Source organism: Bufo gargarizans, chromosome 2, assembly GCF_014858855.1.
Source record: "Bufo gargarizans isolate SCDJY-AF-19 chromosome 2, ASM1485885v1, whole genome shotgun sequence".
NCBI classification, from domain to species: Eukaryota; Metazoa; Chordata; class Amphibia; order Anura; family Bufonidae; genus Bufo; species Bufo gargarizans.
The window spans coordinates 198,790,282-199,075,842 of NC_058081.1; the positions used below are offsets into that span (position 1 = coordinate 198,790,282).

Genomic DNA, 285,561 nt, shown 5'->3' on the forward strand with positions numbered 1-285,561 from the left:
AAAGTTGTTAAAAAAAGACATTAATGACTGGCTCTATAAAAATATCATAATCCACCCCATCGGGCGAGCGCTGTAAAAAAAAAAGTTAAAAAGTTAAAACTGTGCCAAAAAAGCAATTTTTTTGTCACCTTACATCACAAACAGTGCAATAACAAGTGATAAAAAGTAATATGTACCCCAAAATAGTACCAATCAAACCGTCACCTTATCCCGCAAAAAAAAAGAGCCCCTACAAAAGATAGACTAAAAAAAAATGAAAAAATATGGCTTTCAGAAAATAGAGACACTAAAACAATTGTTTTTGTTTCAAAAATTCTTTTTTGTGTAAAACTTTAATAAATTAAAAAAATTATGCATATTAGGTATTGCCACGTCATATCAGTTGAATAACTTCAGGGGTGTAGTTTCTAAAATGGGGTCATTTATGGTGGTTTCTACTATGTAAGCCTCACAAAGTGACTTCATACTGAACTGGTCCTTAAAAAGTGGGTTTTGGAAATTGCTTCTAAAATTCTTAGCCTTCTAGCATCCAATAAAATGACAATTTCAAAATGATGCCAACATAAAGTAGACATATAGGGAATGTGAAGTAATATAATGGTGAAATATATTGACTCAAATTTATGAAGTGTCATGAGAAAACACTCCCAGAATGGATTGGATTGAACGTTTTCCAAAGTTATTACCACATAAAGTGACACATGTCAGATTTGCAAAAAATGGCCTGCACAGGAAGATGAAAACTGGCCCAGGGTGGAAGGGGTTAAAGCTGAGTAGATTATAGTACCCAGCTCCATATACTGAAGATTTGAAATGCTAAAGTAGGTGTGTCCTGATAAAATATACTGCGCTAATGGATTATTGTTAATGGTTAGCGCAGTATACATGATGTTGAACAAGTGTTATCAGCAACAATTTTGACAATAAGATCAAGGATCAAGTTGGGCGGAGGGGGTTTACAATAGACAAGAAGGAGAAGATTACTTGCAGAAGGGGCTGTTATCTAATAGGTAGCTTGTGTACAAGAGCCAGAAATAATTACTGTTGCAGGAGTTGTTAATAACAAATAGAATATCTCGATATTGTAATAAATAATTAAAAGCAGGCAATACATGATGTACAGATAATGGCACAATCAGCCTATGGTAGAGGAGCTGAATGCTGAGGCGTTTAGTTGGAATGACAGCTCCACGGCGCCCATTACAGGGAAGTGGGAATCACTCAGGGCTCTTTCCAGTCGCTGACACAGCTTTGGACTTTGCTGCCATTTGATAATGTATTATACTTTCCTAGCTTTAAGGGTAAGGAAATAAGTGATTGAAACGTCTTCACACACACATACACACACAGCCAGGAGCTCCAGAAGAACAAATCAATAGAAAAACAGGTAAGTAAATAGTTTTGCTAATTTCAATAATTTGCTTGTTTAAGCAGAGTAGCAATGCTTGCCAAAATAATACATATGTGTGAAGAGGCACTATGCTGGTCTGCAAGCGACCTCAAGATTAGAAATGACCAAATCGATTTGTACAAATCGATTTGCTCATCACTACTCAAAATCTAATATTAATAGTTAATTTCATTTGTATATTTTCTGGATATTTACAGCTAGGCTTGACCAATAATAAACAAGATGTGTGCATTTATTACAGAATACTGAAATGTTGGACCTCAGGTCTTAGATCTCTATTCAGAAACTTTCAAAAGACCCACATGGTAGTATAAGTGCCTTAAGGTACTGCCTTACAAAGTGCCAAAATATAGTACTACGTCATTGCAGTAATAATTGTATGTAATGGTATGAATTTATTATTTTTATTTACCGGAATAGATGCCAATTGTTTGATTGAATAGACAAACAGAAAAATAGTTGTTAGAATTATGTACTTGTACTGTATCCAGTGCTTCTGGGTTCCATAGTACAGGCCTGGTCTGCTATTGTCTACAGTTATGCGCTGTGGCATGAGGAAGGGTTGTGTCATGATTGAAAGTTATACTCTATCCATAACACAGGGCCAGGGGATACGTTTAACTGATCAGTGGAGGTCCATCCACTGGGATCACCCCTAAGAATTGGTGTCCTGTTCCTCATCCTGATGAAGCGTGAGTTGAGCATGCACCCTGCCGCCCCCTTCATTTTTTGCTGAGTGTGATGCTCAGTTGTGTTCACCAGTCCCAGAGAGAATGAATAGAGGGACATGGTGCATGACAAATCTTCCATCAGGACAGGGTAATGGGGCCAGTGTTCTTCTCACCCCACCAATCAATTATCTTCTATCTTGTGAAAAGAGGATCACCTTTAATCCTGGTGTAACCAATCTTGATACGTAATGGTTTGTCTTGATGTTTGAGCATGTTCCTTATGAGACATTTCCAATAGGTCCTGCAGTGTATAAGAACTTGTCTTTGTCTCTTTTTGAAGTCTATCCCCCCACTGAGACCAGATTTATGTACAGATTTCTAGTTCACTTATCTTTTGTATATATTCTTTCATTCCTCCTTCATGGGGACCATCCTCTATTTACTGTAATTTTGGGTGGTTACAGTGTATACACTCACCTAAAGAATTATTACCAACACCATACTAATACGGTGTTGGACCCCCTTTTGCCTTCAGAACTGCCTTAATTCTACGTGGCATTGATTCAACAAGGTGCTGATAGCATTCTTTAGAAATGTTGGCCAATATTGATAGGATAGCATCTTACAGTTGATGGAGATTTGAGGGATGCACATCCAGGGCACGAAGCTCCCGTTCCACCACATCCCAAAGATGCTCTATTGGGTTGAGATCTGGTGACTGTGGGGGCCATTTTAGTACAGTGAACTCATTGTCATGTTCAAGAAACCAATTTGAAATGATTCGAGCTTTGTGACATGGTGCATTATCCTGGAAGTAGCCATCAGAGGATGGGTACATGGTGGTCATGAAGGGATGGACATGGTCAGAAACAATGCTCAGGTAGCCCGTGGCATTTAAACGATGGCCAATTGTGCCCAGAAAACATCCCCCACACCATTACACCACCACCACCAGCTTGCACAGTGGTAACAAGGCACGATGGATACATGTTCTCATTCTGTTTACGCCAAATTCGGACTCTATCATTTGAATGTCTCAACAGAAATCGAGACTCATCAGACCAGGCAACATTTTCCCAGTCTTCAACAGTCCAATTTTAGTGAGCTTGTGCACATTGTAGCCTCTTTTTCCTATTTGTAGTGGAGATGAGTGGTACCCAGTGGGGTCTTCTGCTGTTGTAGCTCATCCGCCTCAAGGTTGTGCGTGTTGTGGCTTCACAAATGCTTTGCTGCATACCTCGGTTGTAACGAGTGGTCATTTCAGTCAACGTTGCTCTTCTATCAGCTTGAATCAGTCGGCCCATTCTCCTCTGACCTCTAGCATCAATAAGGCATTTTCGCCCACAGGACTGCCGCACACTGGATGCTTTTCCCTTTTCACACCATTCTTTGTAAACCCTAGAAATGGTTGTGCGTGAAAATCCCAGTAACTGAGCAGATTGTGAAATACTCAGACCGGCCCGTCTGGCACTAACAACCATGCCACGCTTTCCCATTCTGACATTAAGTTTGGAGTTCAGGAGATTGTCTTGACCAGGACCACAACCCTACATGCATTGAAGCAACTGCTATGTGATTGGTTGACTAGATAATAACATTAATGAGAAATAGAACAGGTGTTCCTAATAATTCTTTAGGTGAGTGTATATTGTACGGTATTGGTGTGTATACATAACAATCAGCTAAAATAATACCATAGGATTATAATATGGATTTTGTAAGTGTTTGATTAAAATGAAGTGTCTGCTGTAAAACAGCTATGTTCTCTGCTTTAATAACAGCCTAAAAACAAGTACAGTAATAGATTCCACATTAAGGCCTTGTTCACATTTTAATTTTTCACAAATGTGTGTTGTGGACAGCACATGTACCCAATGATTTTAATATTTTTATTCACAAATCAATATATTTTTCACTGAACGTGGGTGATGCACAACTGGTCCATGATACGGACTAAACACACCCATCGCAGTCTATGGGTCTGTGAAAATCCTGGACATAACAGGGTTAGCATCTGTGTTTGGTTCATGTTTGGTCCGTTTTTCACTGACCACTGATACAAACCGGATTCCCAAAAAGTTGGGACACTATACAAATTGTGAATAAATACTGAATGCAATGATGTGGAGGTGCCAACTTCTAATATTTTATTCCGAATAGAACATAAATCACGGAACAAAAGTTTAAACTGAGAAAATGTACAATTTTAAGGGAAAAATATGTTGAATCAGAATTCATAGTGTCAACAAATCCCGAAAAAGTTGGGACAAGGCCATTTTCACCACTGTGTGGCATCTCCCCTTCTTCTTACAACACTCAACAGACGTCTGGGGACTGAGGAGACCAGTTTCTCAAGTTTAGAAATAGGAATGCTCTCCCATTCTTGTCTAATACAGGCCTCTAACTGTTCAATCATCTTGGGCCTTCTTTGTTGCACCTTCCTCTTTATGATGCGCCAAATGTTCTATATAGGTGAAAGATCTGGACTGCAGACTGGCCATTTCAGTACCCGGATCCTTCTCCTACGCAACCATGATGTTGTGATTGATGCAGAATGTGGTCTGGCATTATCTTCCTTGAAAGAGATGACGTCTGGATGGGAGCATATGTTGTTCTAGAACCTGAATATATTTTTCTTCATTGATGGTGCCTTTCCAGACATGCAAGCTACCCATGCCACATGCACTCATGCAACCCCATACCATCAGAGATGCAGGCTTCTGTACTGAGCGTTGAAACAACTTGGGTTGTCCTTGTCCTCTTTGGTCCGGATGACATGGCGTCCCACAGTCTTCCATTTTGCCACACTCCATTTTAAATGATCCCTGGCCCAGTGAAAACGCCTGAGCTTGTGGATCTTGCTTAGAAATGGCTTCTTCTTTGCACTGTAGAGTTTCAGCTGGCAACGGCGGATGGCACGGTGGATTGTGTTCACTGACAATGGTTTCTGGAAGTATTCCTGAGTCCATTCTGTGATTTCCTTTACAGTAGCATTCCTGTTTGTGGTGCAGTTCGGAGATCACGGGCATCCACTATGGTTTTACGGCCTTTACCCTTACGCACAGAGATTGTTCCAGATTCTCTGAATCTTCGGATGATGTTATGCACAGTTGATGATGATAGATGCAAAGTCTTTGCAATGTTTCGCTGGGTAACACTTTTCTGATATTGCTCCACTATCTTTCTGCGCAACATTGTGGGAATTGGTGATCCTCTACCCATCTTGGCTTCTGAGAGACACTGCCACTCTGAGAAGCTCTTTTTATACCCAATCATGTTGCCAATTGACCTAATTAGTGTTAATTGGTCTTCCAGCTCTTCGTTATGCTCAAATTTACTTTTTCCAGCCTCTTGTTGCTACTTGTCCCAACTTTTTTGGGATTTGTTGATTTTGAATCAACGTATTTTTCCTTTAAAATGATACATTTACTCGGATTAAACGTTTGATCTGTCATCTACGTTCTATTACAAATAAAATATTGACATTTGCCATCTCCACATCATTGCATTCAGTTTTTGTTCACGATTTGTATAGTGTCCTAACTTTTTGGGAATCCGGTTTGTAGAAAATGCTTTTGAAATTATTTTTCAGCTGAACACTGTTAGTGGAATACAGATGACACACAGAGTCCAAAAAAACAGACATACGGACCAAACACGGATGCTTCATGGATGACACACAGACAGATTTATTTCATGGACGTCAAACGGCCTTGTTCACAATTCAGTGATTTGGTCAGTGATCGTGAGCCAAAACCAGGTGCGGCTCTGAACACAGAACAGGGGAAGATCTTTCCATTACACCTTATCTCTGTGTAGGCGCCACTCTTAGTTTTGGCTCAAAATCACTGATGGAAATGTGAACTAGGCCTACGAGTATATAACAACAAAGACCAAAGCAAGTCAAAAGGACCACAATACTATGCACATCCAAGCAGATATAGAAATGTATGAAAGACAATTTTATTGGACAACACTAAGACATACACGTAATAAAAATTGTATACAATAGAACAATGTATTTGTTAGACAATAAAACCAAACACAAAGGAAGCATACAAGCAATTTACGCAATGTGGGACGAGGACGTTCCAACCCTGGCACTTCTGTGGGCCATAATGATAATGTGGCATCAAATGGTGGAGCTAATTTCTCCTTGAGTAATACCAGTGATTATTTTTTTATCCGAATTAAGTGATGGCGGTGGGTTAGGCGAGGTCTACGTAAATCCTAAAATAAGACTTTATGGCCACCCGAGGGGCAACAATCAACAACCCTCGACCCGGAAAAAACGGTTACAACAGCAGTAAATCAGCATGGAAGTAGTGCAACAGTTGAGCAGTCCTTGAAGATTATCAACCTTTCTACACATGTACTCACACAGACAATTGTGCTTCAAAGCACTCTATGTCCAGCGTTCTTTATTACATCAGCTTCCTGATGACAAAAGGGGAGTGTTCATGATCTTAGAGGAAAATGAAGAAGATACAGGCTATGATTTTGGAGGTTAAGAAACTACAACCTAACTGTATTAAACAAAAAAATTTGAGTAATGTGAAACTTAAGGCTGTCAAAAATCTGCAACAGAACCCTGCCTTTCTTGTCAAAAAGGCAGATAAAGGAGATCCTATGAAAGTCTTTATGACCAAAATGGACAGACTCCTCACATCTGCACTACAGATGAACATCATTACTAAAAAAGAAAAATACTTTTTAGAAGTCAAGCAACCAGTGATACCTACTTTTTTCATGCTCCCAAAGTTCTCAAGTCCCATCTTAAGAACTCTATGCATTTAATTGAACATTTTCAGGGGATTCATATTCCTCCCAAGACCCTAATACTTACCTGTGATGTTGAATCACTTTACTCAAATATAGCGCATGTAGACGGAATTGCTGCAGTTCAATACTTTCTTGAAAGATCTACATATGGAGAATCCGGCACATCATACTTTTTTGGATATCCGACATTTCGGTTGACTTCCTGGACTTACAGATCCATTTGGATGAGCAGAGGATTCACACATCTCTCTTTTGGAAACATACAGTGACGAATAGCCTATTGCATTTTAACAGCTTTCATCCATTCCATCTGTGTAGGGGAATACCCAAAGGACAGTTTCTGAGACTGCGTCGTAATTGTACAACTACATAAGATTTTCCTACTGCACGTTTTCGATAACGTGGCTATCCCAAGAAGGTGATATCTAGAGCATTTGAAACGGCCAATGAGGCTAATCAGCTGGAACTTTTTAAACCCAAACCTCGGGGCGTGGCCGCGCAGCCGAAGGAGATGGCAGCCTCTTATATAGCCCTGCAAGATCCCTTTACATATCGCTATTTCAGCTGAAAAAGAACTCACCAGTGCTTCCAACCTACCCTCATGTTGACGAGAGGGAAGAAAAGTTTAAAGCCACAAGGAAAGCTGGATTTCTTCTTTGGACACGAACGGGGCAAAGATGACGCCGGTGGCAACGGCTCACCCGCCGATCCTGCTTCCAGCCCGACCTCCTCCTCTGATTTACTCTCTCCGAACGGCTCAGTCGGCGGCAGATCGCAACAGTGGAGTCCAGATCACCCAGACAGCTCCCCGTGGCAAATGACATCAGGGGGGTTGCAGTGGAACAGGGAAGAGGAAGGGCCGCTAGTCTGGGCTCATTAACAGCGGGAACTCCCCCACCACCAGCCCGGCAAAACAGAGGCCTGGGAGGCAGGAGCCTTCCGAAGAGGAGAATGGTGGCGAACCGTGCCTTAGTCAGAATGACTCCACTACGCTATCAGAGGTACTTCAAAAGTTCCCCACTAATAATAAACCAGCGTCAAGTAGTCTTTTAAAAGATATGCTGCTAGCATTTAATCACTGTATGTCAACTCATCTATCCCAGCTAATTGTACCAATCCAATCATCTGTCGCTGAGTTGGGGAACAGGGTACAACATGTGGAAGTCAAGATAGGGTAGTTTGCGGCATCCCACAATAATCTTATAGACTCTCGTGACCTCCTGACTGAGGAGATAGCGCAACATAGAGCAAAAGTGGCTGATCTGGAGTATCGGTCCCGCAGAAAAACCTGAAACTGCGAGGGGTGCCAGAGAGTATTCCACCTGCGGACCTTCAAGATTACATACAAGGGCTAATTAAACTGCTCTTTCCAACATGTACTGAGCAAGACTTAATTATAGATAGAGCCCACAGGATAGCTAAGCCAAAACACCTGTCTGAGGAAGTCCCAAGGAACGTATTGGCTAGAATCCACTTCTAACATATTAAGGAGGGTGTCCTGACCAATGCTAGAAAGCTGGAAACCTTACCGGCACCTTATCAGACAATCAAATTGTTTGCCGACCTCTCAGTGGCTACTTTACAACTACGCCGCAATCTGTCCCCGATAACCTCTGCCCTGAGAGCACACTCTATTGCCTACGGCTGGGGTTTCCCAGTTAAGCTTCTAGTCCATAAGAATGGCTCCTTCATGGTGATTCGATCAGTGGATGAAGGAAAGGCAGTGCTGGCCTCATGGAACATTGTTTTGAAGGGTTCGCAATTCTGCAAAACTCTGCCTCGCATTACAGATGACAACGAGTGGCACCTGGTGGAGAGTAGACGCAAGAAGAAGAATCGTTGAAGGGTTCAATAACTCTAGCTACCTGCACACTGCTAGAGCGGATGAGCATCCCCTCGCTCGGTGTGCATGCCTGAACTTCCCCCGCAAGTACAAAAGGGGCATTTTCGCATGCCTCTTGTTCATTTCCACATCTACCCCTTTCTTTGGGTAGAATGTTTCTGTTTTTTTATGTTTTTCATGTTTTTTTTTCTCAGGTTCACCTATTGTATCTAATGTTTGATAGAGCCTTGCCTATACAAAAATGTATGTCCATGTACTGCCTTGCAAAGAAGGGTATACCCCCTTCCACCTCAGACGAGAGCTGAAAGTGCTGAAAATAGGTTCTCTAAATGTATGTGGCCTTCATAGCCGGATGATGTGGAAGGAAGCCCTCTCACTTAAATGTGATATCTTTTGTGCCCAAAAGACACATATTGCTAAAGAGGCCTGAAGTATAAAACACCACTGTTTCCCGGTTATACTTCAGGCCCATGGGAGGGGAAAAAGCGGGGGGTTCTAATGGCAATCAGGATTTCCGTAGCTCACACCGCTGTTTCCTCTATCATCGATCCGTGAGGGCGGTATATTATACATGTCTGTTCTTTGAATAATGTGTTATATACGTCGGTAGGGATTTATGCCCCAAATGTGAGACCACAACACTTTCTAAATAGACTATTCAACAAGGTGCAGTCAATGCAAAAAGGTAGGATCATCATATGCGGGGACTTCAATATGGTCCCAGACCCTTCCCAAGACTCTTTCACCTCAGCCAGAAATAGCCCCACTTTTTAACACAATCTTTATTAAAACACTCTTTATATGACGTTTGGCGTATTCACCACGCTTCCGAAAGAGACTACTCCTATTATTCGCCTGCCAACCACTCCTATTCACGCATTGACCTGATCCTAGTGGATAGAGAGACCCTTTCGGCTGCGGTAAACTCCAGTATAGTCCAGATTACCTGGTCGGATCATGCGCCCGTAACACTAGATGTCACTGAGCAATTTAACACTCCACCAAACCCCCTTTGGAGAGCAAATGAGTATGTATTGGCCAACACACTATACTAGGCTGAGGTGACCCAAGCCCCGGAAGAATACTTCCAGTTTAATGCCAGATCAGTGTCAAACCCGCAGTAGTCTGGGTGGCTCATAAGGCCTTCATCCGGGGAATCCTCATCAAAATAGGGCACAGGGATAAAAAACTCAGGGAGAAATTCGAAGCTGACTTACTCTCACAAATTTCGTTGGCCGGGCTGGGATACCTGCAGTGTTTGTTACTCTGGATGCTGAGAAGGCATTTACCGCGTTAATTGGTCTTTTGTCTTCTCGGTGCTCCACAAGATGGGATTCCCGGAACACGCAGTAACGGCGATAAAATTGCTGTACACCGGACCATCTGCCCGAGTCCTGGCCAATGGGGTTCTGTCTGACCTGTTCGTTTTGTCCAACAGCACGAGGCAGAGGTGTCCTCTATCGCCCCTCATAACCTGGAACCTTTAGCTCAAGCAATTCGACCAGTTATCTGAAATAGAAGGGGTACAGATTGGAAACAGACAACACCGTCTGTCACTGTACGCGGATGATATCATCCTTACCTTAACCAGTTCCGCTTCATCCTTAGAATCATTGATAAGAATTATTCACTCATATGGGACTCTCTCCTACTACAAGGTTAATGAGAGTAAATCTCAGGCCCTTCCCATGTGGCTTTCGAGCAGATCCTTGGCAAACTTAAAGAAACAATTCCCCTTAGATTGGCAGTAGTCTGAAGTACAATACTTGGGATTCAAAGTAACCGCTACTCCCCAGAGTTTATATAAAGCTAATTTCCCTCCTCTCCTTCGGTCACTGCAAGCAGAGCTAGACAATATGGCTAACACTGAGTTGACATGGATGGGACGCATTGCTGATTTTCAACAGCATACGCTCCCGAAGCTGTTGTACTTATTTAGGACCATACCCATACTGATCCCTTTTTCCTTTTTTAATGCAACCAATAAGATGTTAAACAAATTTGTCTGGAACAAAGGCAGGCCACGGATAGCTAAAAGCATTATGTGTAAAAATATGGCGGTCTGAGTCTACCCAATATTTTTGACTACTATTTAGCCTCAAGAATAAACCAACTGAGGGACTGGTAGGTGGGTGATATAGGCAAACAATGGGTACACATTGAGCAGTCACAAGCCCCAGTGCGGAACCTGAAGGCACTTCTCATGGCCTCTTTGCACGACGGTTTTTCTAGTCTTATCCCCCCCCCCACTTCATATCCACCTCTGTGGCCCTATGGAAGACCTATCATGAAAGAGGTAAAGGTAGAACGGTTTCTATGGCCCCCCTTACACCGATCGAATCCCTACAATGCATTGTCCCGGACTTGTCTGTGAAGTCCTGGAGGGACAGAGGAATCAGTAAAGTGGGTGACTTGCTGACTCACTCCTCCTTACAGTCCTTTGAAGAAATACAAAGGATATATAATATTCCACACCAAGAATTCTACAAATACATAAGAATTATAGATTTCTTGACAGATAACCCCTCATTCAAAACTAAGGGGAACCTGCAACTTCTAACACAATGGTACCTGACAGGTGCTGTTCATTCAATTCAACCAATCTACTCATATTTGGACGATAAAGAGTGCTTTACCAAAACGGACCCTTTCTCAGCGTGGGAAACAGACCTGAAACAGAATTTCTCCCTAGCTCAATGGTCCACGGCAATCAGATTTGCAGTATCCAATCTTAAATGCACATCACACTTAGAATCTTACATGAAAACAATGCTCAGGTGGTATTTCACCCCAATGAGACTTAGTGCAATATTTCCAGGTTCGTCTTGTATTTGTTGGAGGGTATGTGGTGGTAAAGAGTCTCTTGTTCATATATCATGGGAATGTTCTCAGATATCTGCATTGTGGTCCCAGGTGTTTAATGCTGTTTCCGATGCAGCTGGATGTCAGATAGCCCCAGACCCTGCTCTGGCTCTATTGCTGATTAATCTCACTAAAATACCATACTGATTCAGGAAAATCGCGATGCATCTTTTCCTCGCCACCAAGCTTGCAATCACGACAAAGTGGAAAAGCACAACTACCCCTGATTATCAGGAGATAGTGAGAGCTTTAGAATAACCAGATCATACGAAAAAAATGTAGCCCACAATTTTTTTTACAATCAGCAATTATCAAAGAGATTGGGCATCCTGGGGCTGTTTGTATCCAACATCAACCACCGCGTCGAGCTCTGAGGGCAGGGGTACTCGGGAGGTGGTGAGGGACATGACAGAGCCTATGGACTCTATAATGACAGTTTAGGATTTGTTGATGGCACTACTCTATTTGTTTTTGGTTTTGTTTCTTCCTGTTAATTTCCTTTTTTTATTATGCTGGAAAAGGGAGAATATTGCTCAGTTGTAATCCCCTAAATTTGGGACTCAAATGCTACCATATGCTTATTGTATATGTTCATGTGAAAGAGCATATACTCTAAAAGAAAATAATAATAATTTATAATTGGCACTAATTCTTTTATCAACCTGAAGGATTCCACAAGGATTTCTCTGACACCTTATGTGAACTGCCGTACTCGAAATGTGGTTTACGCTCTTATTTGTAAGTGTGGAAAAATCTATGTAGGCCAGACCGGCTAGGAGTTACACAAACGTATTCAACAACATTTATCGAATATTGCCTTGGCACGTCGTGATAGGGCCCGAGCAGAAAAACCCTTGACCTCAGTGGCCGCACATTTTTTGGACCATCATCAATGCAATATTAATGGCATGAAAATTGTTGGGCTTGCATTAGTGCAAGGTACTCTGAGGGGCTGTTCCATCACCCCACAGTTACTCCGCCTTGAATCTAGGCGGATCTTTGTCTTGGATTCACTAGCACCTTATGGGTTAAATAAGGAACTCACTTTTGTGGGTTTCTGCACTTGAATCACTTGTTTTTTATGGATGAGGATTTTACCTCATTGTATCTTTTTTCTTCACAATCTACATTATCACTTTTCTTTCTTATTTCTCCTTTTTTCTTTTCACAGATTCATCATTTCCTTGCATTTTTTTTAGTGATTAAATTGGGAACTCACTTCTGTGGGTTTCCACTTTAAAAACCTAAAAAAAAAACTTAACACAACATTTTTGACTAATTGAGTGTCACTCCCTTTTTTCACAGGTTAGTTTCACAGGTATTCTGGATATTTTTATGCACAAATTTTCACGTTTTTGCTTTGTGGTGAAATTTCCACCAAAGAATTTCATATTATTATTATATTTTTTAAACTCATTTATTCATTTAATTTTGTACAAATTTTTAATTATGTTATGTATGAATTATGTTATTTAATGTATTTAATTACGTTATTGATGGTTGTATATTTGGTTAATCTCTATGTAATCATTTCAATATCTTATGTTAAATGATGCTTTGCCGACAAATAATTGAAGTTTATATATTATTTTTCTTTATTCTAATATATTAGCCCACTTTCAGCTTCATGGCCTCATTTCCTTATTCCTCGTTGCCCAGTTGCTTGTACATGCACATATATCTTGTATATTCTACCTGCACTCTGCTTTGGAACGCATGTGCGTTCCATTTTGGACACTTTTGGAGTGCTTATGTGTTCCACCGTAGCCATATTTGATCCGGTCACATGACCGTTAAACTTCCGGTCTCTGATCCTTTAGCGCAGACGCAGTGTTGCCCTGGGGACGCCATGAATTCATATAGATGTCAGGTAATACAGGTGTACACATTAATTATATTCATTCAAATCATTGAGTTTGGGGTCATGGATATATATAGGACACACTAAACAATGATCATTTACCTCTGAGGAAGCTGGATTGCGCCGGCGATACGCGTGGGGCATCTCTTTCCTTGCCACAACACCAGTCGTGCAGACAGGTTATGGCACACATTTTGACCTGACTTAGTCTTTTTGATTTTCTTTTGATGCCATATTATATTTAATGCACTTTAATGGTATCTCTATATGTGTATTTGATTTGGCTGGGTTACATTTATAGTCCTTATTTATGGACATTTGTGGGTTCAGCATTTGTGTTTGGTTTTATTGTCTACCAAATAGAACCATTGTTCTATTGTATACAATTTTTATTATGTGTATGTCTTAGTGTCCAATAAAATTGTCTTTCATACATTTCTATATTTGTGCATAGTATTGTGGTCCTTTTGACTTGCTTTGGTCTTTGTTGTTATATGATTCTCTTTTGACCACATTTGCACTCCTCATTTACCTTAGTGTGCCCCCGAAAATATAATTATTGTTAGGCCTACGGGTATAGCCACATGGTCAGGTTTCTGCATGCAGTTTTAGAAGCCAAAATCAAGAGTGGGTAAAGAGAGAAAGTGTAAAGGACAGATACAGCTTCTACTCTTTTTTTAATTTACTCCTGGTTTCGGCTTCCAAAACTGCATGAAGAAAACTGATTGTGTGGCCGTACCCTAATCCTTTTAAAACCATAAATTCCACTTGTTATCTTATTTAGTGTTGGTCGAGCACCAAAGTGCTCGGGTGTTCGAGTAGAACACCTCGGGATGCACAATGGAAGTCAATGGGAGAACCAGAGCATTAAACCAGGCACCCTCTGCTCTGAAGAGGGGAGGGTGTCTGGTTCATAGTAAAAGGTCATACATTTATGGAAACACCACTGAAATGGTTCGGGAACAGCATGAGGAGGATGTCTCGATGCATCTTGGACTCCCAGGTCGCTGCTGGGAATGATGTTGTCCAAGTAGTACGCCACTTTTATAGACTGACAATAATACGCAACAAACCGAAGATGAAATCGATTTTAGAGGAAAAATTGTTAGGAAACATTCTTTCCTGTATATTTACTTGTATATAAAGTGCAAGTGCTGCCAAAAATTACAAGGAAGAGGCACTCCGATGCAACCTGTATATCACATAAAGGAGGGCCTCATTCACAATTGTTCAGGTAGTGGGACTCCTACACTCATAAAGCCTATGCACTAAGTAAAAGGGCTGCCAGGAACCAGCACTCCAATACACCCTTTATTACACATAAAGGAGGTCATCATACACATCCTTGAAAAATTATGATTGATGGCCTGCTGGTGACCCTCAAAAAAATAGGAGCAAGGGCCTGCTGGTGACCCTCTAAAACATTAGGGGCGAGGGTCTGCTGATGATCTGACCATCTAAAACATTAAGGGTGAGGGCCTGCTGACAAGCTGACCATCTAAAACATTAGGGGTGAGTGCCTGCTGCCGAGCTGACCATCTAAAAAATTTTGTGCGCAAGGGCCTGCTGCCGAGCTCACCATCTAAAACATTTTGTGGGCAAGGGCCTGCTGCTGAGCTGACCATCTAAAACATTATTCATGAGGGCCTGCTGCCAAGCTGACTATCTAAAATATTTTGTGGGCGAGGGCCTGCTGCCGAGCTGACCATCTAAAAATTTAGGGGTGAGGGTCTGCTGCTGAGCTGACCCTTTAAAACATTATGGTTGAGGGCCTGCTGGTGACCCTCAAAAACATTATAAGTGAGGGCATGCTGGTGACCCTCTAAAACATTATGGGTGAGGGCCCGCTGCTGAGCTGACCCTCTAAAACATTAGGAGCAAGGGCAGCATAATAAGCATGAGAACGAGAAAAGGGAGATTGTACCATATACCCTTTTTAGTGGGGAAAGGGGTGCATGGGAATACAGTGTATTTAATACACCAGCCACATTTAGATTGCCTTTATGTTCAGCCGCTTTTCTCTGGTGGAGTAGAGAAGTCAGGGGCAATCCAGGCCTTGTTATTTTTTATAAGAGTTAACCCATCAGCATTTTCATTTGACAGGCGGATGTGCTTATCAGTTATTATGCCCCCAGCAGCACTAAATACACGCTCTGACAAAATGCTGGCGGCGGGGCAGGACGCTGACACGGTCTGCTACGCACTCCTTCACCATGTTCCAAAAATTTTCCCTCCTTGTGACACTAGGCCGCACATCAGGTTGAGAGGGTGCTGGCGGGTGTCATAAAACTGTCTCAGGCCTTGGAGAGTGATGCCCTGCCTCTGTTGTAACTGTTGTGTGTTCCCCTCGCCTTCCCTCTTTGATTGGCCAAGGAACTATGTACTCTGCAGCCAGCGTTATCAGCTGGAAATTTTCTGAGCAATTTTTCCACAATGATCTTCTGGTATTGCACCATTTTGCTCGTCCTCTCCACCACAGAAATGAGAGATAAGAAGTTGTCCTTATAGCGGGGCTTGAGAAGGGTGAACAACCAGTAATCGGTGTTGTCCAAAATGCGTACAATGCGAGGGTCACGGGAAAGGCAGCCTAACATAAAATCAACCATGTGTGCAAGAGTCCCAACAGACAAGACTTCGCTGTCCTCATCAGGAGGATGACTCTAAATCTCCTCATCATCTTCTTCCTCTTCTACTTATCCACGCTAAACAGATGGAATAAAACTTTCATGGGTACTACCCACTGTAGCGGAGGCAACTGTCTCCTGCTCCTCATCATCCAATTTGCGCTGAGAAGACCAACTGACGGTGGTCTGGCTATCACCCTGTGTACTGTCCCATTTCCACCTCTTCCACATGCAAATCGTCCGCCTTAATTGTGAGCAGCGAGTGTTTGAGTAGACACAGAAGTGGGATGGTTACGCTGATAATAGCGTTATCGCCGCTCACCATCTGTGTTGACTCCTCAAAGCTGCGTAAAACCTCACAGAAGTCAGACATCAATGCCCACTCGTCGCTTATGACGAGTAGAAGCTGACTGGAAAGGCGATGACCATGTTGCAGCTGGTATTCCACTACTGCCCTCTGCTGCTCACAAAGCCTTGCCAACATGTGAAACACAGAGTTCCAGCGCATGCTTACGTCGCACAACAGTCGGTGAGCTGACAATTGCAAGCACTGCTGCAGCGTTGCCAGACCGGCGGAAGCTGTCGATGACTTGCGAATATGGGCACACACGCGGCGCACCTTTACCAGTAGCTCAGGCAAATTGGGGTAGGTTTTGAGAAACCGCTGAACCACTAGGTTGAACACGTGGGATAGGCATGGTATGTGTGGTTGCCGCACTATGCCTGGTTGTAGGTTGAGTGGCGAGAACCACAGCTCAGTCTGGTCCCTTATCCTCTGCCACAGCTCTGCGGTAGTGTGCTGTTTGTCACCTAAGCAGATAAGTTTAAGCACGGCCTGTTGCCGCTTCCCCACTGCAGTGCTACACTGCTTCTAGCTACTGACTGATCTCTGACTGGTGCTGCAAAATGATAATTCAGAGGTGGAAGTGGAGGAGGAGGCGGAGAAGGGGGGGGGTTGCATCCACTAACGTAGGTGGCGGCGGAAACCCTGATCGAAGTAGGGCCTGCAATCCTTGGCGTCGGTAGCACCTGTGCCATCTCAGGCTGCGACACGCTCCCGGCCTCCACAACATTCACCCAGTGTGCTGTCAGGAAAATGTAGAATCCCCGGCCACAAGCACTTGTTCATATGTCAGTCGTTAAGTGGACCTTACCAATAACTGCGTTGGTCAGGGCATGGTTGATGTTACAGGACACATGCTGGTGTAAGAGTGGGACTGCACACTGTGAAAAATATTGGCGGCTGGGGACAGAGTACCACGGGACAGCTGCCGCCATCAGGCTGCGGAAAGCCTCAGTTTCCACAAGCCTAAATGGCAACATTTCCAGGGCCAGCAATTTGGAAAGGTGCACATTTAGTGCTAAGGTCTGTGGGTGGGTGGCTGGGTATTTGCGTTTTCGGTCAAAGGACTGGGGTATAGACATCTGTAAGCTGCACTGGGACACAGAAGTGGATGTGCTAGCTGATGGTGCTTGCGAAAGTCCAGATGCATGGCGGGAGGCATCCTGGCCTGCGTCTTGGACAGGGGATTGGCCAGCACGTAACACAGGGGAAGAGGAGGCAGTGGTGTGACCTGCGGACACTGGTTGTGGACCCAAGCGTTCGGCCCACCTATTGGGGTGCTTTGATGCCATTTGGCGGATCATGCTGGTGGTGGTGAGGTTGCTAGTGTTCACGCCCCTGCTCATTTTCATTTTGGTATGGCACAGATTGCAAATGACAATTTTATCGTCCGCACATTCCTCAAAAAAGCGCCAGACTGCGGAACATCTACCCCTTGAACAGTTGCGGGCCTGTTTGGTGTGGCCCGCCTTTTCCCTTTCGCCACCCTACTGCCTTCTCCAGCCTGTTGCGGTGCGGCTGATCCCTCCTTCTCTGTACTGCTGTCTTCGCTCGGCTTGTCACCTTCCCAGGTTGGGTCAGTGACTTCATCGTCCAGCACCTCCTCTTCCACTTCCTCACTCTGGTCATCCTCCTGACTTGTTGATCTAACAACAACCTCAGTTATTGACAACTGTGTCTCATCCTCATTATGAGACCCTAATTGCGGTTGACTTATTGGCAACTGTGTCTCATCATCATCATCCACCTCGTGAAACACTAATTGCCGTTCCCCACCGTCATCTTCTTCTGACTGTGGATGCTCCAGAGTTTGGGAATCAGGGTACAAGATCTCCTCATGTCCCTCTTCAAGCGGGCTTGGTGAGAGGCCCAAATTAAGGAATGGCGATGAAAACAGCGCCTCGGAATATCCGAGTGTGGGATCACTTGTTTGCCAAGACTCTCCATGGTGGATGGAAGGAATATCAGGGTGAGGATTCTGTTGACCAGACTCTTGGCTACTGAGACTGGACTTTGTGGAAGACAGGGTGGTGCTTAAAGGGGTTGTCCGGGTTCAGAGCTGAACCCGGACATACCCTTATTTTCACCCCGGCAGCCCTCCTGAGCCTGGCATCGGAGCATCTCATGCTCCGATGCGCTCCAGTGCCCTGCGCTAGATCGTGCAGGGCACAGGCTCTTGTGTTTTCAATAACACACTGCCGGGCGGTAACTTCCGCCCAGCAGTGTGTTCGGTGACGTCACCGGCTCTGAGGGGCGGGCTTTAGCTCTGCCCTAGCCGTTTTACTGGCTAAGGCAGAGCCAAATCCCGCCCATCAGTGCCGGTGACGTCACCGGGCTGCCTGTCAGCCCCATAGAGAGCCCGGTATGTCACCGGAACTCAGAAAAATGCCTTTGCCCTGCACGATTTAGCGCAGGGCAAAGGAGAGCATCGGAGCATGAACTGCTCCGATGCTCATGTCAGGGGGGCTGCCGGGGTGAAAATGGAGGGATGTCCAGGTTCAGCTCTGAACCTGGACAACCCCTTTAACCGACTGGAAGCATTATCTGCTGCAATCCAACCGACCACCTGGTCGCACTGGTCTGACTTCGAGAGTGGTGTCCTGCGTCGCCCTTTAAACTGGGACATGAAGCTAGGTATCGTGGATGAGTGTGTTTCTTATGCTCTGGCAGCAGGCACAGTTTCACCGCGCCCAGGGCCACGGCCTCTGCAATGCACCATTAGCAGCACGGCCACTTCCTGTCCCTTACTGCTCGCCTTACGCATAATAAATGGTATATATGCTTGCAAGTATGTCACACGTACAGTAGAGCAGGTTTTGTAAGTGTATGCCAAATAAAGTACACAGAATGTCACAGATATGTTTAGGATGCGCACACGTTAAACGGGAGGTATATAGCAAGTAATGTCGCTGTCACCTCCGCCTAATAAAAAATTACACTGAATGAATGTTGCTGCCACCAGCAGCAAAGAAATTTGACTGAATGTCACTGATATTTCAGATATGCAAACGTTATACAGGAGATGTAGCGCAGGTAATGTAACTGTCTGCAGCGGACACCGTCTACGGAAAAAGTACACTGGATGTCACAGATATTTTTAGGCTGCGCACGCGTTAGACAGGAGATGTAGCTCAGATAATGTCGCTGTCTGAAGCGGCAAAACAATTGCAAGCTATTTAGCGCAGGTTGCGTTAAAAATATATATTGCTGCCAAGTACAACTATAGTCCTTTAAAGGACTTTTGGGTCTCTATCAAGTTTTAGCAATTTAGTGTAGGTTGCACTAAAAATATATATTGCTGCCACACACAATAGTCCTTAAAAGGACTTGTGGGTCTATAACAAGTATAAAACTAAAATATTGCTATTTAAATCCCTACTCTCTCTCTCCCTTCTGCTCTCCAGCTCTCCCTGACTAATACTGAGCCGAACACGTGTCGACGCGTTCCTGCCAGCCAATCTCTGTAATGCCAGCAGCCAACATAGCTACGGCATTACAGTGAAGGGCAGTACTTACCTGCACGTTTATTGGCTGCATAGCAGCCTACAAACATGCGGGGAGGAGACTTGAGCATTGTGCTTGAGCACACGTGGTATTCAGCCGAACACCGCGATTTGCCGAGCATCGCGATGCTCGAGCCGAACTAATGTTCGGCCGAGCATGCTCGCCTAACATTAAACTTAATCCTTATACACTGTAATTTCTAATTGAAACTATGACACACTTGTACAGAGCTTATCTTTATGTGCATAATGATAATGATGCATTTTCTCTTTCTAGAAGCAATGGAAATGTCGCAAACAAATGTGGATGGAATTTCAAATGGAGCATTTTATTCAGACGTAAGTGGCAATGACCTCGGAAACATTGGTCACCTATCCACAGTAATAAGGGGGGCATTTATCAACTGCGTTGTTTTTTTCTGCGTAAAATTGATAAAATAGGGTGCGGATTTTATCATTTCGATACATGTGTCATCTCTTTAAGTGATTGTACTCTAGAGGGTGACTGGCTGCGACATTTTGTGCGATATTTACCAATGTCACACATCATAAATGCTTTCTGAAACAGACCATTTTCTCACTCTGCTTCTAAAAATGATCTGGGAAGCCAAAAGTAGCAAAATTTTGCAGAAACTGTCACATATGCCAAAACATGAAACAATTTAATGCCACAAAACTGGCATAACAGCCTTCATAAATGTCCCCCTAAGTATCTGATTGCTGGCAGGTGGCATTAATGGTACCTCCACTGATCACAACCCCAGTGAGGTTTTATGTACATGACTTTTTCCATTTTACGGTCCATAGACTACGTATCTGTAAAGAATAAATCAAGGCAACTGGACGTACTGTAGATTTCTTGAAAACGTTTCACTCGTTCTTCCAACGAGCTTTCTCAATTCTGAGTGGTTGTCCAGTTGCCTTGATTTATTCTTTACAGATATATACCATGACCTGGATAAATGAGAACCTTCACATCCATAGACTACGGATCCGCAAAATACATATACTGTGCATGTCTGCATTTTCTTACCCCCTTCACTAGAACTGGCAATTTTTGTCTGCAAAACTGACAAGAATAGGGCATGTTCTATATTTTGCGGAACAGACACACAGATGCACATGGATCTGTATTTTTTGCAGACACATAGAAATTAATGGGGCCGTGAGGGAACTGCAAACAATGGGATGTACAGTTATATTATGGGAGTACAACCTTAAAGAGAATGTGTCATCAGAAAAGGACCTTTTGTTTAAATCACATTTTTATGTATAAAATATTTTTACAGAATTTGTCTATGTTATTTTAAATTTTTCATATCAATATCGACATTTAACAAAAATCGTAAAATCCTGCAGTTTTCCCACTAGCCAATAAGCCTAATAATAGGTGCCACTTCTTGGTCTGTACAGATCACTTTCGTGGAAAAAACAAACCATGCAAAACACCAGGAAAAAAGTAAAAAAAATAAATAAATGCTGTGTGTTAAACCACGTTTAAGCCTCAATTGCACACACATTTATGAGTTTATTTGTTGTGTACTAAAAAGTGACGTAAATTTTTCTGTTGTATTTTGTGTAAGTCTGACTCCCGGTACCCTCACTGTTTAGCTAAGTGAATGAGCCACAGCACCCCCTCATTTTTCAGCAGACACTTTTGGTAGTGGCTGTATCTGGTATTGCAGCACAGTCAAATTCATTAGCCAAGTTCCTGCCACCATAATTTTTTTAACTTCTGTAGAAACGTCCTATCCTTGTCCGCAATACGCACACGACTAGGACATGTTCTTTTTTGCAGGGCCGCGGTATGGACGTGCAGATGCGGACAGCCAGCAGTGTCTGTCCACATCTTTTGCAGCTCCATTGAAATGGGTCCACATCCGATCTGCATAAAATGCGGATTGGATGCAGAAAGTATGGCCGTGTGCATGAGACATTACAGTCATGGCCAAAAGTTTTGAGACTGACACAAATTTAGTTTTTCACAAAGTTTGCTGCGTCAGTTTTTTTATGGTGGCAATTTGCTTTAACTCTAGATTGTTTTGAAGAATAATCAGATGAATTGCAATTAATCACAAAGTCATTACTTGCCATGAAAATTAACTTAATCACAATCAGAGTTATCTCCAATCAAGGGTGTTGTATCAGGGTGCCAGGTGTATGCTACAGCTGATACCCACTGCTGATGGCGCCATGCTAATGTATGGCATGGTACAGAAATGTCTTCGCAGCCATGCCATATATTTATGCATGGTGCAGGAAGAAGTTATAAATAATGCACTTTAAAAATGCCATAAACATTTTTTAATCAAGGGCAAAAAACACACATACACACACCCAGAGCATGCTGCGATTTAGAAAAAAAGCCTTTGACCCAAAAAATGTAATGCAAATGTAGAAAAATGCCACAAAAAACGCATGTTTGTTGTGTCCTGTTTTGTAGTTGACTGAGCTCTTTGCTGCTGCTCCTGCTAACTAGTTTGGTTTAGCAAATGTATACAAATATGTAAAACGTGTTGTACCTATTCATTATATTACCTTTGTTTTTGAAGGTGAACGATTATGATGATGTTGAAAGTAACAAAAGGAAAAAAGATGAACTTGATGATGATGTTGGAAAAAGCAATAATTTTTTAAGGTAAGCAAAAGACTTTTCACTTTGTATCTGGGTTATTATTGTAGGTGTTAGAACAGTGAGGGTACGGCTACACGTTCAGGTTTCCTGATGCAGTTGTGGAAGCCAAAAACTAGGAGTGAATTAGACAAAGAAGAGAAGTAATATCAGTCCTTAAAGAGGTTGTCCGGGTTCTGAACTCCTTCACTCTTGCGTATTTTATAATCTTTTTTTTTTTCTGCATTTTTACAGCTTTTCTCTTGTTGAATATTTTTCTGCCCTTTTTTTCAGCTTCTATTGAAATACCAAAATGAAAAAGAGATCCCAGCAGTCGTGTCTTGATGCAAATCAGATATCTTTTATTCCATAAACGAAAATAGTCCTATGACCTGATCATAGAACTATTTTCGTTTATGGAATAAAATATATCTGATTTGCATCAAGACACGACTGCTGGGATCTCTTTTTCATATTGCTGTGGATTGACGTCCTCTCCCGTGCAGCGTGCACCTGAGTGAGTGCTGGTTTTTCCATATCCAATCTATTGAAATACCTGCTGCTTTAACCCACAAACTCAATGCAAAAAGCAATCAAAATTCTTATGGTTTTATTGACTTCACCATAAATATGCAAGCATGTGAAGTATGTTTATGGTGGAGTCAGGAGGAATAGCTGTGTTCAGCTATGTTAACATAACGTTAGCCTGTAAGCCAGGAAAGCTTGTGATGTACATGCTAAATATATTTAGGGTTACATTAGCCAAAATAATGTCATTCCAGTCTCTGTCTGTATACATACTACTAAACAACTGTACTGAATAGTGTTGTTAACTGCATTATTCCATTCCGTAGTATATGGTAAAAAGCATAGGTGTTAAACAAACTTTTTGTTTTGTTTTGTTTTACAATGGAACCCCTACATTAAACATTCGTTTAAGGCTACATGCACACAAACGTATTTTGTTTCCGTGTCCGTTTTTTTTGCAGATAGGATGCGGACCCATTCATTTCAATGGACCCACAAAAGACACGGACAGCACACCGTGTGCTGTCCGCATCAGTATGTTCGTTCCGTTGCCCCGCACAAAAAATAGTGTATGTCCTATTTTTTTCTAGTTTGCGGACAGGGATAGGCATTATTACAATGGATCTGCAAAAAAAACGGATCCGCAATAAAACGGATGCCATACGGAACGTCATCTTTTTTTGGCGGACCGCAAAACACATACGGTCGTGTGCATGTAGCCTAATGTATATCATACATTAAAATAACAAATTTTAGTGGGCGTCATGTAATGCTTTATTTCACCCATAATGGCGCTACAGCATTATCTAAGATGTGCCACCGGGTTCTCTAGCAGCTTGTTGTCAGAACCCTGTAAACAAGAAAATTGTCCAAAGCAGATATCGGCTTAACCCCTTAGGTAGCAGTTGTTTGTAACAGGTGGCTTTAAGTTATTAACATTCTTTAATAATATAATCATTTTTATAAAAAATAAAAAATGATATCAGAAAATGTAAAGATTCTTTTTTTAATTAGATCATTTATATTTAAGGTTTTCAAGGATACAACAAAATCAACATATAAGAGTATACTGCACACATACAGTTCCAATTAACTAGAACAGTACAAACTACCTCCAATTCACCCCCACCCACCATCACATGCAGTGCGAACAAGTAGATTTCTGCAGTAGGTATTCTCATAGCAGTACAATTTCGTCTACTTCCCAAGTTCCTGCTGTTAATCCTACATTACTGCCTCCATCAAGTAAATGCACTCTCTCCACTGCCACCACCCTGAGCCTAGCTGGGTACATCATAGAATAGAGAATAGAAAGGGCATCTAACCTTCTTTTAACATCTGTAAATTGTGCCCTTTTCTTTTGAACATCTGAGGAGTAATCTGGGAAGAAGGAGATCTTTTGACCATCTATGTCGATGCCTTGGCGCTCCCTCGCCATTCTCAAAACAAGGTCTCTTGCCTAGGAGGGCTGCCTTGTGGTGCTTTGTGTATGCTCTTTCCACTGTATATAATGGTGTTAGGTTATTGCCACCAAAAATGCTCAGTAGCCAGTTCTCAGAAAAAGATTTTTTAATAATAATTTAATAATAATTAGCCTTTTATTTCCCACATATGCTAAATGTTTGTAAGAAATATAGTTGAATAAACAATTAAAGAATAAATGATTGGAGGTGTCAATAGGACCTGGCCTTGTTGCTGCAGTGCTGCCTTGCCTCTATCATGAAAAACATTGACCCAGTAGGCCATGAAAGACATGTACTGTCCCTGCCCATAATAGGTGATCCAAGTGTCCATTGTGGCATACATCTTGCCGCACAGCAAAAATTTCAAGGAGTGGCTAGGTATCTTCCGGCAAGGCTGAGCACATGCCATCAGCTCCTTAAAGACAGCAGAATCCACTAAGTAGTATGGCAGCAACTGCACTGCCACCAACTTGGACAGGTGGGAATGAAGCTTGTGCAGATTGCTGGGCATATAGAGTTGTTCTCTGGCTGCACATTCCATTATTGATGGCTGACAACGGAGCAGAGTAGGAGTAGTATTCTAAGCAGGAGAAGCATAAATTGATGATGATGACATTGACAAGGACACTGAACTATATATGAATGCGGCCTGGCTACCACAAAGGAGACTGAGCTAGAGCCATGGTGCCTTGAAAGCCCACAGCTTATTTTAATCCTGCAAATCTTGCACACAAAAATGCATTTTTCTTCTAGCACTGTGTAGAAAAACTGCCAAACTGAAGATACTTGCACAGAGCTAGTGGCTTAGGTGTGGCACATTTTGATGCTGCACCCACAGTATCAATGTCATTACCAACTCCTAGACTCACCATAATAGAAGCAGTTTTTTGGAGGGCTCTCGCCGTATGTTGCCTCTGCTCTTTATTGCTGCTACTGCTACCACTCTTCCTGGCTCCAAGGCCTGGTGTCAGACTCGGAGATGGCCTCTATTTCATCCTGCTATGACTAAGAGGAGGAGTGAGCAATTCAGTCCACAATCTCATCCTAATAATAGTGTTGCATCTTTCAGAAGCCATGGAGAAGTGTGGCTTACTACTATTGGCCAAATGGCTGGTGCTGCTACTGCTGCTACATAGTAAAATAGATAGGTCAGCACTACTCACTGTTATTGCAGTACTTGCCGGTTTGTGGTGGTGCCTGTAACTACTGCTGCTACCCACATTCTGACTCTGGGAACACGAGGCATAAGTATTCAGTTTTACACTGTTTCATTTTCCAGAAATTTTATAATGGGGCCTATACATGAAAAGTCATGGGTTTTCTATGAATTAGGCTATGCATTTAATATCACTGGAATAAAAATGGTGGTGTTGCCATAAAATGCTTTTGCAATAATGCAACAAATTTACACGGATATAATGCACTCCAAAACCTGTGTAATTGCTCAGCATTTGCAGCAAAATGCTGTTTGGGCTCTAATCTCGCAATAATGAGCCATCAAAACAAATAAAAGCCCTCTCTCTGCTCATTTAAAAAAAATACAAAATGGCTTGTCTCATTTAAGCAAATCAGTGCAGGAGGCAAGATTTACTGTATGAACAGAGAGAAGGTGCAACATAGAGTAAATACACTGCCTGTCCAAAAAAAAAAAGTCGCCACCTGGATTTGACAAAAAAAATAGTTATGAGCCTCCTATCGGATAATTACTTCTTGAACGATTATCTTTCAGCTGGCAATTAGTTATTTAACCCCAAATGGTGCAATGAGTTGCTTCTCATTTCTTAAACAACCATGTCGAAAGACACATCTCGTGGTCGTGGAAAAGATGTTAGTCTGTTTGAGAAGGGTTAAATCATTGGCATGCATCAAGCAGAGAAAACATCTAAGGAGATTGCAGAAACTACTAAAATTGGGTTAAGAACTGTCCAACGCATTTTTAAAAACTGGAAGGATAGTGGGGACCCATCGTATTTGAGGAAGAAATGTGGCGGGGAAAAAATCCTGAATGTTCGTGATCGCCAATCACTTAAACGTTTGGTGAAATCAAATCGAAGAAAAACAACAGTTGGACTCAGGTCTATGTTTAATAGTGAAAGTAAGAGCATTTCCATATGCACAATTCGAAGGGAACTCAAGGGATTGGGACTGAATAGCTGTGTAGCCGTAAGAAAACCACTAATCAGTGAGGCAAACCAGAAAAAAAGGCTTCACTTTGCTAGGGAGCATAAAGATTGGACTCTGGAGCAATGGAAGAAGGTCATGTGGTCTGATGAGTCCAGATTTACCCTGTTCCAGAATGATGGGCGCATCAGGGTAAGAAGAGAGGCAGATGAAGTGATGCACCCATCTTGCCTAGTGCCTACTGTACAAGCCTGTGGGGGCAGTGCTATGATCTGGGGTTGCTGCAGTTGGTCAGGTCTAGGTTCAGCAACAGTATGTGCTCCAAGAATGAGGTCAGCCGACTACCTGAACATACTGAATGACCAGGTTATTCCATCAATGGATTTTTACTTCCCCGATGGCACGGGCATATTCCAAGATGACAATGCCAGGATTCGTTCGGCTCAAATTGTGAAAGAGTGGTTCAGGGAGCATGAGACATCATTTCCACACATGGATTGGCCACCACAGAGTCCAGACCTTAACCCCATTGAGAATCTTTGGGATGTGCTGGGGAAGGCTTTGCGCAGCAGTTAGACTCTACCCTCATCAGTGCAAGATCTTTGTGAAAAATTAATGCAACACTGGATGGAAATAAATCTTGTGACATTGAAGAAGCTTATCGGAACAATGCCACAGTGACTGCGTGCCGTAATCAAAGCTAAAGGCTTTTTTTTGGTGGCGACTTTTTTTTTTGGGACAGGCAGTGTACGTTCAAGTGATAAAATGAATATGATGAGATCCAAGTGGAGGCTCACCTTATATGGTTGTGTTAAAATAGGCACAACATTATTAAAGGCATATGACATGATTCAATCCTATTTGTGAGGTATGCAGCCACAGGTGGAGTGCCTCAAGGTGGAGATACCTTATCTTCGAAGAGGATAGGAACAGCTTAAATAATTCTCACCATTCAGGAGAACCCTCACAGGAGATAGCAGTGAGCGAATCTTCTTAGTTTATTTAGCAATTAAACAATGAGTTTCGGGGAACAGGGGACCCCTTCAGATTAAGCTTGCATAAAGGTAATGGGAAATGGTTACATTATAAATAGGTACAAAGAAGTTGCCAAAAGCACACCTAGGGACAGTTCTCAAGACTGAGGGAACACCCACTTCATGCTTGATAGACAGTGAGGCAACAATGCTAAAGAGTATATTGGTACAAAAACAATCATTCAAAAACAATACATAATAGATAACTACCAGTAAATAAATATGACTCATATTATTAGACATATATGTATGTAATATATGGAAATAAACAGGATCGGTGCATACAATTAGAAACAGCGCATTCCTATAGTAACCGGGACACTAAGTCCGGGCGGGGAGCTATGATCAGTTCCTCTGGGTGGACTGGGATGCTGCATCCTGGCAACATGGTCACATGTTTTAATCCAGTCATTTGGTCAGTTGCCTCAGGTAAAAGCCGGAAAGTTCAACTACGGGGGCGGGTCTTAGAGGCCGGTCTGGAGAGGGCATGTGATAAAGTCACATGTCTCTTTGCCAGGAGACCAACAATACTATAGTTGGGAGGGGCAGTCACCTGATCTCGATCCCCGATCATGTGACTGTCTTGTTTAAAGCTAGGTTGCTGGTGTTAAGCAACGCACAATATATAAGACAATTAATATATTTTTTCAAAAAACGATGAGATAGGATGATTCTATATGTAGCAATATATGTAGAAAAACTGATTGGGAGCACATGATAGAAAAAGAATGAGGGTTATAAAAATAAAAAAATAAAATTAGAATAAGACATATGATTGATAAATTTTAATGAATAAATGTACACAAATATATATAAAAACATGCCCATGTATATGTGTACGCATGTGGAATCATATAAAATATGTGTATAAATATGTATGTATGAATGTGTTTACACATAATCATACAAATATAAACATATTAAAATAACATAAGGACGTACAAAGTACATACCATTTTTTTTTCTTTTTAAAGGATACTAAAGGTTAAGAATTAAAGCGATTATATTAACAAAGCATATCAAATCCTTTCAGATACTGATTACTATACCCCAGTTGCAGTTGACCCATCTCATCAGTATATGGAGGAATTTTCTAATCCTATTCTGTCGGCCACTGAGATGATAGATAAGAAAGAAAAATAATACATTGGTTAAAAATCCGGTTCTAGCCATGTTTTACCACCTTCCAAAAGTACACGAGGATCTATTAAACCCCTCCTCCCTTACCTGTAATCTTTCACATTATATCAATTTACTCTTACAAAAATATGTTCTGGATTTAGATTCCTATCTATAGGACTCCACCTCTTTGATCAGAATGCTAAAGAATTATGAGTGGAAAGATGACTATCAGTGGCTGATGCTAAATGTATCTGCATAATACTCCAACATTCAACATAAGTTGGGTATAGACTGTATAGCCCAGTACTTGACAGAGGATACTCGCATGCCCCCTCAACAAAGGGCCTATGTGCTCAACAGCATCAGGCTCATTCTTAGACATAATATCCAAGATAACATTTTCCAACAGACTTGGGGCACCGCTTTGGGCACAAGGTTTGCCCCAAGTTTCACTAATCTTTTCATGAGAAGGTTTGAATATACATTAATTTATAAATCTAAGTATTGGGGTGGTTATATTGTCTTTTACCATAGTTACATAGACGACTTACTTTTTATATGGAATGGGAACCATTGAAGAGTTTCTTTGTTACATAAATATCGATGACTTGGGGCCTCACATTCATGTGTACAGTCAATAACTCTTCAATTGAATACCTGGATCTTGAGCTGTTAACAGTAGATAATGCTATCCATACTTGTACCTTTAAAAAAAAAAAAGTGGGTAGCAATAGTTATCTTGACTTTTCCAGCACACATAATAAAAAATGTAAGACAAACATTCTGCTTGGACAGTTTAAAAGAGTTGGGTGAAATTTCAATCTCGATGAGCATTTTATAAAAAAAAAAGTAATATGCTTTCTAACAGGTTTCGTACAGGTATCCTCCTAATATTATAGAAGCACCAAAAAACCGAACACAATCAGATTGCTTTTTCCAAAAAGACCAGTAGGGAATTGAAAAGACATACAATACCAATTTTTTATCAACGCCTATAGTAGTAACCATAGTGCAGGGAGGAATACTTTATTGAAGCACTGGCACATATTGAAGAAAGATCTGATTTTAGTGAAATTGCTACCTATTGAGCACCAACTTACATACCGACGGGCAACAACCCTCAACAACCTTTTAGCTCCAAGTTCTCTAAAACCACTAAGCTTAGCATTGTTTAAACCTCTGTTTCAATTGCTCAATGAAACCAGAAATCATGTAGATAAGTTAATAAGTTAATACAAGGAACTTACTAATGTATTGTGATTGTCCATATTGCTTCCTTTGCTGGCTTGATTCATTTTTCCCTCTCATTATACACTGCTTGTTTCCATGGATATGACCATCCTGCTATCCAGTAGTGGTGGCCGTGCTTGCAGACTATAGAAAAAAGCAATTTTCCCTATAGTATGCATGTACGGTGACCACTAATGGATTGCCAGGTGGTCGTAACCATGGAATGAGTAAGACTATGGGGGCATAACAGAATAGGTTTTAATACATTCCAGTTTTATAGACTAAATATATAGAATGTGAACATAGTCTGTTAAAGAGTAACTAAACCTTTATATAAACTTTTAATATGTTGTCCCTAATGCCCTCTAATATACTTTATTTATTCTTTTTTTTTATTTTTACTACACTTCTCCCTGTTTAAAGCACACCATTCCCTGGTGCGCCTAAATCTCTGTTCACTGTACACCGATGACAGCTCAGCGGTGTTAGGAGTACATTTTATCAACAGGCCGCAGCAACGCTCTGGGTACGGGCAGGAGTGCTGGGCATATTGCTGCTCCTGCCCGTACTCCCCGAATGATTACTAACTGTTGACATAGCACATGAGTACTATGCCAAGATTAGCTGAGGCAGAGCAGGCTCCTGCTTCTGCCTGCTCCGATAAGCTAAGAGAACTGCATGTCAGCTCTTAGCTTAGCGGAGCAGGCAGAAGCAGGAGCCCGCTCCGCTCTGCTAATCCTGACATAGTACATGTACATGTGCTATGCCAAGAGTAAGTAATCATTCAGGGAGTACGGGCAGGAGCAGCAATATGCGCACCTGCCCGTACTCACAGCGCTGCTGCTGCCTATTGATAGAATGCACTCTGTACACCGCTGAGCTGTCAGCGGTGTACAGAAAACTGTTTTAAGCACACAGGGAATGGTGCGCTTTCGGTAGAAAAAAGTGTTGTAAAAATAGAAAATTAATAAATAAAGTACAGTATATTAGAGATAGTTTTATTAGGGCATTAGGGACAACATATTAAAAGTTTATGTAAAAGTTTAGTTACTCTTTAAGGATTACTGTAATGAGCTTTTAAACTATTTCTAATTGTATGCTGCTGTTAAGCGTGACTGTCGTTGAGGTCTGCATTCCATCTGGGTAAAGTTTAACAGAATTAGCAAATACCAACATATTTTAATGTATTTAACATAATAGTTTCTATTCCTTATATGCCTAGCAAAATGGCCGAACCATATGACAAAGCGGCAGAGTTCAGCAAGAAGCATTCACGTGTTCTGAAATTCATTATCATTGGAATTCTTTGTGCAGGTAATTTCATTACCATGTATAACATACCAGGTGTATCCTATAATCATAACACTAGTGTTTTATATATTTGAGGTGTTTGACCAAGAAAAGGCAAAATCTAATAAAGGACTCATGCACACGACCGTTCTTGTTTTGCGATCCATTTTTCACGGATCCGTTCTTCCGTATCTGAGGTTTTTCTCTGATTTAAGTTCTCTTCCGTTCCGTTATTCCACAAAACATATCCGTATGGTTTCCGTATTTGATCTGTTTTTTTTGCGGATCGGAAACAGTAATTTATTAATCACCAAATACATGAACAATATGGGCTGGGCATAGCATTTCTACAGTATGGATCCGCAAAATACGAATGAAATACGGATGACATATGGATGTGTTCCGTGTGCGTTCCGTATTTTTTGAGGACCCATTGACTTGAATGGGGCCTTGGACCGTGATTTGTGGACAATAATAGGACATGCACTACTTTTTTGCGGAACGGAAATACGGAAATAGAATGCACACGGAGTACCTTCCGTTGTTTTTGCGGATCCATTAAAGTGAATGGTTCCTCATAGGGTCTTAAAAAAAAAAACTGAACGGAAGCAGAAAGAAATTACGTTCGTGTAAATGAGCCCTAAGGCGGTAAAATTGCATAAAATGATAGAAGTCCTAAAACTCCCCAATTCAATCGCCTGCCATTCCAGTTCTGCTGTTCTGATATTCCCCTTGGGGCTTTGTTTAGATGGCTGCAGCAATGACATTCCCGTCTACAGTGGTGTACATTTCGAGGCTGATTAGCTGCAGCCATCACGTGTATAGATGACCATTGCAGTAAACAAAACCCAGTTAGGAGCACCAGTGCGATTGCACTGGAACAGCAGGTGATTTAGTGAGTGTTGGGTCTTGTATTATTTACTAGACATTAAGTCTGTTACAAAAACGCAACTGCAACTGGTGGCTTAAACTTCTGGCAGTGGCTGCTGTCTGTGACTGAGAGTGCTGGAACTGTGCGGCTCTGTGATGCATGGACAGTAATGGCGGCGCTCCGACGTGGAGAGCACACCATAACCTGCGAGCGGTGGCGGTGATTGTGCGGCGTGCAGGTGTGGGCGGTGCAGATGGCCTGTGGAGCGCCGTGTGATGATTGGTCGGCTCACCACGCATGCGCAGTTGAATTATCAGCACAGACACACAGCCCTAAGCACGCACACAGGTCTTTTGGTCTTTTATTATAAGAGATAGCTTGTACCATTGATTCCCTTAAACACAATCTATAATAATAAAAGCCCTGTGTGCGTGCTTCATGTCCATGTGGCAATAATTACAAACCGGATTCCAAAAAAGTTGGGACACTATACAAATAGTGAATAAAAACTGAATGCAATGATGTGGAGGTGCCAACTTCTAATATTTTATTCAGAATAGAACATAAATCACGGAACAAAAGTTTCAACTTAGAAAATGTACCATTTTAAGGGAAAAATATGTTGAATCAGAATTTCATGGTGTCAACAAATCCCCAAAAAGTTGGGACAAGGCCATTTTCACCACTGTGTGGCATCTCCCCTTCTTCTTACAACACTCAACAGACGTCTGGGGACTGAGGAGACCAGTTTCTCAAGTTTAGAAATAGGAATGCTCTTCCATTCTTGTCTAATACAGGCCTCTAACTGTTCAATCGTCTTGGGCCTTCTTTGTTGCACCTTACTCTTTATGATGCGCCAAATGTTCTCTATAGGGGAAAGATCTGGACTGCAGACTGGCCATTTCAGTACCCGGATCCTTCTCCTACGCAGCCATGATGTTGTGATTGATGCAGAATGTGGTCTGGCATTATCTTGTTGAAAAATGCAGGGTCTTCCCTGAAAGAGATGACGTCTGGATGGGAGCATATGTTGTTCTAGAACCTGAATATATTTTTCTGCATTGATGGTGCCTTTCCAGACATGCAAGCTGCCCATGCCACACGCACTCATGCAACCCCATACCATCAGAGATGCAGGCTTCTGAACTGAGCGTTGATAACAACTTGGGTTGTCCTTGTCCTCTTTGGTCCGGATGACATGGCGTCCCAGATTTCCAAAAAGAACTTTGAATCGTGACTCGTCTGACCACAGAACAGTCTTCCATTTTGCCACACTCCATTTTAAATGATCTCTGGCCCAGTGAAAACGCCTGAGCTTGTGGATCTTGCTTAGAAATGGCTTCTTCTTTGCACTGTAGAGTTTCAGCTGGCAACGGCGGATGGCACGGTGGATTGTGTTCACTGACAATGGTTTCTGGAAGTATTCCTGAGCCCATTCTGTGATTTCCTTTACCGTAGCATTCCTGTTTGTGGTGCAGTGTCGTTTAAGGGCCCGGAGATCATGGGCATCCAGTATGGTTTTACGGCCTTGACCCTTACGCACAGAGATTGTTCCAGATTCTCTGAATCTTCGGATGATGTTATGCACAGTTGATGATGATAGATTCTTCGCTGGGTAACACCTTTCTGATATTACTCCACTATCTTTCTGCGCAACATTGTGGGAATTGGTGATCCTCTACCCATCTTGGCTTCTGAGAGACACTGCCACTCTGAGAAGCTCTTTTTATACCCAATCATGTTGCCAATTGACCTAATTAGTGTTAATTGGTCTTCCAGCTCTTTGTTATGCTCAAATTTACTTTTTCCAGCCTCTTATTGCTACTTGTCCCAACTTTTTGGGGATTTGTTGACACCGTGAAAATTTGAATCAACGTATTTTTCCTTTAAAATGATACATTTACTTGGATTAAACGTTTGATCTGTCATCTACATTCTATTACAAATAAAATATTGACATTTGCCATCTCCACATCATTGCATTCAGTTTTTATTCACAATTTGTTTAGTGTCCCAACTTTTTTGGAATCCAGTTTGTAAATTGCGCATGCGTGGCGCACCGACCAATCAGCACACGGCGCTCCACGCGCTGCCCGCACAGCCCACAAGTCCTTACATACACATTTCATCCCGCCTCTCCTGGCCTCTGATTGACTTATTGGCATTCCCTACACACCTCTCCAGTGATTGGTCCAGGTCTATGTCATAGGTGTTTGAGGCAGTGTCTGGTCTCTAGAGAGGCGGTAATTGGCTGCGTCAGCTGTCTATCAAATCTCAGATGGTGGTGCCTGGGTCGGTGCCAGGGAGGTGCTGCTGCTGGGCTGGTAATTGGGGGGATTTTCTGTGCACCCTGTTGTTGGAACAATGTGGGAGGAGCGAGGTGTCAGCTGGAAGGGATGATGGAGCTGGAAGACCCCGCTATCCTTCCCTTGTCGCCGGCTAGCAGAGCTTCTGCAGCGGGGCACCTGCATCTCCGCTCTACAGTCTGCAGCTCTGACCAAGTTAGGGAGCGGAGAGGAAGACAGGATCCCATCGTGTGTGACAGTCAGCGCCATGCAGCAGCACCAGTGCTGAGAGCCGGACCACCGAGCCGCCCCCCAGCTGCCACTCTTCTCACAGAGCCCGTGGGGAATGGAAGCTGGGCTGCGAGTGCCATAGCAGAGGGGCTGGACGGGGCTTGTGAGTGGTGTGGGCAGTGCGGCTGTGTGTCCTGATTGGTCGCCCCGCATGCACAGGTTAAAACTGGGTACACACACACGGACACAGCGCACTCACACAGCGCTTTTATTATATAGGATGCCAGGGATGTCAAACTCATGGCATTCCAGTTGTTGCAAAACTACAACTCTCAGTATGTCCTGATAGTTGTAGGCTACTTGGGCATGATGAAAGTTGTAGTTTTGCAACAGCTGGAGGGCCACGAGTTTGACATCCTTGTTTTATACAATTAACCCTTCCCACTTTGGCTAAGGCCTCTGGCACACGACCGTGTGGCCTCTGTGGCCGTATTGCGGCCCGCATATGGCAGGTCCGCAATACACGGGGCACTGGCCGTTTGCATTCCGTATTATGGATGTGGACCCATTCACTTGAATGGGTCCGCAAATCCGGAGATGCGGAACGGAAGCACGGAACGGAACCCTACGGAGGCAATACGGAGTGGACAGAGTGAATGGGGTCGTGGTCCGCATGCGGCAGCCCCACGGTGGGTGCCCATGCATTGCGGACTGCAATTTGCAGTCCGCAGCACGGGCAGCACACATTCGTGTGCTAGAGGCCTAAGTGTTGATCTAATGTGAGAAAACCACTATAAAAGGGTTTTTCAGGGCTTCAGTATTAATGAACAATCTTTAGTATCTTTGCTGCCTGAAGAGTAGTATTGTAGGCACATGTGGTATCGTGAGATATTCATGGACAGTAGGATGTTTTCTTTTGTAATGGAAAAAAATAAAATGTAAAATGTTTGCAGACTTTGCTTACGCCCTGAGTCTCAGTGATGTAAAAGATATATATGTCAAATTTGAAGAAGATTGGATAATATTTAGAGGTTGCACACTTTGATCAGTTTTGTAAAAGTAGGCAAAAAAAATGTTAATTACTTTTATTGGGAAAACTAGAAATCACAAACTTAAAATATTAAAACTAGACACTAAGATTAATAGGTAGTATGATAGGCAAAACGTGTTATATTAATCAACTTTGAACGATGCAATCCCTTCTTTTGTTAGCTTGGTGACGGCTTTTCTCTGATGCTCGACTACCCTCAACAAGAATTGTTTTTGTTGTTTGTCCCTGACCGATTCGTTTAACTTTTTATCAGAGCAATTCCTCTTTCTGCGGTATCATTTACCACCTTAAGAACGTTCACATGGCTTCTAAGAGAATCACTGCAGTATTCTGTCAGGTCGTGGATCCCAAACAATTCAAAAAACATCTTTGTTTTATTAGTAACGAAATGGCTCAGGTCTTTTCCTTCAAAAACTACAGATTTTTACCCTTCTAATCGTTTCATTTCCTTTTTATTTGCAGGTTTGGTTTCAAAATTTTTAGTCATATTTTCCTTAACAGCCTGAGTAATACGTTCGTCCAAAAAAGCCAATCCTATATTTGTTTCTGACAGATACCAAAGGTGTCTCTTAGCAACTGTGAGAGCACTTTTTTTGACGTCTGCATCTGGGTAAATGCTCAGAAGCTGTAGCATATCCAAATCATTCTTTGGAGGCCATCGACTTACAATTGCCTCGTGCAAAAAGCGAACATACAGTATATGAGGCTAACAAAATGTGCAACCCATTTCATTCCTTTCAATTCTCGTTGAGGAATATTCAACTGTTTAGTGAAGAAGACAATTTTAAGTGCATATATTGCCTTTGCCATTCACCTTGCTTGATGCAGAGCCTCTGGGATCCTGAAACTGAAGTTGTTTTTAGACCAACCTCCTAGGTACAGGAGCGAGAGTAGTAATAAAAGTGATCAATATGTGCAACCTCTAAATATCATCCAATCTTCTTGAAATTTGGCATATATATCTTCTACATCACTGAGACTCAAGGCGTAAGCAAAGTCATATGAGAATCACATCTTTGGAAAAATGAAACACCCTAATGGACATTTACTAAGCTCTTTATGTCACTATTGTGGCGTTAAAAAAGTTGCACATTATGGCCAGCTGAGCTGGGAAAAAAAGGGATCAGGGCTTAGTAGGAGGAGCGTTGCTTCACGCGGCCTACCAGATTTACCATAACTTACACCAGAAACTAGAATAAGTTATAGGTGAAGTCTGCGCCAGCCCCTGGCTGGTGGAGACTTCAGTTTCTGGCGCACGGCAAGGCAGAGATGCCTATAATTTATTAAGAGGCTTCTGCCTCTTAATAAATTAGGCGCATCTCACACCAGCGCAGAGTGGTCAATCTGCCCCATTGTGTTGGAATTCGTTATGCAGTGCATTTCATGTTACTAATATCTGGCCTAAGTGTGGACACATCTGTATTCATGGCAAAACTTGATCAACTGTGTGCACTACACTTGTTCATTTCAAATGTCCAGTTTGTGACACATTTTCATTATAGCAGTTCATCATACATTACCTTCCTCATCACAAATGTGTAGGATGAATTTTGATAGTAATTCATTTGCTCTTTCTGTTTTCCAGGGTATGCAGCCTACTTTATTGCGGCTTGTGTCCTGAACTTTAATCGTGCCATTGCTTTACTGGTAATAACATGTGTGGTACTTTTCTTCTTGGCTTATGACCTATTCATGGCACGATTTGGCAAACGTATTAAACGTTTCTTTACACCACTTGGCAAATTCTTGAAGAATTACAAAAAATGGATAAAGTGGTGAGTTTCTCTTCCTCTAGAATGTCACTAGGGATTCAACATACTTTAGACCAGGGAAGCCCAACCTGCGGCCCTCCAGCTATTGCAAAACTATAACTCCCAGCATGCCCGGACAGCCTACAGCTACGAGCTTACAGCAGGGTATCATAGGAGTTGTAGTTTTACAGCAGCTGGAGGGTCGCAGGTTGAGCATCCCTGCTTTAGACTTTAAAAAGAGCATTAAATTATGATCTTTGTTACGCCATTGAAGTCTTCCAATGTTGGCTATGAACTATTGGGGTCATTTATCAAACTGGTGCAAAGTAGAACTGGCTTAGTTGCCCATAGCAGCCAATCAGATTCCTCCTTTCATTTTCCAAAGGAGCTGTCCAAAATGAAAGGTGGAATCTGATTGGTTGCTATGGGCAACTAAGCCAGTTCTACTTTACACCAGTTTAATAAATAACTCCATAAATGTATGCCAAAGTATGCCCTTTTGGATGTAATTTTTTTGTGGAATACATCACAAATCCTATTTTCAGTTTAAGGAATTGTGAAGGCCTTTTGTTGGATAGAAGTGGTGTGATGTTGGAAAACAAATATGACATCAATATTTGTCAGAAACTTAGCAAAATAAAAAGTTCTAAATAAATAATAAATTTCAGTAGTTGTGTATCTGTGACAAATGAAATCACATGATTTGTGATGTTTTTAAACAAAATTATATTTTTTTTTCTGATCTTGATTTTGTGTTCATGCCGTGATCTAGCACAATAATCACGTCATGTAGCATTATGGGGCTCTGACCTTGGGTAACTTAGATCAAACTCCCAATGTTAATAAGACCCCCAATCAGACCTGAGATTAGACCCCCAATGTTAATAGGCTACTTTCACACTACCGTTTTCAATTCCGCTATTAAGATCCGTCATAGGATCTCAATAACGGAAGAAAACGCTTCACTTTTGTCCCCATTCATTGTCAATGGGGACAAAACTGAACTGAACTAAACGGAATGCGCCAAAATGCATTCCGTTCCGTTTGGTTGCATCCCCATCGCAGACTTGATAATGCTGCAATAATGCTCCGTCCTGAAACACAATGTAAGTCAATAGTGCCGGATCCGTTTTCTCAGACTCTCAATGGTGTTCATGACGGATCCGTCAGAGCTATATATGACACAATACAACCAGATCCGTTCATGATGGATGCATGTGGTTGTATTATTGTAACGGAAGCGTTTTTGCAGATCCATGACGGATCCGCAAAAAACGCTTGTGTGAAAGTGGCTCCTATTGAGCCTTCCATGTTAATAAGCCCCCATAGTAATCAGGTCTGAGATCAGACCTCCATGTTAGTGACCCCCATATTAATAAGACCTCAGATCAGACCTCCATGTTAATGACCCCCATATTAATCAGACCTCAGATCAGACCTCCATGTTACTGACCCCCATATTAATCAGACCTCAGATCAGAGAGATCACAACACTGACATCCTCACGCTGTGCGCAGTCACAGCACAGCGAGCAGCCAAGGAATCGTTGAGTACAGAGCGAGGGGAGCGCTGCATTCACTGCTTCCCGATCTTCCTGTACTAATGAGCGCTACCATAATGAACTATAGTATTCGCCTCATAAGACGCACTGACATTTTCCCCCCACTTTGGGGGCAAAAGAAGTGCATCTTTTACAGCGAAAAATACATTGTAATGATAGAAAGTAGGCATATATATATCATGTCTAAATAACCAAATCTTATAATGAATCAGTAACATAAAAGTGACACATCTGACAATTTGATGTGAAGGAAGAAGAAACGTTAGTGTGTTTGATATATACATTTATGTGCATTTTATGCTTTTAGGATATTTGCTGCATTGGTTCTTATTGGATTGATCCTCTGGTTGGTATTGGACACAGCGAAGAGACCCGCACAGCTTATTTCATTTGGAGGTGTCTGCATGTTTGTCATTTTCCTCTTTATTATGTCCAAACATCACCGTGCAGTGAGTATCTTGTGAACCTATTAGTAACCAACAACTGTTCTGTGAAGTAGTAAATAGCCTTCATTGCCACACAATTATAAAGCCTATATTATAATAACTCCCAAGTTATAATTCTTATATTCTTATAGTTTGTGGCATGTAGCTCCAGATCTAATAGCACCTGTAATATTGTCAGCTGGAGCAGCCATACGGTTCTGGCCTTGGCATTGACTCCTTTTATAATCAGTGCAGGAGGTCTACTACCTAGGCTAATAGGTATTGATGAAGTCTAATCATTTCATCTTGGAAAAGTTATAGCACAAATCTTCAAATATGGAAGGAAATAGCTGATGTCGCAGGTAAGGAAAACAATGATGTGTGAAAGAAGTTCTGGATTACCTTCCTTACCCTCCTACAAATTTCCGAAGGCTCATGATTCTGTATTGGAATCAGCTTATTTCTAGTGCAGCTTATTTCTAGTGATCGGGATCAGGAATCTTTATTTCACGTTTTAATGCTCTCTAGGGTGCACAGAAATTACACTATATTAAATTCTGCAAAAGGGGGAGCCTGAAGGTGGCCATGCATTAGAGATTTCAATTAGCTGAAATCACAGATTATTGTCCATCCATTGTCCATTTTCCACGCACCATGCAATCATATTAGGCAATAAGGAACCCCAAAAGTCTGTCTGATGCTCAATCTGATGTGTTGAATTAAAGAAGTTGACCATTTTCTCCCTACTGTTGACCGATGTGTTTGTATGATGACTATATGGCACTTACTAATCTAGCTTATGTTGGTATTCTGTGTCATTTGCTATATGGCATAAGCCATGCCCCCCATGTTAGGCAAATCTTCGGTGCTGTCCACACAGGAGGTCTGTCCATTAGATGGCCGCGGATAGAGGGTCATGCAACCAGACAAAAATAACTCCAGACACATCACTCAGCCTACTCCATTGCAACACACTGCACCTGCACTAAATTCCCAATGGTGCAAATGCAGATAGCAGGTACAGTGTATTTCAATGAAGGAAACATCACATGGAGGTGGTTTGCCTGGCCACATGACTCTCCATCAGCAGCCATTTTATGGACAAGACCTCTGTGTGGACAGAACAAAAGCGGCATACCTTATAAAATATAGAAAATGGAGTAAAATATCATCAAATGCTCTATTAGTAAGTGTCATATAATCATTTTATAAACACATTGGTCAATAGTAACCAGAAAGTGGCCATCCACTTTAATTCAGTCATTTGTCATAAACACTCCTTGGGACTGTACATGAATCTTTGCTTCACACAACTGATGATATGTGCAACAACAAATAACATAATGAAATTTGGATCCTGAATGCAGCAGCCAGTCTCGCTTTCTGTCCAACTGCTACACTAATGCGTCCACCATGTGCCAGTCACTGCACTATTTGCTAGTTCACTTTAGAATACAATGTAAACTTTTTACTGTCATGAGTTTATCTTAGTGCTTTAGTCTGTCACGGATCAGCGGATGTGAACCCACTGTGCACTGACTAGCAATACTCTGGAGGGGAGTAACTAAGCAACTACCCGGATTTCACTAGAGCCTCAGATGGTGAGGATAGGCTTGACCGTTGGTAATTGCCAGGGGCTAGTCAGTGGCAGTTGGTCCAGGCAGATCAGGAGGTACCTGCGAAGGTACCGACAGTACAGACGTGGTCAGACGGGCAGGGTCGTTACCAGGAGCAACAAGAGGAAGAGGCAGAGACGTAGTCATAACAAGCAATGGGTCAGGGCAGGTGGAACAGGAACAAGGTCAGACAATCCGGTTCAGCAACGGTAGAGGCGATGCAAGCAGGCAGTGATCAGACGATAAACGAAGTCTAGGAACGAAGTATGAAGTCACGAACACGAGTGGTAAGCAAGCTCTTTAGCACAAGATTAGGACCTTGACTCTGAGGCGACTGGGTTAAGGGCTGAGCCACTCAAATCCCTTCAGGAGAGCCAGGGTAGGTTAACGAGATCACATGACATGACTCAGCCCCGCCCAGGGTGTGATGCGTACTGCCACATCAGCAGCTGAGTATAAGCAGTGTCCAGATTAAATGGAAGTTGTGGAGCGGAATCCACATAGTTAATACCAACCGCACAGGCAGAGTCCAGAGCTGCAACAGAGCCTGGAAGTAGATATCACAGATGAGCACAGCGCCCGGGCCCACGGTGATGAGTGGGGGAACAGCGCTGCACAGAGGTCGCTGTTACATAGTGGCCCATATTTCTTTCTTCATCTCTATCTACCACTCTACTTATGCTCTACATTCTGCCAACAACCTACATTCTGCCAAACCTAAATGTCACTACTCTGTGCTCCTCCTCCTTGACCTTTTCTCTGCCTTTGATACTGTTCAGCACTCTCTCCTCCTACAAATCCTCTCTTCCTTCAGCATCAAAGACCTAGCCCTCTCCTGGATCTCCTCGTACCTCACCAACAGAACCTTCAGTGTTTCCCATTCATCCTCCTCATCACACCCCCTCTCTGTTGGTGTCCCTCAAGGCTCTGTCCTGGGTCCCCTATTTTTCTCCATTTATACATTTGACCTCAGACAGCTGATAGAGTCCAATGGCTTCCCATACCACCTCTATGCTGACGACACTCAAATCTACTCTCTGGCCCATATGTCACTTCCCTGCTATCCAGAATCCCTGCGTGTCTGTCGGCAATATCTTTATTCTTCTCCTCCTGCTTCCTAAAACTCAACGTGGAGAAAACCAAATTCACCATCTTTCCCCCATTTCACTAAGCCTCCTACCTGACCTGTCCATTACAGTTAATAGCACAATGCTTTCTCCAGTCTCACAGGCCCATTATCTGTTGGGGAAACATTGGATTCTGCCCCGACCTTTAAGCCACACATCCAAACCTCACCTCCACCTGCTTCTCAACTTAAGAACATCTCTCGTATTCGCGCCTTCCTCATCCCTGAGTAAACTAAAATACTAGTGCATGCTCTTGTCATCTTCTGCCTGGACTACTGCAACATCCTCCTATGTGGCTTCCCATCCACCACACTCGCTCGCCTCCAATCTATTCTCAACTCCGCTGCTCAGTTAATTCACCTCCCCCCTGGTTTCTCCTCGGTCTTCCCCCTCTGACAATCCCTTCACTGGCTCCCCATTGCCCAGCGAATTCAGTTTAAAATACTCACAACTACATAAGGCCGTCCACAACCATTCCCTTCCTTATATATCTGACCTGCTTTCTCAATGCATCCCTGCACGTAATCTCAGATCCTCACAGGACCTCCTCTTCTGTTCTCTCATCTTTTCTTTAACAATTGACTATAAGATTTCTCAGGTGCCTGCCCCCTTCTCTGGAACTCACTACCCTAACACATCAGACTCTCCCCCAACATCCTCCATAATTCAAACCTACATCTCCTGAACAATTTAATTCATTTCCAATATCCACAGTTTTAACTTTGCCCTTAAATTCCCCTTTTTTAGGCAGGCCTAGTAAATTACAAATCACTGAATAAAGTGGCCTAAATTGGAGGAAATGCTCAGAACCCCAAATAGTGTAGCGTATTTATAACTGGGGGAGCAAAACCTCCACATGTGATCTGCTGCAAACGGCAATCCCCAGCAAATAATGCATACAATAGAGGATTCCGACAGCAGACCACATGTGCCACAAAAAAAATCCTACACAATATGGAATAATGTGTGAATTAGACTATGATAATAAATAAATCACTGCACCTTTGCAGTAATTTATTTATGCCTAGTAAATTCCCTAATCTGACTTCTTCCTTTTACCCCCCTCCTCTACATGACTCCTCCCTTCATTCAACAGTATCCTGACACTTCTTGCACACTTCTTGCCCTTTAAAAACTACCACTAATAGTACTACTACCATTGCTAGTATTACCACTGCAGAAGACTGCATTAGTTGACCATGGCTAAGCTGAGGTTAAACATGAATTATAAATTGTAAAGATTTTACCACCTGTCAAAGATTCAACTCAGATATTGTATTTCCTTTTCTTTGGTAAGCAATCCTTTCATATCTGATTCTGTTGCTTGTTTTTCCTGCAAAAAATGAGGTGTCGTTCAGCTGTCAAAGAACACTCATTTCTGTTTAGCTTAAAGAGAACTTTTCATTAGTTATGGCCACTATAAACTCCTATACTGTAAATGCAATATAGGGGCTAGTGTTCTTGGCAGTCAACTACTCCCACTTAGGCTTAAAGGGGTTATTCCATGACTTACATAAAAAAATAAAAATCAGACTTCATCTAGTACTTGACAATCTCTTTCTAACAAAGCTAGAACCAGCCCTGTACCTCACATGGATCCAGAGATCTCCACATTCATTGCTCTGCTAGATTTATATCAAGCTCACTGCTCAAGGGGAGTGTCTTTTCTGCGGCAGCTCAGGGGGCATGTCCATGCTCTCCCTATCACAGCTCAGGAGGCAGCTGGTGGATGAAACTGAGCATGTGCGGCCATCTCAGTGAGCAGGTCAAAGAAATAAGAAAGAACAAACAAACAAACAGCAGGTGGCGCCATACAGATACAATTTTTTTTGAATAACTTAGTGGCTGTACTACATTTTAATTACCTCCAATTATAACAGTTTTCAGATCCGGGTTCTGGTACAGAATATTTTTGATGGGACAACCTATTTAATTGACATCTCAGAAGAAACTCCTATTTGACATTTCAAAAGTAATTAGCATATGGCGCAGGAGTTGTTAAAACATTTTTTCTAAGGTATGCCTTACTACAGCAGCCATACATGGACTTGTTCTGAAATCTATCCCTAGCTCCTATGTAGAGTTACTGGTATAGCAGTGTAAGGTTGTCAAAACTGATGACAAGTTCCCTTTAAGTCCCCAGAGTTGTATCATGCCCCTTTATAATGTCATCACTGCTTAGGAGAGCGAAATATAGTAGTATGTCTAGTAGTAGACAGCTGAGGGAAGCAAGGTTATACAGAGGTTATAGAACCTGAGCTCAGCTAGCAGAAAGATCTGGGAGCAGATACGTAGTTTTATGACTGAAGGCAGGTCAATGGCCTTTAGCCTAAGTCTACTTTCACACTGGTGTTTTGGCTTTCCGTTTGTGAGATCCGTTCAGGGCCCTCACAAGCGGTCCAAAACGGATCAGTTTGCATTCTAATGCATTCTGATAGGAAAAGGATCTGCTAAGAATGCATCAGTTCAGTCTCCATTCCGCTTTGGAGACAGACACCAAAACGCTGCTTGGAGCGTTTTGGTGCCCGTCTGATGAAACTGAGCCAAACGGATCTGTCCTGGCACACAATAAAAGTCAATGGGGACAGATCAGTTTTCACTGACACAATCTGGCAACAATAGAAAACCAATCCGTCCTCCTTTGACTTTCAATGGTGTTCAAGACGGATCCGTCTTGGCTATGTTAAAGATAATACAAACGGATGCAGACGGTTGCATTATCTGAACGTAAACGTCCATGACGGATCCGCACAAAACGCGAGTGTGAAAGTAGCCTTAGAGAAACACTGCACATAATAACTACAGGGAAAAAAAATATAAACGTTAGCGTGGCTCACCCCAAATGGCCGTGGATAGGTGCTTAAACCCAGAAGTTGAATCACCCTACTCAAAGATAATGCAAACAATTGACCTGGATGGGCAAGCACTCAAAACATCACAGATCGCACGGAAAAACTGTGATTTAACAGGTGCATTAACACTTCATTACATCATTAAAATGCATAATAGAAATACAACAATAAAAATACATAAAATCTCTGAGAATGGTCATTTTGGAGCAATGTTTATATTCACTTTGTGCACAGAAAAGTTCCTACAGGGAAGGAAATAGTTGTTCCAAAGGGTGCCCTTTATACTGCATCAAATTAATCTGACAATATTGCCGCTAGGTTTTCCAGGATTGATGTGCCAGCAAATATATAGCTGCTAGCAGACGCTCTTATATAGCGTTTGTATCTTGCATGCAGTCTATATCAATGTCGAGATGAGAGGATTTGTAGCCGCACTAAAGATATAACATGCGGATAATGAAAACTTACTCACTGAGCAGTTAACCACTGAGGAAGAGGTCAGTAAGACCTCGAAACGCGTCTGGTATTGTCAGATTAATTTGATGCAGTATAAAGGGCACCCTTTGGAACAACTATTTCCTTCCCTGTAGGAACTTTTCTGTGCACAATCAAAGTGAATATAAACATTGCTCCAAAGTGACCATTCTCAGAGATTTTATGTATTTTTATTGTTGTAATTTTATTATGCATTTTAATGATGTAATGAAGTGTTAATGCACATAGTAACTACAGCTCAAGTATTTAGGAGCACGGTCACATTTTCCCTTATGGCTGGAGATATGCTTTTATTCATTAAATGTCAGTCTATGGGGCTCTTTGGGACAAGCAATTTGACAATTGTCCATGTTCCTGTACATCGGCTGTCCATTTTTCTTACTTACTCATTTACACGAGTCTTGCACAAATTGGAACTGGATAGTGCACGCTGTAATTTTCTCAGGGCAGCCTGCTGATAGGTCAGTGTCCAGTCCTGGCACTATGCCAAGATGTGAACCTCGCCCATCTGAATGAGCTCTAAAGCGTAAGAAATGAAAGGGGTTGTCTCACTTCAGTAAGTGGCATTTACTATGTAGAGAAAGTTAATACAAGGAACTTACTAATGTATTGTGATTGTCCATATTGCTTCCTTTGCTGGCTGGATTCATTTTTCCATCAAATTATTCACTGCTCATTTCCATGGTTACAGACCACCCTGCAATCCATCAGTGGTGGTCGTGCTTGCACACTATAGGAAAAAGCGTCAGTCTCTCTGGTGGCCGGGACCATGGGAGCGCACATAGGCCTGTGCTTTTTCCTATAGTGTGCAAGCATGACCACCACTGATGGATTGCAGGGTGGTCTGTAACCATGGAAACGAGCAGTGTATAATGTGATAGAAAAATTTATCCAGCCAGCAAAGGAAGCAATATGGATAATAACAATATATTAGTAAGTGCCTTGTATTAACTTTCTCTACATGATAAATTCCACTTACTGAAATGAGACAACCCCTTTAAGAACATGGGCATGTTAACCTTTATGTGCACTATAACAAAAACATTGTATTTAATATTCACCATAGGTGGCCTGGCGGGCAGTATTTTGGGGTCTTGGACTGGAGTTCGTCTTGGGAATCTTCATTATTCGCACTGAGCCAGGTTACCAGGCTTTTAAGTTTCTTGGTGAACAAATTCAGGTATTATGTCACAATATCATTTCCACTTTTTCTAATTAAATTAGAACTGAAATCAATGCTAAAGGGGTTGTCTGGGTTCAGAGCTGAACCCGGACATACCTCCATTTTCACCCTGGCAGCCCCCCTGACTTGAGCATCGGAGCAGTTCATGCTCCGATGCTCTCCTTTGCCCTGCGCTAAATCGCGCAGGCAAAGGCATTTTTTGGAGATCCGGTGACGTACCGGGGCTCTCCATGGGGCTGCCAGGAAGCCCCGTGACGTCACTGGCACTGATGGGCGGGATTTAGCGCTGCCCTAGCCAGTAAAACATCTAGGGCAGCACTAAAAGCCCGCCCATCAGAGCCAGTGATGTCACCGAACACACTGCCAGGCGGAAAACAAAATAGACCTTGCCCTGCGCGATTTAGCGCCGGGCAAGGGAGCGCATCGGAGCATGAGATTCTCCGATGCTAGCCTCAGGGGGGCTGCCTGGGTGAAAAAAGGGGTATGTCCGGGTTCAGCTCTGAACCCGGAAAACCCCTTTAATTCTAGATATACGGAGTGGGCTATTTATATGGATACACCTTAATAAAATGGGAATGGTTGGTGATATTATCTTCCTGTTTATGGCACATTAGTATATGTGAGCGGGGAAACTTTTCAAGATGGGTGGTGACCATGGCGGCCATTTTGAAGTCGGCCATTTTGAATCCAACTTTTGTTTTTTCAATAGGAAGAGGGTCATGTGACACACTTATTGGGAATTTCACAAGAAAAACAATGGTGTGCTTGCTTTTAACGTAACTTTATTCTTTCATGAGTTATTTACAAGTTTCTGACCACTTATAAAATGTGTTCAATGTGCCGCCCATTGTGTTGGATTGTCAATGCAACCCTCTTCTCCCACTCTTTACACACTGATAGCAACACCGCAGGAGAAATGCTAGCACAGGCTTCCAGTATCCGTAGTTTCAGGTGCTGCACATCTCGTATCTTCACAGCATATGCTAATGTGCCACAAACTGTCACGACTGAGGATGGGGAAAACCCTCAGCCGTGCGATGCCAGATGATGTTAACCCCTGCTCGGCCAGGACGACAGAATTAGGGAGCAGGTCACCTCCTAATCGCATCCCTAATCTGACCCTTACTCCTAGCTGCATGGGCTGACCTTTAAGGTAGGAGGACCCATGCTAAGGAACCTCGGATCCCTAACTCACCCTCCGACTATTCCCTGGACTAGGAGTCAGGGTAAGACGGCCTGTTCCTTCTGGACACGGAGGAACAGGGGTCTCACAGGCCAAGCTGCAGGGAAAAGGGGAAACAAACAGATCTATGGATATGGCAGGTGAACTGAACCAGTTCCACCTACCTGCCGCAGCCTTGCTGACTGGGTCCCTGTGCTGGCAAGCTGAATATCACAACGCATCCACACACAGGGACCCAGATCCATAGCTGCACAGAAAAACAAGGAAAACATCAAATAGACATCACACATAAACTTGACATAAACTTAATGTGACATAAATCTTATGACCACAAGGGTGGCCCCCCCTGGCAGGTGGAGAACACAGGAGGCTGCTCCAGCTAAGCATGGCTGAAGCAACCCTCAGACATGTGCTAAACACTGAGGCTTTATAGGCCCAAGTAGCCACACCCAACAAACACACCCAGAGCACACACATACTGGGAAGGGAGTTAACCCTTCCAGGACCAGGGAAGGGAAACACAAACTTAAAGGGAAAGTGTCCAACCCAAGAACACACTGTGGCTGTTGCCGCAGGCAACGACATGGGTGGCAACCATGTCCTAGGAGTCAGCCCGAAGGCCGGGACACTGCCACCACATGTACACATCCAACCAAACGTTGCCACGGGCAACCACAGTGAAGGGAAGATGTCAGTGCACACCACACATAACACAGAGTGCACACCAGACATACAAAAGTGCATACATACACGCACACAACTCCAAGGCAACCGCACACATACCTGTTGTCCGCGGCAACCGCACCTGAGGCAAACAGCAAAATGCCTCCAGCTGCGGTTGACACAACCCAAACCGCGGGCAACTGTATGCGGCTCCCAAGGAGTCACGGCCATAAACATGGTCGTGACACAAACAGGAAGTTAATATCACCAACCATTCCCATTTTATTAAGGTGTATCCATATAAATGGCCCACCCTGCATATATATCCATTTTGTTGGCGTTTCATAAAGAGTTTATTCATTATACAAGATTTTAATTCATATCGGAGAAACAGAAAGTATTTAATATAAAAAATAAGCAACCTAATTAACCCATCTTTGTACTTTACAGATTTTTCTCAATTATACAACCGCTGGCTCGGGGTTCGTTTTTGGGGAAACCTTAATTAAAGAAGTTTTCGCTTTTCAGGTTTGTAGTGACAATGAACAGTAAGCTATTTTGTTGTGTAACGGGGCATTATCAAGATCCAACCACGCCACTGTATCTACTTTATTACTATGCCCATTACTGTTCATCATATGACTATCAGGGAGTTGCACATTATACTAGAAGTAATGTCACCTACCATAAGAAATCCACTTATAACCATTTAAACCGTCTATTATAGATTATATATAGATTCTCACCCTGACAGCTCAGGGTGTGTGTTCTTTCTCAGGAGTGTGTCCTTTCTGCTGAAGCTCTCTCACTGTAACTGCCACAGCTTCTAACAGTAGATATGGCTGGTTGCAGTTGAAGGCTAGAAATGAACAGCTGAAAGATAGAGCATGTGCGACCACCGCAGTAGTTGGATGTGCGTATTACTATACAGTAAACACTGTTAAAATGAAGGGCACTATTATGTGTTGAGCCCGCTGGTTCTGCTTTCTCCCTGCCCTTGCCATATCCCCTTTTCAGAAAGTGGGGAGGGTTGTATACTTATAATAATAACCCCCCCCCCTCTTCGTTTTACGTGCGGAATTATATTGTAGTAGTATTTAAAGGTGGAACAATTCCTTAGTTATGATATTGGTAAACACTGCTGGAATCGAAAGAAGGAAGAATGAGCATTGTGAAGGACTGACAGTAGATGTCCACAGCAGAAATGCTTGAAGTGTGGATGAGGTGAAGTACAAGTCCAACAAGAAGTAAATGTAGATGAAGTGAAGTACAAGTCCAACAAGAAGTAAGTGTAGATGAGGTGAAGTACAAGTCCAACAAGAAGTAAGTGTAGATGAGGTGAAGTACAAGTCCAACAAGGAGTAGGTGTAGATGAAGTGAAGTACAAGTCCAGCAAGAAGTAAGTGTAGATGAGGTGAAGTACAAGTCCAACAAGAAGTAAGTGTAGATGAGGTGAAGTACAAGTCCAACAAGAAGTAAGTGTAGATGAGGTGAAGTACAAGTCCAACAAGGAGTAAGTGTAGATGAGGTGAAGTACAAGTCCAACAAGGAGTAGGTGTAGATGAAGTGAAGTACAAGTCCAGCAAGAAGTAAGTGTAGATGAGGTGAAGTACAAGTCCAACAAGAAGTAAGTGTAGATGAGGTGAAGTACAAGTCCAACAAGGAGTAGGTGTAGATGAAGTGAAGTACAAGTCCAACAAAGAGTAATATAAACCAAATAGTTCCGTTCCGCAGCCCTACAAAAATATAGGGCATGTCCTATTCTTGCCTGTAATCGCTGACAAGAATAGGCATTTTCTATATTGCGCCGGCCATGTGCGTTCCGCAAAACACAGTCGTATGAATGTAGCCTAATCAGAAGGTTTCCCTATAGAGCAGGACATGGAGCACATATACTTTACCATAATTAATCTTTTCACAGGGAAACAGAAAAGTAGAAAACAAATAAAAGACAAGGTGATTTACTTGATAATAAATTGAGTTGGTTTGTGCTAACAGAGTGGATATACTGTTCCAGTACAACCCACGTGCCTGTGTTGGCATTGTTCTGTCTCTTAGAAAATGAAAGTCAATCAGCACACCCCACCTACTGCGCAGGATCCAGATAACGCAATCCGTATAAAACATGCATGCAGAATGTTGATTCAGCACTGTGGTTGAATAAAACTTGGCTTTTATTGAATCATTTAAAAGCACCAAACATGTAATCCATAGCACAATCCTCTGACGCGTTTCTGGCCTGTACGGACCCTTAATCATAGGACCCATGTATTCCCAGGTCTTCAGCCTATCACTGTTCTGATCACCCAGAATACACAAATTAGATGAAAATATTCTGTTTGGCAATATTCAAAGCAATAGTGATTAATACATTGTGGAAATGACCAGCCGTAATCCTGAGCTAATTGGTGCTGGCAGTCATGGCCACATCACTATGATGATTGCCATGGAAGCAGTGCTGTCTGGGCCCTAGTGCCCTGTTGTGCCCTGGTAGCTAATACACTAGGATCTGACTGTATTAAACCTGTGATGCCAATTCTTCATTTTTAGATTTTAAACTCTCTGTCTGTAACTTTAACTTACATACAATATCATATCATTAAGGTACATACAAATGTACTTAGATAAAGAATATACAGTATATAAAGGGAGTTGTCAGAATGGGGGCAATATATGATAGGACAATGTGCAGTTGCTTTAGATATGAAATGCCTTCATAAGCAATCTGCAGCTTATAAGTTTAGGATGACCTTTGGAAGTCACAGCTTGTGTTCAGTTATCATCAGATCAACTCTACTTTTATCAGCAGCAGTTCTAAGAATAAGTACATTTCAGGATATTGCGCTTTCTACCCAAGGAGAGATCGTACCCCCCAAAGCATGTGCTATAACACGCAAAACAATTGATATGTGACGCCTGTGTATTTTTTCTCAACAGGCTCTTCCTATAGTCGTGTTTTTTAGCTGCGTGATGTCAGTCCTTTACTATCTTGGGCTAATGCAATATATCATTCTTAAGGTAAGTTGCTTGAGTCTATATTCTAACCAATGAACTTGTTACACCAGGCCTTATTTTTTACGGATAAGGAGATTTGGGTCATTTTATTGCTTGATAAAACTAATTTATTAAAATACATAGGGCCACATTTATTAAGACCAGCGTGTTAGACCCCCATATTGTTTAGCTATTACTAAGGCACCACTATATTTCTGTATTACATATAAATATTTTTTGGCATTAAGAGTTTTAGAAAATGTATTTTTATTGAGCACTACATTTGAATCTACAGTATTTATGATACGTTGCAATAATGTTATTTTTATATATTTGTCGCATTAGGCTAAATTAATATTCTGTTCACACTAATGTTGTTCGCAATAGAAACTAAAAAGCATAGTCAGATACATCTGTATCCAATGGACTCCACTGACTTTGAAAGGGGTCCATTGTTTTGATGTGAAAAAAATTGCTGTTTGCAGTGCTATTCTTCCCACTCAATCTGAGGAATTGCCAAATCTGATCAAAATCTGTGATGCCAATATACATTAGTAAACTAGAGACTAAAGTATAAGACCTTTTACATCTTTTCTAGATTTCCTGGCTTATGCAAGTAACAATGGGAACCACAGCTACAGAAACACTCAGTGTTGCTGGTAATATATTTGTGGGACAGGTAAGAACATGAATAATCATCAGAGCCATCGTGGCCCCAGTACAAAAGTCTCATGAGTGGGCCTATCTCAGTCATTTGTGGCTGATTTTGCAATACCTGCTGAATACAGTGGCAGAGCCATGGAAGCAGCCGAGTGGGCTAAGCTACACAGTTTCCATAACTGTGATCACCCCTGACCTCTGTAGACAATGGCTAAAAACCAGTAAGGGAACTGACCACTGACTGAAAAGGAGACCAGCCACATGCTACACTCCAGCCACATACTGTAGTTCATTCATATTTAGATTTGCTACAGCTATATTGACCAGACAGTCACCTTGGTCAGCAATCATAGAAATAACACTCATTATTATGGTAAATAGGTAACCAGTGTTCCCCAGGCTTCAGAAGGAGCTCTTTACAGGTTGAGGGAGCAGAGTAGAGTAATGTAGTGGTTTGGATCCAAACAGTGACTCTACATATAGAGGTAGAAAGAGAATGGAGAAAATATCCAAAAAATGAATTAATAAGAAAAAGTGCATGCTGTTCCAGAAAAAGGTCAAGATTTGGGGGGTACTGTCTCTCCTTGAGAAGACTTATAGGCCATACATGCTCCTCTGGAATTCTGGGAAGCTCTTAACAAGCTCTGCCTCTAATGCCACCAGATGTAGCTGACCAAGGATCTCTCTCCTCGAGGAGAGATAGTACCCCCCCAAATCCTGACTTAGGCCTCTCATCCAGAGAAGCCAGTACTCTCTTCTCTGCACTGATGAGGGACAATCACCCCGAAACAGCTGTCTGCAGATGAGATGATGGTTTATTTATTATCCGAGTCATGTCTCAAGGCCTATTTAAAGGGTCTAATATTGACTTATAGGATAGCTGCCTTACATCTGGTGGCATTAGAGGCAGAGCTTGTTAAGAGCTCATTTGCATCCCTTTCTTTCCAGGAAAAGTCAAGAAATGGTGTTTAAGTGAACTACAGTATACACATGAAAGAAAGCAGTCTGCAGAGCACAAACATTCACAGGCACAATTATCTTACAAGGTGTAGTGTTTCACTGACCTCTTGTTTAATACTCGTGGGCTGTTTACTCATATATCACTTTCTTTAATTGTCCACTGCACTCTAACATGGCATTTGGAGTTGTAAATCTGTTGGCTAGGTCAGAAGTCCAGTGTCTTGATGAAAACATTGTATGTTCTCCTCCCCTGCAGATCCTGTAGTAAGGACAGCTGAGCCAACACTGGTTCAGTATGGTCCCTCAGAGTTACCAGTCACAAGATTCCCTACCGTGCAGGTTCGGACTCCAACCCATGTATAAGTGACATTGCTGTCCTGTGATGACAACACATCGGGCATGGAGGAGACCCAAAAAAGATGAACATTGTGCTGCTGGTGCATGTGCACCATTTGTCTTATGGATAAAGCAGCCCTGATAGTACACAGTACTGATAATGCATGTGTTTTACCATTTAAAGGGGTTATCCCATGACTAATGTAAAAAATGAAAATCAGACATCATACAGTACATGACAACCTCTTTCTAACAAAGCTAGAACCAGACCTGTACCTCACATGGATCCACGGATCTTCCCATTCATTGTCCTGCTAGATGTATATCAAGCTGGCAGCTCAAGGGGAGTGTCTGTTCTGCTGCAGCTTATCACGGCTCAGGAGGCGTGTCCATGCTCTCCTTATCACGGCTCAGGAGGCAGTTGAAGGATGAAACTGAGCATGTGCTGCCTTCTCAGTAAGCAGGACAAAGAAATAAGAAAGAAAAAAACAGATACAGATACATTTTATTGAATAACTCCCTGGCTATGTTACATTTTTAATTACATACAATTACAAAAGTATCCAGGTGCTGGTTTGAAAACTGCAGAAATATTTTTTGTGGGACAACCCCTTTAATTAATCACCTCTACCAACACTGGAGCTACACCTAGATATTTTATGTCAATTGATATTAACTGTTGAATGGTATCTGCAGTGCACAAGTTTACATACCAGTCAGTTTACTGGTTTGGACTACAGGTGTAGCCAGATAGTTCAGATCAATTAAAAGTGCTACAACAAGTCTAGGTGCAGCCCGACCTAATAGTCTATGAAATAATGTTGTGAATTCATTTGTAAGACAGTAATTCAGTGTTCATTTTTATTATTCTGCATTCATAGACAGAAGCTCCATTGCTTATCCGTCCCTACTTACCAGATATGACAAAATCTGAAATCCATGCTGTAATGACTGGGGGTTTTGGAACCATTGCTGGCAGTGTGATGGGTGCATACATCTCCTTTGGGGTAAGATCATTCCCTGTTCTTTTATTATTGCACTTTACTTACAATCTGAAGGGATTTAGGCATGGACAAGAGATAAAAAATGAGTTAATGGTATTATGAATCAGTTGCAGTATGTCCTGCTGGATCTATTAAGCAGTATCAGGAAAGATTATATGCATGCAGGGTCCAACATCCAGGAGACAAGCTGAGAACTTTGCTCAGGTAGCTGACTGAAAGAGTACTCATGCTGCCTTTCCCGTCAAGTTGAGGAGAGACTATTTCACTTTTCATAAATGTGTATAGAAAATTACATTTGTGTATGCTAAATACATGCAAATGACTGTTCCAGATTGATGCATCTTCACTTATCGCAGCCTCTGTCATGGCTGCTCCATGCGCTCTTGCCCTCTCCAAGCTGGTTTACCCTGAAATAGAAGAATCAAAATTCAAAAATGAGGAAGGTGTCAAGATAGAAAAAGGGTAAATGCTGTTTTTTGTATGAAGATGCTTTTGCTATATATCAGTATGTGTTACATGATAGAGTCTATGTACAAAGCTTTTCTGAGTCATTGAACCCAGTACATTGGCACAGAGAGTTCCTACGGCTCTGTATTGTGTTATTGGCATGTGGTCCCTCTGCAACGCACTGTATTCTGCAAAAGGTTGTATTACAGGTCCATGTTGTACTAACTCACAACAGGGCACCTACAGAGGTACATAGGACATTACTCACTAATGTATTGCCTTTAACATCATATGGAGTCTAACATTAAAATAAATGGATGCTCCTATGGATAAATTGTCTATAGGACAGACATCTTCCTTGTACAACAATTTATGGCGCACAGTACAGAACCACATGAAGTTGTGTCGCACCTCAGAATTCCATGTCTTTATGTACTATTTTACCACCTTGTCGACTCAGTATTTCCTTTTTTGTCCACCAGAGCTTGAGTTTTGGGATTATTTCAAGTTTCCCACAGCTACAGGACTCCCAGGAATTTTCACTAAAACAAAACACTAAGGTCCTCGTAAACTAAATGCCTCCTCCGGCAGTCCATGCACCATACTGAAATCTACTCCAACTCACAGCATAGGTTTCAGTCATCATTTATACCAAATTCTGGTGTAAATAATGATAACTGTCTCGGTGCCGATGGCGCCAACCACACCCAGCCCTTGCAATGTCCCCTTTACAGAAACTGGAATAGGCAGCATAATAACGTGGCAGTTACAACTAAATCCAGTTGGAATGGAATTTGAAAAGTTGCAAAAACAGGTGACTTTTTAACACCAAATCAATAGTGTAGAGGGACGTTCTTATGAATATAAATATATATATGAAATATATTAAACAACAATTTATATACTAAGTGCAGAGCAGATAAACCCAGTATACCAATTTATATCTGAATAGGTCCCCATTCACCACCTGTTCTCCTCTGTGAAATCTTGGAGGGACCCTCCACCTTTCGCAGGGAATTCAGAGATGTCATATTATTATTATTTATTTTAAAGCACCATTAATTCCATAGCGCTGTGCATCCAGACCGGTTACACAAATATAAAAATACAAGAAACAAGAAACTATTAACAGACTGTTACAGAGGGTTAGAGGACCCTGCACACAAGAGCTTACCATCTATAAATATTATAGATATATTAATATGTAACATTTTAGGTTTTTATCTTGGCTTGAAAAAAAGGGTGTGAGTGGCCAACATTTAGTTTTAAATGGGTTGGGAGAGAGCTGCAGCAGAAAGAACACACCCCCTGAAATACATCTAGCAGAACAATTGGAGTGATCTCTGGATCCATGTGAGGTACAGGGCTGGTTCTAGCCTTGTTAGAAAGTGATTGACATGTCCTATATGATGTGTGATTTCCATTTTTAAATTAATCATGGGATAACTCATTTATTGGAATCTGGTGCCTTGGATACTTCAGCTCTAAACATAATATAGCAGGTAGCTACATAAAGATCATTTACATGTGAACAATTTTCGTATTTGACTACAAATGATTTTTGTATGTTTCTTTCCATCTTAAGGGAAGAAAGAACTATACTGGAAGCTGCCAGCAATGGTGCCTCTACCTCTGTGGGTCTGGTCGCAAACATTGCAGCAAATTTAATTGCATTCACCGCCTTACTTCAGTTCATTAATGCTGCTTTCTCCTGGTTGGGTGGAATGGTGAACTATCCAAAACTCACACTACAGGTGAGGAAATAACAGCACATTACATTTTACAGTTTGAGCAATGCAAAAAAAATGATATGCACCAAAACTTGTCTGCAAAGGACAAAGTCCTGATGAAGTGGAGGTAGTGGGACTACTCTTGTGAGATGGTTTAGAAGATGGTATATTAAATTGTACAGCAAATGTTAAAGCTAGTTAAACAAGGTAACGGAGAGAACATTTTAGGCCAGGGATGCTCAACCTGCGGCCCTCCAGCTGTTGTAAAACTACAACTCCCACCATGCCCTTCTGTAGGCTGATAGCTGTAGGCTGTCCAGGAATGATGGGAGTTGTAGTTTTGCAACAGCTGGAGGGCCGCAGATTAGGCATGCCTGTTCTAGGGTATTGACTGAAGAACCCAGCACTATAGCACTACAGTGTGTGTGTGTGTGTGTGTGAACAAGGAGACCAGAGAGGGAGAAATTCCAAAGTCTACTAGTTGATTAACAATGAGGTTAGTTTTCATAGATAGAGTTAATATATAACACAGTCTCATAACTCTGACGAACTAATGTTAATTGTGTTTACTGAAATAAGATGACAACTTCTGGGGAAGGGTTAGGCAGTGTGAGCTTTCTGATGGAGGTCACTGACTAAATATGTTATTCATCAATCCATTAGTTGCACATGTGCGGTATTAAACTTTAGTGTAGCAGCATGGGATATTCAAATGCTTCAAAATGTTACAAATAGGTCATATAGTCTTGGTAAAACACCTTGATCTTTGTGCTCATGCACACTGGAGTATTCAGTGCCTGTGCCCGCCAGGATCAGCGGGGCGCTTGCCTGGGCTCCTTCAGATGCCCTAGTTATAGTGGAAAAGTGCAAAAATAATAATACGCAATAGGTTTTGATCACCTATTGTGCCAAAAAGAATATGGCAATGCAAAGATTTTTTTTAAAAGTTTTTATTGTTTTAAGTATTAAAACATAAGAAAAACTATATAAGCTTCGGTATCATGGTAATCATACTGACCCGCAGAATAAAATTAGCATGTTATTTTTACTGCACAATGAGCACCATAAAAACTAAACCCATAGAACAATGGCAGAATTGCAATTTTATTCCATCCCCATTGGAATTTTTTTCCAGTTTCCTATTACATTGTATAGAATATTAAATGGTGCCACTAGAAAATATAACTTGTCCTGTAAAGGTCCTGTAAAGAAAACAACATTTTATGTGGCTATGTGAACTAAAAAAAAAATTATGGCTCTTAGAAGGCTAGGAGTAAAAACCAAAAACGACAAAATGGAAATTGGCTGTCAGGAAGGGGCTAAAACATACATATGAATCAATGGTAATTGGTTTATATCATACGTACAGTACAAGTGAATACAATGTGGTGAAGTTAGACTTGATTGCACATATGGGTTTATAGAAGATCTGTCAGCTCTCCTGTCTTCCCGTCATTCAGGTGGCCATATGTTTTTTGCTGTCCACAAATATGCCGACCTGTTTTTATGTTGGCAGTTCATCATGTGCGCAGAAAAATTGATAGGACAATGTATAGAACATGTTTTATTTGTGTTGCAGGGCCGTGGAATGGATCAGATGCGGAAAGCAACATACGGCCGTCATTTCATTCTGTCACCATATCACAGTCAATAGTTTAACATTTATCACGATCATGTAGAAAGTATGGTGGTATTATATACCCACTGTATTTTAATGGAATATGGCACTTTATGACACCATTGTGAAGGAGAAGAAAAAATGGATGGAGACAGCACATCCTCAAGTTAAGATTTTTTCCAGATGCTAACATAACATGAATCTTCACTTGAGGACATGCTGTCTCCATCCATTTTTCTTCTCTTTTAAGGATCATCTGATCAATGTGGGGTGGCTTTCCACTCCACTGGAGATGTGCACCCATCATCCACCAAACTAGGCATGCTGCCCTCCCTTTTTTTTTTTAAAGCATTGTGAAGGAACATTATGGCACTATTATTTGGGACATTATTACGGCAGTTTGGATGATTGTGCGAATCACTCCTGTTTATCAACATGTCAGCACTTGTCCCAAACTGAGAGGGACAGCATCCTTGAACTGAGAGACCTGGTTTATCACTCCAGCCGATCACTATGTGCCTAGGCCTAGATGTCCGCACTGTTCAACTTTGCGTGTGCTGGTGGTTGGGAGAAAAAGATAAAATGGAATGACAATAAGACGTGCTTAGAGTCGAACCTCTGCACGGACATGTCTAAAGAAGAATCACTTGTACTGCATGTGAAATTGGACATCACATTCCAGGCATAGACACACAAACAGTGTCTACACAAATCATCAGAAGGCATTTGCATGGCATTGGGTTACAAGATAGATGTCCAGTTACAGGTGTTTTATTGACCTCACATCACTGCTCTCAAACGCTATCATGGTACACAGCAAGATGGCAATAGAGGCGGGAATGCATGTCTATCCTCTTCAGCGAGTTCTGCTTTTGTCTCAGACACAATCATAGCCGGAGATTTGTGAACAACATCATGAGGAGACCTTCACAAGGGAACGTCACACCAGTCCTATTCCTGGGATTATGGTATGGGGTGGCATAATGTACAGTAGCTGAACCCCTCTAGTCTTCATTTCAGATACAATAAGAGCTCTGTGATACGTTGGTTTGGTTATACGGCCATTTCTCCAGGAGCCGTTTTACAACAGGACAACGTCAGGCCGCTTGTTGCTCATGCTGTGAGCAGCTTGCATGGCATAAACATATCTTGAAGCGGATCTTAATAATTTGCGTGCTCAAGTGCATTCAGCGTGACAGAACATTCTACAGACAACCATATTAGCCTCATTGATAGCATGTCAAGGTGTGCAAGTGCATGTACTTCTGTGATTGGCACTCATACCCAAAACTGAATACATCAAGATGCTTTGACTATTTTGTTTCCATTTTTTATCATTTGCATAGGGCCAACAATTCTATAAATCCTTTAATTTGCATAATTCCATGACTTTTCCTTCTTGGTATTTCACTGTTCAAGAGTGTGTATGAGATATATATTCACACACACACACACACACACACACATACTGTATGGTATATGTATATATGTCTCAAAGAAGACATTAGATCGTAGTTGTATGTTCTAACAATTCAATGCATCATCTTTCATCTTCAGCTAATACTGTCCTACATCTTCATGCCTGTGGCCTTTATGATGGGAGTAGAATGGGATGAAGCGGGTCCAGTCGGTGAGATGTTGGGGACAAAGATAATTCTGAATGAGTTTGTGGCATATCGAATACTGGCTGACTATAAAGATAATCGTCTGCAAGGTCTTGAAGAATGGGTAGATGGATCCAGACAGTGGATTTCGGCAAGTACCCTATAATATAAAATACTGTGATATACATTGTCTTTGACTGTTTTGTTATATTGTACTTTAATAGAATAAAAAAATAAATTACAAATATTTGCCAATTGTGGGACCAACTAGTTTTCCTTACTTCATTACATCTGCCTTCTCAAACAGCTGATCGGGTGTCGGACCCCACTGATCAGATACTGATGACCTATTCTGAGGATAGGTCATCAGTTATAAAGTCTTGGGAAAAAACCTTTTAAGATGTGTCCTCATAATAAAGTAAAAAAGGTTCTCACCTTGCATGGTTGTGCATAGACCCCAAACCTAGATATCCACCTGTTGAAGAGACTATTTATGTAACTTGTGCAAAAAAGATGCGATTTATGTTTGAAGGCACAGTTTGAGTGTAAAGATGGTTTTACAAAAATGTAAGATAAGCGTGTTTCAGTGTCAAGATGGCCACACATACCCAGATCCAATATCCAGTTTGACGTGTTGCTGATACTTTCATGTTTTTTTTTTTTTAATGCATGTGACTTAAAGCAGTTGTGTTTTACAGGAGCGAGCAGAGGTCATCACTACATTTGCTCTTTGCGGATTTGCTAATATTAGCTCCATTGGGATCATGCTAGGAGGGCTGTGTAAGTGTTTTTTTTTTATCATAAAAATGAGCATGTTGAAGATAAAATACAATATCATTTATTTTGCATTTCATTTTTAATTTATTTCACAAACTAATTTTTTATTTTTTTGAATGTCTCAGCCTCCATGGCGCAGGAGCGTAAAGGTGACCTTGCCAAAGTAGTGGTTCGGGCTTTGATGACTGGAGCGTGTGTATCATTTGTTAATGCAGCCATTGCAGGTGGGTGTTTTATTGTAGAATTTTAATTATTTGCTGCTTTTCCTAGTCATGCAAATGTCAGGATTTTTTGCATTACCAATATGTATTGTTAATAGTTATATTTGCTTTTCTTTTGTCTGAATTTTAATGTGTTGAGTAACTATTCCTAGCATTCTATTCATACTAGACTAGAGCTGAGCCATTTATTATCATTTGCTAATTAAATATCAGTTCCTGTAATTTAGCAGTATTACTTTATGTTGCAGGAATTTTGTATACACCAAGAAGCCTAGTAGACTGCATACCATTTCTTGAAAGCACAGCGGCTTATGGGAATAAAACCTATAATCTTTATGTCTGTTGTCAGGACATTTATGGGAGGTAAGTGTGGCTAGTAGAGATAATTAAAAAAAAATTGATTTGTTGGTTTGCCAAATTTTTGGGGAAATATTTTTTTGATCCGAATCTATTTGCAGTGAATTTAGTTAAAAACCGTCAATTTCCTGGCTGCAGAGATCCTTTATAGTGGTGTAGAACACTGTGCCTTGCAGTAACATGCATATGGAGTCTGCTTTGGTAGTGAAACAATACTGTGAATCCGTATGACATGTAGATGACAGGTGTCGCTCTTAGAATCAATGCACACTTAACTTATTTGGGCAGTTAAGGGGCCAATAACTCACGTATGAACTCAGCCTTACAGGTAGATGTTAGCTTCAAGAAGAAGCGCACTTTACACCGTCGTCAGCTGATTCCACATAGATGTCTACAGAACCTGTTCTATTAAACGCGTATACAAGTAGAGCACCCCGACAGAGTAGAGAGGGTGTCAGCAATAAGTTTGTGTCGACGTCACTGATTATTTTGCCCTTCTTCTGATCCGTCAGAACAAGAACTCCCAAAAAACGGATCCTGTCTGTTGAGCATCCACCTTTAGAATATATAACTGCACCGCTGAACGGCAAATATATTTTTCTTTTGCCACTATTACACGCCACAAAAGGCTTTAGAACATATAACTGCACTGCTGAACGGCAAATATATTTTTAATTTTTCCACTAATACACGAGAATAAAGGGCTTTAGTACATATAACTGCACAGCTGATCGGGCAAATATATTTTACTTTTGCCACTAATGCACGACAAAACGGGCTGTAATCTGCTTTAGCACTTCACCACACAACGGCTAATGAGCCTCTTTTTCCCACTAATACAAGCCAAAAAATGCTTTAGAAGATATAACTGCACAGCACAAGGGCAAATAAGACGTAGAAATATTTCCATGTAATAAACCCTTTTAACCTCCTCAGGACCGCCGTACGCAGGATTGCGTCCTGCCGGCGGTCCTGCTCTTCTGGGTGGACGCATATACGCGTCCTCCCGCGAGAGCCGAGATTTCCTGTGAACGCGCGCACACAGGCGCGCGCGCTCACAGGAACGGAAGGTAAGCGAGTGGATCTCCAGCCTGCCAGCGGCAATCGCTCGCTGGCAGGCTGGAGATCTGAATTTTTTAACCCCTAACAGGTATATTAGATGCTGTTTTCATAACAGCGTCTAATATACCTCCTACCTGGTCCTCTGGTGGGCCCTTTTGTTAGGATCGACCACCAGAGGACTCAGGTAGCTCAGTACAGTCGCACCAAACACCACACTACACTACACCCCCCCCCCCGTCACTTATTAACCCCTTATAAACCCCTGATCACCCATGATCACCCCATATAAACTCCCTGATCACCCCCCTGTCATTGATCACCGCCCTGTCATTGATCATCCCCCTGTCAGGCTCCGTTCAGACGTCCGTATGATTTTTACGGATCCACGGATACATGGATCGGATCCGCAAAAAGCATACGGACGTCTGAATGGAGCCTTACAGGGGGGTGATTAATGACAGGCGGGTGATCACCCATATACACTCCCTGATCACCCCCCTGTCATTGATCACCCCCCTGTAAGGCTCCATTCAGACGTCCGCATGGTTTTTACGGATCCATGGATACATGGATCGGATCCGCAAAACACATGCGGACGTCTGAATGGAGCCTTACAGGGGGTGATCAATGACAGGCGGGTGATCACCCATATACACTCCCTGATCACCCCCCTGTCATTGATAACCCCCCTGTAAGGCTCCATTCAGACGTCCGCATGTGTTTTGTGGATCCGATCCATGTATCCATGGATCCGTAAAAATCATGCGGACGTCTGAATGGAGCCTTACAGGGGGGTGATCAATGACAGGCGGGTGATCACCCATATACACTCCCTGATCACCCCCTGTCATTGATCACCCCCCTGTCATTGATCACCCCCCTGTAAGGCTCCATTCAGACGTCCGCATGTGTTTTGTGGATCCGATCCATGTATCCATGGATCCGTAAAAAATCATGCAGATGTCTGAATGGAGCCTTACAGGGGGGGTGATCAGTGACAGGGGGGTGATCACCCTGATCACCCCCTGTCATTGATAACCCCCCTGTAAGGCTCCATTCAGACGTCCGCATGTGTTTTGTGGATCCGATCCATGTATCCATGGATCCGTAAAAAATCATGCGGATGTCTGAATGGAGCCTTACAGGGGGGGTGATCAGTGACAGGGGGGTGATCACCCTGATCACCCCCTGTCATTGATAACCCCCCTGTAAGGCTCCATTCAGACGTCCGCATGTGTTTTGTGGATCCGATCCATGTATCCATGGATCCGTAAAAATCATGCGGATGTCTGAATGGAGCCTTACAGGGGGGGTGATCAGTGACAGGGGGGTGATCACCCTGATCACCCCCTGTCATTGATAACCCCCCAGTACGGCTCCATTCAGACGTCCGCATGTGTTTTGCGGATCCGATCCATGGATCCGTAAAAATTATACGGACGTCTGAATGGAGCCTTACAGGGGGGTGATCAATGACAGGGGGGTGATCAGGGAGTCTTTATGGGTGATCGCCCCCCTGTCATTGATCACCCCCCTGTCATTGATCACCCCCCTGTCATTGATCACCCCCCCCAGGTAAGGCTCCATTCAGACATTTTTTTTGGCACAAGTTAGCGGAAATTTTTTGTTTGTTTTTGTTTTTGTTTTTTCTTACAAAGTCTCATATTCTACTAACTTGTGTCAAAAAATAAAATCTCACATGGACGCACCATACCCCTCACGGAATCCAAATGCGTAAACATTTTTAGACATTTATATTCCAGACTTCTTCTCACGCTTTAGGGCCCCTAAAAAGCCAGGGCAGTATAAATACCCCACATGTGACCCCATTTCGGAAAGAAGACACCCCAAGGTATTCCGTGAGGGGCATATTGAGTCCATGAAAGATTGAAATATTTGTCCTAAGTTAGCGGAAAGTGAGACTTTGTGAGAAAAAAACAAAAAAAAATCAATATCCGCTAACTTATGCAAAAAAAAAAAACAAATTCTAGGAACTCGCCATGCCCCTCATTGAATACCTTGGGGTGTCTTCTTTCCAAAGTGGGGTCACATGTGGGGTATTTATACTGCCCTGGCTTTTTAGGGGCCCGAAAGTGTGAGAAGAAGTCTGGGATCCAAATGTCTAAAAATGCCCTCCTAAAAGGAATTTGGGCCCCTTTGCGCATCTAGGCTGCAAAAAAGTGTGACACATCTGGTATCCCCGTACTCAGGAGAAGTTGGGGAATGTGTTTTGGGGTGTCATTTTACATATACCCATGCTGGATGAGAGAAATATCTTGGCAAAAGACAACTTTTCCCATTTTTTTATACAAAGTTGGCATTTGACCAAGATATTTTTCTCACCCAGCATGGGTATATGTAAAATGACACCCCAAAACACATTCCCCAACTTCTCCTGAGTACGGGGATACCAGATGTGTCACACTTTTTTGCTGCCAAGGTGGGCAAAGGGGCACATATTCCAAAGTGCACCTTTTGGATTTCACCGGTCATTTTTTACACATTTTGATTGCAAAGTTCTTCTCACACATTTGGGCCCCTAAATTGCCAGGGCAGTATAACTACCCCACAAGTGACCCCATTTTGGAAAGAAGACACCCCAAGGTATTCTGTGAGGGGCATGGTGAGTTCCTCGAATTTTTTTTTTTTTTGTCGCAAGTTAGTGGAATATGAGACTTTGTAAGAAAAAATAAAAAATAAAAAATCATCATCATTTTCCGCTAACTTGTGACAAAAAATAAAAAGTTCTATGAACTCACTATGCCCATCAGCGAATACCTTAGGGTGTCTACTTTCCGAAATGGGGTCATTTGTGGGGGTTTTCTACTGTTTGGGCATTGTAGAACCTCAGGAATCATGACAGGTGCTCAGAAAGTCCGAGCTGTTTCAAAAAGCGGAAATTCAAATTTTTGTACCATAGTTTGTAAATGCTATAACTTTTACCCAAACCATTTTTTTTTTTTTGCCCAAACATTTTTTTTTTTATCAAAGACATGTAGAACAATAAATTTGGCGAAAAATTTATATATGGATGTCGTTTTTTTTGCAAAATTTTACAGCTGAAAGTGAAAAATGTCATTTTTTTGCAAAAAAATTGTTACATTTTGATTAATAACAAAAAAAGTAAAAATGTCAGCAGCAATAAAATACCACCAAATGAAAGCTCCATTAGTGAGAAGAAAAGGAGGTAAAATTCATTTGGGTGGTAAGTTGCATGACCGAGCGATAAACGGTGAAAGGAGTGTAGTGCCGAAGTGTAAAAAGTGCTCTGGTCATGAAGGGGGTTTCAGCTAGCGGGGCTGAAGTGGTTAATGCCTGTATCAATCAGCACTTGCACCCCAATAACAAGAACGGTTTGCTGGAATTCCAGAGCTGTGTAATGACAATTTGGATCCCTAGTCAGTGCAGCAAGGTATAATAGGATTACCCAGGCTGTAACCTCTCCTACTGAACCCTGTTCAACATAAAAGCCGTGGAATGATTCCTCGCTATCCTTTCCCTACACCTTGAGTAATCTTTCCCGGCACTTGTAAATCATTTTTTTGTACAATTAAGTCTTTCCTAGCACTGTCCCTAGCGCCTGTCACGTCTCTCCCTGCACTAAGTACACTGGAATGGCAGAATCCAAGATGGCTGAGGCTATTTATAGGGCTGTGACGCTACAGGGGCTGGCTGGCTGCTGATTGGCTGCATGCATGGCATTATGGCTGATCCTGCCTTCCCAGAGTTCCTTTCTCCATGTCCTCACATGTGCAGCAGCCATTTTAGGAAAAAATGCAATTCGTTACCACGAAGTGTGAGGAAATTCAGCTTCAGTGCAAATCAAATTTTTCCTGAAATTCGGATCGAATTCCACTTTGTCAGCTTCGATCTGCTCATCTCTAGTGACTAGCATATATCTTAATCACAAAACAAGGAATTGTCATAATCACATTGTTTAGACTACATTCAGACAACTGTAAGTGTTTTGCGGTCCACAAATTGCAGATCCATAAAACACAGATACTGGCTGTGTGCGCTCTGCATTTTGCACAGTGCCAGCCTTATATAGCAATGCCTATTCTTGCCCGCAACAATAGAACATGTTCCATATTTTTTGTGGGGCTGCAGAACAGAACTACGGATGTGGACAGCACACAGTGTGCTGTCCGCATCTTTTGTGGCCCCATTGGAATAAGTGCAAAATTGGGGAACGGATGTGGACACAGAAATACGGTCGTGTGAATATACCCTTAGTCAAATGCAGTGAACAAAAAATTCACGGTAAAGTAAGTGAGTCTCAGAAAGAAATCCAACTTGCAAGAAGAGTCCAAGGCATTACCAAATGAAGTATAAGCTGCTTTCATTCCACCTTTTTTTGAACTTGAGGAAGGCCTGTTTTATTTCCTGGGTGGATTTTGATGGAGCCCACTCCTCAAGATAGCGCACTATAAATTAACGTGGTGCACACGTTCCCCATTTGGGAAGCAGAAAGAAGTCGCAAATCAAAGTGCACCCTTTGTTTTTGTTGATTTCACCTAATGCTCGTGTTCATCCTTGCTGCTTTTATAGGTTATTGACATCTTTGTATATTTTTTTTATTGAATTGCATGTATTATTGTCTCAAATCATTTTGGTAATTGATTTCTATTCAAAATGTTTAAGTGTTGTGGCTTTTTCAGCTTGCATGTATTATAGTACATAGCAAACTACCTGATTCCATTCAGTGACAGTTCTGGCAGACAAGCTCTGTGATGGCTCGGTTTCAGCCCCTCCTTTGTTCTCTTGAAGGATCATCTAAGCTGAATTATGATCAAATCAAAATCAATTTATTAGGCAAAATATCTACATGTGTGTAGAGTCTCACAGAGTTTGTGTACAGTCATGTGAAAAAATTAGGACACCCTTTGAAAGCATGTGGTTTTTTGTAACATTTTTAATAAAAGGTTATTTCATCTCCGTTTCAACAATACAGAGAGATTAAAGTAATCCAACTAAACAAAGAAAACTGAAGAAAAGTCTTTTCAAGATCTTCTGTAAATGTCATTCTACAAAAATGCCTATTCTAACTGAGGAAAAAGATAGGACACCCTTGCCCCTAATAGCGAGTGTTACCTCCTTTGGCTGAAATAACTGCAGTGAGACGGTTCTTGTAGCCATCTACCAGTCTTCGACATCGGTCTGAGGAAATTTTACCCCACTCCTCAATGCAGAACTTTTTCAGCTGTGAGATGTTTGAGGGGTTTCTTGCACGTACAGCCCTTTTCAAGTCACCCCACAGCATCTCAATGGGATTCAAATCTGGACTTTGACTTGGCCATTCCAGGACTCTCCATTTCTTCTTTTTCAGCCAATCTTTGGTTGATTTACTAGTATGTTTTGGGTCATTGTCATGTTGCATGGTCCAGTTCCGCTTCAGCTTTAATTTTCTAACTGATGGTCTCACATGTTCTTCAAGCACCTTCTGATACACAGTAGAATTCATCGTGGATTCTATGATGGTGAGCTGACCAGGTCCTGCTGCAGCAAAGCAGCCCCAAACCATGACACTTCCACCTCCATGCTTCACAGTTGGTATGAGGTTCTTTTCTTGGAATGCTGTGTTTGGTTTACGCCAAACATGTCCTCTGCTGTTGTGTCCAAATAATTCAATTTTGGACTCATCTGTCCAAAGAACATTATTCCAGAAGTCCTGGTCTTTGTCAACTTTATCTCTGGCAAATGTCAGTCTGGCCTCGATGTTTCTCTTGGAAAGCAAAGGTTTCCTCCTTGCACACCTCCCATGCAAGTTAAACTTGTACAGTCTCTTTCTGATTGTAGAGGCATGTACTTCTACATCAACAGTAGCCAGAGCCTGCTGTAGTTCTCGAGATGACACTTTAGGGTTTTTGGAGACCTCTTTTAGCATCTTGCGGTCTGCTCTTGGGGTGAACTTGCTGGGGCGACCAGTCCTGGGCATGTTGGCAGTTGTTTTGAAAGCCCTCCACTTGTAGACTATCTTCCGGACAGTGGAATGGCTGATTTCAAAATCTTTTGAGATCTTTTTAAATCCCTTCCCAGACTCATAGGCTGCTACAATCTTTTTTCTGAAGTCCTCTGACAGCTCTTTTGCTCTCACCATGGTGCTCACTCTCACTTCAACAGTCAGGAGCACACCAAACTAAATGTCTGAGGTTTAAATAGGGCAAGCCTCATTCAACATGCAGAGTAACGATCTACTAATTATGTGCACCTGGTGTGATATACCTGTGTGAGATCTGAGCCAATTTAAGAGGGAATACATGTGAGGGTGTCCTATCTTTTTCCTCAGTTAGAATAGGCATTTTTGTAGAATGACATTTACAGAAGATCTTGAAAAGACTTTTCTTCAGTTTTCTTTGTTTAGTTGGATTACTTTAATCTCTCTGTATTGTTGAAACGGAGATGAAATAACCTTTTATTAAAAATGTTACAAAAAACCACATGCTTTCAAAGGGTGTCCTAATTTTTTCACATGACTGTAGTTGAGCATGCAGTCTGTAAGGCTCCATACTAAACGAACCTTACGCTACCCTCAAGCTGTAGAACAGGGGCATTCAACTGGTGGACTGCGGTCTGAACCTGTGCATCTCCCACTTTCAACTGTATATACATTCCCAAGATACATTTGAATACAATAATGAAGCAGGCATCAGCTCTCTACTAGACCATTCCCCTACCATCCGTGGTTCAGCACAAGCAGGCGCAATATAGTCATGTCATAGCGCCTGAGACACTGAGCCACAGACAGCTCTTCAGAGGATGGAGCAGACCTGATATGCTCTGTGAGAGGCACATTAGGTGGGTTAGTATTTAAATTTGAGGGGCATCACTAAATGGGGGGCATTTCAAGTGGCAGCACTCTGTGTGGAAAGCCACTTAAAGGGACATCACTCTGCGGGGGCATTTCAAGTGGCAGCACTCTGTGTGGAAAGCCACTTAAAGGGACATCACTCTGCGAGGAGCTTTTAGGGGGCACCATTGTGTGGGGGCCACTTAAGGGGACATCATACTGTATAAGAAGGCACTCAGAGAGTATCACTCCGTGTAGTGGGACGCTTAAGGGGGCATAACTCTGTGAAGGGGCACTTAAGGGGGCAGCATTGTGTGTAGAACACTACACTGTGTGAGAGGCATTTAAGGCAACATCATACTGTGTGGAAGCACTTAAAGGATATCACTTTTTGTGGGGGCACTTAATGGGGTCTTATTATGTGTGGGGACACCTAAGGCATCATCCTACTGTGAGGGGGCACTTAAGCGCATCATACTATCTAGGGAGACTCTAAAAGGATGCCATATTGTTTAGGGAGACACTAAAAGGGTATCATACTGTGTCAGGGACACTAAAAGGGCATCGTATTGTATCGGAGCACTAAAGGATCACCCTGCTGTGAGAGGGGATATCATACTGAGTGTGGTGGAGGAGGCACTAAGGGGCATCATACTCTGTGAGGGCACTAAAGGGTCATCATACTGTCTGAGGAGCACTGATTGTCTAGGGGGCACTAAGAGGCATCATTATTGTCAGGTGGCACTAATGGGCACATTCTTACTGTGTTAAGCACCTAAGGAAGCATCCTTACTGCAGAGGCACTAATGGGGCACCATTACTGTGTGAGGGCCACAAAGCAGATTGGGTGGGATTAGTGGAGTGGCTTATTGTTGCAATGAGCTGGACCGGGGTATGCATTCTGATGCCAAATTATGCAATGGCTGGGTCAGGTGTAGGCAATAGTCTATAGTTTTGTTTGTGACGCCAATTGCAGCGTGCGCAGGGTACTGTCACAGGGCCCTCCAAGGTGTTATAACTCACGCGCAGGTTAGGAATGCCAGCGTGGTGTAATGTCTCTGTATGGTAGTAATAATGGTGTCAACAGTGTCTCCTACCTGGGTACGGCTAGACTCCTGGATCCTGGCTCACTTGCAATCAATTGAGTGTAGTGTTAGTAGGAGTAATAGATGAGATCCAGCCTTTTGGTGAAGTTCAAACTTGTCTTTACTGATTGTAACTTTCATCCAAGCAAGATACAGCTTTAGTCTTAGGTCCCAGCAGGTATTGGCAATGGTTGGCAGGAATTTATCTTCTGCTCTCTCATGTACCTGGAGCTTGCATGAAAAGACATCTGCTTGTTAGCTCTATACTCTGGCAGGAATTTGGCTTCTGCACTCTCTATCTTCTGGTGTCTGGGGACTGACTAGCTGAGGAGGAATATGGCTTATCGTGGGTCTCTGGAACTTGACTCACAGTTATCTTCTCAGGGTATGCTTTCTTCCTGTAACTGGAGTTGTCTGCTTGCTTCATCCAGCCGAGGCTGCAGGGCTCAGGCTGGGGATGGGGATCAATGTCTCAGCCGAGACAAGATCCTGGCTTTCTTCCCTATGCAGGGGGAACTCCTGAAGACTAACACACAGCCTTCCCCAACAGGGGTGGCTGGCACACAGCCTCTAACTTCCTTCTCTCCCCATGCTGCAGGATATGGGCACAGCCCACTCTTCTCACAGAGGGGGGAGCTAAGCTGGAATGAACTATTCCAGCCTAGATGTACTAAACTGAACCTGTCCTTGCTAACACATTGCTGCCACCTGCTGGTGAACATGGTAATTACAGCAATATACATTTAACATGGTTTATAATGCACAGTTGTGAGGATATAATGCAAAATTACATGAGATAACAATGTAAAGGCTCTTAGGAGATTGTAGCGGGGCAAAAGAGTTTAGTAACACAATTTTGGGGTGTTACATTGTAAAAAAAAAAACACAGCTTACTACATGCCACTGTTGTCTCTCCTTACATATTTTTGCCCTCTGATCTTCACCCTACAACAGACCCAGGTATGTGGACCTTTACAAAAAGTAGTTGAGTACCCCTGCCATAAAGTATTATTGGAATCTCGGAAGCTCTCAAAGGATTCTGCTGCAATATCTGCTTTATTTCTAGTTGCCTTTTGAACAACGTATGTTTTCCCCCCTATACAGCACTCAAAATATGAATGGGACACTGTCATTTATAAATGGATGGGAAAACGTGACACACTCTACCATGGCTGTCATGAACTGCTGCTTCTTTTACAACAATACAGATTGCCTTGGTTTGTGATCAGCGTCATCCGTCTACTAGCTAATGTATTAATGGACAGACCAGCACTGAAAAACATCTGCACCAGGCATTGATTAAACACTTTTGGAAAATCTGATCTCAGAAGGACTTCAGCCATGTTGACATATAGAACAACAGACATATCAATTATTTATACAGTAGTTTCATTGGATTATTGTAAAACATTGGTAAATCACCATTCCCCCGCATAACAAAGACCGAGGTAAAGTGGAAGCTTACTTTCTGTTTGCATTATGAAGAACACATTACGTTTGAAGACCTCAGAAAAACTACCTGATTGTATTTTTTTTTGCTAAGGTATAACTGTCTAATATAGTGAACATACTTGTGTATTATATGTATGTAATGTCTGATAATATATAGTTATAATTGTTAACACTTGTATTTTTTTTGCTAAGGTATAGCTGTCTAATATAGTGAAGATACTTGTGTATCATATGTATGTAATGTCTGATAATATATAGTTATAATTGTTAACACTTGTATTTTTTTTGCTAAGGTATAACTGTCTAATATAGTGAAGATACTTGTGTATCATATGTATGTAATGTCTGATAATATATAGTTATAATTGTTAACACTAAATGAAAAGCTAAAGGGGTTATCCAAGACTATAAAAATGTCCCCCATATGCTGGACCCGTCACAATGAATATATTTATCTGGCTCCCCGCTGTCTGCACCACTGCTGAGGATGAAAACATCCGGTATCGGGGGGGGAGCAGCCAATGGTAGGCAAGGACGGGGACGAGCCTCCTTAGTGTCACCCGAGATGCTAGGGAAGCTCGTCCCACGTCTGCCATTGGCTGCTCCCCCCCCCCCCCCCGACACCAGATGTTTTCATCTGCGCACGTGGAGAAGCGGCAGTGCGGGGACCAGGAGCAGCGCAGGGATCGGGGAGCCTGGTAAGTATATTCATTGTGAGGGGCCCAAGCATATGGGGGACATTTTTGTAATCTTGGATAACCCCTTTAAATGGGTGAAGCCACATTCCGGTTTTATTACAATATAATTGTAGCAAAGTCATGATAAAACCTTAAAGGGGTTATCCAACCTCGAAAATGCCCCCCCCCCCCCCCCCACAGATTGTACTTACCTTGCTCCCTGGAACCTGCGTTGCTTCTAATGTCCGCATGGCCGCCGCTGCATTTCCCCATTGTGCTTATGAAAACATAAGGGGGGCATTAGAAGCGAAGCGGGTGCCGGAGAGCGAGGTAAGTACAATCTGTCTGAGGGGCCCAGGGCATTTGGGGGGGAATTTTAGGGGTTGGATAACCCCTTTAACAAAACAGCAACATGAGGCAAAACGTAGTCACCAGTTCTTAGAGGCTCCTTTAGGCTGCATGCACACTGATGTAAGGCTAGATTCACGTATGTGGTGCATTTTCCATTTTTCTGTTTCGGTATAGGAACAGAAAAACTAAATAAAATGGAAGCGCCTGGTCTGACATATGATGGACAACAACTAAACACAGTGGCCCTCATTTACTATAATGGGGTCTTCTGGGTTTCCAACAGTCTGCCGGACAAAGTACTGCTGCATGCAGCTGTATTTTTGTGCTGCTTTTTTTGCCAGAATCTGCAATGGATTGGAACAGCTACAGATATGAACCTGAGTTAGGGAGATCCTTCCAGCACATAGGAAAAAGGAAACATGCTCAATGTCAAAATAGTGTACAATGAAGCACAAAAGAATTGATCATCTTGAGGCCAGTGTAAATGCAGCTTTACACTGCCAGATTTGTATTACCTGCTTCTTATTCCTTGAAGATGTTTCCAGGCTTTAATATACAGGTGAAACTCGAAAAATTAGAATATTGTGCAAAGTTCATTTATTTCAGTAATGCAACTTAAAAGGTGAAACTAACATATGAGACTCATTACATGCAAAGCGAGATATTTCAAGCCTTTATTTGTTATAATTTGGATGATTATGGCTTACAGCCTATGAAACCCCAAAGTCACAATCTCAGGTACCCTTTGCTCAGGGGGTATGGAATAATTAGCTGACTAGAGTGTGACACTTTGAGCCTAGAATAGTGAACCTTTTCACAAAATTCTAATTTTAAGCTGCATTAAATTTTATGTTTTTGTGCAATTTGTCATTGCTGAAAAAATAATAAATAAAAAGCTGCATTAATGCAATTCCTTTTAATTAGCATTACTGAAATAAATGGACTTTTGGTCGATATTCAAATTTTTCGAGTTTCACCTGTATTTCTGTCAGGTGCTTACACTGATGTAAAGGGACCACAGGTCTGTCAGTGCTGCAGTGATTAAGAAGGTGAGTAGTTATTTGTTATTTTACATCTTAAGCATTTGACAGATTTCTTTTTATCTAACGTTTGACAATCCTTATGAATTTCAGCAGATTAAAGACTTAAAAAAGTTAAGTCTTAAGACTTGTCCATGCTAAAAAATAGGGAAGAAAACAATAAGATCTGTCTGTTTGAAAGAGCCCTGTAAAAAATATATTTGTATCAAGCCATTGTTTTTGTTCCTCTGAAAGAGCACAAATAAAAAAGGAGTTTATTTCAGTTGGATATTTTATTAAGAGATCCAGGCCAGGTTAAAATAAAAAGTATGCTGTGCCAGAACTTTTTATTTTATGTTTACCCTTTTTGGACATTTTTAAAAATGTTTCTCCTCTTGAAAAAAAACAACAACCCTTTAGAGGTTTATTCCTATCTTGACATTCATGGCATATCTCCAGGACCTATCTCAAAAACAGAGTTCCTTAAATAAACGCTGTGTATGGAGAGATGGCTGTACATGTGCAGCTCACTCCATACACTGTTATGGGTGCTCCAGAGACAGACGTCCATGCTTCAGAGGCTATTTATGAAACTCCCATAGAAGTGAATGCAGAGAGCCAGGCATGTGTGGCCACCTCTCCATTCACAGCAACCAGGAGCTCCATCCTCGGGATAGGGGCAGGATGCGGAAGTGGCTCCGCACCAGCTGGACATTTATGCCATAAGGGTCAAGATGGGAATAACACTTTAAACCAATTAGTAACGTTCAAATTTTCTTCTAGCAGAAGCCAGTTTTGCAGAAAAATCTGACATTGCAGGTTCATTGCAGCATATAAAAGATTGTGTATATACAGGTCCTTCTCAAAAAATTAGCATATTGTGATAAAGTTCATTATTTTCTGTAATGTACTGATAAACATTAGACTTTCATATATTTTAGATTCATTACACACCAACTGAAGTAGTTCAAGCCTTTTATTGTTTTAATATTGATGATTTTGTCATACAGCTCATGAAAACCCAAATTTCCTATCTAAAAAAAATTGCATATTTCATCCGACCAATAAAAGAAAAGTGTTTTTAATACAAAAAAAGTCAACCTTCAAATAATTATGTTCAGTTATGCACTCAATACTTGGTCGGGAATCCTTTTGCAGAAATGACTGCTTCAATGCGGCGTGGCATGGAGGCAATCAGCCTGTGGCACTGCTGAGGTGTTATGGAGGCCCAGGATGCTTCCATAGCGGCCTTAAGCTCATCCAGAGTGTTGGGTCTTGCGTCTCTCAACTTTCTCATCCCAATATCCCACAGATTCTCTATGGGGTTCAGGCCAGGAGAGTTGGCAGGCCAATTGAGCACAGTAATACCATGGTCAGTAAACCATTTACCAGTGGTTTTGGCACTGTGAGCAGGTGCCAGGTCGTGCTGAAAAATGAAATCTTCATCTCCATAAAGCTTTTCAGCAGATGGAAGCATGAAGTGCTCCAAAATCTCCTGATAGCTAGCTGCATTGACCCTGCCCTTGAGAAAACACAGTGGACCAACACCAGCAGCTGACATGGCACCCCAGACCATCACTGACTGTGGGTACTTCTCACTGGACTTCAGGCATTTTGGCATTTCCCTCTCCCCAGTCTTCCTCCAGACTCTGGCACCTTGATTTCCGAATGACATGCAACAGTCCAGTGCTGCTTCTCTGTAGCCCAGGTCAGGCGCTTCTGCCGCTGTTTCTGGTTCAAAAGTGGCTTGACCTGGGGAATGCGGCACCTGTAGCCCATTTCCTGCACATGCCTATACACGGTGGCTCTGGATGTTTCTACTCCAGACTCAGTCCACTGCTTCCGCAGGTCCCCCAAGGTCTGGAATCGGTCCTTCTCCACAATCTTCCTCAGGGTCCGGTCACCTCTTCTCGTTGTGCAGCGTTTTCTGCCACGCTTTTTCCTTCCCACAGACTTCCCACTGAGGTGCCTTAATACAGCACTCTGGGAACAGCCTATTCGTTCAGAAATTTCTTTCTGTGTCTTACCCTCTTGCTAGAGGGTGTCAATGATGGCCTTCTGGACAGCAGTCAGGTCGGCAGTCTTACCCATGATTGCGGTTTTGAGTAATGAACCAGGCTGGGAGTTTTTAAAAGCCTCAGGAATCTTTTGCAGGTGTTTAGAGTTAATTAGTTGATTCAGATGATTAGGTTAATAGCTCGTTTAGAGAACCTTTTCATGATATGCTAATTTTTTTTGATAGGAATTTGGGGTTTTCATGAGCTGTATGCCAAAATCATCAATATTAAAACAATAAAAGGCTTGAACTACTTCAGTTGTGTGTAATGAATCTAAAATATATGAAAGTCTAATGTTTATCAGTACATTACAGAAAATAATGAACTTTATCACAATTTGCAAATTTTTTTAGAAGGACCTGTATATTGACCTAAATAAATATTTCTTTTAATACACTCAATTTCTGTTGTTACTTCTGAATTATTTGGGTAATGAAATGGACTCACACAAAGAAAAATTATCAATAAAATGAACTATTTCTTAATTTGTTTGATGCGACCTGAGGATAATACCATAAAGTATTAAAGACAATGTCCATTTGTGACATCAGAATTCATTTGTACATGCGTACTTGTAGGTGCTGCTTATCTGCATTTTTTCCCTCGGTGTCTGCTGGTTTTACTGCTTTTTAGTTCTCTATTACCCTAAGTTCACACCTGAGCGTTTTACAGCGCGTTCAAATGCGCTGTAAAGCGCTCAACACGTGAAAACCAATGCTTCCCTATGGCCCTGGTTCACACTTGAGCGTTTTACAGCGCGTTTGAACGCGCTGTAAAACGCCCGACGCATAAACAAGTTCTTGAGCTTTTTTGGGGGCGTTTGTCGCGCGTTTTGGCCAAAGACTCATTGGACAACACTGCAGTCAATCACACAAACGCGCGTCAAACGCGCGTTTACTATTGCAAAAAACGCGCATAAAAACGCGCGTAAAACGCTCGTCTCAGAAACGCTCAGGTGTGAACCCAGGGTTAGGGCAGAGCTGTGATCTGTGCCTACATCTTATCTACAGTGCCTTATCTATCTTATCCAGTGTCGAACTGGGGTACTTAGGGCCCACCAGTGTAACTGATTCTGGGGGCCCAGGCCCACCTTAGGGCTCTTGCACACAAACTTCTTTTTTTTCCATGTCTGTACCGATCACTTCACTTAAATGGGGCCACAAAAATAAATATGACTCTGTGTGCATTCTGTGTCTATATGTCCGCATGGCCGTTCCGCAAAATGATAGAACATGTCCTATTATTGTCGGCATTGCAGACAAGGATAGGACTGTTCTATTAGAGGCCAACTGTTCTCTTCCACATAGTGTGGAATGCACGCACCTGGGATCCATGTTTTGCAGATCCACAATTTGCAGACTGCAAAACATCCAGCAGTTGTGTTCATAAGCACTTACAGTGATAACAGACATATTAAAGATGAAGTATGATGGCAGACTGTCACGCTACAGGTGGCAGGAGATCGGTGAGACTGGCAACACGTGGTTTGATCTGACAGGTTTTCCCTGTGGATCAATAAGCGTCTGTGTTCTTTCTGGTATGGCCACACCCCTTGCCTCAGGTGTTGCTAATGTGGTCATTTAACCTTCCTTATTTATAGTTGCTTCTCCCACTATGCTGTGCAGTTTATAGCTTCAGTTTCAGTTGTGGACTGCTGGTGTGTGGATCTCTGCGGAGTTCCTGGTGCTTCCATAGCTCCTTTGAAGTTAAGTCTTTCCTTTCCCTTATTGTGTTTTGTTTGGGTTCTGTGTGTTGCTTTTCCCTATTGTTTGTATTAGGCCTGAAGGAGACTCCTGTTCATCCTTCCATTTGAAGGAACATGTAGTCTTGTCCCTGCCATTAGTACCAGGGTCCTATAGGGCTATATAGGACTCTAGGTATTCCTGTGTATGAACACACCTACCTTTGAGGTCTGTAGCCAGTCAGGATCTTGGCTAGGGTTTTATTAGGAGGTGTCCATTTTTCTTCCCTAATTCTCAGGCCTGATTTCATGTTTCCCCCTTCCTTTTTATGCTCAGTGTGGTGTATCCCTCCCACACCGAAGCGTGACACAGACATTCACAGCAAAATGCACAAGCATACATGTGGCAGAATTTACACATATATGGATATCCTGTACTTAAGTCTGTCAGAAACAAGACACATGCAGCACACACCAATCACTCATTGGACAGATGTGGCACACAAGAAACTTATACATGGGTCACATGCCACTGATGCATATGTCACATACTGCACATACACCACTGATACATAGAATATATATATATGTAACGGATCTCCTAGCACCCCGACCGGGTACCTCCATCGAATGGATGCTCCTAGTGCTTCCCGAGGACTCCAAGCACTCCACTTGACACCGTAAGCACTGCAGACCCCACTAACTGCTGAGGCTTGGTTGAGGTCTCACCGTCTCCTACCCACCCTGGACCTACGACAAGGCTCCAGGCTCCAGTGGGTCAACCTCTCCTAAATTCAGAGAGCAGGAACAGCTCTTACAAGAGCTAATAGTTATAGCCCGGGGAGTATAGCAAATCTTCAGCGTATAGCAATCCCCAGTGTCGATCAGTTACCCAAACACCAGCCTCAACATGATGAAGGGTAAAACAGGAACTCTTTATTGAACTTGTACCTCCTGACGAAGCCTACGTGGCGAAACACGTGTCGAGGTTGAGGCGCTTGGGGATTTGTTCCACCAGTGAATAGCAGCAACATGGGTATGTAACGTGATTAATCTGTGCTGGGTTGGATGGGCGGTATTTGTTATTGTCAAACAGTCATCCTTTATGCTAGTACACAACCGTGGTCCTGCCACCCAACAGTGTTCACATGTGGGATGCTGAGGCAGATTGGAGGTCAGGTTCCACATTTTGGGGATCAGTATTTGTACCCCCAACTACTCCAGTGTCTTTCGTCCCTGCACTACTGTTGCATATGTTACTGTTCATGGTGTAACTTACCTCAAGTGTGATTCTCCACATTGTTGAGCCGCATGAGAGGCTCTGTTTTCATGTCCTGTCCCTTTTGACTCTACTTGTGTCTATTTTGTGTTACTCAATTAAATGAAAATGAGATTTTTTATCATAATAAACATCCTCGTTCTTTTTTGGTATACTCTTTATTGAACACACAAGCATTGACTTATACACATTTTCCAACAAGGTTACCACCCACAGGGTTTTGTGAAAACAACCAATACACACGTACAATACAGTAAAACACTCCCACACAAAATCCTCCCCATTGCCTGTCATACAATTACCCCACAATGGGTTAATGTAATCATCACAGGCAGGAGAATACACAATGTCTTCTGTCCTGGAGACAACCGAGAAGTAATTCAATTATCTCTCGGGACAAAGGGAAATCGCCAATACACACGTGGAGACAATAGGACAGACATCACTACTCAAATATACAATGTCCCACCCTTTACAGTACACATAGACATTTAACATCCCAAAATGGCACGAATTAGACCAGGGGTTCAAGTTAGTAAAATTCCTTTGTGAACAAAGGAAGCCTGGCTGATGAGAGGGCCCATAATCCTGGGGCAAGAGGCTGGTAGCCAGGCCTCTCCACCACCCAGTGGCGAGGTTGGTTTCGTCACAATATAGCACACACCAATCACACATAGGAAACACGCAATGCACACACCATTTATGCCTAACCCTATTAAGTGTAGCATACTTAAAGGGGTTAAAGGGGTTGTCTCACGTCAGCGATTGGCATTTATCATGTAGAGAAAGTTAATACAAGGCACTTACTAATGTATTGTGATTGTCCATATTTCCTGAAGTGAGACAAGCCCTTTAACCCCTTTAAGCATAAATGTATTTACCAAATCTTAACCTCCTCAAATTGCACATAATCTACAGTATATTTAAAAGGGTTGTCTTACCATAATGACCTATTGCTTATCTACAGGATAGGTGATAAATATCAGATTGCTGCGGTCTGACTGCTGGAACATCCACTGATCATGAAAAAAGGGGTCCTGAGGCATTCAATTACATTACTGCCAATCTATGTACACAAGGGTCTTAAGACCACATTCTCTTGATCATGGAGGTCCCAGCAGTCAGACCCCCATCAATCAGACACTTATCACCTGTTGTGTCATAGCTGTTGGACCTTTTCACATCCCCTATCTTTAAAGGTTTTATTTGTGTGTAAAAACAATTAAATAAAATAAAAATAAAAAATCTGGCCCAAAATATGTGTCAAACTAAAATGGAAATGCTCCCCTGTTAAAGAGCCTGTGTCTACTTTTCTAGTTATCCTGTATCCACAGGATCGGGGATAACTAAGTGATCCGTGGGGGTTTGAACGCTGGAGCCCCCAGTGATCCCCCTTCTTGATTGACTGGCAGGTCAAGCATATGCCCTGCCTCTCCATCCATTCTCTATGGAGTATAGCTCTGGCTATTTCCAGTGGTCCCAAAGAGAATACATGGAGCAGCGGGGCATATGTATGGCCTGCCACACCATCAAAATGGGGGGACAGGACCCATTCCTGGGATCACTGGGGGTCGCAGAATCGGACCCCACAAATCATATAGTTATGCCCTATGGTGCAGAGAGGATAACTTGAAAACCTGGACAACCCCTTTAAATCCACCACTACTCCACCACCAGTATCTCTTTACATGGCAGCAGTGATGCCTATAAATACGGAATATCATCACTACAGCCATGTAAACCATACGTGTCAATACTGGAGAATGTGACGCGTTATGCAGAATTTTTCAGTCATAAGTCCAACTCCCTTTGCAGGTAATACATTTTAACAAAGCCCAAGTAAAGATGCTAGAGGAGCAACGTGAGGAAAGGGCACAAACAGAGGGTCATAACTGAAGTGGGGGCATCTGGAGCTGGGGAATTTATGGGGCTGCACCTAAAACAGAGGCATTAGGGTCGCCTGAGGCAGGGTAATAGTTGTGATCCTGGAGCATAGGTATTAAGGGGGCAACTGAACAAGAGGCAATATTAGGGGTGCATTTAGAGTGGGGGCATTGCGGGGGCATCTGGAGCTGGGGCACTGATGGGGATGCACCTAAAGCAGAGGCATGGGGGGACCTAGGGCAGAGTCCCCTCAATGCCACTCTGAACTCTGCAGAGAGTAGCACACATACACAGATCTGAGTCTACTATAAACAAATCCCCTATTCCCCCTTACAGTCTCCTACAGCTCACTACTGTCACACACCTGAGAAATCAGCCCAGCACTGCAGAGGAGTTCTTCTCTCCAGCAACCACAGTTTTCTGACAGCAGGGAGGGCAGGAGGATGGCCAGACATGTTCTCTCCTCCTTCACTGCCAGCAGCCTGGGAAGCTTAGAAGATACTGCGGAGCCTCCTGTACAATTTACACCAGTAGGAGGCTACATAACTGCGATACTGCCACCTAGTGGCTACAATAATTATTTCTCCTAAGAAACAAGAGAAATACTTACTCCTCCGTCTACCCCTCCTACCGAGGAAACCCCCACTTTCTCGGTGGGCCAGTCCGGGCCTGATCTTATCTACAGTGAATCCTAACCTTCTGGTCATTATGGAACTGAGGACCAAACGCCTTCTTCAAACGCTTCCTGATCCTAACTCACATCTATATGATTGTATAACAGTAGTTCGGGTCATTTTGGCTTTACAGTATATCTAGTGGAATATATATATTTTTTCTTTAAATGTTGAAAACCGCTGAAAATAAATTGGTGAAAAGTGTACAGTATAATAAAAGGAACATTCATGAGCCCAATAAAGATTTATTATTTGAATGTAGAAGAGTTTTAAAGGGGCATTCCTGGACTGGGTCCACTTTAACCCCATCTAGCAAAAGTCAGTTTGGAACAAATGCCAAACCCCCATTTTTCAAATCTGACATGTGGTAATAACTTTGGGACGCTTTTACTGATCCAAGGGATTTATACTTCATGTTGGTGGTGAATTTGAGTTGATATATTTTACCTTGATGTATAAAAAAGTCCACAATTTGCAGAAAATGTTGAAAATTTTGGAATTTTCCAGATTTTTAAAAATTTCTCTGCTTTTAAGGCTAGGGCTACACTGCGACATGTGTCACGTGACTGCTTGTCGCCGAAAAGTTGCACAACATTTTTTATACTGATAGTTAATAGTGTCGTACTACGACATCCTGCGACTGCGACACGACAGTTGTTCCATTTTTGTTGCGCAACTTGTCGTACAACAAAAGTCACCGTGTAGCCCTAGCCTAAGACAAGTTATTAGTTAACATTCACCATTTGTTTACTTTATATTGGCATAATTTTGTAAATGTCATATTTTTAGCATATTAGGGTACTTTCACACTAACGTTTTTCTTTTCCGGCATAGAGTTCCGTCCTAGGGGCTCTATACTGGAAAAGAACTGATCAGTTTTATCCTAATGCATTCTGAATGGAGAGCAATCGGTTCAGGATGCATCAGGATGTCTTCAGTTCAGTCTTTTTGACTTTTCAGGACGGAGATAATACCGCAGCATGCTACGATTTTATCTCCGGCCCAAAAAACTGAACACTCGTCTGAATGCCGAATTCAAATTGGCGCATTGACGGATCCGGTATTCCGGTCTGCGCATGTGCAGTCCTTTAAAAATGTGAAAAAATAAGTACCGGATCCGTTTTGCCGGATTGCAGGATCCTAATAAGTCTGAAAAATGCCTGATCAGTCAGAAAAAATGACATGCGTTTGCATACTGTTTGTCTCGGAACGGAACTGCCTGCCGGAATCAAACAACGCAAGTGTGAAAGTACCCTTAGAAGGCTTAGAATGTTGGAAACAATTTTAGAAATTTTCAATAACATTTTCAAAACAGTTTTTTTAAGGACTAATTTAGTGTTGAAGTGACTTTAAGGGGCTTACATAATAGAAAGCACCCAAAAATGACCTTATTTTAGAAACAACACCCCTCAAATTATTCAAAACTGATTTAACAAACTTGGTTAACCATTTAGGTGTTCCACAGGAATTAAAGCCAATTTTCCATTTTAATCCATTTTACCTATAACACAGTAAGTGTTGACAGAAAAACAAACCTCAATATGTATTACCATGATTCTGCAGTTTACAGAAACACCCCATATGTGGTTGTAAATCTCTTCATTGGCACACGACAGGGTGAAGAAGGAAAGGAGCACAATATCGTTTTTGGAGGGCAGATTTTGCTGGAATGGTTTTCGAGTCAACTGCAGCAGTGCATGTCACTCCATCTAAAAGTGGCCCCATATTGTAGGAGGGTCTAAATTGACAGGAGGCAGAGCAACAAAAGTAGGGTGGTCAACAATACCGCATACCACAGTGCCGCACAATATATTGTGCTAAAAGCTGGCCGTCTGTGTATTTTCTCTTCTCTTCCAGTTGTCTCTGATTAAGATATGGAGCAGGCGGCTTAGTCGGTGAGATGTGGGACATTAAATTCAGGGGGTTATGTCGCTGCCTGGGTATATTAGTACCTGATTCTCACAGAGTTCATTACCACTGATAGCGTATTCTGTAACCAGCCAGCGACAGGGATAGGGGCTTGGGAGGCCCCCTGGGCATCAACCCACCGGGAAATTTTCCTGTAAGGTCTAAGGCAATTAGCCCCTGCTGAGCTGAAATACCAAGCACAGCCGCTATACCAGTGATGGTGAACCTTTTAGAGACCGAGTGCCCAAACTGCAACCAAATACCCACTTATTTATCGCAAAGTGCCAACACGGCAATTTAACCTGAATACCATTATAGTATATCTTCCATGTACTTTATCATTTAGCTATAATGGCTTAATAGCCTACATTCTTTGTGCTGCCTGTGCTGTTCATAGTACGTCCTGTGCTGATGAATGGCAGGAAAAGTCTAAAGCATAGTGGTACGCCATAGACTTTTTCCAAGGCGCGGGTGCCCACAGAGAGGGCTCTGAGTGCCGCCTCTGGCACCCGTGCCATAGGTTCGCCATCACTGCGCTATACAATGAATGGCGCTGTGCTTCGTAACCGGTGCTCCAGTGACTGTAGCAGCCTTTTCAAAAAGCTGGTCTTCCAGGAGTCAGGCCTCCACCAGTCTGATATTGATGACCTTTCCTAAGGATAGGCTATCAATATCAAATTCATGGCTAACCCCTTTAAAGGGAACCAGTCACTATGGAAATACAGTACAATCTGCAGGCAGCATGTTATAGAGCAGGAGAAACTGAGCACATTGGTTTATAGGTTTGTAGAAAAAGATTCAATAAAACTTGAATTAGTTAAATTCAGTAAAATTCCTGCTCATTCTGGGCTTTGAAGTCAAGGAGGCGGTCCTATCAGTCATTGAAAGCCTTCCCTCTATGACTGTGTATACAGAGATAGCTGTCAATCACTGATAGGACCGCCTCCTTGACTTCAAAGCCCAGAATGAGCCTAGAGATAAGTGAATATGATATACCAGTTATACTGAATATCTTCCCACAAACCTAATTATCAATTGCTCAGCTCCTCCTGCTCTATATCATGCTACTGGAAGATTACATTGCAGTATCTCAAACTTCATAATCAGGAAACTTAAAGTATATTTGATATATTGACTTTATTTGGAGACTGAGTGTACCAAATAAATATACAGTGAGTAAAAGATGTTATATACATGAAATGGTTACAAAAAAGCTGTTGACAATGTTCACAATATGGCAGATTTGATTGTGTATAGACAGCACATAGCAGAATATTTAGAAGCCATTTGGGCCGACACAACTGTAAAATTGATGCACAGCAATATTCAGCATATAGCGTCCAATCAGAGCCCAGCTTTTATTTCCTGAACTGCCTTTGGAAAATGAAACATAGATTCTAATAGGTTGCTTAGGGCAACAAGGATGTCTGAGAACATTTTGATTTTGAGACCTAATAATATACAGTACCTATGAAAGGAGCTGACACAATTAGCCAATGTTAGGTGGTAATTGTGCTAGTCAACAGGGTTGATGAGAGTCAAATCCCACCGGATCCGTTTTGCAAGCCATAGACTTCTATTATGAAATTCGCTCATCTCTAGCGAGAAGGTAGACAATGAAGGGAAGCCTGCTCTGGCACGGCGCATTGCCTTCTCTTCAACCAGCTGATTGGCGGGGGTCGATCTGATATTGATGACTTATCCTGAGGATAGGCCATCAGTAAAAATATCATGGAAAAACCCCTAAAGCAGTTGTGTCACTTCGACAGTGGATCCCACTGCATCCAATGAACTAGTGCTCACGATGTATTCGTGTGTAGCAGGAATCACCAATTACTATATAACATATAGTCTCTTTGCAATGGCTCCAAAGGTTATTTGGGGCCAGGCAACAGGTGAACAGCTGGACCATTGACTTGTTTTAATAAGGGTACCTAATCCAGTAGGTGCAGTCATTTAGGGCTTCTGTCACCCCCCATTGTGCAATTTTCATTAGCCGATATTAGCTAATTGCTTCACTACCCGCAAGTTGGGCAGTTACTTGCTGGTAGCCGCCGCATCTGCCACTTCTAGACACACCCCATCTCCTCTTGATAGACAGGGCCAGCGAGCGCTCTCTTCCTCCCATTGGCCCCGTCTGCTGCTGAATTCCCACGCCTGCGCCGTAATGTTCCTCGATCGGGGCAGGCATACTGAGTGAAGGACACGCGCTTGCCAGCTCCTTCCTCAGTGCGCCAGCTCCTTCCTCAGTGGTGAGGAAGGGGTCATCCAGACAACCCCGAAATGCGTATGGTTAATACCTTGTACCATGCTGGGACAGTAGCTCCCCTGGACTTTGAAATCGAACAGCTGTGATCGAGAGCGACGAACACCGGAGGAATCCCTGCACAAATAGCCACAAACACAGTTTTGTGAGCGGATATCCAGGTGACACCGTGCCCACAGCGCATCTCCCTAGGTCCGGGACGCCACCTTGGTGCACAGTTGCACTTTGTGACTACCGGTTTAAGGCCGGCAAATGTTTATAAGACTTTTCACAATATATGGAATTGCGATTTCTTCCAGATTTTTCAAATCCAAGCCGCACAGATCGCTGCCTTAAATTATATGACTCACATTGCTGCTACTGATCAGTGTTTTTGTCCCATGTGATTTTATGGTATTTTACATTATTTTATTATATCGGTATATTTTATTGTGGGAACTATCCCTTATTAAATAGTTTGATCAATTACTCCACACTGAGTGCCTGGTTTAATCTTGGTATTTTTAGCAAATAGCTAATGGGGGGTGTCAGTAGCCCTTTAAAGAAATCTGCCTCCATGAAAGCTCTGTCTTTCCTGATCTGAAGACCATTCCGCCTATATGTTATCAGAACATTCATTATTACTCTATTAAACATTGAGGCACATTTATGAAAGCCAGGTTTCTTATATTCTGTAAATACATTTTAATAGTGTGGAATATGTTCCCACGCTGGGCTTCATCACAGCACTAGAAAAGTATTGGAAAACAAAGCTACTGTAGGTTTGACCTACTGTTTCTTTAAGACGACAGGTTCATCAGCAGGCTGCACAAACTGTTGGTTGTCCTGGGGAAGAGACTGGCGCACCAATAGTGATTCACTGGCGCAGTGTGCCAGTAATAAGAAATCTGTCCCACTGTCCTGATCATAGCTAAAAATCTTAAGTTTAAATATTTGTATGTGCACATTAGTTTTTTTTTCCCTCTACTTTTCTCATGCTATTTTTTTTTTTTTATAAAAAAGCAGGATGAGAAACATATGATTAGCACATTCTACATTTCAATGGGCTTCAAAATGTCTTTTTTGGGTCTCATTTGGCATCTGCGTACTAAGTTTCATTATTTTTATTTTTTTACCACAAAACACAGCATACTGCAATTCTGATCCTTCCCAATATGATGGATTAGGAACAAGTCTCATTGACATAGGCTATTTTCATGTTGATAATTAAAACCACTATACAGTGGTGGATCTTCTGTATGACAGATCACAACTGTGCATGACAGACCACACTGACTTATAATGGGTCCCACTGGGGTTCAGTCACGTTGCTGACATTTTGATTGCAGGAATAGCACTGCATTCTGCGGCATTCTTCCTATCAAATGTGACAGACCTGCCAACGTAGGCTACAAGCCTTTGTGGTCAGTGTGACTAAAGCCTAATTGAGACAAATTCCGAAAATAGACTCTTATCCATTTCAGAGACATTTAAAAAAAAAACTGCTTTCATAACAGAACCCAGCTGAAGCAGATAGCTGACAGACAGAAAACACATGAGAATGAATAGCAAACAATAAAAAACAGACGTCTCACCAGCCTAGATGGGCATTTACTATTAAAGGCTATGAACGCTTTTTATTGTGTTATACCTATTTTGGCAGCCTGCATGTATTCTTAAACATTGCAGGCTGCTCAGTCCCATTCAATGTGAAATCCATATAAGAATTATTTTCATCATATCAAAGTTAGGGCATAGGGACATCATAGAGGGGAGCTGCCACCCCCTTTATGAGTCATAGTAGAGAAGAACTGCTAACAATGAGAAGCTCTAGCTCTGGCGGACCTGGCTCATTCATTTATTACATAGTTATTACATGACCAATTATTTGACTGGATGGCATGTAATAATGCAATGTATGACCTGCCACAGCTTCCCCTGGTGGTAGGATTGTTCCAAATCCAGACCTGTGGTGATAGGCAATCAGCAAGTCAGCTTCCTTTTGTGAAAGGGTTATATTAAATATGTTATTTTTCATATAATTTACACACCCTGTTTCTGTGAATTACTATAGAGCATTTATTTTCTTTTTTTTTTTCCTATTATCTAGAAATCACTTGGTCTTACGGATCTTTCATGTGTATGGATGAGTGTGTGAATGTACAGTACAATGCAATAGAAACACAGACTACCTTTCCAGCAATTATGTATGACTTATGTTGTAGCCATCACTGGAATATGGGACTGAAACAAAGCAAACCACAATTTAATGAAGTGCTTCAAGGATTCATATACAACAATGAAATGTGCAAATAAACACTTTAAATTATTCTCAAAAATACAAATGCAACCATCATTATGAAAAAGCACAGAAACTAAGGCAAAGTGACTTTCTTGTGCATTCTAAGGTTAATTAGAGTCAAGGAACTGTGATACAGAATGTCACAGCCCTGAATACATTGAACAGAAGTTTGGTCACAAATTAAGTGCATGACCACCCTCTGCAAAACATGCATCTCCAATGCCTGTGTTTGACTTGTTGAAAAACACTTGGAAATATATTGGAATATTTTGAATTACCAACACATTGAGAAGATCACTAAAGGCAGAGTTCTTTTACATGAACAGTACAAGGCACGATGTTTGTAGGCTGTAGTCACTTTGCCTTGAAAGCACCACCAGGGTTGCCAACTATCCATACATTTCTGGAGGGTTCATAAAAATGACTGGGCATGTCTGTGATTTTCTTTAAAGCTGGAGGAGCTTGAACACATTATTGTAATTATTATTATTTTAGGGTTCCCAGTGAATTTGTTTGTATCAGTATTCTGAGCTGTAGACATACTGTACATCACTTCTCATTTTTATGATTGATTATAGTTTCCCATTTTCTCGCTAAAAAACATTAGTAATCAGGTTGGCAACCCCGAGCACCACACATGATTTTAAATCAAAATGGGCTTGTGTCCTTGAGGCTACTTTCACATATGCACTATAATTTTCATTTTTCCATTTCAGAACAGAAAAACTAAAATAAAAGCAGGGTCATTTTCGTCATATGACCGATTCCAATGGCACCTGATGAATCCCATGGACTATAATGGTATCAATTGGGTTTCCATTGTCTTCATCATTTTGTTCTGCATTTCTGAATCTACAGTGGAGACTTTTAACAGAACTTCTGACACAGATGTGAATATAGCCCTATTTAGTTATGATGAGCCACCAAACCCTGAAATAAAATGTAGTATTCATCTTCTAACATTCCAAAATCCCTAAGAAGCAAATATGAGGTTCTAAAAAGCAAGTTGCAATCTATGAATTATCCCTGCAGACCACATTTTGTATTATTGCCATGCTTCCAGCAGACAAACTGCCCCCATAAAGAAGCCTAATGGAGAAGACACGTAAACCAAACATTTTCCTTAGAAAGTCAAATATATTGAAGTCAGAGTATTAATCTTGAACTTTCTAGGCTCCAATACGAAATTTGTAACAGGGATTTTCACCTACCATGTGCCAATATACAGTCTTCATATGCTGCATATATTGCCCCGATTCCCCCCCCCCCCCCCCCATTGCACAAAGGCACAAGTATGGCTGATACCGCTGCACCCTCTGTAGCTGCACCCCTGAATGAATTAATTTTATTTTATTCTTCTACTGATTGATCTTGGTTAATCAGTTCTTAGTTAATAGGGGATTCTGAGTTTATAAATATATATCTGGAGTTGAGTCACACATGGCATTTAAAGGGAAACACAGATATCGCAGATTAATCCTAGTATTAACGGACAGTTATTTTGACTATTGGCATGTTTCAGTAATATTATGGCATCCTGTTGCTACTAGGGCACAATAGTATTTAGAGCTACCACCATTTGGGAAGTCACATATAGGAGGCTTGAGAGCCACATGTTGATCCGGGGTCAGTGATTGGGAAACGCTGCTCCAATGTAATGAAAATTCATTTGAGATTAGGTCAATCTGATAACTGAGTCCATCTATTTCAGACCCAAATAAGGCTTAAAGAGGTTGCCCCATCTTTAAGGTGAGATAGGGATAAGCCCCGACCACCAGGTGGCTGGAAAATAGTGGAACTAAGGTTGACACTCTGATGTTTGAGTAACTCCCATTGCAGTGTATGGGAGCTACGGAAGCAGAGTAGCACAGCAATGTATGCCGATTCCCTAACTCATAAACAACATAGCTTGCTGTGCTACACTGTTTCCGCAGCTGCTTTGCACTGCAATGAGAGATACTGAAACCGTGGAGTGCCAGCCCGCTCTGATGTTTCCTGGCCACCTGGTGGTTGGGACTTAGTCCCATTTCACCTTAGTAATGGTGAGATGAGACAACCCCCTTGACTCCACTTCAATATAGAGTGTATATTAGTAGTAAAAATAGAAAACCCTCTATACTGCACGCTTGTATTATGTTTTTCTTGTGACCTTTCTTCTCCCTCTCTATGGTGCCTGTTCTCCCAGTAAATAGACTTATCAGGAGCCATCTTGCTACTTGCTGTCTGTATTATGGGAAGTCTTCTGTACTCTTCCTAGCACAGCTGTTATGTCTGTATATCTATGGACATCATGGTCACTGATACAGGAAGTTATTGGCAACCGGGGAGAATGAGGCATCAGAACGTGCAGAAAGGAGGATCTAAGCGCAGATTGCTGCCTGCTGCACAATATTTTGTTATTAGATTGTAGAACATTGATTTTGTCACTGCACTTAGACTTCACTTACCCCAAATGCCTAGTTCTATGCAAAGTGAGTAGCACAGATAGTTCATTTTATGTATTACCTGTTTCTTATGGGGTCAGTTGTCATCCAATTGTCAAAACAAAGATTCAAAGATTTTCTAAACTTTATGAAGTACATTCATTAACTATAAAGTGTTTTGATCACCCTGGAGACATCTAGAAACCACCAAATTTAATCCAACAGGTTTAGGATTTAATGAAGAGTCTGGTCTACTGTTTGATGTTACTAAAACCAGTATTTGATGTCTGTTCGTAGATCTACGAGGAACTATCTTATGCAGTACTCTTGTTTCAACTATTAACCACATAATTTAGAATCTCCTTTAAATATAGCCTAGAAGACATGTCCCATGGTTGACCTTGAGAAACACCCTGAGATTTAGCAAACAGCTATATGCCAGTGCAAAAAGACCACATTATCTCCTGAGAATAGTCTCTGTGATGCTTTATCATCTAGACCAGTAGTGGGAGCCACAGCTCAGAGTATAGAGGTTCTAAGATGACATGGCATCCCAGATCTGGCACTATGGTGGTATCTTGGCAAATTTCCACTTGAAAAATTGAAATTCACATGAAATGCTGAATTAACATTCATGCTTTCTGAAGTAAAAGTCACCTTTGTGTCACTACTGTTGAGACACAAAGCAAACAAGACGACTGTATAATAAATCTGAGTCATGAAGAAATGAGAAAGACATCAGATGTTGTGCAATTGTGTACTTTATCCATATAGTTATATGATGGCCATAAATCCAAACGTGTGGAGGAGATGCATTTAACCTTGCATTTACTGAACAAATCTTTGGAGACATTCCTCTTTCAATTTTTGAATTGTATATTAGAATTGTTGTTTCGTCTTGAAATACAATGATCCTTCAAGCAGCAGTGTAGAAAAAATAGATATAGTCTTTACAGTACATAGTCTTTGTGGCAAGAGTAAATGCACCTTTATTGCTCACCTTTAATTTCAGATAACCCCCACACAGGTTGGGCTGTCCACAGCCACTCTGTCATGGTATGGAAAACAGAGAGGAAGAAAGTTAGTGCATTCCAAACATCTGCTTAGTATATTCAAAAAGTAGTGATTGCCGTCAAGTCCGGGTATAGCATGTCACAAAATAGGACATTTTCAGGTTTTATTGTGCTTTCGGAGCTGTCAGACCTTCGCTTCCTTTATTTTTGGGACCTGATTGTATGTCTCCAGTCTCTATGGCTTTCCTTGTGGATTTAGGACTGACACCGCCTTTTCTAGCCGTTTGTGGGCTTGACATAACTTTCTTTTGTATCTGGGGGCTTGACTGAGCAGAGCCAGTTTTCCTTCCCATCTGTGGACTCCTTGAACCCTTTGGCTTGGGTGGAGGTTGCAGACTTTCTGTTGCTTTTAGAGACTTGAGCCCCAGCATTTCACAGTAATTATTGCACTGGTGAACTGAAATAAAATCCTCCAGGACTTCAGGGTAGCAGCTCTCCTTTAATCCTTGATATCTACAAAAAGAAATAAAACACTTTAAAGGGTTTTTCTAAGATTTGTTTTTTACTGATGGCCTATCCTCTGGACACCTAGGACCAATCACCCCTGCCCCCACCCGATCAGCTGTTTGAAAAGGCACGGGAGCTCTTGCCTTCTTGCAGCTTACCAAGCACAGTGCATACATTGTCTACATGTACATGGCCTAGGAAACGTTGAGGGAAGGCTGTGGTGCTCACACTGTGGTGCCTTCTCAAACAGCTGATCTGCGGGGGTCCCGGTTGTTGGACCACCACTGATCAGATACTGATGACCTATCTTGAAAACCCCTTTAATAAGTATGATGAAAACTTTTAGTGTTATCCAAATCCATAGCCACAAAAGCAATTGCTGAAGTTATAGAGACATAAAAATGTGTCTATGCACCATAATAGCGTACTAATATAATTACCTCATTTCTAGCACAGAAAGTGATTGCAGTGAGGTGGAAAGGATCACAACATTCATGTTTAATATTATGGAAAAATATGACTAAGGCTCCATTCACACATCTGCAACGTGTTTTACGGATCAACGGATCCGCAAAGCACGGACAGTGGCAATTTGCTTTCCGCATTTTTCGGACCGCACATTGCCGGCACTAATAGATGTGCTGCCCCAATAGAAATGAATGGGTCCGCAATTCCGTTCCCCAAAATGCGGAACGAAATTGCGGACGTGTGAATGGAGCCTAACACTACCCAAGGCATATATGTTATACATACAAACGCAAAAACACAAATGCAATCGCACTCTGCAACCAGCACTCTGCCCTGCCTCTATGCTGGATGTTGAATGAGGCATTAGTGTACATTTTGGCCAAAGCGTAATAAGCCACTCACCATGTCAAGGTCACCTCTATGAGTTGTCCCTAACACTAGTTCCTACCTGTTATGGGCCATGACAGCCACACAAAGTCCAGGGAGCGCAGGTACAGCATGCACGCCAGGCACACTTTGCTTTTAACCCCGTCCGGTGCCATAACAGCTTCCATCGGATCCAGGGATGCAAGTACCAACATGCATGCTGAGCCCACAATATACTTCTCCTGGAGCCAAATGGCTACTAGTAGGCGCTATAAAAGGAGACTGGAGGTGTGGCGATCTCCATGCAGTCATGCACACCTGACCAGTTACTCTGCCCTGGAGGCTGGTTTTAAAGTCAGTATAAAACTGAGTCTGCTTTTATAGCGCCTACCAGTAGCCATTTGGCTCCAGGAGAAGTATATAGTGGGCTCAGCATGCATGTTGGTACTTGCATCCCTGGATCCGATGAAAGCTGCAATGGCACCGGACGGGGTTAAAAGCAGAGTGTGCCTGGCGTGCATGCTGTACCTGCGCTCCCTGGACTTTGTGTGACTGTCATGGCCCATAACAGGTAGGAACTAGTGTTAGGGACCACTCATAGAGGCGACCTTGACGTGGTGAGTGGCTTATTACGCTTTGGCCAAAATGTACACTAATGCCTCATTCAACATCCAGCATATATGTTATATATGACATACATATTATCATGTAAATTAATATTTTTTTCTCTTGTCTTTTGTGACACGTTCCTTTTACTACAATACAAAACGCTTTGTTTCTACGCTGTTCTTTAAATTAGGGTCTCAAGTTAGAAATATGTTGTAACAGTCAGCTATCAACAAATAACCAGAAAATTGCATACTATTAATAGGAAGCAAGCAGGAACCAACCAAATACTTGATCAAACTATGAAAAATGTCCAAATAAGTTAAAAAGTACCTGACATTAGTTGTAATTTAGGTATCTATATATTTTTGAAATATTAAAGTGCCCATGAGTATAAGGGATTTGAATAAACCTATGGAGTACAGCTTGTTGACCAATCATGTTCACTGTTCCTCAGCAATAACTATAAGCTCAAGTACATTGTGATTAAGATAACATTTAGGACAATTCAGGCTGTGTTCACATTGCATTTGAACCTTTCAATGGAGGTATATGATGGAAGGGTCATACAGTATGTCACTATATACTGTATGTTGCCTGTAGGACCCCATTGTAAAAAGAAAAGAAAAATACTCATACTGTATGTCTCTGCATAAAGTCCCGGAGAATGCTCCCAGAAAGGAACAGAGAGACAGGTTGGGCATGCACACTGGGGCTCCATTCATCTCTAAGGGAGTTCTGGAGACAGCTGAGTACAGTACAATGCTATTTCCAGAACTCATATAGAGATAAATGGAGTGAAAGTTTGGATGCCTGTCACTCCATTCCTTTTGGAGGGCTTTGAGGATTATGGAATCCCCATTCTCGCGATCGTGGGGGGGGGGGGGGGGGTCTGAGTGGTAGGACCGTCATTGCAAGGTTATCTCCTATCCTGTAGATAGGGGATAAATTGAAACAACCGGAATACTCTTTTAATTATCCTCTTTAGAGTCTGAGAACAGGCCCACATGAAAAACCATGGTAGAACCCATCAAACTGTACAACTACCTACCGTTAAAACTCTAGAGCCCACAGAGGCAGTTTTGGAACAAAGATTGATTAGATTTAATCTTTAAAAAAATCTAACCTAGTAATCACCCTGACTTTCAGTCCTCTACTGCCTTCCAATCCTACTTCAAATTTCCAAATCTAGAAGAAATCTACATGTGCCTGGCTTAAAATTACATTAATATTCCCTCTTTCTATGCAATCTAATACTCCGTTACATTCACTGACCTATGATCTCTGTGATAATAATTCATGAAGCAGCCGCCGGAAGTAGAAGCACTGTGCGCAGTGAGCCGGCTGCTGCTTCATGACTTATTATCACAGCGATCGCAGGTCAGTGAATGTAATGGAGCATTAGATTGCATAGAAAGGGGGAATATAAATGTAATTTTAACTCCTAAGACTCCTGTGACCAGCCTTCTGTCTCCCAGGGAAGCACGGGAGGCAGAAGCATAGCGTCTGCACAGCCTGTCTCCCCTTTGCTAATAGGAGACGGATGGCCCTTAGCAATGCACATTTGAAGAGTGCTGCTAAGGGTCATTTAAGCCCCAGTTTTCCACCAAAAATAAACGTTTTGGCTAAATAAAGTCTATTGCAGAATTGTTACCTTTGACTTGCCCTACACTTTAGCAAAATAATAATAATAATATGACAGTTATCCCTTAAGCGCAGATTCGGCCCGATTTTTGGCACCGAATGTACACTGAAACTCGCACCGAAAATCCTCCATCTGCACCTACCCTTAGATGTCATCTGGTGTGGTCTCTTCCTGTGATGGAATATGGCACATGGAGAGAAAAATAATATAATGTGATAGTAGCCTACATTAGAGGTGAGCGAATTTCTAAAAAAAATTGATTTGGTCGGTTCGCGTAAATTTTCCAAAAATATTAGATCCAAATTTATTAGTGGCGAATCACGTTAAAAAAACAGCTATATCCTTGCTGCCGAGAGCCTGTAAAGTAGTGTAGAACACTGTCTCTTGCAGTAACACGCATAGGGAGTCTGTGGTAGTGAAACAATACTGTGAGTCAGTATGACACGCAGATGACAGGCATCGCTCTTAGAATCACTTCACTAATTTGGTCAATTACGGGGCCAAAACTGACCAAATAACTCAAGTTTGAACTCAGCCTTACAGGTCAATGTTAGCGCCAGGTATAAAGAACCATGCAGAGGTCCAAGATCCTACTATAGCATGAAAGAGCGCACTCCTTTACCATCATCAGCTGATTTCACATAGATGTCTACAGAACCTGTTCTATTAAACGCTTATACAAGTAGAGCCCCCCTGACAGAGTAGAGAGGGTGTCAGCAGTAAGTTTGTGTTGACGTCACTGATTATTTTGCCCTTTCTCTGATCCGTCAGAACAATAAACCCCAAAACACGGATCCTGTCTGTTGAGCATCCGCCTTCACTCGGTCAGCATTTGGTCAGTAATCCATCAGTATTGCTAAAGCCCAAAAAAAAACAGGAGTGGATCCAAAACAGAGATGACACGTGAATAGAATATTTGCATGTCTTCTGTGTTTTGTACCCACTCCTGCTTTTGGCTACCAAATCATAAGCCAATTCTATGCAAAACAGGGACCATGTCATACAGGCCTTACAGCTGCTACATAGACAGGATCCGTTGTGCGTCTCATTTTTCCTTCCTTCTGACAGATCAGAGGAAGGGTCAAATAAATGATGATGTCAACCAGGCCAAAAAGGCAAAATAGTGGCCCAGTCATGGAGTGGGGAGGGTGGGAACAGCATGAGAAGTCCACAAAGCGGCCCAGGGACATAGTGGTGAGGTGGTAGCAGCATGAGGAGACCACATAGTGGCCCAGTGACATAGTGGTGAGGTGGTAGCAGCATGAGGAGACCACAGAGTGGCCCAGTGACATAGTGGTGAGCTGGCAGTAGCATGAGCAGACCACAGAGTAGTGATGTGGCAGCAGCATGAGAAGACCACAGAGTGGTGAGGTGGCAGCAGCATGAGGAGACCCCAGAGTGGTAAGGCAGCAGCAGCATGAGGAGACCACAGAGTGGTGAGGCGGCAGCAGTATGAGGAGACCACAGAGTGGTGAGGCGGCAGCAGCATAAGGAGACCACAGAGTGGCCCAGTGACATAGTGTTGAGGTAACAGCAGCATGAGGAGACCACAGAGTAGTCCAGTGACATAGTGTTGAGGTGGCAGCAGCATGAAAAGACCACAGAGTGGCCCAGTGAAATAGCGGTGAGGTGGCAGCAGCATTAGGAGACCACAGAGTGGCCCAGTGACATAGTGGTGAGGTGACAGCAGCATGAGGAGACCACAGAATGGCCTAGTGACATAGTGTTGAGGTAGCAGCAGAAGGAGCAGATCATAGAGTGCCCCAGTGACATAGTGGTGAAGTGGCAGCAGCATGTGGAGACCACAGAGTGGTGAGGTGGCAGCAGCATGAGAAGACCACAGAGTGGCCCAGTGACATAGTGGTGAGGTGACAGCAGCATGAGGAGACCACAGAATGGCCTAGTAACATAGTGTTGAGGTAACAGCAGCATGAGAAGACCACAGAGTGGCCCAGTGACAGTGGTGAGGTGACAGCAGCATTAGGAGACCACAGAATGACCTAGTGACATAGTGTTGAGGTGGCATCAGCATGAGGAGACCACAGAGTGGCCCAGTGACTTAGTGGTGAGATGACAGCAGCTTGTGGAGTCCACAGAGTGGCCCAGTGACATAGTGGTGAGCTGGCAGCAGCATGAGGAGACAACAGAGTGGTGAGGTGGCAGCAGCATGAGGAGATCACAGAGTGGCCCAGTGACATAGTGGTGCGGGGGCAGCAGCATGAGGAGACCACAGAGTGGTGATGTGGCAGCAACATGAGGAGACCACAGAGTGGTGAGGTGGCAGCAGCATGAGGAGACCACAGAGTGTCCCAGTAACATAGTGGTGAGCTGGCAGTAGCATGAGCAGACCACGGAGTAGTGATGTGGCAGCAGCATGAGGAGACCACAGAGTGGTGAGGTGGCAGCAGCATGAGGAGACCATAGAGTGGTGAGGTGGCAGCAGAATGAGGAGACCACAGAGTGGTAAGGTGGTAGCAGCATGAGGAGACCACAGAGTGGTCAGGCGGCAGCTGTATGAGGAGACCACAGAGTGGTGAGGCGGCAGCAGCATAAAGAGACCACAGAGTGGCCCAGTAACATAGTGTTGTGGTGGCAGCAGCACGAGTAGACCACAGAGTGGCTCAGTGACATAGTGTTGAGGTGGAAGCAGCATGAGGAGACCACAGAGTAGGCCCGGTGAAATAGCGGTGAGGTGGCAGCAGCATGAGGAGACCACAGAGTGGCCCAGTGAAATAGTGGTGAGGTGGCAGCAGCATGAGAAGACCACAGAGTGGCCCAGTGACATAGTGGTGAGGTGACAGCAGCATGAGGAGACCACAGAATGGCCTAGTGACATAGTGTTGAGGTGGCAGCAGAAGGAGCAGATCATAGAGTGCCCCAGTGACATAGTGGTGAGCTGGCAGCAGCATGAGGAGACCACAGAGTGGTGAGGTGGCAGCAGCATGAGGAGACCACAGAGTGGCCCAGTGACATAATGGTGCGGTGGCAGCAGCACGAGGAGACCACAGAGTGGCCCAGTGACATAGTGGTGAGCTGGCAGCAGCACGAGGAGACTACAGAGTGGTGATGTGGCAGCAACATGAGGAGACCACAGAGTGGTGAGGTGGCAGCAGCATAAGGAGACCACAGAGTGGCCCAGTGAAATAGTGGTGAGGTGGCAGCAGCATGATGAGACCACAGAGTGGTGATGCAGCAGCAGCATGAGGATACCACAGAGTGGTGAGGTGGCAGCAGCATGAGGAGACCACAGAGTGGCCCTGTGACATAGTGGTTAGGTGGCAGCAGCATGAGGAGACCATAGAGTGGCCCAGTGACATGGTGGGGAGGTGGGGGCAATACCAGTACCAGCTGAAGGTAGTGGGTGGCTGTAGGAGCACTTGGCAGCAGGTGTGGCATCAGGCGGGTGGTAGCATCAGAATAGTAGCTGAAGCAGGTAGCCAAAAGAAACATGTCTCCTTTGTGAAAGTGTAGGTGTGGCACCATGTATAATCTAGTCTGATGCATCAGGCACTGGTGGTTGAAAATTCTGGCTGATCCACACCAGATTCATCTTCACAAAGGTCAGTTTCTCCACATTTTGGGTGGACAAGCAACTTCTCCTTGGGGTAACCCTGCCTCACTAAACACCTGCTCTGATGCCACACTGCTGGCTGGGCAGGAAAGCTTTTCCATGGCAAACTCGACAGTTAAGGCCACAAATCGAGTTTGGCTGCCCAGCAGTCCAGGGGATCTTCGATGTGGGGTGGCAGGGTGCAGTCCAAGTATGCCACAACCTGGTTCAGGTTCTGCTCTATGTCTACCTGCTACTGGTGAGTAGTTTCTTAAGTAGGTGGGTGAAGAAAACTGCTCATCAGCGAAACTAGACTTAAGTTGCTGTTGATTAAGCTTGTACTGCTCCTGCCTCCCCAACCTCCCCCAGCAGCCATGGCAGTGGAACGTGAGCGCAGAGTGGCCCCCCCGGTCAGACCTGCATGAGGTTGGGCGATGGCGCACATAGGCAGTGGCCAACTGACTACATAGGATGTCTCGATAGTAGTTCAGTTTGTCTTTCCTCTCAGCGGGTGGAAAAAAGGCCCCCATTTTGGACTGGTAGCAAGGGTCTAACATGGTGGAGAGCTAGTAGTCATCCCTCTGCCGAATGATGACAATTCTTTTGTACAAGTGACTCGGAGGGACTCCCTGCCTCCATCTCCACTGCATACTGCTATGGTGTGCCTGGGTCATCTGCCTCGTCTTCCTCATAGCCCTGTTGCTCCTCTAGCTACTCCTCCTCTCCTGTCACCTGTGTAGAAAATCCAGCCATTTTTCTACGCATTGCTTGTGCTTGAATGTCCTCCTCCTCCTCCTCCTCTAGTTCAGCCACCACATGTGACAGTGAGATATAGTTGCCACATCTCCTGTCCCCTGGCCAGCCAGATTTAGCAGCATCTGTTCCAGGACATGAATCAGTGCAATGACGTTGTTCATCCCGTAGTCCTGACAACTGACAAATAAAGTGGCCTCCTCCAAGGGCCCGAAAAAACAGCAGATGTCACGCATGAGCTGCCACTGGCTAACATCGAAGTTGCACAGGGGATTACCTCTGTCTGCCTGCATCATCAAGAGATTGTTTATAGCCTTTCTCTGTTCATATAATCGGTCCAACATATGGAGTTTGGAATTCCAACGGGGGGAAACGTTGCATATCAGCCTATGTTTGGGGATGCTGTTCTGCCTCTGCAGCTCAAGGAGGGTGTGCTTTGCAGTGTACAAGTGGCTGAAGTGCATGCAAAGTTTCCTGGCCATTTTCAGGATGTCTTGCAGATGGGGTAAAGACTTCAGGAACCGCTTTACAACCAGATTGAACACGTGCGCCAAGCAGGGCGCATGGCTCTGCCCTCTTTGACGAAGCACCAACACCATGTTCTTCCCATTGTTGGTCACCATGGTTCTGATTTTGATTTGTCGAGGAGAAAGCCAGGATTCGTTTTCGTGATGCCCAGGTAAACTAGGTGCAGAACAGCATGACACCGCCATGCCCTGCACATGTGGTATGCTGGAGGAGCACTGTGAATTGTCCATGCAGTGGAGGCTGAGGACACAGTGGAGGATGAGGAGGCAGAGGCTGACATTGTCGCAGGACCAATGGCGTGACAAAGCGGCGTTATCTGGCCAAGTTGCTGGTGTGACTGGGCAGGAACCACATTTACCCAGTGGGCCGTGAAGGACATATATTGTCCTTGACCATAGTTACAGCTCCACATGTTAGCGCTGCTGTACACTTTTGCAGACACTGACAGGTTCAAGGACTGTCCCACCTTCTGTTCTACATATGTGTGATGGGCTGGTACTGCCTTTTTTTTAAAAAATGACGGCTTGGAACTCTCCACCTCGGCTCAGCACAAGCCATCAGTTCTCTGAAAGGTGCAGAGCCCACCACTTGGAAAGGGAGGGACTGCAGCACCAGCAACTTGGGCAGGAGCACGTTCAGCTTCTGCGCCGTTGGATCGATCGGTGATCGATTGCTGACGGAATGACTGACAAGGAGTAGGAGGAGCAGGAGCATCAGGACCAGCAGATGATGGGAAGGACAGACCGCTCCCTTCAGCTGAGGTGGTGGAGCCTTGACGGTATGAAATTGGGTGCATGCCACCGGGCGATGCAGCGGTTGCTGCGGCAGGCTGGACCACCACATCGGAGCCATGGTTCTCCCAAGCCACTTTATGGTGATGCTGCATGTTTTGACGCAGGGCCGTTGTGCCAACCTTGGCACCCTGGCCACGCTTCATCTTCTGCCTACAAATTCTGCAAATGGCCATGTTCACCTCCTCCGGTGGCCTAACAAAATATTGCCACACCACTGAGTATGGCATTTTCCCCCCAACACTCTGCGCTGACTACCTGCTACCGCTGCCTCCATGAACCCCTGCACCGCTACTTTCCGGGCTGGTAGGCTCCTGCAAAGCGGATGGTCTACCCCAGTTACGTTTGGCTCCCGACCTCCCACTGCTGCCACCCTGCTGACTCACAGTCACATAACCACCCTGCTGACTCAGCCCCTGCCTCACGCTCAAGCTGCCACCCTCTTCTCCTCATGATGATGATGAAGCCCCTTCTTCACCCAGCTCCCAAGTGCAATCAGCTACATCATTTTCATCATCCGCTACTGTCTGCATGTCACTGATGTCCCCCTCAACTCAGGGCCAGGAGCCTGACCATTTGCAACAACTGCTCCCACGCGACTCTCATCATCACTACTTGCCCGCCTATCGGAGGAAGCGGCAGATGTCTCCTCCAGATCTTGACTAGGCAGTAGCTGCTGACTGTCCTCGCTGAAAAGTGTAGCCGAGCCTACAGCATATAATACTTCTCACGCTGAGGAAACTGAAAATGACAGAGGAACGTTCAGGACAGGTGAGGGCACAGGGCCTTCTCCCGGGCCATGCCAAATACGGGTCGTGTCAGAGGAACCCACCGACTCTTGGCTGGGGGTGTCTGAAGTCACTATGACAAAGTCAAAGACCGAGTCAACCATTCAAGCATCACTGGGTTGCTAGTCAAGACACGACTGCTAGATGACACCAGGAGCTCAGGCCTCTCGCTGCGATTCCTGCTGCCATCCCCTTCTTGCGCTGCCTGCGACAGAAACATTTTGGCCACTGCCTATTCCCTTTGACGGGCCTATCACCTGTCTGTCTGACATACTGTATAATAAAATAATTAAATTTAAATAAAACACCCCAAAAAAGCTGTAGTACAATGTTACTTCACCGCTGAACGGCAATTAAGACATAAATATTTTCTGATTAATGAACTCCCCCCCAAAAACATAAAATAACAATCACAATTCACCGCAGAAGGTCAATTAAGACTGATTATTTTTCCTATAACTATACCCTAATGGGGCGTACGTATATTTCCTTTTAATACACCACGTAAATTGATGTAGTACAACGTAACTTCACAGCTGAACAGCAATTAAGACATATATTTTTTCCTATTTCTACACCCCTAAAAAAGAAATATAACAATCACAATTCACAGCAGGTTTCTTTCTCTTCAATACACCCCCGTAAATGGCTGTAGTACAATGTAACTTCACCGCAGAATGGCAATTAAGATGTATTCTTTTTCCTATTTCTACACCCCTAAAAAAGAAATATAACAATCACAATTTACAGCAGAACGGCTAATGGGACGTATGTATATTTCCTTTTAATACACCATGTAAATGGCTGTAGTACAATGTAACTTCACCGCCGAACTTATTTTTTTTATTTTTTTTCCATTAATACACCCTCCCAAAAAAAGTAAAACAATGTAAAATTAACATAGGACGACTAATAGGACGTACGTATCTATCCTATTAATACACCCTGTAAATGGCTGCAGTACAATGTAAGTTCACTGCTGAACGGCAATTATGACATATATTTTTCCCTTTATTTTTTCTCTTAATACACCCCTAAATAAATTATAAAACAATGTAAAATCAACGCAGAATGGCTATGAGGACGTACTTATCTTTACTCTTAATACACCCCGTAAATCGCTGTAGTGCAATGTAACTTCACCGCTGAACACCAATTATGACATATAGTTTTTCCTTTTTTTTCCTATTAATACACCCCACAAAAACAGTAAAACAATGTAAAATCAACTCAGATTCAGCTAATAGGACGTAAGTATATTTCCTATTAATACACCCCGTAAATGGCTCTATCACACAGCACTAGTACCCCAATCACAAGCAAGGTTTGCTGGAATTACTGATGTATCATATAATGCAAACAACCTAAAAGCAGCAGTATAACACCAATTTGGATCCCCAATTAGTGCAGCAAGGTGTAATAGAATCGCTCCTATTACCCAGGTTGTACACTCTCCTATTGCACCCTGTTCTCCTTTTATAGTGTAGATAATGCCCCCCTATCATTTTCCTACACCTTGACTAATCTTTCCCTGAACTTCTAAATTGTTTTTTCAGCACAACAAAGTCTTTCCTAGCAAGCGCCCGCTGACGTCTCTCCCTGCACTAAGTACACTGGAAAATGGCAGAATCCAAACTGGCTGAGGGTATTTATAGGGCTGTGACATCACAGGGCTGGCTGCTGATTGGCTGCATGCACGGTATTGTAGGTGATCCCTGATTCTCAGAGTTCTTTGCTCCATGTCCTAACACATGCAGCAGCGATTAGTTACCACGAAGCGTGAGGAAATTCGCATTCGGTGAGAATCAAATTTTTCCTGAAATTTGGATCGAATTCCACTTTGTCAACTTTAATTCGCTCATCTCTAGCCTGCATATCAGCTTTTTATCAACATATAGTAAAATGCTATAATTAAACCTTGGAGAATCAGGTGGGAATTTATCATTTGCTGTGGTTTTGGTGTCAATTTTAAGTCTGTCTTTGCTTTGTAATAGTAATAATATATTTGGCGCAAGTGCATTGTGGTGTGCAGGTACATCAGGGGTATGCCTGGTATGGAGAGGTGACTTTTTTGCTACTTTATAAAAGGTTGCATATCATAAATGAGACTTAAAAGTGTTTTCATCTGAAATCCTCACTTTTCATTCCACTTCTAAAAGTAGCAAGGTTCATCAAATGTCACAGAATTTGACCAACTGTTACAAAATAATGCACCATATGTCACACACAGGCATAAATTGCAACATTTTTATACCACAAAATTGGCGCAGCAGATTTGACAAATCTCCCTCTGATTTTATTGGTAACATATGAGATGAAGTGTCTGGCACGTTCATTTTACTCACCCTTTGGATTTTGTGGCAATTCCTATATTGGTTAATTTCCACCCCACACCTGAAAAAATATAAAAATGAATGCTTCATACATATATAAAAATAAAAACACTGGGTGAAATTTATCGAGACTGCTGTTTTTAACTTAATCTCCAGGGTGGTGGAGACAGATGCACCTCAATTATTTAGAGGCGCACACAACCTAATTGTGGTGCATGTCAGCTGGTCCATGCGCCAGAATGTGAAAGCTACACTGACTAGGAGCTGGTGTATGACACCACAGTTCTGATGCAGAATGATAAATCTCCCAAACCTCCCCACCACCACCACCACTGTGCCCAAGTTCTTCCTTCTCACCTTCTAGAGTGGTGACAAGGAAATTTCCATTTGTCCACTGAAACACCCAGTGCTGAAAAGTACAGCATTTCTGCTCAATTTCTGTGCTGTTCTTCATGTGTAATTTTCTTGAAAGATCTTGAATGCAGAGCTTCTCAAATTTGCCATCTAGATCCTCTTCTATGGTTGCATAGGGGACATTGTTGGCAGGTCGATAAATCAAGTTCAGAGGTAAAATCCTGGATTAAATGTACACAAGATTACAATGCAGGATAAAACATCTCGGTAGTACAATATACAGTACAATACAAAATACTTGTGTAGTGGTGTTCTTTGCAAAATAGGAGGTCAGAGACAATAGGCAGCCTCTATATAATTTATTTTTATGTAGTTTTGTGTATGTGCAGCAAGATTTTTTATGTGCATTTTCTTGCATATAAAATTTCTATAGCAATTATTGCATCAGCCTTAACATTTTTGTTCATCTGATATGAGGAAAGTAGTATGTCTACAGTCTGATTATCCTATTATTGCTTACATCTTTGCAAACAGGTCACCCATATTTGTGACAAGATTATGCTGCTTGCATGCAAATTCCAACAAACTTGCTGATGATATAGTGATTCTTACTATAGTCATATGTGGGGGGCTACTGTGTCGCAATAATTACAAGATTTCCTCTTTAAAATAAAAATTTACTTCAACCATTTGGGTGCCAAGAGCAGGCCACTGCATTTTGTTCGTGGCTCCCGCTGACCCTTTGACAGTATACTGTCACCAACTAAAAAGATGCAGGTTACAACAGCTCTGACCAGAAAGGAATATAACAATATGTCATTCATTAATCATCTGATTAAAAATAAATCTTCATTTAACCCCTTCCTGACATCTGCTATACATGAGTTTAAATATGGCTCGGCTGAGATGCTGAGACTCAAGTTGAAGCTTAGAGTGAAGGATGCCATAGTCCCACAAGACTCCTGAGGATGCTGAGTACTAGAGAAATGCCGCAAGCCCAGGAGGAGTGGAGCAGTGGATGGGAGTATTAGTGGCTCTGGCTGCAACAGTTATTCACAGAGACAGTCCTCACATCATTGCTCCCTTTGGCTTGGCAGTGATAGGAGGGTGCACCCTTTCTTCCCTGGAGGCACACCCTGATGTTGGGGCTCCTGCCTGATCATAGTTGGGGTGACCTTGGTGTTATGGGCACTGTATGGGTGCAAGACAGTAGATGTAGGTGCTGTGGCCAGCAAATGGTGCTGGAGTCAGTAACCAGGCCAGTTCTAGACAAGTCTCTCTTTAGTAAAGTGCAGAATCGGAGTTGTAGTATATCCAACGGCATCAAAACACAGTTTCAAACAATTTACAGTCCAAATCTTCCCAGATAGTGATGTATGGATATAAACAAGGATGAGTGTTGTAGTTCTTGTAAACTTGTAATTCCCAGCTGAAGGGTAAAGGATAAAGATACGGTGAGGTAGACTATGTCAAAGTGTGAAGGGTGTATTAGCAATGTCACTCTCACTGCAGTAGAGACTCTATCAGATATGGGGCAATGACTGCGAAACAGCTGGCTTTTGTATTATCCAGGTCATATCTCAAGGCCTATTTAAAGGGTTGAACATTAACCTATAAGACAGCTGCCTTACATCTGGTGGCATTAGAGGCAGAGCTTGTTAAGAGCTAATTTGCATACATACTTCCTAGAATTCCAGAGGAGCATGTATGGCCTCCTCACGCCAATTAAGGCACTATCCAAAAGGAGAAATAGTACCCCTAAAATGCCTGAAACAGTGAATACCTTACTGACTCACTTCAGTTCTTGGCCATGCAGATTCTGGACCTTATAGTTCTTACTTTCCATCTTTGCAGTAGTTTGAAAGAGATGGTTTTCTCTTTGTGGATCTCTCAGAAATTGTAATTCTCTGGGATGTAGTCATAGTCCTCTGAGAAGTCAGCACATGTAGCAATCTTCTTACTCCCTCAGCTAACTCACACTACACTACAGAACTAGAGGTGGACCTAAGTTAGGTCCACCATAGTTGCCCTCTTTAGGACACAGGGCGTACAGGTACGCCCTGATGTCCTGGTACTTAAGGACACAGGGCATATCTGTACGCCCTGTGTATTTGAGCAGGCACCTGGGGCCACTCCCCCCGTGTAGAAGATCGCAGCAAACCGCGGGTCAATTCAGACCAGCAGTTTTCTGCGTTTCCGGGTTATTCGGGTGTCTGAGGACCCGATAACCCGGAACAGGATGGTGATCGGTGGTGTGATATTACACCACCAATCACCATCCTGCGATCCTGAGAGGTGATGTGACATCACCTCTCAGGATCGCCTCTGATTGGTAGGTGGGCGGGCAGCAGGACGTTCAAATCTTGGCAACGCTCCTCTCCTCCTCCTTTTGTGTCCGGGGAGCAGAGGAGAGAGGAGCGCTCCCGCTGCACGTGTGGATCTCAGCCAGCATCACCCCATCTGTGCCCCAGCACCCATCCTTGCCCCAGCACCCGATCTGTGCCCCAGCACCCCTCATCTGATCAGCCAGGTAATTAGGGAAAGGCTAGAGATAGGTTGGGCTAGGCAGGGATATAAAAGGGAAAGTTAGTGGGAATAAAAACTTTGATTGCATCACCCTAAACAGGGTGTCTGGGGTCCACAGCACAGCTGTGTGACCCTAGACCCCACAGGGGTGCTGCCGCTTGCCCGCCTGCCCCCCCCCCCCAACTTTTTTGGGGCGCAGGCAGTTATTTTTTTATTAATTTTTTGTGTGCGTATGCTGACTGTGGCCGGCACTCTTAGCGTCCGGTAACTGTTAGCGCATCGCACACCCCACCGCTGATCAACTTCGGACGGTTGATTTGCGGTTTTAAATTTTATTTTATTTTTTCACATTTTTTTCCCTACACACACGCACACTGAATAAAGATTTACACGCACGCACACACACATGCATAAAACACACTGCCCTATGGCCCGACGGACGTTCTCAGCCGAGGAGGCATACGCCCAGCTTGCCTTTGAGTCCGAAAGTCCTAGTGAGGACAAGGATGACCCCACTTTCCTGTTGTCATCCGCGTCCTCCTCCTCATCTAGCGATGATGATGAGCCCCCAAGGCGGCGTGTCCGTAAGAATCTGCTCAATACAAATACCCCGCCTAATCCCTCAGATGAACATGGTAAAAATAAAAAAATTTAAACTGTGCCAAAAAAGCAATTTTTGGGCAAATTTTCCATGTTAATCCGTTTTTTTCCACTAACAAAGTAAGGGTTAACAGCATTTTGATGGCCTTTTTTTTTTTTTTTGCACCATGTCCCATTTGAAGCCCCCCTGATGCACCCCTAGAGTAAAAACTCCATGAAAGCGACCCCATCTAACAAACTACACCCCTCAAGGTATCCAAAACAGATTTTACAAACGTCGTTAACCCTTTAGGTGTTCCACAAGAGTTATTGGCAAATGGAGATGAAATTTCAGAATTTCTATTTCTGGTAATCTTGCCTCACAAAAATGTAATATAGATAAACCAAAAATAATATGTACCCTAAAAATAGTCCCAACAAAACTGCCACCTTATCCCGTAGTTTCCAAAATGGGGTCACTTTTATGGAGTTTCTACTCTAGGGGTGCATCAGGGGGGCTTCAAATGGGACATGGTGTAAATAAACCAGTCCAGCAAAATCTGCCTTCCAAAAACCATACAGCGCACCTTTCCCTCTACGCCCTACTGTGTGCCCGTACAGTAGTTTACGGCCACATATGGGGTGTTTCTGCAAACTACAGAATCGGGGCAATAAATATAGCATTTTGTTTGGCTGTTAACCCTTGATTTGTTACTGGAAAAAAATTATTAAAATGGAAAATTTGCCAAAAAATAGAAATTCTCAAATTTCATCCCCATTTGCCAATAACTCTTGTGCAACACCTAAAGGGTTAACAAAGTTTGTAAGATCAGTTTTGCATACCTTGAGGGATGTAGTTTCTTAGATGGTGTCACTTTTATGGAGTTTCTACTCTAGGGGTGCATCAGGGGGGCTTCAAATGGGACATGGTGTAAATAAACCAGTCCAGCAAAATCTGCCTTCCAAAAACCATACGGCGCACCTTTCCCTCTACACCCTACCATGTGCCCGTACAGTAGCTTACGGCCACATATGGGGTGTTCCTGCAAACTACAGAATTGGGGCAATGAATATAGCATTTTGTTTGGCTGCTAACCCTTGCTTTGTTACTGGAAAAAATGGATTAAAATGAAATTTGAGAATTACATTTTTTTGGCAAATTTTCCATCTCCATTTGCCAATAACTCTTGTGCAACACCTAAAGGGTTAACAAAGTTTGTAAGATCAGTTTTGAATACCTTGAGGGGTGTAGTTTCTTAGATGGTGTCACTTTTATGGAGTTTCTACTCTTAAGGGGGCATCAGGGGGGCTTCAAATGGGATATGGTAAAAATAAACCAGTCCAGCAAAATCTGCCTTCCAAAAACCTATACGGCGCACCTTTCCCTCTACGCCCTACTGTGTGCCTGTACAGTAGTTTACGGCCACATATGGGGTGTTTCTGCAAACTACAGAATCGGGGAAATAAATATAGCTAATTGTTTGGCTGTTAACCCTTGATTTGTTACTGGAAAAAATTGATTAAAATGGAAAATTTGCCCAAATATTTAAATTCTCACATTTCATCCCCATTTGCCAATAACTCTTGTGCAACACCTAAAGGGTTAACAACGTTTGTAAATTCAGTTTTAAATACCTTGAGGGGTGTAGTTTCTAGAATGGGGTCATTTTTGGGTGGTTTCTATTATGTAAGCCTCACAAAGTGACTTCAGACCTGAACTGGTCCCTAAAAATTGGTTTTTTGAAAGTTTCTGAAAAATTTCAAGATATGCTTCTAAACTTCTAAGCCTTGTGACATCCCCCAAAATATAAAATATAATTCCCAAAATGATCCAAACATGAAGTAGACATATGGGGAATATAAAGTAATAACTATTTTTGGAGGTATTACTATGTATTATAGAAGTAGAGAAATGAAAACTTTGGTTTGGAATTTTTGGTAAATTTGGTATTTTTTGAAGTACAATATGTGACGTAAACATGCGCTATTTGGAATGCTCATACCATACATTGCAATACTTGCAGTCTATGGTGATGTTGACATTTTCATATTAAGTCCTGTTGTTAAGCCCCGCCTTGGCAACTGATCAGCACCCCATTATTTTGCTGGGGGAGGGCTATCAGGAGTCACAGGGAGCCCCCTCCCTATCTTTATTTTCAATAAAATGATTATACCTATACTATAACCAAATAAATATGTGACAGCTTGATGCTCTCATAGCTGGCTCTTATTTTTGCATTAATTTAAAATCAATGTATTGTGCAGAATCTACATGGGTAATGGCTTTTAATGCCGCAACAGATTTGCATTGTGTGTTCACACTACCATAGATCGATTGCCGAGCAACTGCAGTTCACATAACCACTGCATTCCTGTATTACCAGATTCTTAAAGGGAACCTGTCAGCAGCAAAAGCCACCCCAAACCGCCAGCATTACCTTCAAGTAGCCGGCAGTGAGTTTCGAATGATGATTTTCTTACTGTATTCAGATGAGGCAGAAAGATGAAAAACAATCTTTTATCCTCCGTCCGCGCTATTTTCCAGTCAGGCTTGAAGTCAAGCGGGCAGCGGCCTCTTTGCTTCAAGTCAAGGTAACCGCGCCCCCTTCCCTGCCCCTTCGCTGTTACTCACAGCCGGCTGTTCGGCATAAGCACTGTCAGTCACAGGAGAATGGGAAGAGAAGGGGGCATGGTTACCGTGACTTGAAGCAAGGAGGCCGCTGCCCGCTTGACTTCAAGCCTGACTGGAAAATAACGCGGACGGAGGATACAAGATCGTTTTTCATACTTCTGCCTCATCTGAATACAGTAAGAAAATCATCATTGAAAACTCACTGTCGGCTACTTGAAGGTACTGCTGGCAGTTTGGGGTGGCTTTTGCTGCTGACAGGTTCCCTTTAAGAATCTGGTAATACAGGAATGCAGTGGTTATGTGAACTGCAGTTGCTCGGCAATCGATCTATGGTAGTGTGAACACACAATGCAAATCTGTTGCGGCATTAAAAGCCATTACCCATGTAGATTCTGCACAATACATTGATTTTAAATTAATGCAAAAATAAGAGCCAGCTATGAGAGCATCAAGCTGTCACATATTTATTTGGTTATAGTATAGGTATAATCATTTTATTGAAAATAAAGATAGGGAGGGGGCTCCCTGTGACTCCTGATAGCCCTCCCCCAGCAAAATAATGGGGTGCTGATCAGTTGCCAAGGCGGGGCTTAACAACAGGACTTAATATGAAAATGTCAACATCACCATAGACTGCAAGTATTGCAATGTATGGTATGAGCATTCCAAATAGCGCATGTTTACGTCTATATGTATATAAACAACAATACATTAATTCCACACTAAAAATGGCTAAACTATTAAAATATGAAAGTATTTATCCACTGACAAAACACAAAAAAGAAATCAAAATGCTCAAATCACTAATTTTGATGAACAATGTGATAGTCATATGTGTCCCAATGTCACCTGCAGCTCACCCTGCAAGAAAAATAAGCTTTCAGAAATCTCTGAAGATATATAAAAATTATATCAATTTAGAATTGTTGTAATTGTACTAACCCACAGAATAAGGTTGATATGTAATTTTCAGCACACAGTGAACATTGTAAAAAAACAAACCCCATAAAACACTGGAGGAAATAAATAAAAAATCAATGTCGCCCCTCGAAGAACTTTTTTCCAGTTTTTCGGTACGTGATATGGTAAATTAAATGGTGACATATACAATGAAATCTTGTCCCACAAAAAAACAAACCCTTATACGACTACGTGAACAAAAAAGTAAAAAGTTATGGCTCTTTGTAGTCAGGGTGGATAAACAAAAATGAATGGTAAAAGGCCTTGTCAGGAAGGGGGAAAAGCAGTACTCACTAAAATATGATTAGCAACTGTGATTGAACCCAAAACATATATAAATCATGAGTATATACAGTGAGAAACAGAAGTACTTGAACACCCTGCGATTTTGCAAGTTCTCCGACTTAGAAATCATGGAGGGATCTGAAATTCAGAGTGGGAATGCACCTACAATGTGAGAGACAGAATTAAAAAAGAAAATTCAGGAAATCACATTGTATGATTTTTAAAGAATTTATTTGTCTTGCACTGCTGAACATAAGTATTTGAACACCTGAGAAACAGCAAGAATTCTGGCTCTCAAAGACCTGTTACTGTGCCTTTAAAAAGTCCACCTCACAGTTAGTCAGATGCCAACTACTACCATGGGCAAGACCAAAGAGCTGTCAAAAGACACCAGAGACAACATTGTGGACCTCCACAAGGCTGGAAAGGGCTGCGGGGCAATTGCCAAGCAGCTTGGTGAAAATAGATCAACTGTTGGAGAAATTGTTAGAAAATGGAAGAGGCCAAAGACGACTGTCAGTCTCCCTCAGACTGGGGCTCCATGAAAGATCTAACCTCGTGGGGTATCACTGATGATAAGAAAGGTGAGGAATCAGCCCAGAACTACAAAGGAGGAGCTGGTCAGTGACATGAAGAGAGCTGGGACCACAGTTTCAAAGGTCACTGTCGGTAGAACCCTACGCCGTCATGGTTCAAAATCATGCATTGCACGGAAGGTTCCCCTGCTCAAGTCATCACATGTCCAGGCCTGTCTGAAGTTTGCCAATGACCATCTGGATGATCCAGAGCAGGCATGGGAGAAAGTCATGTGGTCAGATGAGACCAAAGTAGAACTTTTTGGTCTAAACTTCACTCGTGCTTGGAGGAAAAAGAAGGATGAGTTGCATTCCAAGGACACCATCCTTACTGTAAAGCATGGGGGTGGTAACATCATGCTTTGGGGGGTGATTTTCTGCAAACGGGACAGGGCGACTGTACTGTATTAAGGAGAGGATGAATGAGGTCATTTATTGTGAGACTTTGAGCAACAACCTCCTTCCCTCAGTCAGAGCATTGAAGATGGGTTGTGGCTGGGTCTTCTAACATGACAACGACCTGAAGCACACAGCCAGGATAACCAAAGAGTGGCTCCGTAAGAAGCATATTAAGGTTCTGGAGTGGCCTAGCCACTCTCTAGACCTAAATCCAATAGAACATCTTTGGAGGGAGCTGAAACTTTGTGTTGCTCAGCGACAGCTCTGAAACCTGACAGATCTAGAGGAGATCTGTGTGGAGGAGTGGGACAAAATTCCCTGTTGCAGTGTGCGCAAACCTGGTCAAGAACTACAGGAAACGTTTGACCTCTGTAATTGCAAACAAAGGCTTCTGTACCAAATATCAGCACAGATTTTCTCAGGTGTTCAAATACTTATGTTCAGCAGTGCAAGACAAATAAATTCTTTAAAAACCATACAATGTGATCTCCTGAATTTTTAATTTTTTGTCACTCAGAGTGGGAATGCACCTACAATGTGAATTTCAGACCCCTCCATGATTTTTAAATGGGAGAACTTGCAAAATCAGCAGGGGGTTCAAATACTTCTGTTCCTCACTGCATGTAATATACTATACCTACTCTGGAATCTTTCCAAAGTTGGGGGCACCTCTACATTCAGCAGCAAAAATCTTGCAATATTCTCTGGTTGTGTTCTGAATTTTACATTCCTTAAAGATAAAAGTAAACAAAAAGGTAAAGACACATAAAATTATGGTCATCAGATAGTATATGCTCCTTCACTAGCACAGAGGAACTATATACTGTATATAGGAAGGGCAATGTTGCTCTCATTTACAACATGTATGGGTAGGTTCACATCACTGTTTCTTTTCCGTTCTTATGATCCATCAGAAGAACAGAAAACAAACAAAAAGAAACAAAAAATGAATCATTTTTGAATAATATTTTAGTCTTTCTGCAGTGTTTTCAGACACTTACCTGAATAGTGATATCATAATTCTTCTCCACTAAGGTGCTTTCATTTTTGGTCCCAAAAGTGATAAGGTTTCGTATTTTGATAAGGCAGGTTTTTCCTGACTCAAACATTGGTTCCAACCCATAAATAACTTTCACTCTGCAGGACTTCCTCAGAAATCCTTTTCCAACATGCGGATCTGCCATAACTATCCTTCCAAAAAACTTGTCTCCCCAGTAGCCTGAGTCAGCTAACCCTTTTGCAAAAACCATTGGTGTCATCTCTATTTCTTCTCCAACTGGGAAAATAAAAGGAAATGTGAAATACAGTGAAGTAGCTAAATAAGTAAATGTGTCCTCACAGGTACTGCTTGCATTACTGTAATCACAGAAACATTGATAAGATACTGTTCACACTTTCATCAGAGGCTCCATTAGATTCCATGGCTCTTCATTGTCAAAATAATAGACGCCTTGGGGAAAACAGACAGATGCCATTACAAATCAATGGAGTCTATTAGGCGCTGCAGGTGACAGTTTTTTGTGGGATCTGTCATAGTGGCGTGGCCTTCAGTATAAACGGAAGCAAAAATGTAGATATATAAAAGTTCAATGTATATCTCAAAGTCAACAATCTTGTACTGGAAACAGGTGAATAATGTGAAAATGTGTGATAGCCTTAACAATTAAATAGTGACATCTGTTATTAGCATTACTTATATTCTCCAGACTTATATGGGTTTATTTATTAAGTCCAACATTTTAGTCACCAGTCTTACTACCCCTTGTGCTGGCACATGATGTGATAGATATACGTCAAAAGGTGGGGTATATCTAATAATAAATGACTTCCATAGTTTCTCTTCCTCTGGCTAAATATTGCAGTCCTTATACATTACCTTCAACTTCCTCTTTAGAAATGAATCCAGACAAAACTAAAATACAAACAAAAATGCAAATTATTTTATTGTACAGTAGTATAAAAGATGTTAACATTTTGAAAAATAAAATTACAGCTGTAAATGATATTGAAAATAGTGTAGAATAGGTAATCAATATTAAAATCCCTGAAAACCCCTTAATAAATAATAAAATAGAATAAACAGTATGTATATAGGGCTACTAGTATAGTGCCCTGGAGCAGGGGTACTTTGAAGTCTGGACATTTGCCTCTTTTCCCTATGTTCATTTGCACTTTATTTGTGAGGCTGTGTGTAAAGGGTTAATGAATACTGAGAGACTTATGGGACTTTAAATGAGAATCTGGTAATTTTCTACAGCTGCAATAGTGTTTAAAGAAGGACATGTTTTGGAGGGAAAAATCCAGAATTGTTTATCACCAAAACCAACCAGACTTGTGAATGTCTGGTTTAGCTCTATTATGTCTGAAAATCTGTTTTGGTCTGGAAAAACTGCTGTGTCATTGCTATTGAGTATCATTGAAGCTGTAATGTAAGTCTATAACAGAGAGGAATGGTAATTTTGTAACGGATTGTGCTGAGTTTCTCCACTCTATCCTTCCCACTAGAATGTTCTAGTTTAGCCAGAAAATGGACAGTCAGGAGAGCAGTCAGAACCCCTAGTGTTCTGTAGTTAACGAACAGTGCTTGGAAGAGGAGACTCTGCCAGACTATTGAGTGACCAGAAGAAGACGCTGAGACAAGGATACCACAGACCCTGGATCACTAGCATTTGACCAGAATACCAGCCTTCTGACAGAGAGATGGACAGCTAGCTCAGGCATTTCTTCAGCATCCAACTCTTCTTCTGCCATGAGAGGAGACTGAAGGAGCCAGCCCTATGCCTCGTCTGTATTGTTTTGCACCTGAATTCCTCCAGTAAAGAAGCACCCTGGTTTACTGCAGACCCTGACTCTCTGGACTAATTTCTCATTGGGGTACACCATACCTTACCATCCCTTCCAGAGAGCAGCAATACATGGTGACACCTTGACCCAGGGTAACGTTGGGGCCACCCAAAACCCGGCCACTGCACTAGCGATTTCCCCTAGTGCCAGGGCATGATCTGGCCTTTTGGGCACCCTTGGAAAAAATCCAAGAAAACACACAAACAGACAGGTAAACACTTCATAATCGGGCAGCGCCGGGTACTTTTTCTAGTAAAATATAACTTGTTGAATTTGAGCAATATGAATGTTTTCAGTTTTACTCTTTATAACAACTTTTTTCAAAAATATGTTAATATGATATGTGTCCACTAGATGTCCCTTCTGCTTCACATTTCCATTCAATATGATAATTGCCGATCTAACTAACACCCCATCTAAAGTGTATTTTATATGGAAGTATCAACTTTTAATCTTCATTCAAGCAGTATAATAAGATAAGGGAGACCAAACAACAATAACAAATTGACTTTGTAACAATGTATTAAATAGGGAAAGTCAGATTTTCTTTAGTGGTAAAAATAAATGGCTTTAATATCTGGCACTAGAAACAACCTCAACCAGTCACTGATATCAGCTGGGACACATTTTTTTCTCAATTCTTCTCTGAGGCGTATTCATCTGTGCCATGTCTGAGGAGTTTCTTGTATACACAGCATATTTCAAATCCCCCCTTCCTACAAGTATTGTATTCCATTCACACTTGGGACTGTGGATCCTGTGGTTGTACTTGTTTATGGAGTTGTACATTATATATACTATATATATATATATATATATATATATATATATATATACTATTTATGAATGAGTCTCTATATATACGTGTACTAATAGTCAGGTCCTGGATGTGAGTTGGGCAGAAGTCTACACCCAGTAGACATTATATGTTGGGATCTGGATATATTGTATGTACATACACATTTTAAGCCACATTTGCTTAGCATCCAGGGAGGACAGGAAAGGAGGCGGCTGTGTGTGGTGGTGCACTCTATGTAATGTATTGTATTTGTATCTTTTTGTAATGTTTGTTGCTTTGTCACCTCTATGTAATGATTAAAGTATTTTATATATACGTTTCTGCAAGGGTTGCATGTTACTCATGTGGTGTATAATACACAGAATAAATAGGACAGAACACGGAGATAGATATAAATCTCAAAATTTCCAATAAGAAAAAAAAAAAGCTATATCAGTATGCATGTATATTTAGATGTGTGTTATGCATGGGCAGACTGGGAAGTTAAAGTGGCCCTGGAAAAACCTATAAGTGGTCCCATGTTCTAGGCAGGGACAACAGAAGTAGGCCAGGCCAGCAATACTGTAGTGCAACACAAGATACTGCCCCAGCAGAACCATTAAAAAATACTGGCACCTTCTCAGTAATTGACTGTATTACCATGCTGAGGGCAGTGGTACAGTTGAGTTCAGAAGGGCTTCTGCCAGGTGTATAATTACTTGATGCTCCTAGCATTAATTAATACTTGGCACATCAGATTGTTGTGTATCCGTCCAGCAGTCATGAGAAGGGCTCGGCGCCCCCCTGGGCATCGGGCCAGTCGGAAATTCCCCTGTGGGGACTATGGCCAATCCGCCCCCAGTGTTGTGTTTGGATATGTACAGTACAGACCAAAAGTTTGGACACACCTTCTCATTCAAAGAGTTTTCTTTATTTTCATGACTATGAAAATTGTAGATTCACACTGAAGGCATCAAAACTATGAATTAACACATGTGGAATTATATACATAGCAAAAACGTGTGAAACAACTGAAAATATGTCATATTCTAGGTCCTTCAAAGTAGCCACCTTTTGCTTTGATTACTGCTTTGCACACTCTTGACATTCTCTTGATGAGCTTCAAGAGGTAGTCACCTGAAATGGTTTTCACTTCACAGGTGTGCCCTGTCAGGTTTAATTAGTGGGATTCTTTGCCTTATAAATGGGGTTGGGACCATCAGTTGCGTTGTGGAGAAGTCAGGTGGATACACAGCTGATAGCCCTACTGAATAGACTGTTAGAATTTGTATTATGGCAAGAAAAAAGCAGCTAAGTAAAAAAAAACGAGTGGCCATCATTACTTTAAGAAATGAAGGTGAGTCAGTCCGAAAAATTGGGAAAACTTAGAAAGTGTCCCCAAGTGCAGTCAAAAAAACCATCAAGCGCTACAAAGAAACTGGCTCACATGCGGACCGCCCCAGGAAAGGAAGACCAAGAGTCACCTCTGCTGCGGAGGATAAGTTCATCCGAGTCACCAGCCTCAGAAATCGCAGGTTAACAGCAGCTCAGATTAGAGATCAGGTCAATGCCACACAGAGTTCTAGCAGCAGACACATCTCTAGAACAACTGTTAAGAGGAGACTGTGTGAATCAGGTCTTCATGGTAGAATATCTGCTAGGAAACCACTGCTAAGGACAGGCAACAAGCAGAAGAGACTTGTTTGGGCTAAAGAACACAAGGAATGGACATTAGACCAGTGGAAATCTGTGCTTTGGTCTGATGAGTCCAAATTTGAGATCTTTGGTTACAACCACCGTATCTTTGTGCGACACAGAAAAGGTGAACGGATGGACTCTACATGCCTGGTTCCCACCGTGAAGCATGGAGGAGGAGGTGTGATGGTGTGGGGGTGCTTTGCTGGTGACACTGTTGGGGATTTATTCAAAATTGAAGACATACTGAACCAGCATGGCTACCACAGCATCTTGCAGCGGCATGCTATTCCATCCGGTTTGCGTTTAGTTGGACCATCATTTATTTTTCAACAGGACAATGACCCCAAACACACCTCCAGGCTGTGTAAGGGCTATTTGACCATGAAGAAGAGTGATGGGGTGCTGCGCCAGATGACCTGGCCTCCACAGTCACCGGACCTGAACCCAATCGAGATGGTTTGGGGTGAGCTGGACCGCAGAGAGAAGGCAAAAGGGCCAACAAGTGCTAAGCATCTCTGGGAACTCCTTCAAGACTGTTGGAAGACCATTTCAGGTGACTACCTCTTGAAGCTCATCAAGAGAATGCCAAGAGTGTGCAAAGCAGTAATCAAAGCAAAAGGTGGCTACTTTGAAGAACCTAGAATATGACATATTTTCAGTTGTTTCACTCTTTTTTGTTATGTATATAATTCCACATGTGTTAATTCATAGTTTTGATGCCTTCAGTGTGAATCTACAATTTTCATAGTCATGAAAATAAAGAAAACTCTTTGAATGAGGTGTGTCCAAACTTTTGGTCTGTACTGTACATATATACATTGTGACCTTTATGTGACAATCTTGGTGTACCTTGACCTACACATACATATACATCATGGAATTCCTTATACCTCATAGAATTGCACAGGCATGGAAGCTGTGAATACTAAGTATTCAAACAATGAAAGAAATATTACGGTAATGACCTATCCTCAGGATGTCATCTTTCAATATCTGCTCAGTGGGGCTCAACTCCTAACACCCCTGCCAAAAGGCAGTTTGAAGGGTGCTGTGTGCTCTTCATACTGCAGCTTCTTCAAGTAGCTGATCAGTGGGGGTGCCAGGAGTCACACCCCGCTATTCAGATCAGCAAGGAATCGGAATCGGACCTTTAATGATCAGATATTGTTGACATATCCTATTACATTAAAATCCCAGAAGACCTCATTAATAGTTTATTAATATTTATTAAAAAAGGCCCTCAAAAACCTTCTTTGATTAAAAAAATAGTTAATTCAAAATGGTGTTGCAGTTGTTCAAACTAGCCATACATGTTCATCACTATCTGATTGTTGGGCACCACTGACGATCAGCTGTTTGAAGAGGCTGTCGTGCTCCTGTGAGCGCTGCAGTCTCTACCTAGGCCAGTGACAACATGTTCATTGGTCACGTGGCCTGTCTGCTGCTCAGTCCTATTCGAGTGAATGAGTCTGGACTGTAATATCAAGCATAGCTGATATAAAATATATGGAACTGTTCTTGGTATGCTGTAAGGAGTACCATATATACACGTACATATCCCCCCCAAAAACTCTTTGATAAAAAAAATAGTTAATAAAAAATGGAGTTGCAGTTCAAACTGGCCATACATGTTCAACAAAAAATCCAGGCAGAGGACGAAATATCTTTCTGGGAATGTTCTTTCTAAGAAAGATCTTTCGTCCACAAACGATCTTTCTTTGAACAAAAGATCTTTTATCTGATTATCAGACAAAAATATTAAATACTTATTTTCAGACGATAATGTTTAATCGTCAGTCATTTTGGTTGAGATCATCTGTTTTGATCAACTTTAGGCTCCATTCACACGTCCGTAATAATAGGTCCGCATCCGTTCCACAAAATGCGGAATGGCTGCGAACCCATTCATTCTCTATGGGGACGGAATGGATGTAGAGAGCACACTATGTGCTCTCCGCATCCGCATTTCCAGGGCGCGCTGCCGATCTTCTGATCCGCGGTTCCAGAAAAAAATAGAACATGTCCTATTATTGTCCGGGTGTATTGCGGATGCACTAAGGACGTGTGACTGGACCCTTAGACTAATGTGTTTGGGCACCTTAAGTCACAGGAGTATTTACACTCTTAATCACAAAACTGAAGACCAAGTAGCCACTTAGTGAATAAATGACTTATCACAGGAGGCAGTACTACGCAGTGTTTTTATCCCTAAAGAGCCTTTTCTGATTATTTAGAGAATACACAGGTACGTTAATAACTGATCAGTCACATACTAGATACCATTGTCTTATGGTTTGCAAAAGGCAGTGATGTCTTCTAAAACAGTGATTCTCAGCCTTTTTACACCAAATCCCCATAGTGACAAGAAGTTTGCACCATGTACCCCAAGGAAGCAACAGCGATAAATGTTAACCAAATAAGACTATTTTCATGCTGATATCATAGGCTCTGTTCTATGTCAGCAGTTCCTTCAGATTTGACAAAAAGAGTAGCACAGCATGCAGCGCTAATTTTCCTATCAAAATTACATACACGACCCCATGATGACTATTACTATTTAAATTACATTCAGCACTACCAAACATACAGGGTAATACAGCACTACAAACCTCATCCATCCAGTGACATCTCTTCTCTGATGTAGACATTTTCTTTCCTCATCTTCTCCATTCAGACTGCCATGTCTCATCTCTGCACAGTTTGTTGCACGGTAATCTTAGACCCCTAATTTTCAATCATCCTCCCACCTTCTCAAAGGCCCATCCTTCCACCTCTAAAAGTATGCCCACTGTTCTCCCCAATTCTATACTGCAGAAACAGATAGTACCCTTGGAAATATTAGTAGCACACAAATAGTGCCTCCATTAAGAAGTATTGCCACACAATGCCCTCAAAAATAAGTGCGCCCAGCAAATATTGCCCCTGACATTAAGTTGATAGTGTGCCAGGGTGTCCCCACAGTAATAGTACTCCCCAAACTCCTACCAACTGTAATAATTCTCTGCCAATAATACTACAGTGGCTCCAATAGTAAATGTCCCCCATTGTCCCCCAATAGTAAAAATGCCCTCATACTGCTCATACTAGTAATCAAGTTCCCCATAGTTCCACAGTAGTAATAAAACCCACCATAATACCCACAGTAATAATGCCTGTCTATAATGCCCCATATAGTGCTCCAGTAGTATTAAATCCCACCACATTACCCTTTAGTACTTATAAAGCCCACCACAGTGCCCTCCAGTAGTTATAAAGAGCACTATAATGCCCCCAATAGTATTAAAGCACCCAGTGTTCCCCAGTAGTAAATATGACTGACCACTTATAGGGCCCCCTAGTAGTAATGACACCCACCATAGTATGCCCCAGAAGTAATAATGCCTGCTATAGTGACCCACAGTTGTAATAATAATAATAATAATAATATGTGCCAGTAGAAACCCCCCCCCCCTTATAGCGCCCCAGTAGTACTAATTGCCCCCTTGTATGTGCAAATAGGAAGAATAACCCCTTATCGTGCTACCAGTAGTAGTAATGTCCCTTTATAGTGCTGCCAGTTGAAAAACAAGTCCCCTTATAGTGCCCTAAGTACTACTAATTGCCCTGTTATAGTGCTGCCAGTATAAAAAAATTCCACTTTATAGTGCTCCCAGTAGTACTAATTGCCCCTTATAGTGCTGCTAGTAGAAGAAAAATGTCCCGTCATAGTTTCTGTAATAGTACTGATGCCCCTTTATCTGTACCAGTAGAGATAAATGCTACCTTATAGTGCCCAGAGTACTGCTAATTGACCCCTTATGTGTGCCAGTACAAAAAATCCCCCCTTATAATGTCCTCAGTAGTACTAATTGCCCCCTTACAGTGCTGCCAGTAGAAAAAGATGCACCGTTATAATGCCCCCAGTTATAATAATGACTCCCCTTATAGTGGCCAAACAGCATGCTGCAAAAGAAGATAAGCACAAATACTCACCTCCATCCTGGCCGGTGTCCTGAGCTGCTTGCAGCCCGGCTCTGGTGGAATAATGATGATGATGTAATCGCGCAGCCTGCTCTGACCTCTGATAGGCTTCAGGCTCACTGACTGTAACCTATGAGAGTGAGTGTCGGGGCAGGGAGACATTGTCTTCTGTGTTCCACCTCAGCATTCAACTGTATTGCTGCCCTGAGGACAGCGATACAGCTGAATGTTGAAAGGCCCCCTACCCTCTCACGTACTGGGGCTTGAGGAACACTGTTCTAAAGTATAGCACCAACCTCTTAATAATTCCTATTTTCATTGGAAACTCTTCACTTGTATAACCAAATCTTCCATCTCTGTACATATTGCTCTTAGGGGACCAATTAAATTATTGAGACTGAATGGTGAGATCTATGGCAAGTTGTGTTATCCTTTCAGATATAACATCAGACATAATCAAGAGGTTTTGGATTGTGGGAACAGTGTCCTTGTCTAAGAACCAATAGCCAGACTAAACTTAAAGAGTCACTGTACTTTCACACAATTACATTTAAAGGGAACCTGTCACCAGTTTTATGGTGTCCTAACTAAGGGCAACATAAATAAGTGACTGATTTTTTTTAGCAAAATACTGGGTCACTTTCTTTAATTGACCAAGTCAATCTGCCAACATCTTGTATTGAAAAGCTCCAGCTGATAATGATGAGTTTGTTTCCATATAAATCAGCAGCAGGTGGGCAGGGGAGTGGCTATAGCTCTGAATTAAATATACGCTAGACTCACTGACATAACGCTGGACTCAATGACATCACACTGGACTCGAATCAGCTCATTAGCATGCAGCATGTGGTATCTTTGTGTGTATATTATGAGGTAACCATCTGTCACACCAGTAAGTGAATACATCTAAGGCACTTTTTAGTAGTTAATGATTGTATATAATTAGTTAGATTATAATCAAATATCCACATGACAGGTTCCCTTTAAGTTAATAGAGAATGGAGTAAATAGCAAATTTCTAAATCACATCATTTAAAAAAATCTGCCTGCATCCACCTGAAAAAAACTGTAAAGTCATGGCCACTAGGGGTCTCACTTCCTGAGCCTGATTAAAGAACTGCTTCTGCACTGCTTCTGAACATCACAGGAATCTCCTGCCTTTCTGTAAGTCTCATCTCTCTCTCCTTATCTGTCCTGTGAGCTTAGGAGCTGAAAACAAACATAGTAGGAAGTAAGGGAAAGCACGTCACAGCAGTACAGTGCTGGCAGATTCCTCAGAAGGGAGACGCCCCCTGTTTCTGAAGATAACAGGAATCTCCTGCCTTTCTGTAAGTGTCATCTCCCTCTCCTTATCTGTCCTGTGAGCTTAGGAGCTGAAAACAAACATAGTGGGAAGGGAAAGCACGTCACAGCAGTACAGTGCTGGCAGATTCCTCAGAAGGGAGACCCCCCTGCTTCTGAACATCACAGGAATCTCCTGCCTTTCTGTAAGTGTCATCTCTCCATCCTTATCTGTCCTGTGAGCTTAGGAGCTGAAAACAAACATAGTGGGAAGTAAGGGAAAGCACGTCACAGCAGTACAGTGCTGGCAGATTCCTCAGAAGGGAGACGCCCCCTGCTTCTGAAATAATTAGGGTGAAAATGCCTGAAAAGGCTTATTCCTTCAGAGTTATTATTGTAAAAAGAAGCACAGGCAATATGCACACTTTTTTGAAGACTCAGGTATGATTTAAGCTTTAGAAAGTTTACATACAGCTGCCAATACTTTGTCTTTCTCCACCTTTGCCCTGTTCCTCTGCCTGATGGTTCTTTTTGGCCCTTGCTAGTTATCACTATGAATATCATCACATCTCAGGGGTAAATTAAATTAAACTGTCCCCTCCAGCGCTATTGGAGGGGATGTCAGGGGACAGCACATTGTGTCAGCCCTTTTGCTTTCTCTATTCTCAGAATACAGGCTTTTGTATTCTGTTAATGGGAAATGTCAGTCCCCTGCTGCTGTCCTGCTCTATAGTCATTCCAGTAATATTTATTAGAAATGTCCTTGTTCCCTTATACAATGTGTATTTCAAGTGGATAGACAGTGGATCTTCAAGAAGTATATTAACACATTTCTGTATTCAATTGATGTAACAAGCAAACAGAACTCACTCTCTGCGCTTAGGAGGCAGTCTGTTGAATCCGATCCATATTCATTCTCTATGGTGCACTGATAGACACCACAGTCCTTCACCGATGCTTGTACAACAGCAAGTGCCACCTGCCCTTCATCTCCAGAACTAGAGAAAAAATTGAGAGACGTAACAAAAGCAAAATGTGTAACCATGTATATAATGCTGTTAAAATGAATTTCCCTACTTGTCATCCGAAACCGTGTCTGATCTTTCATAAAACATTAAAAGTCAGCAACATGACACAAGGTTATGATCAGTGCATTTAATTATCCTGAGGCCTTGTTCACACATCAATGTTTTGGTCAGTGATTTTCATCAGTGATTGTAAGCCAAAACCAGGAGTGAAGGTATAAGGGCAAGATCTGCACCTGTTCTGTGTTTTACACACGCAACTGGTTTTGGCTCATGATTTCTGATTAAAATCACTGGTAAAACACCAACATGTGAATCCAGCGTTTATAAAAGAATGTACAATCCACCAGGAACTGGCTTAATCCTCCAGGACTCCAAGATGAAACTGTAGAAATTAAGCTCTTCAGTAAATATGAAATAGTTAAGCAGGTAGTTTTTTCAAAATGTAAAGGCTGTGTACACCGTTGGGGACAATTTAAAAAAAAAATTATTATTGCAGTGTACTTATTTTGAGCTAAAATCATTTTTTTCCAATTGGTCTTTATTAGAAATATGGAATCCATTTTTCTGTACAGAGCTGAGATGCTGTAGTAGAACCCTTTGGATTTTCAGTTTTTTCCGTCAGACCAGGAGCTGACGGACTCCTTCTCTCTGCTCTTTGACCTCCGAAACACTCTTTTTTATGACCTCTTAATAAATTAGAGATAAGGTTTACTCGATGACCTGCACAAAGTGAAAGTAAAAATGACCATTCACACAACTAGACAAACAGTTAACCCTTTGTGACAGAATGGCTTAATATTTTTAATAAATGAGTAAAATGCAATCATAAACAAAAATTGCCTCTGAAGGTGTACAGTCGTGGCCAAAAGTTTTGAGAATTACATAAATATTGAAAATTTGAAAAGTTGCTGCTTAAGTTTTTATAATAGCAATTTACATATACTCCAGAATGTTATGAAGAGTGATCAGATGAATTGCATAGTCCTTCTTTGCCATGAATATTAACTTAATCCCAAAAAAACTTTCCACTGCATTTCATTGCTGTCATTAAAGGACCTGCTGAGATCATTTCAGTAATCGTCTTGTTAACTCAGGTGAGAATGTTGACGAGCACAAGGCTGGAGATCATTATGTCAGGCTGATTAGGTTAAAATGGCAGACTTGACCTGTTAAAAGGAGGGTGATGCTTGAAATCATCGTTCTTCAATTGTTAACCATGGTGACCTGCAAAGAAACGCGTGCAGCCATCATTGTGTTGCATAAAAATGGCTTCACAGGCAAGGATATTGTGGCTACTAAGATTGCACCTCAATCAACAATTTATAGGATCATCAAGAACTTTAAGGAAAGAGGTTCAATTCTTGTTAAAAAGACTTCAGGGCATCCAAGAAAGTCCAGCAAGCGCCAGGATCGTCTCCTAAAGAGGATTCAGCTGCGGGATCGGAGTGCCACCAGTGCAGAGCTTGCTCAGGAATGGCAGCAGGCAGGTGTGAGCGCATCTGCACGCACAGTGAGGCAAAGACTTTTGGAAGATGGCCTGGTGTCAAGAAGGGCAGCAAAGAAGCCACTTCTCTCCAAAAAAAAAACGCATCAGGGACAGATTGATCTTCTGCAGAAAATATGGTGAATGGACTGCTGAGGACTGGGGCAAAGTCATATTCTCCAATGAAGCCTCTTTCCGATTGTTTGGGGCATCAGGAAAAAGGCTTGTCTGGAGAAGAAAAGGTGAGCGCTACCATCAGTCCTGTGTCATGCCAACAGTAAAGCATCCTGAGACCATTCATGTGTGGGGTTGCTTCTCATCCAAGGGAGTGGGCTCACTCACAGCCATGAATAAAGAATGGTACCCAAACACCCTCCAACAGCAACTTCTTCCAACAATCCAACAACAGTTTGGTGAAGAACAATGCATTTTCCAGCACGATGGAGCATTGTGCAATAAGGCAAAAGTGATAACTAAGTGGCTTGGGTACCAAAACGTTGACATTTTGGGTCCATAGCCTGGAAACTCCCCAGATCTTAATCCCATTGAGAACTTGTGGTCAATCCTCAAGAGGCAGATGGACAAACAAAAACCCACTAATTCTGACAAACTCCAAGAAGAGATTATGAAAGAATGGGTTGCTATCAGTCAGGAATTGGCCCAGAAGTTGATTGAGAGCATGCCCAGTCGAATTGCAGAGGTCCTGAAAAAGAAGGGCCAACACTGCAAATACTGACTCTCTGCATAAATGTCATGTAATTGTCGATAAAAGCCTTTGAAACGTATGAAGTGCGTGTAATTATATTTCACTACATCACAGAAACAACTGAAACAAAGATCTAAAAGCAGTTTAGCAGCAGACTTTGTGAAAACTAATATTTGTGTCATTCTCAAAACTTTTGGCCACGACTGTACATAGCCTTTAAGCATCTGGCCTTTTGAAGCAAAGTTTGCACAACTTTAGCAGATACTTGACCAGATTCATTACTGTACATTGTTGCTGTTGGACATAGATGCTGACACACCTAGAAGCAGGTATAATTGCTTCTATGGTACAGTGATATATGCAACTGATTTTTTGTCCGGATTTGCGGTTGGAAAATCCATTGCGTATTACTGCAGCAGCAAAATGGATGGGCTTTTAAGATATCACAGCCACTGAATGTGTATATATGTCCATGCATTAAGTGCCATGTGGTGTGGATTATAATTTTGCAGCATGTCAATTATTTTTGCAGATTTTCCTCATGGATTTCACCTTTTGGAATGCATAAAACATGCCAATCTTGCCACATATTCGCAGTAAAATCCACAAAGGATTTTTTTTCCATCTTGTGTGCACATTGGTTAGTAAAAGTTTATTATGTATACCAACTGATGATGCTGTTTATATGGACTTTTCACTTTATTAAGAATGTACAGTTGAACATAGGTGAATAAATTACACATCAGTGGCATCACTAGAGATGACAGGGCCCCAAAGCAAATTTTTGGAATCCCTCCCCAGCAACTTCTTCGCAACCCCCACTTCTACAGCTAGTTAAGATCGCTTTCTCAGACCAGGTCTGGCAGCCGCTCCAGCTCCTACACATATATACTGTATGTCATGTCACTATATATAATGACATTGTATAATACTGGGGCCCTGACAGTAAAATCTTTCAGTCCTCCTTCTGGGTGGCCCCCTTCTTAGTTGGGGCCCTGTAGCAGCCGCTTCCCTATAGTAACACTCCTTTTACACATTGAATGTGTATATACTTACTGGGGTGTGGCCCTTCTACTATTTTATCTTACAATGGCATACCGATATCGTAGCACCACTGAATAAAATAAGTGTCCACTTCACTAGCTAGCATGTTAGTACTGTAGAGTAACGTTTGTTTCTTTTAATCCTTGGTGCACTTAAGGCTACTTTCACATTTGCGGTAGCCTTTTCCGGTGGGGGAACAGCCTGCCGGATCTATGCTAATGGTAGCCCACCATGCTGCCGGAAGTCCGCTCCTGCCCCATACACTATAATGGAGGGGGGGGGCAGAGGTCCGGCTGCAGCTCAGCAAACAAGCCAAGAGGCGACCGGACAAAAAACGATGCGTGCTGTAGTTTTTATCCGGCCGCCTTTCAGCATATTTGCCATGCTGCGGCCGGCATTATAGTAAATGGGGCTGGAGCAGACCTCCGGCGGCATGGTGGACTAGCATTAGCACGGATCTGGCAAACTGTTCCCCCACCGGAACAGCCTGCCAGACCCTGCTGCCGCAAGTGTGAAGGTAGTCTTAATATAGATAATTTTTGACAAAAATGTAATAAGGGAACCTGAGTACTCACATCACACTCATTTAAGGAACAAAGTTCTCCAACTCCTCTGTCACTCGTGATAAAGAAACTTCCTCGTTATTATGTGTCTCTTACAGAGGTTAACTCATGAAAGATACTGGTTATAATTAAAATCCATAATTCTAAACAGTTTTAAATTTACACTTAAAAAATGCTTATATCCCAGATATTTTTGGAATATTGTTACTACTATGCAGCTGAACAGGAAAAGAAGTGTACACATCCAGTTGGGAATCGAGCAGAAGAGCTTGCAGCCTGTGTGAGTGCAGCAGGGGGTGAGGTATCGGTGTAGCAAGGCCCAAGTAGGTATTAGCAAAAGCTTCTTTCTTCCACAGGTTCGTGGAATGCTGCTATTTTTCATAATGCAAAAATAACCCCTTTAATGGAGAAGGCTGTTCGAGCATGCACCATACCACTCCATTTGTTCTCTATGGGACTGCCAGAGAAAGGCTAGTGCTTGAAGGGGTTTTCCGAGATATTTTTATTGATGAGCTATCCTCAGGATAGGTCATCGATATCAGATAGGTGGGGTCTGACACCAGGTACCCCCGATCACCTAGTTGAAAAGAAGGCAGCGCTCCGTGCCAGCACAGCCTTCTTTTCATTGTTTACCTGCTCACCGTCGACATCACAGCGGTGAGCAGTGTAATTACACCTAAGCCGTTCCATTCACTTCAATGGGACAGCTCGTTCCTATACAATTGTATACCCGTGTATTGCAGACCCACTGTATGCGGCCCGCAATGCGGCCGGGCAACGGCCGTGTGCAAGAGCCTTAGGCTACTTTCACGCTTGCGGCAGAGTGATCCGGCAATCTTGCTGGATCCAGCAATCTGCATGCAAACGGACAGCATTTGTAGACGGATCCAGATGCGGATCCGTCTTACAAATGCATTGCAAGAACGGATCCGTCTCTCCGGATGTCATCCGGAGAAACAGATACGTTGTATATATATATTTTTTTTTTTACCGGTCTACGCATGCGCAGACTGGAAGGACAAATCCGGCATTGCAGTATTTTTAATGCCGGATCCAGCACTAATACATTTCAATGTGGATCCGGAATTTAGGACGGAAAGAATACCGCAGCATGCTGCAGTATTTTCTCCGTCCAAAACGCCGTTCAGTGACTGAACTGAAGACATCCGGATGCATCCTGAACGGATTTCTCTCTATTCAGAATGCATGGGGATGAAACTGATCAGTTCTTTTCCGGTATTGAGGCCCTATGACGGAATTCAGTGCCGGAAAAGAAAAACGCTAGTGTGAAAGTACCCTTACTTGGAACGTTTTAGTAAGAACCATCTAATAGATAATCTCATATGTGCAGGCTGTTTAATGGCATCTAATTAAGAATGTTTCTATGTTTTTCTTGTTACATTGGAGGAGATTTATGAAATGGTCTAAAAGAAAAAATTTACTTTATTGTCAACAGTAACAAATCACAGCACTGCTTTCATTTCATATAGAGCCTTCGAAAATTGGTGTCTAACTGTCTATGCAGTAACTGGTTGCTATGGGTAGTTTATACATACAGACGTGGACAAAATTGTTGGTACCCTTTGGTCAATGAAAGAAAAAGTCACAATGGTCACAGAAATAACTTTAATCTGACAAAAGTAATAATAAATTAAAATTCTATAAATGTTAACCAATGAAAGTCAGACATTGTTTTTCAACCATGCTTCAACAGAATTATGTAAAAAAATAAACTCATGAAACAGGCATGGACAAAAATGATGGTACCCCTAGAAAACACAGAACATAATGTGACCAAAGGGACATGTTAATTCAAGGTGTGTCCACTAATTAGCATCACAGGTGTCTACAACCTTGTAATCAGCCATTGGGCCTATATATATGGCTCCAGGTAATCACTGTGTTGTTTGGTGATATGGTGTGTACCACACTCGACATGGACCAGAGGAAGCAAAGGAAAGAGCTGTCTCAAGAGATCAGAAAGAAAATTATAGACAAGCATGTTAAAGGTAAAGGCTATAAGACCATCTCCAAGCAACTAGATGTTCCTGTGAGTACAGTTGCACATATTATTCATAAGTTTAAGATCCATGGGACTGTAGCCAACCTCCCTGGACGTGGCCGCAGGAGGAAAATTGATGACAAATCTAAGAGACGGATAATCCGAATGGTAACAAAAGAGCCTAGAAAGACTTCTAAAGAGATTCAAGGTGAACTTCATGCTCAAGGAACATCAGTGTCAGATCGCACCATCCGTCGTTGTTTGAGCCAAAGTGGACTACATGGGAGACGACCAAGGAGGACACCATTGTTGAAAACGAATCATAAAAAAGCAAGACTGGAATATGCCAAACTACATGTTGACAAGCCACAAAGCTTCTGGGAGAATGTCCTGTGGACAGATGAGACAAAAATCGAAGTTTTTGCCAAGGCACATCAGCTGTATGTTCACAGACGAAAAAATGAAGCATATCAAGAAAAGAACACTGTCCCTACTGTGAAACATGGAGGAGGCTCTGTTATGTTCTGGGGCTGCTTTGCTGCGTCTGGCACAGGGTGTCTTGAATCTGTGCAGGGTACAATGAAATCTCAAGACTATCAAGGAATTCTAGAGAGAAATGTACTAGCCAGTGTCAGAAAGCTTGGTCTCAGTCGCAGGTCATGGGTCTTGCAACAGGACAATGACCCAAAACACACCGCTAAAAACACCCAAGAATGGCTAAGAGGAAAAAATTGGACTATTCTAAAGTGGCCTTCTATGAGCCCTGACCTCAATCCTATTGAGCATCTTTGGAAGGAGCTGAAACATGCAGTCTGGAAAAGGCACCCTTCAAACCGGACACAACTGGAGCAGTTTGCTCATGAGGAGTGGGCCAAAATACCTGCTGAGAGGTGCAGATGTCTCATTGACAGTTACAGGAAGCGTTTGATTGCAGTGATTGCCTCAAAAGGTTGCGCAACAAAATATTAAGTTAGGGGTACCATCATTTTTGTCCATGCCTGTTTCATGAGTTTATTTTTTTACATAATTCTGTTGAAGCATGGTTGAAAAACAATGTCTGACTTTCATTGGTTAACATTTATAGAATTTTAATTTATTATTACTTTTGTCAGATTAAAGATATTTCTGTGACCATTGTGACTTTTTCTTTCATTGACCAAAGGGTACCAACAATTTTGTCCACGTCTGTAGTTTTAATACATTTGCCCCGTTACGTATGCTTTTGTTATGTTTTGTGCGTGGAATCATGAACAGGCCATACATTTATACAGTGCCATGGAAGGTAATGATGCTATATAAAAGACAAGACGATAATCATTACCTTCTTTTTACTTTTGCCACTTGAATTTCATCTTTGTACCAGGTTATAGTTGAGTCACTTAAAATATTGAAGAACTGGCACCAGAGTTTTAAATTTCCAGAGGCATCGGAAAATTGTTCTGCCCGAATCTTCCGAATCACCTGTGGAGCTTAAAGAAAAAGGTTGAGAAGTTTATAGGACTTTGTTTTAGTAACACAATTATAAGTATAGTTATAAAGGTTTAGGGGTCCCCAGGTTAGGTCATCAATATCAGATCCTGTCAAATCATGGCACTCAACAAAAGATTTTTTGAAATGAAGGGATAAGTTATTCCATCCTTAAGGTGCACCTCAATTGCGGCCAACGTTTTGGTCCATCCTGGACCTTGTTCACGGCCAATGTAGTTAGAGAAGACCAGAGTGCAGGATTGGAACCGAGCACCACATTACAAATACCCAAGTGGATTGCCAACCCATTCCTTTACTACTATCAAATATCAGATTGATGGGGATCTGACGCTGGCCACACATAGTGATCGGCTGTTTTGGGCAGTTGCTGACACCAGAAAATAGACAGTGGATGGAGCTGGAAGCAGAATGTATGTGTGACCCTGTGTTCTTATGAGTGATAACCCTTAGATGAGTTGTCCATGCATGGTAGAAATGTATCCTACAGCTATATCACGTCTATGCCTATCTTTACACAGCTACAGGACATTTACAGAATGAGACATAGTTCCATAACATTCAGGTCATAATTTCCTATTGCTTTATTTGCTCTTTTTTAGACAACTTATTTGCTTCTTTTGATTTGATTTCTTTATAAACCTTTTCTGCACTGAATTTAGTTCCTGAACATTTTGACCCGGACTATGGGGCATTGCCTCCGACTGGAGAAGAAAAAGCATCAAAGCTTCTTTACTGTAAGAATGTGAATCTGTGGAATAGACTTCCTCAGGACATGGTCACAGCAGGAACAGTGGACAGTTCTAAAAAGGGTTTAGATGTCCTAAGGCATGCATCCTTGGAATCCTGAAACAGGATGGATGGACCCACTATAACAAAATTTTACTTAGGGAGACTCTATTCCTGGCCAGGAAAGTTATAGCTCTCAAGTGGATGGCAGATGATTTGCCCACAGTAGATCTTTGGAAAAGGCTAGTGAATCAGCTGATCCCATTGGAAAATGTGTTGTTTATACATAGGAAATGCCCTCAAAAGTTCTTGAAAGTATGGGGCCCATGGTGTGACTCACCGCTGACCATATCCAATAACGCAACTACACCAACAAACTCACCCATGTAAAGTGAAATAACACAATAGTCACATTGTAATTTTTCCTTCTGTTTTTTATTGATGTGCATGCATCTCAATATATCTGTCTGGGATTTGTTTGCTACTATATTGTAACTGGAATTACCCATAAATTTGTCCTATGTGATCTAAATGTATGACTATTTGATACTGCCTATGACATGACCTGCCATGTTACTCTTCAATAAAACGAGTAAAAAAAAAGAAGGGTTTAGATGAATTCTTAAAAGTAAGTTTCACTTCCTTCTGGGATTCGCGTCCCCACCTATCCCTTGGTTGAACTTGACTGACTTAGGTCTTTTTTTAACTTTATTAAGTACAGTATGTAACTATGTATAATAGACAGGTAATACATTGCATTGAGAGAATGTCCTATATTAAGTAGTGTGACACAAAAAGTGCACAAGGGCAGTAAATCAACTCAATGGGCCAGATTTATCATCAGCTCAAGTCAGAATAATGGTGTGAAAAAGTTGCATATTTTTGCGCAATCGCTAAAACTGCGCAAAAATATGTGGCTTTTTTCTGCTCTTCACTATGCTCGCCAGTTTTCTGAAAGTGGGCGTGTTTTCTTATGTAAATGAATCTCTAGACAGATTTACTATTGCGACTATTTAAAAAGTCTCTTATCCTATGAGACTTTTTAATAGAACATGCAACTTTTTCGTAAAGACGTGCGAATTTTGTAAAGCTGCTTACTGACGGATAAACTGCTACTGTCAAACCACATTTATTACAGTCTTAAAGGGCTGGTCATAAATCTGACTTAGCTAAAACTGACTTTAGCCATATGTGAAAGTGGAGTGAGCTGTCAGAGTCATGATAAATCTGGCCCTATGTATTTACGTCATTTGTCTACTTCTCTTATTTCATCAGGTGACCACTTCCCTTATTACTACTCTTAATACTTCTAAAGCAAACACATAAGCCTCACAAGCAATAGGTTATATTGACATTAGTAAGCCCCCACCTTTCTTCCTTCCTCGTTTCACATTTTCAGACCTTTTTGTACAGATTAACAGTAAGGAATACTATTTAATCCTTATTAATGGTAAACACTCAGATTGGGTCACTGTCACTATTGGAGTACCTCAGGGGTCAGTATTGGGCCCTATTCTCTTCAATATATTTATTAATGATCTTGTAGAAGGCTTGCACAGTAAAATATCAATGTTTGCAGATGACACTAAACTGTGTAAAGTAATTAACATGGAAGAGGACAGTATACTACTACAGATGGATCTGGATAGATTGAAGGCTTGGGGAGAGAAGTGGCAGATGAGGTTTAACACTGACAAATGTAAGGTTATGCACATGGGAAGGAATAATGCAAGTCACCCATACATACTAAATGGTAAAACACTGGTTAACACTGACATGGAAAAGGACCTAGGAATTTTAGTGAACAGCCAAAAAAAACTGTAGAAACCAGTGTCAGGCAGCTGCTGCGAAGGCCAATAAGATAATGGGTTGCATCAAAAGGGGCATAGATGCCTGTGATGAGAACATAGTCCTACCACTTTACAAATCACTATGCAGACCACACATGGAGTACTGTGTACAGTTCTGGGCTCCTGTGAACAAGGCAGACATACCTAAAGTAATAACTGGAATGGGGCAACTACAGTACCCTGAAAGATTATCAAAATTAGGGTTATTCACTTTAGAAAAAAGACGACTGAGGGGAGATCTAATTACTATGTATAAATATATCAGAGATCTCTCCCATCATCCATTTATCCCAGGACTGTGACGAGGGGACATCCTCTGCGTCTGGAGGCAAGAAGGTTTGTACACAAACATAGAAGAGGATTCTTTACAGTAAGAGCAGTGAGACTATGGAACTCTCTGCCTGAGGAGGCTGTGATGGTGAGTTCACTAAAAGAAGAGGGGCCTGGATGTATTTCTTGAGTGTAGTAATATTACAGGTTATAGCTACTAGAGAGGGGTCGTTGATCCAGGGAGTTTTCTGATTGCCTGATTGGAGTCAGGAAGGAATTTTTATTCCCCTTAAGTGGGGAAAATTGGCTTTTACCTCACAGTTTTTTTTTGCCTTCCTCTGGATCAACTTGCAGTATAACAGGCCGAACTGGATGGACAGATGTCTTTTTTTCGGCCTTATAAACTATGTTACTATGTTAGAAAATTTGTAACAAATAAAAATGATCACAAAAGCCAGCCATAAACATTAGATTCCAAGTGACATGTATTCACAACATAAAAGACCTATTACAGGAATAACTTAAAGGGGTTTTCTCAGATTTAAATATTGATAACTTATCCTCATAATAGGTCATCAGTATCTGATCAACACCCAGGACCACCCCCTATCAGATGTTTGAGAAGGCAGCGGTGCTACTGTGCTTTTCCTAGGCCAGTGATGACACATTTATCAGTTACCTGGCCTGGGTGCAGCTCAGCCCAACAGAAGTGAATGGGGCTGAGCACGATACCAAGCATGGGCTCTATCAAATGTATGGTGCTGTACTTACTAAGCTGCGAGAAGGCAACGGCACTCACGGGAGTCAAACAGCTGATCGGCTGGGGTCCCTGGTGTCGAACCCCCCACTGATCAAATACTGATGACCTATCCTGAGGATAGGTCATCAGTATTAAAATCTCGCAAAACCCTTTTAAGTTTGGTCATGTTCCACACTGACTTAAAGTGAAGGTGATATCTGCTGCCCTATCTGAGAGCATTACATGTTAGAAAGAAGCTCAGTTCAGTAATATAATGGTCTATACCAGGCGTGATCAACCTGCGGCCCTCCAGCTGTTGTAAAACTACAACTCCCACAATGCCCTGCTGTAGACTGATAGCTGTAGTTTTGCAACATCTGGAGCGGCATCCCTGGTCTATACAGGGCCTTGAAAAATTATTCATACCCCTTGAACTTTTCCACATTTTTTCACGTTGCACCCACAATCTTGAATATATTTTATTGGGATTTTGATGTGATAGGCCAACAAAAGTAGCAAGTACCATATTTTTTCACTTTAGAAGATACACTCCCCCCCCCCCCCAAAGGGGGGGAAATGGCCGTGTGTCTTATAAAGTAAATACTAGTGGGCGTTTCCAGTATGGATTAGGTGCGGGGAGTGAAGCGCTGTGAGCGCTTCCTGTATTCACCCTCCCGGGTCTTCTCCGGGCCGCGTTGCACTGCATGTCCCTGAGTACGTACAGCATCAGGACATAATGCATGCACTATGACCCGACACCGCACACAATGGGATGACATTGCAGCCGGGCCTGGAGAAGACAAGGGAGCACAACTTCTGCAGAGAATGCTGGACCTGAAAAGAAACCGCTGGACCTGAAGAGAGCAGGAGAGGTAAGTGAAGTTATTTTTTTTCAAAGTCTGATCTGAGGTCTGATGGGGGTCTAATATAGAGGTCCGATAGGGGTCTGGCATGGAAGTCTAATCTGAGGTCTGATGGGGTTTTGACATAGAGGTCTGTTGGGGGTCTGACATGGAGGTCTGATGGGGGTTTGGTATGGAAGTCTGATCTGAGGTCTGATGGGGGTCTGGCATTGAGGGCTGATGGGGGTCTGATGTGAGGTCCTGATATGGGGGTCTGATGTGAGATCCTGATTTGGGTGTCTGATCTGAGGATCTGATATACGGGTCTGATCTGAGGATCTGATATGAGGTCTGATGAAAAATATTTTTTCTAGGGTGTATTTTATCATCAGGTACATGTTATAATGTGAAAAATGCAATATGTGTAAAGTAAAAAGAAATTGATAAATGGCTTTCCAAATTTTTTATAAATAAAAATCTGGAAAGTGTGACGTGCATTTGTATTCAGCCCCACTGAGTCAATACGTTGTAGGACCACCTTTCGCTTCAATTACAGCTGCAAGTCTTTTGGGGGGAAGTCTTTACCAGCTTTGCACATCTAGAGGATGACATTTTTGCCCATTCTTCTTTGCAAAATAGCTCAAGCTTAGTCAGATTGGATGGAGAGCATCTGTGAACAGCAATTTTTTTTAAGTGTTGCCACAGATTCTCAATGGGATTTAGGTACAGACTTTGACTGGGCCAGTGTAACACATAAATATGCTTTGGTCTAAACCATTCCATTGTAGCTCTGGCTGTATGTTTAGGGTTGTTGTCCTGCTGGAACGTGAATCTCCGTCGCAGTCTCAAGTTTTTCGCCAAGATTGCCCTGTATTTAGCTCTATCCATCTTTCTGTCAACTCTGACCAGCTTCCCTATCCCTACTGAAGAGAAGTTTCACTGTATGGAAGGTATGCTTAGGGTGATGTGCAGTGTTAGTTTTCTGCCACACATAGCATTTTGCAATTAGGCCAAAATGTTAAATTTTGGTCTCATCTGACCGGGGCACATGTTTGCTGTGCCCCCTACATGTGGCAAACTGCAAATGGGCCTTACTCCCTCCATTTTCGGATGATGGATTGAACAATGCTCTGTGAAATGTTAGAGCTTAGGATATTTGTTTTTGTAACCAAACCTTGCTTTATACTTATCAACAACTTTATCCCTGACCTGGTGTGTTCCTTGGTGTTCATGATGCTGTTTGATTACTAATGTTTACTAACAAACCTATGAGACTTTCATAGAATAGCTGTAGTTATATGAGAATAAATTACACACAGGTTGACTGTATTTACTAATTAGGTGACTTCTGAAGGCAATTGGTCACACTGTATTTTATTTTGGAGTATCAGAGTACAGGGGGCTGAATACAAATGCACGCCACACTGTTCAGATTTTGTATTTATTAAATATTCTGAAAACCATGAACCATTTTCTTTTCCCTTCACACATACGTGCTATTTTGTGTTGGTCTATCACATAAAATCTCAATAAAATAAATTTCAGTTTGTGGGTGTAATGTGAAAAACTTCAAGAAGTATGAATACTATTTCATGGTACTGTATGATTTGGAGCATTCTTGGATAAAAATCCTAACAGTTCTCCTAGAAGAGACAGTGAGAGTCCAGATTACTTCACCCACACATGATCATTGACAGCATTCAATCCTTTTTTTCCACTATTATGCGGAGTTCGTTACACTAGTTTAGGCTAGGGCTTTCTTTCTTTTTACTCTTCTTCATATAACTAATTAGAGAACTATAGTTTGTATAAAAGAGGTGTGGTAATCTTCTGTATCCAAACTAAATGCCTTGAAATATTAAAAACTTTAAACTATACTATTACTGCAGGTGACAAATATAAAAAGAGCTTTTAATAAACTCACCTTTATAAGGATCATTGACCTTTTTTACTTCTATTGGCTGTGTGGCATCTTTTGAAGTATGGTCTACATCTTTTGATTCCTGAGAACTAGAATCTGTCTTTCCTTTATCTATATCTTCTTCATATATCTTGGGAACTTCCAACATGGCCATTCTTCTGATTGTCCCAGGAGAGCGTCTTTCAACAGGAGGAGACTGAGTGATCAAGAGGGAATTGTTCCTTCTAGACAGTCCAGGAGAAACATTGGGACTCTCTTTTCTAGATGGAGGTGTCAGAGAACCTGTATTTCCAGCCTCTTCGCTATCCACTTTAGTCTTATGGAGATATATTTTACGGCGTGCACCAGAAGCCAGTTCTTCTGGTGTTGCTGAAGGAATCAGAGTTAAATTTTCAGTAGATCTCCATTTGCGACTGCTGTCTCTTTGAGGATCAGAAAGCATACTTCCAATTTTTTTTTCATCTGGTAGACTACCAACAACTATAGAAGGCACACTTAATGCAACTGTAGGATCTGTACCTGAAGCTATTTTAGCTGCTATTCTCCTTGAAGTGGCTGGACTAAAACTGAGATCTTCCTTGCTAAGAACAGTCTTTTCTGGTATGCCTTTTGAACTCCGCCTAAGGGTAACTGGACTTTGTGGTGCACTCTCAACCTGTGGTATTATGTCTTCTTTTTCTGATATTTCAATTATTCTTCTAGGAATGGTTGGATTTGCTTGCAAGGAATCCACATTCTGTACCATGTCTTCCTCTGAGGCTGGAGTAAGCTTACCTGATGTGGAACTGGAATGCATGCTCTCTATACTTTGTGGTGAGTCACTACTATCTTTGCAATATTCATACATTTTTCTGGTGCTTGGTGGACTTAAGCTCATTTCAGGTGACTGCATTTCTTCAGGCGAGTCTGTCTGAACATCACCCATAGCAGCTTGACTTTTTTCATCTGTTGTATCTACGTCTGCAGTTTTTATGTGTAATAACATTAGTAATGAATTCTTAAGTGTTGTAACCAAGCTGTGATCCTGCTTTTCTTTCTGTTTAGAAATATTATTATGTTCAGGTTTTTTATTATCTTGAAGGGAAGCAGTGCTAAAGCCACTACTATGTACATTTGTCTCAGAGTTTGTCTCTTTTTGATATGTGCTTGTAGTTTCTGGAACTACTAATTCTTGACTATAGTTGTTTTCTTTTTCTGGAATTTGGATTTTTTCTTTTCCATACTCTTCCTCGGCTTGGGGTGAAGCCATTGGAGAATTCAGTGAAGCTGGGTCTACAGAACTTCCAACATTACTTGCTACTCCATACTCCAGAGCTTTTTTCACATCACGAAGAAGTGTTGCTACAGACTGATCATTTTGATCACTTGGTAGCAACTGTGAATTTGACAGCAATTGTGAAGGACCAATATTTAGGGCCTCATATGAAATTTCAGAAATATTTACCTCTGTTTGTAATACTGTACTAGTTAATGTAATATCTATATCTGTTGCAACAGGGTCTAGTTTCTGTGATTCCATTGTTGTTTCACTGGAGGAGAAAACAGGTATGTCCTCCACAGTTGGTTCATCAACACTTTCTACAGTTTTCTTTGCAACCTCTTTCTTCACATCCTCCAACATCTCCACCTCACTGGTGTGTGCAACATTTTCGGTCTTATTGTCTTCAGAAAAGTCCTTGACCATAATTGAAACCTTTTCACTTACTACATCTCTAATATCTCTTAAATTGTCTGTAGGTTCAGATACTGCCTTCATAGAATCCATTTTTTGTAAGTTATCTATGTGTCCATCTTTCACACTTGAACCTTCCTCTAAACTACATTCCAGGAAGGTGTCAGAAGGCAAATCCTTTTTAGTCTGAGACTGTTCATTTTGTCCAGTCTTATTCGTAGTATTCAAGGCTGTAGACACGTCTGTCTCCATAGACACTGGCACTGGTGAACTTGAACATTTTATTAAATTGGTCTCTTCCTCTGTATTTTCTTGTATTTCTAGATTCTTTCCTTCATTGGTGTCAGTCATTGTTCTTACATTGTTTTGTACTCCCTCTGAGACTTTACTTATCTAAAAGGAACATATATGTTTATATATATATATATATATATATATATATATATATATATTTAAAGGAAAACATAATGTAAAAAACAGATAAACCTCTTTGAGATGACCACCCAGAATTGCAGAAAAAAATCGTCTTCTAGTATTGGTCATTTCAAAGAAGACAATTATATATAGGATATAAGGAAATTTAAACTGTCACAAAAATATCTGGTGAAGATCAGTGTTTAAACGTTGCAAAATGTTAGTGTTTTCGTATCCATTTATTTTTCTAATATATGTATTTGTAGAGTCTGATTATATCAAAGGGGCAGTCCAGGATTTAAAAAATGGTCTATGTTTTGTCACCAGAAAAGCACTACCCTTCCATGTGTTTGGTATTTTAGTTTTGCCACCACTTGAATAAGGATTAGCAGCAATACCATACCAACCAATAGAAAGTTTTAAAGTACGAGGTAGTTCTTCTCTACCAGAATATGATAGTGTACAAAATTCTTACACATCACCTTTTGTGCTTCTTCTGCCTTCTGGCTAACTTCAAGTTGCTTCTGCAGAAGCGCATACGCTTTTTGCAATGCCATGTATTCCATTTCTAAAGTCTCCAACTTCTTTAGTGTCTCTATTCTTGTCTTCTGTAAAAATGGTATAAAAAACACAATAGTTCAGGAATGAAATAATGTGAGGTGGCGTTCTAGTTCAGATGTTGTATATACTCCAAACCTATGGTGGAAAATGGGGTGAACATTTCTGCAGTCCTTACTTTACATCAATTTCTATTGGTATCAATGTTCCATTTCTAACTTTCCATGTGTCAGTCCTAAAGCAAGACTTCAAGACCCAAGGGTTACCAGTAGTGTTAAGGGGAGCTACAGGGAAGCTCAGACGAAATTCCAGGTGTAAGAGCTTTCCAACCTGAATCCAAGAAATATTTTACTCCATACATATTGCTGTATATTCTAGATATGTTCCAAGTGTGGTAAACATCCCCTTGTTCAGATGAAATTGTTCATGTCCAACTGCATGTGAAGAAGGGTCTATGTGCTGCAAAAATCTTCGAATACATGTCGGTTTTATTTACTGTATGTAAATGGAGTTTTGTAAACATCAAATTCACTTATACTGTGCTGGACTTTGGTCCAGATTTTCTGTGTCGTTATCTTCTGCAGATCTTTAGACTGCAAAAGAAATATGCTTTGTAAGGTTATATTTGAATGGAGCAGATTTGTTGCAGAACTTTCTGCAATGAAAATTAGTTCCATTCATCTGAATGTCAGTATTTTGGTGGCAAGAACATTGATTTCTGCAGGCCCCGTTCAGATAAATAGGGTAACCAATATGACATGTGTGTGACTATACTTTATCCAGATGGCTGTGTAATTTTTTTTGCTCTAGAATGTGGAACTGCAATGACTGCACATCTTGTAAAACAAGATAAGCTGAAAGGCAAGCACACAATTCTGACCATCCCCTGATACCTTCATACACTCCCTAGAAAATGTCATTGACACAAGATTGCTTTGACGTACAATGATATCTTGTTTTATGACATGTTCCAAGTATCCCTGCCAGATTTCCATGCAAGCTGATGGTTTTGTTTATTTTCTTCTGTAAAAGATGATGAAATCACTCGCTGCTTTTAGTGTGCATGTATTTAGTAGAGTAAAATTTGGAAATCCAAAAATGGGAATGACTAATCAGTGTCAACATTCTGCACAGCTGAGGATGAGGTCATCTTCTGTATATAGAGCCAGCAGACAACCAAGGATTTCAGCTTCACTGTCACGCTCTGTTCAGATTCACTCATCATTTGGAAATAATCTCTGTATAAATAAAAATGTGAAACATTTTGCCTACTGGTTACTTAATGTATTAGGCTGTGCTAACATTGGGCAGAATCTGTCACTAATTTAGCAGAAAAAAACAGGCATTTTTCAGCTGCATAATAATCCACATTCTGAAGGCCATCAACAGCTTCGTATTAACTTTAAAGTGGTTGGCCCTCTTGAACATTGATGGCATATCACTAAGAACCCTGTTCCTGAGATAAGAGAGGGGCTCAGAGGTGAGACCCACACCTATCTGACAATAATGGCATATCCTAGTGATATGCCATCGATGTCTAAGATGAGCCAACCCCGTTAATTTAAAAAAATGACCCAATGCACAGTTTTGGTAGAGCTTTTCATCAGCTGATTTGAAAAACTCTTAAGAATTGACACTTGTGTGTTACTTTTTAGAATCAGATTTGATCACATTTCTCCATACAAGTCAATGAGGAAGCAGAAAAACCTCACTCAAAAGCTCTTCTAAAATGTTTGCTAAAACTCCTAAAAACAACAAAACTGCCACCAAAAATGACTTGTTTTTAGCTACTGATGTACAGTATAAGGCCTAGTTCACACAATCATTTTTTTGCGACTGGATGTTTTTTTGTGTTCTGTATACTGTCCGTATACGGAACCATTCATTTCAATGGTTCCGCATTCCGTTTCCGTATTTCCGTTTTTCCTTTCTGTTGAAAGATAGAACATGTCCTATTATTGCCCACAAATCACAGGTCGTGGCTCCATTCAAGTCAATGGGTCTGCAAAAAAAATGGAACACATACGGAAATGCGTCTGTATGTCTTCAGTATCCGTTCCATTTTTGCTGAACCATCTATTGAAAATGTTATGCCCAGCCCAATTTTTTCTATGTAATTACTGTATACTGTACATGGCATACGGAAAAACAGAACAGAAAAACGGAAAGGAAACACAACGGAACTTAAAAACGGAACAACGGATCCGTGAAAAACGGACTTCAAAAATTATAAAAGCCATATGTTTGTGTGAACTAGCCTTAATGTTTTCTTTCCCTGTGAATATAGCCTGAAGCATAGCCTGAAATAGGAAGATTCGTTTTTCACCTTAACTGCTTTCTGAGAGCTTTTTTTTTTAGAGTTCTTGTTTTTTGCAGGATGGGTTGTATTTTTTTTAATGACACAATATATGTATTGAAAACATTTTATTGTTTTTACTAGGGGGGTGGAATTTTTTTGTTTTATATTGGGTTTATTTTGTACGCCATTCACCATGCAAAGTAAATAGAAAGTTATCATTATTCTGCAGGTGAGTACAATTATCAGATTTTTTTTATATAAATTTAACTCCTACCTGGCCAAACAATTATAATTTTTTTTTTGTGTTTTCGTTTTTTACTTCCTACCTTCCTGGAGCCATAACTTATATTTTTTTATTTTTCTGTCCACATACCCATATGAGGACTCTTTGTTTTTGAAGGACAAGTTGTACTTTCTGAGCGCACCATTTTAGGTTGCATATGATGTAATGGTAGGCTTGGGAAAAAAGTACAAATCTCAATTTGAAAAATAAAATTAGGCAATAGTTTTTGGGGTTTTGTTTTTACACCATTCGTTATGTGGTAAAACTTATCTGTCTTCTTCAGGTCATTATTATTACTGCGATATCACATTTACGGTATATAGTTTACATACTGTTTACATTATCTTTTTATGTTAAAGTATAACTGTCATATTATTATTTTTTGGAGTATTGGATTGTGGTGATTAATATCTCCTTGGTGGCCCTATTTCAACTTTTCACTGTGTATTCAATTACCCCTTAATTCTACATTTTTGTTCCCTGTACTGCCTACTTTTACCTGTGCTTAAAATAGGGTTGCTAGGCATGGTCCGTCTATCTGTTGAAGGACTGAGGACGCAGAAGCAGGCGGCGTACAAGGTCACATTACTGACAGCCAGGGACTGTAAGTAAATGATTAAAGCCAGGTCTTCCCCAGCAGCTGATAACAGTGCCTGGGCTGTGTGCACTTCTCCCTGTCCCTGCGCTTGGCAGACACTCCCTCACTCAGCAGAGCTGGACAATGCAGAGTTGAAGCAGCACAGACCAGGGAAGGGAGATCTGCCGTCTGCTCAGTGTATAAATGACAGCAACATGTGGTAAGAGGACCCCTTTGTGCTGCAGGAGATTAACCCTTTAGGGGGGAGGGCTCTGGTTACTGACACTTTTGGGGGGCTATTGTTACTGGCTAGTGAGGGCAGGCGGGATTAGCCTCAGGGTGAGGGCAGTGGCGGCCATCTTAACTGAATAGTGAAATTGCAGTTTTATGCAGACTGGTTGCTAAGGGCTGAATCTGTCACGACCCCTGGTCATGGTCGTGACTCCTTGGGAGCCGCATGCAGTTATCCGCGGTCTGGTGTTGTCGCAGCCGCAGCTGGGGGCACTTAGTGGTTTGCCTCAGGTGCGGTTGCCGCGAATAACAGGCATGCGTGCGGTTGCCCTTGGCAACGTGTTTTGGTGTGCATGTCCTTCGTCTGTGTTTGTGTGCACTTCCTGGTCTGTTTGTTGTGCACGAGGTTGTGTTGGTTGTATGCACTTGGTCACCTCCCTTCACCTGCGGTTGTCCGCGGCAACGTCTGGTGTTGTGCATGTGGTGGCAGGGTCTCTGCCTGCTGGTTGTTCTGCAGGACACGGTTGCCACGCATGCCGTTGCCAGCGGTGACAGGTGAGTGAGTGTGTGTGCTATTCCCCTTTAAGTTGGTGTTTTCCCTTCTGTGTGCTGGAAGGGTTAACTTCCTTCCCAGTGTGTGTGATGTCACTGGGTGTGGTTGACTGGGGGGTGGGGCCTTTTGGCCTATATAGCCTGAGTCTCTTGCAGGCTATATAGGCCTCCCAGCCTCCTGTCTCCTCCATCTGCCTGGTGAGGACCATCCTTCTGGTCATAAAACCTCTGTTGGGAATTTCTATGTTTCACGGTGTTATTTAGGTGTGTGTGTGGGGTCTTATGTTAGTGCAGCTTGTGGTCCTGGGTTCCTGTGGGATGTCTGGTGTGTGCTGTGTTCGTTGGTGTCTGAACTGCAGCACCTGCACATGGGATCCAGGGTTTGTTGTCTGTGGCAGGTGAGTGATGTGTTGGTCCCATTTGCCTGTCACTGCCATAAGTCTGTTATTGTATTCCCCGGTGTTGCTTGGCCGTTGAGACTCCTGCTCCCCCGTGCCTAGGAGGAGCAGGTCGTCTCACTCTGTCCCCTAGTACAGGGCCGACTTGAGGGCTCGTAGGGACTTTATGGTTCCGGCGTATGAGTCGTCCTACCACCAAGGTCGGCTCATACAGATAGGAGACAGGGTCAGCGTTAGGGACGCAATAGGAGATGACCTGCTCCCTAACTCTGTGGTCCCGGCCAAGGGGTAACCCTACCATCTCCTGGCACCGCACGGCTGGGGGTTTCCCCCACCGCCAGCCGTGACAGAATCTTATTAAATATGGGGTAAGTCAGTCTAATAGTAACTGATTCTGGAATATCAGATTATTAGTAACTACATATATGAAAATTGAAATTAGGGTCTAAGTGTGACAGTTATCCTTTAAACATTTAATTAAGAATTGGTGTCTTCATTTTGTATTTTCTGTTTGTTCTGTTTCAGTAGTCATGTCATTTTTATCACCAGCAGGATTACAAATGAAAGATAACATCTGCATTACATAACGTAGATCTGACAGTAAGTGATAGCCACATTTCACTTCCTTTGCCACCCCACACAATGACCTCTGTATGGGTTACAGAGCATGCCTAGGACACTATAACACAAGTTCCTATGGTCCATATGGCTACCGTAAAGCATTTCTTTAAATGCTGTTTATAGGCAAGATGACTTTCCCCATAATCATGTTCAGGAAATAGAATAATAAATCTACAATCACAAAATAAAATTAGATTAGGAAAAAAATTCACCTTAAATACTGTGAATTTCATTTACATAATCTAATAGGTTTAGGGCAGTACAGCTGATACTGTCAGTGGACTAGAAAAATGACTTGCTGGCATCTAGCTCCAAGGAGTTTACAGGCAATAACATGCAAACATTGGACCTGTTCATTCCACCAGTCCCAGCTGACCTTCTTAAGCCAGAGTGGTCAATTCCTGTGTGTTAAAAGGAACTAGGAAACTAAGAGAGATTGGGGATCAGGGAGCATCTGAGCATCAGGGAAACAGTGAGGCTTTTTCCCTATAGTGTGTAAGCACGACCACTGACGTGGATTGCAGGGTGGTCATAACCCCTGGAAACGAGTAGTGTATAATGTGATGGAAAAAGGAATCAAACCAGCAAAGGAGACAATATGGACAATCACAATATATTAGTAAGAGCCTTGTATTACCTTTACTTAAATGATAAATGTAATTTGCTGAGACAACCCCTTTAACATGCGGCAGATATGTAGCATAAATTTCTGCAAATGTCCCATTCATCTGAGTTGGGGTTACAGAAATCCATGTACTTGCTGCCAAAACAACCCAGGTCAAATAAATGTAACTGTAAAACGTTGCATCTGTCCTTAAACTTTCTCTCCTCCTATGATCCACACCTGATTTTTGCTTCAAAAACTGCATCAAAAAGCCTGAACGTGAGTCAGCACCCATACAGTAAAGGAGACCACGGCACTCGTTTTTTCGTATGTAGAAAAATTATTTTTATATTTTCATTTCATGATATAATTTTCATTTCATGATATTATTCCAAAATTTCATTGTTTTTGAGCATCCAGGAATGCAAAAGACTTGGCCAACGTTTAACGTTTCGGTCCTTGTATGGGACCTTGATCACGGCCTTTGTCCGTGCTGCATGTTGCCTGCTGGGGGATGCGCAGGCAACATGCAGCACGGACAAAGGCCGTGATCAAGGTCCCATACAAGGACCGAAACGTTAAACGTTGGCCAAGTCTTTTGCATTCCTGGATGCTCAAAAACAATGAAATTTTGGAATAATATCATGAAATGAAAATTATATCATGAAATGAAAATATAAAAATAATTTTTCTACATACGAAAAAACGAGTGCCGTGGTCTCCTTTACTATACATCATCTCACATTACCACTGAGCACCGTGCAAAAAGGATTTTTTCAGGAGTGCCGTCCAACTCAAGTGTATCAAGCACCCATACAGTCACAGGCTGTAGTGTCCTAGGCATGCTCTGTAACGCTGGGTTCACACCTGAGCGTTTTACAGCGCGTTCAAACGCGCTGTAAAATGCTCAACACATGAAAACCAATGCTTCCCTATGGCCCTGGTTCACACTTGAGCGTTTTACAGCGCGTTTGAACGCGCTGAAAAACGCCCTACGCTCAAAAAAGTTCTTGAGTTTCTTTGGGGCGTTTTGTCGAGCGTTCCCGTACATAGACTTTCGGGAACGCGCGACAATGGGCGTTCGCTTGTCTCTGTATGCGCTATTGTAAACACCGGTACAATCGCACATACAGAGCGCTCCTTTCAGAACGCTCAGGTGTGAACCCAGCGTTACCCTAGGCATGCTCTGTGTGGACATGACCGGGTGAAGTTATTAAACTTCACCCGGTCATGTCCACACAGTCTCAATTGTGTATGAAAGCAGTGACTTGTAATGAACCATGCTAATGTGTCAGCTATACATGATCAGGACAGGCATTACCACAAGAAGTCAGACAAAAACAGCAGCTGCAGCTCAGCCCTGATTGCTGGCAATACTCATGAGTGGCTAATGCAGGCAAGCTACTGTCTAAAACTAAGGGCTGTATTACACCGACGGATGTTCAGGCAGTGCAAGTGCCGATGGATGATAGCACATCATCAGCTCCCGTTTACACTGACCTGATTACACAGTCCGATGCAAACTGAATGTGGGATAAACGTTTGCTGCTGTAGTTGTTCCTCCCATTAATTTCTATTGATTATCAACAGCACAATAATCCACATAATAATTTAATCCTAATGAAAGATGGCCATCAGCCAACAAGCATTTGCTTGTTTATCGGCTGTTTGACTGTTCAATTATACAGGTCAATTATAGGGAACAAGCATTACAGAGAATGCTCATTTCAGATAATTGGCCTGAAAATTCTGCAGTCTAATAGGACCTTAAAGAGGTTGTGCCATAAACTACTTTTCACTCAAGTTTATTTTCATAAATTACTCTAGTTCCCATTCTTCAATGGATTTTTATTTTATTTTTTGCAGATTTATCTCATTTGCAGTTTCCTCTTGTCCACATATTTGTCATGTGTCTGCTGTCCCATCATGCCTTAGGACAAAAGGATGTGTCCTGACATCAGCAGATCATGTGACACTAACCACACCCCTTGTTCAAAACAAAGATGATTCCTACATCCTACATTACAAGGCTTCAATGTAACCAACAACTGAAGACCAACACAGATTGACAGGCTGTGATGTTTAGAATAAGGCAGTTTTTATAAATGGTGGCATTTGGGAAAAATGGTATAACAGCGACATCTGTTGGATGGGATACATTTATATTAGTGGCACAAGCCCTTTAAGGTACTACTACACATTAGTAGTAGGACCAAAGAAATTACATGTGATTAACTGCATGCGTGTGCCATGGCTCATTCACACATGTAATACCACCCAAATAGTGAACACTGTAGCTGTAGCATTATGCTCACTTGTGTTCTTGGCGCACACTTTTGACCCAGTCTACAACTTGGATCATGACTCTTTAGATATACATAGGAAAACTCTTGGTTGTAGTCTCTACCAGGGAAGCCAAGTACAGTGGATATAAAACGTCTACACACCCCTGTTAAAATGTCAGGTTTCTGTGATGTAAAATGAGACAAAGATAAATCATTTCAGAACTTTTTCCACCTTTAATGTGACCTATAAACTGTACAACTCAATTGAAAAGCAAACTGAAATCTTTTAGGTAAAGGGAAGAAAAAATATAAAAATAAATTAATATAGTTGCATACGTGTGCACACCCTTAAACTAATACTTTGTTGAAGCACCTTTTTGATTTTATTACAGCACTCAGTCTTTTTGGGTATGAGTCTATCAGCATGGCACATTTTGACTTGGCAAGATTTGCCCACTCTTCTTTACAAAAACACGAGGGCATCTCCTGTGCACAGTCCTCTTCAGATTACCCCACAGATTTTCAATCGGATTCAGGTCTTGGCTCTGGCTGGGCCATTCCAAAACTTTAATCTTCTTCTAGTGAAGCCATTCCTTTGTTGATTTGTATGTATGCTTTGGGTCGTTGTCATGCTGAAAGATGAAGTTCCTCTTCATGTTCAGCTTTCTAGCAGAAGCCTGAAGATTTTGTGCCAATATTGACTGGTATTTGGAACTGTTCATAATTCCCTCTAGCTTAACTAAGGCCCCAGTTCCAGCTGAAGAAAAACAGCCCCAAATCATGATGCTGCCACCACCATGCTTCACTGTGGGTATGATGTTCTTTTGGTGATTGTTTTTGCGCCAAACATATCTTTTGGAATTATGGCCAAAAGTTCAACCTTGGTTTCATCAGACCATAACACCTTTTCCCACATGCTTTTGGGAGACTTCAGATGTGTTTTTGAAAAATGTAGCCTGGCTTGGATGTTTTTCTTCGTAAGAAAAGGCTTTGGTCTTGCCACTCTACCCCATAGCCCAGCCCAGACATATGAAGAATACGGGAGATTGTTGTCACATGTACCACACAGCCAGTACTTGCCAGATATTCCTGCAGCTCCTTTAATGTTGCTGTAGGCCTCTTGGTAGCCTCCCAGACCAGTTTTCTTCTCGTCTTCTCATCAATTTTGGAGGGACGTCCAGTTCTTGGTAATGTCACTGTTGTGCCATATTTTCTCCACTCACTGTGTTCCATGGTATATCTAATGCCTTGGAAATTCTTTTGTACCCTTCTCCTGACTGATACCTTTTAACAATGAGATCCCTCTGATGCTTTGGAAGCTCTCTGTGGACCATGGCTTTTGCTGTGGGATGTGACTAAGAATATTTCAGGAAAGACCAACTAGAGCAGCTGAACTTTATTTGGGGTTAATCAGAGGCACTTTAAATGATGGCAAGTGTATGCTGACTCCTATTTAACATGATTTTGAATGTGATTGCTTAATCCTGAACACAGCTACATCCCCAGTTATTAGATGTGCAAACTTATGCAACCACATTATTTTAGTTGTCTTCCCTCCACCTAAAAGATTTCAGTTTGTTTTTCAATTGAATTGTACAGTTTATAGGTCACATTAAAGGTGGAAAAAGTTCTGAAATGATTTATCTTTGTCTCTTTTTTTTTTTTTTTTTTACAGCACAGAAACCGGACATTTTAACAGGGGTGTGTAGACTTTTTATATCCACTGTACAAGTAGGGTAGGAGGGTCTGGAAACCATCCATTCAATAAGTCTAATGCTAATGTTATCATATTACATTTTCTTAATGTTATATTCACATCTACATCTGAGGCTCCATTAAGAGTGTCTATCACAGATTCTGAAGGACAAATCAAATGTGATTTTTGTGGACTGCAATCGAAAAAAAGGCTTTGAAACATGCAGTTTTCCTGCTGAAGGTAGCCAATGGAAGATGGAAAGGTTGTGACCATAAAAAGAGGCTATGGTCTGAAATGATTTTTCTCATACAATGATACCACCATCAGCCTACACCATCAGCCATATTTTACTAATCTAGAACAGATCAGTAATTGTAAGCCTATGCCAAGGGAGATAAGTTGTAATTGAACATGCTCAGTCCTTCTTACCCCTGACATCTACAGTCATGAGACAGCATAGAGACCCCCATACACATTAGCTTGTTTGCTGATCCCACCAAAAACATCAGATTTGGCTGTATTTCCTCTAAAATGAGTAACTAGCTTAACACGTGGTTATTTCAGTTAAGTTCCTTTCTGCTTTAACCAGCCTGACCAGTCTCTTTGGCTGCTCATTTTTGTCTCACCCACTCTACAAACAGGTTAACATCAGATTGGACCCTTGAAACAACAGGGCCTCAACGGTTCATCAGAAGACAAATCCATATGACGCTAACTTGACATTATGGTCTGACTCTTAAGGATTAATCATCACCAAAAATCAGGGCAAAACATCAATATGAACGCAACATGTGAAAAGGATTGATTCACAAATAACCTATTAAAGCTGCTTGATGTTCTGCATGTCAAACCTGGACGACAATCTAATGGGTACGGAGAGCCCCTGACTCTCCCCTAACAGATGATTGGGCACATTGATTTTGAATGCCAGATCCTTTTGTTCTCGGTTTTATCGTATCTCTCTATTAAAAACACATACACGTTCAGCTTACCTAAGGGTGTATGTATATGAGGTAGTTGGAAGAGATAGCTGTTGGCCAAATTAACTATTCAAGGTGTACGGTCATCTTTAGAATGTTGAAAAAATTGATGGGAAGAAGACTATGACATCTTGAGTCTCACTGCCCGCTCCGCAGCATGAATTGATGGAGTAAAGACAGCAGATAAATTTGGGAAGGTAAGATCAATCTATTGAGTGGCATCTGAAAGCAAAAAAGGGCAGGGATGTGTTTAGCTTTAGAGCCCTCATCTTCTATTTTTTTTGGACCAGACCATGAAGGGTCACTGTAATAAATTCACATCTGTGATTACACAAGTTACCTAAAAATTAAATAACACTTTAGGCTACTTTCACACTTGCGCTTGATCGGATCCGTTCTGAACGGATCCGATCATATTAATGCAGACGGAGGCTCCGTTCAGTACGGATCCGTCTGCATTAATAACTTAGAAAAATTTCGGATCCGTTCAGACTTTCAATGTAAAGTCAATGGGGGACGGATCCGCTTGAAGATTGAGCCATATGGGCTCATCTTCAAGCGGATCCGTTCCCATTGACTTACATTGTAAGTCTGAACGGATCCGCACGCCTCCGCACGGCCAGGCGGACAGCTGAACGCTGCAAGCAGCGTTCAGCTGTCCGCCTGTCCGTGCGGAGGCGAGCGGAGCGGAGGCTGAACGCCGCCAGACTGATGCAGTCTGAGCGGATCTGCTCCATTCAGACTGCATCAGGGCTGGACGGAGGCGTTCGGGTCCGCTCGTGAGCTCCTTCAAACGGAGCTCACGAGCGGAATTGCGAACGCAAGTGTGAAAGTAGCCTTACACAGTTATAGTGCCTTGTAATGGTTTTTCATGGAAGAAATGGGTAATTTTTTAAATTCAGACTGAATTACACCAAAAGTAGAGCTGAAAAAAGCACCCCAGGATTTATTCTTTGCCTATATAATGCAGGATGGGCATTATTAAAGAATAAGATAGATCCTCTTGTGTATGTCTTGTGTATAGCTGTTTTATTTTTAATTTATGTGTAATGCTTGGGTTGTCAGTCATCTTAATTCCTTCTTTCCCTCAGATGAATCCTTCAATCCTTCCTGCAGAGACAGAGGGGGTGGAGGTGCATCACACTGTACTGCTCTGTGTAAGGGCGACCATGACAGATCAGTGACACAGCTTCTGTCCCTTCACACTGCAGGGTATCCATGTTCTCCTATGTGATGCAGTTTCAGCCTGTCTCCCCTCTCTGCCCAGTCATCTCTCTCTCCCCTGTCAGCTCTTACATGCAGGAGGCAGAGAGACCAGTGTGAAGCTACATCTCATAGAACTACACTGGAGAGTCAGCACACACAGATGGCATAGACAGGAAGTGTGAGTCAGGAGGTTTATACAACTGCAGCTAATCACTGTATATCTCCACTCACGGTCCTTTAGATAGGGGAGACATTATATCTACAACAGAATACAGAGATATACAGATAAATAGGAGGAGGGGGGGGGCTTAAAGCTGCCAGGAGGGATTTGATTGGTGATGATGTCATCCTGTAGATCACAGGAAGTCAGCCACATGGAAGAGACCAAGTTCCTGTTTATACATTACTGCAAGCTTTCATGACCAGGATCCCATAATTAAAGGGTCCAAAATGTATGGATGTAACTGAGTTAGGGTGAAACAAAGTACACTGCTAGAATACTGCTGGTCAGTTAGCCATATATGCAAAATAAAAATCTGAGTGCTTCTTGAAGGATAATTTTTTTTATAGGTGCCCTATACAAATGGGAGATACAGTATCTTCTTGACCTTGGACATGTTTATGGAAACTATTGAAGGAGACAAAAAAAAACTATTGCAGCAGAAAGGAGAGTGAATCGTGGTACCACCTGCTCTGTTTCAAATACATTCATGTTTGATCTGGTATGAGCCTAGCAATCACTCCTGGAGATAGATAGCCTCCACTTACATGACTCTAGTTGACTGGCATTCAAAAGTATTTCCGGCATTTAACCTACAGGCTACTTTCCAATGATTAATCTTTGTTATGTCTTATAGTCCTGTAAATATTATTAAAAAAATACTAATATGGACAATCTATTCCTAATATTGCACTTGATTCCAAATACCCTGTAAGACAGGGATGGCCAACCTGAGGCTCTCCAGCTGTTGCAAAACTACAACTCCCAGCATGCCCAGACTGCCTACAGCTATCAGCCTACAGCAGTGCATGGTGGGAGTTTTACAACACTTCGAGAGCCGCAGATTGGCCATCCCTGATGTAAGGGAATTCTGGGTTAATAGACGGTGATTGTCTTTTCCGAACTGTAATGTTTTAGCCAGAAAGCAGAGGAGCTACAAAGAACAAGTCTCGTTATACAGAATCCATCATGTTCATGCACAGTCCATTGAATTCTATAGGCACTATGTAATTCTTGAATTTCCCTGCAGTGGCGCTGCAGGGAAAATTGCAGTTAGGTTTACCAACAGATTATAGTGGATTGCTGGTCATCAGCAGAGGGACATGTGATCATTTTATTTATCCAAAGTTAACAGTCCCTTTAACCATTAGAAGAAGGCAGGGTGGGTCAGTGGATGCTTGCGATTATATATTTAAAATGTGTCATTAGTTAAACTTATTGTTATAAAACATCATGTTCAGTTGTTCCTAAAAACCAATGGCTTATCTGGAATAATAGAAAAGGAACTATCCAATTCTACTGAATGACATTGCCAAAATGACTGGCCCATAGCTGCTGAATGGCTGCCGTACGTTAGTTGTTGCCTGAAGCCAGGTAAACAGAAAAAAAATCAGAGGAGCAAAATTCACTGATGTTCACTGAGTTTTGGTTGTATTTTATGCAAAGGTCCAGTAACTAAATGCACTATTTATTTATATTAAGAAAAGACCATGGCCCTCTCAATTCACACAGCCTCCATATTAACAAACAACTGCTATTCTTAGTGCAATTGGATTAAAATAAGTATATTTCTGCAGTGGTAAATTTATTGCAATTGGCACTGGAAAGGTTAAATAAAAACAAAAATAAAACCTAACAGAAAGCTTTAGCATCAGATGCTGAGTGCAGAATTTCACATATCTTTGAAGTCATATCTGTGAAAAGCAATGAGAGCCTGCAGATATTTCCATCCAAGAGCAAAAGCTTTACAGCATATCAGCTGATGACATTACTTTAAAAGAAGTATTCAAACTTGTTTAAGGCTACTTTCACACTTGCGGCAGAGTGATTCCGCAAGCAGTTCCGTCGCCAGAACTGTGTGCCGGATCCGTCAAAACGGATGCCAACTGATGGCATTTGTAAGACTGATCAGGATCCTGGTCCGTCTTACAAATGCATTGAAATGCTGGATCCGTCTTTCCGGTGTCATCCGGAAAAAAAACAGATCCGGCATTTATTTTTTTCACCTTCATTTCGGTCTGTGCATGCGCAGACCGGAAGAACGGATCCGGCATTCTGGTATTTTGAATCCGGCACTAACACATTCCTATTGAAAAAAATGCCGGATCCGGCATTCAGGCAAGTGTTCCGGATTTTTGGCCGGAGATAAAACCGTAGCATGCTGCGTTATTATCTCAGTCCTGATCAGTCAAAAAGACTGAACTGAAGACATCCTGATGCATACTGAACGGATTACTCTCCATTCAGAATGCATTAGGATAAAACTGATCAGCTCTTTTCCGGTATAGAGCCCCTAGGACGGAACTCTATGCCAGAAAAGAAAAAGGCTAGTGTGAAAATACCCTTAAAACATCGTAGTGTTTAACCCCTTCCTGACGCAGCAATTTCACATTTTTACATTTTCGTTTTTAGCTCCCGGCCTTCCCAGAGCCATAACTTTTTTACTTTTCCATTCACATAGACATATGAGGACTTGTTTTTTTTGTGAAACAAATTGTGCTTTCTAATAGCACTATTTAATATTGCATAGAATGTAGTGGGAAACTGGAGAAAAAAGTTCAAAATGGGGTGGAATTGGAAAAAAAAAACTGTTTTATCAGTTTTCTTTTTAAGATGTTCACTATGGGCTCTTAATTCTCCGGGTCAGTACAATTACGGCGATACCACATATGTATACTTTTTCTTGTGTTTTAATACTGGGAAAAAATTAAAACTTTTGAGAAAAATATTTTTTCATTACATCGCCACATTCTGACCCCATAACTTTTTTTTATAATTATGTCTACAGAGATGTGTAAGGGCTAGTTTTTTGCGGGATGATCTGTAGTTTTTGTTAATACCATTTTGTGGTGTATGACTTTTTGATCACTTTTTATTCAATTTTTTGAGGAGGTAAATAGATGAAAAATAGCGAATCGACCATTTTTATTTCTGTTATGCCATTCAGCGTATGGGATTTTTTAAATATTTTAATAGTACAGCCGTTTTCGCACATGGTGATGGCCATGATGTTGATTTTTTTATTGTTTAAATATTTTAATTTTGTGGAAAGGGGGGGGTGATTAGAATTTTTATATTTTTTTATTTATTTATATTTTTTAAAACTTTTTTTTAGGTCCCCAAGTGGACCACAATGTGCAGTCATCAGATTTGCATAGAAATGAATTTTCTCCATTATGCTATACAGAAATTGATATACACTACGTGCAGAATTATTAGGCAAATTAGTATTTTGACCACATCATCCTCTTTATGCATGTTGTCTTACTCCAAGCTGTATAGGCTCGAAAGCCTACTACCAATTAAGCATATTAGGTGAGGTGCATCTCTGTAATGAGAAGGGGTGTGGTCTAATGACATCAACACCCTATATCAGGTGTGCATAATTATTAGGCAACTTCCTTTCCTTTGGCAAAATGGGTCAAAAGAAGGACTTGACAGGCTCAGAAAAGGCAAAAATAGTGAGATATCTTGCAGAGGGATGCAGCACTCTTAAAATTGCAAAGCTTCTGAAGCGTGATCATCGAACAATCAAGCGTTTCATTCAAAATAGTCAACAGGGTCGCAAGAAGCGTGTGGAAAAACCAAGGCGCAAAATAACTGCCCATGAACTGAGAAAAGTCAAGTGTGCAGCTGCCAAGATGCCACTTGCCACCAGTTTGGCCATATTTCAGAGCTGCGACATCACTGGAGTGCCCAAAAGCACAAGGTGTGCAATACTCAGAGACATGGCCAAGGTGAGAAAGGCTGAAAGACGACCACCACTGAACAAGACACACAAGCTGAAACGTCAAGACTGGGCCAAGAAATATCTCAAGACTGATTTTTCTAAGGTTTTATGGACTGATGAAATGAGAGTGAGTCTTGATGGGCCAGATGGATGGGCCCGTGGCTGGATTGGTAAAGGGCAGAGAGCTCCAGTCCGACTCAGACGCCAGCAAGGTGGAGGTGGAGTACTGGTTTGGGCTGGTATCATCATAGATGAGCTTGTGGGGCCTTTTTGGGTTGAGGATGGAGTCAAGCTCAACTCCCAGTCCTACTGCCAGTTTCTGGAAGACACCTTCTTCAAGCAGTGGTACAGGAAGAAGTCTGCAAGGTAAGAAAAACATGATTTTCATGCAGGACAATGCTCCATCACACGCGTCCAAGTACTCCACAACGTGGCTGGCAAGAAAGGGTATAAAAGAAGAAAATCTAATGACATGGCCACCTTGTTCACCTGATCTGAACCCCATTGAGAACCTGTGGTCCATCATCAAATGTGAGATTTACAAGGAGGGAAAACAGTACACCTCTCTGAACAGTGTCTGGGAGGCTGTGGTTGCTGCTGCACGCAATGTTGATGGTGAACAGATCAAAACACTGACAGAATCCATGGATGGCAGGCTTTTGAGTGTCCTTGCAAAGAAAGGTGGCTATATTGGTCACTGATTTGTTTTTGTTTTGTTTTTGAATGTCAGAAATGTATATTTGTGAATGTTGAGATGTTATATTGGTTTCACTGGTAAAAATAAATAATTGAAATGGGTATATATTTGTTTTTTGTTAAGTTGCCTAATAATTATGTACAGTAATAGTCACCTGCACACACAGATATCCCCCTAAAATAGCTAAAACTAAAAACAAACTAAAAACTACTTCCAAAAATATTCAGCTTTGATATTAATGAGTTTTTTGGGTTCATTGAGAACATGGTTGTTGTTCAATAATAAAATGAATCCTCAAAAATACAACTTGCCTAATAATTCTGCACTCCCTGTATTATGCTGCCACCTGCTGGCCTGAATTGTAATATATAACTAATGAGCCTGGAAGCCTACACAGGCTTAAGTCAGGCTCATTACTTATATTGAACGCCTTCCCCGATTTCACCTTCTGGGTTTCAGGCCTCTTAGATGCCATGGTCACATTTGACCCAGGCATCACGGGTGTATGCTGCATGAAACAGCAGGCACCCATTAGCTATGGTGCTCACTCTGCTGTTTAGCAGGTGCCATCTTCAAAGACCCGACATCCGCCGTACAAGTAGGATGGATGTTACGAAGGGGTTAAAGGGGTTGTCAGAGATAAGTAAAAATCTTAGACATGCCTCTTAAAGGGGTTGTCTCACTTCAGCAAATAGCATTTATCATGTAGAGAAAATTAATACAAGGCACTTACTAATGTATTGTGATTATCCATATTGCTTCATTTGCTGGCTGGAATAAATTTTCCATCACATTATACACTGCTCGTTTCCATGGTTACAGACCACCCTGCAATCCATCAGTGGTGTTCGTGCTTGCACACTATAAGAAAAAGCACTAGTCTACGTGCGCTCCCACGGTCCCAGCCACCAGAGAGGGTGGCACTTTTTCTTATAGTGCGCAAGCACGACCACCACTGATGGATTGCAGGGTGGTCTGTAACCATGGAAATCAGCAGTGTATATTGTGATGGAAAAATGAATCCAGCCAGCAAAGAAAGCAATATGGATAACAACAATACATTAGTAAGTGGCTTATATTAACTTCCTCTACATAATAAATGCCATGTGAGACAACCCCTTTAATGGTCTAAAACAAAAAATGATGGTATACTCTTTTTTTTTTTTAGACCATCTGAAGGCGTGTCCAAAATGTTTAATTATGTTGGACAACTGCTTTAATATGAACACCTTACCAGAATGTGCTGGGTAAGGCCTCTTGCACACGACCGTGTGCTACGTGTGCCCGTGCTGCGGTCTGCAAATTGCGGTCCGCAATGCACGGTCACCGACCTGGGTGAAGCCGTATGCGGATCGCGGACCCATTCACATGAATGGAGTCCGCGATCCATCTGTTTCGCAAAAAGATTGAACAAGTTCTATTTTTTGGGCGGAACGGAAGCACGAAAGCCCACGGAAGCTTCCGTTCCGCGCTGCATCTTGCGGACCCATTTCTTTGATTCAAAACCTGTTCAACTTTATTGATAATATAGGGGTTGGTCCTCAAGCCTAATTTCCTCTGGTGGGCCCGAATCCGCAAAAAATACGGATGACATCCGTATGCATTCCCTATTTTGCGGAACGGAACAGCTGTCCCTTTATAGAACAGTACTATCCTTGTACGTAATGCGGACAATAATAGGACATGTTATATTTTTTTGCGGAATGGAAATACGGACATACAGAAACGGAATGCACATGGAGTACCTTCCTTTTTTTTTTAGGACCCATTTTGCAAAAAAAAAAATAGAACGGACACGGAAATAAAATACATTCGTGTTCATGAGCCCTTACTCTGGATTACAATGCAACTATACTCCTATGTATTATTGTTAGGCTACATGCACACGACCGTGTGCCCCCCTTGGCCGTATTGCGGACCGCAGCATGGGCACGGAGTCCTAACGTTCGTGTGCATGTAGCCTTAGATAATGACAACCATTCATTGTAGTACATGTATATATGTTAGGCCTCTTTCACACTTGCGTTGTCCGGATCCGGCGTGTACTCCACTTGCCGGAATTACACGCCGGATCTGGAAAAACGCAAGTGTACTGAAAGCATTTGAAGACGGATCCGTCTTCAAAATAATTTCAGTGTTACTATGGCACCCAGGACGCTATTAAAGTCCTGGTTGCCATAGTAGTAGTGGGGAGCGGGGGAGCAGCATACTTACCATCCGTGCAGCTCCCGGGGCGCTCCAGAATGACGTCAGAGCGCCCCATGCGCATGGATGACGTGTCCATGCGATCACGTGATCCATGCGCTTGGGGCGCCCTGACGTCACTCTGGAGCGCCCCGGGAGCCGCACAGATGGTAAGTATACTGCTCCCCCGCTCCCCACTGCACTTTACCATGGCTGCCAGGACTTTAGCATCCCGGCAGCCATGGTAACCATTGAGAAAAAGCTAAACGTCGGATCCGGCAATGCGCCGAAACGACGTTTAGCTTAAGGCCGGATCCGGATCAATGCCTTTTAATGGGCATTCATTCCGGATCCGGCCTTGCGGCAAGTGTTCCGGATTTTTGGCCGGAGCAAAAAGCGCAGCATGCTGCGCTATTTGCTGCGGCCAAAAAACGTTCCGTTCCGGAACGGAAGACATCCTGATGCATCCTGAAGGACGGACTGTCCATTCAGAATGCATTAGGAAAATCCTGATCAGTATTCTTCCGGCATAGAGCCCCGACGACGGAACTCTATGCCGGAAGACTATAACGCAGGTGTGAAAGAGCCCTTACTTATTACAAAGATTTCTGCAATGTCTGAAAATCCCTACGCTGCGGAATTACTGCAGTGGAATTCAGTGCGTTAAATCCCCTGTAATTTACAGTAGTAAGAAATTGGATGACGTTAAAAAAAATGGCATCAGAGGAACAGGAAAATATACCAAAACAAATCGGTTAAATGGATTGAATGACAGATACAAACGGAACACCTTCTGTTTCTCTCCGTCACCTATTGACTTTACGCTGGGTTCAGACCTGAGCGTTCAGGATGTCGCGCTCTGTATGCGCGATTCTACGGGCGTCTGACATACGCGGCTCTGGAATAAGCGAACGCTTATTGTCGCGCGTTCCCGCTAAGTCTATGTACGGGAACGCGTGACAAGACGCCCCAAAGAAGCTCCTGTACTTCTTGGGGCGTCGGGCGTTTTACAGCGCGATCGTACGTGCTGTAAAACGCTCAGGTGATAACCATTCCCATAGGGAATCATTGGTTCTTGCCTGTTGAGCGTTTTACAGCGCGTAGGAACGCGCTGTAAAACGCTCAGGTCTGAACCCAGCCTTAGTGTTCCAATATGTTTCTGTTATTTTTCAGCACACAGCACTTTTTCACCCCCATCAAAAATAGCGGAAACTGACAGAACAGACGCAAGCTGAGCACAACAAATGCTTAAAATAACCCATTCAAACAAAGAAGAATTAAAGGGTTTTTTTTCCCCCCATTTTTCAGTTTCTCTAACCCTGGGTTCACCCTTGAGCGTTTCTGAGACGCACGTTTTTATGCACGTTTTTTGCAATAGTAAACGCGCGTTTGACGCTCGTTTGTGTGATTGACTGCAGTGTTGTCCAATGAGTCTATGGCCAAAACGCGCGACAAACGCCCCAAAAAAAGCTCAAGAACTTGTTTATGCATCGGGCGTTTTACAGCGCGTTCAAACGCGCTGTAAAACGCTCAAGTGTGAACCAGGGCCATAGGGAAGCATTGGTTTTCACGTGTTGAGCGTTTTACAGCGCGTTTGAACGCGCTGTAAAACGCTCAGGTGTGAACTTAGGGTAATGGAACAGAAATATGGAAATCACAAGCTGATCTGAACAAACCCTGTGGTATGGATTTTAAATCAGCAGCAATTCAATTTATGTTGCGTGTTGGAACTGCATACCGTACCTCACCCTTTGCAATGCAGAGAATGAAATCCACAAAATGTATGCAACAAAAACTGCACCATTTTTTGCATCTGTGGAATTCTAGAATCTATGCTGCAGGTTTTTAACAATTTGCAGTGAACCAATCCTGTGTGGATATACCTTTAAGATCTGAATAAGGCCTCCTGCACACGACCGTATGGCTTTTTCAGTATTTTGTGGTCCGCAAAAAAACGTATCCGCAAAAAATACGGATGACGTCTGTGTGCATTCCATTTTTTTTTAGGATCCATACGTTTGTGTGCAAGAGGCCTAAGATCTTCTGGAGCATAGACTACATAGGTACAACTACATTGCAACATGTGTTGCGCGACATTCATGTCACACCAAAGTTGCTCGCCATTTTTTATAATGATAGTCAATGGTGTTGGACTGTGACATGGATCCATGATGGCCTCTGTGTGCTGCTGTAGACTATCTGTTGTAGATCTGTTGGACAGTGTACATATGGAGATATTCTACCTATAAGCAATGTTTTGTAGGGTTACAGAATACCTAAAAATGAAAACTTTGCTTTTGTTGAGATTTATTAACATTTTAAGTAGTTTCAGATTTTACTTTTGACAGATAGAAATTTCAGAAAACATCTGACATCTCCTAAGTCTGTCTTCAGCTGCCAAACAAGGTTGAAGAGAGCCGATTGCAGCTGAAGGGGCACACTGCTCCGCTGAGCGCTTCTGCCCCTTTGTCTCAATGATAGATGGGGGTCTCAGCACCAGGACCAGTTAAAACTTCTGAAATGTTACTGTGACCTGTCAGAAGGTTTCTAAAATTTCTGTTACTCTTTAAATATAAATCATAAAGCTTATAAAAGAGCACTTTTCTAACATGAGCCGCTAATAGCGTTTTAAATGTATGTATCTACCGTTGTGCTCATAAGTTGACATAGCCCAGGAAGCTTCTGTAAGACTTGTCCTATTCTTAATAGAACATGAGTGATCAGATACGTTCATTTTAATGTGTTTCACATGAAATCATTATCCATCATAGAATAGCACATCCATTAAACAATCCACAGCAGTAAAGGATATAATACAATTCTCCCGTTCAAAAGTGTCCCTTAAAAAACATACAATTTGTATGAAGGATGTCTGGAAGCCCTCCACATTCACACAATGGTAGTCTATGGGTTTATTCACACAGCCGTTTTTAGTCCGTTTTCACAGACCAACAGCCCCCATACAATTAAAGGGGTCGGTTTTCTAATGGCCATTCCTTAGAAAGGCGTCAGTAAAAATCGGCTGTTTAAAGCCAGACCATTTTTTCACTCTTGTCTGAATGTTGCCTTATTTGTTTAAAGGGGCTGTCCAGGATCAGAGCTGAACCCAGACATATCCTCATTTTCACCTAGGCAGCCCCCCTGATATGCGCATCGGAGAATGCTCTCGCTTGCTCTGCGCGATACAGCTGTTTGTTTACATTTTTACACTGCTAGGAGGAGGCTTCTGCCTAGCAGTGTTGCCGGTGACATCAAGGACACTGATGGGCGAGCTTTAGTGCTGCCCTAGCTGTTTTACAGGGAGGCTGTCTGGGTGAAAATAGGGATATGTCCGGGTTCAGCTCTGAACCTGTACAACCCCTTTAAGAGAAGTCTGGAGTTCAGTAGAAGTTGAACAGGACTAACTGTTTCTGGCTTTATAAAGTAGATCTGGTTTTTGACTGTGGATCCTATTTTCCCCATGCTCCAGTAAGGGCGGTAAGTGTCATACATAGGTTTTTTTAGGTGTTATTTATGAAGTGAAGTAAGCTACTTTTTGGTGTATTTTTGGCGCAGATTTAGTCGCAAAGGGGATTTGTGGCCGAATCTATGACTTTTCTCTGCTCACGCCACTTTTCCAAGATGGCAGAAAAAAGGGACATGGCATGGGCAGGCTGGCTGTGCCATCTCATTTATCTTTTCCTACGCCTATTTTTGGTGGAGAAAAGGACATAAATCTACATCAGCAAGTTGCACAGTCAGCACCTCTACAGTACATAACTTAAGCGCATTGAGCGCCAGCGCATGGTTATTAAGACCAGCATCTTAGATGTTTTAGACGCCAGCCTTAATAAGGCCCTGCAATGGTGGTGGACCCGCCGCAGTTATGTAGAGGCGTCGCTTTTAAATGCAAGACAGCTTCCTAGCTGTCTTACATTTAGACCATTTTCTATGCCTAAAAAAGCCATAGAAAATGATAAATGAGACGGGTCTTCTGGCCCATCCCCTTCCCCACCCCGCCCACTTTTTTAGACCTGGTGTGAGCGGGGAGAAGTCGCAGATTGCAGTGCAAAGGGCCTTTCCCTGCAATCTGCACCAGAAATACATCTAATATAAAGAGGTTTTCTGGGTTTTAGATATTGTTAGCCTATAGGTCATCAATATCAGATCTGTGGGGGTCCAACACCTGTTGATAGAGCCTTGTGCTTCCAGCTCCATACACTGTATATTTTCTTTCAGAGGCTGCCAGAACCAGCTGATCAATGGAGGTGTTGTGTGTCAGACCCCTGCTGATCTGCTATTATTAACCTGTCCTGAGAATAGGCCATAAATATACAAGTTCTGGAAAACCCCTTTAACAAATGCCTAAAGAAATGCTTAAAAAAAAAATACACACACAAAAAACTGCAGCACCCTAGCCAGGTTCTCTCAAGAACTAAGAAACTCAAAGTTTTTTTTACACAGATACTAATTACAATCATACAAGGCACACGTCTTTATGTATATCCTTATAATTACCATTTCAACCTGTGTGTTTCACTTGACATTTGAGCATTATCAGCCCAGCATTCAAAGGTATGTGAAATGTTGATCTAAGCAATCTGTAATTTCAATTTTCATTATGATTACTGATGACAAACTAAGAAATTATGATTTGCAGGATCACTCATATTCTCCCAAAAATATCTTTAAATTTTCTCAAAAATAAATTTCCTACAGAATCTGTGTAGAAAGCTGCAGCAAAAGATGAAACTGCTGTTTGTTTAGACAACATTGTCTAAACACATGAGACAGTGCTAATATTGGCATAATAAACCTGTGAGGTGCATACTTTAGGTCCTCACATGACGCTTGAGATGTGATTTTATACAAAAGAATGCAGGAAGTGGAATGATAGTATGTGGAACAGAGAGTAAAGGTGTCACGATAGGATAGTTATAGGACTATATCCAAACATATGAGTGTCTTGTCTATAATTAGGTGCTGTCTGTGATCTTAGTCAAGATGGAAACTTTTGTTTTATTTATCATGCAAGCAAAGAAGAAAATAAAACTTACTTCATTGAGGTCTTCCGAGGATATCCTGTTCTCCTCCGAGTTTTGAAGGTCATGTGTTTCTCCCAGTCTTGCACGTTCATCACTTCTAGCCTTTTGTGATACATTACAAGAAGAATCCAGCACTTCTGATTCTTTCTTTAGCTTCTGCTCAGCAGCATTACCAATTTTGGCAGACACAAGTGTGGAAGAACCTGTTGAATTGTCTACAACTGGTTTTGGTGGTTCATCCATTGGCTTAGGGTCTTTTGTACTCTTATCATGGATTGAAACCGATTTAGTTGAAGGAAATTCATTTTTTGTGCTTGTTGTTTGTGGAGGTTTGCGTCCAACAGATAGTTCTCTTTGCTCCTTTGAACGTCTTGGGGCTGCTTTTGGTATTTTTATTTGTCCTTGAGCTGATGGACTTGCTGGACTCACAACTTCTGTCGGAACTTCATTTTTTGTCTTCTTGACTTGGTCAAGAGGTAATTTAGTTTCTGGTTGTGATGGTGAGTCATCAAAGTACATATCCTTTAAGGAAAAATTGACATCATCCTTACTTTGTAGATGACCTGGTTTTGGAATAGAAGATTCACCTGCCTTCTTACTGGAAACAGTATTAACTTTTGTTTTGTTTAGATCTTTTGCTACCGTTGTTTTTGCTGATTTATTAGATAGGATGGAAGGTGCAAATCTTTTATTCACAGCAACTGGTGTTGTCTGAACCTCCATCTTTTCATCTTGCATCTTTGTGGCATCTTTACCAAATCTAGATCTTCTTTGAACAGGACTTATGCCTTCAGTTTTCTTGGCAGTTCCCTGTTTCGTCTCCTGTTTTGTTAAGTTTGTTGTACTTAAAGGAGGCTCTTCCTCTTTTTTCTTCTTCTTTGCATAAGACTCCTTTGGTGTAGTTTTTTGGGTTATGACTTCCACTGTTTCATAAACATATGCAAGGAATTCTTTACCATTTTCTTCTATGTTTTCAGGTACGCTGTAACCATTGGTGGTTACCTCTTCTTTCTGTTGTGTTTCCATCACATGGAAGCCATTGACCACATTATGTGGTTTCTCCTTTATGTTTGTTGCTTCATCTTGAAGCCTAGAGTTTGGATCTGGAACATGAACCTTAACAGGCTCTTCTTTTTCTATTGATTCTGTTGATGTATCTTTATTTTCTGATGATAATCTTCTCTTTCTTTGTATCCTTTCAGGACTCAATGCTCTCAGTCTTTCACTTTCACTAAAATTTTCCTGAACCTGTTTTCTACTCTGCTCAATTTCACGCATTTTGGCTTCTGCTTTTCTCTTCAGCTTTGCAAACCACCTTTGGTGAATTTTGTATTCAGTCATGGTTCCAACCTCTAATACTCCAGAACAGGACACAATACCTTTGTTATTTCTGGCTGAGGCTTGATAAATTGCAGCATCTTCTTCACTACACCTGTAAAATAAAAAATGAATTATCTGCACCATAGATATACTGTATGGTAATTGGAGATGTACATTTTGTTGTTAAACATACTTATAAATTTGTAAAGTGTGCCGCTTTCCATTACGAAAAATTTCATATTTTGGTAAACCACAATATCGGTCCATTTCTTGATCATCTTTGTACCATGTAACCTCAGGTTCTGGATATCCTGCAAGTAAACCAATACAGGAATCAATCAATAGGTTACTGGGAGGGAGGTTATGGGAGGAGTAAACTAGAAATTAATTATTTCCATTATCTTAAAAGAAAGTTGTGAATGTTCAATTGTAGTGTTCATAAATGACTGATATGGAAAAACTGAATAACACAGTGTGACTTTAATAGAATTAGAAATTTTAACCCGAAGCAAAGATTAAGATTGCTGTCCTATCCATAAATCAACATACCCTCACCAAGGCACAGAGGCTTTATAACATTGTAACAGACACCATGATTACAGCGGTGTGTCACTTGTCAACGTGCAGTGATTTTCTTAAAATTATAGTTATCAGTGCTATGTGAGCCAGGAATCCCCATATTCATGAGTGGTTTGCTACTCTGTAGTCTGCCCTCATGCTGCTGATTGGCCTCTTTCCCTATTATGTTGCATAGGGAGAAAGCTGTCCATCAGGGGTTGGTTGATGGTGGAGGATTTTAGGCTCCCACAGTACTCAACCTTCAATCACCACTTTGAAACCATTTGTTCTTATGCATCATTATTTCAAGATCTCTGCTTGCTATAAGTGAATCATATTATTCTTTATGTATATAGCAACAACATATACAGCAGCACTTTACAAATCAGAGGGTACATGAATAAAGAAAATCAGACATTACATAGTAACAAACTAATCAACAATTCAAACAATTGGAGTGAGGGCCCTGCTCATAAGAACTTCCAATCTATGAGAAAGCAGGGGAGGCAGAAAAGGTAAAAAGTGCTAGCTTTGTACAATGGTCTAATAGTGTACATGTAAAGCTACTCCAGCCAGTCACCAGCCAGTATCTGTAGTGCTTTGAGTGAATTGAGTGTGGTGGATATGGTAAGTTGGGATTAGGTTCTGAGGAATAATGTTCAACTGGGGTGAATGTACAACAGTACCCTGTTGTGATTTTGACAATAACCCATCCCCTTGACAGTGACCTCCACAGAGCTCCGTTCACTTAAAGTGCGACCTCCACAACACTCTAACCCCTTAACAGTGACCTATACAGCACCCTGCCCCTTAACACTGACCTCCATAGCAGACCATCCCCATAACTGTGACATTCACCCTTTCCTGCCCCCTTAACAGAGACCTCCACAGCGCCCGCCCCTTTAACAGTGACTGCCACAGTCCCCTGCCCCCTTAACAGTAACCTCCACAGTGCCTACCCCTTTAACAATGACCTCCAAAGTGCCCTGCCCTCTTAACAGTGACCTCCACAGCGCCCACCCCTTTAACAGTGACCTTCACAGTGCCCGCCTCTTTAACAATAACTTCCACAGTGACCGCCCATTTTGAAAGTGACCTCCACAGAACCCCATCTGCCTAACAGAATTGCCACAATAACCCACCTACTTAACAGTGACTACAGCACTCTGTCTCTTAACACTGACCTCCATAGCAGACCGTTCCCTTAACTGTGACCTCCACAGCACTCTGCTCTAGGGTTGCCAGAGGTCCAGTTTTAGGACGGACGGTCTAGCTTTCAGATTTCCTGTCAGGGCATGGCCTAACCGGAGCCGGGTGGGGGGGTTAAAAGTCAGTCTTTTGAGAGTGGTCTGAGTGGTCACCCTACTCCACTCCCTTAAAAGTGTCATCCACAGCACCCTGTCCCTTTAAAGCTGACCTACAGCAGTGAAGAAAATGGCTGGGTTGTTATGGAAACCTGGTGTAAAACTGTGTATATGTGGAGACTAAGGGCCTGCGAGCTTTTATTGGCTGATAAGGGACATGTGACCGTGTGTATGGCAGTTGGGATATGAGGACCTGCAGGCTTCTATTGGCTAATTCATTTTTTTATATATCTCAGGAACGGTACGTGCTAGAGAGCTGAGACCTGGTCTAAAATCTTCCTGGACACCTGATGTACCTGTGTGTCAAATGTTGTGATTGTAAGTGCGACGGTGCGGATTCATTTAGCAGACATACACACATACACACACACACTCAGCTTTATATATTAGATTGTCGTATGTTGTTTGATAAATTTATCTGATCCTTAAGCCTAACACTTTTGTCTTCAAAAGGTGCTCCAGTTTTCCTACTCCATCCTACTACTCAAGTGAGATTGCGACTTTTTAAAACAGTCAAATAGTCTCAGTTATAAATCTGGAGTGAAACTCATTGACATAGTTAACCACACACATTTTTTCCACCATATTTCAAAACTTGAGAGAGAGGTGTAAAAAAGCAAAAAGGCGCATTTTTGTGCACGTGAGTTCAAAAAGTTGCAAAAGTCACATCTTATGACTTTTTGAAATCAGAATTCTGGAGTGAGGGTATGATAAATCAGGGTCAAGAAGTCCAGTTTTTCAGATAGAAACATATACCCAATTAGTCTATACCTATATACCCATTAGTCTATAATGTTAGTCAAGATTCACTAGTGCCCATTCAAAGATGGACTCAGCAAAATTGTCACAGTTCCTTATAAACATCAGGCATGCCATCAAATGGGTCTGCAGTGGCGATGTGACCAATGTGTGCGATAACAGCACGATTTCTGATGCAACTGGAAATTCTGTTCCAAAATTGTTTTTCCATTACCAGTAAAGGGGAACATAGCTGTGAGATGGACACTACAAATTTTCTGGATGTGTATGACAAGCTGTACCATTGAACATAGTAACTGAGAACATAAAAAGCTATGACCCAAACAGGTCGGTGTGTTTGTCAGTTCAAGCAGCAGGTGCCAAGCTACTCCTGTGGCTAGTTTATCTTTGGACGTCAGTGTTTGAAATGTGATCTATCATCACTTCACACCAGCTTTAAAAACCCTTTTTTTAACCCTTCTATCCAGCAGCGAAATGATTGCATCACTGCATTCTTCAAAGATTCATTTCATTGTCTCGATCCATATAATCTTTGCTAAGCAGCTATTATCTTACAGGGAAGTATCGGAATTATCTATATATGTGCTTTAGTCATGTACTGGTGTTTGCCAGGGGGGTGACTGAGCTGATGGTAATCTTCTACAATTTTTGCTTGCTGCTGATGTAAGTATTGTTCTATTACTTGTTTGGAAAGAGGAGCAGTGTAAACTGTGAGACCCCTTCCAGATTTCTGCTGTTTCTATTTGTGGTCATGGCTACGGCCAAGAGGTATCCGAAGAACCCTAAGGAGAGAAACAATGGGAACAACCTAACCCAGCTAGGCGTGTCTTAGCTAACCTGACTAAATGGCTTGTTGTGTGCCCTAAGCCATGCTCGTGGGTAGGCCTGTAAGTGGGCATACCCTGTGGAATTGAGAAGATAAGGGAGGGAGGGTGGGGCACCTGAAAACACACGCCTGTGAGTGAGGGTGTGGCTCGTATATGAAGAGCCTCCGCCCCTCCCACAAATGCAAGCTGACTAATCAGCCTTACCAACCTGTGGTCATGGCTACGGCCAAGAGATATCCGAAGAACCCTAAGCAGAGAAACAACGGGAACAACCTAACCCAGCTAGGCGTGTCTTAGCTAACCTGGGACTCGATAACCTAGAAAGACAATGACATGGGGTAAAGCTTCTTAATGAAATGAGGCTGAAATGAACCGCAAGTACTAATCTGTAAAATATAAATGAACAAAAAAAAACTTCTGAAAGGTGTGCCATGGAAAATAGTATCAGATGGCCGTATGACCTACCAATGTCGATGACAATTGTGAAATCCCCTAAGCCAAGAGCCACTCCAGAGAGTCCCTTATGGCAGGAGCCATGCGTGCGAGTCCCTTATGGCGGGAGCCATGCGGGCGAGTCCCTTATGGCGGGAGCTATGCGGGCGAGTCCCTTATGGCGGGAGCCATGCGTGCGAGTCCCTTATGGCGGGAGCCATGCGTGCGAGTCCCTTATGGCGGGAGCCATGCGTGCGAGTCCCTTATGGCGGGAGCCATGCGTGCGAGTCCCTTATGGCGGGAGCCATGCGTGCGAGTCCCTTATGGCGGGAGCCATGCGTGCGAGTCCCTTATGGCGGGAGCCATGCGTGCGAGTCCCTTATGGCGGGAGCCATGCGTGCGAGTCCCTTATGGCGGGAGCCATGCGTGCGAGTCCCTTATGGCGGGAGCCATGCGTGCGAGTCCCTTATGGCGGGAGCCATGCGTGCGAGTCTCATATGGCGGAAGCCATGCGTGCGAGTCTCATATGGCGGAAAAAATTATCAGGTGGCCGTGCGAACTACAAGTGTCGGTGCCAATCGTGGGGTCCTATAAGCGAACAGCCACTCGGGCGAGCCTCTTATGTTTTTTTGTTTTTTTGCAGCACTAGAATGCCTTAGGGACTCGCCCCCAACAGAAAACCTGGGACACTAACCAGCCTACAAACATGTCGTACCCCTAACAAACAAAATATGAAAAACAGTCAAGGGGCCCCTGGAGCCATGAGGCCGGATCAATCATAGGGCCCCCGACCAGAGGCCCCCGAAGCCAGAGGGATGACGTTGCAGTGACGATAAGTAATTAAAACGTAAGCCGGACCTGATGGGATATGCAGCGACTTAAATGATTGGATTGGCCTAAGGAACATAACTGCCAACAGGCGTTGAAAATATAGACATTAGAAATCCGAAGCACGTGCATACATAAAACACTAACCACCGCAAACCATAAAACGTAAACATGAAATTGAAACAGAGAAGGGAGAAAAACAAGAGCCTGAGGCATTGCAAGTTCGCTAAGAGAAGTCTCTTATCGTGATAAACAAATGAACAGCTTGTGAAAACATAGCAGGAAACTTACTCCTATTGGCAAACTGACCTCCGCCGAGGAGCGGTTTGGTGAACTGGGGCAGGAGACCAATCTAAGTAAATACGAACCAGAAGTAAAAGGGGACCAGTCTGAGTGAATATGAACCAGGATTAAAGAACCAGAGCGGTGGGTGCAGACTGCCCCGGTGAGACTATTGAGTTAAACCATGACGTAGCAATGAACAGGAGAATGCAGCTTTGAGTGGAAGCAGAGTACAACACATGATGTAACAACAAATGGGTGAATGGAGCTTTGGATGTGAGTGGTACCTAAAAAACATGGTATGGGCGCAGCTCTGAGTATGGGTAGCGCATGAAAACCATGGTATAAAGCAGACATATGAATGCAATTTGAAAGTGAGCAGAGTATTGGCGTGATGCGAAAGCAGACACGTGAACGCAGCTCTAGTAGTGAATGGAGTATAGGACAAGATGTAAAAGCAGACATGCGGACGCAGCTTTGGATATGAACGGAATATTAACTTGATGTGACAGCAGACATGGAAAGCGGCTTTGGTGAGTGGGGTATACGACCTGGTGTAGCAGTATAAGTGTGAACACCACTCTGGGTTTAAGCAGAGCATAAAATTTGGTATAACAGCAGCTCTGGTTGTGAACGGAGCATAACATAGATGTAACAGCAACATGAACGCAGTTCTTGAAATGGGCCTAGAAAGAACCTGTAGTAGTATAGGACGTGTGAACGCAGCTCTGGGTGCGAGTAGAGTAAACCCGATATACCAATAGAGTGGGGTATGGCAGAGACTTATTCTAACAACAAAACATGACACATAGCGTAGTATCAGCAGCGGCTGAACCTGACGGTCCAATTGTCACCCAACATTTAGCTTGTCCTGGGCGATCCATGGTATCTGCAGTAGCTAAACCTGGGCGATCCAGGTGACATACAACATTTAACGTGGCCTGGGCGATCCAGGTGACATACAACATTTAACGTGGCCTGGGCGATCCAGATGACATACAACATTTAACGTGGCCTGGGCGATCCAGGTGACATACAACATTTAACGTGGCCTGGGCGATCCAGGTGACATACAACATTTAACTCGGCCTGGGCGATCCAGGTGACATACAATATTTAACGTGGCCTGGGCGATCCAGGTGACATACAACATTTAACGTGACCTGGGCGATCCAGGTGACATACAATATTTAACGTGGCCTGGGCGATCCAGGTGACATACAACATTTAACGTGGCGTGGGCGATCCAGGTGACATACAACATTTAACTTGGCCTGGGTGATCCAGGTGACACATAACATATGACTCGGCCTGGGCGATCCAGGTAACAAGACAAATGACATAGCCGTGATCTGCAGTGGCTGAACCTGGACGATCCTGGTGACATACAACATTTAACGTGGCCTGGGCGATCCAGGTGACACACAACATGTAACTCGGCCTGAGCGATCCAGGTAACACATAACATGTAACTCGGCCTGGGCGATCCAGGTAACAAGACTAATGACATAGCCGGTATATGCAGTGGCTGAACCTGGGCGATCCAGGTGACAAACAACATGTAACTCGGCCTGAGCGATCCAGGTAACAAGACAAAAACATATAGTATCAACCTGGACGGACAAGGTAACATGCGGCCTGTGCACCTGAGAACACACGCCTGTGAGTGAGGCTGTGGCTCGTATATGAAGAGCCTCCGCCCCTCCCACAAATGCAGGCTGACTAATCAGCCTTACCAACTTGTCACAATCAACACACCATTCAATAGCTTTTTCAGAGGAAAACCAGAACTGTGTAATAAAGTTCAAATAAAATGTGCACACCAGCAGGACCTTGACCACCTGGCAGTAGTCCAAAATAGATGGAAAAAAGAATAGTTATGATTTTTTCAAAAAATGACAAAATGAACCGGAGTAGACAAAAACAATCTTTACATTACAAAAATTATGACTAACTGTGTATAGGTATAGTGATGAACATCGGTCAGGACGTTTTGCGTTCGCGTTTTCGTGGCGGGCCCCATTCACTTTAATGGCAGGCGAACCTGAAAAACCTAAAGGTCATATTTGCAGCCACCAAATACTTACTAGAAGTGCACAAATGGTCCCACAATATGGACAGTGACAGACCAGATGGAAATCAATAGCCAAAATTCCCACAAAAAATATGTATTTTAATCAGGGTCCATTTTTATGCATCTTAAATGGAAACTCTCAAAAATGTGCCCTGCTGGAGCCAGGAATCATTTTATTTTAGGCCACGAGAGTACAGGCCCAAAAGGCATTCACCTGACAGAAAAGAACAAGTGATTATGTGGCTGGAGGTACATTAGGTGGTCACCGAATAACAATTTTACTGTAGGCCAGTGGAGTAGAGGCCCCAAAAATTAGGCATTCACCTGACAGAAAAGAACAAGTGATTATGTGGCAGGAGGTATATTAGACGGTCAGTGGATAAATTTTTTACTGTAGGCCACTGGAGTAGAGGCCCCCAAAATTAGGCATTCACCTGACAGAAAAGGCCTTTTATGCCGCTGTATATACATAAGACAAGGACTATTCTTTGTTCTGGGTGGTGGCGGACATGGGTAGGCTGGCATGAGGAAATTCAATTACACACGGTCGTCACAGGTGTTGAATTCCTCCGAGATCCATGTCTCATTCAGTTTTAGAAATGTGAGGTAGTCCACACTGTCGTGAGCTAGGCGAGTGCGCTTATTGGTCACGATCCCCCCTGCTGCGCTGAAAGTCCTTTCGGACAGAACACTCGACGAGGGGCAAGCCAAGAGTTCCATGGCAAATTGTGCCAGCTCTGGCCACAGGTCAAGCCTGCACACCCAGTAGTCCAGGGGTTCCTCGCTTTTCAGAGCGTCCACATTGGCTGTTAACCCTATGTAGTTGGACCCCTGTCGGTCTAGGCGTTCCCTGAGGCTCGATCTGGAGGGCGGCTGTCGATGGGTTTGCTGCAAGAATAATCTCATATCCGAAGTGACCAACACATCTTTAAACCGCCCTCTTTTTGCAGGCGCAGTAGGATTGGTACCAGCACCTGTTTCGCTGTGGGTGAAAATTCCTCTGCTAGCGCCCGCAACAGCAGAATGCAGCATCTCTTGCAGAAAGGCCTGGAAATGCTGCATTCTGGCAGCCCACTGTGATGTTGGCAACATGTCCGCCATTTTGTGTTTGTACCAGGGGTCTAAGTACATTGCTGTACTGGTCCTTGCCCTTTATGCTTTTTATGCGGGGGTCCCTCTTCAAACACTATAGCATGAAGGCCCCCATTTGCACTGAATTGGAAGCGGTGGAGCGCCCTGACTCCTGCTCATCGCCCAGGAGAATATCTTCCTCATGTCCTCCCCCCAGCCACAGATTACACCAGGGATCCCCAAAAAGTTTAAATTTAAAGTCCCCCTCAAAGCCTGCTCTTCTTGCTCCTCCTCCTCCCCCCAGCCACCATCCTCCTCTAAATCCTCTTCACACTCCTGCTGACTTGTCTCAGATGCAGTACCCCCCCCTGGGAATTCATTCAGCTCTTGCTCCTCGACAGCTTGATCAATGACACAACGCAATGCACGCTTCAGAAAGAAGGCGTAAGGTACGATGTCACTGATGGCACCCTAGCTGTGACTGACCAGTTTGGGGATCTCATCAAATGGCCGCAGAAGTCTGCATGCGTCGCACATGAGCAGCCACAGGCGCGGTGAAAAAAAACCAAGCTCCCCAGAACCTGTCCTGCTGCAGAGTTTGTACAGGTAGTCGTTAACGGCACGTTGCTGCTGGAGCAGCCTATCAAGCATATACAGTTGTGTTCAAAATTATTTCACCCCCACTGAAATTGAGTGTTTTGGCCAGTTTGACATTGATTTCGATCATTTCAGTCATCTTGTTTACAATTAAATCAAAGAGGAACTTGTAAGTCAGACAAATATAACATAACATTTATAATGAAATAACCACAAATGTCTTTTCTGTGCTCACATCATTATCAGTTTTATTCAACCCCCAAGTGACATTCAATCTTAGTACTTAGTACAACATCCCTTTCCAGTTATAACAGCTTTTAAACGTGAAGCATAGCTTGACACAAGTGTCTTGCAGCGATCTACGGGTATCTTCACCCATTCTTCATGGGCAAAAGCCTCCAGTTCAGTCACATTCTTAGGCTTGCGCGCTGCAACTGCTTTCTTTAAGTCCCACCAGAGGTTCTCAATCGGATTTAAGTCTGGTGACCGCGATGGCCACTTCAAAATGTCTCAGCCTTTAATCTGCAACCATGCTCTAGTGGACTTGGAGGTATGCTTGGGATCATTGTCCTGTTGAAAGGTCCAACGTCTCCCAAGCCTCAGGTTTGTGATGGACTGCATCACATTTTCATCCAATATCTCCTGGTACTGAAGAGAATTCATGGTACCTTGCCCACGCTGAAGCTTCCCTGTACCTGTAGTAGCAAAATAGCCCCAAAGCATGATTGACCCCCCGCCATGCTTCACAGTAGGCAAGGTGTTCTTTTCTTTATAGGCCTTGTTCTTCCTCCTCCAAACATAGCGTTGATCCATGGGCCCAAACAGTTCTAATTTTGTTTCATCAGTCCACAGAACTATATCCGAAAACTTTTGTGGTTTGTCCACATGACTTTTGGCATACTGCAGTCGACTCTTCTTATTCTTTGGAGACAGCAAGGGGGTGCGGCTGGGAGTTCTGGCATGGAGGCCTTCATTACGCAGTGTGCGCCTTATTGTCTGAGATGAAACTTCAGTACCCACATCTGACAAATCTTTTTTCAGTTCCTCAGCAGTCACACGGGGACTTTTCTCCACTTTGCGCTTCAGGTAGCGCACAGCAGTCGAAGTCAGCGTCTTCTTTCTGCCACGACCAGGTAGTGTTTCAACAGTGCCCTTTGCCTTGAATTTGCGAATGATGCTTCCTATGGTGTCTCTTGGTATGTTTAACATCTTTGCAATATTCTCATAGCCATTGCCCTTCCTGTGAAGAGAAATCACCTCTTCTCTTGTCTTCCTGGACCATTCTCTTGACTTCACCATGTTTGTAAACACACCAGTAAATGTCTAGAAGGAGCTGAGTATCACAGTCCTTTTAAATCTGCCTAATTGGTGCTTATTATGCTTGATTGCTTATACTTGACATCCACAGGTGTTTTCATTACCTGATCGAAAACACTTGAATGAACCTCTGTTCTTAAGAGTGGTAGTCTTTAAGGGGTTGAATAATTGTGTCAATGAAGAAATCACAAAAATAACATTTAATACTGTATTACAAAAACAATTGATGTCATTTCAGTCCTTGTAAGATTTCATTCTGAACACAATTACAAATGTACACTAAATTCCCTAAAACTCTTTACAGCATTGGGGGGTTGAATAATTTTGAACACAACTGTACAAGGTGGCGTTCCAGTGCGTCGTACAGTCACAAATCAGACGCCTGACAGGCAGGTGGTGTCGCCGCTGAACGTCAGCAAGGCGAGCCATGGCTGTGTAAGATCTTCTAAAATGGCCAGAGATTTTCTTGGCCTGCCGCAAGACGTCCTGGACCCTGGGGAACGTGTGTCATTTTGCCCTGTTTCAGCGTGCTCAGCAGATCGGCACCGTTGTCGCACACCACTTTACCAACTATCAAATTGAGCGGGGTTAGCTACTGATCGGCCTGTGACCGCAGAGCTGAAAGCAGTGCAGGACCGGTGTGGCTCTTTGCTTCCAGGCACAACAGCCGCAGCACAGCATGGCAACGTCTCACCTGGCATAATAGATTCTGGGGAGATTAGGGGGTGAAGTGGAAGAGGCGGTAACAGTGGAAAAGGAGGAGTCAGCCGAGATGGAGACGGAGGATGGAGTAGGAGGAGGAGAAGAAGAGGCAGGCCTGCATGCAATCCGTGACGGTAACACCAAATCCACATGGGTGCTATGGGTTTCATGCTTGACAGCTGTCAGAAGGTTCATCCAGTGGGCAATAAAAGTTATTTATCTTCCCTGCCTGTGTTTAATAGACCACGTTTCTGTGGTCAGATATATCTTGGCACAGACACCGTGTTCCAGAGATACATTCACTTGCCGCTGAACATGGCCATATAGCTCTGCGATGCCCTTCTGGGAGAAATATTTCCTTCTGGGGACCTTCCCTTGCGGTGTGCCAATGGGCACAAATTTTCTAAAGGCCTCCGAGTCCACCAGTTTTTATGGCAGTAGTTGCCAAGCCAGCAGTTCCGATAAGCCAGCAGTCAGCCATTGGGCAAGAGGGTTATCTGGCATCATCAACTTTTTACGTTCGAACATTTGAGCCATGGAAGCCTACCTTTTGCCAGATGAACGCGACAATGGCACGGTGGAAGGTGGAGTGGAGGACAAATGGGAGGAGAGAGGAGAAGGAAAAGAGGCAGGATGTAGAGCACCTGGATTGTGGCTTTGTGATTTCTGACTTTGCTCCCACTGGGCTCGGTAATGGGAGGCCAGGTGCCTTCTTAAGGCGGTCGTCCCTAGCTGAGTGTTGGGCTTATGGCGACTTATGCATTGACAGCACAGGTTGCAGAAGGCAACACTATTGTCAGCAGCTGACACGTTAAAAAAAGCCCACACTACGGAGCCATATGGTGGCATCCTGGGAGCGCAAGATGTGACCGTGCATGCTGGATGGCTCGCTCCTGATACATTTGCAGTCTGCTTTTTGCCTCCTATGGACTGCAAGTTCTACTTGCTTCTCCTCCTCTCCTCCCTATCTTCTGCTCCGTCTCTCTCTCTCTCTGAACTCCTCTCCTCTTCCTCTCTTGTGGGCACCCACGTGACGTCCAACGACACGTCATCATCGTCACCTTCACTACCATTGACATTAGAGATCTCGGAGTAGGCAGCAACAGCGGGGACCACCCTCCTTGGGCTGATCTGGGTACTGTAGTCAGACCGCTGGGTGGCGACCGTTGCTACCTCCTCTTCCTCATCTGATGCCAAGAATGGCTGTGCATCGGTAAGGTCTGGGAATGGATGGGAAAATCATTCCTCTGACTCGAGTGGAGGGGCTATGGTGGTGGTGGTGGTGTCTTTGGTGGTGCGCACAGCAGAGAGTGAGGAGGGTGCAGATACAGAGGATGAGGAGGGTGCAGAAGTGGAAGGCTAAGTGAGCCACTCAACCAACTCTGGTGCGTCCTTTGACGTAATCGCATGCACCTTCTCCAATTTCCCACATACGCTCCGGTCTGGTGCACCTGCCCGACCCCTACCACCCCTGTGGAAAGGCCTGCCTCTTCCTCTGCCCGTCATTTTAAAAATTACTTTGTGCCAAAGTCCCTAGAGAAGAGCACAATTTGTGGAAGTAGGTATATCGCAGGCCTTAATCAGTATTTGGTGGAGGCCGGTATATCGCACCCCTTAGTCAGTATTTTGTGGAAGCAGGTGTATCGTAGGCCTCAATCAATATTTGCTGGAAGCAGGCATATCAATCCCCTTAATTAGTATTTTGTGGAAGCAGGTATATTGCAGGCCTCAATCAATATTTGGTGGAAGCAGGTATATCAATCCCCTTAATCAGTATTTTGTGGAAGCAGGTATATAGAACCCCATAATCAATATCTGGTAGAAGTATGTACAGTGGGATGCGAAAGTTTGGGCAACCTTGTTAATTGTCATGATTTTCCTGCATAAATCGTTGGTTGTTACAATAAAAAATGTCAGCTAAATATATCATATAGGAGACACACACAGTGATATTTGAGAAGTGAAATGAAGTTTATTGGATTTACAGAAAGTGTGCTATAATTGTTTAAACAAAATTAGGCAGGTGCATAAATTTGGGCACCACAAAAAAGAAATTAAATCAATATTTAGTAGATCCTCCTTTTGCAGAAATTACAGCCTCTAAACGCTGTAGGTTCCAATGAGAGTCTGGATTCTGGTTGAAGGTATTTTGGACCATTCCTCTTTACAAAACATCTTTAGTTCATTCAGGTTTGATGGCTTCCGAGCATGGACAGCTCTTTAAGTCACACCACAGATTTTCAATTATATTCAGGTCTGGGGACTGAGATGGCCATTCCAGAACGTTGTACTTGTTCCTCTGCATAAATGCCTTAGTAGATTTTGAGCAGTGTTTAGGGTCGTTGTCTTGTTGAAAGATCCGGCCCCGGCGCAGCTTCAGCTTTGTCACTGATTCCTGGACATTGATCTCCAGAATCTGCTGATACTGACTGGAATCCATGCGTCCCTCAACTTTGACAAGATTCCCAGTCCCTTCACTGGCCACACCATGATGGAACCACCACCATATTTTACTGTAGGTAGCAGGTGTTTTTCTTGGAATGCTGTGTTCTTTTTCCTCCATGCATAACGCCCCTTGTTATGGCCAAATAACTCAATTTTAGTTTTAATCAGTCCACAGCACCTTATTCCAAAATGAAGCTGGCTTGTCCAAATGTGCTTTAGCCCACCTCAAGCGGCACTTTTTGTGCTGTGGGCGGAGAAAAAGCTTCCTCTGCATCACTCTTGCATACAGCATCTCCTTGCGTAAAGTGCGCCGAATGGTTGAACGATGCACAGTGACTCCATCTGCAGCAAGATGATGTTGTAGGTCTTTGGTGCTGGTCTGTGGGTTGACTCACTGTTCTCACCATTCGTCGCTTCTGTCTAGCCGAGATTTTTCTTGGTCTGCTACTTCGAGCCTTAACTTGAACTGAGCCTGTGGTCTTCCATTTCCTCAATATGTTCCTAACTGTGGAAACAGACAGCTGAAATCTCTGAGACAGCTTTCTGTATTCTTCCCTTAAACTATGATGGTGAACAATCTTTGTCTTCAGGTCATTTGAGAGTTGTTTTGAGACCCCCCATGTTGCTACTCTTCAGAGAAAATTAAAAGAGGAGGGAAACTTGCAATTGACCCCCATAAATACTCTTTAGCATAATTGGATTCACCTGTGTATGTAGGTCAGGGGTCACTGAGCTTACCAAGCCAATTTGAGTTCCAATAATTAGTTCTAAAGGTTTTGGAATCAATAAAATGACAACAGTGCCCAAATTTATGCACCTGCCTAATTTTGTTTAAACAATTATAGCACACTTTCTGTGAATCCAATAAACTTAATTTTACTCCTCAAATATCACTGTGTGTGTCTCCTATATGATATATTTAACTGACATTTTTTATCGTAACAACCAATGATTTATACAGGAAAATCATGACGATTAACAAGGTTGCCCAAACTTTCGCATCCCACTGTATATGGCAACCCTTAATCTGTATTTTGTTGAAGCAGGTATATCAAACCCCTTAATCAGTATTTTGTGGAAGCAAGTATATCACATCCCTCAATCAGTATTTTGTGGAAACAGGTATATAGAACCCCTTAATCAGTATTTTGAGGAAGCAGGTATATAGCACCCCTCAATCAGTATTTTGTGGAAGCAGGTATATCGCACCCCTCAATCAGTTTTTTGTGGAAGCAGGTATATAGAGCCCCTTAATCAATATTTGGTGGAAGCAGGTATATCAAACCCCTTAATAAGCATTTGGTGGAAGCATGTGTATGACGCAGGCCTCAATCAATATTTGGTGGAAGCATGTATATCAATCCCCTCAATCAGTATTTTGTGGAAGCAGGTATATCGCACCCCTCAATCAGTTTTTTGTGGAAGCAGGTATTTAGAACCCCTTAATCAATATTTGGTGGAAGCAGGTATATCAAACCCCTTAATAAGCATTTGGTGGAAGCATGTGTATGACGCAGGCCTCAATCAATATTTGGTGGAAGCAGGTATATCAATCCCCTTAATCAATATTTGGTGGAAGCAGGTATAGCACACCCCTCAATCTGTATTTTATTGAAGCAGGTATATTAAACCCCTTTATCAGTATTTTGTGGAAGCAGGTATATCGCACCCCTCAGTATTTTGTGGAAGCAGGTATATAGAACCCCTTAATCAGTATTTTGTAGAAGTAGGTATATCGCACCCCTAAATCAGTATTTTGGAGAAACAGGTATATAGAACCCCTCAATCAGTATTTTGTGGAAGAAGGTATATCAAACCCCAATATCAGTATTTTGTGGAAGCAGGTATATGACACCCCTTAATCAGTTTTTTGGGGGGCAACAAGTATATAACACCCGTTGCAAATAGTTCTTCCTATAACACTTATCCCTCTATATACCTGCAGTATTGCAGCAGAACCGCACACAACTGCTGCACAATACAAATGCACGATATACTTTCTATGTTAGAAAGTTTTTTTATAGGTATATCACACCCCTCAATCAGTTTTTTTGGGGCAACAGGTATATCACACCAGTTGCAATTAGTTATTCTAATAGCATTTGTCCCTCTATATAGCTGCAGTATCGCATCAGAACCGCAACTACTGCACAATACAAATGCACTATAATGTACTTTCTATGTTATAAAGTATATTATAAGTATATCACACTTTTGAAAGCACACCTATACCAGTACTTAAAAAAACTTTTGTGGCCCTATTAGCTAGCGTTTGGTGTCCCCCACTAGTCTGTCCCTGCTCCACAAAGCAACCTCTCCCTACACTGGCAAAACACAGAATGTGAAATGGCTGTCAGATCGGGTTCTGTTATAAGGTGGGGATGTGTCCATGAGCGGAAACGTCTCAATTGGCTGTCCTGTCCCACCTGATGGATGTGTCATGGGTCAAAGTTCAGCACAATGCAAAAAAATATGGCGCATGCGAACATCGCATGTTTGGCAAATCGTGAATGCGCAAAGTTCGCCGCGAAACGACCGCTGGGCGAACTGCAAGTCCATCTCTAGATAGGAAATTATCCAACTCCACCACATGACCAATGTGAGAAAGTAAGTGCCCTCTTACTTTTATAACTGTTTACCCCATCATCCCTATAATCTGCTTTCAATCTCTCATATTACTCCTGAGGAATTTTAATGCACAACTGCCTTCAGACTTTTGAGGTTCTGCCACAGCATCTCTTTTAGGTTCAAGTCCGGCTTTTGACTAAGCCAATCCAAGATTTAAAGGTGTATTTCAAAAATCTGATATTCCTTATGCACATTATACTGTAGGTGATAACTTCTGGATCAGTTGGGCTCCAACCACTTGGACCCCCACTGATCACAAGAATAGGGCAGGCTATGCCTCCAAAATGAACAGCTGGTCAAGGCTGTGCACTGCACTCCATTCATTCTCTATGGCAGGCATCCTCAAACTGCGGCCCTCCAGCTGTTGCAAAACTACAGCTCCCAGCATGCCCGAACAGCCTACAGGTATAGTTCTACAACAGCTGGAGGGCCACAGTTTGAGGATGCCTGCTCTATGGGATTACCAGAGAGAGCAGAGTACAGAGCTATGCTATTTCTATCTGTCCCATAGAGATAAATGAAGTGCACATTTGACCAGCCGTGCCATTCATTTGGCTTCAACTGGACATTTTCATCAGCAGTTTGCACAGAATTTGGTACAGAAATTATCTAATAGATGCACCAAGTTTATCAAAGTGGCTCATAATTTTAGTGCATTGTTAGACACTTTTCTCTAGATTTACACTATCTATTGGTTTGCTTACTTTGCACCAAAATTTTGGCACACATAAGCACATTTTAAACTATTTCTCTTTCCTGGGCATGACGCCTCTGCACCCCTTAAGTTAAAGAGGTTTTCCAAGACTTAAATACTGATGACTTATCCCATGGATAGGTAATCAGTATTTGATCGGTGGGGGTCCGACACCTGGGATTTCCTGCCGATCAGCTGTTCGAGAAGGCAGCTGCACTCACAGTATCACCACGGCCTTCTCGCAGCTTTTCCTAGGCACAGCTCAGCCCCATAGAAGTGAATGGGGCTGAGCTGCAATACCAAGCACAGCCACTATACAATGTATGGCACTGTGCGTGCTGAGCAGGGAGAAGGTGCAGTGCTCACAGGAGTGCCGATCCCTTCTCAAACAGATCATCAACTGGGGTCCTGAGTGTCGGATCTCTACCAATCAGATATATTTCTTCCTACTTTCTATATTTTAAGTTTATTATGAGAAGCGGCCATAGAAATCAACAGATACTGAGTGAAAATTGAAGATTTTATTATCAAAATAATTGTCTACATCAGTGAATTTTTAATTTCTCAGTTAAATAGAAAAATATATAAGGCAAATTAATTTTCCTTACCTGTTACCATACAGATAAACTTAGCATCTGATCCCTCTGAAACAGCCCTGGGTTTCAATGTTGTCTCAAAACTTGGCTGTGTTTCTTCAGTCAGTTGGGATATTATACTGCAGAATGTTGTCCTGGTAATCAGAAATCCATTCGTCAAAAACAAAGGTAGTACCACATACACATACATAGTACCACAAAGCATGATTGATATGTGTCCAAAAGGTGCTGTAGAGCCCTAGCCTAAAACCGTGGTGTTTTAGAACTTTTGAAAACATCCACCACAATGCACATTATAAAAATTTGGATAAAACCCTGATATACTGAATTTCTGACCTTCACATTTGTCAACTTAAAGTGGTTTTCCAGGAAAATAACATTGATGGCCTATAAATTATCAGATTCATTGGAATCTGACTAAAGCGCCCCCTTTATTGTTTATGAGGATCATCTACACACTTTTAGTAGTGGCCGTGACTAGCGTTGCACTTCAGTACCAGTAAAGTGAGTGGGACTTAAAGTAGCTGCAGTAGCAGGCACAGCCACTCCCAAGGGCATGGAACAACTGTATGTCTAGAAAATAACGGAGGAGCACCGTGGCCCCTTCAGTCAGGAGTGATGAATACTGTAGTTCTAAATAAACACTTTTAAATGGTTATCTAAGACAAAACTTTTTTAACAGACTTCTTCAGAGTGGCTGTGGGGTTCATACTTACCTGGTCTCCTCCGCTGGATTCTGACGGCATTGCTCCACAGCTGTCTTTGCAGGTCCCAGCTCTCTGGGTACCAACAGGCACCACTTAACCGCTACAGCCAGTTACTGGCTGCCGCAGTGACCTTTTCATCCATGCGGTACGTCACTGCATCACATGCCGCATTGGTGAAAGATGTGACCAGCAATCGTATGAGGCCCGTCAACAAGATGTTGATTTGCAGAAACCAGGATCCTGCAGAGGTGGCCATGGAGCAAAGCTGGGGTAAACAGGGCAGTGATTACCTAACAAGATTTGGTGATCAGCAGTGCTACTCCCAGTGTAAAGAGGGGATATGCTGCTAACATGCAAACTGATTGGGGATGAATGATTGTACTAACGATCATTTGTTCCCCTTTCACATCTGCTGGTGTGAAGGCCCTTTAAGAGAACTGATTGACTTGTTATATTGTTGTTCAGCGCTCGTTTAGGTCTGGGTATGGGCCTATGTGCAAACGCTCATCAATGGACTGAAATGGTTGATATGAACTGAGACATTTAGGCAGTAGCCCCAGTCAGACATTCTAATGCAGGAAGATATTTACATGTGCCTGTCTGCCTCAACATGGCAGATTCAGGTACATATAAGATATATATCTAAGAAAAGATGTTCCGGAATGGTTATTTTTATAGGGAACTAGCGGAAGGACCCGGCTTTACACGGGCATATTTCATCTATTTCATTTAATGTTTGTGTGTGTATTTAAAAGATATCGACAGTATCCCCCATAACAATGAACTCTACAGCACCCCACCCCCTTTAACAGTGAACTCCACAGTCCCCCACCCCTTAACACTGACCCCCCCACAGTGCCCCGCCACCCTAAAATGGGACCTCCACAGCAGCCCATCTCCTTAACTTTGACCTTCACAGCAGCCCACCCCTTTAACAGTGAGTTTTACAGCACCCTACTCCCTTGACACTGACCTCCTTAGGGGCCTGCCTCTTAACAGTGACCTCACAGTACCGTGCTGCCTTAACAGTGACCTCCACAGCAGTTGCCCCTGCCCTCTTAACAGTGACCTCCACAGTGTCCACCCCTTTAATAGTGACCTCCACAGCCGCCTTCCCCCTTAACAGTAACATCCAAAGTGAGCGCCTCTTTAACAGTGACCTCCACAGTGCCGGCCCATTTGTCTCAACAATTTTTATAATGATAGGCTATGGTTTCGCACTGCGACATGTGACATTCTGCGACACGACAGTCACAAAAAATCCATCCAAGATGACAAATGTAGCAGTGTTGTTGTGTCCTATGTGTTGTGCGACTTATTTTTGCGCGACACATGTCGTCGTGTAGCCCTAGCCTAAAGCTGACCTACAGCAGTGAAGAAAAATGTCTGGGTTGTTGTGGAAACCTGGAGTAAAACTGTGTGTATGTGGAGACTAAGGGCCTGCAAGCTTCTTTTGGCTGATAAGGGAGATGTGACCGTGTGTATGGCAGTTGGGATATGAAGAGAAAGACTTGCAGGCTTGTATTGGCTAATACAGGTCATTTTTTCGGAATATCTCAGGAACGGTACAGCCTAGAGAGCTGAGACCCGATCTAAAACCTTCCTGGACACCTGTGTTCCAAATGTTGTGAAGATCGGTCCAGTCGTTTTGTCGCGCATAAAGAACAGACAGACGTCCTGACAGACAGAAACTTACTGTGTACAGGCATGTTACCTCCACAGTATTCTTTCCCAGATAGTAAGTGATATGTGTACCAAGTTTAGCAGAAATTGATCAATGAGTTTTTGAGTTACAGAACCATATGTGTGTAGCATAAACAGTAGTGTAGCATACAAACTTCATGCAGCTGCTGTGTAGAAGCGTATGACCCCCACAAGATTTATTTCAAGGTAGCAATGGAAGTGTTTACCAAGTTTAGTTGAAATCGATGGTTGCATTTTTGAGTGATCGCGGAACATACATACATACATAGACACATACACATACAGTCCTGATCAAAAGTTTAAGACCACTTAAAAATTGGCAAAAAAATTATATTTAGCATGGCTGGATCTTAACAAGGTTCCAAGTAGAGCTTCAACATGCAACAAGAAGAAATGGGAGTGAGACAAAACATTTTTTGAGCATTCAATTTAATGAAAACAATGAATAAACTGAAACAGGCTGTTTTTCAGCTGATCAAAATTTTAGGACCACATGCCTTTAAAAGGCCAAATCTGTGCAAAGATGTGGATTCATTGTCATTTTCTGTCAGGTAGTCACACGTTGTGATGGCAAAGGCAAAAAAACTCTTCCTTTTTTTAACGTGGTCGGGTTGTTGAACTGCATAAGCAGGGTCTCTCACAGTGCGCCATCGCTGCTGAGGGGGGAAGCAGTAAGACAGTCATTTGGAATTTCTTAAATTCTTAAATGATCCTGAGGGTTATGGAACAAAAAAGTCAACTGGAAGACCCCAAAAAAATTCATCAGCACTGAGCCGGAGGATCCAATTGGCTGTCCGTCAAGACACTGGACGATCCTCGACCCAAATTAAGGCCCTTACTGGTGCTGACTGCAGCCCCATAACCATCAGACGGCATCTGAGACTGAAGGGCTTCAAAAACAAAAAATGTCTTCAAAGACCTCGTCTTCTTGAACGCCACAGAACTGCTCTTTTGGACTTTGCAAGAGAGCACCAAACATGGGACATTCAAAGGTGGAAGAAAGTTTTATTCTCTGATGAGAAAAAATGTAACCTTGATGGTCCTGATGGTTTCCAATGTTACTGGCATGACAAGCAGATCCCACCTGAGATGTTTTCTACGCGTCACAGTGGAGGGGGCGCCATAATGGTCTGGGGTGCTTTTTCTTTCAGTGGAACAATGGAGCTTCAGGAAGTGCAGGGGCGTCAAACTGCCGCTGGCTATGTCCAGATGTTGCAGAGAGCATTCCTCATGACTGAGGGCCCTCGTCTGTGTGGTAACGACTGGGTTTTTCAACAGGACAACGCTACAGTACACAATGCCCGCAGGACAAGGGACTTCTTCCAGGAGAATAACATCACTCTTTTGGCCCATCCTGCGTGTTCTCCTGATCTAAATCCAATTGAGAACCTTTGGGGATGGATGGCAAGGGAAGTTTACAAAAATGGACAACAGTTCCAGACAGTAGATGGCCTTCCTGCGGCCGTCTTCACCACTTGGAGAAATGTTCCCACTCACCACATGGAAACGCTTGCATCAAGCATGCCGAAACGAATTTTTGAAGTGATAAACAATAACGGCGGAGCTACTTATTACTGAGTTCATGTTTGGAAGTTGGATTTATGTTTTGGGGGGGGGTTTAGCTTTTTTTTGGAGGTGTGGTCCTAAACTTTTGATCAGCTATAAAATAGCCTGTTTCAGTTTATTTGTTGTTTTCATTAAATTGAATGGCTCAAAAATGTTTTGTCTCACTCCCATTTCTTCTTGTTGCATGTTGAAGCTCTACTTGGAACCTTGTTAAGATCCAGCCATGCTAAATATGATTTTTTGCCATTTTTCAAGTGGTCTTCAACTTTTGATCAGGACTGTATATACGTCCCTCTTTTTATATATATATATATATATATATATATATATATATATAGATGTGAGTATTTATTTTAAAAAAAAGACGTCAGGAGAGGTAACAGGTCTTCTTTAAATATGGCAGCAAGACACTAGTGTGAATATAAGCTAACATTGTTGCTCAGGATCTCAAATTATAGACATGCTCTAAGGCTCCATTCACACGTCCGCAAAATGGGTCCGCATCCTTTCCGCAATTTTGCGGAAAGGGTGCGGACCCATTCATTCTCTATGGGGACGGAATGTGCTGTCCGCATCCACATTTGCGGATCCGCACTTCCGCATCCGTGCTTCCGTTTCCGCAAAAAAAATAGAACATGTCCTATTCTTGTCCGCAATTGCGGACAAGAACAGGCATATTCTATTATGTTGGCAATGTGCGGTCCGCAAAACACATTGCCGCTTTCCGTGTTTTGCGGATCCGTGTCTCCGTGTATCCGCAAAACACATTGCGGACGTGTGAATACAGCCTAAAACATTCAGTGTTCATTTAATATAAACTAATAGAAGTTATGAATGTTGATCTATGTATATAATAAATATATAAAACATGCAAAACATTGCGCAAGAGCATTACCTTGCAGGTGTGTAATGAGAATACCGACTGACACTGGATCGGCTGCAGCAAATGAAAACCGGCTCATTTAGGAGACATTTAAGCAGAGAAGCATTAGTGGATGAATAACAATGATATGATGATGGCAATTTAGTAAATTAGACAACTGCTGGTTCTCAAGCACAAATGATAGAATGTACATTTTAAACATGGTAACATATAAAATTATATCAGTTTATATGCAGTATTGTAGGGGAAAGAGCAAAGCAGCACATGAGCAGAGAGGTTTGCGAAACATGTCTTCGTCTTCTTCAGATGGATAAACAGGGGTAAAAAAGGGATTCCCATAGTTTGTTAAAAGGGTTCTCCTACATTAAGGTGATTATAAGGTATCCTGCTCCTGGGATTTCTTCTTCACCAGGGTCGGACTAGCTCACCAGAGTACCAGAGGATCCTCCAGGCTCAAATATACCATAGTAGGAACCAAAGGTCCAGGAGAAAAAATTATTTGACCTCCACTAGGGTGTTGGGCCTGGAGAATACCAGTATTTTCCTCTGGTAGGTTAAACGAAACCAAGTCTGACACTGGAGTTCATCCATTAATACTGGGGGGACCTGTCAGAAATCACCTGTATCACAAAAAGCTATAAAAAAGTGGTGAATTGTCAGCTTAGTACATGGATAGTTGTAATAGTTGTTGCACTGAATCTATTCATTTGTACTTCTGGATGCAGCTGGAAAAATGGATTTTGCCTTACAAAAAGAAAAAACTGGATGGTAACTATATATAGACTATTTTTAAAAGTGCGCAAGTCGATGGAGAATCTACCCGAACCTGTATTTTTTGATACATTTTTTATCCCTCTTTTAAAAATGTTCATTTCACTCCATACTTGCTAAGTGGGACAGTTGTTCATGGCATCCTCATAGTGGTGTGATCAGCCAATCAGATATCTACCCTGCCTCTCAGTGCATGCAGTCTCACAGACACGAAGAGGGAGAGATAAAATCTGCAGCTGCACCCCCCTCCTCCTTTTATAACATTTACTGTTATATTAGATGGTTCTTTTTCCATTTTAAGAAAACTTACAACTTTCATGTACTTACATGTTCTACTGAAAAAAAATAGTACATGCAAAATCATCCAGTCTCTCTTGACAGACTGACAGTGAGCTTTTACATAGCAATCTAATAGCGACAGAGGTAGAATAACTTCATCACTATGATTTATATTAAAGATCACTGAGGTCTCAAGATGAGAACTTGCAAGAGGTAAGGGGAGCTGCTAACCTAGGATGAGGGACATATAGCAATGAAAATGAAACATGGAGAGTCTCCCCAGAGCTTGGCTGAATTTGCAATGTAACCTAGCCCTTTTGCTTGGCTCTGATACAAGTTTGTTCCCTTCCCTTTTTGCTGCCAGACCTGACAGAACATTTGCTATTTCTAAATCTTTCACCTCAAGTAACCAAAGACACTGTTAACTTTGCAGTAAGCATGTGTTCAATAGCTTATGAAGAAGACCACTGTGATATAATGAGACTGAAATATCCCAGTAGACGATGAAGGATAGTCTTGAAAAACATACAAGATATATATATCAATCAGCATCAGCCATAACATTAAAGCCTAATATTGTGTAGGTCACCTCTCCTGCTGCCAACACAGTTCTGACCCATCGAGGCATGAGCTTCACAGGAACTCTTAAAGTTGTCCAGTGGTACCTGCAACCAAGACATTAGCAAGCAGATCCATTAAGTCCTGTAAGTTGCATAGTGCACCTCCATGGATTGGACTTGTTTTTCCAGCACATCACATAGATGCAGGAATGAAATTGAGATTTAGGGAACTTAGAGGCCGAGTCAACACCTTGAAGTCATTCCCCCAACCATTTCTGAGCAATTTTTACAATGTGACGGGGCACCTTATCCTGCTGAAAGATCCCACCGCCATTAAATGAACACCATTGCCATTAAGGGATATACTTGGTCTGTAACAATGTTTAGGTAGGTGGAACATGCCAAATGAATCCACATGAATGTCAGGAACCAAAGTTTCCCAGAAAACCATTGCCCTGAACATTATACTGTCTCTGCTGACTTGTCATCTTCCCATATAGCATCCTGATGAGATCTTCTCCCCAGGTAAAAACACACACGCACCCAGCCATCTACATGATGTAAAAGTGATGTGATTCATTAAACCAGGCCACCTTCTTCTATTGCTTCATGGTTCCAATGCTAATGTTCCCTCTGTAGGCATTTTCAAAGGTGGACAGGGACCATCACAGGCACTCAGACTCACTCTTGGTTTCCAGCTACATGGGCCCAATCATAGCAAGTAGCAATGCACTATGCTCCAGTGTCTTTCCATTGTAGCCATCATTAATTTTTTCAGCAATTTGTGCTACAGTGGCTCTTTCATGACATCAGACCAGAAGGGCGGACCTATGATCCCCTTCGGTCCACCACTTGTCCTTCTTTGGACCACTTTTAGTAGGCACTCCCAACTGCATACTGTGAATACCCTACAAGACCTGCTGTTTTGGAAATCCTCTGACCAGTCGCCTAGCCATTACAATTTGACCCTTGTCAAAGTCACTCAGATCTTTAGGCTTGCTCATTTTTCTTGCTTCAATCATATAAAAGGGGTTATCCCATGATTAATGTAAGCTTTAAAATGTCCTCTAGTACATCACAATCTCTTTCTAACAAAGTTACAACTGGCCCTGTACCTCACATGGATCCAGAGGTATCCTCATTCATTGCTTCAGTTGCTCAGCTAGATTTACAGTATTTATACAGCTCAGGGTGTATGTCCTTTCTCAGAAGGTGTATCCTTTCTGCTGCAGCTCTACCTATAAGCTATAACTATCACAGCTTCTAAAAGAAGGTAGGGCTGGTCGAAGCCAAAGTATAAAACTGAGCATGTGTGTCCACCTCAGTGAGGAGGACAAGGAAATAAGGAAAAGAACAAACAGCAGGTGGTGCTGTACAGATACATTTTATTGAATATCTAAGTTGCTGTGCTAACTCTTGTAGTTAGGTGGAACTATAAAACTATTCAGATGCAGGGTCTGCTTTGAAAAATGAGGAATATTTTTCATGGGACAACTGCCTTCACTTTAAGGATTGGCTGTTCACTGGTTGCCTAATATATGCCAGGGTTGACGAGTTCCATTGTAACAAGATGATCCATGTTATGCAATGTTATAATTTTATAGCTGTTGTCTATTGGTTAGCTTCTCTTGTGCTAGATGTTGTATGAGCTTGGAATAAACTACAACTAGTGAGATTAGTACTGATCAACCATTAGAAAGTTATGAGATCTGTATAACACATGCATATGTTTTTTTATCCCTATGTATGTCCCGGTATTTATGGGGACAAGTAAATATTTCACAACAAGCACATTAACAGTCCATCTGCTGCACAGGCATATCCTCTATCGTGTAGACCAGGAGCAGTTGTTTCCATGTGACAGTAATCCATACCTCCCGACTTTCTAAATGAACAAAACGGGGCACATCGTGCAGCACTCAAAGCGCGCCGCAGCAATTTTTTTCTGCACTAGCTCTAATTCCGCCCAAAACATAACTATGCATCTAATCCCAACCAGTCCTCTTAATTCCCCCATATAGTAATTATTCCCCCTTCATGCCACTAAACAGTATTTATGCCCACATTGTGCCCCCTCATGGAATTATGCCCAGCTGTTCCCACAGTTATATGCACTGTTATGTGCCCCCAGTAATATACCCAGCTCTGTCCCCAGTAATATGCCCAGTTATATGCCCAGCTGTGTTCCCAGTTTTATGCCCAGCTGTGTTCCCAGTTTTATGCCCAGCTGTGCCCCCAGTAATATGTCCAGCTGTGCCCCCAGTAATATGTCCAGCTGTGCCCCCAGTAATATGTCCACCTGTGCCCCCAGTAATATGTCCATCTGTGCCCCCAGTAATATGTCCAGCTGTGCCCCCCCGTAATATGCCCAGCTATGTTCCCCTAGTAATATGCCCAGTTATGTGCCCCCAGTAATATGTCCAGCTGTGCACCCAGTAATATGTCCAGCTGTGCACCCAGTAATATGCCCAGCTTTGTGCCCCCAGTAATATGCTCAGTTATGTGCCCCCAGTAATATGTCCAGCTGTGCCCCCAGTAATATGCCCAGCTATGTGCCCCCAGTAATATGCCCAGTTATGTGCCCCCAGTAATATGTCCAGCTGTGCCCCCAGTAAACGGATCTGTCTTGAACACCATTGAAAGTGAATGGAGGACGTATTCGTTTTCTATTGTGCCATAGCGGAATGGAGACTGAACTGATGCAAACTGATGCATTCTGAGCGGATCATTTTCCATTCAGAATTCATTAGAAGAATGCAAACTGATCCGTTTTGGACCGCTTGTGAGAGCCCTGAACGGATATCACAAACGGAAAGCCAAAACGCGAGTGTGAAACTTTTTGTGCATCCTTCAATTTTTGGGGATTTTTTTCCGTTTACAACAGGATGGCTTATCAATAGTTCTCAATTTCAGTTATGAACTTAAAGGGGTTAGCCCATCTTGGACATTGGGGGCATATTGCTGGATGTGCCCCAAATGTCTGATGGCTGCGGGTCACCTCTGGCTTCGCTATTTCTGTGAGCACCACAGAAGTAATTGCAGCAGTGGCCGTACTTGTGCAATGCACTTCCCATTCACTTGGCGCTCTGCTATTTTCGGCAGCCCTACAGAAATGAATGGAGGGCGGTCACGCATGTGCTATGTTCTATCCGGCGCTTTGCAGGCTCTGTTCTGGGACCCGCACTTATCAAATATTAGGGGCATATCCAAGATGGGAATACCCCTTTAAGTATATCAATTATACATTTAATGGGACTATGACTTAGGGTGGGTTCACACTAGTGTTATTGAGTCTGTTATGGCCTTCCGTTCTAACAGGGTTATAACGGAACATAACGGAATCCATAGGATGGAATGCAAAACGGAAGCCTTTAAGAGGCATTCCATTTTGCTCCGTCCTAATAGAAGTCTATAGGAAAACATAACGGATCCGTCTGGGTCCCGTTATGCAAGACGGAAAACAAAGTCCTGTCGACAGAACTTTGTTTTCCATCTTGCATAATGGGAACCAGACGAATTCGTTTTGATTCCCATAGACTTCCATTAGGACGGAGAGCAAACGGAATGCCTTTCATAATGCAAGTCTATGGGCAGCAAAACAGATCCGCCCTTCCATCTTATAGATTCCGTTATGTTCCCTATTATAACGGAAAGCCATAACAGACTCCATAACGCTAGTGTGAACCCACCCTTTATTAATTCCTTTAATTAGGTTTTCCAGGGTATTTTCTTATTTTTGGAAACTGCTGGGTCCTATCAAAAGAATAATCTGACACTTAAAGGGCATTTGTCAGCAGGTTTGTACCTATGAAACTGGCTGACCTGTGGCATGTGCGCTTAAAAGCTAAAGTCATCTGTGTTGGTCCTATGTTCATATGTGCCCGCATTGATGAGAAAAATAATGTTTTAATACAGGTCCTTCTCAAAAAATTAGCATATTGTGATAAAGTTCATTATTTTCTGTAATGTACTGATAAACATTAGACTTTCATATATTTTAGATTCATTACACACCAACTGAAGTAGTTCAAGCCTTTTATTGTTTTAATATTGATGATTTTGGCATACAGCTCATGAAAACCCAAATTCCTATTTCAAAAAATTAGCATATCATGAAAAGGTTCTCTAAACGAGCTATTAACCTAATCATCTGAATCAACTAATTAACTCTAAACACCTGCAAAAGATTCCTGAGGCTTTTAAAAACTCCCAGCCTGGTTCATTACTCAAAACCGCAATCATGGGTAAGACTGCCGACCTGACTGCTGTCCAGAAGGCCATCATTGACACCCTCTAGCAAGAGGGTAAGACACAGAAAGAAATTTCTGAACGAATAGGCTGTTCCCAGAGTGCTGTATTAAGGCACCTCAGTGGGAAGTCTGTGGGAAGGAAAAAGCGTGGCAGAAAACGCTGCACAACGAGAAGAGGTGACCGGACCCTGAGGAAGATTGTGGAGAAGGACCGATTCCAGACCTTGGGGGACCTGCGGAAGCAGTGGACTGAGTCTGGAGTAGAAACATCCAGAGCCACCGTGTACAGGCGTGTGCAGGAAATGGGCTACAGGTGCCGCATTCCCCAGGTCAAGCCACTTTTGAACCAGAAACAGCGGCAGAAGCGCCTGACCTGGGCTACAGAGAAGCAGCACTGGACTGTTGCATGTCATTCGGAAATCAAGGTGCCAGAGTCTGGAGGAAGACTGGGGAGAGGGAAATGCCAAAATGCCTGAAGTCCAGTGTCAAGTACCCACAGTCAGTGATGGTCTGGGGTGCCATGTCAGCTGCTGGTGTTGGTCCACTGTGTTTTATCAAGGGCAGGGTCAATGCAGCTAGCTATCAGGAGATTTTGGAGCACTTCATGCTTCCATCTGCTGAAAAGCTTTATGGAGATGAAGATTTCTTTTTTCAGCACGACCTGGCACCTGCTCACAGTGCCAAAACCACTGGTAAATGGTTTACTGACCATGGTATTACTGTGCTCAATTGGCCTGCCAACTCTCCTGACCTGAACCCCATAGAGAATCTGTGGGATATTGGGAAGAGAAAGTTGAGAGACGCAAGACCCAACACTCTGGATGAGCTTAAGGCCGCTATCGAAGCATCCTGGGCCTCCATAACACCTCAGCAGTGCCACAGGCTGATTGCCTCCATGCCACGCCGCATTGAAGCAGTCATTTCTGCAAAAGGATTCCCGACCAAGTATTGAGTGCATAACTGAACATAATTATTTGAAGGTTGACTTTTTTTGTATTAAAAACACTTTTCTTTTATTGGTCGGATGAAATATGCAAATTTTTTGAGATAGGAAATTTGGGTTTTCATGAGCTGTATGCCAAAATCATCAATATTAAAACAATAAAAGGCTTGAACTACTTCAGTTGGTGTGTAATGAATCTAAAATATATGAAAGTCTAATGTTTATCAGTACATTACAGAAAATAATGAACTTTATCACAATATGCTAATTTTTTGAGAATGACCTGTATATGCAAATGAGCCTCTAGGAGCAATGGGGGCGTTGCCATTACACCTAGAGGCTCTGCTCTCTCTCTCTGCAACTGCCACTCCCTCTGCATTTTAAATGATAGGGCCAGGCATGATTATGTTTTCACTGCCTGGTCCTGTCAATCAAAGTGAATAGGGCATATATAAACATGGGTACAACACAGATGCAATCAGAGGCCAAGTGCACATGGAATAGGTCAGCCAATTTCATAGGTACAACTCTGCAGACAGATACCCTTTGACCTTCCTAGCCTGCTCTGATCCAGCGCCACCGCTCCTCCCCTGAGCTGCAGCTAGTGATGTATTGGTTTGGTAGTGGTGTCCTAATCACTGCTGCAGCCAATCACTGGCCTGAGCTATGCTGTGCTGTATACTGCTGAAGCCAGTGATTAGCACCAGTGGTATATAGAATGTCACCTCTGCTGTGCAAATAATACATTACTGGCTGCAGTCTGGGGAAGAGGTCCACTGGGTTGGAGGGGGGCTGGCAGGTGAGTTTAACATTTTTTTTGAATTGTGACAGACCCCCAGAAAAAGTAAAAAAAAATATCTTGAACAACCAAGTCGTTATGACTTAACATAGTATTCAGCCCCACAAATGCTGAAAGGAAAGGAGTCACAAACATGCATCATGTTTATCAGCTGTTTTTTTATGCTAGTAAAACTTAAAGAGGTTTTCTAACCCGAAGAAGAAGTTATCCTCTATCCTTTGGATAGGTGATAAGTATCTGATCAGTGAGGTTCCCACACCCCCACCGATAACAAGAATGAGATGCCGTTGTCCTAGGAGTAAATAGATCGGCGGTCACACGTGTGCTGTTGCTCCATTTAACGCTATGGGAAAGCTGGAGACAGCTGAGCAACTCTGTTTAATGTGGTACATTGGTGATTCATTGTTGTTATCGATGGGGGCAATGGCGGATTATATTAGGGGCGTTCAGGTCGACAGCCCCGGACCCAGCATCGCTGGGGGGCCCAACGCCGACTTGAACGCCCACATACTGCTGCAGGGCACGGGAGCTCATAGTTCCCTGCCCCGCCGACGATCACCGCCATAGGCTTCAGGCCTAGTAGGCCTATGTGATAGTAAAATCCTGGCGCAGGCGTGTATGACGACATCATCGTGCGCCTCTGCCGGGACGCAGGACAGTGAAGTATGCGCATTTGCCTCACCATCCTGGACACAGGTATTAGCTTTCAGTTGTTTTTTTGGTGTGTGTGCCAACTTTGGGAGGCAGAGAAGATTTTATTACTGTGGGGGAAAATTATTAGATGGGGGGCAGTGTGGGGGCAGATTATTACACTGGGGCAAATTGTTTAATGGAGGGGCAGTGTGGGGGCAAATTACTTCATGGGAGCAGTGTGGGGGGGCAAATTCTTCATAGGGGCAAATTACTTCATAGGGGGCAGTGTGGGGGTAAACTACTTCATGCGGCAGTGTGGGGGAAATTACTATATGGGGCATTATGGGAGAAATTACTATAGGGGCAGTGAGGAGGAAATTACTATATGGGGCAGTGTGGGGCAAATTACTATATGAGGGCAGTGTGGGGGAAATTACTATATGGGGCAGTGTGGGGGAATTACTGTGTGGGGAAAATTACTATATGGGGCAGTGTGGGGGAATTACTGTGTGGGGAAAATTACTATATGGGGCAGTGTGGGGGAAATTACTATATGGGGGCAGTGTGGGGGAAATTACTATATGGGGCAGTGTGGGGGAAATTACTATATGGGGCAGTGTGGGGGAAATTACTGCATGGGGGCAGTGTGGGGGCATTGCTATTGGGGAGGCACTGTAGGGGCATTTCTATTACAGGGACTTATTAGCAAACATTATTTTTTGGGGACACTATACAGACATTATTACCTGGGGCACAATATAGGGTGTTATTATTACTGGGGGGTACTCTAGGGCACATTATAACTACTGTAGACACTATAGGGACCTTTGGGATAATTTATCAAACTGGTGTAAAGTAGAACTGTCTTAGTAGTCCATAGCAACCAATCAGAAACCACCTTTCATTTCTGACAGCTCCTTTGGAAAATGAAAGGAGGAATCTGATTGGTTGCTATGGGCAACTAAGCCAGTTCTACTTTACACCAGTTTGATAAATGACCCCAATTATGAGAACTCTAATGTGTCTGTGTAACAAACTCTGCAGAGACGAGATGCGGCTGAAAGAATTTGTCATGGCAGTCTGGGTCAAACGGAGGAGAAGAGGAAAGAGAAGGTCTACATGACAGTAGATGCCACTGGATGTAACAGGTATGTGGTGCTGTATTCTGCTATATGTAGAGCGGGCTCACTACCGTGACCTGCATCTCATCTTCTCCTCCAAGTCTTTTTTATTTTAATCATATGTATTTAAAATTTGGCAACAAAATTTTTTATTTGTAGATGTCACCTGCAGTCCTATGTAACAGCCCAGATAACAGTGATAACTTTCTGTGTGCAGATATTGTTGTAGATGGTACTTGCAGTCCTATGTAACACCCCACATAACACAATAATTCACTGTGTTATGTGGGGTGTTACATAGGAATGCATGACATCAGCTGTTGGAGGAGACTGTGATGTCCCAGTGAGTACCGCAGCCTCTTTGCTCCTTACCATGCAAAGCGCTATCCATTTGATAGCACTGTGCTTGGTATCGCAGCTCAGCTCCAATCACTCGGATGGGACTGATCTGCACCTAGGCCACGTGACCGATGAATGTGATGTCATATGGCCTAGGAAGAGACTGTAGCACTCACGAAGCACCGGAGCCTCGTCATACGGATTTTGTTTTAAACTAAAATGGAGGGAGGGGCCCGAGTTGGGTAGACAGTCCGGGGCCTATCATGCACTTAATCCATTCCTGGTTGGGGGTCCCAGTGGTTGAATTCCGTTTGGACAGATCAGAAATTTCAGGAAAAGGAATAACTTCTTTTGGTAGAACAACCCCTTTAAATGATTTTTAATACTGTAATATTGATGGGCTATCCATTCCAGTGAATGGAGCTGAGTCACAGTACCAGATACAGCTACAACCATATGTATGACACAGTGCCAGGGGAAATAATGACGGGGGTACTTTGTTCGCTGTATCATCACAAGCCCCCGAATCAGCTGATCATCAGTGGTGCCATATTCTAAGGATATGCCACCAAGATTACAGTTTTGAAAAAGCCCTTTAATCATTCATCATATAATGAAAAGTTCTACAACTCTAATATATGTAGTTTCAGTATGTCACCATTTTCTCACCTGTTCTCGGGCCTCATATTGAGCAGGTAGCTTCGGCTGTCTGCCCGAGGAGAATAGACTGAACCATTACTGTCTTCACTGTCACTTGTATTCCCATTACTACTTCCATGGGAGTCATAGTACCTTCCATTTCCCAAGGGTACACGGTTTATCGGTCTCCTTGTCCCCATCATGAATAGTTATTTTCTGTGCCAATTAAATTAGACACCTGCTACCTCCAAGAAAGTTGGCTCAATACTTCCTCTGGAGACTAGAACCTGGAGAGAGAAAATCTCACATAGGTCATAGGTTTACAACTTTATCCACATTGTTGTATCACATCTCCTCTATTTGTGGCAGAAGTACATAAAAGTGATAGATTATAAAATGCAGCTATGAATGTGGCTATAAATGTAACATTTTCTAAACAGCCTTCATTAAAAATGTCCTGCCATTTTGCTGCATATGGCTCTCCTTCTCCCTTCTTTTAGTGTTAGGGTTAACTGTGGGAGGTTGTACAGGTAGATGTGTGGAGAGAACGGAAAGCATCCTAGCAGAGCAGCTCCGACAAGCTGCTGATTGGAAAGCACACACATGGTAGTATGAAGGGGAAAGTCAGCAGCATCCTGGACACACAGATCCAGCATTTATCACTGGGAGGGACTTAAGAAAAGTCTGAAACATACTCAAAGCAACCACTAACATATCTATAAACATTTTCTATGTCAAAGGTGTCTGTAGCCTTTCAAGTAATGCTAATGGACATAACATCTTAAGGTGATGACGCATTAGCAATTGCTAGAGACCAAAACGTTGTATATGGGCTATTTTCTGCTGTCGCTGCCATTGCATGACATGAATAAATGTGACAGAAACTGACTGAAGGAAAATATTCGTTGAAAAGTTTTCTGTATAGGGCAGTCCTTGAAAAGGACAGACCTGCTTTCGATGAATAAAAGTCCCTCTGTAGCGCTCCTCTTTCCTATTTACAGTGTGATCAAACTGTACCCCATATTCAATATAAAACCTTACATGGTAATTATTGAGGGATGATATATTTACATTTTTGTATTTATGTGCTATAAAATGTGATTTACTTTTTCAGCTGTTGTTTGGCATTGAATGATGATGCTCAGTTTACGGATGGTCAGTATGGGATTAGGGTCCATTCACACGTCCGAAAAATGTGGAACGGAATTGCGGACCCGCAAATCCGTTCCCGATAAAAATTGAACATGTCCTATTCTTGTCCGCAAATAGGCATTTTCTATTGAGTGACGGCGATGTCCATGTTTTGCGGATCCGTGGATCCGCAAAACACACACGGACGTGTGAATGGACCCTTATTCCTCAGGCTTTTCTTTGCCATGTACAAACATTGTGACTTTTTGACTACAGAAAACCGGTATCCAGGGCATTTTAAATTCCCTCAACTGTGTAAACAAAATCCAGTAACAATCAAGTATCGCCATAAAGGAGGCAAATGCTAGAGCTCCTACTCCAAGTAATTTAGGGACCAGCTTTAGATCCAGCTCATCTGTGAGACCACTACTCCAGAGAGACTGAAGGATCCAAAAACTACAGATATCTGCAAAACTATAGCGTTTATAGTCAGCAAAGTTACCATCAACCACAGCTATACAGACCATGCTGCAGGTGAGGGGCTATGGCTCAGGCACCCATCACTTAGATCACATCCAGGCCAGACCAACTCATAAAAACATGCATTACTCAGTGGATACCTATAGCCACATGTGCCAGCTTACAGCTGTTAGACAGTTAGCCAGCTGTAAGTTCAGGATAGAGACATCAGCAAGACAGCACCAGAGGTGTCATTCTCAGCTACTTTCCCAGCCACTATACCTCATTATCTGGGAAGAGAAACTGCTCTCTATACAACTACTGCTAAAGAGAGACTTTTATACTTTTACTTCTGACCTGATTCCTTAAACCACCATTTCACTGCACAATCCCCAGGGAGCAACAGCCTGAGGGAGTACACCGTGACACATCATGTCATCAGGGCCACTCATAATTGGGTATTTTTGGTTGGGTTTGGATGTTCCTGAGGCAATGCTCACATGCTTAAATTAACCAACTGCAATGTTGGTAAGGGCTCATGCACACGACTGTGTGCTGCCCTTGGCCGTATTGCGGCCCGCAAATGGCGGGTCTGCAATACACGGGCATCGGCCGGGTGCATCCCGCATCACGGACCCATTCACTTCAATGGGTCCGCAATCCGGGAGATGCGGAACGGAGGCACAGAACAGAAGCCCACTGAAGCACTACGGAGTGCTTCCGTGGGTTTCTGTCCGTTCCTCCGCAACGCAAAAAAGTAGAGCATGCACTGGTGTGGTGTGGACAGATCACCAACCATTCACAGATCACAGATCTGTCTGCGGCCGCCGCATGGATGTTGCCGTGCATTGGGGACCACAGATTGCGGTTCCTAATGCACGGAACGGCCAGCACACGGTCGCGTGCATGAGCCCTAAAGCTGAGTTCTCACTTTGGTAAGTTATTTCCATCAGTTATTGTGAACCAAAACCAGTAGTGAAGCCTGCTCAAATATAAGGTATAATGGAAAGATCTGCTCCTGTTATGTGTTTTTGACCCGCACCTAGTTTTGGCTCACAATGACTGGTGGAAATAACTGATCAAATAACCTTCTGACAAGAAGGACCTGTCAAATATGCTTCTGTTTTACATCGCCTCAAATGCTGGTGCTGTTGCTATGGACGCGAATCATCAGTCTGGTTTCCGGGACGCCTTAGTATCCTGGTTACTCAGAGGGTTATGCGTTACCCATCTCTCTCGCTTATTTGATGTTCCGCCCAACGTGACCTCGGAACGTGCGTGTGATGTCACTTGGCCGGAGGAGACGGATCAACATTGGAGGCGCGCATACAGCGGCCCTTTTTAAACGTCACTACAAACGAAGTTTGTTAATTCATTGGAAAACACATATTTACTAATTAGGCGAACTAGCACATCTTGTTCAGGCCTCTTGCACACTAACGTTGTGTGCCCGTGGCCGTATTGCGGCCCGCATACGGCGGGTCCGCAATACATGGGCACCGGCCCGTGTGCAATCCGCACGGATGCGGAACCATTCAAGTGAATCACAGAGATGTGGAACAGAAGCATGGATCGGAACCCCACTGAAGCACTACGGAGTGCTTCCGTGGTGTTTCTGTCCATGCCTCCACACCGCAAAAAAATTTTTTTGCAGTGCAGATGGATCACAGACCCATTCAAGTTGAATGGGTCTCGATTAGAGTTGAGCGGACACCTGGATGTTCGGGTTCGACGGGTTCGGGACCCGAACTTGACCTGAACTTGACCCCGAACCCCATTGAAGTCAATGGGGACCCGAACTTTTGAGCACTAAAATGGCTGTAAAAATGTCATGGAAAGGGCTAGAGGGCTGCAAATGGCATCAAAATGTGGTTAAGAGCATGGCAAGTGCTCTGCAAACAAAAGTGGATAGGGAAATGACTTGAAATAACATAAAATACGTAAAAAAAAAAAATCTTGATCTAGGAGGACGAGGTCCGTATGGAGTAGGAGGTTGAGGAGGCTGTGGATGTGGCGGTGTATGTGGAAGCGGCAGAGGAGGAGGTATCCTACACTGCTTTTTGGTTTTACGTTTATTTTTATTTTTTTAAATCAGGGTACACCCCAAAACATTGGGAAATATAACCTGTGATAACCCCCTCCAGTCGTGCTAAGCACACGTTCAGACAATACACTGGCTGCAGGGCAGGCCAGCACCTCCAAGGTGTAAAGGGTAAGCTCAGGCCATGTGCCCAATTTGGAGACCCAGAAGTTGCAGGGGCTGACCCCTGTCAGTCAGTTTGTGTAGGCGTGTGCACACTTACTGCCCCACCATGTCGCACGTCCCCGTGATGTTCACGATCTAATTTGATATCTGCTCTATCAACTTTCGATGTTCTTTTATGCGCCTACCATGGTGATCACGGGTGGCGGGGAATCAGGGTTCCAGGCCAGAGAGGGAGCCTGGGAAAAGGATACCAAATGCAAGGGAGGTCAATAGATGAAATTAAATGTAATTGAGCGGAAATGTGGGACAAGTTAAGGAGGGGGCGCGCGGCAATTACCCACTCCCGACTCGGGGAGTAGTGACGAAAAATAACAATACAGGACTCTTAAGATGCCCTGTTATTGGAATGATTAATAAAAAATTATAGGGAATGTCAGCCAGGAGACGCCCTGCTGCCGCTTTGTTGACCCTAGATAACTTCTGCGTCCCCCATCCATTTGGATATCTTCTCTATCAACATACGATGTTCTTTTCTGAGTCTACCATGTTGATCACAGTTATCGGCGAATCAGGGTTCCATGCCGGAGAGGGAGCGTGAGAAAGAGAGACCACATCCAAAGGAGATAAATGGATTAAATTTTTTTTGTATTGAGCGAAAATGTGGGAAAAGCTGTTAAAGCGCAAATGTTGAACAAATTATTGAAGCGCAAATGTGGGACAAATTATTGAAGCGCAAATGTGGGACAAATTATTGAAGCGCAAATGTGGGACAAATTATTGAAGCGCAAATGTGGGACAAATTAGTAAAGTGCAGATGTGGGACAAATTAGTAAAGTGCAGATGTGGGACAAATTAGTAAAGCGCAGATGTGGGACAAATTAGTAAAGCGCAGATGTGGGACAAATTAGTAAAGCGCAGATGTGGGACAAATTAGTAAAGCGCAGATGTGGGACAAATTAGTAAAGCGCAGATGTGGGACAAATTATTGAAGCGCAAATGTTGAACAAATTATTGAAGCGCAAATGTGGAACAAATTAGTAAAGCGCAAATGTGGGACAAATTATTGAAGCGCAAATGTGGGAAAAATTTGAAAAGCGCAAATGTGGGACAAATTAGAAAAGCGCAAATGTGGGACAAATTAGTAAAGCGCAAATGTGGGACAAATTAGTAAAGCGCAAATGTGGGACAAATTATTGAAGCGCAAATGTGGGACAAATTAGTAAAGCGCAAATGTGGGACAAATTAGTAAAGCGCAAATGTGGGACAAATTAGTAAAGCGCAAATGTGGGACAAATTAGTAAAGCGCAAATGTGGGACAAATTAGTAAAGCGCAAATGTGGGACAAATTAGTAAAGCGCAAATGTGGGACAAATTAGTAAAGCGCAAATGTGGGACAAATTATTGAAGCGCAAATGTGGGACAAATTAGTAAAGCGCAAATGTGGGACAAATTAGTAAAGCGCAAATGTGGGACAAATTAGTAAAGCGCAAATGTGGGACAAATTAGTAAAGCGCAAATGTGGGACAAATTAGTAAAGCGCAAATGTGGGACAAATTAGTAAAGCGCAAATGTGGGACAAATTAGTAAAGCGCAAATGTGGGACAAATTAGTAAAGCGCAAATGTGGGACAAATTAGTAAAGCGCAAATGTGGGACAAATTAGTAAAGTGCAAATGTGGGACAAATTAGTACAGCGCAAATGTGGGACAAATTAGTAAAGCGCAAATGTGGGACAAATTAGTAAAGCGCAAATGTGGGACAAATTAGTAAAGCGCAAATGTGGGACAAATTAGTAAAGCGCAAATGTGGGACAAATTAGTAAAGCGCAAATGTGGGACAAATTAGTAAAGCGCAAATGTGGGACAAATTAGTAAAGCGCAAATGTGGGACAAATTATTGAAGCGCAAACGTGGGACAAATTATTGAAGCGCAAATGTGGGACAAATTAGTAAAGCGCAAATGTGGGACAAATTAGTAAAGCGCAAATGTGGGACAAATTATTGAAGCGCAAACGTGGGACAAATTATTGAAGCGCAAATGTGGGACAAATTAGTAAAGCGCAAATGTGGGACAAATTATTGAAGCGCAAATGTGGGACAAATTAGTAAAGCGCAAATGTGGGACAAATTAGTAAAGCGCAAATGTGGGACAAATTAGTAAAGCGCAAATGTGGGACAAATTAGTAAAGCGCAAATGTGGGACAAATTAGTAAAGCGCAAATGTGGGACAAATTAGTAAAGCGCAAATGTGGGACAAATTAGTAAAGCGCAAATGTGGGACAAATTAGTAAAGCGCAAATGTGGGACAAATTAGTAAAGCGCAAATGTGGGACAAATTATTGAAGCGCAAACGTGGGACAAATTATTGAAGCGCAAATGTGGGACAAATTAGTAAAGCGCAAATGTGGGACAAATTAGTAAAGCGCAAATGTGGGACAAATTAGTAAAGCGCAAATGTGGGACAAATTATTGAAGCGCAAACGTGGGACAAATTATTGAAGCGCAAATGTGGGACAAATTAGTAAAGCGCAAATGTGGGACAAATTATTGAAGCGCAAATGTGGGACAAATTAGTAAAGCGCAAATGTGGGACAAATTAGTAAAGCGCAAATGTGGGACAAATTAGTAAAGCGCAAATGTGGGACAAATTATTGAAGCGCAAATGTGGGACAAATTAGTAAAGCGCAAATGTGGGACAAATTAGTAAAGCGCAAATGTGGGACAAATTAGTAAAGCGCAAATGTGGGACAAATTAGTACAGCGCAAATGTGGGACAAATTAGTAAAGCGCAAATGTGGGACAAATTAGTAAAGCGCAAATGTGGGACAAATTAGTAAAGCGCAAATGTGGGACAAATTAGTAAAGCGCAAATGTGGGACAAATTAGTAAAGCGCAAATGTGGGACAAATTAGTAAAGCGCAAATGTGGGACAAATTAGTAAAGCGCAAATGTGGGACAAATTAGTAAAGCGCAAATGTGGGACAAATTAGTAAAGTGCAAATGTGGGACAAATTAGTAAAGTGCAAATGTGGGACAAATTTGTAAAGCGCAAATGTGGGACAAATTAGTAAAGCGCAAATGTGGGACAAATTAGTAAAGCGCAAATGTGGGACAAATTAGTAAAGCGCAAACGTGGGACAAATTATTGAAGCGCAAATGTGGGACAAATTAGTAAAGCGCAAATGTGGGACAAATTAGTAAAGCGCAAATGTGGGACAAATTAGTAAAGCGCAAATGTGGGACAAATTAGTAAAGCGCAAATGTGGGACAAATTAGTAAAGCGCAAATGTGGGACAAATTAGTAAAGCGCAAATGTGGGACAAATTATTGAAGCGCAAACGTGGGACAAATTATTGAAGCGCAAATGTGGGACAAATTAGTAAAGCGCAAATGTGGGACAAATTAGTAAAGCGCAAATGTGGGACAAATTATTGAAGCGCAAATGTGGGACAAATTAGTAAAGCGCAAATGTGGGACAAATTAGTAAAGCGCAGATGTGGGACAAATTATTGAAGCGCAAATGTTGAACAAATTATTGAAGCGCAAATGTGGGACAAATTATTGAAGCGCAAATGTTGAACAAATTATTGAAGCGCAAATGTGGGACAAATTATTGAAGCGCAAATGTGGGACAAATTATTGAAGCGCAAATGTGGGACAAATTAGTAAAGCGCAAATGTGGGACAAATTAGTAAAGCGCAAATGTGGGACAAATTAGTAAAGCGCAAATGTGGGACAAATTAGTAAAGCGCAAATGTGGGACAAATTAGTAAAGCGCAAATGTGGGACAAATTATTGAAGCGCAAACGTGGGACAAATTATTGAAGCGCAAATGTGGGACAAATTAGTAAAGCGCAAATGTGGGACAAATTATTGAAGCGCAAACGTGGGACAAATTATTGAAGCGCAAATGTGGGACAAATTAGTAAAGCGCAAATGTGGGACAAATTATTGAAGCGCAAATGTGGGACAAATTAGTAAAGCGCAAATGTGGGACAAATTAGTAAAGCGCAGATGTGGGACAAATTATTGAAGCGCAAATGTTGAACAAATTATTGAAGCGCAAATGTGGGACAAATTATTGAAGCGCAAATGTGGGACAAATTATTGAAGCGCAGATGTGGGAAAAATTAGAAAAGCGCAAATGTGGGACAAATTATTGAAGCGCAAATGTGGAATGTCAACCCAAGAATGTAACAGAAAAATTACATAAATTTATTAACCTGTCTACTTGGTAGAGCAGGGGTCTATGACAGAAAAAAATTGTTTATTGTAACCCGAAAATGTAAAAGAAAAATTATTGAAATTTATTAAGCTGTCAACTAGGTAGAGGAGGGGAATAGTGCACCCAAAAATTTGTGAATTTAAACTGAAAATGTAACAGACAAATTCATATTTTTTTTTTACCTGTCTACTAGGTATAGCAGTGGTACATCACACCCAAAAATTGGTGAATCTCACCCAAAAAAGTAGTGAAATGACATAAAATAAAATAAACTTTGTACAAATAATAAAAAAAAATTGATTTATGAGGTGGAGTTCCATATGGAGTAGGAGTTTGAGGAGGCGGTGGACGTAGCGGGGTAGGTGGAAGCGGCGGTGGAGGAGGACGAGGTAGCCAACACAGTTTTTTTGTTTTAATTTTTATTTATTTTTTTAATTAGGATACACCCCAAAAGAGTGTGAAATATCCAAAATACAAGAATGAGCAATTGCGCTGCAGTATAAGAATGGCTGGTTAAGGCCGGTATACATGTCTATTCTGCACAAGGTACGAACAAGTCCTGTGTGATCCATGCCTGGTTCATTTTAATGAACGTGAGCTTGTCTACATTGCCTGTGGACAGGCGGCTGCGCTTGTCTGTGATGATGCCCCCTGTCGTGCTAAACACATGTTCAGATAATACACTGGCTGCAGGGCAGGCCAGCACCTCCAAGGCGTAAAGGGCAAGCTCAGGCCATGTGCCCAATTTGGAGACCCAGAAGTTGAAGGGGGCAGACCCGTCATTCAGTACACACATACTGCTCCACCATGTTGGTGAAATGCTGCCTCCTGCTAAGACGTTCCATATCAGCTGGTGGTGCTGGTTGTTGTGGCGTGCTGACAAAGCTTTTCCACATTTCGGCCATGCTAACCCTGCCTTCTGAGGTGCTGGCGGTGCCCCAGCTGCATTGGCGACCTCTTCCTTTGCCTTCGCCTTGTGCTTCCACTGTGCCCCCGCTGTCAGGTAGGAATGCCACCAGCAGCGCGTCTACCAGCGTGCGCTTGTACATGCGCATCTTGCGATCACGCTCCAGTGACTGAATTAAGGACGGTACTTGGTCCTTGTAACAGGGATCCAGCAGTGTGGCCACCCAGTAATCAGCACAAGTTAGAATGTGGGCAACTCGGCAGTCGTTGCGGAGACACTGCAGCATGTAATCGCCAGGCTGCCCAGAGGCAACTAAAATCTGTCCTCTGTATGAGGTGTATCGTCTGTGTCCTCTGTATCCCCCCAGCCACGCACCAGTGATGGCCATGAGCTGGTCCGGGTGCCACCCTGATGTGAACATGGTACCTCCTCCTCCATCTCCTCCTTCTCATCCTCCACCTCGTCATCCTCCAGAACTGTGCCCTGGCTGGACAATTGTGTACCTGGCGTTTGTGGGTGCAGGAACCCACCCTCGGAGCCACTTGTGAATCCCTCTTCCTCCTCCTCCTCCTGTGCCACATCCTCTTCCATCATCGGCAGCAGTGTTTTTTTCAAGGAGGCATAGAAGTGGGATAGTTACGCTGAGAACGGCATTATCAGCACTGGCCATGTTGGTGGAGTACTCGAAACAGCGCAACAAGGAACACTGGTCTCGCATGGAGGCCCAGTCATTGGTGGTGAAGTGGTGCTGTTCCACCAAGCGACTCACCCGTGCGTGCTGCAGCTGAAACTCCACTATCGCCTGCTGCTGCTCACACAGTCTGGCCAGCATGTCCAAGGTGGAGTTCCACCTTGTGGGCACGTCGCATATTGTCAAGGAACCATGAACCAGACGTACAACAAGAGGTAAGTGGAAATAAGAGGGCTTTATTGAAAATCAAGCTGTAAGGCAAAAGTCCAAACGGATGGCTAAACCGAAGCAGGGTCTTGCGAAGCCAGAGGTCAGGAACCGGAAGGGTAGTCAGACGAAGCCTGGATCAGGAACCAACAGGGTAGTCAGACGAAGCCTGGATCAGGAACCAGCAGGGTAGTCAGACGAAGCCAGGATCAGGAACCAGAAGCAGCAGCAGTCTTAGAAGCATGTGAACACAGGAGGACCAAGCAAGGAACTGAAGCCACAGACCTCCTATATATATGAGCTAGGCATCCAGCTCCTCCCAGTGGGAAGGAGAAGCCGCAGGGTGGGAGGCTACAAGAAACCCAGAAACCAAGATGGCCGCCAGCACATGTCAAATGAAGGAGAACAGCAAGAAGGTAAGACCATGACACATATGAGGCGGTGAGCGGGAAGGCCGAAGTTACACTGCAGCGCTGACAGGCGAGCAGCAGCAGGGTGAGAACGCCAAAAGCACGCACAAATGGCCCGCACTTTATGTAGCATCTCTGACAAATTGGGGTAATTTTTAAGGAATCTCTACACCACCAAATTCAGCACATGCGCCAGGCGAGGGATGTGCGTCAAACCGGCTAGTCCCAGTGCTGCTACGATATTTCGGCCATTATCGCACACTACCAGGCCGGGCTTGAGGCTCACTGGCACCAACCACTCATCGGTTTGTTATTCAAGGCCCGTCCACAGCTCTTGCATGGTGTGGGGTTTGACCCCCAAACAGATAAGTTTTAAAACTGCCTGCTGTCGTTTACCCCTGGCTGTGCTGAAGTTGGTGGTGAAGGTGTTGCGCTGACCGGATGAGGAGCCGGTAGAGGATGAGGAAGCGGAGTAGGTGGAGGAAGCAACAGGAGGCAAACTGAAGCACCCTGAAATCCTCGGTGGTGGAAGGACATTCGCCAAACTGCTATCCGCCTCAGGCCCAGTCACCACTGCTTTTACCCAGTGTGCCGTTATGGAGATATAACGTCCCTGACCGTGCTTACTGGTCCACGTATCCGTAGTGAGGTGCACCTTGCAACAGATGGCGTTGCGTAGTGCACACCTGATTTTATCCCCCACTTGGTTGTGCAGGGAAGGGGTGGCTCGCCTGGAAAAGTAGTGGTGGCTGGGCACAACGTACTGTGGAACAGCCACCGCCATAAGGCCTTTGAAACTATCCGTCTCCACCAGACGGAATGACAGCATTTCAAAGCCCAGTAATTTAGAAATGCTGGCATTCAGGGCTAGGGATCGCGGGTGGGTAGGGGGGTACTTCGTCTTCCTCTACAGTGTTTGGAAGATGGAGAGCTGAACGATTCCGTGGGACATTGTGGAGATGCTTGGTGACCCAGGTGGTGGTGTTGCTGGCAGATCCTCTGTTTGCAGGTGCACTGTCACTCCAGAGGTGGATGAAGAGGCCGAGACTGCAGCAGAAGAGGAAGCAGGAGGAGCCAGAGACCTTTCTTGGTTTTTGAGGTGTCCACTCCACTGCAACTCGTGCTTAGTACTTAGATGCCTGGTCATGCAGGTTGTGCTCAGGTTGAGAACGTTTAGGCCTCGCTTCAGGCTCTGATTGCACACTCGTGTCTTGTCGTCAGCACATTGTCTGAAGAACTGCCACGCCAGGGAACTCCTTGGAGCTGGCTTTGGTGTGCTCGGTCCCTTGCTGCGGTGGGCAGTAGCAGGCATACTGTCTAGGGGATGGCCGCTCCGCTTTTGCACCCTGCTCCCTCTTCTGCTGTGCTGGTGGCTCTGTGCGACCACCGCCTCTTCCTCCGAACTACACAGGTCACTCGCATGACCTTGATTCCATGTGGGGTCGATGACCTTATCGTCCTCCACATCATCTTCCACCCAGTCTTCACCCCTGCCCTCCTTGTCGGTCTGCACACTTTCGAAAGCCCCAGCAGTTGGCACCTGTGTTTTGTCATCATCCGAGATGTGCTGCGATGGTCCTCCCATGTACTCATCTTGAAACATAAGTGGTTGGGCATCGGTGCACTCAATCTCTTTCACTTCTGGGGCAGGGATAGGTGGATGGCCCTGGGAAACCCTGCTAACAAAGTCATCAAAAAGCAGAAGAGACTGCTGCATGACTTGGGGCTCAGACTGCTTGGCTGATTTGCAAGGGGGTGAGGTGAAAGACTGATGGACATCGGCTGCAGGTGCCAACTCTGATGTTTCAGCAGGAGAGTGGGTGGGAGACAATGTGAAGGAACTGGAGGCACTGTCAGCAACCCAATCTACTATCGCCTGTACTTGTTCAGGCCTCACCATTCGTAGAGCCTCATTAGGCCGACCAAATACAGCTGCAGGTTCTGTCGCTTACCCGCACCTCAGGAAGGGGTTTCACTTGTGCATGTAGCTGGCACAGATCGACCACGTCCTCTCCCTCAATCAGGAGCTCCACCAGCAGCACCACGACCTGGGCCACGTCTCTTATTTGACGCTCTCCTCATATTTCTCAAATTTAGGATCTTGCCCTAAATGGGTGTTTAATTAATAGCAGAATAGAACAACAGTATGTAAAGGGTGTATCTCACACGCCCTGATCCAGACTAGGCTGCAATTACATTTTTTTGCCCAAAATGGGTGTTTGTTTAATAACTGAATAGAACCACAGTATGTAAAGGGTGTATCTCACAATGACATATCCAGCAAAGGCTGCAAAATAAACTTTTTTGCTCAAAATGGGTGTTTGTTTAATGACTGAATATGACGGCAGTATATAACCCTTGAATTTCAAACGTGCTGATGCTGCAATGGCATAAAAATTGTGTATTTTGCCCAAAAAAGGGTGTTTTATTAATAGCAGAATATAACGACAGTATATAAATGGTGTATCTCACACACCGACTGATCCAGACTAGGCCGCAATTAAATTTGTTTGCCCAAAATGGCTGTATTTCAAATAACTGAATAGAACCACAGTATGTAAAGGGTGTATCTCACACATACTGATCCAGACCAGGCCGCAATTTAAGATTTTTGCCCAAACTGGGTGTATGTTTAATAACTGAATATGACAGCAGTATATAACCCTTGAATTTCACACATGCTGATGCTGCAAGGGCTGTAAAATTGGGTATTTTGGCAAAAAAGTGTGTTTTTAAAAACCCAGAAAATTATGGCTGTATTTCTTGCTTAAATTCCACACTGACTAATCCAGATGTTGTATATTGCCCAAAAAGTGTGTTTTTTTAGTAACAGAATATGAAAGCTGTATATATTAAACTTGAATTTCACACGTGCAGATCTGTAAAATAGTGGATTTTCATCTTCACGGATGAAACACGTACGCTTTTTTTCTCACAGACATGTCACTGACATGGAAATGTGGATGAGGCCTAATGCAAATGCTTTTTTTGTGCTTTTGAGTCAGTCTATGGTCAGCTTTTAATGGAGCATAGTTCACCACTGTCGACCCTATGTAAAAAATTAGGGGAACTGCATTAAAAGTTTTTAATATATTCTTACTAACTCAAATCCTGTGCAAGGAGATGCATTCCAGTAGTCCAGATGTAAAGCTGGGCAGAATTCAAATTCCAATGTGCCCTCATTATGCAAATCTGTCAGCAGAACATCGGCTGGAATTGAGATGTACTAGCAATAAATTAGTTTTTAATGGTTCCTTTATGCAGATAGCCCCATGAGGAGCTGGTGCAGAGGATGGTAGTGGTAGTGGCCGTCATGAGATGTTGTGTTGTGAAAGAATCAGGAAGATGTAGAAGGACATCAAACGTTATTCTTTACTGAGTGCAAAGCATGAGTTACAGTATATCTGTTGCCTGTACTTGGTGCCTTGTCTCTCTCCCTAGCTGACGAGGTATGGTGGCAGGCAAGATGGCAGACAATAGCACTCCTTCTCTCTTCTGATTTCACTTTGCTATGGGTATGATCTAGCAGCTATAGCTATAGGTGTCCTCTTGAATAAATACAGGCTTTTGGGCTTGCCCAAGCCGTGCTATGGTGAGGGTTGTTTTAACATGTTCTCCCCTCACCTCCAGTAGGATCTGTGAATCTTTAGTTGTTGGTCACTCCGATGACTGTGGTGCTGTAGCTGCAAAGAACATCCATGGTCCTGGACCTTCAGTCTCCCTGGAGAAGTGTTTCTCACAGTTGAACTGATTCTGTGGTTCTAAAGACCCTTGGAGCGGGAGCAAATGTCCTCACTAGCCTAGCTAGTTTTCTTTAGAACTCTTTAGAGCTCCCATCCTGGTAGAAAGTAGGGCCAGCCCTCTCCCACCAAGAGGGGTGGAATAGGATGGTAAGTTCCATTCCTAATGCCAACCATTTCTTATGTATATAACATTACAATATAAAATATAAATAACATTACATAGCACAATTGCAGATACCGCCAGGTCTGAGGTACTGCATTTGCACTATGGGGACGTTGAAATCTGGGGCAGCTGATCCAGCAAGCTGTTCGAGCATTCTACAGTAATGGGGTCCGCCGGTGATCAGGCCGTTTTCCAGACGGGTTTCAGACTCCACTTGTGCCGGATCAGGCCGCTGGAACAGGCATACTGGACATGTTAACGTATCCTAAGTACATCATGTTAAGCTTTTGAGTAAAATTCACTTGCGCATTCTCAGGCTTGAAGTCCAAATACTTGACCCCAAACTGATAAATTGTTTCCGACATGTCTTTTTGCAAAGTTCCAGTAAGTGAAGGCCATACAGGGACTGCCCCTACGGGTCCAGAAACCCTGCCAGTCTGGCATTCAAATACTTTAGTAAACCTAAAAAAAGTAAAAAAAGAAAATAAAAAATACTATAAAAAATATTGTGTTAAAATAACACTATTTGTCACAAAAGATTAGATTGCCCAACATGTTTTTTGATGGCACAAGAAAGAAGAATTCAGACCATTAACTACCACATGTACATAATTAGTAAAATAGTCAGATTATTTGGGACCAAACAAACTTGGTCCTACAAAAAAAAAAAAATGACATGATACATTACAATTTTACAACATGTAATACTATATCTAGAGAAAAGCTTACACAATCGTTCACAATTACACACTGTTGAATGTTCTTCACAATTTGTGTATTGTACTATAGTTACATGTGGCCATGGGCCGTTATACTGTAGCCAGTAGCAAGGGAAGGTGACAGGTGAATAAATAAGTGACTCATAATGACCAAACCACTGACTGCTCTATTCCTGACACACTTGTGCTTCGGCAAGGCTATATTTCCATCAAGGCATGTAAAGAGTTCCTTAAAGACTGTTTTGAAGGTCTCTAGGTTACAGCTATGACTCATCAATGCATGGTCCATGAGGTGGCACATTCCAAGACTTAATCATATCAAGGGTCTGGAAGGGTCAAATCCATCAAGAAAATTTTGATTCATGTTTAAAGGAAGAAACAGATTTTGTGAAGATGATTTATTCAATCCTAATGCAGTCCAACACCAGAAAAAGTTGTCAAACACTTCTAAATGTATGCTCCAGGAACAATGTGGGTGTAAGTTATAATACTGCTCTGTCGTTCCTTGCTGTCTCCTATTTCATTATAAGCTATGCTTTTATGATAATTGCATTCCGGGTCTAAAATAGAAAGACAATAGTGGGCCTTCTGTGTTAATATTGTGTACAACAACCAATAAAAATGAAAACTGAACTCTGATTGGCTGCTAAGCTGTAATATTGCAACTTGTGTAACTGTTGTGACATCATGCTGTTTCTTTGAGATAAGCTACTATGACATCACAACCAAGTTTTGACAAAAAGTTTCAGTGACAGAGACAGAAAGTTTGGTGACATCACAACCAGGGTGTCACCACCAGACATCTGAAAAGCTCTGACAGATGTCTTTCAGAACCTCCTCCTTGAGCTTCCTTTTGTTTTGCTTTCATTTTCTCATCTCGTTAGCCTCTCTCAACTGTCATGTAGTTGCACTGATTGCATCCCTTTAAATTCCTTCCCAGACTGCTTCACTTTGCGGTTTATATTCCTTCCTGGAGTGTGTGCATGCTGATCCTACTTCTGAGTCTTCTACAGATAAGTTTTGTTCATTAATTTGTGTTTTTCTGTTTGCTGGATCCCAGGTGACCCTGACTCCCTCCGTATCAAGTGTAGGGAGCCGGTAGCCGTGTCCCCTCACTATTATAGGGTGTTCAGGTGTTATACAGTTGAGGTACGAGGATATGCGATCATCTACCATTGGGATTTTCGCATAGGCTGAGCAGTCAGGGAGAGAGCCAGGTCTGATGCAGGGCTCTCCCTTTTGTTCCTTAGTTTTGGATCCAGTGAGTCGGATATTCATTTTGTGTCTTCTAGTTTCCTGTACACCTTCCGTGACATTATAAACCGCCAAAACCGTCTCAAGCATGGATCCGGTTTTACTTTTGACTGAACGCATGCAGGGTCTTTCATTGGAGGTAGCAGATCTCCGTAAGACTCTTTCCCAGTTTCAGGTGACCGGTTCAGCTTGCGTTCATGGAGTTTGTTCTGAGCCTAACATCTCGCTCCCGGATACGTTCTCCGGGGGTAGTGAGAATTTTGTTCGTTTTAGATAGGCTTGCAAACTCCATTTTTCGCCTACTTCCCCATTCCTCTGGTGATGAGGAACGGAGGGTGGGGATCATCATCTCGCTGCTCAGGGATAACGCTCAGTCCTGGGCCTTTTCGCTGCCGGTGGGGGCACGGCCCCTCCGTTCAGTGGATGAATTCTTTTTAGCCCTGGGTCAGATATATGATGATTCGGATCGTATTGCACTGGCTGAGTTTAGACTACGTCTTTTATGTCAGGGTAAACAATCCGCAGAGATATACTGCTCAGAATTTCGGAGATGGGCAGCTGATACTGGTTGGAATGATGCTGCACTCCGAAGTCAATTTTGCCATGGTCTTTCAGAGGGATTGAAAGATGCATTTGCCTTTCATGAGAGACCTACCTCCTTGGACTCTGCCATGTCTCGGTCCATTCGTATTGACAGGCGTCTTAGAGAGAGAGGAGAGATCACTCCTTCCTGTCATACTCAGTCCCAGGACAGTGCGGCGGTCTCATTCACTGCACAGGGGTCTCAGTCGCTCTCAATTCCTTCTGAGCAGGAGCCCATGCAGCTCGGTTTGATTGCCTCTGACAGTGGAAGATTCAGTCCTCATAGGAAGGTTTGTTTCTGTTGTGGGGGTATAAATCATTTGGCAAATGTTTGTCCCTCTAGGACAGTGATGGCGAACCTATGGCACGGGTGCCAGAGGCGGCACTCAGAGCCCTCTCTGTGGGCACCAGCGGCTTGGAAAAAGTCTATGGCGTACCAATATGCTTTAGACTTTTCCTGCCATTTATCAGCACAGGACCCACTATGAACAGCACAGGCAGCACACTAAATGTAGGCTATTAAGCTATTATAGCTAAATGATAAAGTACATGGAAGATATACTATGTTGGTATTCAGATTAAATTGCTGTGTTGGCACTTTGCGATAAATAAGTGGGTATTTGGTTGCAGTTTGGGCACTCGGTCTCTAAAAGGTTCACCATCACTGCTCTAGGAGATTCAGACAGTCTTTTGAGAGTAATAAAGAAACTAAAAGAAAAAAATCCTTTAAAAATGTTCCATCAGTTACCATTGGCAAGGTTGATGCGGAAATTGAAGGTTTTCCATTTGCTTGTAATTCCCGTTTTGTCCTACCTGCCAGGGTGGCGCTAGAGAGCAATAACATTTTTTGTGAGATTTTTGTAGATAGTGGAGCAGCTGTCAATCTTATTGATAATCAATTTGCTATAACTCATGGTTTCCAGGTATGCACTTTGGGAAAGGATATGCCTGTTTTTGCTATTGATTCCGCTCCACTTTCTCAGAAATCGTTAAAGGGCATAGTTCACAATATCCGTTTGATTGTGAGTGATGCTCATGTTGAGGATGGGTCATGTTTCGTCCTTAGCGGGTTGCCTACTCCTCTTGTGTTGGGGCTACCCTGGCTCACTAAACATAACCCCACCATTGATTAGCAAGCGAGGCAAATAAATGGGTGGAGTGACTTTTGCAGAGAGAATTGCCTCACGACATCTGTTTCTGAGGTTTCTACTAAGACTGTACCATCTTTTCTCTCTGAATTTTCGAATGTCATTTCGAGTGGTGTTCAGGACTTGCCCCCACACAGGGAGTACGATTGCCCTATTAATCTCACCCCAGGCGCCAAGCTGCCTAAATCTCGTTTATACAATCTCTCCCAACCTGAAAGGGTCAATATGCGTGCTTATAACTCTGAGAGTCTGAGAAAGGGACACATACGACCCTCGAAGTCACCTGTTGCCGCTGGTTTTTTCTTTGTTAAGAAAAAAGATGGTTCCTTAAGACCATGTCTGGATTTCAGGGAGCTGAACAGTATCACAATTTGTGACCCTTATCCGCTTCCTTTGATCCCGGACCTGTTTAACCAGATTGTTGGGGCTAAAGTTTTTTCCAAGTTGGATCTAAGAGGGGCATACAACCTGGTCAGGGTCAAAGAAGGAGACGAATGGAAGACGGCCTTCAATACCCCTGAGGGCTATTTTGAGAATTTGGTTATGCCTTTTGGTTTGATGAATGCTCCAGCCGTCTTTCAGCATTTTGTGAACAGCATTTTTTATCATTTAATGGGGAAATTTGTATTAGTGTATCTAGATGACATTTTGATTTTTTCTCCTGATTTCAAAACTCATAAGGAACACTTACGTCAGGTCTTGCTCATCCTGCGGGAGAATAAATTGTACGCTAAACTGGAAAAATGTGTGTTTGCGGTTCCAGAAATTCAATTTCTGGGGTTTCTTCTCTCCGCTTCTGGTTTTCGCATGGACCCCGAGAAGGTCCGCGCTGTGCTTGAGTGGGAGCTTCCTGAGAATCAGAAGGCGCTGATGCGTTTTTTGGGCTTTGCCAATTATTACAGGAAGTTTATTTTGAATTATTCCTCTATTGTTAAACCACTCACTGATATGACCAGAAAGGGGGTAGATTTTTCTTCCTGGTCAGTAGAGGCGCGTAAGGCCTTTTCTAATATCAAGGAGAGTTTTGCTTCCGCTCCCATCTTGGTACAACCTGATATTTCTCTACCCTTCATAGTTGAGGTTGATGCTTCTGAGGTGGGTATGGGTGCGGTCTTGTCTCAGGGTTCCTCTCCTGCCAAATGGCGACCGTGTGCCTTTTTCTCGAAGAAACTCTCCTCCGCAGAGAGAAATTACGATGTGGGAGATAGGGAGTTGTTGGCCATCAAGTTGGATTTTGAGGAATGGTGCCATTGGCTAGAGGGAGCCAGACACCCTATTACTGTGTTTACTGACCATAAGAATCTGGCCTACTTGGAGTCAGCCAAGCGTCTGAACCCGAGACAGGCCCGATGGTCTTTGTTCTTTTCCAGGTTTAATTTTGTTGTCACGTTCCACCCTATGGTTAAGAATGTGAAGGCAGATGCCCTGTCACGTTGTTTTCCGGGAGGTGGGAATTTTGACGACCCGGGTCCCATTTTGGCTGAAGGTGTGGTGGTCTTTGCTCTTTATCCTGAATTGGAGGCAGAGGTTCAGGTAGCTCAGTCAGAGGCTCCTGATCTTTGTCCTCCTGGGAGGTTGTTTGTGCCTCTCGCTTTAAGACACAAGATTTTTAAGGAACACCACGATCCTGTCCTTGCTGGGCACTCGGGGGCAAGAGCCACAGTGGATCTCATCGCTCGGAGATTCTGGTGGTCGGCGCTTCGTAAGTCGGTTGAGGGTTTTGTGGCAGCCTGCGAGACCTGCGCTCGTGCCAAAGTCCCTCATTCACGGCCATCAGGTCCTCTCCTTCCCTTACCCATTCTTTCCGACCTTGGACACATCTGTCCATGGACTTCATTACAGACCTACCTCGTTCCTTGGGGAAGACTGTGATTCTGGTGGTGGTGGACCGTTTTAGCAAAATGGTGCATTTCATCCCTTTTCCTGGCTTGCCCAATGCTAAGACGCTGGCGCAGGCATTTATTGATCACATTGTCAAATTGCATGGTATTCCTTCAGACATAGTCTCTGATAGGGGCACGCAGTTTGTTTCCAGATTCTGGAAAGCTTTCTGTTCTCGCTTGGGGGTTCGGTTGTCATTCTCTTCTGCTTTCCACCCGCAGTCGAATGGCCAGACAGAGCGCGTCAATCAGAATCTGGAGACATATCTGCGCTGTTTTGTGGCGGAGAATCAGAAGGATTGGTGTTCTTTTTTGTCCCTTGCTGAGTTTGATTTAAATAACCGTCGTCAGGAGTCCTCTGATAAGTCACCATTTTTTGGTGCATATGGGTTTCATCCGCAGTTTGGGACATTCTCTGGAGAGGGGTCTTCTGGTTTACCTGATGAGGACAGATTCTCCTTGTCGTTGTCATCTATTTGGCAAAAGATTCAGGATAATCTAAAGAGCATGAGTGAGAGATATAAGCGTGTGGCGGATAAGAGACGTGTGCCTGGTCCGGACCTGAATGTTGGTGATCTGGTGTGGTTGTCTACTAAGAATATCAAATTGAAGGTTCCCTCCTGGAAGTTGGGTCCTAAATTTATTGGGCCTTACAAAATCTTGTCCGTCATCAATCCTGTTCCCTACCGTCTTGATCTTCCTCAGATTTGGAAGATCCATAATGTTTTTCATAAGTCCTTATTAAAACCTTATGTCCAACCCATTGTACCCTCGTCTTTGCCTCCTCCTCCGATTGTGGTTGATGGTAATCTTGAATTTCAGGTCTCTAGGATTGTGGATTCTCGTGTTGTCCGTGGTTCTCTCCAGTACCTCGTTCATTGGGAGGGTTATGGTCCTGAGGAGAGGATGTGGGTCCAGTGACGGACATTAAGGCCACTCGTCTCATCAGGGCTTTCCATAGGTCCCATCCTGAGAAGGTGGGCTCTGAGTGTCCGGAGTCCACTCGTAGAAGGAGGGGTACTGTCACCACCAGACATCTGAGAAGCTCTGACAGATGTCTTTCAGAACCTCCTCCTTGAGCTTCTTTTTGTTTTGCTTTCATTTTCTCATCTCGTTAGCCTCTCTCAGCTGTCATGTAGTTGCACTGATTGCATCCCTTTAAATTCCTTCCCAGACTGCTTCACTTTGCGGTTTATATTCCTTCCTGGAGTGTGTGCATGCTGATCCTACTTCTGAGTCTTCTACAGATAAGTTTTGTTCATTAATTTGTGTTTTTCTGTTTGCTGGATCCCAGGTGACCCTGACTCCCTCCGTATCAAGTGTAGGGAGCCGGTGGCCGTGTCCCCTCACTATTATAGGGTGTTCAGGTGTTATACAGTTGAGGTACGAGGATATGCGATCATCTACCATTGGGATTTTCGCATAGGCTGAGCAGTCAGGGAGAGAGCCAGGTCTGATGCAGGGCTCTCCCTTTTGTTCCTTAGTTTTGGATCCAGTGAGTCGGATATTCATTTTGTGTCTTCTAGTTTCCTGTACACCTTCCGTGACACAGGGGCGGATTGGCCATAGGTCTTACAGGGAAATTTCCCAGTGGGCCGATGCTCATGGGGCTCAGGGGGCCACTCAAGCCCTCCTCTCTGTCGCTGACCGGGTACATAATGAGCTCTCAACAGTAATTAACGTTGTGAGAATCAGGTACTCATGTCCCCGGCCAGCGACCACACTTGTCCTCCTGAATTCAACTGCTGTGGCCCACATCTCACCTCCTAAGTCACCTGCTCCATATCTTAATCAGAGACAACTGGAGGAAGACAGAAAATGGCAGCTATTGATGGGGACCACAGACAGACCACTTTTTTTCGCAATATATTGTGAAACTGCACTGTGGTATATGGTTCTGATGGGACGGTATTTTACTCTATGGTATTGCTGACCCTGCCTTCCATTTGGCCTTATGTCAAATTTGTCAATGTCTACATTTGTAATAGTTTTTTTTTTCCAGTGCCACAACCATGTTTTGCCAGATACGTTACTGTAACATCAAAGCTGCGTCTCCATCAGATAACTGTGACATAGCATCTTATGACATCACAATAGGGTTTCAGTTGGTATTAAATGTGCTATACTGCTGTGGCATTTATATAAAAAACAAAAATCTGCCCCTTTCACACGACCGAGTTTTCCGTGAAGTGGACACATAGCACCTGCACTGAATCCTGACATGTTCATTTGAATAGGTCTGTGTACATAAGCGTTTTTTTTTTCACACATCAGTTCTGTGTAAGAATTGCAGCATGTTCTACATTCTGCGTTTTTCATGCAGCCCGGGCCCCATAGAAGTGAATGGGGCTTTAGTGAAAAACTGATGCAATGCGTTTTTCACTGATGGTTGCTAGGAGATGCTGTTTGTAAACCTTCAACTTTTTTCACATGCGTGATCATTGATTGCACCTGCGCAAAAAACTGAAACACTGAACGCAATTGCAGACAAAACTAACTGAACTTGCTTGCGAAATGGTGCGAGTTTCACTAAACGCACCCTGACACAATCAGTATCATTTTTGTGAACGAGGCCTTACTGATCATACAGCGACAACTTATTACCCAGTGCTACAGGCGTGGCTACCAGGGTAGTAGGAATAGCAGTTGTTGGGGCCCATAATCCTTCAAACATGCCGTGGAGTTGGTAATGAAGTAATGTAAGGTGTCATGAAATACTGAATGCTGCAGAAGTCTAGGTTTTACTATAGAGCCCCACTGTTACCCCTGCTGTGTACATTATCTCTTCTCTATGACATCACTTTTTGCATTATTCCCATGTTGTGACATCACTATGTCATTCCTGTATTGTGCATCATGTATGCATCACACATGCATATGACATCATTATATGTTTTTGACTGTGCAGGGAGGAAACAGGTACATGTTATTACTGTACTATGCTTTCTGCCTGTAGTGTGACATCACTGTATAATTACTGCATTGTATCATCACTGAGTAGAATATGGTAACATCACTGTGTGCACTGTCCCTATACACACACAATGTGCACAATCCAGGAAATAGTCATGATAAACTGGGGGCCCACACCAATTATTATTATTTTTTACTCTGGGCCCGTGGTTATTTGTTACACCCTTGGTTGCTCCCCTTCTATCAAAACTGGTATGAAGGAAAACTGGCTTAGTTGCCCATAGCAACAAATCAGATCCCACCTTTCATTTTTCAGAGATCCTTTGGAAAATGAAAGGTGGAATCTGATTGGTTGCTATGGACAACTAAGCCAGTTCTACTATATACCAGTTTTTATAAATCTCCCCCAAAATGTTTACCTGGGTCTCAACCATCAATCTTTTTCTTGTGGTTCTTGGGACCAAAGCTACAAAAGGCATGTACAGTACAAATAAGCCTCTTCTGTACTTCAGTGCCAGATCTGCACATAAATGTACAGATACAGGGGATCATTTATCAAACTTGCCCATAGCAACCAATCAGATTCCTCCTTTAATTTTCCAAAGGAGCTGTCCAAAATAAAAGCTGGAAGCTGATTGGTTGTTATGGGCAACTAAGCCAGTTCTACTTTACACCAGTTTGATAAATGACCGCCACAGTGTTGTCCCCAATGCCCACATCTGCTGCTGCTTAGCAGTGACACAAACATATGCAGTTTTCATTTTTATTTAGGTTATGGCATTTTCGCATGTTTTTTCTTTCATAGTTTTTCATTACTCTTTCTTTCATAGTTTTAATCCATACTATAAGACTAGGTATATGAACTGCTACTGAAATTTAGGTCAATCAGTTAGTCTGCCCCTCATCTTAATAATGTTTCTCATTGTGGCTTTTCATAGCCATATACATCTAGTTGTAGTACTGTAATATGGAGGCACATTTGTGGTGATGAGCTCTTAACCTCTTTCCATAATTATAACATAACAGAGTACTGCCATACGTCATACTGCCATATGGCAAACCCAGGGGCGGACAGGGAACTTAAAGCAGCCCTGGGAAAAAAAACTAAAAGTGGCCCCATGTTGCAGGTGGATCCAAACTCACACAAGTTAGGACAACACAAGTAGGCAGGACCAATATATGTAGGCAGAGAGAACAGAAGTAGGCAGAGCCAGCAATACCATAGTGCAGAACAGTATACCACCCCAGCAGAACCAAATACCACAGTGCAGCACAAAATACTGCCATCTGCGCCACTGAGAATGGCGATACAGTTGAATTCAGGAGGGCACCTGCTGGCCAGGTGCATAGGAGAGAATCAGATCATTATGTACCTGGCTGACGGCCGTGAAGAGGGCTTGGGTGGCCTCCCAAGGCATCGGCCCACTGGGAAATTTCCCTGTAGGGTCTATGGCCAATCCGTTCCCGGGCAAACCTATGCCCATTTGCTCATCTTTACAGGCTCTTACAAAGACACGACAGAGGGCAGTTTGTTTGTGAACTATAGAACTTCCCCCAAAGTGTCATAGGAGTAATACAGTTAGGTCCATATTTTTGGACACTGACACAAATTTTGTTTTTATTACCTGTTTACTAAAACATATTCAAGTTATAGTTATATAATGGACAAAAGTCCAGACTTTTAGCTTTCATTTGAGGTATCCACAATAAAATTGGATGAAGGGTTTAGGAGTTTCCGCTCCTAGGCATCTTGTTTTTAAGGGACCAAAAGTAATTGGACAATTGACTCAAAGGCTGTTTCACGGGCAGGTGTGGGCAATGCCTTCATTATTTCATTCTCAATTAAGCACATAAAAGGCCTGGAGTTGACTTGAAGTGTGGTGCTTGCATTTTGAAGATTTTGCTGAGAAGTAAACATGCGGTCAAAGAAGCTCTCCATGCAGGTGAAACAAGCCATCCTTCATCTGCGAAAACAGAAAAAAAATCATCCGAGAAATTTCTACACTATTTGGAGTGGCAAAATCTACAGTTTGGTACATCCTGAGAAAGAAGGAAAGCACTGGTCACCTCAACAATGCAAAAACACCTGGCCGCCCCTCGAAGACGGATAGTGGATGATCACAGAATAATTACCATGGGGAAGAGAAATCCCTTCACAACAGCCAACCAAGTGAACAACACTCTCCAGGATATAGGCATATCAATACCCAAATCTAAATAAATACTAAGTAAATACAGAGGGTTCACTGCACGGTGCAAGCCACTCATAAGCCTCAAGCATAAGAAGGCTAGATTGGACTTTGCTAAAAAAGCATCTTAAAAAAACAGCACACTTCTGGAAGAACATTCTTTGGACAGATGAAATCAAGATCAACTTCTACCAGAATGATGGAAAGAAAAAAGTAAGGTGAAGCCATGGTACAGCTCATGATCAAACACGGCTGAGGCAGTGTGATGGCTTGGGGATCCATGGCTGCCAGTGGCCAGTGGCGTACATACCAGGGTCGCAGGGGTCGCAGTTGCGACCGGGCCCGGCACTCCAGGGGGCCCGGCCGCCTGTGGACCCCCCCCAGGCCGCTGGCAGGGCTCCCGCTGTACTCACATGTAATGGAGCGCTCTGGTGGGGCCCGGCATGAAGTACAGTGGCAATTTCGGGCCCCATCAGAGCGCTCCATGCCACCATTACATGTATAATATGGGGGGTGGGGGGGCCGGAGGGTCAAGTAAGGGAGGGGGGGGGGGGGGCACGCACTCACACACACACGGCCGGCAGTTCCGTTTCTATAGTGAAGCAGGGAAACCTCTCTGCTCCCTGCTTCACTGATCTTCAGAGCTCAGGAGCTCCCCCTGCTGGCCCCAGATCGCGCTGCTGCCTGTCACTGTGGGAGGAGACCTAAAAACCCGGCAAGCTGCCTACTCTCATCAGGGAAGAAGGTAAGTATGTAAGAATTTTTTTTTCTAATGCTGCAGACTGGGGGCAGGGGGGCAGGGGGGCAAAGGGGCAGAGAGGCAGAGGGGCAGGGGGCAGAGGGGCAGGGGGCAGAGGGGCAGAGGGGCAGAGGGGGGGGATTGATGGGAACAACTAGAGTGAGGGGGCACAAAAGTTGGCATCTCTACTGAGGGGCACCTAATCTGCCATAACTAATTTGAGGGGGCACCTAATATGGCATAACTACTGTGAGGGGGCACATATAAAGGCATAACTATGAGGGGGCACATATGAAGGCATAACTACTGTGACGGGGCATGTAAGGCTACTTTCACACTAGCGTTCGATCGGATCCGTTCTGAACGGATCCGATCATATTAATGCAGACGGAGGCTCCGTTCAGTACGGATCCGTCTGCATTAATAACTTAGAAAAAATTCTAAGTGTGAAAGCAGCCTGAGCGGATCCGTTCAGACTTTCAATGTAAAGTCAATGGGGGACGGATCCGCTTGAAGATTGAGCCATATGGGCTCATCTTCAAGCGGATCCGTTCCCATTGACACACATTGTAAGTCTGAACGGATCCGCTCGCCTCCGCACGGCCAGGCGGACAGCTGAACGCTGCAAGCAGCGTTCAGCTGTCCGCCTGGCCGTGCGGAGGCGAGCGGAGCGGAGGCTGAACGCCGCCAGACTGATGCAGTCTGAGCGGATCCGCTCCATTCAGACTGCATCAGGGCTGGACGGAGGCGTTCGGGTCCGCTCGTGAGCTCCTTCAAACGGAGCTCACGAGCGGACCGACGAACGCTAGCGTGAAAGGAGCCTAATCTGGCATAACCAATGTGAGGGGCACATATGTGAGCATATCTAATGTGAGGGGCACATAATCTGGCATAACCACTCTGAGGGGACACATATCTGGGCAAATTTACTTTGAGGGGGCACATAACCGGGCATAAATACTGTGAAGGGGCACATAATCTGACATTATTACTGTGAGAGGACACGTAATCTGGCATAACCACTCTGAGGGGGCACATATGTGGGCATATTTATATTGAGGGGGCACATAACTGAGCATAAATACTGTGAGGGGCACATAATCTGGCATTACTACTGTAAGGGGCATATAATCTGGCATTACTAGGTGAGGGGCACATAGTCTGGCATTAATACTGTGAGGGGGCACATAATCTGGCATTACTACTGTAAGGGGACACATATTTGGCATAACTACTATGAGGGGGCACATATCTGGGCATAATTACTGTGACGGGAACAAAGGTGGGCATAACTACTGTGAGGGGCCACAAGGTGGGCATTAGTACCGTGTGGTTGCACTTAGGGGAAATGTCCTAGATTACCCTGCTACACATTGGCATGGCTCAGTCTTACAGGCCAGCTGGTGATTTCACAGGGGCAGTCACCATCCCTTCCTTATGTGATTATTCTTTTTTTCTCACCACAGGGACCTTGTTCTGGATCCAGCGGACATCACGCCGACGCCAGCGACACCCTGGATGAGGTAGGACCAGATTTTATTAGGACTAGGTGAGTGTAGCCATGCATTGGGCTTAGGGCTCTTTAACACAAGCGGATCCCGTGCGAGGAATCCGCTGCGTAAATGAGAGCCAAGCCCCGTTCCGGACAGCAGAGACACAGAGCATTAACATGACTGATTATGCTCCGTGCCTCTCTGTGATCTCTTTACTACAAAATCACAGAGACATAAAGTTGTCACCGTGATTTTGTAGTAAAAAGATCACAGTCAATCATGTCACTGCTCCGTGTCTCTGCTGTCTAGAATGGGGCTTGGCACTCAGTCACGCCGCGGATTAGCCGCACGGAAAGAGCCCTTAGTAAAAAAATCTGCCGGTTCTTTGAAAAAATGTTTGCACTGTGGCCCATAACACTATAGTTACACCACTGGTAGGGGAGGTAGTGGGGGGGGGGGCTAGGAGGCAGGTTGGGGGGGGGGGGGGCGACGGGGAGGGGGCCCCATAGATCAGTTTCGCACCGGGGCCCCATGGATTGTGTGTACGCCACTGCCAGTGGCACTGGGTCCCTAGTGTTTATTGATGATGTGACACAGGACAGAAGCAGCCGGATGAATTCTGGGATTTTCAGATACATACTGTGTGCTCAAATCCAACCAAATGCAGCGAAACTGATTGGTCGGCGTCTCATAATACAGATGGACAATGACCCAAAACATAAAGCCAAAGCAACCCAGGAGTTTATTAAAGCAAAGAAGTGGAATATTCTTGAATGTTCAAGTCAGTCACCTGATCTGAACCCAATAGAGCATGCATTTCACTTGTTAAAGACTAAACTTCAGACAGAAAGGCCCAGAAACAAACAGCAACTGAAAACCGCTGCAGTAAAAGCCTGGCAGAGCATTAAAAAGGAGGAAACACATCGTCTGGTGATGTCCATGAGTTCAAGACTTCAGGCAGTCATTGCCAACAAAGGGTTTTCAACTAAGTATTAGAAACTAACATTTTATTTATAATTATTTAATTTGTCCAATTACTTTTGAGCCCCTGAAATGAAGGCATTCAGTTTAAAAAATGCTTTAATCCATTTTCGTAATGTACAGAACAAAAATTAGAAAAATGTTGTCTCTGTCCAAATATATATGGACCTAACTGTATATTCTGCTAATAGATAGACAGTTACAACCGTTCTTCTCAGGTCACCGATATCATCATTAGTGAATTCCAGCGTTGTAGAAGACGTTTAATGATGGAATTACGTTTCGGTAGGTTCTTTTAAAATCTGGGAACTACAAATTCCTCTCCTAAGTGACTTGACACCTTCTCATAAGCAATGAACACTGGAATTTTTACTTCCTCAGCACGTGGAGTTTCCCTCACATTATCAACCTATGGTTCCATGTATAGAAAACATTTGATGATAAGACCACTTGAGCTCATATCAGCTGATGTCTACTGACTAGCAAGAATGCATCACATGTAATTTTAGGATTAGATTTCAGAAACCATTCTACAATGATGTAATGCTCACACTTTTATCAGATTTACTTCATACAGACCTGTCTCTTACTGAGAGACCTGATGGGTTTCTGTGCTCAATATTTGCCCATATATTGGGCAGTGCAGTATCTCTCAATGATCAATATCAAACCTGCAATATAAGTAAATAACCAATACAAAATTACAGAGTATGGATAAAGTCTTGCGACCAAAGGAGCTGTCACAAATGAAAGGTGGAATCTGATTGGTTGCTATGGACAACTAAGTCAGTTCTACTTTACACCAGTTTGATAAATGACGCCATATATGCACATAAGCATTTCAGTACCAGACATAATAGCCGGCAAATTGAAATTATTTTCTCCCATGTGATTAGGGTCATATATAATATCGGGCTATGATATGCTGTTCCAGGAGATTCCTGACAAAACTAAGAACCTTTTGAAAATTACTATTATGTCGCATTTATAAAAGTTTAGCCAACATTTTGAAGCATGGAAAAACTTAAGAAAGAAAATAGCTACCGTCTAGTGATGAGCAAACGTGTGTCTTCAAGTTTGGCGTACAAGGTTCGGGTTATCTAAGAATTCCGTTATCTGGAATCCGCTACAACTGTCCATGAGTTATGGTCCGTGATGGCGGAGTCCATAACGAAATTCTTAGATAATCCGAAGCCGAACCTTGTACGCCGAACTTGAAGACACAAGTTCGCTCATCATTACTACCATCTTATAGGAACCTGAACCCTAAAGCCTAGGAGACATCTTTGTGCATACCTGTACACTTTTCATACACCAGCCTCTATATTTCCTTCAGAACATTTAATACTAGAGATATGCACTGAATTTTATAGGCGATACTGCATTTTTATTCTCTTCAGAAACCTAGACTCACCATATTCCTATTTCTATCTATCTTAGAGTTTCTCATGCCTGTGCTTCTCCAGCCCCTGTTTGCTATCACAATCTCTTTCAACTAAGATAACAGGAGGGTGTCCTTAAAGGGACAGGATAAAAGTAACTGCTTTCCTATATTCAAGAGGCTAAAAATAGGTATTAACATTTTAATAAGGCAATTACAAGTAAACTAACGGATAATTGTATAAATCAGACAATTTATCTACAGAGGTAAATCATTTCATAGGTACTTCGAAGTAATCTGAGTATGCCACAGTGAACTAATACATGGGAGTAAGATGAAACTTGACTATTATCAGCCTAGCTGGGTGTATATTCCTTTGCAACTTTTTGGAAACCCATATCTAACAATGTAAACAGTCAAGGAACATGAAGAAGGACCTCTAAGACTATATCAAAAGCCTTCAAAAGTTTCTCAATATTTTAACCCGTTAGTAAAACCGCAGATAAGAGCAAAACATCTTGACTAAAATAAACTGTAACTTATCTGCTTCAATAGTAGCCCAGAAACCCAAAGCAGAACTTACCGTGCAGAGATTAGAGCATCAGCTCTTCAGACAAGATGAGCAGAGGTATTCCAGAGGAAGCAGGTAAATATTGTATGTTTGCTGAACCTCAGCCCTGAACTGATTCTTTCCTACCCACTGGCCAAATCCCCAGCAGCAGCTGTCACTCATGGCATGTGCTGCCCACCTTCTATTTATAGACATCCACGCACAGGGACGGTCACATTTTCCAGGAGGTCTCAGTAGCTTGGGAAGTGACTGGATATTACTGGGGGAGGGTAAATGCATGGAAGACGCTGCCATACGCAACATGTTTTGGTAGACCGCTTTTGTTTACTGTGTTTGAGTAATGGGCACATCAATTTACTAGACATCACGTACAATGTATTTTGCAATGTTGCTTGTAGCTTTTCTGTGGGAAGTGAAATAGGTGTAAACAGCAAATCCACGTGCTTAAAAGTTATCAAAGGAACATTTACAAAAATCACAAGTATTTCATTTTGTTATATCAATGTTAAAGAGGAACCATCACAATGAAAGTGCTATCTAATCTACCAGCTGCATGTTATAGAGCAGGAGAAGATGAGCACATTGATACAGAAAAGATTCAGTACAACTTTCTATAATCTTTCTATGCGTCTAAATCCAGTGGGAAGTCTCACTGAATAATTGGCAGCATTACATATATAAAGATACAGCTGTCAATCACGGATAAGACCGCCCACTGGACTATAAAGAGAGAGCAAAAAACGTATACTGAATCTTTTCCCACACAACTAGATATCAATCTGCACAGCTCCTTCCGCTCTTTAAAGGGATTGGACCATCTTGGACTTTTCTAAGATATGTCACCAATGTCTGGTCCCAACTCTGGGACCTGCATCTAGGGGCGTAGCTAGAAATGCATGGGCCCCATAGCAAATAAAATGTATGGGCCCCCCCAGCCCCCACATATCTATCACATGCTCCCACCACCCCTTCCAGAGTTCCCACCCAAACACACATCCTAGATCTCCCACCGCCATGAGCAGTTTCACACTTGCAAGTAGTTTCACACTTGCGGCAGGACGGTTCCGACTGGCTGTTCAGCCTGTTGGATCCGTCCTGCCGCTATTTCGCCTTGCCGTCACTCCATCCCCATTGACTATAATGGGAACGGGGACGGAGCTCCGGTGCAGCACGGCAGTGTGCGGTGAAAGGCTGACGGCCGAAAAGTACTGCAAGTCCGACTTTTTCGTCCGGTGGCCTCTCACCGCGCAGTGCCGTGCTGTGCCAGAGCTCCGCCCCCATCCCCATTATAGTCAATGGGGACGGAGCAGCGGTCCAGCTAACTAGCGTCAGGACGGATCCGACAGGCTGAACAGCCTGCCGGTTCCGTCCTGCCGCAAGTGTAAAAGTACCCTTAGTCTGTCATATAAGGGGGGGGAGAAACCCTAGAACTAGAGTGTTCCCCCTAAAAGAAGGAAGGGGCGCCCTCCTTATCACTGCTGGCATCTCTTTTTAACTTCAGATCATCAGACTCTCACTTACTAATTACAGCACACCCCTGTAGTGTCCACCATCAAAAGGGAAGAAAAGTTGGGGGGCACACTAGTTCTGGGGTTTCTTCCCTCCCCTGTCTGATGGTGGACACTACAGGGGTGTGTGCTGTAAATTTGGAATTAGTCTGATGATCTGAATTCTTAAGTTAAAAAGAGCTGCCTGCAGACCTGCAAGGAGGGCGCCGCTTGCTTCTCTTGGGGGCCCCACTTTGCAGGTAGCTCTTTTTAACTTCAGAATTCAGATCAAGTATCTCAGAAATCATAAGTTCTCACTTTCTTTCACTTACTTTTATTTAGAGCACACTAGTCACAGCAGTCACAGACTGGAGTGGCAAGGACTGGAGACTGGAGTGGAGACAAGTTGAGGAGGAGGCAGGAGCACTGAGCAGAGAGAGGAGGATGGGTCCAGTACAGCGCAGGCAGGCACAGGCAGCAGTAGCAGTGCTAGACTGAGACTGTGACACTCTCACTCAGTCAATCTCAGTCAGACACTGCTGAGCTGCTCAGACTGGTTTCCGGCAGTGAGAGTGCGGGAATCTGACTGGCGCAGTGCGGCCGGCGGGACCACTCCCTCCCTAGTCCCTCCACTCCAGGTACACCCCCGGCCCGGCCCCCTCCACCGCCTGAGTCCGCCTCCCTCTGCAGCTTCTCCAACCTGGTGGCTGGCTGGCTCCAGTCCCTCCTCCCTCCACTCAGGTACGCCCCGATCCGGCCCCCTCCACTGCCTACCTCATCTGTGCTGCTCGCCTGCTCTGAGACTGCTCCTGACTCCTCCCCAGCCAGGCCCGAGCCGGCCTGGGCCACGGACGGACCGCCCACTAATTGTGCCCGCCCTCGGCCCTCCCCTAGCCTGCCCTGCAGCCCACAATGGATTCCGGAACTTAGGATTCCTGCGCTGGTGCCGGGCCTGCAGCGCTGGTGCCTGGCTCCGCCTATGTCCCTCAGGTACGCCCACGTTCCGGCCCCCTCTACCGCCTACCTCATCTGCTGCTCGTGCGCCCTGCTCCAGTCCTGACTCCTCTCCACCCAGGCCCGAGCCGCGCCCACTACACTAGTCTAGTGTAGTGGGCGGGCAGTCCACGGCTCGGGCCTGGCTGCCTGTGTGTAGTGTGTGTGTAAATAAAAATAAAAAATCAACAGAAGGCAGCCCGGACGGGCCCCCAGTGGCGTAGGGCCCCATAGCCACTGCTATGTTGCTATGGTGATCCCTACGCCACTGCCTGCATCTATCTCTAGATAGGGCCCTCAAATTCAAATTGAATAAGGGAGTGCTGCACAAGCATGGCCACCCTCCATTCACTTCTGCAAGAGTGCCAAAAATAGCCAAACGCTGGCTCGGCTATTTCCAGGACTCCTATATAGGTGAATGGAACGGTGGGCGCTCTTGTGTGGTGCGCTACCCATTCACTTCTATGTGAGTTCTAGAAAAAGCCAAAATGTTTTGTACACTGAACCTGCATTACTATTTCTCCATGTACCCTTCTGAACAACCAAATCCAGTTTGCGGCAGCAGCCAAACTGAGGCAAATTGCACATACTGACCATAATCCTATGTTCCGAAACTGCAGAACAGAGAGCATGTTCTGAATGGTTGTTAGTAGAGCAAGACCCCTGGCCGTACTTGTAAAGGGTAGCTTACTAAGGCTACTTTGAAACTTGCGTTCACAGCGGATCCGTCTGAGACGGATCCGCTCATATAATGCAGACGGTGGCTCCGTTCAGAACGGATCCGTCTGCATTATATTGTTAAAAAATTTCTAAGTGTGAAAGTAGCCTGAACGGATCCGTCCAGACTTTACATTGAAAGTCAATGGGGGACGGATCCGTTTGAAGATTGAGCCATATTGTGTCATCTTCAAACGGATCCGTCCCCATTGACTTACATTGTAAGTCTGGACGGATCCGCTTGCCTCCGCACGGCCAGGCGGACACCTGAACACTGCAAGCAGCGTTCAGGTGTCCGCCTGCTGAGCGGAGTGGAGGCTGAACGCTGCCAGACTGATGCATTCTGAGCGGATCCGCATCCACTCAGAATGCATTAGGGCTGGACAGAAGTGTTCGGGCCGCTTGTGAGCCCCTTCAAACGGAGCTTACAAGCGGACACCCGAACGCTAGTGTGAAAGTAGCCTAACCTGCTTCCCGGCACTGGTTTGTCATGATGCAAGGAGATCCAGTCAGTGATTGGCTGCAGGTGGTTTCAAACTGGAAATTTTCAGTGAGGAAGCCCAGTAGCGCACAACATGCTGGGAGGAGAAGGCGCGTGGAGCCAGCCCCGGCAAGCAGGTAAGTAAGCTTCCCTTTACATGTTTGGAAAAAAAAAAAAAAAAAACATTCTTTCACGACCCCTTTAATTGTCCTTATCTTGTAAATGACACAGGCAGAGTACCACAGGGGGACTTCCCAAGGACCTTGCAGGGGCAACATTTTTCCAGGCAATTTATCTGCAGATCATAATATAAGAAGAAGGAATAGACATATGCTTAGAGACCTGAAATATGCATCCAGTGGATCACAACCCACAGAAGAACCCATGTAGCCAGGTACAAAATGCATTGTGCTTGACATAGAAATAGTGGGCTATGCACTGTTTACGGACTACGTACCTTGTAGTCTGGGGGAAGATATGACCCCTCCAAGATTATTGAACAAGACTATTATGGAGGTGGTGTTGCTATCAAACAGCATGTCTAAATAGAGGTTTTTCTAAAGAAGCCACTGATACCCCTGTATCAGGGAGTCGTAGTTTCACCACAGCGGGAGTGCCGAAGGTTATCCATCACTGGCCTTGGGGCACGCAAGCAGCATCCTCCTCCTTCAATCTCCATGTGACTGGTATTCTACATAGAACTGTTGTGGCATGTGGCTTCCCAAATATATACTGATGTTGCCAGTATTTATCACCTTCAACATTGCCTTCATGTAACATATAAGGGCATTGTCACACTGCTTGGGCATATGTCCTTCTCCCTATTGGTGAGCATATGTCCTTCTCCCTTTTGGTGAGCATATGTCCTTCTCCCTTTTGGTGGGCATATGTCCTTCTCCCTTTGAATACAGCCTCTTATATGACCTATACTTGGCTGATGTGAGGAACACGACATCCCTATGCCCATACGTTCTCACACTTCAGGGCCATCTACCGTGTAACTTCCAACCAATCATGGCATCTGGGGTCATATCTCGACAGCACCATATTGGAAATGTTACAGCCAAATACCAGAGCATAGCAGAACTATCATGCTGAAGACAACAGTGTCAATCTAATTTACAGACACAGTATTAAACTCAAATACATATATTAAGATATCACTAGTTGGTCTTCTGCTCAGGACCTGTAAGAATTAGAAAAAAAACATACTAAACACAGTTTACACCTACAGTAACAGCAAGGCAGGGTATAAACAGTCTTATTTTAGCATATACTGCATAAGAAACAGCACCTATCTGTAGGGGTCACTCTTCACTCCTTGTCATGGTATATGGGGAATTTTGTTGGGATCATGAACACCTAACCTCTTGATGGCTGACGATTGATGTCCACAAAGAGCTACTATAGTTGATGAGTACCTGGCAGTGGTGAAACTAGAACTGACTGGGCCCCACAGCAATTTTTGATTGGGCACCCCACCCCTAGTCCCCCTAATGTAGTCCTCAAACTGGACCAAAAAAATACCACTCTTCTCCTTATGCAGGCTCCTCTGCTGTTCAGTACACTGTGACCTGACGTCACAGCATAAGGCCACAGTGCAGCACTACACACAATACATCCCATCCTGAAGCTGTGCGTTGCCAGGACTTAGTGCAGGCGCCTGGAGAAGAACAGGGAGCGGTGAGTAATAATAATGCTAGGACCAGGAGGACTATACTCCCCGCTCCCTGGGCCCAGAAAATAAATCCATTTGTCCTCCCAGACCCCTTCATGGGTTTGGGCCCCACAGCAACCACTTCCCCTGCTTCCATGGTAGCTACACCGCTGGTAACAGAAGATATCAGGCACTATTGAGCGTGCAGAGGACTCCCTTATAAAAGTTATTAAGGGATATTAGCCACCTCCTACAACTCTTCAGGAGCTCATAACACCAGTAAGTTTAATACAGGCTCAAATAATACGATCATACTGTGCTGAATTAATAATGTAATACACCACAGCATATATACACCAATGCACAAAGAGTATACGCTCTACACTATATGTCTGCTCTATGTACAGTATATGTGTGATATCACAAACATACACAACACAGCAGGTATGCTTTTACCGAGGTGTCTATTGAAACAGCTGTATAAATGGTCGACTCATGACAGCCAAGTATTTGGATAACAGGAGTCAACTGGGTGACCTGACAAGTCTGCAGAGGTTTCTTTTTTTAATAGTTCAAAGATATAAAACTAGACTACTGACAGCAGAATATTTTAACCCCTTGAGGACCAGGCACGTTTTTGTTTTTCCCTCCACACCTTTCAAGAACCATCATTTTTTGCCATTTCTGTTTCCATAGCCAGATACAAGCTTATTTTTTGTGGGACAAGTTGTATTTTTTTTAATGGCATCATTTAATTTACCTTATCTAGTATCTGAAAATTAGAACAAATTCTTTGTGGGACGAAATTAAAAAAATGTCTTTCTGTCATGGTTTTTAAGTGTGTTTTACAGTGTTCACAATGCCCTAAAAACTACATGGCGACTTTATTCTGTGGGTCAGTGCAAATTTATATAGTTTCTATTACGCTTCAGTACTTTAAAAAAAATACGTAAATTATTTTTTTTCTTTGGCTAGCCATATTCTGCAACCTGTAACTTTTTAATATTTCTGATTAGAAAGCTGAATAAGAGCTTGTGCTTTCCCAACGACTTGGGCGAGAGTGGCAAAAAATCTCAAAAAAGGTTGCACATTTTTGCACAAAAATGGCATGTAAAAACCGAAGGCTTTTTTTTTACGTAAAAAAACTTGAGTATAAAATGTTGTAATCTCCCCCTATTTTCTTACTATCACGAGCAGAGACCTTGTAGCACTCAGTGGGTATTTTGCTGGAGTAGGGTTCCCACCCCTTCACATCAATAAATACAAAGACTCCAGTTCAACGATATCGGATGCAACTTGTTTATTTTGTTCAGTGTAGATTGCTGCGGCGGGGTAACGTTTCGGCAACTATGTGCCTTCATCAGACTAATGCCGCTGTAGAAGAAAGCCACGAGGAGGTGGGAGCAGTGAAGAAGATAGCATGTGGATATACCTCCTATACTCTAGCGGTATATCCGCATGTTATCTTCTTCACTGCGCCCACCTCCTCGTGGCTTTCTTCTACAGCGGCATTAGGCCTCATGCACATGGACGTTTTTTTTTGCGGTCTGCAAAAACGGTTTCCGTTGTTCCGTGATCCGTGTCCGTTTTTTCTTCTGTGGGTTTTCCTTGATTTTTGGAGGATCCACAGACATGAAAAATGAAAAAAAAAATCTAAGTCAAGTTTGCCTTTGAAATGATAGGAAAAAACGGACACGGATCACGGATGCGGATGACAATCTTGTGTGCATCCGTAATTTTTCACTGACCCATTCACTTGAATGGGTCCGTGAACCGTTGGCCGTGAAAAAAATAGGACAGGTCATATTTTTTTCACGGACTGGAAACATTTTCAGATTTTTCCACGGACCTACTGAAAGTCAATGGGTCCGTGGAAAAAAACGGAAAACGGAACAACGGCCGCGGATGCACACAACGGTCGTGTGCATGAGGCCTTAGTCTGATGAAGGCACATAGTTGCTGAAACGTTACCCCGCCGCAGCAATCTACACTGAACAAAATAAACAAGTTGCATCCGATATCGTTGAACTGGAGCCTATTTTCTTACTATTGATTAAAAGTGTAAGCTTGATTCTGAGGCCTAGCGTTCCCTTGAAGAGGACCTGTCACCTCTCTGGACATGTCTGTTTTAGTAACTACAGAGCGGTCCAAAAGTATGGAGATACCTGAATAAATGGAAAACAGTGGTTGGGAATGACATCCTGTGTGTGGCATGTTGGTAAGGGGAAGGCAGCAAATCTGTGCCATCCACCATTTTCCATCTATTTAGGTGTCTCCATACTTTTGGTCCACCCTCTACTTACATTCCCCTTGTAATTATTCTGGAGCAACTTTTCAAATAACTCTATGTTGTGCCGTTCCTCTATTATTCCTACTTGTAGGTTTTTGGATGAGTTGCCAGCAGTCTACTATCAAGGTCCATCCAAGTGTTACCAGTTGGGGGGGGGGGGGGGGGCAGTATCCAATCAGTACTGCCAATGTCAGTTGGGGGTGCATGGACATGCCCCTAACTGGTAGCACTTGGATAGACCTTGACTGCAGACTGTTGGCAACTTATTTATAAACTTCTAGTACAGATAATAGAGGAATGGCACAACATAGAGTTATATGAAAAGATGCTCCAGAATTTTTACTTCACAGGGAATGCAAGTAGTTACTAAAACAAACATGTCAGGAGAGGCCACAGGTCCTCTTTAAGTATCTATTTGAGGAACTCATGCAATTTTAGGCTACTTTCACACTCGTGTTTGGTGCGGATCCGTCATGGATCTGCACAGACGGATCCGTTCAGATAATACAACCGTCTGCATCCGTTCAGACCGGGTCTGTTTGTATTATCTTTAACATAGTCAAGATGGATCCATCTTGAACACCATTGAAAGTCAATAGAGTACGAATCCATAGAAAACGGATCCGTCCCCATTGACTTACATTGTGTGTCAGAACGGATCCGTTTGGCTCAGTTTCGGCAGACGGACAGCAAAACGCTGCATGCAGCGTTTTGGTGTCCGCCTCCAGAGCGGAATGGTGACTAAACCTAGGCAAACGGATGCATTCTGAGCGGATTCATATCCATTCAGAATGCATTAAGGGCAAAACTGATCCGTTTTTGACCGCTTGTGAGAGCCCTGAACGGATCTGACAAACGGAAAGCCAAAACGCCAGTGTGAAAGTAGCCTTATTTCTTCTTCTTTTAATATTCTCTATAATGTGCCTGTATGCTCAATGTATAAAAATAATTTGTAGTGTGTAGAGTGAAAAATACCTGACTTCCAAAAATCGGTGACAATTCATTTCGGTCATTTGTTCCTCCAAGTCTTCTGGCAACCAACCACATAAAACCTTTTGATGCCAATGTCTATGAGACACACATCAGTGTTTGACCTTGTCTTGATTTGATCACTGAACTTTCCTAGTCCCCTTCCTGTTTGTATCAGTTTAACAGCTTCTCTGTGCAGACACTGATGCAAGTGCTGTTGGTTTCATTTTATCTACATCACATGGCACCAGTTCCTCTTGATTTGATGCCCTAGAATATTTTCTAGATTATAAATGCTATTTCCAAGGGACCGAAGTTCCAAATGTTGCACTAAGCTATCAGTTTGACTTTGCATATCAAGTGCTGTAGAATGTCCTTCTTAACCCTTTCAGCCCCGAAGTTTTTATTATTATTTTTTCGTTTTCATTTTTCACTCACTGCCTTTCCGTGCCATAACTTTTTTTTTTACCCCTTCACATAGCCGTATGAAGGATTGTTTTTTGCGGGACTAATGCCATCATTTATTATTGGATACGATGTAGTGGAGATCTGGAAAAACATTTCAAATGGGGTAAAATTGGTTTTAAAAAAAATGCTATTCCGCAAAGTTTTATTGGTTTTATTTTTATGGCATTCCCTAAGTGGTAAACTGACCTGTTACTTTCATTCTCCGGGTTATTATGATTACGGCAATACCACATACCGGTATGTATAGTTTTTCTTACGTTTTAATTCTCATATATTTTGACCCCTATAACATTTTAGTTATGTGTGCCGAGCAGGGTGAACTGTACTTTTTATTGATACCATTTTGGGATGTGTATGACTTTGATAACGTATCAATGCCCATAATGTTTATTTTTTTTATTGTTTATGTATTTTGATTTTGGTTAAAGCAGTACAGACCAAAAGTTTGGACACACCTTCTCATTCAAAGAGTTTTCTTTATTTTCATGACTATGAAAATTGTAGATTCACACTGAAGGCATCAAAACTATGAATTAACACATGTGGAATTATATACATAACAAAAAAGTGTGAAACAACTGAAAATATGTCATATTCTAGGTTCTTCAAAGTAGCCACCTTTTGCTTTGATTACTGCTTTGCACACTCTTGGCATTCTCTTGATGAGCTTCAAGAGGTAGTCACCTGAAATGGTTTTCACTTCACAGGTGTGCCCTGTCAGGTTTAATAAGTGGGATTTCTTGCATTATAAATGGGGTTGGGACCATCAGTTGCGTTGTGGAGAAGTCAGGTGGATACACAGCTGATAGTCCTACTGAATAGACTGTTAGAATTTGTATTATGGCAAGAAAAAAGCAGCTAAGTAAAGAAAAACGAGTGGCCATCATTACTTTAAGAAATTAAGGTCAGTCAGTCCAAAAAATTGGGAAAACTTTGAAAGTGTCCCCAAGTGCAGTCACAAAAACCATCAAGCTCTACAAAGAAACTGGCTCACATGCGGACCGCCCCAGGAAAGGAAGACCAAGAGTCACCTCTGCTACGGAGGATAAGTTCATCCGAGTCACCAGCCTCAGAAATCGCAGGTTAACAGGAGATCAGATTAGAGACCAGGTCAATGCCACACAGAGTTCTAGCAGCAGACACATCTCTAGAACAACTGTTAAGAGGAGACTGTGTGAATCAGGCCTTCATGGTAGAATATCTGCTAGGAAACCACTGCTAAGGACAAGCAACAAGCAGAAGAGACTTGTTTGGGCTAAAGAACACAAGTAATGGATATTAGACCAGTGGAAATCTGTGCTTTGGTCTGATGAGTCAAAATTTGAGATCTTTGGTTCCAACCACCGTGTCTGTGTGCGACGCAGAAAAGGTGAATGGATGGACTCTACATGCCTGGTTCCCACCGTGAAGCATGGAGGAGGAGGTGTGATGGTGTGGGGGTGCTTTGCTGGTGACACTGTTGGGGATTTATTCAAAATTGAAGGCATATTGAACCAGCATGGCTACCACAGCATCTTGCAGCAGCATGCTATTCCATCCGGTTTGCGTTTAGTTGGACCATCATTTATTTTTTAACAGGACAATGACCCCAAACACACCTCCAGGCTTTGTAAGGGCTATTTGACCATGAAGAAGAGTGATGGGGTGCTGCGCCAGATCACCTGGCCTCCACAGTCACCGGACCTGAACCCAATCGAGATGGTTTGGGGTGAGCTGGACCTCAGAGTGAAGGCAAACGGGCGAACAAGTGCTAAGCATCTCTGGGAACTCCTTCAAGACTGTTGGCAGACGATTTCAGGTGACTACCTCTTGAAGCTCATCAAGAGAATGCCAAGAGTGTGCAAAGCAGTAATCAAAGCAAAAGGTGGCTACTTTGAAGAACCTAGAATATGACATATTTTCAGTTGTTTCACACTTTTTTGTTATGTATATAATTCCACATGTGTTAATTCATAGTTTTGATGCCTTCAGTGTGAATCTACAATTTTCATAGTCATGAAAATAAAGAAAACTCTTTGAATGAGAAAGTGTGTCCAAACTTTTGGTCTGTACTGTATATATATTTTTTTATCGTTTGGTTTTTACACCTTTTTTTTATAGCTTCCATAGGAAACTATAACAAGCAATCATGAGATTGCTTCTCTCATAGATCCCAATGCATGATGCGCACATCGTTTTTTGTTCAGCCAGTTCTCACCATGTTTATGGTGAATGGGACTGGCGGGTTTCAGGAAGTGCCCGGCAGTGCCAGATCCAGACATCTCTGTCAGGCTGTTCCAGCACTGCAGGATTCTACCTGACACCTATCAGCTGCATTTACTATAATAGGGACCAGCGGAGATCCAGGCCGCAACCTGGCAAACATGCTGAGAATCGTGTTAACGTTAGTGTGAAACTAACCTTACCTGCTTATCTGTATTCTAATCCTGCCTGAAATGATATCACCTCTGTGTACAGATAAGACAGGATCCACCATTCACGGTAGGTGATTGTCAGAGCTTATCTGTTCTTTCCTTGTACAATGACCTCTGCACAGGTCACAGAACCTGCCTAGAAAACTCTTCCATAGGAGTCAATAAGGCCTACTCCTCACCATTATGTCTATGGACCATGTGGCTGCCGTAAAGTAATTTCCTTAATGCTTTCTAAATGCTGTTAAAGAGGACCTTTCATGGATTTTTTTTAGCTTAATTAAATACCTTTCCTTACCGGGTACGGCCACCCTGCCTGTTTTTTCAAATATCGGTCCTACACCCCGCTGTACCCCCGCTCAGTATGTCAATACTGAGCATCGGTGCAGGGTGGAGGAGACGACAGGGTTTCTCAATGGGCGTCTCCTTCTCCCTGGCTGTGCTGCGATCCAATCAAAGCGGAGAGCGTCACAGCCAGGGAGAAAAAAAAATCTCACCTTCTCCCTGGCTGTGACGCTCTCCACTGTAATTGGATCGCGGCACAGCCAGGGAGAAGGAGATGCCCATTGAGAAACCCTGGCGTCTCAGCGGGGCGTATGAGCGATATTTGAAAAAAAAGCCAGGGTGGCAGCAACAGCAAGGAAAGGTATTTATTTAAACAAAAAAAAATCCATGAAAGGTCCTCTTTAAGACCAGCTCAGGCAAGATGGCAGTTTAGTGCCCTGCAGCAGGGATACTTTGAAATCTGGACATTTGTGCATTTGACATTGGACATTTGCCCCTATTTCCTCTATGCAAAGTCATCACCTCCTTACTTTATTTCATATTAAAGTGGTAACTTCCATTGACATAATATTTAATACCGTGTAACCATTTTATATGTTTGTTGTGATATATATTCTGTTCATTTGCAAAAGGTAAATGAATACTAAGAGACTTTAGGAAAGATGGTAATTTTCCACAGCTACCATAAGTTTTAAAGACTATCATGTTTTGGAGGGAAAAAGCCAGGCTTGTTTACCACCAAAACCAGACAGACTAACCTTTTAAATGCCAGGTGCTGCTATGTTATTATGTCTGAAAACCTATTTTTGGCTGGAAAAACTGCTGCATCATTGACATTGAGTATGAAACTTTAATGCAAGTCTATGAGAGATGGAAAGTGTAACATTGTATTTGTTTGTGCTGCATTTCTCCACTACACCCCTCTCACTAGAAGGTTCTAGTTCAGGTAGAAACTGTATATAAGGAAAGCAGTCAGAGTCCCTAGTGTTCTGCTGTTAGGGAACCGTGCTTAGAAGAGGAGACTCTTTTAGATTACTTGAGTGACCAGAAGAAGACGCTGAGATGAAGATACTCTACCACAGACCCTGGCCCACCAGCCTTTGGCCAGGGTACCAGCCTTCTGAAGAGAGAGAGGGACAGCTAGCATCAAACCCTTCTTCTGCCACGGAGGAGACTGGAGAAGCCAGGCCTATGCGTCACCTGTATTGTTTTGCACCTGAATTCCTCCAGTAAAGAATAACACTAGTTTACTGCAGACCCTAAATCTCTGGACTATCTTCCCATCGGGGTGCACCCGTCTTACCACCCCTTCCAGAGAGCAGCAACACGTGGTGACACCTTGACAATATCCGGGGGACTCAGTGTATTGTTGGAGACACCCCAAACCCAACCACTGCCGTAGCATCCATATTCATGTTCAGGGAATAGAAGAAATAAATCGGCAGATCAGAAAATAAAAACAGATTAGAAAAAAAAGATATGTGTTGCTACCTGGTCTTAACTGGCAGACAACATTCCCTTTGACACATTCCCTTTAAAGCCTAATTCACACGTCAGTGTTCCACGGACGTGTGCTGTACGTGTTCTCCACAGACAGCACACGTCCCCATTAGAGATGAGTGAATTTTTCAAAAATTCGATTCGCCAGTTCGGCAAATTTTTTGGGAATTATTATTTTTTCAATCCGAATCACTGCACACTTCACTTATTTGGGTAGTCACAGGGCCAAAACTGACCAAATAGCTCAAGTATGAACTCAGCATTGCAGTTCGATGTTAGCACCAAAAAGAAGCGCACTCCTTTTACACCGTCATCAGCTGATTCCACATAGATGTCAACAGAACCTGTTCTATTAAACGCTTATACAAGTACAGCCCCCCCCCCGACAGAGTAGAGAGGGTGTCAGCAGTAAGTTTGTGTTGATGTCACTGATTAATTTGCCCTTCCTCTGATCTGTCAGAACAATAATCCTCAAAAAACGGATCCTGTCTGTGGAGCATCCACCTTCACTCGGTCAGCATTTGGTCAGAAATCCATCAGTATTGGTAATGCCAACAAAAACAGGAGTGGATCCAAAATAGAGATAACATGTGAACGGAATATTTGTAAGTCTTCTGTGTTTTGTACCCACTCCTGCTTTTGGCTACAAAATCATAAGCCAATTCTGATGGGACCTTACAGGCCTTACAGCTGCTACACAGACAAGATCCAATAAATGATGATGTCAGCCAAGCCAAAAAGGCTAAATAGTGGCCCAGTCATGAAGTAGAGAGGGTGGGAACAGCAGGAAAAGTCCACAGAGTGGCCTTATGACATAGTGGTGAGGTGGAAGCAGCATGAGGAGACCACAGAGTGGCCCAATGACAGTCTTTCCTAGCAAACAGACAGTTACTAAACACATTATTTTAGAGGTTATAGCAGGAAAATGTTTTAGTTTCCATTTTTTTTTTTTTTTTACTATAAAAGAAAAAATGGGAAGTAAAAGTAGCATTTTTCTAAACCCCCACATTTCTGCACAAGGTCTTCGGACAGACTCAAACTGTCCCAGGTGTAGGGCGGAAGATGCTTCCCTGATACCAATAGACCCCAGAGTATGTGTATTGAGTCCTATAGACTCGTCGGGAGGTGATGACAAAGTATCTTTGTAAATTCACAGAATGCTCTTCCAGGCTCGAATACTGAAAGCCAAACACTGGATAGAGCGGAACCCACCTACTAAACAGGAATTTGTAAATTGACTAAACCCATTCAAATATATGAAAGAAGGGTATAGCTGCAAAGGAGATTCCCAGCTAAATTTATGGCACTATGGCAGGGGTGGTTTGCAGTTCCTGGATTGGCGTCTCTGGCATTAACGAGAGACTGCCTAAGGGGGCAACCTTCCATACTAGGGTATATAGTTTAACTCTTCAGTTAAGGCCTTGGCCTATCACCATGGTTACACCTTACATTCTGTTTTCTGCACCTCACCGTGCAAAACAATCCCACATTGTACCTGTCATGTTACATTATACTGCACTTTCAAAACACGGGCTGATATAGTCGTCTCTCCGCAGGGAAGTTGGGGTGGGTTAGATGGGAATTTATATACCATAGAATGTTCTATGTAATCTGCTACCTCAATGGACGTCGATGTAACAATGAATACGAAATGTGCAAAAATTTTATTATTTTATTGATTTATTATTCTTCGTCCCAGATATGAGGTTTATTGTACAAGAAAAACTTTCAATAAAAAAAATACTTGATTTTAAAAAAAATGTAGCATTTTTCTGCCATAACCTTTACTAAACAAATCATTTAACAGGTCTCTGTTGGCAATTGAAACCCATACCATCTGCATGGCAAGTTCACAACTACACTATAGAAGCTATAGGCAGGGCCATATTTACCATTATGCAACCTTAGGCATGTGCCTAGGGTGCCAGCCAGAAGGAGGAGTGGCACCAGCAGAGAGAGTTTTTTATTTTATTTTTTTCCACTCTCCCCCCCCCCGCCGGAGGTGGGGGTTGAGGGGGTAGCTATAGATCTCTGCAACAAATTCAGTGACTATGGACTGGGACTTGCTCCATATCTGCTGCACTGCCGGAATTGAAGGACCTGTGATGGCATCACTGCCATGTGATCAGTGCAGGAGGAAGCTGAGCTAAGCAGTGTAAATGGTGGTGAAGGACCTGTGATGACATGACCATCATGTGATCAGTACAGGATCAGGCAGAGATTAGCAATGGAGAAGAGAAGTCTTGAGGAAGTAAGGACCTGGGATGACCTCATATGACATTAAAATATGAAACTGAAGAAGCAATGGATTCAATGTGAGAGCTAGAGAAATGCTAGATGGTAGAAATGGTAGATGTAGTTCTCTCCCCTTATACCCCCTTCCTGTCTGGGGGCAGTGATGTTATTTCACTGGGACCGTATATTGGAGATGTGTGGGGGGGGGGGGGATGTTATTTACTTGGGACTGTGTATTAGAGGTGGCTGGGTGAGGAAGTGATGCTATTTACATGGGACTGTGTATTGGAGGTGGCTGGGGGAGGGAATGATGCTATTTACATGGGACTGTGTATTGGAGAAGGCTGGGGGAGGGAGCGATGCTATTTACACGGGACTGTATGTTGGAGGTGGCTCGGGGAGGGAGTGATGTAATTTAGATGAACTGCATATTGGAGGCAGCTGGGGGAGGGAGGGATATTATTTACATGAGACTACAGGGAGTGCAGAATTATTAGGCAAGTTGTATTTTTGAGGATTAATTTTATTATTGAACAACAACCATGTTCTCAATGAACCCAAAAAACTCATTAATATCAAAGCTGAATATTTTTGGAAGTAGTTTTTAGTTTGTTTTTAGTTTTAGCTATTTTAGGGGGATATCTGTGTGTGCAGGTGACTATTACTGTGCATAATTATTAGGCAACTTAACAAAAAACAAATATATACCCATTTCAATTATTTATTTTTACCAGTGAAACCAATATAACATCTCAACATTCACAAATATACATTTCTGACATTCAAAAACAAAACAAAAACAAATCAGTGACCAATATAGCCACCTTTCTTTGCAAGGACACTCAAAAGCCTGCCATCCAAGGATTCAGTCAATGTTTTGATCTGTTCACCATCAACATTGCGTGCAGCAGCAACCACAGCCTCCCAGACACTGTTCAGAGAGGTGTACTGTTTTCCCTCCTTGTAAATCTCACATTTGATGATGGACCACAGGTTCTCAATGGGGTTCAGATCAGGTGAACAAGGAGGCCATGTCATTAGAGTTTCTTCTTTTATACCCTTTCTTGCCAGCCACGCTGTGGAGCACTTGGACGCGTGTGATGGAGCATTGTCCTGCATGAAAATCATGTTTTTCTTGAAGGATGCAGACTTCTTCCTGTACCACTGCTTGAAGAAGGTGTCTTCCAGAAACTGGCAGTAGGACTGGGAGTTGAGCTTGACTCCATCCTCAAACCGAAAAGGCCCCACAAGCTCATCTTTGATGATACCAGCCCAAACCAGTACTCCACCTCCACCTTGCTGGCATCTGAGTCGGACTGGAGCTCTCTGCCCTTTACCAATCCAGCCACGGGCCCATCCATCTGGCCCATCAAGACTCACTCTCATTTCATCAGTCCATAAAACCTTTGAAAAATCAGTCTTGAGATATTTCTTGGCCCAGTCTTGACGTTTCAGCTTGTGTGTCTTGTTCAGTGGTGGTCGTCTTTCAGCCTTTCTTACCTTGGCCATTTCTCTGAGTATTGCACACCTTGTGCTTTTGGGCACTCCAGTGATGTTTCAGCTCTGAAATATGGCCAAACTGGTGGCAAGTGGCATCTTGGCAGCTGCACGCTTGACTTTTCTCAGTTCATTGGCAGTTATTTTGCGCCTTGGTTTTTCCACACGCTTCTTGCGACCCTGTTGACTATTTCGAATGAAACACTTGATTGTTCGATGATCACGCTTCAGAAGCTTTGCAATTTTAAGAGTGCTGCAGCCCTCTGCAAGATATCTCACTATTTTTGCCTTTTCTGAGCCTGTCAAGTCCTTCTTTTGACCCATTTTGCCAAAGGAAAGGAAGTTGCCTAATAATTATGCACACCTGATATAGGGTGTTGATGTCATTAGACCATACCCCTTCTCATTACAGAGATGCACATCACCTAATATGCTTAATTGGTAGTAGGCTTTCGAGCCTATACAGCTTGGAGTAAGACAACATGCATAAAGAGGATGATGTGGTCAAAATACTCATTTGCCTAATAATTCTGCACTCCCTGTATATGTGGGGGCAGCTGCGTGAGAGATGTTAATTGCATGGGACTATATGTTGGAGGATGTTGGGGAAGGGAGGGATGTTATTTACATGGGACTATATGTTGAAGGCGACTAGGGGAGAGATGTTATTTACATGGGACTATATTCTTGGCGTTTTTCGGACTGTGCTGCTTAAAGTCCTCAGGAAGTATTCCTTTTTAAGTTGGGGCCAGATGCACCTTCAAACATAGGAATACATAGAAATCCACACCGATCTCTCTCCTTCTCAATGAGCCATTCTGTAAAGTCGCACAAATGGTGAAGTACCGTCAACAAAGGTCAAATCATAAAAGATTTATTATACTCACAAACGTAATAGAGTTTAAAACATATCATAAAACACTAGATATCCCCTGTGTTCCTGCCCGACCCAGGTTCTGCTCTCGCTTCATCAGGCTCGAACCCTCCACCCACTCTCAAATTGTCTTTTAATTCCACATACATCCCTCCTACCTACCAAGTAAAATGTCCAAATTCTTCCTACAAATACATAGCCATATATATTTTTCACATAAACATCTTTCCATTACTCTTTAATCATACTAAGTATTTTCTCTCACCAACAAGAACCTTTTTAAATGCTCCTATCCACCCTATCTAGAGTATCGTGCCCCAGCTGTTATGATCTGCTCTCACGGTTTATTCAGACTACTACGATATCTTTCCCATTCATAATTCCTATCCAGCCGCTAGATCGGAGTCACATCGCTAATTCCATCCAATCAGAGATTACTACTTCCATTCACAAATCTGGTCACATGTTTAGTTCTATCCAATCAGAGGTTACACGTTCCATTCACAGGTCCATTGATCTACAAAGTTCTTCTGTCACCACAAAGTGTCATATTGCTTCTTTTTTCCACTTCTCCATACTCCTCTTAGTACTCTAACCCTCTCAAGCCTCCACAAGCTTACATAACTAATCTAGATACATCTTTTCTTGTTTATTACACGATCCCATCTAATTTACCACTTCTCAAATGCTACTATAGTTGAAGACAGGGGAGATTACATAATCTCAGACAGGGTTTTAGATCGAATTCTACATTTAACCCCTGTGGTTGCAGTGTTGCAAGCTTATATATCTATTCCACTTCACATCGGTTTATTTTTGCAATAGGGTCCCCACCCCGCCAATACGGTTTCTTCAGTTCCACACCAACAAATGTCAATCCCTTTGGATTTTTCTGGTGCACTTTTTTAAAATGTAAGGGGACACTATCTGTCTCTAAACCTTTTTTAATATTTCGGATTGAATTCTTGTTTTTAATTTCCTCATTGTCCGTCCCACATATTGCAGGCCACATGGACACTCCAATAGGTAGACAATCCCCATATGTTCACATGTGATATCCCCTTTAACTATATAATCCAGATCTTTTACATTAGAGTGGATTATTTGTACATTGTTCTTTTTATTTTCTTTGGTTCTATTTCTACACGGGTGACAAAAGCCGCACCATGTGAACTGATTACCATTCTTCTTCCTGGTCTCCCTTGGAATAAAACACCAAATGATTCCGTATACTTGGGGCTTTCTTATATATTATGTCCGGTTGGTCAGGGATCACCTTTCCCAATACTGGATCATTTTTTAACACTGCCCAGTTTTTCTTAATAGCTTTTTTTATACACCCCAGCATTAACATTGTACCGAGTGAGGAAAGTGAAGCAAAAATCTATTTCTTTCTTACCCACTTTAGTCCTACTCTTCTTTTCATTCCCTACTAAATCATTACTACATTTGATGAGCTCCTCTCTCAAATAGCCTTTTTCTACAAACCGATTTTGGATCAATTGTTCTTTGTAAACCTCAATATCTTTGCAGTTATGATGCACCCTTTTAAATTGCCCGTTTGGTATATTTTTTAACCATGGACCATAATGGCAACTGGTAGTTTCTATGTAGGCATTCACATCTGTTTCCTTAAGGAAATCGTAAGGTCTAAAAAAATGTATGAACGTCACACTGATACTGCTGGCAATTTTCAGGCTCCAATCATTCTCATTAAGCTTGTTGATAAGAGCTTCCAGACCTTGTCGCTCTCCCTCCCAAATAAGCAGGCAATCATCTATATATATTTTCCATTAGATCAATTCACCCTTTTGTGTTTTATTGATTAAAATTGGTTTAATGTTATTTTTCTCCCAAAGAGCCATAAACAGGTTGGCGAAACTTGGGGCGAATTTCGCCCCCATCGCCATCCCAGTTTGCTGCAGGTAATAAGTATTGTTGAACCAAAAATAGTTGTGGCTGAGGCAGAAATCGACATCTACAATCAACCTTGCTGGCTAGACATAAGGGGGTCATTCTCTAGTACTTCTTTAATTGCTTTAAGTCCCAATTCTTTTGGAATGATGTCACATCTACCATGGCTAACCACTTTTTTTCCTGACTCATACCTAGATCTTTGAATAATTCAATAACACTCCCCGTATCATTCAAATATGAAGGGATCTGGGTTATGTACTTTTGTAGAAAAAAATCTACATACCATATTAGGGCTCTTTCACACTTGCGTTGTCCGGATCCGTCGTGTACTCCATTTGCCGGAATTACACGCCGGATCCGGAAAAACGCAAGTGAACGGAAATCATTTGAAGACGGATACGTCTTCAAAATGCGTTCAGTGTTACTATGGCAGCCAGGACGCTATTAAAGTCCTGGTTGCCATTGTAGTAGTGGGGAGCGGGGGAGCAGTATACTTACCGTCCGTGCGGCTCCTGGGGCGCTCCAGAATGACGTCAGAGCGCCCCATGCGCATGGATGACGTGTCCATGCGATCACGTCATCCATGCGCGTGGGGCGCCCTGACGTCACTCTGGAGCGCCCCGGGAGCCGCACGGACGGTAAGTATACTGCTCCCCCGCTCCCCACTACACTTTACCATGGCTGCCAGGACTTTAGCGTCCTGGCAGCCATGGTAACCATTCAGAAAAAGCTAAACGTTGGATCCGGTAATGCGCCGAAACGACGTTTAGCTTAAGGCCGGATCCGGATTAATGCCTTTCAATGGGCATTAATTCCGGATCCGGCCTTGCGGTAAGTGTTCAGGATTTTTGGCCGGAGCAAGTATTTTCTCCGGCCAAAAAACGTTCCGGTCCGGAACTGAAGACATCCTGATGCATCCTGAACGGATTTCTCTCCATTCAGAATGCATGGGGATAATCTTGATCAGGATTCTTCCGGCATAGAGCCCCGACAACGGAACTCTATGCCGGAACAGAAGAACGCAAGTGTGAAAGAACCCTAAGTCTGCTTGTATGTGAATTTATCCCATACATACTATCGGTCTCCCAGGGGGATTTATGAATCTTTGGTAGATGGTATATAACTGGGGTAACTGGATATTTTACTGCTAAATAATCAAATTCCTTTTTATTAATGATTCTTTTGTTGTACCCTTCTTGTAACAATTTATCCATTTTACTTTTGTATTTAAATGTAGGATTTTTTTTCAACACTAAGTTAGTTTCATTGTCAGATAATAGTCTCCGCAGTTCTTTCTCATATTTCTCCACATCCTTTACCACACCCCCCCCCCCCTTACCTGCCTGCTTAAAAACAATATTGGGATTTGATTTTGGTTTATTGTCCATCTTATCTAGTTATTTTAATAAACCCCTCTTGAATGCCTCAATACAATCATTTTCTTTTTTTTTTTTAGGAAAAAATTAGAATTTTTCCTCATAATTGGGTGTGAATGATTCCATTCTCCATAACCGCATTTTTAAGAGGGGGTGCCTAATTATTTATGCAACATTTCGCTATATTTAATTTTCTTACATATTTATGCACATTCAAAAAAGCCTCAAATGTATTGGGTCTATTAGATCGAGCGAACTTCAATCCCTTCCCAAATACCCTTTTTTCGTGCTCAGAAAGGACATAGAAGCTGAGGTTGAATATCCCTCTCATTTCTTCCTACTCTGAGATGATGTAATCTCCCCTGTCTTCAACTATAGTAGTAGCTGAGAAGTGGTGAATTAGATGGGATTGTGTAATAAACAAGAAAAGATGTATCTAGATTAGTTATGTGAGCGTGTGGAGGCTTGAGAGGGTTAAAGTACTAAGAGGAGTATGGAGGAGTGGAAAAAAGAAGTAATATGACACTTTGTGGTGACAGAAGAACTTTGTAGATCAATGGACCTGTGAATGGAAGGTGTAACTCTGATTGGAAAGAACTAACCATGTGACCAGATTTGTGAATGGAAGTAGTAATCTCTGATTGGATGGAATTAGCCATGTGACTGCGATCTAGTGGCTGGATAGGAATTATGAATGGAAATGATATTGTAGTGGTCTGAGAGAAGAGCATAATTAATAACAGCCGGGGCACGATACTCTAGATAGGGTGGATAGGAGCATTTTAAAAGGTTTTACGTTCTTGTTGGTGAGAGAAAATACTTAGTATGATTAAAGAGTAATGGAAAGATTTTTATGTGAAAAGTATATAGGGCTATGTATTTGTATATTTTAATGAAGGATTTGGACATTTTACTTGTGGGGAGGAGGGACGTATGTGGATTTAAAAGACAATTTGAGAGTGGGTGGAGTGTTCGTCCCTGACAAAGCGAGAGCGAAACCCGGGTCGGGCAGTAACACGGGGGATATCTAGTGTTATGATATGTTTCAAACTCTATTACATTTGTCAATATAATAAATCTTTCATGATTTGACCTTGGTTGACTCGACTTTCTGAGGACTTTAAGCAGGCTAGTCCGAAAAAACGCCAAGACTGACTGTGTGAATTATACCCACTTCACTGTAGGACCTGCAGCACAACGGTGACAGGCAACGCATTAGAGACTTTATATTTTTGTTGGACTTATTGTCGAAAATCTTCTATATAAAAAGAATCTTCATATAAAAAGAGAGGATCAAAAAAAAATTATAAAAATTATATGATCCTTTAGGCGGACATAATCGCCTCTAAGTTCTTTTATCGAGTATCTTAATTTGATTTGTGCAAGCATTGAAACAAAGGGACAATTGTCTATGCAAAAATATATATATAATTTATTATACACAATACAAACCAAGAATATAAAATCAATACGATTGCAAAGACAAACAATGAAGCTGTAAAATAATACCCAAAATATGCCACACGGTGGTGCTAACACATCCCTATCTCACCAGCATAGTACAAATTAAAGTTACTTATGAAAAATTGCCAATGATATACTTTTAACAAGCAGACCAATGATTTATATACCAGGAGAAACTTAGGATCTTCTGTTTACCAAACAGGCTATAACAAAACACGGATTATACAGTATGAATAAATGTTATCCCTTGACTCTGTTTCCCTATGACCAATCAAAAATATATGATATTAATATGATAAAATATCCAGCTCGGCCATCAGACTATGGAAAATAACTTTCCAAGGGTTTAGTCCTCTTTTCGAATAATGTCAGATCTTCCATTAGCAATATGCATCTTTGCTAAGAGAATAATCAGCATTATGGAAGCATCTAAAACTATATATTCCCACAGTATGGAGACTTTTTGCTATATACCGAGAGAAATATCTTAATAATATCACGAGCAATAAACACAGTATACGTTACCGGGTCAAAGGTAGACAGTTTCAGATGGGACCAGTTCTCAAGAACTTTCCTAGTAGTCAAAAAATGATCCAAGTTTCTTTTGGTATATTTTTCTTGTAGTCAGTTTCCTTTGTGAGTTTTTCTTTTTGGTGTGTAAGTGAGATCCCTAATGCTCTGCACACAAGAAATTATTCCCCACCTTATCTAAGAATCATCCCCTTCTGGATTAGGGATTTCCAATCAGGTAAGTATATTTGTATGCTAATAACACAATGATGTCATATTAACCCTTGACATGGTATAAAACAAATGGTAAAAAAATATTATATTGTCCATCTGCCTCCAGATGGCACTGGTGAAAACTTAGATAACGTGGCTTTATTTTATTATGTACCCTTTAACCTTTCTTCAACGTATATCAAAGAGGAGGGAGACTTCTTTGACACTGAAGTAATCATTCCCAGACTTAGTGGAACCAATTTGATGGTTCCCATACCATCTTATTTATGGTCAGATAAGAAATACAATCTGCTGCAGCTAAGTCATTGATTCCCCTGAAATGGCTGAGTATTACACCTCCCACCACCAAGGAATGGTTTGGAAAAATACATCAAATCTGTAGGTTTGAAGAGATGTCCAGTAGATCATGTCGTGCTCATCATAAGTTTCTTCATATTTGGAGTCCCTGGCTATCATCATCTTATTGTAAGGACTCGCAGGTTAGCCTTTCTTCCTGAGTAAGAGTTGATTAGCCTCTGGTGTTGCTCTTGGAGGCTTCCCCCCCCCCCTCCTCTTTCTCTCTTTTCTTTCTTTTCACTTCTATTCTTTTTATTGTTTTCCCTGGCTCGTACATCCTTTGATTTGCACCAATGTTATTAAGTTAGTAGTTGTCATGGTCTTACCTTCTTGCTGTTCTCCTTCGTTTGACATGTGCTGGCGGCCATCTTGGTTTCTGGGTTTCTTGTAGCCTCCCACCCTGCGGCTTCTCCTTCCCACTGGGAGGAGCTGGATGCCTAGCTCATATATATAGGAGGTCTGTGGCTTCAGTTCCTTGCTTGGTCCTCCTGTGTTCACATGCTTCTAAGACTGCTGCTGCTTCTGGTTCCTGATCCTGGCTTCGTCTGACTACCCTGCTGGTTCCTGATCCAGGCTTCGTCTGACTACCCTGCTGGTTCCTGATCCAGGTTTCGTCTGACTACCCTTCTGGTTCCTGACCTCTGGCCTCGCAAGACCCTGCTTCGGTTTAGCCATCCGTTTGGACTTCTGCCTTACAGCTTGATTCAATAAAGCCTTCTTATTTCCACTTATCTCTTGTGGTACGTCTGGTTCATGGTTCCTTGACATTAGGACCAAGCCATGAATTCTGACGGTACAGGGCCATCCTCGCTACCTACGCTGGTTGCCAGACTTGATCAGCAGGATCACCTGTTGGGTCGGTTCGCTGTGGCGTTGCAAACCCTGCTTGAACGCACGGCTCATTTAGCTTCCGTTGCCGATGGGTCGGTTGTCGCTCCTGGGCCCGCTCCTACTGCCGCTCCGGTTGTTGCGCCAGAGTCTACCCCGACACCTGTTGCTGCGCCTGCGGTGTTTCGGGGTATGACCGGTTCTGCCCCCCTTCCACAGCGCTTTGGGAGAGAGCCAACTCAGTGCCGAGGTTTCCTTAACCAGGTGGGCATTTATTTCGAGTTGCTGCCACATGCCTTTCCTACTGAGAGATCAAAGGTGGGCTTCTTGATCTCGCTGCTCTCGGACAAGGCCTTGGCCTGGGCCAGCCCTTTATGGGAGAACAACAATCCGGTGGTTGCCGAGTTTTCCGGTTTTGTTGCTTCTCTTCGGAAGGTATTCGATGTGCCGGCTCGTGCTGCCTCTGCTGCGAAGCTCCTTATGTCCATCAGACAGGGTTCACGATTCGTAGCTGAATACGCCATTGAGTTTCGTACCCTGGCAGCAGAGGTGGGCTGGAATAATGAGGCTCTGGTCGCTGCTTTCTCTCATGGTCTCTCGGATGCCTTGAAGGATGAGGTTGCAGCTAAGGACCTACCAGTGGAGCTCGAGTCTCTTATTTCTTTCCTGATTTTGATTGACACCAGACTCAGGGAGAGACCTTCCTTTAAGGAGAGCCTGCGGAGGTCTTCTAACAGATTGGCGCCTACGTTTGCTGTCCCACCCGTGCCTCCCTCTCCTCCCACGCCTCCTGGGGATGACTTGTCTGGGGGTGAACCCATGCAGCTGGGGTTTGCTCGCCTGTCCGAGGGGGAGAGGGTACTCCGGAGACGCGAGGGCCGATGCATGTACTGTGGTCTCGGTGGGCATTTTCGGTTGGCATGCCCGAACCGTCCGGGAAACGCTCGCACCTGAGATCCTGTCGGGGGCAGATCTTGGGTGGAGTCTCCTCGTCCCCGGTTTCCCGTGTTGACAAACCACTGATTACTGTTGTCTTCTCCTGGGTCGGGGGCTCGGTGACGACCCAGGCGTTGGTGGACTCTGGTGCTGGTGGTTTGTTCATTGATAGTGTGTTCGCTGCCGCCAATTCCATTCCTCTGCAGCCTCGAGGTTCCCCACTGGCTCTTGAGGCGATAGACGGCAGACCCCTTCTGCCGCCACACGTGACTCAGGCGACCCTTCCAGTGGGGATGGCCATTGGTGCCGTTCACAGAGAGTCGGTCTGTCTCCAGGTTATTTCGTCTCCACACTACTCGGTGGTCTTGGGGTACCCCTGGCTCCAGAAGCATAATCCGACTTTCGATTGGAGATCGGCCGAGATCCTCTCGTGGTCACCGCAGTGTGGGGCTAGTTGCATCCATGGGCCTGTCAAGTTGCTGTGTACTTCCTCGGACTCTCTGTTGCCTCCTGAATACGAGGAGTACCGGGATGTATTCGATAAGGTGCGTGCGGTTGCCCTACCTCCGCACCGCCCATACGATTGTGCCATAGAGTTACAATCTGGTGCCGTTCCTCCTCGTGGCAAAGTCTATCCACTGTCGGTAGCGGAGAATGAGGCCATGGAGGAGTACGTGAGGGAGGCGCTTTCACGCGGACACATTCGCAAATCCTCGTCCCCGGCAGGGGCTGGATTTTTCTTTGTGAAAAAGAAGGGCGGTGAGTTGAGGCCTTGCATCGATTACAGGGGTCTCAATCGCATCACGATCAAGAACGCTTACCCGATACCCTTGATTTCCGAGCTGTTCGATCGCCTCAAAGGGGCCACGGTCTTTACCAAACTCGACCTGAGGGCGGCATATAACCTGGTAAGGATCAAGGCGGGCGATGAGTGGAAGACCGCGTTTAACACCAGGACCGGTCATTATGAATCCTTGGTTATGCCCTTTGGGTTGTGCAATGCGCCCGCAGTCTTCCAGGAATTCATCAACGATGTTTTCCGTGACCTGTTGCAGCAGTGTGTGGTGGTCTATTTGGATGACATCTTGGTATATTCTGAATCAATGGAGGCCCACATTCTGGATGTCAGACGAGTGTTGCAACGGTTACGAGAGAACAAGCTGTTCGGTAAGCTTGAGAAATGCGAATTTCACCGATCCCAGGTAACCTTCTTAGGTTACATCATTTCCGCTGAGGGGTTCTCCATGGATCCTGAGAAGGTTTCGGCTGTCTTACAGTGGCCCCAGCCCAGTGGTCTTCGTGCCCTGCAGCGCTTTTTGGGCTTCGCCAATTATTATCGGAAGTTCATCAGGGACTTTTCCATGCTAGCCAAGCCTCTCACGGATCTGACCAGGAAGGGCAGTAATCCCCAGGTCTGGCCGCTCGAGGCCATCCGAGCTTTTGAGGCTCCAAAATCCGCCTTTGTGTCGGCTCCGATTCTGTCGCATCCCAACCCTGGGTTGCCTTTTGTCCTCGAGGTGGACGCGTCTGAGACGGGAGTAGGCGCCCTTCTGTCTCAGCGTAGAACACCAGAGGGTCCTCTGCTTCCTTGTGGGTTTTACTCCCGGAAACTGTCTTCTGCGGAGTGCAACTATCAGATTGGTGACAGGGAGTTATTGGCCATCGTGCAGGCCCTTAAAGAATGGAGGCACTTGCTCGAGGGCTCGGTGGTTCCGGTTCTCATCCTGACGGACCACAAGAATCTGACCTACCTCTCTGAGGCCAAGAGATTGACACCACGTCAGGCCAGATGGGCTCTGTTCTTGTCACGTTTTAATTACGTGGTCTCCTACCTACCCGGTTCCAAGAACATCAGAGCGGATGCCTTATCACGGCAGTACTCCGAGCTGTCCGGGGAGGAGTCGATTCCGACTTCGGTCATACCTCCGAATCAGATCCTGGCCGCTATTCGCACCAGCCTGACCTCTCCCCTGGGTGAGCAGATTTTGGCGGCTCAATCTGGTGCTCCCTCTGGGAGACCCAACGGCAGATGTTTTGTGCCTGAGGAGTTGCGCACTCGGTTGTTGCGAACCTACCATAACTCCAAGGCCGCGGGGCATCCTGGAAAGAATCAGCTGTCCTGGGCTGTTTCACGTCTGTTCTGGTGGCCTTCTCTACGTTCCGACATCGCCGCATATGTAGCGGCATGCTCCGTTTGTGCCCAGAGTAAGTCCCCTCGGCACCTTCCGTTGGGCCTTTTGCAACCCATAGCCACCGGGGAGCGTCCATGGTCACACCTGGGGATGGATTTAATTGTGGACCTCCCTGCATCCCGAGGCCATACGGTCATTCTCATGATTGTGGATCGGTTTTCCAAAATGTGCCACTGTGTTCCTCTCAAGAAGTTACCCTCTGCACAAGAGTTGGCCTCGATTTTTGCCAGGGAGGTCTTCCGGTTGCACGGTTTGCCCAAGGAGATTGTGTCAGATCGGGGGAGTCAGTTCGTGTCCAGGTTCTGGCGCGCCTTTTGCTCCCAGTTGGGGATTCATCTCTCTTTCTCCTCGGCCTACCACCCTCAGTCCAATGGGGCCGCAGAACGATCCAATCAGGCCTTGGAGCAATTCCTTCGTTGCTATGTCTCCGATCACCAAGACAATTGGGTTGACCTCCTGCCTTGGGCTGAGTTTGCCAGGAACACGGCGGTGAACTCTTCCTCTGGGACGTCTCCCTTCATGGCCAATTATGGGTTCCAACCTGCCGTGTTACCGGAGGTATTCTCTCCCCAGGATATTCCGGCTGTGGAGGATCACCTTTCCGTCCTACGTGCTTCTTGGGTACAGATCCAGAGGTCCCTTGAGGTCTCTGCGCAGCGCCAGAGATTCCAGGCTGATCGCAGACGAGCGCCCGCTCCTTCCTACCAGGTCGGAGACCGCGTATGGTTGTCCACCCGCAACCTCAACCTTCGAGTGCCCACTCCCAAGCTGGCGCCTCGCTTTGTTGGTCCCTTCCGAGTGCTTCGCAGGGTATACCCGGTAGCCTATGCCCTTGCGCTTCCTCCTGGCATGCGGATCTCCAACGTGTTTCATGTCTCCCTGTTGAAGCCACTGGTGTGTAATCGTTTCACTTCCTCGGTTCCTCGGCCTCGTCCGGTCCAAGTGGGCAATCGTGAGGAGTATGAGGTGAGCAATATCCTGGACTCACGCCTGGTCCGCGGTCGGGTGCAGTTTTTGGTCCATTGGCGTGGTTATGGTCCAGAGGAGCGTTCCTGGGTTCCCTCCGCAGATGTCCATGCTCCTGCCTTGCTCCGAGCCTTCCACGCACGCTTCCCTCAGAAACCGTTCTTTACTCCGCGGAGGAGGGGCCCTTGAGGAGGAGGTACTGTCATGGTCTTACCTTCTTGCTGTTCTCCTTCGTTTGACATGTGCTGGCGGCCATCTTGGTTTCTGGGTTTCTTGTAGCCTCCCACCCTGCGGCTTCTCCTTCCCACTGGGAGGAGCTGGATGCCTAGCTCATATATATAGGAGGTCTGTGGCTTCAGTTCCTTGCTTGGTCCTCCTGTGTTCACATGCTTCTAAGACTGCTGCTGCTTCTGGTTCCTGATCCTGGCTTCGTCTGACTACCCTGCTGGTTCCTGATCCAGGCTTCGTCTGACTACCCTGCTGGTTCCTGATCCAGGTTTCGTCTGACTACCCTGCTGGTTCCTGATCCAGGCTTCGTCTGACTACCCTTCTGGTTCCTGACCTCTGGCCTCGCAAGACCCTGCTTCGGTTTAGCCATCCGTTTGGACTTCTGCCTTACAGCTTGATTCAATAAAGCCTTCTTATTTCCACTTATCTCTTGTGGTACGTCTGGTTCATGGTTCCTTGACAGTAGTATTCTATCACATATTAAGTATGTTGTTGCTATAGTATCAGGAGATTGGAATTTCTAGTATGATGTAATACTGGTCTCATGCTATTTTCTGATATTTTATGCTTCACCCATTATGCGTCCCACTTAGGGGCTTTGTTGTACTTGAATGTGGTAATAATGGATGTCAATATATCTATATAAATCAATAAAAACAAAGTTGATAAAAAAGATAAGAAATACAATGGGCCTTACACTCGCACTGTGGGTTTGTATATCTAACTGTCCAAACTATTGAGTAACGACGCCTAGAATAACATTATCTCTTTTGAGAAACATCTATTAGTAGAAAACCTCAGTGTTTTCTATACCTTCTAAGACCTGATCCATTTAGTGAGAGACACACGGCATAAAGTATACCTTAATATTTGGTTATAATATATATCAATATTGCATATTATACATGAATATTTGATATGTTCATACTAAAAAACTAAATAAATGCAAACATGAATATATATAATACAAACCGGATTCCAAAAAAGTTGGGACACTAAACAAATTGTGAATAAAAACTGAATGCAATGATGTGGAGATGGCAAATGTCAATATTTTATTTGTAATAGAACGTAGATGACAGATCAAACGTTTAATCCGAGTAAATGTATCATTTTAAAGGAAAAATACGTTGATTCAAATTTTCATGGTGTCAACAAATCCCCAAAAAGTTGGGACAAGTAGCAATAAGAGGCTGGAAAAAAGTAAATTTGAGCTTAACAAAGAACTGGAAGACCAATTAACACTAATTAGGTCTATTGGCAACATGATTGGGTATAAAAAGAGCTTCTCAGAGTGGCAGTGTCTATCAGAAGCCAAGATGGGTAGAGGATCACCAATTCCCACAATGTTGCGCAGAAAGATAGTGGAGCAATATCAGAAAGGTGTTACCCAGCGGAAAATTGCAAAGACTTTGCATCTATCATCATCAACTGTGCATAACATCATCCGAAGATTCAGAGAATCTGGAACAATCTCTGTGCGTAAGGGTCAAGGCCGTAAAACCATACTGGATGCCTGTGATCTCCGGGCCCTTAAACGACACTGCACCACAAACAGGAATGCTACTGTAAAGGAAATCACAGAATGGGCTCAGGAATACTTCCAGAAACCATTGTCAGTGAACACAATCCACCGTGCCATCCGCCGTTGCCAGCTAAAAATCTACAGTGCAAAGAAGAAGCCATTTCTAAGCAAGATCCACAAGCTCAGGCGTTTTCACGGGGCCAGGGATCATTTGAAATGGAGTGTGGCAAAATGGAAGACTGTTCTGTGGTCAGACGAGTCACGATTCGAAGTTCTTTTTGGAAATCTGGGACGCCATGTCATCCGGACCAAAGAGGACAACCCAAGTTGTTATCAACGCTCAGTTCGGAAGCCTGCATCTCTGATGGTATGGGGTTGCATGAGTGCGTGTGGCATGGGCAGCTTGCATGTCTGGAAAGGCACCATCAATGCAGAAAAATATATTCAGGTTCTAGAACAACATATGCTCCCATCCAGACTTCATCTCTTTCAGGGAAGACCCTGCATTTTTCAACAAGATAATGCCAGACCACATTCTGCATCAATCACAACATCATGGCTCCGTAGGAGAAGGATCCGGGTACTGAAATGGCCAGTCTGCAGTCCAGATTTTTCACCTATAGAAAACATTTGGCGCATCATAAAGAGGAAGGTGCAACAAAGAAGGCCCAAGACGATTGAACAGTTAGAGGCCTGTATTAGACAAGAATGGGAGAGCATTCCTATTTCTAAACTTGAGAAACTGGTCTCCTCGGTCCCAGACGTCTGTTGAGTGTTGTAAGAAGAAGGGGAGATGCCACACAGTGGTGAAAATGGCCTTGTCCCAACTTTTTGGGGATTTGTTGACACCATGAAATTCTGATTCAACATATTTTTCCCTTAAAATGGTACATTTTCTCAGTTTAAACTTTTGTCCCGTGATTTATGTTCTATTCTGAATAAAATATTAGAAGTTGGCACCTCCACATCATTGCATTCAGTTTTTATTCACGATTTGTATAGTGTCCCAACTTTTTGGGAATCCAGTTTGTACTTATGAATATATGAATAGACACCACACATCAGATGTGTCTTAAGGATATCAATTCTTATCTTGTCATGGTTCAGCCATGAAACAAACATTGCTACCTTTAGACAGACATGTCTGGAGAAGCCAGTATACTTCCCATAGATAAACCCATATCTTTTAGCAAAAACGTTTTAAAATACAATGTCCGTTCATATTCACGATGACTCAATCTGATTTTACTCTAAAAGGCAATTTATTTAAATGGGACTATATGTTGGAGGAGGTTGGAGGAGGAAGGGATGTTATTTACAACTTTTTTTATTTCTGTCAAATATATGTATCAGAAATTTACATATGATTTTACATATAATTTTTTTTTTTCAATGTCATAAAGGTAATTACAGTAAATATACATTTACATGTTCATACTGTTAAATTCTTTAACATATGGAACTAGTCACATGTTGACCGAGGATGAACAAATTAGAATAAAAGGAAAACGAAAAGAAAGAGAAAAAATTAAATTAAAAAAATTAAACATATAATAATAATAATAACAGGTATGTAACTGAGTTATATCGGTACATTACATTCTTCCATGAGTTCACATTAATGTAGGTAGTTGTTTATATGTTGGTAGAATCTCAGATATATAAATGAGTTGTAAGTCTGGATTCCTAGATATCCAACTGTGTTATGCATACATGAGAGCCACACATCCAATCTATTTCTGAACGTTATACTTGTGCCTAAGTAGGAAGCAATCATTGATTCGTACCAACAACAATTGTTCACTTCCTGTATTACTCTAGCCACTGGTGGGATATTCAAGGATTTCCATCTTCTAACAATTTGTTCCCTAGCTACCGTGATTATGTGAAAGACTACAGTTTGGTTGGAAAACCGAAAATTGGTTAGGGTTTAGATTTAGAAGGGCTAGAGGTGCATCCAGTATGACTGGGAAGCCACACACATAGGAAATTAGTTTGCCTATTTTCCTCCAAAATCCCTGAATCCTCGAGCATCCCCACCATATATGCAGAAATGTACTTTTCTCCTGACACCTCCAACACGTGTCTGCTGTGTCCCCAAACAGAGCAATTCTAGTTGGAACTAAGTACCATTGATAGAATATTTTTCTGGAAACTTCTATGTAGAGCATCTAGATATTTTAGGGATGATTGCGTGAGCTTCCAACCAATTGTTATCTGATATGGAAGTGTTGAGTATGGTTTCCCATTTGTTTTTTTTGTTTTGTTTTTTTAAATTCTTTATTTCTATTTTGCAAAAGAAACAAAATCATGGCATGCTGAATCACATACATCAGAAAATAATAGTTGGGCCTATGCCGACTGACATCCTTAAGCATAATCCAACGATGCACAAACAATTACAGCACATAAGTCAGTGTTTGATATGCAGCCTATGGTGACACTAAAGCACCGTGATAGATCTGATAAGCACCATATAAAAAAAAAAAGAGAAACAAAGGGCCAAAGAAGACATGGCCTCAGCATAAAAATAAAGAAAAGTTCAATGAACAACAACATGAATGGGAAGGGGGGGGGGACACAGGACAGGGAGACAAGGGAGGCATTAAGGGACAAAGGGTTAAGGTAGTAGGGGGGGATAAAGGAAGTGTACAGGAGTGTCCATACGAGACTCTCAAGCCAGCAAATTCCGATACTCCGAGGAGTCCTGAAAGGTGAACCAAGGGGACCACATAGCAACAAAAGCTCTGTTACCACCGTGCAAAGATGCTGTGAGTTCCTCCATTCTCTGTATCTCTTCAACCCTCTGAATCCACATTCCCATGGAGGGAGGAGAAGCAGACTTCCACCTCGCAGGGACACAAGATCTAGCTGCTATAACCAGGTGACGTAGACAGGATCGCCGAAACAGGATCAACGGCAAATCCGAGAGAAAGAGCAAGAAAAACTCCGGTGTGTTAGGAATTGAAAAGGGAAAAATGTAGGAGGGAGCCTTGTTGGGAGTCACATCGCCAGCATAAAGGAGATGCCGACAGGAACATTCTCTGGAGACGGGTTGGGACATAATACCATCTCGACAGCACTTTGTAACTGGCCTCCTGATATCTACTGGCAATGGAAGATTTATGGGCAAATCGGAAAATCCTAAGCCACTGGTCGGAGGAGATATCCTTCTGCAAGTCCTGGGCCCATTTGACTGAGTAAGAGGGGAGATAGTCCGAATCCGGCATTACCAATGCCTTGTATAATTCTGAAAGAGAGTGCCGATAAAGGCCGGAGCCAATACATGTCTTTTCAAAAGGAGTGAGTGCCCTGTCAGACCCCTGAGAGGAAGGGATCGAGGAAAGGAAGTGGTGAAGCTGTCTCGATCTCCAAGGACCTAGAGGGCAGGGATCCGTCAGTCCTAATAGTTCCGAGTAAGTAAGCCACCTACCAGATGTTCTAAAGAATGGCGCCCGACACTTACCACTCGATCTCCACTGAGCAAACGGACCCCCTGAGCTACCCGCCGGGAAGTCCGGATGTCCCAAGACAGGGAACATTGGGGAGGGCGTGGGGGAGATTGTAGGGATCTGTTGGTACTTACGGAATTGAGCCAGGGTAGGTCCTATGAGAGGATGAGAGGAGAGGTCACTAGGAACCTTCCTATCTGTCCATGGCAGAAGGGCCAAAGGAGTCCGGGATGTGAATTGCTCAATGGAAATCCATTGTTTGAACTGGGTATGTCGGGACCAATCTACCACACGTTGAAACATAGAGGCAGCATAATACTTCCTCAGGTCAGGAATCCCTAGGCCCCCCCTTTCCTTCGGCACATGCAATAAGGATCTAGACAATCTCGAACACTTCCCAGCCCACAGAAATTTAAAGAGGACACGATGCACAACAGAGAAAAAACTGGCCGGAATATGGATGGGGAGGGTTTGAAACAAATACAATAGGCGTGGAAGGACATTCATCTTAAAGATGGCACACCTGCCGAACCACGTATATAGGCCTTTGGACCACCTCTTGAGGCCGTCTTTGATCCGACTCAGGAGGGGGGTAAAATTCCTTGGGAATAGCTCACGCAAGTCTTTGGGGATCATCGTGCCCAAATGGGATGTTATTTACATGGGACTATATGTTGGAGGTGGCTGGGGGAGGGAGTAATGTTATTTACATGGACTGTATATTGGAGGTGGCTGGGGGAGGGAGTGATACTATTTACATGGGACTGTATATTGGAGGTGGCTGGGGGATGAAGTGATGTCATTTACATGGAACTATATGTTAGAGGCGGTTGTGGGAGGGAGTGATGTATTTTACATGGACTGTACATTCCAGGCGGCTGAGGGAGGGATGTTATTTACATGGGACTGTATATTGGAGGTGGCTGGGGGAGGGATGTTATTTACATGGACTGTATATTGGAGGTGGCTGGGGGAGGGATGTTATTTACATGGACTGTATGTTGGACAGAGGTGTTGAAGGGTGGGGAGCAATGTTAATTAGTGTTTAGTATTTAGAGCTGAATTTTCCTGACTGAGGAAAAAAGTTTGTTTTGAGAATTGGAGCCCCACAGGAAGAAGGGGCTCCATTTCAATGTTCATCTCAGGCAGCAGCAAACCTAGAATCGTCCCTGGCTGCAGTGTCAGCAAAGTAGAGAGAGAAGTACAATTCTCCTCCCTCTCCTCTGCACTGCTGAGCTAAGTATTAAACTGATCGATGGAGCAGCAGTGAGCGAGAACTGCTCCTCCTTCACCAATCCGCACAGTCACACTCAGTGACACCAGTGACACCAAAGAGGAAGCAGGAGCCACTGTGTGATGTGACACGCTGTCACTGAGATGCCATCAGTGAGCATATTAAGAGGTGTACGCAGTGAGGCTTTCAGGTGGGGTTGCCCCATTAAAAATATTCAGCACCTGTATATTAATACTTTGTAATTAAAAATTATTATAGCTACTGTTATTCAATTAAATCCATTTCTATAGCGCCACCTGCTGATTGTTGCTGATTTTTTTCAAATTTCTCATGCTCAGTTCCATCCTTCAACTGCTGCTAGCTGCAGCAAAGGACACGCCCAGGGAGCTACCAGCTTGAAATAAATGTAGCATAGTAAGGCCTCATGCACACGGCCGTTGCCCGGCCATGACCGTATTGCGGCCCACAAACAGCCGTGTGCGCCCCACATCACAGATGCAGACCCATTCACTTGAATGGGTCCACAATCCGAAGCTGTGGTGCGGAACAGAGGCATGGAACCCCACGGAAGCACTACAGAGAACATGTTCTATTTTTTTGTGGTGCGGACAGATCACGGACCCATTCAAGTTAAATGGGTCTCGATCCATCCCGGCTGCCGCACAAATGTTGCCCGTGCATTGGGAACTGCAAATTGCGGTCCCGAATGCACAGAACGGCCGCACAACGGCCGTGTGCAAGAGGCCTTAGCCATTTCTGCCTGAGATCCATTATTTTAGATGGAAAAATGTCCTGCATGCAAGTCCTGACTGAGTTTACACTGTCTTACTTTTAGAGAAGAATAGTAATTGTCATGCAGACTTCACCACTGTCTCCTCAGTTTTGGTGCATGGCCTAAATCTGGCGCAGGATTTATGATATGTCAAATATATAAAGGTCCATTAACCTGAATAGTAAATTCATCTAATGTTAAGACCGGGATTCATATAAACAGTACAAAAATCGATAGTATTAGGGCTCTTTCACACTTGCGTTGTCGGGATCCGGCGTGTACTCCACTTGCCGGAATTACATGCCAGATCCGGAAAAACGCAAGTGAACTGAAAGGATCAGTTCAGTGTTACTATGGCAGCCAGGACGCTATTAAAGTCCTGGTTGCCAAAGTAGCAGTGGGGAGCGGGGGAGCAGTATACTTACAGTCCGTGCGGCTCCCGGGGCGCTCCAGAATGACGTCAGAGCACCCCATGCGCATGGATGACGTGCCATGTGATCACGTCATCCATGCGCGTGGGGCGCCCTGACGTCACTCTGGAGCGCCCCAGGAGCCGCACGGACGGTAAGTATACTGCTCCCCCGCTCCCCACTACACTTTACCATGGCTGCCAGGACTTTAGCGTCCCGGCAGCCATGGTAACCATTCAGAAAAAGCTAAACGTCGGATCCAGCAATGCGCCGAAACGACATTTAGCTTAAGGCCGGATCCGGATTAATCCGGATTAATTCAATGGGCATTAATTCCGGATCCGGCCTTGCGGCAAGTCTTCAGGATTTTTTGGCCGGAGCAAAAAGCGCAGCATGCTGCGGTATTTTCTCCGGCCAAAAAACGTTCCGGTCCGGAACTGAAGACATCCTGATGCATCCTGAACGGATTTCTCTCCATTCAGAATGCATTAGGATAAAACTGATCAGGATTCTTCCGGCATAGAGCATCGACGACGGAACTCTATGCCGGAAGAAAAGAACGCAAGTGTGAAAGAGCCCTTAGTAACTCTACCCCGGTATGTCTTTGGTGTGTGGGAGGAATGCGAAATACCCAGAGGAAACCCAAACAAGCACGGGGAGAACATACAAACTCCATGCAGAGATTGCCCTTATTTTGATTTGGACACAAGGATCCAGCGCTAACCACTGAGCCATCAGGCTATCAGAAGCACCATATAGGATATTATAGGAAAGTACTGAGCAGTACATGTGTGAATAAAGCACTTAGGGTAAGATATAACAATTACTATAAACTGCTGAATCATTTCTGTGTTGTGTTTGTCCCGGTGTCTCTGTCCTTCTCTTCTCCATAGAGTTCTATGGGGGAGATGTAATATGATCCTTAAGTGAGCAGGCTGTTTGCCTTGGGATTTCTCAAAAATGTCAAAGAGAAAATTTGTCCAGAATCTCAAGGATCCTACAATTGGGGCTTTTTTCAGGCATAAATCCATAACTGTATAACTGTATAAGTAGCCAAAAGCAACTCCAACCAACACTTAAAGACATTTTAGACAGACACCGTGTCCTTATTCACTTGTTACTTCTATGTATTAAGGCTGGTTACAGCCTGCATTTGTGGGAGGGGCTGCTGTCTATATGTTCCCCACGCGTCCTCACCTGGAGGACGTCTGCTTCATGCAGCTTCCTCGATCCGTCACTTCCGGTCGCAGCGCGTCTCTTCCGGGGCTCCTCCGAGCGGCGGTCACGTCCTCCTTGCGCTCTGGACCCAAGCGCTTCGTCTCCCCCACGCGTCGGCGGGATGGGTAGGGTCCGGCCTGCGGGCTACCCCCTCCTCGGGGTCTCTCCCATCCTCTGGCTTGGGCGCCGTCCCAGGCCGGCGTGCGCTCCGGCGGGGGGCGCGCGCCGGAGCTTCTCGGCCGGGCCTGGGCTTCCGGTCACGTGATCAGCGTGCGTTCCAGCTTGGAGCGCACGCCGGAATCCGGCCGGGCCCGGGCCCGCGGCGTGAACTGGGCCTAACCTACCCTCTTTCCTCACCTCCGTCCCCTGTTTTCATCTTTTCTTACATATATTTGCTCTACTAATTTGTCATATTATTAGTTTCCTTCCAAGAGTATTCTCTGTGAACATTTACTGTTATCTTATGCGTAGTAGTTTTATATGCATTTTTTGCATGTCTGCTGATCCAAGATATCTATTCTGTTTGTTGTCCATAAGTTGCCTGTAATGTGCCTGACTCTGTCTTCGTGGTCATTTAGTTTTGGATGCTTTGTATAATTTCTTTATATTTATTTTTATATTACAGTATTTAAAGGGTACCTAAACCTTTACTCAAAGCAAAGAAGATGAATCATTTGTTCTCAGTGCGCCCTTCATCTTCGTCTTGTACCACCATTGCTCTGCTTTTGCAGATTTCGGTGTATGAATCCGGTATATGCACTATGGATTAGTTATCTGCATGCTTCAAAAGCAGAGCAGAACCAATGTCAAAGATGTGCTTGGGTATGACTGCACGGTGGGGTCGCGTGGTGCTTTCGATGCGGCTGCGCTGTGTTTGGGCATCATGCGGTCGTGCGGGACATAGCGGGTTCTCGGGCTAATGGGGCCTCACTGTCCAGCGGATCTGTATTGTTAATGGCCGCGTGGCACCGTCAATACTGCGCGGCTTGTTGATGGTGCGGAACAGTGTGGTCTCATTGGTTTTATTGGAGCCTGCTGCGGCCCGTGTGGCAGTTTGCTCGGCCGCGGCGTGGCGGAGTCGCGGGCGCCGGGTGACCGTGCGTGTGATCATACTCTTAGGGGTGTTTAGTATTTTCACTTTAAATAGTAATTTGGAAACACTGTTCGTTCACATGTGATGTTACTTCTAGCAGCCGATTGCCGGTCCTTTACAGACAATGCTGGCGGAGCCTGCAATGCCACGTATCCTCTCCTGTGATCACAGCTAGGGCAGCGTGCGAGTCCTGTGCGTATCTAGTGCCGTGTCTGCCGCCCTCCTGGGCGCATGCATCGGGCACCATTGTAGTGCCGTCCTTGCATGCTCAGGTTTGGCACGGCTGTCCCGTGCGGCCCTCCTGGGCGCTTGCGTGTGGCACCGCCGTGTTACACCTAGGTGCTGATTATTGCTTGTTGTCTATCCCTGGGTCTGTTTTCCTTGCTTCTTATCTCGCTCGCACACATCATCCGTAGTCTTCCTGGTTCGCCCTGGCTCGTTTCGCCCCTGTCATCCTGGATCGCCCAGGCCCGTTCCTGCCTCTGTCATCCTGGTTCGCCCGGGCTCGTTCCTGTCTCTGTCATCCTGGATCACCCAGGCTCGTTCCTGTCTCTGTCATCCTGGATCACCCAGGCCCACACTGCCTCTGCCATCCTCCTTTGCTCCCCATCCGGTTCTCCGGTCCCGCATCCTCTTTCTCTTCCCTGCTCTCCAAAGCGATGTCTAAGAATAATGATAATATCAAAGCCAACTGGTACAAGTTCTTCTTTAGTACAACGGACTTGGGGGTATCTACAAATGTAATCAGGTATAATTGCATGTATTGTTTCTATTTTTTCATTTATTTTTCAGTACATCCTAGCCGAGAAGCCGTGGTTAGCAGGCACGGGGCTGGCCGGCCTGTTTCTCCATTTCAAAAAAAAAAAAAAGAGAAAAGAAGCTTCAGGAACACAGCGGAGAGACCAGACGCCGGTGTGATCATTAAGGTGCTGCCTTGCGGACGCTGCTGCAGGGCTCTGGAACTGCGATTCTGGTTCCCATCGTCTAGGCTACCGCTGGCCCATTCCCACAACTGCCCCTTAGTCGCTGCACAATCGCTCTCTGCCTCCTCGACTGGAACCAGAAACTGCACCTTCCACCGCCGCTACCAGATGTAACACAGGTTATCCCCTCCGGGGTAGCTAACTCCATGGACGTCATTTTAGTCGTGGGGTTTCTGTTACTGTGCCATTTTTCCGGTTTCCTAATGTACCATTTTTGGGCAATCTTTTCTATAACAAACAGGGCTGCGGTGCTGTCGTTTATTCAGCCCTCCCGATCTGAAGTAGCGGCTCATCAGCTTCCCGAATTCTTCAGGTATCAGGTATACGCCTTTTGTCTGTCTTCCCTGTCGTCCTGGATCTCCCAGGCTCTCTCTGCTCCTGTCATCCTGGATCGCCCAGGCTCGCTCTGCTCCTGTCCTCCTGGATCGCCCAGGCTCGCTCTGCTCCTGTCGTCCTGGATCGCCCAGGCTCGCTCTGCTCTTGTCGTCCTGGATCGCCCAGGCTCGCTCTGCTCTTGTCGTCCTGGATCGTCCAGGCTCGCTCTGCTCCTGTTGTCCTGGATCGCCCAGGCTCGCTCTGCTCCTGTTGTCCCGGATCGCCCAGGCTCGCTCTGCTCCTGTCGTCCTGGATCGCCCAGGCTCGCTCTGCTCCTGTCGTCCTGGATCGCCCAGGCTCGCTCTGCTCCTGTCGTCCTGGATCGCCCAGGCTCGCTCTGCTCCTGTCGTCCTGGATCGCCCAGGCTCGCTCTGCTCCGGTCGTCCTGGATCGCCCAGGCTCGCTCTGCTCCGGTCGTCCTGGATCGCCCAGGCTCGCTCTGCTCCGGTCGTCCTGGATCGCCCAGGCTCGCTCTGCTCCTGTCGTCCTGGGTCGCCCAGGCCCGTCTTTGCTCCTGTCGTCCTGGATCGCCCAGGCTCGCTCTGCTCCTGTCGTCCTGGATCGCCCAGGCTCGCTCTGCTCCTGTCGTCCCGGATCGCCCAGGCTCGCTCTGCTCCTGTCATCCTGGATCGCCCAGGCTCGCTCCGCTCCTGTCGTCCTGGATCGCCCAGGCTCGCTCTGCTCCTGTCGTCCTGGATCGCCCAGGCTCGCTCTGCTCCTGTCGTCCTGGGTCGCCCAGGCCCTCTTTGCTCCTGTCGTCCTGGATCGCCCAGGCTCGCTCTGCTCCTGTCGTCCTGGATCGCCCAGGCTCGCTCTGCTCCTGTCGTCCTGGATCGCCCAGGCTCGCTCCGCTCCTGTCATCCTGGATCGCCCAGGCTCGCTCCGCTCCTGTCGTCCTGGATCGCCCAGGCTCGCTCTGCTCCTGTCGTCCTGGATCGCCCAGGCTCGCTCTGCTCCTGTCGTCCTGGATCGCTCAGGCTCGCTCTGCTCCTGTCGTCCTGGATCGCCCAGGCGCGCTCTGCTCCTGTCGTCCTGGATCGCCCAGGCTCGCTCTGCTCCTGTCGTCCTGGGCCGCCCAGGTTCGCTCTGCTCCGGTCTCCCTGGATCGCCCAGGCTCGCGCAGCTCCCCCAGGCTCGCCCTACCTCGGTCATGCCGGATCGCCCAGGCTCGCTCTGTCTCTGTCATTCTGGATCACCCAGGCCCGCTCTACCTCGGTCTTCCTGGGTCGCCCAGGCCCACGTTGCCTCTCTCATCCTGGGACGCCCAGGCCCACGTTGCCTCTCACATCCTGGATCGCCCAGCTTACTCTTCTGCCGTCACCTGGACCGTCACGTCACTAACTACCCACTGCCTTCCCGGTTCACTCAGGTCATTTAACAACCCAGCTCCGGCCTGAATCATTCGTGCCCTTGTTACCTCCCGTGGCGGTCGGTTCAATTAACCATTTCCCTCCTACAGCGGTGGTAGTCTTTTTGCCCACTTATCCAGGCCTACCCCGCACTGGCTCCAGGCACAGTTCAGCCAGATAGTTCTTGGAGGGTGATAGGCATCCCTCCTGACTCCACGCCAATGTACACCTCAGCCCCTACCACAAGTATTAAGGCTGGTTACAGCCTGCATTTGTGGGAGGGGCTGCTGTCTATATGTTCCCCACGCGTCCTCACCTGGAGGACGTCTGCTTCATGCCCCACCCTCCCGACCCTTCTTTCTTTCATTCCACTCTCTTGGGTGGCCCACTTATCCAGGCCTACCCCGCACTGGCTCCAGGCACAGTTCAGCCAGATAGTTCTTGGAGGGTGATAGGCATCCCTCCTGACTCCACGCCAATGTACACCTCAGCCCCTACCACAAATAAAATTATCATGTCATGCTAAAAAGGAGAGATCCCCAGAAGAGTTGTCAAATCTCCTGCATGGATGGCTGCTTTCTCCCACAGCCCTGGTGCCTAAACATGCGCTAGGGGAAGGGGGCGGTTCTGAAGTCAAAAAGGTGCGTGGCCTCTTATAAAGGGCCCTTAAAGTTGGTGTGCCCAGATATAAAGGGTCATGGTCTTGAAAAGGGGCATGGTTATGTGCAGCAAGCTGGGACCTTCCATAGTATAACTTATGGATCATGAAAATCCCCATCAATTATATCTAGTCATTACTTTGTTAAAACATTTTTGGCATATGTACAAAAAAGATAATGCTCCAAAATTGATTTCTACAATAATATGTAAATTCATACGATCGGTACAGGGAGGAGGAGACGGCCCTGTTTCTCACGGGGCATCTCCTTCTCCCTGGCTGTGAGCTGCCCAATCACAGCAGAGAGCGTCACCGCCATTGAGCAAACAAAGCTCACCTTCTCCCTGGCTGTGACACGGTCTGCTGCGATTGGCTCCCAGCCAGGGAGAAGGAGATGCCCCTTAAGAAACCCGGCCATCCCCTCCCCGTATGAATTTACATACCAGACGGGAAAAGTGAAAAGGGGGCACAGAGGGCGAAAGGAGCAGCACACAGGTAAAATAGTAAGCGCTGTAATATGCCATAAGTATGCCCCACAGAATCCACTAGTTATAATGTCCAGACCCCTGAAAGGTCCTCTTTAATATAAATATAAATATAGTACAGTGAAAACTCTCCAAAAGACCAACTCCTTCAGAAATCCACCTACAGTCATGTGAAAAAATTAGGACACACATTTTTAATAAAAGGTTATTTCATCTCCGTTTCAACAATACAGAGAGATTAAAGTAATCCAACTAAACAAAGAAAACTGAAGAAAAGTCTTTTCAAGATCTTCTGTAAATGTCATTCTACAAAAATGCCTATTCTAACTGAGGAAAAAGATAGGACACCCTTGCCCCTAATAGCGAGTGTTACCTCCTTTGGCTGAAATAACTGCAGTGAGACGGTTCTTGTAGCCATCTACCAGTCTTCGACATCGGTCTGAGGAAATTTTACCCCACTCCTCAATGCAGAACTTTTTCAGCTGTGAGATGTTTGAGGGGTTTCTTGCACGTACAGCCCTTTTCAAGTCACCCCACAGCATCTCAATGGGATTCAAATCTGGACTTTGACTTGGCCATTCCAGGACTCTCCATTTCTTCTTTTTCAGCCAATCTTTGGTTGATTTACTAGTATGTTTTGGGTCATTGTCATGTTGCATGGTCCAGTTCCGCTTCAGCTTTAATTTTCTAACTGATGGTCTCACATGTTCTTCAAGCACCTTCTGATACACAGTAGAATTCATCGTGGATTCTATGATGGTGAGCTGACCAGGTCCTGCTGCAGCAAAGCAGCCCCAAACCATGACACTTCCACCTCCATGCTTCACAGTTGGTATGAGGTTCTTTTCTTGGAATGCTGTGTTTGGTTTACGCCAAACATGTCCTCTGCTGTTGTGTCCAAATAATTCAATTTTGGACTCATCTGTCCAAAGAACATTATTCCAGAAGTCCTGGTCTTTGTCAACTTTATCTCTGGCAAATGTCAGTCTGGCCTCGATGTTTCTCTTGGAAAGCAAAGGTTTCCTCCTTGCACACCTCCCATGCAAGTTAAACTTGTACAGTCTCTTTCTGATTGTAGAGGCATGTACTTCTACATCAACAGTAGCCAGAGCCTGCTGTAGTTCTCGAGATGACACTTTAGGGTTTTTGGAGACCTCTTTTAGCATCTTGCGGTCTGCTCTTGGGGTGAACTTGCTGGGGCGACCAGTCCTGGGCATGTTGGCAGTTGTTTTGAAAGCCCTCCACTTGTAGACTATCTTCCGGACAGTGGAATGGCTGATTTCAAAATCTTTTGAGATCTTTTTAAATCCCTTCCCAGACTCATAGGCTGCTACAATCTTTTTTCTGAAGTCCTCTGACAGCTCTTTTGCTCTCACCATGGTGCTCACTCTCACTTCAACAGTCAGGAGCACACCAAACTAAATGTCTGAGGTTTAAATAGGGCAAGCCTCATTCAACATGCAGAGTAACGATCTACTAATTATGTGCACCTGGTATGATATACCTGTGTGAGATCTGAGCCAATTTAAGAGGGAATACATGTGAGGGTGTCCTATCTTTTTCCTCAGTTAGAATAGGCATTTTTGTAGAATGACATTTACAGAAGATCTTGAAAAGACTTTTCTTCAGTTTTCTTTGTTTAGTTGGATTACTTTAATCTCTCTGTATTGTTGAAACGGAGATGAAATAACCTTTTATTAAAAATGTTACAAAAAACCACATGCTTTCAAAGGGTGTCCTAATTTTTTCACATGACTGTATATCTATTTTCAGTTCCATCATACACTGTGCATGACATGTCAGCTTCCTTGAGAGGATTACCCTTAATTTTTAAAGGGCATCTGTCAGCAGCTTTGCACCTGTGAAACTGGCCCACCGATTGCATGTGCATTTTGCAGCTGAAGGCATCTGTGTTGGTCCCATGTTTTATGTGCTTGCATGACTGAGAAAGGTGAAGTTCTAATATATGCAAATGAGCCTTTAGGAGCAATGGGGGTGTTGCCATTACACCTACAGGCACATCTTTTACAACTGCCCCGCTCTCTGCACTTAGATTAACTTTAGGAGAAGTCAGGGACAGGTCTGGTCACATTTGCACTGCCAATTAAAGTGCAGAGGACACAGCAGTTGCAGAGAGCAGTGCAAAAGAGCACAGCAGCTGCAGAGAGCAGTGCCTCTGGGTGCAACGGCAACGCCCCCATCCCTTCTAGAGGCTCATTTGCATAAATTAAAACTTAATTTTTCTCAGCAGTGCGGGCACATATAAACATGGGTCCAACACAGATGTCTTCGGCTGCCAAGTGCACATGCAATAGATCAGCCAGTTTCATAGGTCCAAACCTGCTGATGTTCTTCTAAAAGAGATTTCACTGAATTGTAACAAATACTACTATGAACTTAAAGGGGTTCTGCAGTTGGTTTAAACTGATGATCTATCCTCTGGATAGATCATCAGCATCTGATCGGGGGGGGGGGGGTCCGACACCCGGGACCCCGCCGATCAGCTGTTTGAGAAGGCAGTGGCGCTGGCAGTAGCCTTCTCGCTGTTTATCGCTGGCCCAGTGATGTCACGACTAGTATCAACTTGCCTGGGCGGGGCTAATCTCCATTCAAGTGGACAGAGTTTAACCGCGCCCAGGCAAGTTAATACTAGTCGTGACATCACTGGGCCAACAGTGAGAAGGCTACTGCCAGCGTCATTGCCTTCTCAAACAGCTGATCGGCGGGGTTCCCGGGTGTCGGACCCCCCTACCATCAGATGCTGATGATCTATGCAGAGGATAGATCATCAGTTTAAACAAAATGCAGAACCCCTTTAAGTTTATAGTAGTATTTTTAAAAGAATCTCTTTTTAAACAAACTGCAGAACTCCTTTAAGTAAAACATTTAGATTTAGTCAAACTAAAATACATTTAATTTGATAAGACATATACAATTACATGACACCCCCATGACATCCCCATAACCATCACAGAATGTAAAGTACATATATACACTTATGTGAGTCAAGTAATAAAAACAGTATATGTTTTTGCATGTCCTCCCAAAGTAAATTACAATAGCTGCTGATATACAGACCCAAAAATATTACTTGTTGACACTACAACTTGTGTTGTCCTACCATCCAAAAATAGCTCAGTGATTGAGGGGTTAAATGCTTCCTGATCCTGTATAGATTTTCCTTTCTTATTCATGTCCTTACTCTCTTACCATTTAAGTTTCATATACTCCCAGATCACATCCTAATTTCAGTTCCCACCTTTTAAATGTTGTATACTCCTAGACCACAGCCTACTTTCTGTTCCTATAACTCTAATTTTGGGTAGGAAGACTAATACTGGAGTCAGTAAAAAATAGCCCATTATTTCCGGAGCCACTTCTGCATGACGTCTTTGTGTAGGTGAGCCCCCACACTTCCACTATAATGCAATGGCAATTTTCTATATATCACTGCTTAAGAGTGAAAATCCTTTTAAGTGGTTGTCAGCTGCTCATCTCAACTCCTTTCTTTGTCGCTCCAGTCATACCAAGGAGTGTCGCACCTCCATAGGAAGTGGTTCTCCAAGGTAACCACAAGAACTTCCTACTTTTATTTTAGTTTTGTTTTTATTAAGTCAAAAAACAAATTCATTTATGTTTTTTAACTTGTGATTTTGAGGTACCGTATTTTTCGCCCTATAAGACGCACCGGCCCATAAGACGCACCTAGGTTTTTGGGGAGGAAAATAAGAAAAAATATATTTTTAACCAAAAGGTGTGCTTTTGGTGGGTTTGGAACTAATGGTGGTCTGTGGGTGGCACTATTACTGGGGATCTGTGGATGACACTGTTATGGGGGGATCTGTGGATGACGGACACTGTTATGGGGGGGATCTGTGGATGACGGACACTGTTATGGGGGATCTGTGGATGACGGACACTGTTATGGGGGGATCTGTGGATGACGGACACTGTTATGGGGGGGATCTGTGGATGACGGACACTGTTATGGGGGGATCTGTGGATGACGGACACTGTTATGGGGGATCTGTGGATGACGGACACTGTTATGGGGGGATCTGTGGATGACGGACACTGTTATGGGGGGGATCTGTGGATGACGGACACTGTTATGGGGGGTATCTGTGGATGACGGACACTGTTATGGGGGGGATCTGTGGATGACGGACACTGTTATGGGGGGGATCTGTGGATGACGGACACTGTTATGATGGGGGGGATCTGTGGATGACGGACACTGTTATGATGGGGGGGATCTGTGGATGACGGACACTGTTATGGGGGGATCTGTGGATGACGGACACCGTTATGGGGGGGATCTGTGGATGATGGACACTGTTATGGGGGGGATCTGTGGATGACTGACACACTGTTACAGGGGGGATCTGTGGATGGCACTGTTACAGGGGGGATCTGTGGATGGCACTGTTACAGGGGGGATCTGTGGGTGGCACTGTTACAGGGGGGGATCTGTGGATGGCACTGTTATATATGTGCTATCCACAGACCCCCCACCCCATAACAGTGCCATCCACAGCCCCCCAGCCCATAACAGTGGCATCCACAGCCCCCCCCCCTTAACTGTGCCATCCACGGATCAGCTCGACCGCCCCTACCCCGCCACCGCCGCCCCCAGTATACAAATATGAAATGTCTTATTCAATTAAAATGTATTAGATATGCCCCCTCACTCCTAAACTCCTAATAGTACCTTACATCCTATTCCTAGGTTCTGTACAATTGTGGCAGGCCGGGCGGGCGGCCGGCGCGTCACTCACTGACGTCACTTGCCTGCACCGCCTGCTTCATTCATAAAGTAGGCGGCGCAGGCACGTGACATCAAGGAGTTACGCTGCCGCCCGCCCGGCCTGCATTACAGAACCTAGGAATAGGATGTAAGGTACTATTAGGAATTTAGGAGTGAGGGGGCATATCTAATACATTTTAATTGAATAAGACATTTAATATTAGTATACCGGAGCGGCGGGGCGGGGCTATAGTACACTGACTGCACCGCCCCGCCGCTATTCCCGGCCCCCAGCTCCTCCTCCCAGTCCCTCCCCCGGCCCCCGCTCACTCTACATCGCATCCAGCGATGTTAAATTGTCAGCATTTGACCCCATAAGACGCAGGGGCATTTCCCCCCTGATTTTTTGGGGAGGAAAAGTGCGTCTTATGGGGTGAAGAATACGGTACTTTCTAGTTTTTAAAAGGGTTGTGTCCCTTCAGCAAGTGGTCTTTATCATGTAGATAAAGTTAAAGGGGTTGTCCCATGAAAAATATTTTACAGTTTTCAAACCAGCACCTGGATCTGAACACTTTTGTAATTGCATGTAATTAAAAATGTAGCCTAGCCACTGAGTTATTCAATAAAATGTATCTGTATAGTGCCAATTGCATTTTTTTTTCTTAATTCTTTGACCTGCTCACTGAGAAGGCCGCACATGCTCAGTTTCATTCTTCAACTTCCTTTCTGAGCTGTGATAGGAAGAGCTGAGACACGCAGTAAAAAAGATACCCAGCTTCTCCTAGCAACCATCATTAAAAAACGGACCATGCATGGATGCCGTCCATGTGCTGTCACTTACCCATTGACTTGAATGGACCAGTTCTATGTGAAACACAGATGAAGATAGAACAGGCTGCAATGTTTCCTGAATGGACCTATGGTCAGTGAAAAACAAAGCTCATGTGCATATACCTATTGAAATGAATGGATTAGTGTTCAGTCCGGATTGGGGCACCGTTTCAATTTTTGCCTTGGACAGAAAAGGGGCTGGGTGCACCCCCTGAGGATTTCCACAGCACATTTCATTTGTTGCAATGCATAGGCAAATCCGCAGCAAATCCAGAGCAAAATTCTGCTGCAGAAACCTTGCCCAGTGTGACCGCACCCTTTGGCTGGGTTTTCACACAGCAAACGTGGGGCAGTGAATTCCAGCGTTTTGCAGGTAAAGCACATATACTGTAAATCGTGCTACATCTGTATTTACTGAGAACAGCTCAATCAGGGCAGGTGTTTGATCTCATCTGATATACTGTAGATGATTGATCCTAAGAATAGATCATCAATATCTAGAACTCTAACAGCCTCTATAAGGCCTCATGCATACGGAAAAGCTCCTGTAGGTGCAATGTGTAGGTGTCCCAATACTTTTGCCTATATAGCGTTTCACCAGTATTTTACGTAAGGGGGAATGTATCAGTTAAGGTTAAACCTCCCCCTTCCCTTTCAAATATTAATCTATTGTGTTTTGAATGTTAGACATATTATATGATCCATGATTTTTGGCAAAGTTGTCCTAAATAAATGAAAACTGAGAATGACAAAGTTGCCTCCTTCTCTACGGACCATACTGCAGCCAGAAGGCAGTGCTGTTATAAACTGTCTTGTTGTATATGTTCTGTAAAGTGGCTATGCCTCATATTTTAACAGTATACAATATCACCTGACCCAAGAGAGAGTCACAAGAACCACCCCATGAATGCACATCCGACAATGAGTCAATATCAAAAATATAAAGTTTATTAGACACACCAACAGACACACATTAAAAATTGTATACAATTAGAACAAAGTGCGGTATGCAATATTATATACAGTCGTGGCCTAAAGTTTTGAGAATGACACAAATATTAGTTTTCACAAAGTTTGCTGCTAAACTGCTTTTAGATCTTTGTTTCAGTTGTTTCTGTGATGTAGTGAAATATAATTACACGCACTTCATACGTTTCAAAGGCTTTTATCGACAATTACATGACATTTATGCAGAGTCAGTATTTGCAGTGTTGGCCCTTCGTTTTCAGGCAATTCGAGTAGGCATGCTCTCAATTAACTTCTGGGCCAATTCCTAATCACTTCTTGGAGTTTGTCAGAATTAGTGGGTTTTTGTTTGTCCACCCGCCTTGTTGAGGATTGACCACAAGTTCTTAATGGGATTAAAATCTGGGGAGTTTCCAGGCCATGGACCCAAAATGTCAAAGTTTTGGTCCCCGAGCCACTTAGTTATCACTTTGCCTTATGGCACAGTGCTCCATTGTGCTGGAAAATGCATTGTTCTTCACCAAACTGTTGTTGGATTGTTGGAAGAAGAAGTTGCTGTTGGAGGGTGTTTTGGTACCATTCTTTATTCATGACTGTGTTTTTGGGCAAAATTGTGAGTGAGCCCACTCCCTTGGATGAGAAGCAACCTCACACATGAATGGTCTCAGGATGCCTTACTGTTGGCATGACTACGCTCACCTTTTCTTCTCCGGACAAGCCTTTTTCCTGATGCCCCAAACAATCGGAAAGAGGCTTCATTGGAGAATATGACTTTGACCCAGTCCTCAGCAGTCCATTCACCATATTTTCTGCAGAAGATCAATCTGTCCCTGATGTATTTTTTGGAGAGAAGGGGCTTCTTTGCTGCCCTTCTTGACACCAGGCCATCTTCCAAAAGTCTTCGCCTCACTGTGCGTGCAGATGCGCTCACACCTGCCTGCTGCCATTCCTGAGCAAGCTCTGCACTGGTGGTACTCCGATCCCGCAGCTGAATCCTCTTTAGGTGACGATCCTGGCGCTTGCTGGACTTTCTTGGACGCCCTGAAGACTTCTTAACAAGAATTGAACCTCTTTCCTTGACGTTCTTGATGATCCTATAAATTGTTGATTGAGGTGCAATCTTAGTAGCCACAATATCCTTGCCTGTGAAGCCATTTTTATGCAACGCAATGATGGCTGCACGCGTTTCTTTGCAGGTCACCATGGTTAACAATGGAAGAACAATGATATCAAGCATCACCCTCCTTTTAACAGGTCAAGTCTGCCATTTTAACCCAATCAGCCTGACATAATGATCTCCAGCCTTGTGCTCGTCAACATTCTCACCTGAGTTAGCAAGACGATTACTGAAATGATCTCAGCAGGTCCTGAAATGTAGTGGAAAGGTTTTTTTAGGATTAAGTTAATGTTCATGGCAAAGAAGGACTATGCAATTAATCTGATCACTCCTCATAACATTCTGGAGTATATGCAAATTGCTATTATAAAAACTTAAGCAGCAACTTTTCCAATTTCCAATATTTATGTAATTCTCAAAACTTTTGGCCACGACTGTATATTATATTGCATACCGCACTTTGTTCTAATTGTATACAATTTTTAATGTGTGTCTGTTGGTGTGTCTAATAAACTTTATATTTTTGATATTGACTCATTGTCGGATGTGCATTCATGGGGTGGTTCTTGTGACTCTCTCTTGGGTCAGGTGATATTGTTTTATGTTCCTTTCACCACCCCTTGCACTCCGTGTAATATTTGGTGTGCCCCCTGATTCCTTAATCCCATATTTTAACAGTACGTTTTGTATCATTTGGGGTCAGAAAATCATATGCTAACACCAAAAGTGAGAAAAAGTGTGTCTCTTAAAGGGGTTATTCCATGAAAAATATTCTACAGTTTTTAAACCAGCACCTGGATCTGAATAGTTTTGTAATTGTATGTAATTAAAAATGTTGCATATCCACTGAGTTATTCAATAAAACATATCTGTACAGCTCCACTTGCTGTTTTTTTTTTCTTATTTCTTTGTCCAGCTCACTGAGATGGCCGCACATGCTCAGTTTCATCCTTCAATTGCTTCTTGAGCTATGATAGGGAGAGCTAAAACACACGCCCCCTGAGCTGCTGCAGAAAAGACACTCCCCTTGAGCTGTCAGCTTGATTTAAATCTAACAGAGCAATGAATGGGGAGATCTCTGGATCCATGTGAGGTACAGGGCTGGTTCTAGTTTTGTTAGAAAGAGGTTGTCATGTACTATATGATGTCATTTTTTACATTAGTCATGGGGTAACCATTTTAACTAGAAGTAAAATCTCTAGAGTAAACTCATGATAAGAAATTACCTTCTTAGGCCTAGTTCACACTATCAGTTATTTGGTCAGTGATTTCCATCAGTTATTGTGAGCCAAAACTAGGTGTTTGTCGAAAACAGAGAACAGGAGGAAATCATTCCATTATACCCTATCTCTGAGTAGGCTTCACTATTGGTTTGGGCTCATGAAAACTGGGCAATACCTGACCAAATAACTGACGTGTAAACTAGGCCTTACCGGTTTGTCCTGTTTGTCTGTTCGTGACATAAATCTTGTTATTGTTCTCCTTTCATTAAGTCTAGGGCTCTATTATTATTATTTATTACTCTTAGGCCTCATGCACACGACCGTTGTGTGCATCCGTGGCCGTTGTGCCGTTTTCCGTTTTTTTTCGCGGACCCATTGACTTTCAATGGGTCCGTGGAAAAATCGGAAAATGCACCGTTTTGCAGCCGCATCCGTGATCCGTGTTTCCTGGCCGTGAAAAAAATATGACCTGTCCTATTTTTTTCACGGCCAACGGTTCACGGACCCATTCAAGTCAATGGGTCCGTGAAAAATCACGAATTCACACAAGATTGTCATCCGTGTCCGTGATCCGTGTCCGTGATCCGTGTCCGTTTTTTCCTATCATTTCAATGTTAAACTTGACTTAGATTTTTTTTTCATTTTTCATGTCCGTGGATCCTCCAAAAATCAAGGAAAACCCACGGACGAAAAAACGGTCACGGATCACGGACCTACGGACCCCGTTTTTGCGGACCGTGAAAATAAACTGTCGTGTGCATGAGGCCTTATTATTGATTATTAAAGCTCCATTCATTCCATGGTGCTGTACATATGATAAGGGGTATACATACATACAGACAATTGCACTAAGCATGAACAAGACGAGTAACAAACTGGTACAGAAGGAGAGAGGGCCCGGCCCGTGAGGGCTTACAATCGACATGGTATGGGAGAAGGACACAGTATAGGAGAGGGTAAAGCTGGTCATGGCGGTATAGAGGCAGCAGTGTCACTGGTTGTAGGCTTGTCTGAAGAGGTGGGGTTTCAGGTTTCTTTAAAAGGATTCCACTGTAGCTGAGAGTCTAATATGTTAGGGCCGCTTCACACGAGCGGATGCCTTGCGTGGCATCCGCTCCGTGACAGAGTGCCAAGACCCGCTGCAGACTGCAGAGGCACGGGGCAGTAACATGACTGTTAATGCTCCGTGCCTCTCTGTGATCTCTTTACTACGAAATCACAGAGTATGGGGGATGCACGGGAAAAATCTTGGAGGCGATTGTGGGAAGAGGTGATAAGAGGAGAGGAGAGAAGGCGGTCTTGTGAGGACCGGAGATTACGTGTGGGGATGTATCGGGAAAATAGCTCAGAGGTGTAGGGAGGGGACAGGTTGTGGAGAGCCTTGTATGTATTTGTTAGTATTTTGAACTGAATTCGCTGGCCAATGGGGAGCCAGTGAAGGGATTGGCAGAGGGGAGAGGCAAAGGAGTAACAGGGTGAGAGGTGGATTATTCGGGCAGCAGAGTTGAGGATAGATTGGAGGGATGCAAGAGTGCTAGATGGAAGGCCACAGAGGAGAATGTTGCAGTAGTCTAGGCGGTAGATGATGAGGGCATGTACAAGCATTTATTCGCAGCCTTAAAGTTGAGGAAAGCGCGGATGCTGGAGATGTTTTTGAGTTGGAGGCGGCAGGTGGTGGAAAGGGCTTGGATGTGCGGTCGGAAGGAGAGAGCAGAATCCAAGGTCACTCCAAGGCAGCAGTCTTGGTTGACCGGGGAGAGTGTGCAGCCATTAATCATGATAGATAGGTCTGTTGGGAGGGTTGTTGTGGTCCCTCCCATCATAGAGGTGAGAAGATCTGAGAGACTGGTGGCACTTGAGGGTATCTGACAGTCTCTCTGTTTTCTTCTTGCAGTGTTGTTGTTTGGTAATGACCACACCTCTTGTCAGGTGCAGCTTGTGGTCATTACTGAGGCTCTATTTAGTTCTGACTGACACTGCTTTGATATTTCCTGCTGGAGTTGGTGGAGCTGGTGTGGTGTTCCTTTGGATCTCCTGCTCTTCCATTCTTATTTAAGCTAAGTGCATTTTGTTTAGCGTTTTGTTGTTCGCTTGTGTTTGTTGTTTTCTAGGCCTCAGGGAGACGCAGGTTCCATCATCTCATTCCCTGCCACCACTCCTAGGGATTTCCAGGGTCTTCAGGGCTAAGATTCCGGTGTATGAGTATTTCCTCCATTATGGTCTACTCAGGGAGAGTCAGGGATAGGTCTAGGGATTCCTATTTCCTTCTGTGTGTTATCTGGTGTTTTCCCATCCCCATTACTTGTGACATTATCAACCGCCAAAAATACTTCATTTTGTTTGTGTCAGTGCAGCGATGGATACTGTTTCTGCACTGGTCGATCATATGCAGGAACTGTCTTTGGAGGTGGCTGACCTCCACACGGCCGTCTCACAGTTTCAGAGACCACAGGCGGTGGCTTCGAGCAGCAGGAACCAGGCCTGCCCAGAACCTAAGATCGCTCTCCCGGATAGGTTTTCCGGGGCAAGTGACAACTTTGTTCGGTTCAGGGAGTCGTGCAAACTATGTTTTAGACTACATCCTAACTCTTCTGTGGACGAGAGTCAAAGAGTAGGGATTATTATTTAGTTACTGAAAGGTGACGCTCAGTCCTGGGATTTTTCTTTGCCGACCGGATCACAATCCCTCCGGTCGGTAGATTAATTTTTCAGAGCTCTGGGACTTATCTACGATGATCCAGATCGGGTCTCCCTGGCCGAGACTAAGTTGCGTGGTTTACGGCAGGGAGAGCATTCTGCTGAGTCCTATTGCTCTGAATTTAGGAGATGGGCAACTGATACTGAGTGGAATGACCCAGCCTTCCGTAATCAATTCTGTCAAGGGTTATCCGAGAACCTGAAGGACGCATTGGCATTTCACGAATATTCAGAGTCATTGGGGGCAGCCATGTCTCTGGCTGTATGTATTTATAGACGCCTGAGGGATTGTTTTTGTATTAATTTTTTATACGCTGTGTTCAAATTTATTTCATTTATTTTTTCACATGTATTCAGCTAACACTGGGTTATATACAGTATATATATGCACAGCTCTCTAGATGTGGTGGGCTGATGACAGGTGTATTTGGCCAATCGCCCGATCGTGCATCCACAAACCACATCTACTATTCAGTGTTGTTCAAGTGTTTTATGTATAGTGGTTCACTATTCTTGACGTCTTCAATAAATTGAATATTTTTCTGCACACCTTACACAGTTTCCCATGATTATCGGCTGTCCATGTGGCACTGAATAGGTAAGTGCCCCCCAATTGTTTCTTCTTATCCCTGCTTATCGACATTGGGTGTGTCGTGGGGCGTGCACCGAACCATTAATATCCAGGTCGGCTGAGCCACTGTCTGTTCAATTTATGCTTACACTATGTGCAGAATTATTAGGCAAATGAGTATTTTGACCACATCATCCTCTTTATGCATGTTGTCTTACTCCAAGCTGTATAGGCTCGAAAGCCTACTACCAATTAAGCATATTAGGTGATGTGCATCTCTGTAATGAGAAGGGGTGTGGTCTAATGACATCAACACCCTATATCAGGTGTGCATAATTATTAGGCAACTTCCTTTCCTTTGGCAAAATGGGTCAAAAGAAGGACTTGACAGGCTCAGAAAAGTCAAAAATAGTGAGATATCTTGCAGAGGGATGCAGCACTCTTAAAATTGCAAAGCTTCTGAAGCGTGATCATCGAACAATCAAGCGTTTCATTCAAAATAGTCAACAGGGTCGCAAGAAGGGTGTGGAAAAACCAAGGCGCAAAATAACTGCTCATGAACTGAGAAAAGTCAAGCGTGCAGCTGCCAAGATGCCACTTGCCACCAGTTTGGCCATATTTCAGAGCTGCAACATCACTGGAGTGCCCAAAAGCACAAGGTGTGCAATACTCAGAGACATGGCCAAGGTAAGAAAGGCTGAAAGACGACCACCACTGAACAAGACACACAAGCTGAAACGTCAAGACTGGGCCAAGAAGTATCTCAAGACTGATTTTTCTAAGGTTTTATGGACTGATGAAATGAGAGCGAGTCTTGATGGGCCAGACGGCTGGATTGGTAAAGGGCAGAGAGCTCCAGTCCGACTCAGACGCCAGCAAGGTGGAGGTGGAGTACTGGTTTGGGCTGGTATCATCAAAGATGAGCTTGTGGGGCCTTTTTGGGTTGAGGATGGAGTCAAGCTCAACTCCCAGTCCTACTGCCAGTTTCTGGAAGACACCTTCTTCAAGCAGTGGTACAGGAAGAAGTCTGCAAGGTAAGAAAAACATGATTTTCATGCAGGACAATGCTCCATCACACGCGTCCAAGTACTCCACAACGTAGCTGGCAAGAAAGGGTATAAAAGAAGAAAATCTAATGACATGGCCTCCTTGTTCACCTGATCTGAACCCCATTGAGAACCTGTGGTCCATCATCAAATGTGAGATTTACAAGGAGGGAAAACAGTACACCTCTCTGAACAGTGTCTGGGAGGCTGTGGTTGCTGCTGCACGCAATGTTGATGGTGAACAGATCAAAACACTGACAGAATCCATGGATGGCAGGCTTTTGAGTGTCCTTGCAAAGAAAGGTGGCTATATTGGTCACTGATTTGTTTTTGTTTTGTTTTTGAATGTCAGAAATGTATATTTGTGAATGTTGAGATGTTATATTGGTTTCACTGGTAAAAATAAATAATTGAAATGGGTATATATTTGTTTTTTGCTAAGTTGCCTAATAATTATGTACAGTAATAGTCACCTGCACACAAAGATATCCCCCTAAAATAGCTAAAACTAAAAACAAAACTAAAAACTACTTCCAAAAAATTCAGCTTTGATATTAATGAGTTTTTAGGGTTCATTGAGAACATAGTTGTTGTTCAATAATAAAATTAATCCTCAAAAATACAACTTGCCTAATAATTCTGCACTCCCTGTATATACACTTGCATTTGTATTTATATATGATGCATGTACTGTGTATGTCAGTATAGAGCAGGGGTTGACAACCTTTTTCAGACGGAGTGCGAATTTAAAAAAAAAAAGTTGAAGCGCTCGGCGTGCCAGGGAATATAGGAAAGTCATATAATACAAACTGTATGTGACATAAACCAAATTATCAGTTTAGCTTAGTGTGATCCCTGACTTTCTTAGATTTGGTTCATATGAGGAGACTTTGATCCAGACACAGGTCCCTCTGCAGTAAGCCTGCTTCATGAGGGGCAGAGGACGCAATTCATATGTGAGATTTATTCACATAAATACGTCAACACATGAAAAGGGACTGTGGTGGAGATTTATTAAAACTGGCGTAAATTAGAATCGACAGTCACCCACAGCAACCAATCAGATTCCACCTTTCAGCTTTCACAGCTCCTTTGTAAAATGAAAAGTGGAATCTGATTGGTTGCTATGGGCAACTAAGCCAGTTCTACTTTATACCAGTTAAAATAAATAAATCTCCTGTGTGTTTTCTTTGGATGTTTCAAGTGATGTACGTAGCTTTTCACTGCTCCTTTGAATCCACCTAAGGGACAATATATGGGGCACCAGTATATGGGGGACCCCTCCACCAACCATGTACTTACTGACAGTGGTGGGGAGGCCAGCCCTCACTTAGTCATTTTAAATGAGGGCTCACCACTGTCAGTAAGTGCATGGTCGGTTGACGGCCCCCCCATATACTGGCATCCAATACACTGACCCCCCTTCCTCCCCAGTAATAATCATAGCTTAGCCCCATCCTCCCCCTCCCCCACAGTTGTCAAAATCTTGCATCTCATTATCCCTACATGCCCCCCCCCCCCCCAGCAATCACAAGCAGGCTAACCATCCACCCCCACACCCCCAAAATAGTCAAACGCTTGCTCCCCACCTTCCCACATTTCTAGACAGCAGGCATACCATTCTCTCTCACACCCCAAGGTTGGCACAAGTTTGCTCCCCATTATCCCACCATGCTCCGCCTGCTCCAAGGTAACAGATAACAGCAGCAGCGCTACTCAGCCAGCCATGAGGTAGCCGCATGCATTTGGGTGGCTGGCGCAGCCGAAAGCGCGAGGGGCAGGCCTAGGAGACATGCCCTGCATGGCACGTCTCACATTTCTTCCTTTATTAAAGGCACAGCGCGGTGTATCGCAGAGGTACACAGCCAGCCAGCAGCCAGCCCGTGAGGTAGCAGAGTCTACTCTGCTGGCGTGGAGAGAAACATCCGGGGCGGCGGGCCTGGCGCATCTGACATTAATTTATTTATTAAAGGTGCAGCCACCACAAATTGCTGTGGTGTGCCAGTAAAAATCAGCCTGCTTGCCTTCTTTAGCACGCGTGTATATAGTATGTATGGGTGCAGGGGGGGCTGGGACGGGGGCAGGGAGGCAATTGCCCCTCAGGCCGCCCTAAAGCATGTTAAAAACGTCTACTAGGACGTCTTTAACTAATAATTTTTTATATTTTTTTTATTCCTCAGGGCCGCACTGCAGATCACCACAGGCGGCGCAGCCCTGGTTCTAGTTGCCGGCGGTGGGGGGGGGCAGTAGGAGATGAGTGCTTCCATTGTGGAAGCGCTCATCTCCATATTCATCTGTATACAGATGGAAGTGCTGCGGCAGGGCAGGGGAGGGAGCGGCGTCTCCCTTTCCTGTTCTTCTGATAGGCTGCAGGCACTAATGCCTGCGGCCTATCAGAGGCCGTCTCAGGCGGCGAGATTACGTCATTATCATCGCGCCGTCTGAGCCGTGCAGCACACAGCAGGGACACAGGCCGGAAGAGCCTGATGTTTATTGTATAAAGTGAAGCAGGCAGTGCAGCCAGGACAGGCCTCCCCTCTCCGTATGGTGTGTAGTGACAGGCCTCAACTATAGAATGTCAGCTGTACAGTGTGTGTTGGGAGTGGCCTATTATATGTAGGATGTGTAGCCTAATAATGGGCGGGGGGAAACTTTTAGCATTTTGCGTTTTTCCATTCCTACAGGGTGCTACGCATGCCGCATTTTTAAATGTGAAGGGGGCTTTGAAAAATGGGCAGGCAAAAGAATTGGGGCAGCGCGCTACATGTGCCACATTGGGGGCAGTAAATGCTATGTGTTCCTGTATAACAGAAAATAAAAGTGGGCCATTTGACTGGATTTGCCCCCCAGGACTAATGCTGCCAGCCCTCCCCTGTATAGGTGTATATGTACACTTGCATGCATATTTATACAGTGCATTCAGAAAGTCTTCAAACCCTTTATTTACTTATTTTACGCACTTATATAGCGCTACTATA

General features: G+C 43.3%; 2 protein-coding genes across 2 annotated transcripts; one reads left to right on the plus strand and one right to left on the minus strand.

The window, feature by feature from the left end:
- Positions 1–1,278: 1,278 nt before the first annotated feature.
- Positions 1,279–72,073, plus strand: SLC28A2 (solute carrier family 28 member 2). Its single transcript, XM_044283383.1, has 18 exons — positions 1,279–1,387; positions 20,178–20,239; positions 22,453–22,538; positions 31,232–31,323; positions 37,323–37,512; positions 39,357–39,498; positions 46,631–46,744; positions 49,044–49,121; positions 51,531–51,611; positions 52,186–52,266; positions 54,425–54,550; positions 54,879–55,009; positions 56,580–56,748; positions 59,900–60,097; positions 60,645–60,726; positions 60,849–60,947; positions 61,193–61,307; positions 71,343–72,073. The coding sequence occupies exons 2-18, from the start codon at positions 20,183–20,185 to the stop codon at positions 71,461–71,463; spliced, it is 1,962 nt and encodes a 653-aa protein (XP_044139318.1). The 5' UTR covers positions 1,279–1,387; positions 20,178–20,182; the 3' UTR covers positions 71,464–72,073.
- Positions 72,074–87,715: 15,642 nt separating this feature from the next.
- On the minus strand, positions 87,716–227,131 carry LOC122927741 (alpha-protein kinase 3-like). Its single transcript, XM_044279877.1, has 15 exons — positions 226,993–227,131; positions 197,021–197,277; positions 181,809–181,930; positions 164,816–164,933; positions 163,315–164,734; positions 139,640–139,765; positions 137,075–139,136; positions 130,557–130,704; positions 123,280–123,407; positions 113,725–113,760; positions 112,850–113,124; positions 112,490–112,578; positions 103,896–104,113; positions 103,551–103,599; positions 87,716–91,716 (listed from the first exon to the last, which is right to left on the minus strand). The coding sequence occupies exons 2-15, from the start codon at positions 197,191–197,193 to the stop codon at positions 91,368–91,370; spliced, it is 5,313 nt and encodes a 1,770-aa protein (XP_044135812.1). The 5' UTR covers positions 197,194–197,277; positions 226,993–227,131; the 3' UTR covers positions 87,716–91,367.
- Between the last annotated feature and the right edge of the window lie 58,430 nt (positions 227,132–285,561).

Bases quoted from the DNA above. Each gene is read 5' to 3' on its own strand.
- LOC122927741 (XM_044279877.1), bottom strand. From the start codon at position 197,193: ATGATGGGGACAAGGAGACCGATAAACCGTGTACCCTTGGGAAATGGA. The intron at 181,931-197,020 runs GTGAGAAAATGG...TCTGATTACCAG, and splicing joins AATATGAGGCCCGAGAACAG to GACAACATTCTGCAGTATAA. The intron at 113,761-123,279 runs GTGAGTTCTGTT...TTTGTATTTTAG, and splicing joins CTGCCTCCTAAGCGCAGAGA to TTTTGTCTGGATTCATTTCT.
- SLC28A2 (XM_044283383.1), top strand. From the start codon at position 20,183: ATGGAAATGTCGCAAACAAATGTGGATGGAATTTCAAATGGAGCATTT. The intron at 46,745-49,043 runs GTATTATGTCAC...TGTACTTTACAG, and splicing joins TTCTTGGTGAACAAATTCAG to ATTTTTCTCAATTATACAAC. The intron at 54,551-54,878 runs GTAAGATCATTC...TGACTGTTCCAG, and splicing joins GTGCATACATCTCCTTTGGG to ATTGATGCATCTTCACTTAT.